Here is a 243,550-nt window from a genome sequence, read left to right as displayed (position 1 = left end):
TTTTTCCCTGAGCCTTTACCACACACATTGGCTTTGGGCACACAGTGAACCCATAGAAGCAGTGGGCAGCTGAAGTCAGCAGTATCTAATTATACTTAGAACTCATTTAATGCTGGCCTTTCTCTCTATCCTATAATTTCTTCCATATACTGTATATATCCTGAATGACATTTAAATGATTTGCAGCAAACAATGACTTGCAAATTGGTCACTATACAGACTTTCTGATGAATGAGAGTGATGCCTGGTTTCATGTATGCTAGAAGGGTTTCCTAATTACTGCAGATGATATTCTTACTGTACATATGCTGTGCAGGTTATTAACTGTCAAACAATAATTGTTTAATTAATGATTTAATCGGCTTCTTTTAAATATATTTTTAAGATTTAGGTTTACTTTTTATATTTGTAAACATTAACACATTTAAAATAAAAATGTATTTAAAATGTTCTCTCTATATATATACAGCTTGGTCATTTTTACATTCTTGTTGCAACCAAGTGAATTATATTATATTATATTATATTATATTATATTATATTATATTATATTATGTTATATTATATTATATTATATTATATTATATTATATTATAATATATTATATTATTTTATATTATATTATAGTATATTATATTATATCATATTATATGATAATATATTATGTCATATTATATTATATTATTGACAATCTTTACCATGGCATGCAAGTTAGCAGTAAATATTGTGCAATATCAAATATCTATTATTGATCGGCATTAGTTTTGTGCTTTAGATGAAATGACCATGATCAGATGATTAATTGTGTAACAGACACAATGGTTAAAATGGTTTTTAACCCTCATGTACTGTTGGGGATGTTTTCATCCACTTTGGAGTGATTTTGTGTCTTAATTTTCTGCAAAATAGCATCATTTTTTTGCATTCATAAATGATGTCACTGATTTGGTAGAAAAAAAAACAACAACACACAAAATGACGTATTTTCAATAAAAAAAACAATTGTGGACTGGATTTTTACATTTTTGAGAAAACATGTGAAAGCATTGTCTTTGATGCATTGTTTTTTTTTTATTCATTTTAATTTTCTCCCTAATTTTCTATTGGTGGCTGTTTTTGCCCTAATGACTTTCATTATATTCATTATATAATCATGCATTTTTGATTGTTGAAGGTTTTCCCTGTTGGGAGGAGGTAAAATTAGTAATTTTTATTGTTGATCATCAGTTGGCACCATTAACCCTTTAGATAGGCCTGTGCCAAAAAAGCTAAGTTTCCCGATTTTTTTAAAAAAACATTTTATGGAGTGTAACAGCAAATTAAAGTGTGTGTCTGTGAGAGTGTTCTTTATGCACTGACCTTGATGTGTCTGAGAAAATCAAAATATGCATCTCAACTCTTAGAACTACATGGAGTAAACAAAATCAAAGACTGTGTATTTATGCACCATCAAATGTGGTTATAACGGAAGTCAATGTGGCAAAAACTGCCACCAACAGTAAATTAGGGAGAAAAAGTGAAAATCCATCAAAGCCAATGTTGTTCCTAATCTTTCATGTCCGCGACAAAAGGTTCAGTCCACAATTACTTTTTATATTGACAATATATGTTATTTTGTGTTTTTCTTTTCCCACCAAATCAGTGACATCATTTATGAAATTGGCAAAAAAGGAGTTAAAGTTCTGTAATTTTCTAAACAGTTTAGTAGTTTTGATCAGGATTGAGGTTGATTAACATATTTCTGCAAAAAAGTGAAAAAAATATTTATCTTATGCACTTTTACAGCAGTTTAATTCAGTGGATATTGTCATCCCGAACATAACAAAAGGGTAGTTAATTTGCCCAGAGTGTATTGTTGAGGTTTTTTTTTTTTATTATTATTCAAAGAATATTCTGAAAATATGTGTCAAAATAAGATTTTCACCATGGTGCACAAGGGTTAAAGGTGCAGTTCACAGAAAAAAAAAAATAAATAATAAATCAACCATGTTTTTTTTTTTTTTTTTTTTTTTTTAAATACAAAACTTTCTTATGTGGAACATGAAATATGATAATTTACTTTTTTTTTTTTTTTTTTGCTCTTTTTCAACATTCTTCAAAATAAAATTTCTCCCTACAGGGGAGAAATTGAGTGAAAAATGTACAAGTTAATAATAACATTTTAGGTTAACTATTCCTTTAACTAATGCTTAAAATGTCCACTTGTGTGGTTGACACATTATTAATATATTAGAATCAGAATAAAAATATACCTTATAAAATAGTGTTATAAAAATAGTGTACCTTTTGTTTTTCTTTAGTATTTAAGATGTTTCTCCTTCATCTGGCTCCATTGACAGCATTTGTAACATCTTAGTTTTTGAAAACATTGGTAATATGAGGATAACATTGTGGACTGTAAAGTTTGTACTTTTTTTTTTTTTGTTGTTAGTTTGTTTACAACTCAGGTGTTGGTTAACCTACACACTTTCAAAACTATTTTACGTTTTGGTGTAGTTGTGGCTAAATCATTTAATTGAAGAGCATTTTCTTTCTTTTGTTGCATACAATCTCTTTAAAGGCACAGTTCAGCCAGAAATGAAAATTTTAATTATTTACATTATTCTGAAGTATACTTGGGTGATGCAGTGGTGCAGTAGGCAGTGCTGTCGCCTTACAGCAAGAAGGTCGCTGGTTCAAGCCTCGGCTGGGTCAGATGGCATTTCAGTGTGGAGTATGCATATTCTCCCCCTGCTTGTGTGGGTTTCCTCCGGGTGCTGCGGTTTCCCCCACAAGTCCACAGACATGCGGTACAGGTGAAATGGGTAAGCTAAAATTGTCTGTAGTGTATGTGTGTTAATGAGAGTGTATGGGTGTTTACCAGTGATGGGTTGCAGCCGTAAGGGCATCCGCTGAGTAAAAGTGCTGGATAGGTTGGCGGTTCATTCTGCTGTGGCGACCCCATATTATTAAAGGGACTAAGCCGAAAAGAAAATGAATGAATGAAGTATACTGGAAGATTTCCTAGTATTTTTTATTCCTGCTATGGATGTCAACGGCTGCTGATTTTCAGAATTCTTCAGAAAATGTTGTTTTGTGTTCAACATATGTAATAGATATGTATTAGATCCGCTTGTGTGTGAGTAAAATTATGAAAAAAAAAAAAATAAAATCTCTTTAACCTCACTTAATGTTGGGTTTAGAGCTGGATCCCACTTTTTTTTGATTGGTCCTGTTTAGACTTTCTGTTGACCACTTTACTGTAATTGTATTGCACATTACATTACTAGAATAGTAGATGGTTAGGTATGGGTTAGTAGATTTGTAATAAATAAAAACTCATTTTTGGTCTGAGACACCAACAACATATTGTAAATGCATAGTAAGCTGACAGCTTATTAATACTTAACTCATTAATACTCTAATGGACCTTTTTCTTAAAATGTTTGTCTAAAAATTTTCTTTGAAAATCATACATTTCTGTACGAATACATCTACATAAAATTGCTGCCTTAAAAATTCCTTCTCATAAAAAATGGATTGCAAACACCATGAACGTGTGATAGCCTATTTGAGTTGTAGATTTGTCTCTGTGGCATTTTGTAGTCTGCTTAATCCAAAAGTAGTTCTTGCAGTTATTATAGACTGAAAGACAAGTCAACATTATGTTCACTGGTAATAGGCAGAGCCCGCCGTGGCGCTTGCAGATGCACGAATGCCTTTTGCACCAAATATCAGAGTGACGTTTGGGGCAAAAGAGCACGTGAATTTGCACGTAAAAAAACAGCACTTGAGACTCATATCAGCAGATTTGAGCCGTTGTAGTAACGTAGTTGTGTTTGTGCTCAGAAAAAATATATCCACGAAATAAATATTTAAGAGAAAACTTTCTACACGCATTCAACTCTATTTGCATGGATACACATTCTACTCTACAGATGTGCAAGTTTTGTCTGTGACTTCACATTTCTGGATGCAGCTGTGTGAATGTGTTTTGCACCGTATGCACTGCAACAATAGAAGCAAACAACATGAGCGGATAAGTTTCTGTATTTGTGATTCGTCCGATAGGATTTGTGTACATGTACTGAAGGAGTTAAACAGGTGTAAATGTTGCGTTGTGTTTGTTGGAGACAAAAAATATCTACACACTTGCAAATTTGCTCCGCAAGTACAAATTTACTGATACACATTTGCAAATTTGCTTTGAAAGTACAAATTTAATAATATACATTTGTGGCTATTCTTTACAACTACAAATTACACTTTTACAGCTGCTTGGGAGATTTGCCCCAGTAATACTTTCATACATGGTGTAGCGCTTATTTTTCAGTGAACAGAAGCAGAGCAATTAATTTCTCAAGATTTTATTACTGGACTGCAGTATGTACCATCATTACAGTTATAAAATGTGTTCTAAGAGAAACCACAGTCATAACAGCAGACCTCTATACTGTATTGTGTGTTCTCTGTCGTCTGGTATACAGTCCATTAGGTTGTGAAGTGTAATGGGTAATTAGCCTGATTAGTCTTGATGCCTTTAATCGTGTGGAAATCTCAACAGTCTGTTTGCGCTATATATGCTGCTTCAGTGCCTCGTTTTATGGCCCTCTCTCACAGCTAAATGGTGGTCAGGCTGGCAAAAGCGAGGGGAAGAGAACAGCATGTCAAAGTTAAAGTGGCATAGCGCAGATTTAAAAATACACACGGCCTCAATCAGCCTGACGTATGGAGATGAAATCCTGTCAGATGAAGTTTTCCAGATAAGTGTTGCGTATTTCTTCGAACTATATGCTCAAAATCCAGCTTTTTTCATTGTTGCTTTGAGCTGCTGTAGTGAACAGTCATTTGGACTGCTAATGCATGTTTAAAGAGCCAAATATTAATCATTTACAAAAGCTTTTGTTTATTGGGGGATATGTTAATTAACAGTTAACATATTTTGTGATTATCTGCTCCAATCGGTTTTAATGTTGACAACTGAACAGTTTAACAATTTATGTGACTAAAATGGACTTTTTAGTACTTTGTATAATGAACTAGGCCAAAAAAGCAGCGAAATGTCAGCTCATTACGATTTTTTGATGTTGATTTAAAGCTCATTAGAATAAAGCTCATTATCTGTTGTTAATAAAAGTCCCATTATTAAACTTTTCAACCTCCAAGTTGTTGGAGACAGACCAAGGTAATGCAATTCCAAAGCAGAAATTAAAAAAGGAGAGAAAACTGCAAAACTAGGTGCACCTGATTTGAAGATACATGAGACCACTGTGCTGTTGTATAGCAAATTGTAAAGAAAAAAGAAAACAATCCAGAGGATCTGAACACAGCTAGATGAATGATTTGAATGGTTAGATTTTAACATCAGTTCTTGTAACCCCGATAAAGCGTTTAATTTTCAATGATGATCCAGTCTGCTGTCTAATCCAGCACATCCCAATGACGTTTAATGGGGTTCAGTCTGAGCCTGATCAGTATTGACATTGTCCTCCTGAAATACGTTGGGTAAAGCTTTGAATATATTACAATTTTAAGTCACTTAAGAATGTTTAACTTTTTTCAAGGACAGTAATGTGAAAGTATGCTGTCTATTTAATTAAAGAGATTGTAATAGGCTACTTTTAAAATGAACTTTACCTAATGCTGAATATGTCTTTAGGATGAATCCTCTGACATGATTAATAAATAAAAGCTATATACAGAAACTGATTGTTGCTGCTTGTTTGAACTACTTATTGAAAATGAGCTAAATCAAAAAAATAAATAAATAAAAAAATAAAACAATTTAGGGGCACAAACAGTTCACAACAGTTCACAGTTAACAGTTCAAATTTACAATGGGGTTCTTTCTTTTTTAAGTAGTCTACACTGTAAAACATGCTGGGTTCTACCCAAGCAATTTGTGTTGAGACAACTTAAACAAATAAACTTACTTTTTAGTTTTTACTAATTAAGCGGATTGAACAAACAGTTGAAGTCAGACTTATTAACCCCCCTTGAATATTTTGTTCTTTTTTAAATATTTACCAAATTATTTTTAACAGAGCAAGGAAATTTTCATAGTATGTCTGATAATATTTTACCTTCTTGACTAGAGAAAGTGTTGTTTCTTTTATTTTAGTTAAAATAAAAGCTGTTAAAAAAAACAAAAACATTTTAAGCACAAAAGTATTAGCCCCTTATACTATATGTTTTTCCAGATAGTCTACAGAACAATCTGTCATTACAATAACTTGCCTAATTCCCCTAACCTGCCTAGTTAACCTAATTAACCTAGTTAAACCTTTAAATATCACTTTAAGCTGTATAGAAGTTTGTTGAAAAATATCTATTGAAATATTATTTACTGTCATCATGGCAAAGATAAAATAAATCAGTTATTAGAAATGAGTTATTATAACTGTTATGTTTAGTAATGTGTTGAAAAAAATATCTCTGTTAAACAGAAATTAGGGAAAAAATAAACAGGGGGCTAATAAATCAGGGGGGCTAATAATTCTGACTTCAACTGTATAACAGTTTAATTGTCCCCAAAATTTTTAAGCATTGTCTTATTTCAGCTCATTTTAAATAAGTCGTTTAAACAATGTAATTTTTCACCCAATTTATTTGTGTTGGGACAACATGAAGGAAGTTAGTTAACTTAATCAATTTTACTAATTTAAGTGGATTGAAAATAAAACAATTAAGTTGTCCTAACAAAATCTCAAGAATTAAGTCGTTTCAACTCATTTTAAATAAGTATTTTGAACAAGCAAAAAATGAATAAATAAATTAATTAAATCAAATAAAAAAAATAGTGTAAGGCAACTGGTTACTCACTTAGTAAGGATCCACCCCCAGAGAAACTTATGTTAAACTACAATTAAAACCTTTTAAGTTATCTCTTACTTGTATTTTAAATTATTTGTTATTGTTGCTTTTTTTAGTCGCCTGCAGCCTTCCTTCCTTGCTTTCTTCCAAGTGCTCATTCTTGAGGATAAACATTTCATATAAACTATTGAGAGTAAACCTGTTTCTTTGAAATTAAGTAAATGAACTATGTGCATAATTCTAAAATTTAAGTCAAGTCAACTTAGCAATTACTAGTTTCAATGGGTTTACTCTTTTTTTTTTTTTTTTTTTAAGAAGTCAACTTGGTCCTTTGAGGAAATGCATTAACTCACTTTTTTACAGAATTGTCAAAGACCACACAAGATATGTCACTTGTATAGTTTTGAATGAGAAAAGTGTAATGGTCAATATGGTGAATAACCCCCCGCTTCCTAGTACAGGAGCCAATTATCGATCGCTATGGGCTTATGTTTTTTTAGGGGAAAAGCTTGGACCACACGTGTGCTTTTACGACAGTTTTGTGGTCTACAAACACACGGGAATCTCAGCGAATACTTGCTTCACAGACATAAGAAATATATCCAAAATAAAACGTAACATCTGGGGCCTCATGTACGAAGACTTGCGTGGAAATCTTACTAAAACATTGCGTACGCACAAAGCTGTAAATGTGCGTACGCAGAAAAAAATTCAGATGTATGAAACACTGCGTACGCCGAATCTCACGCATATTCTTTTGTACATCTGAATGAACGTGAAACTGAGCGCAACATGCACGAGCACAAAACCCCTCCCTGCCTCCTCCCCCGTATGAATATGCTGATGACTATGCTAATGGCAAAACCCAACGAAAAAGCAATGGCAAAAGCAAGCAAAAAGAGAAACTTTGAACAGAATGTGAATTGGAGGTGCTGCTTTCGGAGGTAGACCGGAGAAAAGCGGTGTTATTTGCAAGTTTGTTCTCCGGAATTAAAAACAAAAGAAAAAAATAGAGTGGGAGAGTTTAGCTGATGCGGTCAACACAGTTGGGTCTGAACATCGCACTGAGTGGATTAAAAAAAAAAGAAATAGTGTGGTTTATATCTGTAAAATGTTGCAGGATGCTTAACAGTCTCAGTGGCGCGCTCGTAAGACGCTTGTGATCATGAATTGATACGTTCGAGCATGATCTCGGCTCGAATCCAGCGTCTGATAAACTCTCTCTTGTTTTTCCCCCGCTACATATCAGATTTTGCCAACTATTTATCACGAGAAAGACAAGTAGGAATCATCAATAAGTTCATATCAATAAGCATCATATTTTATTTGCACATTTATTGAATGGAAATGTTTCTGATTCACTCATGCAAATTCATCTTCAGATAGTGTCTTTATAGCAATGTGCGTGCAGTAGATCGCTCAGATTACATTGGGAAAACAGGCGACTGCTGCAAATTGTGCTTTAATGTTTAGCTGGTCAAATGTATGGTATGAAAACCTTATATACCTGCTGAACCCGTTTCATACAGCTGTGATTGCAAGGCTCAGACACTTTGTGGAGAAGAATTTAACACAACTGCCTCTAGGAGTCGCCAATGGAAATAAAACAGACACGCACAAAAAATGTGCGTACGCCTGCCAGAAAGCTGCCGTGAAGCTGCGCACATTCCCACGTTCAGTTCATTGTTAGTAAATCCAAACGTGAGCGATTCTGAGCGTGAAACCTGGCGTACGCAAAGTTTTTGTGCGTACGCAGCGTTGATACATGAGGCCCCTGGACTTTTAAATGAAGCAACTACACTCGAAAACAAAAGTGTTTTGATTCTGCAATCTATATGAAATGAATTTGATGTACAGTCTGTCCTGTCAAACGCACATCACATGACGGAAACAACTCAAATGCTCACAAACTTGTAAATAAGGAGTCATTGTCATTTCTGGAGGAGATTCCCCATCAAGACCAAGTTGTTAATTAATTTAGAAGACCAGCACAATCAGATAATCATTATTCAAAGGAGGTTTATGTGTAGAATGGCCATAAATGAGGTTGATGTCGTGATCTTGTTCCTATCGAGTGCGCATATGCATTAGCTTGGCTTTGAACGTTTAGAAACAAAACTTATGAGAGAGTTGTTGTTTAATTTTATTGGTGTTCCAAATATGTCATGTAATCGGAAACTTGGCAAACAGTTTTGGGGAATTTGATGTTTCCCCATTCAAACAGAATGCCCAAGCATATTGCCCGAGAGGCATTTCAAAGATAGCTGGCGAGTGAAATGACTTGCCTCAAAGGAACTTTGGAGCTGTCAAGTCGACTTAAGTTATTTTTACATAATAGTTAATTTACTTAATTTCAAAGTAACGAATTTACTCATTTGTTTAAGTAAAGTCGAATAATCACTTTAAAAGCCACATGTTTACTTAACTTAAAAAAAAAAGTAAAGTTAACTAATTGTTTTTTACATTGCATTTAGGTCCAGTTACTGAGTCTGAGGGTGAATAGTGTTTAACCACAACTTCTGACAAAGCACTTCACAAGTGAATTTAGGATAGGAGAAATGTCCACAAGAAACACTCTAACAAAATGTGGGTGATTTTCAGTCTACTCACGCACCGACGCTACATGGAGGAATTGGACATTGTCCCAAACCACAAGTTGCTCCGGTTGTTCCTGCTGTGCCCCCGCTATTAGTTTCTTTTCCCTCTCCTCTTCCTACGTCCTCTCCTATTTCTCTTCCATCATCTCTTTCACCTGTACTGTTTCCAGAAAATAATGTAATTTGTATGAAATCACGAACAGCTTCAATCTGTTTCAGAAATAATAGCTGCGTTACCTGCCGTAACATTGACCTCAGCAGAAAGAAATGTCTAATTTGTGTTCAAGTATATCGACATCCTCCTTCTGATGCAGATCTGCTGAAATCGCTCTATTGAAAAAAAGTTTCCACACTAATAACACGGACTATGAACGATTTGCCTTTTTATGAAGACCTGTGAGTCATGCGCGCAATTGCATTTCAACATTTTGGAGCAGTTCCTTCTGCACAGGTAAGATAGGCCACAAATGCCGAAATATACAGCTGTACAAGTGCATGAGGTTGACAGATAATGCCAAATCAAATCTGAGTGATTTGTTCCACTGCAGTTCTTGGACATGCGCTCCATGGTATGTCAGCTCTTCTGCTTTCAATGCTGACAGCACAGTTATTTATGACAGTAAACTGTATTACTATGCATAACTGGCTCAGTGTGCCATCAAGACTCTGAGTGGGAACCTTTAAAATGCCACTGTGATACAGTTTTATGAATATTAAAAGCCCATAATAGCCATGATTACTTTTCTATGGATGGACTATTTGCTTCATGTTTTCGGTATGGCAGCCAGATCTGAGATGGATTCCTGAAAATATCTTTATAGAATCAGTGAAATATACTGTATATTTTGGTCAAATGTGAGGTGTTACATTCTGCATTCTGAAAATAAAATGTAGAATTAATTTTGTCATCATTCAGATTAACATCATGTATACATCTATTTATGTGTGTGTGTGTGTGTGTGTGTGTGTGTGTGTGTGTGTGTGTGTGTGTGTGTGTGTGTGTGTGTTTGTGTGTGTTATATATATATAACATGTAATATATATATATTGACATATACACTCACCAGCCACTTTATTAGGTACATCTTACTAGTTCTGGGTTGGACCCCATATTGGCCTCAGAACTGCCTTAATCCTTTGTGGCATGGATTCAACAAGGTAGATTCCACAGAGATTTTGGTCCATATTGACATGCTAGCATCACACAGTTGCTGCAGATTTGTCAGCTGCACATCCATTCCACCACATGCCAAAGGTGCTCTGTTAGATTATGATCTGGTGACTGTGGAGGCCATTTGAGTACAGTGAACTTATTGTGATGTTCAGGAAACCAGTCTAAGATGATTCACTCTTTATGACATAGAGCGTTATCCTGCTAGAAGTAGCCATCAGAAGATGGGTACACTGTGGTCATAAAGGAATGGACATGGTCTGCAACAATACTCAGATAGGCTGTGGCATTGATACGATGCTCAATTGGTACTAACAGTCCCAAAATGTGACACGAAAATATCCCCCACACCATTAAATCACCACCACCAGCCTGAACTGTAGATATAAGGCAGGATGGATCCATGTTTTCATGTTCTGACCCAACCGTCCGAATGTTGTAGCAGAAATCGAGACTTATCAGACCAGTCAACGTTTTTCAATCTTCTAGTGTCTGATAGTGGTGAGCCTGTGCCAATTGTAGCTTCAGTTTCCTATTCTTTGCTGACAGGTGTGACCCTGTGTGTGGTCCTCTGCTGCTGTAGCCCATCTGCCTTAAGGTTTGATGTGTTGTGCGTTCAGAGATGCTCTTCTGTTTATAACGTATGTAACAAGTGGTAATTTGAGTTACTGTTACCATTCTATCAGCTCGAATTTCTCACACCAGCCTTTCTGGCACCAACAACCATGCCACGTTTAAAGTCACTTAAATCCCTTTTTTTCCCCATTCTGATGCTTTATTTGAGCTGCAGCAGTTCATCTTGACCATGTCTACATGCCTAAATGCATTGAGTTGCTTCCATGGGATTAACTGATTAGTTGGACAAGTGTACCTAATAAAGAGGCCTTTGAGTGCATATATAAGTGTGTGGCATTTGATAAAAACTCTATTAGAACAACTACATTTCAGTAATGAGTGAAAATTGGTTATTTTCACATTGTTTAGAGCAAATTAGTTCTTCAGGTTTAAAAACAAGCTTTGAAGCAACGTCACAGCCATTGGGGAAATGTGCAAATTCTGGGTGTTGAATGGCCTCAAATACAAATTGACATCATTAGGTTTTCAGTGTTTTTTTGTGCATTAATTTATGAGAAAGAACTGCTTCCATCCAATCTCTGCACACTATTACAAATGGGTAAAAGATATAGTGAATTGAAGGAGAACAGCAAATTATATACAGTTGAAGTCAGAATTATTAGTCTCCTGTTTATTTTTTCCCCAGTTTCTGTTTAACAGAGAGATTTCTTCAACACATTTCTAAACATAATAATTTTAATAACTCACTTCTAATAGCTGATTTATTTTATCTTTGCCATGATGACTGAAAATAATATTTGACTAGATATTTTTTCAAGACACTCCTATACAGCTTAAAGTGACATTTAAAGACTTAACTAGGTTAATTAGGTTAACTAGGCAGGTTAGAGTAATTAGGCAAGTTATTGTATAATGATAGTTTGTTCTGTAGACTATCGAAAAAAAAAAAAGTAGGTTAAAGGGGCTAATAATTTTGACTTTAAACTGGTTTAAAAAAAAAAAAAACTGCTTTAATTAAATTAAAAAAAATAAATAAATCAAAGGGGGGGGCTAATAATTCTGACTTCAACTGTAGATGTACAATTTAAGGAATGCAGTGTGAAAAAATTCATTAACAGTCAAAAAACAGGTAGTTGTTTTAAATATGTCTCACAAGAGTTTTATTTGGTATAGAAACTATTGTTACACTGAATGACATTGTGTTGTGTGGGTTCTGTAAATCTTGTTAAAAGGCATGATGCTCATTATTTGATTTGCTCCAAAATAAAAAAAAAAATAAAAGGACCCATATGGGTATTACATTATATAACATTTTCACACAATATTGTAAATTAAAACATTATACTAACATTATATGTTGTAATATAATAACATCCATTACCCCAAATAAAATTTGAATACCTTTAGAATATTACAAAGTATTACATTTGAAAAGCAATTAAATAATAATCATTATTATTCATTATTTTAAAGAATAATTTGGGGAGCTACATGGTTGACTTACAGTAATAATATTAGCAATTTTGTAACCACCATGCAGGAAATCAATACCTGCATATATAATCTTCGGATGGTAAAAAAGGGAAACGTTTGTACTCTTTGAATCGTCATTGTATGTCAGTACTTGCTTAAATTTATCCAAAGAAGAGTTGGTGGATTCTGATTGAAATGCTTTGCACATCTGGTCTTTTGTCAAAAGAGAGTGCTAGACATTTCACCACTCGGAACCCTGAGAAAAACTCATCGAACCACTTTTAAACATCCAGCCGTACGCTGTGGTGCACCAGATTACTCATAGTTTTGCGAATGTGCTGAGCAAACCCACTTTATCATTCTCCATGGAACCGATGCACTCAGTCTCATTCAAAAGCGAAACTAGGAACATAAGGTCTGTTTTATTAAACACTTTTGGGAGGTTTGGGAGAGAGTGGATCCATCAGCTGATAGATGGATGAAACAAACCTTTTCCATATGGCTACGGCAGCGGCTTCTTCTTGGGCTTTACTGTACACACATCATTCGGCTCTCCATTGGGAAATAACCTCAAAAGAAGATCATGTTGTTACTGCTAATGACACCCATTACCACTCACACGATACATCTCTATAAATAACATTACAAAAAAATTGGTGGATTATTCGATATACTTTAAGTTAAATTAATGGTAAGCCATTGGAGATAAAGGAAACATTTACCAGACATATCCAATAGAGATGGATACTTGTACTTTTCTGAAACACCTAAACTATTCTACACCGTCCCCATGATTTCGGTGAAATTCCAGAGTCTGGATCCTACGGGGGGTTGATAGCCATGATTCAAATACATCATTTACATTGGTAGAATTAATATATTTCACAAGATGAGAACTCACCGAATAAAACTCTAACAGCTGACAAAATAGAAAGTAAGAACGCAATGACCTGGAGTATAAAGTGGCTCTAGATGTCATGCAGTCTATGCCTTGATGTAACACCAAGGTCCCCGGTGTAGAAATCGTAGAGTCCTGCGAAAGGAATTGGGAAAGGGCAGGATTTCGTAGGGTCTCCTGCTGGACCGCAGCGTCCGATCCGTGTATGTCCGTTCGGTTAGAAGCGAGGGTTTAAGAGTTCGACTTTGGCTGTAGCTTTAACTGGTGACAGCGAGAAAGAGAGATTAACGCTGAGATCTGAGGGTCTTTCATCGAGCCCACCTTCAGCGCTCCTTCTGCAGACGTCAACAGCGGCAAGACCTTCCTAGCAGGCGAAGTCTTCGAACACTCGGTGGTGGGTGCGGTGGTGGTGATGGTGATTCGGGAGGATGGTGTTGGCGTAAGCTCCTTCTGAATGGCTCCGGCTCATCTCACTAGAATCCTGAGTGGAACAGAGAATGTCATTTCAGATTCGGTGAAGATACTTTAACACCCCATGTTCATTCCATTGTGAATAACCTGCCTGGACTAATGCTGTGACTCATTGTTTCATCTGTAGAGTGATAAAGCGAAAAGCCACTTGGGGCTGAGCATTATAGTGGTTTATCAATGTTAAAACTCGGTAAACTTACTGATTTGTGAGCTTTATAGAACATCTGGTAACACTTTACTTGGGAGTGTTTATAAAATCTGTATTATTATCAAGACATAACACCTTATGAATATGAAGGAGAGTTTAGACAATTGTTATTAAGTGCCATTTGCTCAGTTATGCCATTTTAAATGCAAAGGTGACATTAGCAATGTTTCCATCCAAGGATGCAAAATAAATTTATGTGAAAAACTGGAGTATTGCATAAAAGATGTGAAAATAAAGCAAAAATTCCATCCAATGAGTCAAGAAGAACAAAATCATCACTTCCTGATTAACTGGTGCCAGGGCCGGCGCGTCCATAGAGGCAACCTAGGCGGCAGCCTAGGGCGGAAGAATAGAGAGGGCGGCGTCCCTGACACTACCCTCACCACCCGCGCCCTCAGTTAGGCTATATCCACGTCTAGTGCGATAGAATAGAGAGGGCGGTGCCCCGACACTACCCTCACCACACTGCCCTCCATTATATCGGCGTCTAGGGCGGCAGAATAGAGAGGGTTGGGGTTGAGGGCGGCGTGACCGTCCTTTGCCTAGAGCAGCAGTTCAGCTTGCTCCGACCCTGACTGGTGCCAAATATCAACAGTAAAATCGGAATTTACTGCGGTAGGAGAAGCTCTTTGAATCTTCATTCATTCATTAATTTTCTGCCGCTTTTCTGGGGCTGGTTCGCGGAGGCAGCAGTCTTAGGAGAGAACCCCAGACTTCCCTCTTCCCAGACAGTTCCTCTAGGTCCTCCGGGGGATAACTAATAGTATGATAACACTAATACTAAAATGGCTTCAGTGTTTTAGAGAGACCAAAACAACATTTCAGATGTTTTACAATGTGCTCAGCATGCTGGTTTGTCCATTTACACACATTTTTATCATCGCACAATCTCTTATAAGAAAATCTCTTGAATTTTTAAATAATAATTTGTTTATATCCATTGTAGTTAACATGCCTTTTTCTAATCAAATAAAGTTTATCCTACTCAGTTATGCACAGTTTTTTATGTCCATTTTCAAAACATGTGCATTGTGTCGTTTCCATCAACCACTTTTTTTTCGCATATCTAAAATGTGCATAACAATTGGATGGAAAGTAGATATTGTCTCAGAAGTCTTTGTCATGACAACTTGACATTATCAAGACAATATAACTTGTCATAAATCTTGTCATAAACATAATTGACATGAGAGCATTGTAATTGTGTCGTAAGTTTTATGTGTCAATAATATTTTTCTTGACCATGACAACAGTTGTACAAATCAAATTTGTTATTAAATGTCATTTAATATTAATGATTCTGTTCTAAAATATGCAGTTGAAGTCAGAATTATTAGCCTCCGTTTATTTTTTCCCCGATTTCTGTTTAACGGAGAGATTTTTAAATATAACACATTTCTAAACATAATAGTTTTAATAACTCATTTCTAACAACTAATTTATTTTATCTTTGCCATGATGACAGTATATAATATTTGACTAGATATTTTTTTTTTTTCTATACAGCTTAAAGTGACATTTAAAGTCTTAACTAGGTTAACTAGGCAGGATAGGGTAATTAGGCAAGTTATTGTATAAAGATGTTCGAAAAAATATATAGCTTAAGGGGGCTATTAATTTTGACCTTAAAATGGTGTTTAAAAAATTGAAAACTGCTTTTATTCTATTCAAAATAAAACAAATAAGACTTTCTACAGAAGAAAAAAAATATTAGCAGACAACTTTGAAAATTTTTTTGCTCTGTTAAACATCATTTGGGAAAAAAAAAAAAAAAAAAATCAAAGGGGGGCTAATATCTCTGCCTTCAACCTTACATACAGTGGTCCCTAGGTATAACTTTTCTTGGTCTCGCAGTTTCGCAGATTTTTTTTGTGTGCAATTTAACATGCTTTTTTCCCGCCAGTGATTGTATTCTGCCTCCTGATTAGCACATTGTGTTGTGCATCCTAATTGGCTGTGGACCATTGTCAATCGATTTCCTCCGTGCTGTGTCACCTGTACAGTACAGAATTAATCAAGCTGGTTAAATTTACACTAGCAGTGTTGCTCTACAGTGCTATACTATATGTTTGCAAGTTTTCTCTCCACAATGCTGACGAAACATTCTGCACCGTCAAAGGCAGAGGAAGATGCTAACCATCGCACTTAAAATTGGACTTCTGGACATGCTAAAGTAAGATAGAAGATACACGAGTATATAAACAAAAAAGAAAAGTGTGAAAACACTTACGTTAATACTTTAATACCTGAGAAATTGTCTAGTTTTACAGTCTTAAAACATCTATAATATTTGTAAAAAATAAAGCGGACTTCTTTGCAGATTTTATCTTATGCAAACTATATGCAAACATATAGTATAGCACTTCAGAGCCACACTGCTAGCACTCAAAGATTTGTGTAAATTTGGCAAGCTGAATGAAATTACCTTCCACAATTATTAAGGGACCACTGTATCTAAATATGTTTTTAAATAATTTAGCACAGAATTGATACTTTGACTAAGAAAATGAGATTTATAATGGCCTAATAAAAAAAAAAATCACCTTTAATTTTTAAATGATAACTAAGTGAATGACACTTAATGACTGCATATAAGCATGCATAAAATCTCCATATTCATAATGTGTCATGTCATGATTTTAAATGTGTCATGACAGTATTATGAACACTCTCCTCAAGTAAACTATTACTGAATATAAACTATAGAGACAGAACATTGATTTATCTTTTAAAAAATAGATTTAAATTTAAAAATCTTGCATATTTATAGTATTATATATACATATATATATATATATATATATATATATATATATATATATATATATATATATATATATATATATATATATATATATATATATATATATATATATATATATATATATATATATATACATACAGTTGAAGTCAGAATTATGGTATTTATGGTAAATTTATGGTAAACTACAATTTCAGAAAGGGGTTTTTGATGTTACACTGCATAATAGATTATTTGTTGGATTAGGCAGTTTTACGAGTCAGCCAATCCAAACTTGCAAAATAGGTCATATTAGGAGAACATTTCTGATTGGCTATAAAAGCATGGCTTGCTTCCCTGTCCAGCCTACCGGACACAAAAAATTGACAGACAGCAATTGTGACATTCCACAAAATTTAATAAAGTTAAATTAGGTAAACAAATGAAAATAGAATACTTTAGCAGACAATAATTTAATTGCAAATACCTGAAGATAGTCTGTTCAAACGTACAGTATGATGAATATCCGTCATTAATCTTTGTACAATAAATTTTGTTTATAATGACTTTTCAGTAAACACGTAGCAGCAAAAAAAATCACCTTCAAATTTCAAATATGCTCACAGAAATGGTGTTTAATTGGTTTAAAATAAATAAATAAATAAACAAACAAATAAATAAATAAGCAAATAAAATAAAATATAGTATTGTATAAAAATTGTATAGAAAAAAAAAAAAATCTATGACAGTAAGATTGTGCCCTGAATGTGTGTATGTTGCTGCAGAACATTATGTTTGGCCTTTTCGATTGAGCGTATGTTTTTCTTCATCTATAATTCATAGAGTTTTAGAATGTTTTCCTTTAAAACTGTGGACAGGGAATCTATATTTAGTTCATATTTTACTGTATATTACATTCATGTACAGTATTTGAGGTTATGCACTGCACTTTACTGACATAATATATAGAACATATACTGAAATAAAATAGGGTTTAAACTGATATACAGGAATGTTTGTCTACCAAATTAGGGACGGCAACTTGTAGAAAGGTTTATCTACTAATTTTTAAGTAGTATACCTGTACATATTTGAGCAAACAGAAACATTAGGATTTTAACATTAAGAATTCAGATTTATTTTCTTACAGTGACCATAAAATCAGAGCCACAATTCTCAATGCAACATTTTAACATTTTATTAAAATGTTATTAATGTTTCTATAATAATAATAACAACAACAACAACAACAACAACAACAACAATAATAATAATAATAATAATAATAATAATAATAATAATAATAATAATAATAATAATAATTATTATTATTATTATCATTTATTCATTCATTCATTCATTCATTTTCTTGTTGCTTAGTCCCTTTATTAATCCGGTGTTGGCACAGCGGAATGAACCACCAACTTATCCAGCCTTTCCAGCCGCAACCACTGGGAAACATCCACACACACACACACACACACATACACACACACACACACACACACACACACACCCACACACACACTGACACGCACACACACGCTCATATACTACAGACAATTTATCCTACCCAATTAACCTGTACCGCATGTCTTTGGACTGTGGGGGAAACCGGAGCACCCAGAGGAAACCCACGCGAACGCAGGGAGAACATGCAAACTCCACACAGAAACTTATTATTATTATTATTATTAATGTTAATGATGCCATAGGAGTTTAATGATCGGTAACTTGGTTTATGTCTTATCTGAACTCACTTTTTTTTTTTAAGTGTAATGTGTGCGCTGGGCTTTGTTATTTTGCAAATATTTTTCATGCTCAAACAGCAACATAATATACTAAAGGGATGAAGAAAGGTTGTGCAATGTGATTAAATTACTGAAATATCACTGACATTAATATCGTAATATGTTCCAATGGTTTACGATTAATGAGCGATTTATTACAAAAGTTTCTTTGTTTGCCTGCCACTAACACACCCTCTGAAAGACCGTTCAGCACATCAGGCAAGGTAGTTTACAAGTCAATACACATCTCTGAGAACAAGCTGAGTCTACATGCTGCTTTTCTTCTCCAAAAATGTGTAACAATATTAGTATGCTGAAACATGGCAAAGAAAGCAGTATGACAGAAGAAATGTTACTTTCTTTCAAGTGCTTTTGTTTACCTGATTGTTCCTAATGTTTCCAGATTAAACAATACCAGTAGTGAAGTGATTGTGAAACTTATTTGATTTATATAGATATATAATAGCCCATTATTTTGAATACTATAACAATTAGATGGTATTTTCAAAATCACACAGCCTTGAAAGTTGAAATTGTAATAAAGTAAAATCTGGTTCCTTTTATGTTGCACTCCACTAATGTTACTGATACTGAAAACATCAGATTTTGATTTTAGATAACAATAGAGGTGAAAAAAAAAATCTTTCAAATAATTTGTGGCAATCTGATTACAGTTTTGAAGACTTTTTTGATGCCAAAAACGAAATAACCTCTGCAGTGATTCAAGATAGAAGCATCCTTTTCCATGGGTACGTTTCTGAAAACCATCGTTAGCCAGCTAAGGTCGGAAATTCCGTTGTTTTAACCATAGTTCATGATTTGGTGTTTCCCAAATCCATAGTTCATATGATCATTCGCAAACTGCGTTGCAAATTTGTATGTTTGCAACTATACCTCTAGAGCTGTAGTTAGAAACCTAGTTCCTGGCTGTTTTATATTCCCAGTTATCCCCCTAAGCCCTATTCATTTTGAACATTCTAACATTCAAACTTGCAATGATTTAGAAAAAAAGAGCATTAAAGTCATCTGTCTTATGCAAGTATTTTTTACAGTTCAGTTTGAGCAATCTTTATATTGACAATTGCGCTCTCTTTGTAATGCACTTTAAAATCATTTATGTAATTTTGAATGGAACCATGTCTCATGACGAAAGAAAGCTATAGGTGACTATGGAAAGCGGAATCTACGTTATGTCTCCAAAGCTTGTAAAAAAAAAAAAAAAAAAAAAAAAAAAAAAAAAAAAATATATATATATATATATATATATATATATATATATATATATATATATATATATATATATATATATATATATATAATTATTATACAAAATTATTAGTCCCCTTGTTTAACGGAGAGATTTTCCAACACATTTTTAATAACTCATTTCTAATAACTGATTTATTTTATCTTTGCCATGATTACAGTAAATAGTATTTGACTAGATATTTTTCAAGACACTTCTATACAGCTTAAAGTGACATTTAAAGGCTTAACTATGTTAATTAGGTTAACTAGGCAGGTTAGGGTAATTAGGCAAGTTATTGTGTAGCAATGGTTTGTTCTGTAGACTATTGAAAATATATAGCCTAAAAGGGCTAATAATATTTAGGTTAAAATGGTGTTTAAAAAATTTAAAACTGCTTGTATTCTAGACAAAACAAAACAAATAACTTGACTTGAGATTAGAATATGTGTTAGCTTTTTGTAAGTGGTTTTATGTTTTAGAATAGAAACATAGGCGCTACAGGATGGGCCATTTACATATATTGCAATGAATATGGAAAACGAGTGCATGTTTTTACTAAAACTAATGTATTTTTTAAAAAGCATGTGCGTGTAAAACATTCATTCATTCATTTCTTGTCAGCTTAGTCCCTTTATTGATCCGGGGTCACCACAGCGGAATGAACTGCCAACTTATCTAGCACGTTTTTACGCAGGGGATGCCATTCCAGCCGCAAACCCATCTCTGGGAAACATACACACACACTATTACACTACAGACAATTTAGTCTACCCAATTCACCTGTACCGCATGTCTTTATACTGTGGGGGAAACCCACGCGCATGCAGGGAGAACATGCAAACTCCACACAGAAACACCAACTGAGCCGAGGTTCGAACCAGCGACCCAGCATGTGTAAAATAATTTGCACAAAAAATGTTATGGGGATTTTCTTTAAAAGAGTCGTTACTCCACCTCGTTTAGAGCGTCATTATAATTAATTTTCTGTTCTGAACACAATGTAGCTGTTTTAGTTGTCTTTAATGCTAGTTCTCCCCGCCCATAGTTCCCACATGCCTGCCAGAGTGTGCTTCAATCTCTGCCTCAGCTGCATCAGATAAACAGCAAAATGACAGGCATGAAGTAACATTTGTGAGAAATACTACAGTAAGAACTTCCCAATGATTATTTGATGTATTTGTTGTGGAGTTTATTCAAGCCTTTCTGCAATGATGAGTCACACACAAGGTCATTACAAAGTTCACACACAAACACACAGAGACACACACATAGTGTGAGTGTTTAACTTTGCAATGTTTTTTGCATGGCAAATGTGACAGGATACATGTTAATATCCACTGCTGTATGTATATCTGTTATGTTAATGTACATAGTAAATCTGATTTAACAAAATATGATTTTCATCATAGATGCTCTGTAATATTTTGAGCAAAAGATGTAAAGGTTAAACAATAAAGAGTATTTACAGCCCTCTTTTGGGTTTTTTACCAGTGGTGCCTATACAGTACATACAGTATAAAGGCCATGGTTTCAGATTTAGATGCAGAACTATCAGTTTATATAATGATGTTAGGTCAGGACCTACTGGCCTCATGCTGATCTGAATTAGCTTGAGTCATACTGCGCTTCTCATGAATATAGTGTGCTCTGCCAACATCTATGTTCCTCTTCCAAGAACAGAAGATCGGATTGCAATGAGAACCAGGGAGATTTGATTCAATCCTGGTCTAAGCAGACTGCCTGGCATCCCAATCACAGCTCAATATCCTGCTGCCGATGTTGTATTTCCCTCCGGGCTTTGTTCCTATTCCCAGAGTTGATCTGTGCTGCATCCTAACACTAGCGCTCAAAGATTAGCATGTGGCTCACCTTAGCTTTCATTTCCTCCAGGTTCACTGTGGCGACTGTGCTGGCCTGTTGCTGCTGCTGGGTTTGCTTTTTGTCATCTCTTTGTGGCCTCAGCAAACGCTCCAACCTGTGTTTGATCACCTAGGAAAGCGAGGGGGAGCGAGGGTGAAGAGGGCAACAGGGAAAGTAGGACAAATGAGGGCTATAAACATAGTTTTGCAGCACCAGCGTTTCTGCTGCTCAGCTCAGAGGTTCGGTCTTATCTGCTCTTATGGGAAATACTGCTCACCGTGTAGGAGAACAGCTATGGCTCGAAAATGAATGGATGTGGAACAGGCAGAGGGCCAAAACAATGAGCGCCTACCTCATATACATAATCCAGAATTTCCAAGATGGTGAGGACGCTGGCTCCTATAAAAAGACCCATTTGCCCACCAATGTCCCCTGAAAATAAAAGATGGACAGAGACAATCTGCATAGGTGAATGCTGTTTTTTATGTATTTCTAAATAAAAGTCTTGTCACCTATCGATTTTTAGGAACAATAAATAATAACTTGAGATCAACTTCTAGTTGATCATTTGGTTTCAGAAGTGGCTAATGTGAAAGGCAAAGGCCTCTAGATTACGCTTATTTAGACTTTAAGTCTTGTCACTTAGCAGAAATAATGTACAGTATAGAATATAAAGTCATGGTGCGGCAGAAAAATCAATCATCTTAGATGCCTCCATCTTACCCCAGACATGCTCAATAATGATCATTTCTGGTGACTGGGCTGGCCAATCCTGGAGCACCTTGACCTTCTTTGCTATCAGGGACCTTGATGTGGAGGCTAAAGTATGAGGAGCGCTATTCTGCTTAAGAGTTTGTAACGTAATGGGCAGCACAAATGTCTTGATACCTCAGGCTGTTGATGTTGCCATCCACTCTGCAAATCTCTCATACACCCCTATACTGAATGTAACCCCAAACCAAGATTTTTCCTTCATTAAATTTAACTGATTTCTTTGAGAATCTTGAGTCAATGTTGGCTACAATAGGTGATGCAGTTCAACAGATGATTCATCAGAAAAATCTACCTTCTGCCACTTATTCAAATGATCAAGAAGTCAAGTTATTATTTGTTGCTCTTACAACTGGGTTCGACAGCAAGACTTTTGTCAGGTAGTGTAATTGTTTATAAAATGAAATTGACTGAATAAAATGATTTTTGTTATTAAATTAGAAAAAGAAAATTAATAAATCAATAAATAACAAGGGTAAAAACAGCAATAGAATATATGCTGATGTCAGTTAAAAAAACTGTCTAACAAAGAATGAGTTATTATAATTATCAGATGACACAAAATAAAGACAAATTATTCTTCTTAGGTACAATGTTCAATAATGAATAGCTAAAAATAAGACCAGGGACATTCATCAGCCTGAAATGATTTTCTTAATCTTCAGAAAACAAATGAACAAACTTTTAATCAAGTCTGAGAAATTTCTGCCTCTTATGCTTCAAAATGTTCAAAGAAAGTGAGAGTGAGAGAGTGAGTGAGAAAAAGAGGGATTAGAAGTAAAAAAATATATGAATTCTGAATCTTTAGATGAGGTATAATCACTTTATATGATCAAGAGATTATTATCAATATTTTTTTACGTATAGACATTGATCACTGAAAAAAACTGTAATAACTACTTGACACATAAAACAAAATTTCATTGGTCCTAGCAGAGACTCAAATATGATGCAAAGGTGAAAAAGATGAAAGGTTTTTTCACACTAGCACTTTTGGTCTGCACCTGGGTTCGTTTGATATTAAAGTATGGTACATTTAGCTAGAATGCTGTCTTCTAAACTCAAGTGCGCATCTACGAACTGTACCTGAGTCCGCCTGAAAGAAGTGGTCTGGGGTATGGTTCGCATGAACTCTAGTCTGGTTCAAATAAATGAAGTGAGCCTCCAAATGCATAACAATGTTTCGACTTCAAAACATTAATTTGTGTGTGTATGTTTTGGTATTTTACGTTTTAGGTATTTTTGCGGCAGATAGACGCAAGTTGCTCTCTGTATGTTACCAAAACCAAAAAAAAAAAAAATAAAAAAAAATAAGTAAAAGCTGAAAGACCAGTGTGAATATGTCTTTCCATTTTGGCGCCTTGACTTCCGTAGCCGTCGCCTATCAACAGCTGTACTCACAACAGCAGCTCAATGACGCAAGCATACTAGGGTTCAGGAGGAAAAAAAGAAGTTGTTAACACAAACCAGCCAAGAAGGTGGCAAGGAGGGAAAGTCAAACTTGGGTTTGGACCAGACAATTGAACCAAGTGTGAATTCACCCTTAGGGCTCTGTCATACACCTGGTGCAATGCTGCGCAAGGCGCAATGCAATTGTTGTTTACTTGTTTCAGCTTGGCGCGATAGTCGTTTTGAGGTTTTGCAGCACGCTGTTTAAATAGCCAATGCATTTGCTCTCATATGTGTAACCATAGGCGTTCTGGTCTAAAAGAGGCGTGTTAAGGCGCATTGCTGACGCGTTGCTATTTGGATGAACTATAAGAGACTGCACAATAAACCAGATCAAAGCTGGTCTAAAGTCCAGCGCAGAGTGCATTAGTTGTGTGCCTTGGTTAAACTTTGCTTAATACACTCAGGATGTACAGCAATACACAAATATTTTTACGAATGAAAAATAATTAAAGGATTAAAATCTTACAAAAATTATTATTTTCTAGTCTCCATAAATATAAAAACCAATGCCTCCATGCCTTCTTCATCTCAGGGGGCTTTTAGTTTATTCATGACATTTTGCTCTTGTATAATCTTATTATTATCATTAGTATTATATATATATATATTAGGGATGTAACGGTATTGTAAATACCGTCATACCGCAATATTAAATTTTTTCGATATTACCGAAGTCGCATGACTCGGTAAAACTATAGGTCTTCTGAGAAAATTTGCTCAGGCGAATGAAGCGAACGGGAGGTAGCTGAAACTTCATTTCCCATCAGCCCCGGCGTGGCCATAATCCTTTGCGGTCTGTTGTCGCTACAGATCCAGTAATGCGGAAATGGAGTGTGCTGCTAGTAGCGGAGATGAAAAAAAGATGGAAATGATCGAACCTAAAGCGGGTGTTGTCGCCGCGCGCGTGCTGAATAGCGGTGCTGTCGCACGCGTTCTGATCAGCTGTATTGTGGCGCGCGTATTGTAAAGCGCCGAGGGGGGGTTGAGCGCGCATAATCAAGAGAGGTGTTGTCGCGCGCCTACTGAAGGGCTGGACTGGACGGAGGTTGTGTCGCGTCGCGGGGGCACTTTTGATCGTTTTGGAAGGGCATTTTCTATCCAAGACTAAAAAGGGCATGTGCACTGCACAGGTTGAGCCCTATGTGTGCACGTGCCTGCAAGTTGGGGAATACGACTAATAACAGTCATGGGGACTGCAGAAACACAGCACACTGTTCAGATTGATGCAGACATTGACTTGTACCGCAAAGAGATCTCTATCTCACTCATGGTTTGTCTTCTCAAGTGGGGGAAAGACAATGCACAACGTTACCCCACTGCTGTCAACATGGGCCAAGTCATATCTCTCTTGTCCCAGAAACCTCAGTCCCAAATGAGAGGGTTTTTTTCTGTTGCAGGGGACATTGTAAATACCCAGAGATACCAGCTTTTACCAGATTATAGTTATATGATAATTTTCCTTTAAACCCATCTCTATCTAAGTGAGTGATTAAATGTTAAATGTGATGAGTTTTCAACAATACTAAATTGAAACTTTATTTTTTTACATGGTTTAATAATTTTTTGTTATTAAAATTGAAGTTCCTGTTTCAAAGCTAACAGATAGATGGCTAATTTGTATGTCATTGACACTTTTGGCACTTTTTTGGAGTATTTTCAAAAGTTTTTTTTTTTCCTGTAAATGATTCAATAAATACCGTACCGTGACATTCATACCGAGGTATTACCGTACCGTGAAATTCTGATACCGTTACATCCCTAATATATATATATATATATATATATATATATATATATATATATATATATATATATATATATATATATATATTTTTTTTTTTTTTTTTTTTTTTTATAAAAACAAGCTGAGATTTGCCCACCCTCTAAGGTTTTAGACCATATGGGGCATAGCATGTGTAATTGGAAATAACTCAGTTTTTTGACCACACTTCGTTATTATTGTTGATATATTCGTTTGTTGGAAATTAGTACTGAATTTAGAAATAGTTTTGAAACAAATCTTTGCGCTTAATAAACAAAACTAATTATGTATAGGCTAATGGCTGTCTGCCAACAACGTTTCCTTATCCACGAGAGTGAAAGTGAAAGTAAAGAATGAGAATGCTCATCTCTCATTCTCAGGCTGCACATGCTCTGTTTAACTGTTTTCTCTCTAGTAAAGCGTTCAGTTTTTCCACTACAAAGTCTGCCATGTAAATAGCAAATGCGCCATGACACAACCCAACTGACTCTTAAAAGGAATGGGAGATGAGACTCTGATTTGTTTTATTCTCAAAACACACCTATAACTTTTTAATATTATAAGTTCAACCTTGTTAGACCATGCACCACGGTGCAAAGTGGATTTTTCCATCCCTAAAATAGCAAAAGTGGATTCGGACACGCCCTTAATGCTTTTGTGCCCTGTGCTTTAGACTTTGCACATGGATCGTCAAAATAGAGCCCTTAGAGTTTCTCTGATTAAATCTGAATGCTGTATCAAATGTTTATGTGTAAACAAAAACCTAAATTCAGTCGCTCATTTGTTCATTTTACCAAGGTTAATTCATTCATTAGTTCATTTTACCAAAAATTTGAGTCTCTTGAGAGGGGTTATTTTGTAATGTCTTTACGATTTTTATGAAGTGTGTGGAATGAAAATGAATCTCTCAGATTTGATTCAAAATAACGTAGTTTGAGATCTAAACATAAACAAAAGTCTTAACATGTAAATAATTAGTTATTTATAAAATAGTTTTAATTTTATGATAAATTAACCTTTTAAAAAATACAGTTAATTTCATTTACGATTTGCAGTTTCTAAAGTGGACAATAAAGACACTCACCTAATAATCCTGCAACATCGTATGCTTTTTTCTGTTCTATTGTCTCATAATTAAGTGCTTCAAAGAAAATGTCCAAAACAAGGAAGTTGTCTCTGAAACAAAAGGACAACAGCATTAGATTTAAGTGTAAATAAGATATATTTATTAAACATTCAGAATCAATACAGTAAAAAATGAGACACTGGACCACAAAACATTTTTGTTTTACACAGTCAATTTATTTATTTATTTATTTATTTTTAAATAGAGATTTTTACACTCAAAGCGGAATAAATAAGTTTCAGTTGATGAAAGGTTTGGGTGATATTTGGTTGAGATATTTAATCGAGATAACTATTTAAAAATCGGGAATCTGAGGGTAAAAAAAAAAATCTAAATGCTGAGAAAGAAAGCCTTTTAAGTTGTCCAAATGAAGCTCTGGTTTCTTACAATAATTATGACCCATTCAATGTGTTTTTAGGGTATTGCCTTTTCAACATACAGACTGGTTTTGTGGTCCACATATTCACATATTGGTTTAAAACTTCAAAAGGCAGATTGGTAACCACACCTGATGTAGTCTTCGGACTTGTCGTATTTTCTAGATAAGTAGCGAGCCGAGCCCTTGCTGGGGATTTTAACCATGGACAGCTCTTTACCATATCGTGTCAGGTTACAGGGAGTCTCACAGAAACATGTGTCACCTGAACTTTTCTGCAACAGTGCTGCAAATAACACACACATGTCAGTTGGGAGCAGGAGACAGTTGTGTGTGTGTGTGTGAGAGAGAGAGAGAGAGAGAGAGAGAGAAAGAGAGAGGGAGAGAGCAGGTGCTTCATTCCACACCTGCACACACACACACACACACACACACACACACACACTTTCTTCATTCATCAAACTAATGTGGAGAGATAACACCAGCGCTAAATAATCATCCATGAGATGCTTGAAACACACTCAGCATGTTGTTCAGATTTAATTGGGTTTCTGAAGGGCATCCAGAACATCGTACACTCACACACACTCAACCTCCTTGAGAGGAAGCATTGTGAATGTCATGCTTAAATTTTTTTTGGTAATCAGGGCTTTCCTTTTAGAATAAAATTTAGTAACATGCTTTGACACTGCCTATTTGATTTATATTATTATGCGCCAATGTTACGGAACTGGGGAAGCTACTTAAAAACTTACAATCTCCCCTAATGTATCTGAACTACAGTCAAGCTATACTAGAAAAAAAAAAATCCCTAGCTAAGCTACAGGCTAGCTGCCTACACTAAATTAATGTAAAATGGCAAAAAGTTGTATAACTACAGTGTAAAAAAATCTGTTATTAAACATTACAGCCGTTAAATTACAGACATTTACTGTAGAATAACAGATGGTTAATTACAGACATTGACTGAAAAAATAACAAATAGTGAATTACAGACTTTTACTGTAAAATAGCAGATGTTAAATCACAGACACTTACTGTAAAATAACATATGTTAAATTACAGACATTTACCAGAATTCGAAGTGTAAGGAAATTTTCTGTAATTTAATGTCAGTTTTTTATGGTAAATGTATGTAATGTAATGTCTATTATTTTATGATAAATGTTTGTAATTTAAAAGTTTAATATTTGTTATTTTAGAGTAAATGTCTGTTATTTAACAGCTGTTATTTTATGGTAAATATCTGTAATTTAACAGCCGTTATTTTACAGTAAATGTCTGTCATTTAACAGCCATTATTTAACAGTAAATGTCTGTAATTGAATGTCTGTTTTTTTTTTTTTTCTCATAAATGTCTGTAATTTAACGTCCATTATTTTATGGTAAATGTCTGTAATTGAATGTCATTTTTTATGGTAAATGTCTGTAATTTAACATCCTTTATTTTTCGGTAAATGTCTGTAATTTAACAGTTGTTATTTTACGTTTACCTTAAAGAACTTTTTTTTACAGTGTGTGATATTTCACATAGTACAGCCATTTACATGTCACGCATAATTGAATGTTCAACCTACATATTTAAAATGAGCTGAATCAACACAATTCTAGAGTTTTTTTTTTTTTTTTTTTGAGCAACTCAAGTGTTTATTGTTCAATCCTCTAAATTTGTAAAAACAATTAAGATAACATGAAGTAATTGTGTGGAACCAAGCATTTGTTTTACAGTGAGGGTTGTTATTTGCATCGGAAACAATAAAACAGTATTATTACTTTTATCACAATAGTTTAAATCTATTTTAATATATTTAATATTTTTTAAAATTACAATTTTAAAATAAATTATCAATTTAAAAAATGTATATTTCTACGGTGGCATAAATTATTTCTGTGATTACTCAAGACTTTAGTGTCACAATCCATAGAATTTTTATTATTATTTTATTTATTTTTTTGCTTGGAACATGCCAGGAATTGTGTCCTTCCACCAAGGATTATGGGAACCACAGGGAAAAGAAAATACTACTACTGCAAAACCCCATTTGAAAATGTTCTTCTCTATAGCCTCTACAGATCCGAATTATGTTCCAAGTTTTAGAAAATTGTAAAAGTATGTTTTCACAGTTCTTGAGGCCCCAACAAAAACCTCAAATTTATATATATATATATATATATATATATATATATATATATATATATATATATATATATATATATATTATATGTATATATATATGTATATGTATATATATATATATATGTATATGTATATATATATATATATATATATATATATATATATATATATATATATATATATATATATATATATATATATATATATATATAAATTTGAAATTTGAGGTTTTTGTTGAATAGATTGCAACTAATTTACAATAAACTTTAAATTCATCTTCCTCATCACTCCACATAATGTCCACATCTGAGATATTCCCATCTGCTATACGCTTAAGAACTTCAGGATCTGTATATTCAGCATATGAAATTGTTTCATAAAAAAGTTCAATCATCATGGAGATATAATGTCATAAACACACCTTGAATCCATTGTCCATATCGTAATGGACAGACATTAAAAAAAATAAATAAATAAATAAAAATCCTGATCTAAAGCTTGCAATGTTACAAAATATTTTAAACTTTAATTAGTAAGGGCAAACCCTCCTTTTTTACATACAATCTATGAAATAATGGCAAACATATCAATAAATCTGAATAAAAACATTGTAAATGTGGCTTACGTCTGTGTTTGGAGTGAAATGACGCCATGCTGCTATTCAGTGTAGTGGGTGTTTTTCAAACTAAGCCGACTCACCACCATTTGATTGGATGACAATCACACACTCTCATGGACTGTAGGCTTTAAATTAGATGAAATGCTTAGGAGCCACAAAAACATGGTCTGACATGAGATCCATTGTAATGGACACATGGTTCGAATGAGGTATTAGAATATACCTAAAATAAATTAATGAATACATTTCTGGATGAGAAAACAACAAAACATATTCAAATCAAAGTAGAGATTTCGACCAGAATATCTGAATAGGTCAATCCAGTGAATGAGAGAACAAATATATCAGGATTTAGTTCAACTAACCGTTAAATGGGGTCGAGTTTCCTTTTGACTGCAGAGATAATTAAATTTCTGGCTTATTAGATAAGGACTATCATAATTGTACCGATACATCTCTCATCATCAACTTTTCATGAGACGCTCCATTTACGAGTGTCATAAAATCAGTGGAACAAGACACCTACAGAGAGCGATAACGCCGCGAGGGTATCAGAGGCTAATGCACTGCAAGGAACTCCAGTTTAACACGGCCCTGTAAAGGACGTTAAAACGCTGGAGAACATTCTCCTTCATGGATTGACTGAGTAAATCCCGTGTAACCCACCACAAACCTCGTGCACCATGTCTGTTTATCTGGGATTTAATTATTGTGCCCACTACCTCCAGAGATATTACACTCCAGGGCGCTAGCAGAAAAAAAATGAGAAATGCTTGCTTACCAAGTGCTTTGTCCACACATTTGATATCGCTGGGTGTACAGATATTGGCATCTCCTGAGAAACAAAATACATAATGACTCTGATCAATCACAAGCAAAATGATCGCAGTTATTTCCCCGCCAGCCAAGGAAGAAAAAGCACGAGCAGTTAAGAAAGAGACAGCATGCCTCTGCTTTGTTATTCATCCTAAAATGATGGAAGACAGCGTGTTATTGAGGAAGATGGGTTGGTTTTCACCACGCCTCCCTCATGACCATCAGTCTACACCTAATTGCACCCAAAATACGCTGATTCAAATCCCTTGCCAAAGGCATATTTATAAAGTCTTTAAAACCCAATCTCCATCGACACACAATACCACAGGAGGTCCAACTTGCCATGCATCCATCGGTCGGAGTAAATATGTATGGCACCTAAAAGAGAATGGCCTTTGAGTTAATGCTTTTTGGAACAGTCTCTGTTTTCAATTTGCATTATGGGAGATTGATTTGAGTACATTAAAGTAGAAAAGCAGAGCTTCCATTAGAGCCCGGCCACCAACAGTCAAACGCTCTCTGAATTGCCACTCTGATAACAACTCAGGTGTGGTGGAGTTAATTAGAAAAGAGGTTTCTCGGGGACAGAAGAAAGTCCTCCGGTCCATACATCACTGGTTTTCAAAAGAGCAAACAAGTGTATTAGCTTAAGCAGTGGAGATCAAAATTGGAGAACAACCTACAGGACATCTTTCACTTCAAGGTCACGGCTTAGTATATTTGAACTTATCTTGTGTTTATTTAAAGCACATGAGTAGGAGAATATTTGGACATTTTTTGCTATTTGTGCAGAGAATTTTGTAAAAAAAATAAAATAAAAAAAATGCGGCATGATTTGTGCAGTATCATAACAAAAAACTGTAAATATAAAATAATAATAATACATTTTTAGGTTTTATTTAATGTTTACAATGTAAATCCAATTAGATCAACTTATTTGGTGAACAAAGCAAGTCTCTGATATAAGATATCTACTAAAAGAAAGAAAATATGACTTTACAAACTGTACTGTTAATTAAATTATATGAACTCTTTAATATTGTTATTATATCACAATGATATTAATGAAATTAATTTCAAAACCAAGTAAATATAAATGAACACACATTTCCACAAGTAAATACATAGACTCAATGATGGGCTAGAAATCTGTGGATTTCTGTGCATGCAGATTCAGTGTGGGCCTAATCCTGAGCTGTTCTACAGCAGGGGTACTCAAGTTACATTTGAGTAAGGCCACATTTAAACCACATACAATCAATTGCACAAGAACACTTTATTCAGAATAATTTCCTCAGTTTTTCTGAATTAAAAATTATGTTTATTACCAAGTCTGGCGTGTTCGTGTTCCATTTAAAGAATATTAATAATGATAATAATAAACATGATCATTTAAATAAATGTGTAAAATGTGAATTAACACATTAAAAAAATGCATTTACACTTTAACTGAGCATTAAACTAAGCAGATGCATTGAATATATATTAAATATAGGCCACTATAATATTCTAATATTTAGTTTTTCATTAGACCGATAGTATATATTACATAAATTGATACATATACTTATTTATTTACATAGTGTGTTTTTCTTAGGGTCTGTACAAAGCTGCTGTCTTACAAAAAATTAAATAAATAAAAAAATCATACAATGTTAGTATGAGGATCTCAACGTAGATCAGCCAGCTTTCATTATTGTAACAGGAGAGTAAACTCTGTGACCTCGCTGATGTGAGGACAGCTCCTTTCATTGAAATTGGAGAGCTTTTTGCTTAACAATTTTAATACGTTTGTTCTTCATGCTGCTAAGAGTATCATCTGCCATTTACAGCATGCAAAGTGTAAGCGTGGACAAGACCTGTTCTAAATAATATTAAACTTAAATAAGATATTTAAAACAGAACATTGGTGAACATTAAAGAACATTTTCACTTAATCTTGCACCTGATGCAAATTTCTTAGCTATCTGACTACCCTTATTTAACTTGAGTCTAACTTTTACAGTTTTCACTGACTTTGCAAAAAAGTGAGCAATTCTAAAATGACTGAAATTTCCAGACAGAAGGTCAAAGGGACGACCATTTCAGCCTTAGTGAAGCAATAGAAAAGCTGGCCATTCCAAAATCAAAGATTTTACCACATTTCTGTATTGATTGTTCACTCAGACCACATTTCTGACCACAATGTTGCTCCTTGTTACACAAAATAATGGAAAAAAAGTTACTTGAAACTGAAAAAAGATATAATATAATGGCCAGCCAAGCACAGATGTAATCCCGGCTGAATTTCTCTAGAAGATACATAAATATAAATAAAAGCAAATTGAATAAAGCAGTTCTTGAAACTGAAAATAAACAAATAATGAAATGGCCAGCCTGAAGTCCTGATGTAAACCCAATTGAAAATCTCTGGAAGATCCATAAATAGTATAAGTTCATATATTTATGGCTAAGAAATCACCCGATTTGAATGTTATCATTCGATTAAAAGGGCGTTATCAGTGGTTATCAGCTGATAGATATGGGCCACTAGTAGGCTCAGAAGGCTGTTATCATCAATCCACATGGTTAATCAGCTATACTAATAGAGAAGACTCCAGATCCAGATCTGTTTTTACATTACTGTGACGGTTGGGTTAAGAGTTGGGGTAGGGGTTAATAAAAATCAATAAATGGGAACATTTAATTACTACTAATTCTTGTTAACTTCTGACCACTGCCATATGTGATCTATAGCTGATTAACCATGTAGATGGATGCTAACAGTCTTTTGAGCCTACCAGTAGGCACAGAAGGCCCTATTGGCCTATATCTATCAGCTGATAACCACTGATAACACCCTTAAATCAAGTGATAACAGTGATATTGGCTGAAAAAAAGAAACACAACTGTCACTAAACAGTGGAAGATATTTAGGAAAAGGTGTTTGTTGTAATACAATCATTCTGTTTTCTAATTTTGATCATAAAATAATGGACTTTTGTTAGTGTATTTGTTATTTTGTAAAACACAGTTCTAAAATTTCCATTTTTATAAGAAAGTCTTTATGCCTTGATCTCTATTTTCATCTCAACTGCATTAAACAGAACAAAACAAATCAGCAAGTCTGTTATTATCATTGTTAAAATCTAGATTTTTTTTTCTCCAATCATCAAATGAACTGCCAAAGTCGTTGTATTGTGTGACTAGACAGTAAGCTAATTTGGAGACTTGCATTAAGCTTTCGGCTCCACTGCTTGGAGCAAATTAGATGAGACGAGTTTATTCATTTAGTATTTTAGCAATTAGCAGAATACATTAGCACGCTGATTAGGTTGAGTGGGAAATGAAAGCAGCGGTGTAGCGTTACCCGGCATGTGCACCATCCTGCATTTGCACTCACGCAGAACCTCCAGAGTCTCGCAGCGCAGGCGGCAGGCGCTGATACTGTAGGTATCGTAACCCGGGATCATCTGCTCACTGGTAGAGCGGCAGTTCCCCCAAGGCTGGGGCAGGTAGGTCAACTACAAACAGAAAGGAAGAGCCATGAGAGAGAGAGAAGGCAAGAGGGAGACAGATTGTAAGAACAAGAGAGCAAAAGAGACAGACACGGTAAATTCAAAACAGGTATGCAAATAAGCAGAATTCTCAAGCTGCGCAATGGTTTTAGAAAGCATGAAATATGAAGTGACTGACAAAAGAACAAGAACTTATTTGTACAAGGCTTGATTTGTAGAAGGCAAGCTTAATAAGTGATGAGCCTCCAAAATAAATAGTGCATTCAGCATTCTTTTTCAAGCATTAGATCCATCTTGTATGCAGTTTGACAGAGTTCTAGCTGCTTTTAGGCAGGTTTGTGTTTCATGATTGTGTAAATGCACTTTTCTGTTTTCTCAATGCATTGTATTTATGTTATTGTAAAATATTTAACCTTGGATTTTCTTTGTAATCTCAGAAATGTTCATTAAACTCAAAATCTTTCACAAAATCATTTAAGTTTTTGTGATAGCAACTATTCCACGTGTTCATCATCATCATAAAAAAACAAAAAAAACAAAACAAAGATACAATTTAAAGATCCTATAATTCCTCCAACAATAAATGGATTGTACCTCAGAGAGGCATATTCATTCATTTTCTTTTCAGTTTAGTCTCTTTATTAATCCGGGGTCACTACAGCAGAATGAACCATCAACTTCCCGCACCTGTTTTACACAGCAGATGCCTTTCCAGCTGCAACCCATTTCTGGGAAACATCCATACACACTCATACACTACGGATAATTAAACCTACCCAATTCACCTGTACCGCATGTCTTTGGACTTGTGGGGGAAACCGGAGCAACCTGAGGAAACCCACGCGAACACATGGAGAACATGCAAACTTCACACAGAAACGCCAACTGACCCAGCCAAGGCTCCAACCAGCAGCCTTTTTGCTGTGAGGCGACAGCACTAACTATTGCCCCATTGCGTTGCTCCCAGAGAGGCAGATGCCATGCAAAAACAAACAAACTGCCATGTTAGCTTAAGTTTTGATGTAGATGCCTGGGGGTTTGGAACACATTTATGTTAATTATACAAAATGATTTTGATGATGGACTTTCACTCAGAGACATTTAGAATTACAGATGATTATGGTGTTTGAGACTGGTGTGCTAGTTAGTCCATCTATCCAATCATATTTGTCCAACAATCACAGTCATCATTTTCTTTATTGCGAAATACACCTGAATGAATTCTGGAATGGAAAACAAATATATGGCAGGAATTGATTTCACACTCCACTGGATTTAATAGGCGACAAGGTGGCTCAGTGGTAAGCACTGTCATCTTAAAGCAAAAAGGTTGCTGGTTCGAGCCTCTGGCTGGGTCAGTTGGCATTTCTGTGTGAAGTTTGTATGTTTTTAGTGTGTTCACGTGGGTTTCCTTTGTGTGCTATTTTTTAATGTTACTGCCTTTATTCCAAAAATAGATTAAATTAATTTATTTCCTCAAAATTCTACACACATTACCTCATAATGACAATGTGAAAAAAAAAATTAATTGTTGCAAATTAAAAAAAAAAAAAAAAAAACCTGAAAAATCACATGTGCATAAGTATTCAATGTTAATTAAATTATTATGCACATGTGCATAAGTGCTCAATACTTTGTTGATGCACCTTTGTCAGCAATAACAGCCTTAAGTCTTTTTTAATTTGATGCCACAAGCTTGGCACACGTGTTTGGGAATTTTTGCCCATTCCTCTTTGCAGAACCTCTCAAGCTTATCAGGTTGGATGGGAAGGGACGCTGTACAGCCATTTTCACATCTCTCCAGAGATGTTCAATAGAACTTAGGTCTGGGCTCTGGCTGGGCCACTCAAGGAAATTCACCAAGTTGTTGTGAAGCCACTCCATTGATATTTTGGCGATGTGCTTTGGGTCATTGTCCTGCTTGAAGATCAACCGTCATCCCAGTCGGAGGTCAAGAGCACTCTGAAGCAGGTTTTCATTCAGGATGTCTCTGTACATTGCTGCATTCATCTTTCCCTCTATCCTGACTAGTCTTCCAGTTCCTGCTGCTGAAAAACATCCCCACAGTTTAATGCTGCCACCACCATGCTTCACTGTAGGGATGATATTATTCTGTTGATGATTGGTGCTTGGTTTTCTCCAAACGTAATGCCTGGCATTCACTCCAAAAAGCTCAATTTTAGTCTTATCAGAACAGAGAATTTAGTTTCTTATGGTCTGAGAGTCCTTCAGATGCCTTTTAGCAAATTCCAGGAGGGGAGTGGCTTCCGTCTGGCGAATATACTATACAGTCCGTTTTGTTGGATTGCTGCACAAATGGTTGTCCTTCAGTAAGGTTTTTTTGGATTAATGATCACCTCCCTGACTAAGGCCCTTCTCCCCGATCACTCAGCTTAGATGGTCGGCCAGCTCTAGGAAAACATCTTCCACTTACAGATGATGGAGGCCACTGTGCTTATTAGAACTTTCAGAGCAGCAGACATTTTTTGTAACCTTCCCCAGCCTTGTGCCTTGAGACAATCCTGTCTCTGAGGTCTACAAACAATTCCTTTGTCTTCATGCTTAATTTGTGCTTTGACATGCACTGTCAACCCTGGGACCTTATATAGACAGGTATATGCCTTTTCAAATCATGTCCAATCAATTGAATTTACCACAGGTGAACTCCAATGAAGCTGAAATATCTCAACAGCGATCAGTGGAAACAGAATGTACCTGAGCTCAATTTAGAACTTCACGGCAAAGGCTGTGAATACTTATGTACATGTGATTTTTCAGCTTTTTTATTTTTAATACATTTGCTAAAATTTCTAAAAATATTTTTTTCACATTGTTATTATTGAGTATTGTGTGTAGAATTTTGAGGAAATAAATCAATTTAATCCATTTTGTAATAAGGGTGTTTTGTAAAGATGAACTAATGAATAACTTCACTGGATTTTAGACATTTTCTAATTCATTGGGAGCATGAATTAAAGACTAAATATGCATACCAATAATAATAATAATAATAATAATAATAATAATAATAATAATAATAATAATAATAATTAATGAATTTTTCTTTAGCTTTGTTTTTTATTTATCTGGGGTCACCACATCGGAACAAACCGCCAATTTATCCAGCATATGTTTTACGCAGTGGATGCCCTTCCAACCACTACCCATAACTGGGAAACACCCATACACTCTCAAGTTCATACACACACTCATACACAGCGGCTAAATTTGCTTACCCAATTCACCTATATCGCATGTCTTTGGACTGTGAGAGAAACGGGAGCACGCAGAGGAAACCCATGCAAACAAGAGGAGAACATGCAAGTTTGTGTGGATTTCCTCTGGGTGCTTCCGCTATTGACCCTATTCTTTAATGCGAAAGTACGCTTGTATTTGCGATTGTTTTAGAACTTCTGATTCAGTCGCCTATGAGAGTCATGACTAGAAATAATAAATGGCAGAAAACCATGAAACGTCTTGCTCTACAAACAAGTGTTTGCATGACTATACAGACAAAATAGAGTAATATAATAAGAAAATGTCAGTTTGCAACATCAAGCAGTAATTCTAGCTGTTTTTAACATCTAAAAACGAATGGAAGTAAATGCGACAGAAAGTCCTGAGCCAAAAAGATTTAAATGGCTGCGCCTGCTCGAACGCGAGCTTAGCCTAAATTGGCTGTAGTGTATGTGTGTGAAAGAGTGTGTATGGGTGTTTCCCAATATTAGGTTGTGGCTGGAAGGGCATCCACTGCTTAAAACATATGCTGGATAAGTTGGCAGTTCATTCCACTTTGGCAACCCCAAATTAATAAAGGGACTAAGCTGAAAAGAAAATGAAAGCATTTTTGCTTTAACTTCACCTCAAAATAACAGTCGAGTCTTTGAAATAAACCCTTCTCAGAGATTATGTGTTTATCAATCATGCTGAATCTTTGAAGGCAATTAAATCACATGTTTATTCAACAACTGCTTTTTTCTCGGGGTTTTTACTGGTTCTTTGTGTATTTGGACAGGGTTTCTTCAAAAGAAAATCAGACCGTGTTTCTTTAAGAAGATGTACATGACAATCATAGCTTAGTTCAATTGTGTTTGCGAATTAAAGTCAATGAATCGCCCAGCCCTGTTTCAAAGGTATCAATAACTCTTTAAACGAGTACAAGTTTAGTTTTAAAAACTGAAATATACTTTGGGTTTGAATCTAGCCCTGGTAGCTCAGGCATCATTTGTGTTTCAACTTTCACAAGCATGTTAGCCCTTCAACTGCCAGTCACTTTCTCAACTCTAAATGTGTGTTTCACACTTGCAAAGAAATCCTCCTCCACTAATTGCCTCTATTTGTGTTTATTTTTTCACTTCAATCTAACAAGAAACAGCATGCTTTCTGGAATGTTGTTTTTTTTGGCAAGAGCTGTGTGACAATTAAAAAAAAAATAGCTTTTGTTTTCAGAAATAAACAGCATATGGTTTGGAATAACATGACGGTGCGTAAATACTGACAAAGTTTTAGACCATTAAGCATTTAAAAAAATATGGAGATGAACAGCAGGTAGGCTACTGTACAAAGCCTGATTTCATCATATGTGTTGTTTCATTTGAGAAATTAAGAAAAGGGTTATACCCTTTGCTCTTGACAGGATACAAAGGTCTGGAAACCCGGAGAGACTCCAAAGCCCAGCTGATGGATGTAGGGCGGCTCATCCTGACTGTGGATCTGAACACGAATTCCTGCCTCTAAAGATGTTTCATCTACGAAAAAAAAAGAGCGATACTGAGCAAGGGTAAGAGAGCAGAACAGCCAGAATGAGCAAGAACGCAAAGATAAGCCTCAGATATCCTTCTATCAATACAAATGGGAAAAACAACATCACAAATAAAGCTTGAATTTAAACAGGTTTATCTTAACAGATTGTGCAGACACACTTGTGAAAAGCAGAAAATATGAGATGACTCGGCAACTTTCAGAGCAGAAATCATTTCTGTGTGACACTATAACTCACTCGTCTCCTTCCAGATAGGCAGATAATCATCCTGCTGGATATCCAACATGATCTCCAGTCCGTTTCCCATCCCACCTTGCTTTGTCTTCCTGGAGGTTGTCTTGTTTCCATTGAAAGTATAGCATTTTCCATATCTTGTGTAGACCTGTGAGGAAAAAATAAAGGAAAAAAAACACCAATGAGAAAACTTTGAAGACAAACTCTCATGATGGCTTTACACATCCAAACCTGAGAATTCAAATGTTTTAAAGGTTAAAGTTGCACTAATAACATATTTTTAGAATGATATAATTTTGCTATCCTAAATTATTACACAGTTCCTTTGAATACATGATTCTGATTATTTATTCTGAGTTATTATCTGCTATAACAACTGCAGAAACTAATAATGCAAGACAAGAATCGTCTTGAATGTTACACTGATATCCATATTTATATGCTTATCTTTGATGCTGCCACTCTTGACCCTTTGATAGCTTTACATTTAATTAAATAATTAAGAAATGATCACATCTCAAAGAAATGTTTTGTGTTTAACTGTTTAGTATTGCGTGTAGATGTAGATCTAGGCAGTTGCTTACATAGAATAAAGCCCTTCAATATTAGAAACAGAGTTTGATTCTGCAAGAACAGCTGGCTAGATGTACACTTTACCTTATTTAGCTACACCATGCTTTTATGCTTAGCCTGTTGCAGTTGTTAGCATGAATTAGCATGTTTACTAGCATGTCATTCTGTAGGCTGTTTGCTTAGCCAATAATAGCTAAATGGATGAAGGTAAGACATTTTTGAACATTATTGACTTATGTTTTTAGGATGTTTATCATTTTGCTATCCTAAATTATTACATAGTTCTCTTGAATTCTTGATTCTGATTATTCTGGGTCACTCTCTAACAACCTTTGTGACTAATAACACAGGCTCATTTGGGCACTTAGAATCATCTTCAATGTTTTTATCACCATGCATCTATGCTTAGCTTGTAGCAGTTGTTAGCCTGAATTAGCATGTTTACTAGCAAGTCGTTCTGCAGGCTGTTTACTAAGCTAATGATAGCTAACTGGATGAACGTATGAAGTTTTTGATTTGCGTGGACTTATGTTTAAAACAAAAGATAAGTATGATTAATAGATTTTAAGCCTGCTGGCTTTGTCAAGCCAATAGCTAAACATTCATATTCTAGGATCGTGAAGGCCACGACAACGAACAAACTACAATTTTTGCAAGAAATAACCTTTGTTTCTGCAGGATTTAATACCTAAAAAATGAACCCTTTGATCCCCCAAAGATATGCCTTTTAAAATGTATGATTAATCAGGGAAAGGTCACTTTGAACATCAAAAGTTCTGAGGCATTACAATCTTTATAGAAGGCAGTTTTCCAGCTCACATGGAAAACCCAAAGAGACATTTATTAAAAATTTCACCATGCATCATTCTGTCAGTGGGCATTTGTATTCGGTGGCACAACAAACAATGTTTTCTCTGTCTCATTGCCGTCATATTCATCTTGACAAGGGAGCGAGGCAGTTCAGCAATCTGTACTGCATTATCATGCAATGCGTTCCTCAAACAAGAGGAAAATGAATTGTCCGCATCTTCAGAAACATATATGCCTCTATAATGAAATCATCACATTAAAATAATTGCTCACCACGGATAATATTGATAAGAGTAAACAAAATCAAAACCAATAACTGTTGAGACTGGACGCAATATCCTTCCATAAACCACAGACACCGGAGATAGATAGAGAGAGAGAGAGAGAAAGAGAGAGAGAGAAAGAGAGAGATATTTTATTTGAAATGAATCATTGTAAACATACTGATTATTATTTATTATTACAATTTCATCCATAAATGTTGATTGTTAAATTTACAGTTTAATCTGATTTATTTTATTTGTATTTTTAATTTGTACTTTTAATTTTATTATAATGTATTAATTTATTTATTTTCTTTTCAGCAGTCCCTTTATTAATCTGGGGTTGCCACAGCGAAATGAAGAACAGCCAACTTATCCAGCATGTTCTACGCAGCGGATTCCCGTCCAGCCACAACCCATCTCAGGGAAACACCCATACAAACTCATTCACAGTCATACACTACGGACAATTTAGCCTACCCAATTCCCCTATCTTTGGACTTGTGGGGGAAACCGGAGGAAACCGAACACAGGAAGAACATGCAAACTCCACACAGAAAATCCAACTGACTAAGCCGAAGCTTGAACCAGTGACCTTCTTGCTGTGAGGCGAACATGCTACCAACTGCGCCACCGTGCAGCCCATTATTATTATTATTATTATTATTATTATTATTATTGTTGTTGTTGTTGTTGTTGTTGTTGTTGTTGTTGTTCATTCATTTTCTTTTCGGCTTAGTCCCTTTTTTAATCTTGGGTTGCCACAGCGGAATAAACAGCCTATTAATAATAGTATTGATAATAATAATAATAATAATAATAATAATAATACAAATTTTACTACTACTACTACTTACTATGTTTACTATGTTCATATATATATATATATATATATATATATATATATATATATATATATATATATATATATATATATATATATATATATATATATATATATATAAACTTTATTATTGTTTTGGCAATACATTTAAAGCAGATATTGAATTGAACTGATAAACAAACAAACAAACAAACAAACAAACAACAAACAAACAAATAAATAAATAAATAAATAAATGTAATTGCAGTGTATAATGCAACACAATAAGATCTATTGAACTTGAGTTAGGAATAGGAAATGCATTTGGAACAACAATAGCAGTATAAGCTAGTTTTGTTTCACTAACAATTGTTCAAAAAATCAATTCAGGTTGCTGTAATGGTAAAAAAAAAAAACAGATTCTCAGTTCTAGATATTATTTAAACCTTCTGGTGCATGTCTGATCAGACTAATGGAAACATCAGAACCCAAGTACAAATTATCATGTCCATGTAGTATTATCTATGATCCACATGATCTACATGATCATATATGTAGTACTATTAATTAAGTAGTAATTAAGCTGTCATAAAATTAATAAGCACCAATATATGATGGTGCATCAACATAATGCTCATATAAGACTTTTTTTTCATCAACATGGCTGACTTTAAAAATGCTTAAAAATTCTCCATTAGCGGGGCCTGTACTGATGAGGAAGAAGCTTTAGAAGCATCACTTGTACATAGCACATGGCTGTTGAATGAGCAGAGCAGTCTGATCTCAGCTGGCCGAATGCTGAATAAAAGCTGAGCTCTCGGAGCAGCTGCACAGCTGTAATTAAAGCTGCAGACAGCCAGTATTTTCACAAGCAGACGACGGTCAAAAGCCATAAAAGAACACAGATATAAACACCATTTTAAATAATCAGACTGCAAACAGACAACACACAAACACCACCATACAGTAGCTGCGCTGTATAATACATATAAAATACACAACTACACTTAGCTAAAACCAAAGCTGACACCATAAAACTACAATAATGGTTGTTACTTGGAAAAAAAAAAAAAATTGTTGCAACAAAAAAGTTCAATGTTAGACTTGGAGTAGAAATTATAATTTTTTTAAATATATATTTCTCAAATTCCCTGCAGTTACTATTATATTTTTGGTCACACTTTATTTTGATGGTCAGTTAGTTAAATTAAGTTGCTGTACATTGCATCTACATGCCAACTAATTCTCATTAGATTATAAGTAGACTGTTAGGTTCGTTGTTAGGGTTAGGGTTATTGTAATACCTGACTTGTACTCGCAAAGTTTCTTATAGTTAGTTAAATGTCTGTTGAAGGAGTATATCAACAGACATGAAGCAGACAGTCTAATACTCAAAAAGACCATCAGAATAAAGAGTTACATTTTTTTTCTTCTAGGGAAAGATTTATTTTCTTTATTTTTACTGGAGTAAAAAAAAAAAAAAAAAAAAAAACATTAGGCACAATATTATTAGCCCACTTAGATTATTATTATTATTTTTATTGTCTTAAGATCAAACCACTGTTCTCCAATGAATTGCCTAATTACCCTAATTTTCATTGTTAACCTAATTAGCCTAATTAACAAAGAAAAAATAAATGAGTAATTAAATATTAGTAAGTAAAAATGTCTTAAACAAAATCTTCTCTTCGTTAAGCAACATTTGAGAAATATTTTTAGAATAGTCAAATACATTTGACTTTAACTCGATATATTAAATTTCTTATTGCAAGAAGAAAAAAAAATAATAAAATAAATGCATTAAGCAAGACTACAAAACTTGAAATCCATACAGTATTTTGTACTTTTGAGTATTTTGAAAGCATATTGCCAATATTAAAAATAAAAATCCATACATTAAAATGTTTATTTTTATACATTTGTATTAATTTAATAAACATTATTTATAGAATATAAGTATTATTTAACTTGCAAAAAATTCATATCAAGCTAAAGCATTAATGTGTATTTAAATTATATGTAATAAAAATGTGCAAAATGTCTAACAAAGAGAAAACACAGACACAAAAAATGACAACAAAAAATAACTCAAAACAAAATAAAAACATTATTGCTAAATGTCTCTATTAAATACATTCCTATTATAAATGAAATTAGATAAAATTACAATATTATTATTATTATTACAATATTTTACCATTTAAACAAATGCATATGATAATTATCATTCAGTGGTGTGCAAAATGACATGAGCTGTTTATAAAAGAAGGCACAGAAGTGGAAAAGGAGATCCAGCAAAACAGCTTTCCACTGCTGCTCTACTCCAGGGAAACCCAGAAACACTGTATAAAGGGAAAGCAGAGACTTCTCGCCCCACACCTCAGCTCAGAAACTTCAGTTTTCAGGGGACGGTCCACTTTGTGTTCACAAATGGTTTTTAGGAGGGCAGAGGAAGCTTCCCCATCATGCAGCAGTGGAAATGGCTGCTGGCACCGTCTCCTCTGCCTCATTTCTCTGCTTTAGAGCCCAGAGCACCTGTGATTGATGGACCATTCTGTCTGCTAACATCTCGCCCAAAGTCAGCAAAGGTAAACAGTCCAGCTTCTGTCTTCTGCCAGAAACTGCCAGCTGCACACTTCACACTAGCCCATGACACCCAGGGATTTGGATTATTATTTTGCAAATCTAAATGTTCTTTATCTAATATTTGTTATTTTACTAGTTGTTAAGACCTACATTAGCAATAATATATTTAAAAATCTATATTTAATATATGTTAAGCATCTATTGTAAATGTTGTATAATGTAACCTTTTTGCGAAAAAAAAATACTGTTGCAATCAATTTATATGTGTTGAATTTAAACAAACAAATTAAATGTAGTGATGTTCAACTTAATTTGTTAGTCTAAATTCAGTCCAGATCAATTGTTTACAACCACTTAACTTAAAAAGAAAATAGTAAATTCAAGAAATCATCTTTGAATAATTTTTTTTCATTGAAAAAGTTTAAAATATAATTCTTAACGAGCAAAAATATGAAATGAATTCAATTAAACACTAAAAACATTTTTTATTAAATTAACTTTATTATTAATTATGTAATAAATTTGAATTATTATGCAATTATTATTGTGTTATTAAGCAAGTGTTGTTAACAGTGTAACAGTGCTGTTTAAAAGTTTTTCTTGAATTGATTAATACAGAATACATAAAACAAAATGTCCATGGAGGAAGGCAAGTAAATTATTTTCATATCAAGTCAAGTTAAGCTTTATTGTCATTTCGCTACACGTGTGGACATACAGAGGAATGAAATGTTGTGTCTTCCAGGACAACGGTGCTACATAAATGAATCATAAATATAAACACAACACTGGACATATGAGCTATTTTAAAAAACTACAAATAAATAACATATGCCATAAGATACCGAACTATACACTAAACAAATCCGTTATATTATGTTTTTTTTTTTTTTTTTTCGGCAGCCGGGGTGCTGGAAAAAAGGGTAAATAATGGCTGTTAAATTAGAGACATTTACCGTAAATTAAATATTTTTCATTAAATTTTATCAAATTTAACATCTGTTATTTTACTGTAAATTTCTGTAATTTAACATTATTTTACGCAAAATTTTTGTGATTTTACGTCTGTTAATTTACCGTAAATTTTCGTAATTTAACATCTGTTATTTTACTGTCAATTTCTGTAGTTTAACATGTTATTTTACTGTAAATTTCTGTAATTTAATGTCTGTTATTTTAATGTAATTTATTTTTTTTTTAAATTAACGGCCGTTATTTAGTTTTGTTTTGTTTTTCTGGTACCCCAGCTGACGGAGAAAAACAAAACAGATTTTTTTTTTATTTATTTATTTATTTTTTTTTACAGTGTACACATAAGACAGGCTATACAAGTACTTTTACAAGAAATTAAACAATGTTGTACAGGATATGAGAGGGCTCTAAATAATCTTATTAAATATCTGTATAAATAAAAGGTTTGTGAGTTATTGTTCCTAAATGTAAAAATATATCACACAAGATACACCACAAAATCACAAATAATAAGTAAATATTGAATTTTGGATGCAAAAATTTCAATATGCAAATGTAATGAAATTGCACAGACTATAGATTCCTGCAGGATGAGAGGATCATTTTATTGTGAGAAACACACCTGCTCACTTTTGAAACCTCTTCACTAACATACAAGCTTTCAGTCGCAACCTTTGGTTAAGAAACGCCTGACTGCACAGCATTTGCATAAATCTTCCCTTTCCAGAAACACCCAAGTTAATTGGGCTTAATGTCTGGCCATTAACTGTCCTCAGCTAGTATTTCCCCTCTAAATTGCTTCATTCCCTTTTCCTTCCACTCAGTTTGATGTGTCTTTACAGTCTTTCTTTCGCTCACTGAATGTCTGCACGAAGATGAAGTAAAGGCGAAAGCTTCTCATGTATGGCAGGCATCTGACAGACTCCAGCACTCGCTGTTCTTCAATTATCCAGAGAAGACACATGAGAACTTCAGTTTCTTAACATGCAGGATGTGAGTTGGTGAAGTATAAAAGAGTTTAAATTCAGCACTGGTGTTTGATGGATTTGAGCTAACTGCCTCATAAGAAATTTGTAAGGATCGGAGTGCTTGGGAATGTAAAATTTATCAGTCGTTCCCTGGTTCTGGTAAATGTGGTGTTTTTACTAACGGAGATTGGACCATTAATTCATTAAAAAAATTTCATTTTCAAAAATGTGCACCTTGAAAGTTCAAAAGTTTGCATTTTCTGCCCATGAAAAATATGTTTGTAAAAGAGCAGCCAAATCAAATAAAAAAGGTTCATGTATCCTTAGTACCTATTGAAGTATGCTAGTTATGCAGTTGTTCATACAGGTATTTACTAGCAGTAAATTGGGATGTTATCCCTTAAACATAACTTTGTATTTATTTATTTGTAAAATGAAAGCATATAGGGCAGGGGTGGGCAAACTCAGTCCAGGAGGGCCGGTGTCCTGCATAGTTTAGCTCCAACACTAATCAAACACACCTGAACATGCTACTCTGTGTCTTCAAGATCACTAGAAATCTATAAGCAGGTGTGTGTGATTACAATAGGAGCTAAACTGTGCAGGACACCGGCCCTCCAGGACTGAGTTTGCCCACCTCTGATATAGGGTCAATAAAGACCTATATGTAATCTGCCAGTATATTTTTCCTGCTCAACATTAGTTTACATGTTTACAGTACTTGAAGACTTAAAAATGTCATTCAAATGTATTCCTCAAGGTGGCATTGTCTGATGTTTTTCTCCTAATTACCACATTAACTCACTATAACACTATCCTTTGGTTTAGTCCCCGATCAATCAGGAGTCGTCAGTCACCAATCACATATGTTTTACAAAGCAGATGTTCTTCCAGTCACTATCGAGCACATTCTCATTCTCTGAAAAAAAAAAAAAAATCAGTTTCATTACTTTTTTTTTTTTCTTTTTTTACGGCAGCTGGGGTGCCAAAAAAATAATAATAAAAATAACGGCTGTTAAATTACAAATATTTACCATAAAATACCGGATGTTAAATTACAGAAATTTACTGCAAGATAATGGATGTTAAATTACAGAAAATTTAAATATCAGATGTTAAATTACAGAAGTTTCCTTAAATATAAATTTCCGGTAAATTTTTGTAATTTAATAAATGTTATTTTAAAGTAAATTCCAGTAATTTAACATATGTAATCTTGTGGTAAATTTCTGTAGTTTAACAAGCTGTTATTTTACAGTAAATTCCAGAAATTTAACGGCTGTTATTTTACCTTTTTTTCTCGGCACACCAATATTCACTCCTGGGAGCTCTACAAGTCCCGAACTATGCAAGCCAGTGTCAACAGTGGCGAGGAAAAAAAACAAACAAAAAAAAACAAAAAACAAATGTGCATTATTCAATTTTTTTTACTAGGTTTTCTACATGGAATATCAATTACAACATTCATTTCATAATTATCTTTCCATGTTGTTGTTAACACTACCCCAAATAAACACTTCCCTCACTCAACAGCCTATAACTTCCCATCAAAAAAGCTAAATAAAGGTAAATAATAATAATAATAATAATAATAATAATAATAATAATAATAATAATAATAATAATAAATAAAGATAAATAGATTTTTTTAAATAAAAAAAAATAAATTATAATTTTTTATATAATGTATTAATACATTATTGCTCAGCTTAACAATCAAGAGAGTTATCCAGCAGATAATCTAAAAAGGGGAAAATAAATAATAAAAAATTACTATCAAATTACAGAAATTTACTGTAAAATAACAGATGTCAAATCACAGAAATTTACTGTAAAATAACAGATTTCAAATCACAGAAATTTACTGTAAAATAACAGATGTCAAATTACAGAAATTTACTGGAAATTTCTGTAATTTAATGTTTTTTATTTATGGTAAATTTCTGTAATTTAATATTTTTTTATTTATGGTAAATTTCTGTAATTTAACAGCTTAATTTAAATTAACACCCCAAAGTTTTCCTCAGTTTAAGAAGCAAGATAATTAGCCAATTAACTAAAAATGGGCGCCACAACTTGTCAAAGGTCTTTAAAGAACCAGTAAGTGTTAGTCTAATTTTTTTCCAGTTTAATGCAAGTGAACAGTTTTTTATTTATTATTTTTTTTATCCATGCATCAAATGAGGGTGGAAAGACATGTTTCCACTTTAACTGGATGAGATGTCTTGCTAGTAAAGTAGTAAAAGCTAAATCCTTTTGGACCATTACTGAAAAAAAAAGTGTGTTAAATAGCCATTTAACCCCTTTTGTCCTAATCCAAATGGACTAAATTCCTTTCGATTGTAAAAGTTTTTCACTAAATCCCTTTTAACCCCAAAAAAGGGGTTGTGTTAATGTAAGTCTTAAAATACCGCCCCTATAGGCAGCTCACCAGCAAAAGAGCACTAGTCCTCCTCAAACCTAACATATCAAAATCTTCCGAGTAAACGGGGGAGACTTTTAAACAGCCAGACTAAACAGTTGAGCCAGAAAGTGCCGCACGGTGTTATGCTCCATTAGTTCAGCTCTCGTGGGCAGCCGCTCAACTCCAGAATCCACGTATGGTGTCTCTTTGGCAGGCTATCAAACGCATTACATTTATTGTATCAATTCTTAACTTCATTAAACAACTGACTGGCAGTATCTATTCCTAAGCAGCTTATCCCTCATGCACACATGCAGAAAAATGGGCCACGTCTCGAGGACTCATCTGCACCGTTTTACACTTGTTCCGAGAGGATTATCACAGTGCTTTATCTTCCAGCATCAATCTGAGATAGAAATGTTCACAGGTTCGACACCAAAGTGGGACGTATTAGTACAAAAGTGTGTCCCTCTCCAGTGAGAAGAGCCCCTCTATTGTGATTGTTCGTAACCTGAAAAATACATCAAGTAATCACAGAAAAGAGGACTATCAGTCAAAATTTTCAGAGTCTAAGGGAGCATGGGAGTCTGATAAGAATAAAATCATGAAATCCCTTCAAGATAGCATCAAAGCCTCCCATTACATGGCAACAAACTGAGAATATTGGCAGAAGACATTGGTCCGCCTTAAAGGAATATTTTGGGTTCAAAACAAGTTAAGCTCCATCGATAACATCAGTGACATGATGTCCATTACCTCAGGCAAACATTCTCACTTTTCACCTCAGCTTGTGAAAACAAGAATCAGTGTACAATAATGTACTTGAATATGTTTTCTAACTGAAGCTGATCACAGTCGGTATGCTTTTACATGTAGTATTAAGTTCCTCTCTGATGGACTATGTTATTCAATCAGGAGCTCTATTGAATAAACCCATAGCGTATGTGTCTTTCAATTACCTGTAAAGCAATTAAATAAAAAATAGAATAGATTGCAAATATGAGCTCAATTTTGATCTGGTGTTTTGAATTGCACAGAAGATTGGTTTGATTATTCCACAAGTCCCAAAATAATCACTTGTTAAGTCAATATATAGAGTAGGTGGCTGTTGGCTGTTTGAGCACATTCAGCTACATCAATGTTAGCATTTAATGTTGTCCACTTGAGGTCTTAAGTCCAGGTGTGTGGACAGGATCTGAGCTTGTCTTCAGTAAAGCTGTGTTATGGCTGAATGAATAATGTTCACAAAACTGACACTGTTACTAAGCTCAACACTGATATGACACTATCGAGTCCTGCAGACTTGATGTCAAAGCCTAGAAGTTTAATTTGTCACTGGTTTCCACAATAATCTTTTATTTTTTTTATAATCTTATTTTATTTTTTACATTCAAGAGTAAAATTGATGCTTGGACAGGGTGTGGAAATGTTAATTAAACAATTAAACATTTAAAATGAAAAAGTGGATTTAAAAAGCATTTTTTTAAAAATAAGTGGATATATAAGAGTGAAGTTGGTGACACAGTGGCGCAGTAGGTAGTGCTGTCGCCTCACAGCAAGAAGGTCGCTGGTTTGAGCCTCGGCTGGATCAGTTGGCTGTTTCTGTGTAGAGTTTGCATGTTCTGCCTGCGTCCGCGTGGGTTTCTTCCGGGTGCTCCGGTTTCCCCCGCAGTCAAAAGACATGTGGTACAGGTGAATTGGGTAAGCTAATTTGTCCGTGGTGTATGAGTTTGTGTGGATGTTTCCCAGGGATGGGTTGCAGCTGAAAGAATATCCGCTGTGTAAAAACGTGCTGGATGGGTTTGTGGTTCATTCCACTGTGGCGACCCTGGAGTAGTGGAGGGACTAAGCCGATAAGAAAATGAATGAATGAATGAATGAGTGGAGTGTACATTTGTTCCAGTTCATTGCAAAATTCTAAGTTTACAACAAAACTTATTTTATGCCTTCACTACCTGACAAAAGTCTTGTCTCCTATCCAGGTTTTCGGAGCAGCAAATAATAACTTGACTTCTAGTTGATCATTAGGTATCAAAAGTGGCTTATATAAAAGGCAAAGGCCTCTAGATTACGCTTTTTTGACTAGAGTAAACTATGATCATGCCATGATTTTTAATTATTTGATTAGGGCAGTAAGGTTTGACTTTGCTTAGACTAAAGTCTTGTCACTTAACAGAATTAATGTACAGTATAGAATAGAAAAGTCATGGTGCAGTGGAAAAAAATATAATGTGTATGACTCCCATGAGCTTTGAGGAATACATCTATACATGTCTGCTATGACTCAAATAACTTATTAAGTCATCTGTAATGGCAAAGAAAGCGTTGTTGCAGGACTCATGACCAGAGTTCATCAAGTTCAAGCACATGAAGTTTATCAAGATTCTATGAGAATTCTGTTAGAATCTTGGGTCTATGTGGGTTCCAATAGGTCTTCTGCAGTATTTGTGATGATTGGGATGCAGTTTAACAGAGGAAATCAGTTCAGAAATGCAGTTTATCATAGGAAAAATTTGCCTTCTGCCACTTTTCCAGGTGATCAATTAGCAGTCAAGTTATTATTTGTTCCTCTTACTACTGGGATTGACGACAAGCCTTTTGTCAGGTATACTTACTGTAAAAGCCCTTTTAAAAAATCTTAAGGGATCCAGCAGTGAATTTGGTGGCTGTTAACATCATTTGGTACTCAATTAATGCTAAAAAAAGCTTTTTTCTGCATTTTTGCTTCTATTTACACAACAACTGGGCTTTGGGGCCTGGAAATATGTATGCTTTTGAAAACGGGTTTATAAATGCAATTGGACTGTTTTAAGAAGCTACTTCAAACTCATCATTTTAAATTTGTGATATATCTTTTATTCTTACTGTTTTTTTATTGTATTTTTTATTGTTTTAGTGTGCTTTGTTGCTTTTTTGTAAGTGCTATGGTTCTTTTGAAAAGCATGTTATAAATGAAATGTTTTATTATTATTATTATTATTATTTTGCAAAACTGGTATTATATGTGTTCAGTCTACAGGTATGTGCAAGAAATCTGACAACCAAAACAACAATGGTGAATGACAGAAATTGTGTTTGTGCTGTTTAAGATAATAGGGGTTATCGCCTGCTACTGGTATGACAAGCAACATGTTTTGAGTCATTTTCCAAAACATTGTATTTGTTTATTATTTATTTATTTTTTGTTCGTTGTTATACTTTGTGTAAATATAATGTTTTGACATGAAACCTGCATAATCATTTAATTATTTTACACAGATATTGAACTGTACTAAATCAACATTTAAATGACTTGACCTGAATATGATGCTAATGTTTGAAGAGTTTTATCATGGTTACACGTTATTTTACAGTATGGGTAGTCTACTTAATACATAAAAAAGAAAGTGTTTGGTTATTTAAGGTAAAATGGGTACATTGGTTATTGTTAAGTTCGGATATTCCATTTTTTGCAAAAACTATGATATGTACTTGATACTGTATGTACGTGCAAACCAGGAAAGACAAAAAATGGGCTAATCTCATATTTGTTTCATTTTTAAAAGGCTAGTTTACCTTAAAATTAATATTTTTGAATTTATTTCATCATCATAGTAGTTCCAAATCCATAAGGGGTTTCTTTGTTCTGTGGAACACAAAAGAAGATATTTAAAAAAATGCTGGAGACCATTAACTACTTGCATCTATAGTGGAAGTCAATGGCTACCGGTTTCCAACATCATTCAGAATGTCTTATTTTGTGTTCAGCATAAAAAAAAATAATAATAAACTCACAGATTTGGAACAAGATAAGAATGAGTAAATCAACATAATTATTATTTTTTTTTTGGATGAACTACTGCTTTAACAATTGTATTTCTTGTGGTAAATATAGATCCCAAGTAAAGCACTGCAGACATGTTTTTGTAGATTTAGATGTGTTGATGTGTTTGACTCCTAGACTCTTCTTCAAGGTGGGATGTCACTATGGCTTATACTCAAACTGTGGCTGTGCTCCTCAGCTCTATCCCTCAGAGCTCCAAAGACATTGAAAGCGGAAAGGATGAAACGCTGAAGTGTCCCTCTGTGCTGCCGCAACATTAAAAGCACACTGATAATCTCCAGGGACTTCAGGTAAGCTTTCCTCCTTCCTGCCTTCTTCTTTCTACATGTCAGAGCATGTCAGTTTGTAATCGAACTCTGGATTGTCTCAGCCCTCTTGACCCCAAACCACAAATATAAACTCAACAACCGCTCTTTCCAAATCCACCGAACTACATATTGTAGGCCTACACAACTGATCAAAAGTTTGGGTTCAAAAGGTTTAATTAATTCATTGTTTAAAGAGCCTCTACGGGTTTTTAAAAATGAGCTTCCATGCAGTGTGTAACACAGCTCTAAGTGAATGAAAACATCCAGCTGAGGTTTAAATGTAAAAGTGCACCATGATTAAAACTATCGATTCTTTAACAAAATTGTCGAATAAATGAATCATGTAAGGTTCATATCTTTTGCTTATACGCGTCAACATCGATCTGGTACTTCACCAAATCTGTAGTACTGGATCAGATAAAATGTGAATGCACTTTCCTTTCAGACACTGGCAGAGCGCAGGGGATCACGGCACTGATCATGACACGAAGATGACGATCACTAACAGATGGAGATTTGGCTATGGGGAATAAAGGGTTAAAGTTATTTTTTACAACAATACCACAGTATAGCCATCCTACAGCTGTGTTTGTTCTAGTCATTGTTTTTAAGATTAATACAATAACCTACACAACACAGGATTTGCTGACTGTTTGGTATTGAAGAAAGGAGCAGCAGAGACTATTATGGATAAGACTTTGTTTGACAGGGACTTTGTCAGTAACTGTTGCAGTTCACATGGACCAGTTTTTTTTTCCTCCAGATCATAACATGTAAGTGTAATTAAAATTGTTGCCTCGTTTTCTGTAGTTTGCAAATGATGTATTTATTTATTTTAAGATTTATTTTTGTCCTATTTGTCTTTATTAGACGGGACAATATTGAGACAGGTAGCAAAGTTGGAGAGAGAGAGGGGTAGGGAAATGTCCTCAAGCAGGGATTCGAACTCGAGACGCCATGACGTGCTACTGCACCATACGTCGTCGCGCAAACCACCCTCTATTATGGATCAGTGCTTGTATTATATCTCTCAGGTTAAATCTTTATGGGGCTGCCCGCATATTGCGTTCAAAATCACGTTGAAAGTGCAACTTATGAACTTATGCAACTTATGTTTCTGAACTCGTTATCTACATTTGGCCACCATCAGCTGTTTCTCACATGCACCGCACAGTCAATTTTTAAAATAGTTCAACTTTTGCCACTGTGTGGATTATTACAGAATGTGTGTCATTGTTAGTATTTGGGGTTAGGTTTATGAATAGAGTAATATGCTGGTGCTTAACTGCATTGATTTTTTGCATTCCTTCATTGCGCTCTCACAAACCAGTTGACCAATCACAACAGAATGAGAATGAACAAATGAGTCACTGAACAAATCATATAGAAGTCGTTGGGATAATTAGGTATAAATAAATGCATATTATAAGACAAAGAAAGTGTTTTTTTTTTTTTTTTTTTCAATTTGAATGCAGATCAGCCTGTTGTTGGAGACCCCCAAAACCAAAATATGACATTTTATAATGAAAAATAGGAGCTCTTTAAAATGAATATTCAAAAATGTACCTATATTTTTTAATCAAATAAATGCAGATTTATTTAGCATATTATTATTTTTTATTAAAATGAATATTAAACAAACTAACAAAAAAAGCAATCAAGCAAACAAATAAAAGTCTAAACATTCCAATGATTGTTTATGCTTATAACATGCAGTTGTTAATACAATTATTTTGAAATACACAAAACTACACTGTAAAAGACAATCTGTTGAGACAACTTAAAAATGTGAATACCCTGCTGCCTAAATCGTCACTTTAGAATTATAAGGTTCTATCTGACATTTTTGTCAAAATAGACATTTTCCTATTGAATGACAACTTATTTACATTATGGGATGTTTTTATGAGTTGTTTACATTTTAAGACTTTTTTTTAATTATAATTTTACACATATGTTTGCTATGGAATGCGAAAACTTTAAAGCTCAATATCTCAAAATCATTCAGAATGCAAATAGAACCTTATAATTCCAAGGTGACAAAATGTTTATTGTTATGCTACCATTTGCTACCAACTTCTTGTTGAAATTACTAATGGGATGTGTAGGTGGAATTAACTTTTTTTTTTTTTTGGTACAGGTAATAAATTTGCTCATTAACTATTACTATTTTATATTAAAATAAAATATTTTAGCTTGAATGAATGTGCCATTCAAAACAAGCAAATGTGTTACCCCAACACTGCCAGCAATTTCAGAGAGAGAATTGTTTCATATAACAATAACTATTTATTTTATTTCTTTCCAAATATTACAGGGGTATTAAATATTATATTCCTATCACATATGTCATCTGTTTACTTTACACACAGCACAGCAGTAAGTATTTTTTTAGACCTGATGATACACTCTCTGCCTGAGGGTGCTTAGATAAACCGTCTGACTCTCTGACTTGAACTCTGATAGCCTGGACTGGAGCTCAGCTGAGTGGGGGGATTTTGCAGCTGTGCTGTTTGTGTGGCTCTGCAGACCTTACGAATTATTTTTTTATTAACCATCTGCCATATGGGCCACTTTTGGATTCATTTGTCCCCTTTTCTCCACGTTTTTAATTTGGCGCTATGTGATTGTTGACCACGTCTGCAAATAAGCAACAATCCCTGCCAGCTGCATTAGTCTAACTGTCGCCGGTGTTTTTGAGACGCACTTTGTTTCCTTCAGTTTTAATTAAGGTGCCGTTCGTATTAACATAAGCCTGCATTTCTCCCGCTTTCAATTTCTCTCAGTGGACAAGCAGCACCTCAGCGGAGCTCAACCTGACTGACACCACAGAAAACAGCTCTTTTCCTCTGCGCACTCCAGTGCTCTTTATTGTGACACAGCCAAAAAGGAAAGCAAAATAACTTCCGCAAGAGCTTATCAGCATGACACCATGTCCTCATTAAACTGGTAGAAAAATATAAGTGAATTAAGTACCCTGCTATCCGTGTTTTTACAGCCTCTGGAATTAGATAGTATAACAAACAAGTTTATAATGTTTTAAAAAGCGCTCAGAGGGCAAAGTGTGTGTGACAGACTGATGAATATTGCTTTGCTCATGTAAATAAGCCGTGCAGCGTCTGATTTATTCACAAGGTGGTGCAATAGCCACAAAATATCATAATGAAAAAAGTGGAAAAAACATAAAAATTCACGTTAAAAGGGTTTGAGCATAATTAGAAAACATGAAAGATTGACTTGATGTGACACCCAGTGTGAAAATCATACTGTAGCTTATATATAATAGACAAAATTACATATTTAAATGCTTTCTCCTTTTTAGTGAATATTTATTAAAAGTGCTTGCATTTAGCTGATTAAGTATTTATATATTTAATTTAGTGTAAAGTCTCATGCTTTTCAGGGCCCTGCTCCACCTAATCACATTATATAGGACCTGCCTTCACATTTACTAACTTAACTCTTGAAGAAAATCTGACCCAGTGATAATTGAAAAGCTCAGATTAAGTATATTTTTTACATGTGAACCAATTAGATACTTAGTGCATTTTGTATAAATGTATTAAAGCTTTTTTTTTTTTTTTTTTTAGCTTAATTTAGACAACTTAAACAGCAATTTTCTTATTCTAATATTTTTTTAATTATATATATTTTTTAAAACCGTCAGATTCTAGATTTTCAAATAGTTGTATCCAACATAGGCTCATTCTGAAAATGTAGCCCTATATACATTTCTGGAAATTGGAAATAGCTGCATTTTTTCTTCGAGATGAACGATACGGGGCAATATGACGCCATTCCTTTTTGCGCTTACCAGCTTACCAGTTACCTTCCTATGGACAGCTTTCACATTGTAACCCGTTTGTCCAATTAGGTCAGTCAGTCAGTCAGTCAGTCAGTCAGTCAGTCAGTCAGTCAGTCAGCGGCCTCTGGTGGATTTCTGCGAGAACAGCAGGTGCGAATGGCACTCGCAAGAGAAATTTCAGATCTAAAAAAGTGTAGCAGACTCTAGTGGATTCGCGAAAACAAAAACTGCAAAAAAACATAGGTCCTGGGACATTTTTGGTGCTTGCCAGAAATGTATATAGCAGTACATTTTCAGAATGAGCCTGAGTAGGTTGTATCAAAGCCAAAGGGTGTCATATTTTCTTATTTAACAACACATGCATCAATGGAAAGCTTGATTTAAACAGACACTCAGAAATAGAAATGGCTGGAACAACCTAAGATATTAGGGAGGTAATAACATAAAAAGCTCTATCCTACAAGTGGATGATTGGTTATGTACAAGTACAGAATGATGGTACTGTAGGAAACATTAAGCGCTGCTTCAAACCACATTTTATAATCTCTGTTAACCTTCAGTCTTAAGGTTGCCGCACGCCAAAAGTATAACACACATTAGATTGTATTATAGCTCTAAATACAGTATGTAGCAGGAATTATTATTATTATTATTTATATATATAAATAATAATAATAAAAGTATAACACGTAAGCCAAAAATATAATACACATTAAATTATATCACTAAATGCAGTATGTAGCAGGAATTATTATATATATATATATATATATATATATATATATATATATATATATATATATATATATATATATATATATATATATATATATATATATATATATATATCGGCACTGGTGGGAAGCGTGCAGTGGCACGAGGCCGCAGTGGCACATGCCATCGCATGGCTATCAGCCAATTAGATTTGAGAACCAGACAGAACTGTTGTATATATATATATATATATATATATATATATATATATATATATATATATATATATATATATATATATATATATATATAGCATACAGTGTTGAAACTAATATGACCAGCAGGCCAAATACAACAAACAAAGCTGTCTAGTATACCCTAAGGAGATTTGACAACATTATGAACAATAATAGAAATAAACAAAATATAGTATTTTGAAGAGTAAATAGCATGTATTAGCTACAGTATATTATTATAAATTATTATAAAACAAATAAGATATGAGCAATAAAGGATTTTACACAGAGGCAAATGGAGTGCATTTATTTTGAACTGTGATCCATCTGTATTAAATGATTTTATTACAAACCTTCCAGCCAATCAGAATCAAGAAATACAACAGACCATGAAATAAGTCATAATACTTGCAACAATAATGTCTCCTGTGATATTTTAATTGTTGTTTTAACAATGTCCAAGCAAGATAAACATCCAGTCCACAAACATTAATTAGAATGATCCTATAATTCAAGATAAGCCTTCTATGGGCTGTTCGATTAATATTTTTCTAATACTGTATAGCTAAGTATCACATTAGCAAGAAGGGAGTTTTACCAGCAAGATAACATGAATTGATTTCATACAACTGATTAAAAAACTATCTTAGGAAACCAAACACAATGTTCTCTGTTTTTGCCATCAAAATATTAAGTTCCCCTTCGGTTGGGGAACTTCAGTGCCATGAATGGGAGGATTCGGATCAGAAGCCGCTTATCTGGAGAGTATTGAACGGGCCAATGAATGAAATTTATTGGCAGCGTAAGCTTGCGCAGGTGTGCGACATCTGCAATTATCTCAGCATATAAGCACACCTGAAGCCAGCAGACGCCATCCTTTTCGCTTCAGATCCTTTCTGAGTGAGTCGATGAGGGTTCCTCTTGCTGTTCAGCACTTCAGAGCGAACGAGTGTGTCTCCCGGTCCAGAGTGGGTCTTCGCGGTGGCAGACGGTCGAGCTGGGTTACTCCCTTGCCTGCGGTTCTTTGGGTCCGGTCCTCCAGAGCGGTGCGTATAGTTGCAACTTTCCTAAAAGAGCAACACAGTCGTGCAGCACGTCCTTTTCAGGATGGCGCTCCGACTGTGCGTTTCTGGATGCGGGGGTTTCCTGGCTCCGGATGATGGACACGATCACTGCATTGCATGTTTGGGGGTCCAGCATGTTAATGCGGTGCTCGCGGGCGGTTCATGTCGTCATTGCGATGCCATGACCGTTGCACAGCTAAGATCGCGGCTAACTTTCGCAAGAGAGCGAGCCACCCCAGTTGCCTCCTGTTCTAAAAAAGCAGCGGGCGCTCGGGCAGATCTGAGGGTTTCAGCGGGAGCTAATCCGCCGCCCACGGGCTCGCGGACCTCTCGCTCCTCACGGCGCTCCATCCAAGCTTCGGGTGGTGAGAGTGATCCGTCTAACCAGATGGTAGCTCTCACACTCGCTGACACCGGAGATCAGATGTCCTCCGCGGCATCGGAGGGTGGGCTTTCACTGTCCGACGAAGATCCGGACCCGCTCGCCCCCTCCGGGCAGGTGAGCGCTGTCAAATCGGATCCTGAAGCGGACATGTTAGCCGTGCTTTCCCGGGCTGCTTCGGCCGTGGGGTTGGAGATGGTTTATCCCCCAGCTCCGCGGCCGGACCGACTAGATGGGTGCTACGTAGAGGCCTTCGAAGCCTCTCGTCCCCTTCTTCCCGGAAGTGCACAGTAGGCTCACGCAGTCCTGGAGGGCACCTTTCTCTGCCCGTGCTGCGAGTGCCTCCGCCCTCACCGCCCTTGACGGCGGAGCTGCCAGGGGGTATGAGGCGATCCCGTCAGTGGAGCGCGCTATCGCGGTCAATCTTTGTCCGCGCGGCGCCTCTACGTGGCGGGGTTTGCCCCGCCTCCCGTCCAAAGCCTGTAGGTTGTCTGCCTCCCTCGGAGCCAGAGCTTATAAGGCTGCGGGCCAGGCTGCTTCTGCTTTGCACGCGATGGCCACCTACCAGCGCTACCAAGCGCAGGCGCTGGCCGAGCTGCACGAGGGCGGGTCCAACCCAAGCTTATTACATGAGCTGCGCACCGCGACCGACTATGCTCTTCGGACTACTAAGTCCGCCGCGTGTGCGCTGGGGAGGACGATGTCCACATGACGTTGACAAAGTTCGCTTTCTTGACTCGCCCATATCCCAGGCTGGCCTGTTCGGCGACACCGTCGGTGAATTCACCCAGGAATTCAAGGCGGTGAAAGAGCAGTCGGATGCGATGGGCAATGTCATCTATCGGCGTGGCCGTAAGCCCGCTCCGCCCGCCGAGCCATCCACCTCCGCTGTTCCTCGCCGAGGGCGCCCGCCAACGAGTGCTGCCCCGCCCCCGCCTGCGCCTCCGGCCAAGCGGGCGCGGCGTTCACCTCGAAAGCAGGCAGCCCCTCCTGCCCAGGGCGCCGTTAAGTCCGGTAAACGGACCGCGAAGCGTCCCTGAGACAGGCCATCCGGAGAAGAGGAAACTTGCTCTTTCCCCGCTGGAGGGCGGGGCCCCGATAACAACGATACTTTTCAGTGCCACCAAAACATCAGTAAAAGAGCACTTTTCCCCTTCCCCGGATGTGACTGCACGAGTTCTACCAGTCCGGGACGCGCTGCCTTCCGGCTCGCAGACTCTACGTGCTTCGCCAGTGGCTCACGAGCGCTGGGGGGACGGTCTCCCTTCCCTCAGCCCTCCAGCCCCCTCTCCGGAGTCAGGGTGCGGAGCCAGAACGAATCGCTCTCCTCCAGCTTTTCCGCGGGACCCTCGTGCTTCCCGGATCAGCACACCCACTCCGCGCTGCCCCACCGCTGGTACGTCAGCGATTGTAGCGATGACTCCATTAGCGAGGGCTCTGCCTGCCTGGTTAGCGCGGGCCAGCCCCTCGCGGTGGCTCATACGCACAATCAGACTCGGTTACGCGATTCAGTTCGCGAAACGGCCCCCCAAGTTTACGGGCGTGTATTTCTCCAGGGTCAACCCCCTGTCCGCCCCTGTCTTGCGAGAGGAGATTGCTGCCCTCCTGGTGAAGGGTGCAATCGAGCCGGTTCCTCCAGCCGAGATGGAGAGTGGGTTTTACAGCCCATACTTCATCGTACCCAAAAAGAGCGGTGGGTCACGGCCAATCCTAGATCTGCGCGTTTTGAACCGCTGTCTGCACAAGCTGCCGTTCAGAATGCTCACGCAGAGGCGCATTCTCCAATGCGTTCGTCCTCGGGATTGGTTTGCAGCCATAGACCTGAAGGACGCGTATTTCCATGTCTCCATTCTTCCACGCCACCGCCAATTTCTGCGGTTTGCGTTCGAGGGTCGAGCGTGGCAGTACAAGGTCCTCCCCTTCGGGCTCTCTCTGTCTCCGCGGGTCTTCACCAAACTCGCGGAGGGTGCCCTAGCGCCCCTTCGGCTCGCGGGCATTCGCATACTCAGTTATCTCGACGACTGGCTGATTTTAGCCCACTCGCGGGAGCAATTGATTATGCACAGGGACGAGGTGCTTCGGCATCTCCGCCTACTGGGGCTTCAGGTCAACCGAGAAAAGAGCAAACTCGCCCCCGTGCAGAGGATTTCTTTTCTCGGGATGGAGCTGGACTCGATCACCATGGTAGCGCACCTCTCCGAGGAACGCGCTCGCCTGTTGCTGAACTGTCTGAGGGAGCTCGACAGCAAACTAGTGGTCCCACTGAAGTTCTTTCAGAGGCTCCTGGGGCATATGGCATCCGCAGCCGCCGTCACGCCGCTCAGGTTGCTCCATATGAGACCACTTCAGCACTGGCTTCACGATCGGGTCCCCAGACGCGCATGGCACGCGGGCACACACCGGGTCTCGGTTACTGCGCTGTGTCGCCGCGCCCTCAGCCCTTGGAACGACCCCTCGTTCCTACAGGCCGGTGTGCCTCTAGGACAGGCGTCCAGCCATGTTGTTGTTTCAACAGACGCTTCCAACACGGGTTGGGGGGCCGTGTGTCGCGGGCATGCGGCTGCGGGCCTCTGGAAGGGTGCCCAGCTGCATTGGCATATCAATCGCCTAGAGCTGTTGGCAGTGTTCCTCGCTCTCCACCGCTTTTTACCGGTGCTGGAGCGGCAACACGTGCTGGTCAGGACGGACAGTACGGCGGGGGCGGCGTATATCAACCGCATGGGGGGTATGCGCTCTCGCCGCATGTCTCAGCTCGCCCGCCGTCTGCTCCTCTGGAGTCACCCGCGGCTGAAATCGCTGCGCGCCATTCACGTCCCAGGCACGCTCAATCGTGCAGCCGATGCGCTCTCACGACAGCTGTTACGCCCTGGAGAATGGAGACTCCACCCCGAGTCTGTTCAGCTGATATGGGCGCGATTCGAGGCCCAGATCGATCTGTTTGCTTCCCCCGAGAACGCTCACTGCCAGTTGTTTTTTTCCCTGACCGAGGGCTCTCTCGGCACGGATGCACTGGCCCACAGCTGGCCTCGGGGCATGCGCAAGTATGCGTTTCCCCCAGTGAGCCTGCTCGCGCAGTTTCTGTGCAAGGTCAGGGAGGACGAGGAACAGGTTCTGCTAGTTGCGCCCCTTTGGCCCAACCGGACCTGGATATCAGAGCTCTCACTCCTCGCGACGGCCCTCCCCTGGCGGATCCCTTTGAGAGAGGACCTACTCTCTCAGGGACAGGGCACCATCTGGCACCCTCGCCCCGATCTTTGGAACCTCCACGTGTGGTCCCTAGACGCGAGGAAGACTTAGGTAACCTACCGACTGCGGTGGTTAATACCATCACTCAGGCTAGAGCCCCCTCCACGAGGCGCGCCTACGCCCTGAAGTGGAGTCTATTCACTGAATGGTGCGTCTCTCGCAGAGAAGACCCCCGAAATTGCCAGATTAGTGTTGTGCTCTCTTTCCTTCAAGAGAAGTTGGACAGCAGGCTGTCGCCCTCCACTCTCAAGGTTTACGTGGCCGCCATCTCCGCTTATCATAGCGCGGTAGCTGGCGGCACCGTGGGAAAGCATAACCTGGTCATCCAGTTCCTTAGGGGTGCTAGGCGAATTAATCCATCTCGCCCCCCTCTCATGCCCTCTTGGGATCTCGCCCTCGTTCTCACGAGTCTGCGATCCGATCCCTTTGAGCCACTCGAATCAGTATCTCTAAGATTTCTGTCCCTGAAGACAGCTCTGCTGGTTGCGTTGGCCTCCATCAAGAGGGTCGGGGACCTGGAGGCATTTTCGGTCAGTGACTCGTGCCTGGAATTCGGGCCGGATTACTCTCACGTTATCCTGAGACCCCGCCCCGGTTATGTGCCCAAGGTTCCTACCACCCCCTTTAGAGATCAGGTAGTGAACCTGCAAGCGCTGCCCCCGGAGGAGGCAGACCCAGCCCTTTCTTTACTTTGTCCAGTTCGCGCTCTGCGCATTTATGTGGACCGTACTCAGAATTTTAGATCATCTGAGCAGCTCTTTGTCTGTTATGGCGGTCGGCAGCAGGGAAGTGCCGTATCGAAACAAAGATTATCCCACTGGATTGTGGATGCCATTTCACTCGCTTATTCGAGTCGAGGTCAGCCGTGTCCCCCGGGAGTACGTGCACACTCCACTCGGAGCGTTGCATCCTCTTGGGCGCGTGCACGCGGCGCCTCTCTAACAGACATCTGTAGAGCTGCGGGCTGGGCGACACCCAACACATTTGCAAGGTTTTACAATCTGCGAGTGGAGCCGGTTTCCTCAAGGGTATTAGGTAACCCTTTGGTGATTGAGGAGACAACTCGGTAGGGTGTTGAAACACGCTTGCTGCGCCATTCTCCCTAACACGGAGGTACGTGCGCCTTTTTTATCTGTCAGTAAAGTTCCCCGTCAGGTGAGCCCTGCAGATTCCTCCGTGGCCCCCAGCACTGACTCAGCGGAGGAGTCACTTGCTGGCCCACTACGTTGTAGGTCTGCCCGCTGGTCAGCCCGCGTTTTGGGTATAGGTGCCTGCTATGCGTGATCCCCACTAGGCGATCCCATATGCTTATTCCGCCACGGTTAAGTCCCCCCCCTGGGCGGACCCGTGTCTTCCCTCACCGCTAACCACTCTTTGCTATGCGTACTCCCCCTTTTTAGGGCTAGTCCATAGGTAAATTCTGCCATCTATCCCCCCCCTTGGGTAACGGATGGCCTCCGCAGCGTCCTCCCTATCGGGATTGCACGCTTCCCAACGTACTGTCGTATTTCCTAGAATTATCTAGATGCTCACGACTTCCCAAAAAATATAGCTAAATCCGTAAAACTTCTGTTGAAGTAGGATAAATTAGGGCCAGGGACACGTTGGAGGACCGCGCCCCCCATGATGTGGGTGCGTCACGCTTGCTTGACTATCTCCTCATCGGGGGTGTTGGTAAGGTGCAGTCATTATGGCGCTTTCCATATTCTCCCATTCATGGCACTGAAGTTCCCCAACCGAAGGGGAACGTTCGAGGTTACAGAAGTAACCCTTCGTTCCCCGAGGAGGGGAACGGAAGTGCCATATTCCGTCGCCATAATGACTGTCCCTTAGCTGTTTGAAAGTCTCTTCAGCTTAAAAGGATGGCGTCTGCTGGCTTCAGGTGTGCTTATATGCTGAGATAATTGCAGATGTCGCACACCTGCGCAAGCTTACGCTGCCAATTAATTTCATTCATTGGCCCGTTCAATACTCTCCAGATAAGCGGCTTCTGATCCGAATCCTCCCATTCATGGCACTTCCGTTCCCCTCCTCGGGGAACGAAGGGTTACTTCTGTAACCTCGAACGTTCACCATTCATGAGACAGCACATGCATCACCATAAAAGTGAAATTACCAAACCTACACAAAGGATTCTAAGAAAAATGATCATAGAAAAATAAATAAAAAAATCAGTATTTAGAGGCTTTTCCATTAGAGCTTTTTATATGTTAGAACATACTTTTTTTTAAATAGTCGCGAGGCAAGTTTAAATTCAAATGTGGTGCAATCTCAGACAGTATGCTATTTAATGTTTTTTATTATTATTATTATTATTTAGGACTGACTTAGGGAATTTTTTAGTCCTTTTATTTTAAACCATACTGGCCTAAACCAGCCAGGGGACCATAATAAAAAACAAACTCAAAATATTATAACTGCTGAAAAAGATTTAAGAATATAGATATAAATACAATGAAAATGTTCAAGGATTTATTTCACAGTAATTCCTAATATATTTGTCTTCTAGAAATTCTAGAAAATAATTATTACACATTAATATTTTATTTTGGCTGGAATCTTAAAATATTATTTAAAAAGATAAAATCTATTTGAAAAATAATTAGCATTCATCTTCAACTGCATATTGTTTGTCAATATGTCAATAAGCTTTATTTTCAAGTTGTATGGCTAATAATAAGATATTAATAAGATATTTTAAGGCAAACCAAAGTTTAACAAAAGTTGATTTGGTCCATAAAATGGGATACCTTCTCAGATCCGTAATTTAACATAAAACATGCTCTGTTACAGCCTTTACTTTTACATATTTAATGGATAACAATAGGAGTGACAGTGCAAGATTTTAAATCACCCTGAGAGTCTGGGAGCCTATGACCTTTAAGGTGCAAATGTTCAGGAATGGTGTAAATTTACATTTATTCATTCAGCAGACACTTTTCTCCAAAGCGACTTACAAAATGAGGCAAATAGAAGTCAAGCCAAATCACCAGAACAGCAACAGTATTCAAATGTTGCTTACTGTAAATTTTTGACTCTTCTAAAGCTTGAAAAAACCATAATGTAATGAAAATGGCCGATTAGACATCATTATTTTGCTTTTATTCAACAAATGCGTCAACCAACTTCTGCCCATGAAAAGACTGAATGATCAGTTGTAATCTGAAAGGAATGTGCCCACAGCACTGGACAAAGACGTGGTCAGAACTTCTATAAGCTCCTCGCGTAAGATGTTTTAATGTAAACTTTTATTGTCTCTTCATGTGTAATCAAATGCTTTGCAATGTTTTCCTTGCTCCTGTATTAATATTATGGGTTTAATACTTCAGCAATCAATTTTTAACTCTACCGAAGCTAAACAAGCTCATAAACAGTTCGTTTGGAGTCGTTTTGAAGCTAATTTGGTGTACTGAACAATTGTTTACATTTTATGCTAATACGAGTGCAACATATAAACATTTCAAGAGACTTGAACAATTCTGCCTCAGTTTACATCAAAATACTTGCAAATCCCTATACTTTGGAACAAAGAGTCATAAAAACATGTCTCAGGGAAGGCCCTGGAGGGAGGATACAAACCATCCTTATAAAGCTTGTGTCCAAGGCCACTGCCTTAAGCTAAGTCAAGACAAAAAGAGAAACCTAGGACAAAGAAAGAGACCTAAGCAGAGAAACCTCCAAGAAAGCGGAGACTCAGAAACCTCAGGCCAGAGAAAGGCTTGAACCCAGAGGACTCCAGGGAGCAGGCGGGGACCCAGACGAAATGGGTTAATCGCACAGCTCAGACAATTATATCTCTTATACCATCTTTTCTTTATTTTCCATCGAGAGTCTAGTGCGTCGCAAACCAGTTGTCATCACGACTGGTCGTCACCGCCTCAAACTTAAAACGACTGACTCCACCCCACTCCTAGCCTCGCGAGGACAAAAGGACAACAAGCCAGTCCCGTGCTCAACAAAGGGAGCTTCTTCACATCCTGAAGGAATGCAAGTAACAACTTCCATCTCTGAACTCTTCAGGGTTGCAACCCTAAACCCTAAAGAGACCGTAGAAGGGTACAATTGGTTGTTTTTGTTTAGCTTGATTTGCTTTTACAAAATCCAAGGTTTTCTATCATTGCATTTTCTGAACCTCTAGCGTTACTTTCTTTACTCTTCTCTACACTTGTATGAATGTGTGTTTGTGTTAGATGTTAGTTTTTATTAGATTAGTCAAAGTTTAATTTTGTATAAAGAAAGGTGCCTGTGCATATTTATGAATCTAATGTCTTAAACTTTGATCTTGTTACCCTGCTTAAACATAAATGGGTTTTTATTTTGATAGCAATATCCATAATAAAGTCAACTGTCCATTCAAATGATCGCTGGACGATTTGTCCAGGAGGACCCGGATGAAAAAAGCCCTATCTAATATTTTGAATTTGTACCACAATAAATAGTTCAACCTATATAGTGCACCTTTAAACAAATGAAGAGCACACAAATAGATTGCATAGAAAATAACAGGTTTTGCAGAGAATAGTAAATGTTGGAGAATCAAATGAAAAGGGTTTGTTTCAAACATATTAGAGACATATAATTAAGATTTAAAACCTGATTTTTATTACAGTGGAGGTTTAAAAATATGAACATCCAACTGTCCATCCAGATCTTTAACAACTATGGTGAGTCTGCCTGCATTTCTGTCTCCCTTGTAAATGAAGAGATGTATCTAGAACTGCTGCTGTGCTATTAGCGGTGTGGAGAAGGGCCATCCTCACAGATGTTCGAAATGTGGACTCCATGGCTGCCAAATTGCGATCATGGGATGGCAAGATACTCCAGCGAGGCTGGTCTGAATCCTCAGAATCAAGGCCGAGTGGATGGTCAATATTCCACTCCTATAAAGAGCAACTAATAAGCTTAGCTCTTTCAAATACACGACTGCAAAAGTTTCACACTGCTGACTTGCAGCTGCTTGATTTGCAAGTTTATCTGGCAAACATGTCTTACATGTTTTTTTTTTTTTCTTCCTCATCCCCTGCTGAATGAGTGACAGATGTTCTTGGGATGCATTGTATGGCAAAAGTACAAGCCTCAACATCAGAGCCTCTTATAAGCTTACAAGTGAGTCCTGGAAGCAGAACAGACGTCTAAAATATGTTTTTCAAAATTCCCTGTCTTATGTGTTTCTTGCTCCAAACATAAAAATAACATCTGGCTGAAGTAATTTATTTGCTCCACTCTATTTTTCTGATTAAACCTTTGCATATATATATATATATATATATATATATATATATATATATATATATATATATATATATATATATATATATATATATATATATATATATATTTATATTTATATATATATATATTTATATTTATATATTTTTTTCTGTTTTGAAAGGAGTGTAATCTTAGTTAGAAAAAAGTGACTTTTATCAATATTTTAAATAGTTTGAGGTTATATATTGTTTGGCTCGATGTTGTAAACCATGATACAAAAACCTGGTAATAAATTGGCAGAACTTTTTACAGACTTTTTAATTCTCTATATGTTATTTATTATACAATATATTGTTTCAAACAACTACAATTTTTGTATTACTCACTTCGCTAAACAGCAGTGTTGAATTTTCATAAGTTAACAGAAAAGAGCTCAACATCTCATTATACAATTCATAAATATAAATAAACATTTGTAAATCACAAAATACAGAATCTGCTAATTAACAGATTTTTTTTTAGTGTAGGATTAGGGAGGGGGTGAAGCAGTGGCGCAGTAGGTAGTGCTGTCTCCTCACAGCAAGAAGGTTGCTGGTTCGATCCTTGGCTCAGTTGGCATTTCTGTGTGGATTTTGGATGTTCTCCCTAATAATAGAATAGAATAAAATCATGCAGAATGTGTAATGCACAGTTAAATACTAATAAACATTTAATTGTTTATTAGTATTTAATTCAGTATGTAGCTGTGACCCGTGTCTGTTTGTTTAACATTTTATACATTACAAGGTTTTGCATGTTTAAAGGTGCTGTATGTAAATTCTTGACTCTTTTAAATCCTAAAAATACTATAATAGTTGCAAATAGTTGACATATTAAATCACAAATTTTCTAATGTGTGTTAATAATTAGTGTGCTGTTCAATATTAAAGCCTTATAATAACTCAATAGTAACTTTTAGGTTATGTTGTTATATAACATTTTAATAATAGGCAGGTAATAAAGTCAGTAAATAAGAGTGAGAACTGGTCCCTAAACCTTTTTTTACAGTCTCTCTTCCAGCAAATTCATGCATTAGTAACATGCATCAATACCTCTGAACTATTTATAGCCAGGAGGGTGTCAAATAATATGCATCTGAAAAAATAGCCTGTTGCTTGGCATTTGCATTCAGCACAAACATCATTTGAATTTTTCATTTTCTAAAGGTTCTTTATGCATACACAGTCGCAATGACACATTAATCCCATGCTGGTTACAGTTCTGATTCTACCGGTGTCCGATGCAATCTGAAGGGTTGAATGTGACACGAATGCCCTCATTGATAACATAAACCTCATCCATGGAATTATTATTATTTTTTACCTGCAATGGCCGACATGAGAGAGAAGTTAATTGATTGATTCACCTTATGAGCCTCAGAGTTGAGTGAGCCGAGCAACAAGCTTCAATATCTTTCATTTCCACTGAATGAAATTAAGTTTTTTTCTCCCTAAATTAATCTGATGCGCCACTCAAATTCATAATGGAGATGTGAACTCAGAGCATGGGTGAGAGTCGAGCATTGTGAATTCCGGGAGAGTTTGATCTTGTTTTGATTATTTTCGCAATCAAATCTCAAGGTCGTGAAACAGGGACCAGAGAAATGGAAATGTATCTGTTGGCGGCAAGAGCAGCTGACAGATTTTTCACTCCACCTAGTCGCGCAGCTGAACCTAATCACAGCAGAATACAAAATATTGCGTTTCATCACTGAATGCATTAACAATTTCCCAAAAGCGCGCATTATATATGTAAACAGCCGAGCGTGTTGGCGGTGAGATAACAAAATGCTGCGACTTAAGGCAAGACACTGTTGAATAGGGTATACAAATGAACTATTTATCCCTATACTTCCCTATGGCTGATTGATTACATTAAACCGCAATCAGTTTTGGCATTACAAGTTAACTAAAATGTTTTGCTTAAATATGCAAATGAGGCATTGTTTAATGCATTATGCACATACAGTTGAGGGCAAAATAATATTAGCCTTCCTGTGAAATCTGTGTTCTTTTTTTCAAAATTTCCAAAGAGCTAGTTTAACGCAGAGATTATCGATTTTCTATCACATTTTTAAAACATATTAGTTTTAGTAACTACGGTAGCCGAGAGAGCTTAACATGCTGCAATTTAAGAAAATGTGCAATTACAAAAAAACGACAGCGAATTGGAAAAGATCTTTATCTGTTGGACAGCACAAGTGTTGCAAATTCTCACAGCGCATACTCATTTTTGAAAAACTTGCTGCATTTTCTCACAACATAAACAAATTAATAAAGTGCGCTGCATTTTCTCACAACACTTTCAAATAGCACAAAACAACGCAAATGTTTCAAGGGGACCCTAAAATGTGACGGACCTGACTATTTAGGTTATGGTTATTTAGGCTAATAAATGCTAAAGACAAGAGAATCAGGATGTTAAAATCAACAAATAAAAAACTCACCTTTCAAAGATCACCTACAACTTCACTGAGCAATAGGCATGGCACAGCAGTGTCTGTGATGTTTTTGGACCCCCTTAAAACATTTCTATTTTTTAAAAAGTGTAAATTAAAATGCTTATAGTTGCAATAGTTGGCATATAAAATTACACATTTTCTAATTTGAACAGTATAGAATGCTATTCAATATTAAAGTTCTATACTGAATAGTGACTTCATCATTAGAAACATGTAAATACACTCTAAATAATTTTATGTTATGTTCATTCATTCATTTTCTTGTCAGCTTAGTCCCTTTATTAATCCGGGGTCACCACAGCGGAATGCCAACTTATCCAGATCATTTTTACGCAACGGATGCCCTTCTAGCCGCAACCCATCTCTGGGAAACATCCACACAATCATTCATACACAAACTCATACACTATGGACAATTTAGCCAACGCAATTAACCTGTACCAAATGTCTTTGGACAGTGAGGGAAACCGGAGCACCCGTAGGAAACCCACACAAACGCAGGGAGAACATGCAAACTCCACACAGAAACGCTAACTGAGCCTAGCTGAGCCGAGGTTCGAACCAGTGACCCACCAACCTTCTTGCTGTGAGGCGACAGCACTACCTACTGGGCCACTGCGTCACCTGTTATGTTATTAGATAATATTATATAAATATAATTAAGTCAATAGTTAATAGTGAGAATTGGTCCTGATACCTTTTTTGACTGTCTCTCCAACAGCGAATTCATGCATTAGTAACATGCATCAATACTTCTATACTATTTCTAATCAAAAGGGTGTCAAATAATATGCATCTGAAAGAAAAAAATTGCCTGTTACAACATTTCCATTGTTTACAAGTGTGAGACAATGCAGCGGATTTTCTTAATTTGTTTGCATTGTGAGAAAATGCAGCATGTTTTTTATCTGTTTGCATTGTGAGGATTTGCAACATGTGTGCTGTCAAACGAATAAAGATCTTTTCTTAATATGCTGGCGTTTTTTTGCAATTGCATGTGTTTTCTTAAATTACAGCATGTTAAGCTCTCTCAGCCCCCGAACAATTTCTAATTACTAATTTCTTTTGTCTTTGTCGTAATGTCAGTACATAATATTTTACTAGTTATTTTGCCATATGCTAGTATTTGTTTTAAAGTTCAAACTTAACTAGGCTAAACTAGGTTATTGACATTAGGTTAAATAGCCCAGTCACTGGACGAGTGGTTTGTTTTGTAACTAAAGCATACATTTTGTATTATTATTCAAATATATATATATATATATATATATATATATATATATATATATATATATATATATATATATATATATATATATATATATATATATATATATATATATATTCCTAAGGGGACTAATAATATTGATCTCAAAACATATTATTGCAACCAAATTAAAACTAATTATTTTTTTTTACTGAAGAATGTTATAGGAAATACTGTAAAATAGTTTTCACAGGAGGGCTAATTATTTTGCCTTCTGCATTTCATTGCATACACCTTCAGCACAAATATCTAAACATTGGGTAAAGTCAAGTTCAAAGTTATTGTTTATTTTCTTTCCTTTCCTTTTCTATTCTATTTTTTAAGAGTTTGGCTTAGATATTGCATGATAATATTAATAGGTTTGGCATGCTGTCCCAGGAGAGAACCCTGAGCTCGAAGATAATTGAGCTCCCGCCTGGTCGATAAGCATAAGGGGGTATGAGATCAGGTAGTTCTCGAGAACTCCCCCTGGTAAAGAAGGAAAAGGGGGACATAGGGTGGATGGGGGGATTTCTCAAAAAACAAAGATAAGGGAGTAATACTAGACAGACTATTTATAGTTAGTTTGGAATAATCCGATTAATAAGGATTATGGAAGGGAGGCCAACCACAATCAATCATATCACATGCTCCTCTCGAAATTAGTTTGTGAAACTTCCCTCAACACTATAGTCAATTTTTTTTTTTTTTTTTTTTTTTTGTAGACAGAATTTTGGGAGTGTATAAACAAAACAAAACAGAAAAAAAATACATTCTCACAGTTTAGTGTAAAATAAAATAAAATTAGTTTTAATAAAAGTATAACAGGCAAATTATGTTAAAAAAAATCCCTGAGTTAAAACTAATAAAATATAAATTTGAATAAATATGTGGAGTTAGCTGGAAATGTCACTAAAGTGAAGCTTTATGGCTCAGTGTGTGAGAAATACACATTTTGAGAAAACTGGCCTTAAAAATAGAAATTGTAATTGAAACTTACAGACAGAAATTTATAAAGTGTGACAACAGAAACATTTAAAATTGTGTTTTGCATGTTTTGCATACATTATGCCAAAAACACAAAAAACAATCCACAGACTGAAAGGTGTATGGGGAAAGAAAAGTGATTTGGCCACACTGAATTGCCTTAGAGATTGCCATTTTAATACACAGGTCCATTGTTTGTTAACAGGAAGGGTATAATTGCGTATAAGTCTGTGAGGATTTGATCATTTTAACTGTATCAATTAGTCTCTGAGGAATTTATTTCGGGTAATAACCTTAATCAATTTCCACAGTGAATAAACAAAGGACAGAGGTCCGGATATCCATAACAATTTGATTTAGGATGCGAGACAAAATAAATGAGCAGGCTGTCAGAGAGATGCCAGCTCGTCTCTCTCTCGCTGTCTATCTCTGTCTCTTGATGTGGATGTACTGTCCCGTAAAAGAGGAGCTGGCAGAATTTTATGTGACTGTTTGGTGGCTTGGATGAACAGCAGAATTAATCATGAGGTGTAGTATACTGTAGTGTTAAATTCAGGAAGAGTCCTTAAGTTCACCTTGCCTGTTTTACCATTTGGTAAATCCTTGATTTTAAAAGTCATTCAGTTGAGTCATACGTGTAACCCACAAGTGTTCTCTCATTTCAATTTTTTAGTCACTGTGCTTATTTTCAGTGATGCAGCTGTGTTATGCAGAATATTTACATTTCACATTAAATTTATTTTATTTTTAAATGGTAAAAATCTTTCTTAATAAACCCTTCCCTTTATTGTTTCTCATTTTATTATGCTTTCACACAGCATTATGGGACTTTAATGTTTGACAAATAACAAAGTGCTCTTGATAGAAATTTAAGGTTTTTTAGCTGTTCATGTATATTATAGGTAATTAAAGAGCTTCCACTTTTTTGTTATTTACATCTTTAATGTGAAAAAAACAAGTTTTCCATTGTTGTATATTTGTTATAGGACAATTAGTTAGTTTAGTTTAAAGGGCACATATGGTGAAAAATCTACTTTTCAAGCTGTTTGGACAAATATATGTGTACAGTATATGTAGTCATTCTGACATGGTGGTGCTTTACATATAAAAAAAAAGAAAAAAAAAAGAATGACACACTTAAAACAATAAAGACCAACACTTATTATCAAGTGCACAAACAAAAACTAAAATATTATTATTGAGCATTTTCAGGAAGTGTCACCAAAATCTGACTTTTTTTTGCATTGCAAAAATGTACAGAGTAAACTGTCATAATGAAACATGACTAAGCCATTTGACTATCTTGTTCATAAATAATGGTGACAGGACTTTTTATTTTGATATTACTGACACTTTGATTGACATCAATACTTGCTTTTGAGGAATGAACTATCCATTTTGAGCAAGTGACACGCTTTTGCAGGTTATCAGCTAGGTTTTGCAGTTTGCACTAATTGTTTTGCAGTTTACATCAACTGTTGTGCAAATGTAAATAGTGTTGTGAGAAATGCACCAAAGCGTCTGAGAAAAACTGTAACACTTTTAACAAATTTGTGTGGATTTAAGTCGTCCCAATGAAATGTCAATAATTGTGTTGTTTTAGCTCTTTTTAAATAAGCAGTTTGAACAAGCAAAAATCAAAAATAAAATATAAATAATAATAATAATAATAATAATAATAATAATAATAATAATAATAATAATAATAATAATATTAATATTAAAAATAATAATAATAATAATAATAATAATAATAATAATAATAATAATAATAATAATAATAATAATAATAATAATAATTTTGAGTGTTGGATATTGCCAAAACTATTCATTTGCAAGACTTTAGTTTTTATGATCACATTAATTTAAATTTGTATACAATAAATCATTTTAAGCTAAAACTGCCAGTAAAAATGATTGTAGAGTTACATTTTTAACATTGAGAAAAGATACTATGAATGCCAAGACAACTGGTAATTATCTGTTTTTACATTCTAGTTATTTTAGTGCTTTAGCTTAAATGCAGTTTATTTTCATTCCTGAGGCAGCATTTTGTAACATTTAAAGATTTTAATTTAAAATGAAAATTTTATTTGACTGTTACAGTAATTCAATTAAAATGTGATTATTTGTATTTAGAATTCGTAAAATAATTATTATTTATAGTAAAAAGCTAAAACTAAACTGTTAGACAGTAAAAAAAATCTAAAAACTAAACTGAAAACACAAACCATAAAATAAATTAAACAAAAGCACCAATCCAAAATTCTATTTGAGATATTTTTTTCATTTTAAGCATTTGTGAAACTTGTTTGACAACAACCATTATATTTCCAATTTTATTTGCAAAAGCAAGCGGTTCAGAAACTACACCTTTAAACCTGACAATCATCTAGACAGTCATGGCATCCCTGAGGTGAAATGCACAGCAATCAATCTAACTCAATGATTCTTCAAGGTCCAGGCTATACCTTGAGCCACACACACACACATACACCCACATGCACCCACACACATACACACAGCTCTATTGATGTGTTTGTGTGTGTTGTGGATGAAGCTGGTATGGGGACACTGAATATCTAGATCAATGAGGTCAGATTCCCTCAGCTGCTCTTTGTCTGGTGGTAATGCTTTGTGCTGGGGTGCAAACTCAGGCTCAGGGGGTTAAAGTCAGACATCTGATATTGATATGGAGGAGTTTGTGCTGTGCAAGAGCTGAAAGATTCCTCATTCCGCCATGTCCACCTCCTCCAGTCCACCACCAGCAGCCACCCTCCGCTTTACTTGATGGCTCATTTTTAAACACAGCAGGGCCTAAAAAAAACACCAGCCAGACTGCTGTTTGTTCATCTATCATTCCCACATTTTCCGGTTTTAGCAATAAATCTAAAAGCGCTTAACTGACATGTTAAACTTTATCTTCATTAGCATTTATCCATTACCCTCTCAGATGCCGGAGTTTTTGTTTTCTGAATTTAATTTAAAAACAGACAAAACATAAATCTACATGCCTTAAAGGTTGCTTTGTGATCGTGAATAATAAAATTCTGTTTAATAATGGTTTGTTTAGTTATTCTTGCTGAAAGACTTGGGCTACACTTTATTTGACTGTGTAATTATACATTTATATAATAAGTAATTAATTATTAATCATTCATTCATTCAATATCCTTCGGCTTAGTCTCTATTTCGGAGATCACAACAGCGGAATGAACCACCAACTATCCCAGCATTTGTTTTCATGCGGTGGATGCCCTTCCAAGTATTGGGAAACACCCATAAACATTTACGCACATACTCTACAGACAATTTCATTCATTCATTCATTCATTTTCTTTTTGGCTTAGTCCCTTTATTAATCAGGGGTCACCACAGCAGAATTAACCCCCGACTTATCCAGCCTATGCTTATTGAGCGGATGCCCGTCCAGCCACAATCCATTACTAGGAAACATACACACTCATTCACACATGCACTCATACAATTTAGCTTATTCAATTCACCTGTGACGTGTAAACCCACGCAAACATGGGGAGAACATGCAAACTTCACTCAGAGATGCCAACTGACCCAGCTGGGGCTCAAACTAGCGATCTTCTTGTGGTGAGGCAACAGTGGTAACCACTCAGCCACTGTGTTGCGCTCTAATAATTAATTATTTAGTTATAATTATTGTTAATAAACAACGTCACTTCAGGATAGAGCACTAAATCTCAGTTTGGATTAACTTAATACATGCTATGCTGTTAGCCAATTTAATTACAAAATAAATCAGCTGAAATATGTTTAAGAGAAAAAAAATACACTTTATTTTACAAGATATACTTTTTTCATATAGATACAATGTATTTATCACAGTCATTAAATAAACAGGGTAATTAAATTAACTAACTGTCCCCAAAACTTACCTTAATCTTAATCTTATGCATTTTAGTATTTTCTATATGTACACTTTAAGAACATGTTAAGGACTATAGCCAACACTGAAATTAAAGATATACATAGATGTACTGTAATTGCATGCAATGTTATTAATTTGTTAACTTAGTAATTAAATTTGTTAATTTAGTCATTTAATTTTAGTAAGACTTTAGTTTAAGTACCCTTAATTACTGCCTTTCTATAATTAAGATGTTGACTGTGACTGTTTATTCGTACTTACGAAAAACATAGTCTACATGATCTTATTCTGCATCCCTTGCCCTACCTAATACATAAACCTAACCATTCATTCATTCATTCATTCATTCATTCATTCATTCATTCATTTTCCTTCAGCTTACACTTAAAATGTTTGTTATTTTGCTTTTTTTTTTTCCAGCAACTGGAGTACTGGGAAAAAATAAAATAAAATTAAGGCCTTAAATAACAGACATTTACTGTAAATAACGGACATTCAATGAAGAAACATCTTGCTGAATTGAATTATGGCAAATTTCTGTAATTTAATGTATTATATTTTACAGTAAATTTCTGTAAATAAATAAACATAAATAAAAAAATAAATAAATAAAAAAACTGAAAATTTTCTGATTTTTTTAAACAGTGTAGCCTCTATTTCAGAGGTTGTCACAGAGAAATGAACCGCCAACTATTCTGGCATATGTTTTACACAGTCACAACCCAGTACTGGGGAAACACCCATACACCCTCACATTCACATACACACTCATACACTGCAGACAATTTTGTTTATTCAATTCATCTTTACCTCATATCTTTGGACACTCCACACAGAAATGCCAACTGACACAGCCGGTACTCGAACCAGCGACCTTCTTGCTGTGTGATAACAGCAATAACCACTGAGCCACCGTGCCGCATAAATCTAACTACTACCATATTAATAAGCAGCAAATTATAGTTAATTAAGGCAAAGACATATAGTTAGTAGTTTATTAATAGCAAACATTTTACATTTAAATAAAGAGTAATCAAGAAGACACAGTGGGTAGCATGATCAACTCACAGCAAGAAAGTCACTGTTTAGAGCCCCAGGCTGGGTCAGTTGGCATTTCTGTTTAAAGTTTGCATGTTCTACCTGTGTTCGCATGGGTTTTCTCTGGGTGCTCCAGTTTACTCCACATTCCAAAGACATGTGGTGCAGGTGGATTGAATAAACTAAATTGGCCATAGTGTATGTTTGTGAATGAGTGTGGATGTCTTGCAGTACTGAGTTGCAGCATGGAAGGACATCAACGGCGTTATACGTATGCTGGATAAGTTGTCAGTTCAATCTGTGACCGCTTATTAATAAAGGGACTAAGCCGAAAAGAAAATGAACGAATGAATAAAGAGTAGCCAAATAATCAATTTACACGTTCTTACACAGTAAGGACACAAAAACAGGCCAACTATGTCTAAAACAAAACAAAAGTTAACATTATGAACATTACTGACTTAAAAACATTGCTCATGGTACTACTAGATGAAATACTTGTCTTTCTTTTCAAAGCACACCACCATAAATCAGTTCCAATCTACACCTCACACCTTTTATTGTACAAGCCACAGAAAGAGTTGCATCAGTCCTGCTCAAAATTGAAATGAAGTTTGACCCTTGCAGGGAAATCTCCAGACAGAAAATTAATTTACAAAAGAGGTGGGACAGGTGCGTTCCAGTTTCCTTCTTCTTTTGTATGTCTCGAAGTTCCCTGTAGGATATCAAAGAATGTGAGAAGCAAATTGGATCAAAGATATTGGACAGCCTGAACCTTTGTGTCTCCTTTGTCCGCTTTAGACACAGCGAAGGTGAACCATGAATCTCATTATCACTTCAGAACATATACAACACCAAATATACAGTGGGTAAAATACGTATTGAATACATCACAACATTTGCTGGTATATACTGTATTTCTAAAGGAGCTGCTGACATGAATTTGACCAATGCAATCTCATGGCAATTTGTAACTTTTTGATTTTGTGGCTAATTCGTATGAATTCTTACTATCTAATTATCTAATTCGTACAATTTAGTACGATTTGCTCATCCCCCAATGAAGATTGGGGTTAGGGTTAGGGTTGGGTGCTACGCCTCTTTATTAAAATCGTACATTTTCGTACGATTAAAAAAATCGTGCAAATTCATATTATATCCACTAAACAGACAAACCAAAAATTACTTACATTTCTTCCTGAGATCAGGCTGAATTGACCCACTTGGGTAAAAACCTAAACAATCCAATCATTTGGATTAGGGACCTCAATTACCATCTTACAATGGAGAAGATTCGGTACTACACCAAGAGTTGCAGTCAAAAATTGTATCTTTTTTGGCAGTCAGTGCTGACATATATAAAAACAAATTAATCAACACGTAATATTTTCAGCTTGTCCGTTGTTTATTTGTTTCTCACATTTTTTTTCCTTCCCTCCATTTTAATTTATTTTAATTTCTATCTAAATTATTTAATTTCTTTATTTTACATTTGCTAAGACTATTGTGACTCATTGTGTGCATATATATATATATATATATATATATATATATATATATATATATATATATATATATATATATATATATATATATATATATATAGAAGAATGTACTGAAATACTGAATTGTTTAATGCTTTGTATAAAGGACTTGTTTGGTAACTTCAAGATGCCTCTTGTATGGAGAATGAAAGAATCTAGTCATGCGTTGCTCAGGTGTGTTTTTTTTTTTTAGACTTCAACAGAGACTAAAAATCTTTATAGTTCTGTGGGTCTCATCTATGAACTCTGATCTTTAGCTCTTATTTTCTATTGGATTCAGGTGATTTGCTGCACTATTCTAGCATCTTTATTTTCTTTTCTGTAAGCAGTTAAGAGTTATCTTAACTGTGTTTGGCATCATTGTCTTACTGAAATGTCCACCTTGGTTTCATCTCCATCATCTAATGTAGGTGTTGGGACTGAAGCAGTTATTATAAATATACACTGTTTATATATATATATATATATATATATATATATATATATATATATATATATATATATATATATATATATATATATATATATATATATATATATATACTGAGAGATTTCAGTGGCTGTCTGGGCTTTCCATGTTATTTTACACAACCCTTTTTTTTTAATGTGTTCCATGCATTTTTCTTGTTTCATTTCATTTTATTACACATAACTTAATGGCCAAGATGATTTGCTGCAGTTTAAACCAAGCATCAGAATGAGAAAGAAAATCAATTTAACTGACTTTGAAACAGCTAAACTACTGGGATTTTCACACACAACTATCTCTAGGGTTTACAGAGAATGGTCTAAAATAAAGAAAATATGCAGTGGCCGCAAATGGCTTGTTGATGCCAGAGGTCAGAGGAGAATGGCCAGACTGGTTCGAGCTGATACAAAGGCAACAGTAACTCAAATAATCACTTGTTACTACTGAGGTATGTAAAAGAGCATCTTTAAACACGCAACACGTCGAACCTTGAGGCGGATGAGCTACAGTAGCAGAAGACCACACCAGGTGCCACTCATTTCAGCTAGGAACAGGAAACTGAGGCTACAATTTGCACAAGCTCACCAAAATTAGACAATAGAAAATCTGAAAATGTTGCCTAGTCTGACAATCCTCGGTTTCTGCTGCAATATTTGGATGGTTGGGTCAGAATTTGACATCAACAACATAAAAGCATGGATCCATCCTGCTTTGTATCAACGGTTTAGGCTGCTGGCTGTGGTGTAATGGCAAATGACCACAGTGTACCCATCTCATGATAGCTACTTCTAGCAGGATAATGCACTATTTCATAAAGTGCAAATCACAAGAAGGTTTCTTGAATATCACAATGAGTTCACTGTACTCAAATGGCCTCCACAGTCACCAGACCTCAATCCAATAGTGCACCTTTGGGATGTGGTGATTTGAACGGGAGATTTGCATCAAGATTTGCAGCCGATAAATCTGCTGCAACTGTGTGATGCTATCATGGCAATATGGACCAAAATCTCTGAGGATAATTTCTAGTACCTTGATAAATCTATGCCACATAATATTAAGGCAGTTCTAAAGGCAAAAGGGGTCCAACACGGTACTAGTAAGGAGTAACTAATAAAGCAAAAATTATATATATATATATATATATATATATATATATATATATATATATATATATATATATATATATATATATATATATATATATATATAACATTTGATAGGGTTGATTCTTTAAAGCATTTTGTATTTTGGCAATTTACACCGAATATAACAGATTGCGTTCTGCTGTTCAAGATTTTTCCCTTCCAGCCCACTCAAAATGTACACGCATCAGATCTAGCATACTGTTCATTTTGCAGTGACCTCTAACCCTAAACATTAACTTACTTACCATAAACAGATCAACAAACTCAACCCTGTCCCTTTCAAAATCCCACTTTAATTAAAACCCAGTCTGTCATACTGCAATTCAAGGTCTCCTTTATTAAAAAAAATATCACAATGAAAAAAAATAAAAAATTAAACTTGTTCTCCCCAGAGAGTCCTCCAGTCAGTGGGAAACAGTTTGCAACAATACAGTTTAATTTCCCTTGAGACTCTGAGCATAGCAAGTATTTAACAATGGGAGGGACAAGCTCACAGTGTGTAAGCAAAAGGTAAGGTGTTTTTCCGCCCCAGCGTCACCTGAGAGCCATCTCGGTATTTTACTGCAGTACTGCACTTTTCATGACACCCGAGCAAACTCTTTGGTACAAATACAAACCTTGTCCTGACTAATATAAAGGGACCCTTTGGTATTGGGCGCAGTGTACAAAATCAATCTGTTTTGCCTTGTAATATATGCGAGGTGTGCAAATATGCTAATGTTGCTGGAATCACCCCCATAGTACACCAAACCAACCCCTACGTGGTCAGAGTGAATATAGCATTTATGTGGGAAAATGCGACACAGGTTTGGTGAAACGGATTCCTTGCGAATGCATAAACTGTACAGCAAGGCTTTGCACATCAAGCACAATGGATCCTTTGAAGAGCTTTGCAGTCAGAGATTGAGTGAGATTTGGTGCTGAGGGAATAGGCTCAGTTGGTTTTGTATGCAATAGAAGCATGCAGAACAAGCTTCAGAAATAAATATATAAATATATGAGTATTATTTATATTGTGGGTGGCATTGTTTCCTCAATCTCCTCTACTAGAGGCTTAAGGGCTTCAGGACTTGGCAAAGCACTGTTCTTTGGGTTGTACAGCTTATTATTTTTTTTATTTGTTCATGTTTTGGATCAAAATTGTATTGTTTGTACATGGAATCTGCAAAATGTGTTCCTCCTGTTGGGGGGTCAAAGTCAGCACTGGATCTGCTTGGACATAATCTTACATAACCAGAGGCTATGTTTACACATGGTACTACGATGCGTTTTGGTCGATTGGATCAATCAGATTGATCAGATGGGAGACACATTCCCATTCACACCTGGCATTTAAATCGGTATCTTTTGTCTGCGTTCGACCACTTATCTGATGAGGGAGGATCTATGGGTGGGTGTTTGTATAAGCTTTTTCCGACCTTTTGGATTAATATAGTGAAATAATTTATATTCTGAACACTCAATAAATAAACTGATAATTAAAGAAGAATAAAATGTACATTGTACATGTAAAATGTACATTGATGTACATTGTTGTTTGTTTTTTTTATTTAATTTAAAAAAAAAATATGGTGAGGTTACATTAGAGCCTGGGTGGCACTGATTTGCAGGTCAAGGATGTTATAAGTAATAAAAAATTAGTGTTATGGGAGAGGTATGATAATACATAAATCTGGTTTAACTTGTTTTCAGCATTAAATGAAATATGTGCTTATTTATTTATATCAGTTTTTTTAAGAGTATAGGCTTATTTAAAAACACCATATTTGCCGTTATTCAGCATCTAAACTGAGTTTTGTTCTTTAATAAATGGGCTTAATTCAGTATACTTGTACTTCACTTTCTTTAATCAAATGTGTAGATTATTTGTGTCATGATTACCAGCGATCTAACCACCAGAAATCGCTGGAAAACATTCATACTCACATGCACTACAAATCTGCCATGTTATGGACTACAACACCCAGTCATGCCACACACACACAAGCGGTTCCAGATCCAGACTGATTACACTCTCACAGCTGATGCTGCTCACACACTGATTATTTAGACCAGTGGTTCTCAAACTTTTTTCACCAAGTACCACCTCAGAAATAAATTGTCTCTCCAAGTGCCACCAAAATGAGCAGTATTGAAATACAGTAGCGTAGTAGGCCCAGTAAAGCAGTTACAACTCTGCAAAGTAAAAAAAAAACGTGTCAGATTACTTCAGAAATATAGGCTATATGGCATATATGGCATATTATATACATCATTTTTGATAAATTTTGAAATGTGTATAGCATGTACATGACATATTTCATTCCTCCGCGTACCACTAGGAGGAAGCCTGCGTACCACTAGTAGTACACGTACCACAGTTTGAGAACCACTGATTTAGACTATTTAAACCCCTCTATTCCACACACACGTTACTGAGTATTGTTCAGCTGTTGCTGTCTTTACGTAAGCGGTTCGCTTTGTTTCCTCTTTCCTGTTTTTTTTTTTTTTTTATTTATTTTTTATTTTTTGCTTAGACTGTTTATTGTGTTTTTAACCCTTTGCTGCCTGCCCTAAACCTTTCACCCGTTTTTGGATCTTGGTTCTGGATTGTCTACTACACTATTTTTGCTGATATTTGACCCCTGTCTGATTGACCATTCTCATAATAAAGCTGTATTTGGAACTACTTCTGTGTGCATAGCACCCATACACAACAATTTGGTTGAACTTGAATTTTAAAATGGCACCATTCACTGTTCTCTTCTCTGGTGATCATTCCTACTTTCGGATTAACACATATTGCAATTTATTTAATTTGCAAAATGAGGATTATACTCAGATGTCACTTAATATATTAATTTCTATATTGCCAGAAAACCAATGTAAGAAACGATAGACACTAGTTTAAGAGTAGGCACAGAGGTAGGGGTGGACTTAACCAATAAACGATGTAATCCGCAACTTAGGGCCTCTGGGAATATGGGGCCTCTGACCATTGCCAAAAAGTCTGCATCAATTATTTAGCTTGTTTATATATTTTCTATTATATGTTGTAAAATCAGTCTATAACAGTTAATATTTTAATGTTATTACTCATTTTTAAAACCTCCCCTATGAATAATTGAACGTTCCTTCTGTACTGCACATGCGTGAGGTGTGAGCGCCTAATCAAAAACACTACCAGCCAGTGTTGCCAATTTAGCAACTTTTTAGACCCCCACCAGCGCCAAATTTTCAGAAAAGCAACTAGCGAATGTTTTTAGGTGTTATTGGAGATTTTTAAGAGACTATCATGTGCCTGTGCTGTACCGTTCTGTTACTCTTTGCAACAGAGCTGCGGGTGATGCCGTCGGTCTCTCCCCCACCTCAGAGCACTCAAAGGCAGAACAGTGCAGTTTATTTTTCAAAAATGCTAGGGCCCCATACCTGGAATTGCTGAGGGCCTCTAAATCACTACATCTACAGTGTCTTTACAAGCAAAATTATTAAGTGAGTTAAAATGCACCAATTCACAGGTGCCACAAGAGCAGCTGTCTGGCCATCCCTATTTTATTATGAAATTCGATCATGCGGTTTCAGACTTGATCGGAATTGGATGTTACCTGCTGATCAGGACTCGAATATATACAGTATGTATATAGTTATGCAGTATTTATGTGGTGGCACAGAGTTAGACCTCTTTCTTAACTTCAAACAGAAACAGCAACATGTGCGGCATGGCATAATTCTGTTGCAGAGATGCTATTGGTCAAACGCTGGCAGAGTAGAACACAGAAGCAGCTTGAAGCGGACAGTGAGAGTAGGTCTGTGGTCTGGAGGTATCAAAGTTGATGACGGCAACATTGCCAAAGCAAACTGTAAGATATGTAAACTTGGGATTGCCTGCTGGGTATTTTAATTTGAGGGGTTATTTGTTTTATATTAGATTTTTGTTATATTTTCTGTTGCACTAAAGTCCATCTCAAGTGAAGAATTAATGTCATTTATTACTTGATTGTTCAAGCTACATCTCTGAAGAGTTTTGTTTGTTAACAGAGTTGTTCGATGTTAAAATAAGCTGAATTAAATTAAAAATAAGGAACATCCTAGATCTTTTTCTTTGCTCTTCTTTATTCTTTTTTATCTACTATAGAAGTATCAGGTCTTTCAGGGTTTCAGTATCGGTAGATACTCAAAATCACTCGAGGGCAATATACTTTGTGTTTGTGAAAGAAATACTATATATATATATATATATATATATATATATATATATATATATATATATATATATATATATATATATATACTTTTTCTGCACAATTTAAGTAATATTTAGAGATTTTATTAATGGAGCAAATGTATTTATTATTTTACTATCATTTACAGATTAATTAATCCCTATTTACAAGTGAGTCATTAATTTGATTAACTCAACTAATTTTGTCAAAAAAAGATTGGTTTATTCAAGATATTCAAGTTCATTCAAAAAAATGTTGATTCATCCAAAAACAACTGACTCTCTTAACAAGCAAGTCCAATTATACATTTTCCTCCAAAATTACAGTTAATAAAAAAATGTTGATTCATTCATTTGGCAATTTTCTTTTCGGCTTAGTCCCTTTTTTAATCTGGGGTCACCACAGCGGAATGAACCGCCAACTTATTAAGCACATGTTTTTACGCAACGGATACCCTTCCAGCTGCAATACTGTGAATACTGGGGTATTTAATATAATATAATATATTTTAATATTTAAATAATATAATATAATAATAATTTCCTTTTACTGTAAATGAACTTAAAAGTAAACAATCAAAAAAAACTGTATGGAGAGCAACATCTTCTGTTGCTTAACCAAACTTACATTTCAGACAACAAATAAAACCTGCGAAAAGAGATTTTACTACATGGATATTTATTGTACACCACAAAAGCAAAATGCTCAAATACCAACTGCCTCTGGATTAAAGCTAATTTTGCCCTGTTTTTATTTAGCATCTTCCACTTGTGATTTGAACAAACAAAATGACAACTTAATTTCTGGTGTAAACAGAGCCTAACTTTCCAAACATCTCTTCAGTGTCACTGTCAGTTGACTGAAACTAACATCTATGTCCTGCTCTTATCTGTGATCACTATGTGGTGTTGGGCTGTTAATACTTGCTTGTGACTGAATGTTGACATCCCACCGGATCTCAGCCTTGTCAGTTTGGACTTAAGTTTTGAGCAAGTGTTCAGCACTGACGTATGCCAGCGATTGTTTGTGCTGTTCACTGTATATGTTGTTTCCCCCTGCATCTGACTTCATGTTGGACTCTCTCAGGGGATTTCTTGCACAGTCTGGGGTCTTTTGTAGTGTTGTAGACCCCTGTCACTATTGATTTGGCGTTGAGCGCTTGTGATTAGTGCCTCTGTGCTTTCCTAGCTGTGCTATTTCTAGTAACTGGGGGATTTTCCAGTGTCACTTATCTTTGGCTCATGCCGTAGCAAATTTGTGTTTCCTTGTCTTTACTTTTTAATTTTCTCTTAATTAGATACATAAAGATGAGAAATGTTGAGACGAGAGACGTGCGAGCATGTTTGTGTGTGTGTGTGTGTGTGTGTGTGCATGTTGACTTTTTGCAGACTTTATATCAAGTCTGTCTAAATTGAGTAATACACTCTCTTTACAAACAAGTCTTTACAAGCAATTAGAACTTTTCCCCCACAATTAGTGATATAAAAACACTGTTATAAAAAAAACTGTTGACTTTTTTCGAGAGTCATTTCCAGATTAATTAATCCCTACTTTGCAAGTGAGTCATTCATTTGATTAACTCAAGTAATTTTGTCAAAATATTGGTTTATTCAAGATATTCAAGTTTATTCAAAAAATGCTGATTCATCCAGAAACAACTGACTCTCTTAACAAGCAAGTCAAATTATACATTTTACTCCAAAAATACTGTTAGTAAAAAACAAAAACAAAAGTTGACTCATTCATTTATGCATTTTCTTTTTGCCTTAGTCCCTTTATTAATCTGGGGTCCCCACAGCGGAATGAACTCCCAACTTATTTAGCACATGTTTTTACGCAGCTGATACCCTTCCAGCTGCAACCCAATACTGGGAAACATCCATTCATACTCATTCACACACATAGACTATAGACAATTTATCTTACCCAATTCACCTGTACCGCATGTCTTTGGACTGGTGGGGGAAACCAGAGCACCCGGAGGAAACCCACGCGAAGGTGGCTAGATCTTGCAAACTCTACACAGAAACACCAACTGGCCCAGCCGAGGCTTGAACCAGCGATCTTCTTGCTGTGAGGTGACAGCACTACCTGCGCCACCGCGTCACCCAAAAATGTTGACTCTTTGAGGGTTGTTTGAAAAACTTCATCATCTAGTTGTTCAGACCAAATTAAATTAATCGTTATTTTACAACTATTGATTAACTCAAATAATTTGGTCAAAAATTTTTGGTTTATTCATTAGTAAACAAGTGGATGTCTTTAAAGGTGAGTAATATGAACTGTTCACTCAACTGATTTGTTCAAAAATGCTAATTCATCCAGAAAAAACAAACAAACAAAACTGACAGGTCACACTTAATTTTGATGGTCCGTTTGTTGAATTGAAGTTACATTGCATCTACACGCCAACTAATTCTCATTTTATTACAAGTAGACTGTTAGGTTAGGGTTGGGGTTAGTGTTAAGTTGTATTTGCAAAGTTTCTTATAGTCAGTTTAATGTCTGTTAAATGAGCATATCACAAGATATTAAGCAGACAGTCTACTAATATTCAAAAGGACCATCAAAATAAAGTGTTACCAACTGACACTCTTTAGAAGCAATTCCTTAGATTTATAAATTTCCCTCCAAAAGTACAGTTATTAAAAAAAAAAAAAAAAAAAAAAAACTGTTGACTTTTTTGAGTCAATTGAAAAAATTTCATCAACTAGTTCAATTAATCACTATTTTACAAGTAAGTCAATTATTTGATTTACTCAACTAATTTGGTCAAAACTAATAGTTTGCTCAAAAATAAACAAGTGGTAGTCTTTAAGAGTGTGTATTATGAACTATTTACTCAACTGATTTATTCAAAAACACTGATTCATCCAGAAACAAAACAACTGACTCTCTTAACAAGCAAGTCATTAGAATTTTACATTTCCACCCAAAAATAAAGATATTAAAAAAAAAAATAATAATAATAATAATAATAATAATAATAATAATAATAATAATAATAATAATAATAACAACAACAACAACAACAACAACAATAATAATAATAATAATAATAATAATAATAATAATAATAATAATAATAATAATAATAAATAAATAAATGTTGACTTTCTTTTTTTTAGAGGGAGTCAATTTATAAATTTCAGGACCGGATTAAAAATTCATTATTTTACAAGTGAGTCATTTATTTGATTAACTCAAATAATTTGGACAAAAATATTGGTTTATTCAAAAATAAACAAATCTTTAAGAGTAATTAGAAACATTTATTCAAATAATTTGCTTAAAGCTTATGAAAATTTTTTTAACAAATCAGTTGACTCTTAAAGACTTTTAAAGACTGTCACTTGTTTTGAATAATTAACTCAATAATTCTGATTGCGCAATACTAAATATTTACTTTCCCACTCAATACATTAGCATTATTCAACAATTAAGTCATTCAAATTATTCTTTCATCAAGTTTGTTGAAAAATGCTGAGGAGTTTATAAAGGAAAAAGTAACTTTAATTAGTTTTGTATTTTAGAAATATAATTATTTAGTTTTGTTTAAACATTCTAATTCATTCGGAAACTTTACAAGTGAGTCATTTATTAAATTGTATTAATTAATAACTTATTTATTAATTACTTTATTTACCCAATTTATCAAAATGTATTTATTCATATTAATTCATTTAATTTATTCAAAACTCAGAAAAAAAAAAAAAAGTCACTGAATTTTTGCTTAATTATTTTGGTGTAAAAATGCTGATTCATTCAGTAACAAAACAATATGACTTACAAAAAATATTTTCATGTAAGTCATTTGAATTATTCACAAAACCATTCCTTTCCAAAATGCTCGTTTTATAACAAACAAAACTAGTGATTGCCTTTTTAAATGAGTCATTTGAATTATTTGGCCACCCAGTTTGTTTAAAAATGCTCATTCATCCAGTAAACACAATTGGTTGAAACCAAATTAACTTTGACTTTGTTTAAATCAATAAAACAGTATTAATAGTATTAAATTAACATTATTTTGATATTCCCTAAATGGTGAATAATTTGTTAAAATCTCTTCCTACATATTCTGATTCTCTATTAATAATGACAAAAAGTCAGACATTAAGTAACATTCAGTCTGGCTTTTATCAGAAATAGGAGAAGCAGCTAAAGTGCTGTGATCTTCTTAATGTAAATGTGGCATAAAAAAAGCTAAAATCCCCGTAACTAATATCGTTCAACCTGTACAATGACTGCATTTTGAATGAGCTCTTCTGTGTGGAGAAAATGAACTAGTGCTCAAGGGAAGAGGGTCATTTAGAGTTTTATGCACAAATTCAAAATCTATCTTCACGAGAAGAACATCTGGTTTTAGAGAACACAATATCAGCCCTTCAGGAGAAATATTGTTATACTCTGAGTGGCTGGAGCTCTTTGCTTGATGCATGCATTTCATGAAGAGTGTTTGACTCCTCTGGGCTTTGCGTTGCTGCTGTAGAACAGAACGGTCAATTACGAAAGGCCTCAGCTTGGCACATTTTTTATTAATGCACGGAAGCAAATATCACACTAAATCGATCACAAGACTTGTGTCAAATGCAAACAGCTTTCCATACATAGAGCTGATTGAAGAATTCATCTGGGGATTGAGGTCTGAGATGTGTGAATGATATGTATACAAGCTGAAATTCATGCAATTCACAGAGGAAAGCTTAGCCACAGCAAATCTGTGCTTTTCATGCAGCTTGTGTTCCGACCGAGACTTTCTATTCTATTGACAAACAGCATATACAGAAGAAGATTTCATGCAATTCACCACCTCAGTATGGATCTCTCTGAAGAGATCAGGGGATTAAAGCAATATCTAACAGAAAATACAAACTGAAAGATCTTACATTACAAAATATGTAAGATTTATTTTGAAAAAGAAATACATAAATGTAAAAAAAGAACCTGGGGGGAAGTTTTATTTGAGCAGCAGGAACTTTCTTTACAGTTGTGGTCTAAAATGCAAACCAATAGTGAATGACATTATTCAGGCTGAATGGAACCCCAACCAAAAAAAAAAAAAAAAAAAAAAAAACAGTTGCAAAATTTTACAAAACACCATAAATGTACCAATACTGACAATCCACAGCAATTTTTCGCTGAAATACATCACAATTTCTTAACATGATTAGATGACAGATTATCAAATAATGAAGACTCTCTTGTGCATGACACACAACAAATGATTTGAAACCTTATAAATTTTAGCTTCTCCGACAAACTGTAGTAAACTTGCTCAGCAGTTCACCTGGTACACTTCAAACATGCATATCTATTGCATCTTAGTAACACTGATGGTTAGTTTAATGTAGCTGATAGATTATTTTCAAAAGAGAAGCATTAGTCTTTTAGTCTGTCATGTGCATGAATGAAGATAATAAACCATTGCCATTGTCAAATTTATGTGTTTCTCAGAGAATTAAAATGCCTTTTAGGAGAAGTCACTAGACATTTTACTCTGAAATTGCTGCAAAACATTCAAGAGGTGATGTGCTATCACTTTTTGAAAGAAAATGTTCCAATAACATTGGTTGAAATTACACATTTTAAACTGTATCTGTTGCTATTTTAATGGTATTAATTTTTGATTTGGAGGTTTTCTGTTATAGGTTTAAATATACTTAAGTATAAAGACATTCATCATTCATTCATTCATTTTCTTTTCAGCTTATTCCCTTTATTAATTAGGGGTCACCAAAGTGTAATGAACCGCCAACTTATCCAGCATGTTTTTACACCGCGGATGCCCTTCCAGCCGCAACCCATCTCTGGGAAACATCCACACACACTCATTTACAGTCATACCCTACGGACAATTTAGCTTACCCAATTCACCTGACCGCATGTCTTTGGACTGTGGGGAACAGTTTGCCCCAAAAAGTAAAAATTCTGTTATTTTTTTCTAATAAATAATCAGACATTTTTTTTTATTTCTGGGAGAACAAAAGTATATCTTTAATATAATACTTCTTCTTAACTTTTATTAATCTAGTTTTGCTCAGTTAGCTCTTTTAAACTTTTTATTAAAGGTGCAGTAGGTGATTGTCTTCTGAAACAATTTTTGTTGTGCTAGTTGAAAGTTTCTTCACATTCCAATAGTAATGATTAAAGTAAATGATCTAAATGTATTTAAAGACTAAAAAATGTTTATCCAATTAAAATGTGTCGGGCCAACAATTCCCATAATTCTGATAAGTAGCCAAAACTGTCTGTCAGCAAATGTAGATTTGTACAATGGCATATCTCTGTTCATAGATCTGCCATTTGCGTGTACACGCATGCACGCTGTTCATTCATGTGTACACGAGACACAGCGCTTAAACCAAATGCAGAAACAAAACTCCTGAACCACCCTTTGCAAAGGGTACCTAAGCAGGACAAAAGGGTACCAAAAAGGCGGAGCTACAGAGAAGCATCGCTCGCGCATACACAAGTAGAAGAATGAAAACAAAGGAACCGTCATTTTTAAAAACACAGCTGAGAAACTACACTGTATTAATATATACATATAATAACAAGCCATGGTCGATCTGAGCTTAAACAAACCTTGTTGTCGTCATGATGAACAGCCACAAAGCCAAGAAGAACAAAATCTGCTCTGTCCTGTTCATTCCTGCCAACACTCCCGTTTTTCAAGGGAGTCTCCCTTATTTCAGACTCATCTTCTGCCGTCCCATTTTGCTATTTCTCCCGGAAAATCCTTGTAATTTCAACCATCACAGTTAGTAACACCACAGTATACAGTACAAGGTCCTTAACAGTGTTATTCAGACACCTCACCCCTGAATCTAACCCCGGACTTCCAGATTTTCAGGGACAAATGTTGGCAGGTATGGTCCTGATGTTGTTTTACAAGCCCATCTTCAAGTGCGAGCGGTTTCACTTTCTCCAGAGAGATCGCCGCGCGTCTATATTTGAAATAACAAACTTTTTTAGCTCATTATAATAACGTGTGAGTGATCATTGAAGTGCTCTAATATTCGATCCTTTCAGAAACAGACAAACGTGAGAGTGAAGTGTGAAAAAACAAAGGAGAAGCTAGAAAAAACAGCAGCAAATAGGCCATTAGTTTAACAACAAAACATCAGTAAATAGCGATATTCCGCACAGCCTGCTTTACTGAGCTGAAGTTGGTTTTATATTCACATTGGTTCATTTTTGAACAATGACAACCTGTGACGCACTCCCTATATTGTTTGCCATGCTACTCTACCAGTGAGAGGGGTTAAGCTCAAGCAAATCAAATGTGAAGCATCTTGAAGGGGGCGGAGCTTGTCAGATACTAGAGTTCATTTGATCGGCAAAGATTTAATAAGGTGAATCTAATAGGCAGAATAGAGAAACTACAAGCTTTTCATGTTTATATCAGTTTCATAAATGCAAATTTTGTCTGTTTTGGTGCACACTTGCTTATAGATATGATTAAAACGAACAATACTAACGTCTAATTTATTATTATTTTTTTTAATGGCACAATTAATTTTGTAACTCAAAATAACAGAGAACAATTTACTTCCACTGAATCTGATCTAAGTGATATTACGTTTTATTTATTTATGGCTTGTGCTGCTTTAATCGCATGCTGTGCTTTAGCTGTTAGACAGTTTACGTGATAAAACCCATGCCAGCTGTATATATAATTAATCGCATCTACTAACCACCAGCCATACCCATACAGATGGACATCTTTGGCAGCTGCATAAAAACTCATACTGTTCTTAGAGTGTTTTGAGCCAATAACTTGATATGTTTCTTCCAGCTGTTTTTGAACTTATTTCTACATGTTTTTTGAATATGTAAACCTGAATTGATTACTAGTGAACCTCGGCATTGGTTAAATTCCTTACAAAGGAAGCCTAAACAAATAATAAATCCTGAAGTCGCTGGTTTTAAATGTAGTCGTTGGCAGATAATGTCTTAATCTATGTGTAATACACTGCATGCTGTTAGCGATGGCACTAATCAATAGGCTCTTAAAGGACATTTTAATCCTTAAATATCCAGTGAGGGCATCTTTTATCCGTCCGGTTTGCTACTCATTGCCGTGTTCTGAGTGCCAATAGAGTGGACATCTCACTGCCATCAGCGGTAAAGAGGGATTAAGTGATAAATTTAGAGCCCTGGACTCTACGAGACGATCTGGAGAAAAACAAGACAGTCCAGTGACATTTACGAAATCAACATAAAGCCAAATAGTAATAGGTAGTGAGGGGAAAAAAGCTGCCGTACAGTATTAGAAAAGAGAGAGATAGAGAGTTAGGTAGCATTAAACCAGACTTTCTGTGGTAACAAAACAAATTTTTTTAATGTTTAAGTCAGACTTGTTAAATTAACATGATTGAATCAACTTCCCTAAAATAGATTGCAAGAGACACAAATCATTTTCTGGATTAGATCAAGTGGAAATAGCTTTGTAAGGTAACTATTGCACCAATCTTATACAGTGTGTCAAACCTGCAGATGAAAGCCATCTGTTAAACTTATTGCTGATATTTCTCCAGTTGTGAATATGTAAAAATCATCCACTGGGTGTTGAACTACTGCTGTGTACCTTAAAGCATCTGCTGGAGCAGAGGAATAAACAAAACATCTGTCTTTAATTCTGGCCTCAGTATAACTAATATATATGTAATACATAAACTGTCAATATGCAACTGAACTGTCACTGGAAATCTACATTTGGTATCAATGTAATATTATTAAACAATAAAGTATTCCTTCATTCATTTTCCTTCAGCATAGTCCCTTTATTTATCAGGGGTTGTCACAGCGGAATGAACCACCAACTTATCCACCTTATGTTTTACACAGCAGATGCCCTTTAACTGAATCCATACACACTCATTCACACACATATTCACCTATAACGCATGTCTTTGTACTGTGGGGGAAACCAGAAAAAAACACATGGAGAACATGCAAACTCCACACAGAAATGGCAACTGACCTAGCTGGGACTTGAACCAGCAACCTTTTTGCTGTAAGTGGACAATGCTAACCACTGAGCCACCATGTCACTCCAATAAAGGATTTGAATTTAATATTAATTGTGACAGTTGTTTGGCAATAGCCAGAAACGCATGGTATGGGTGAAAATGATTGATTTTCTTTTAGTGACGAAATAATACGAATATTTGTGAAGTTCATGTTTCATGCAGACATTTTACGACCCCAAACCCAAGTATGGACAACACAAATAAATAAAGAAAGTCGTGATTTCCAAATATACTTTGACTTGTATTTAATTGCAGACAATATGAACAGAAAATAGTTGATGTGTTGTATGGTCAAAATCATTTAATTTGTAAATATACATCCTTTGCTGTCATTTAGACCTGCGACACATTCCAAAAAAAAAAAAAAAAAAAAAAACAGGAGCAGTTTAGGTCTAGTTATCAGCAGGGATGGCTGACGTGAAACTGACATTTCAACATAGTGTAGGGATCCCGAAGCGCAAATGTTTCCAAACACTACAATGAATCTTGATCCGAAACACCCAGGTCACATGACTAAGGTGATTCAAAACACCCAGGTCATGTGACTAAAGTAGTTCGAAACACCAGGTCACATAACTAGCAACTGAAAGCATCATTCAATTCAGAAGCATTTTGAGATCTCATATAACCTAGTGGACTGTTCATTTGCTCAGAGTAACAGTGCTGCAAAAGTCTGGAGTTTGAATCCTGACTTGTACAAATATTCTGAAATTATGACGATGTATTTTAATATTGTTACTTTTTTATGACCAAAAAAATACATATTTATTCTCTAAGTGTTTGTTTGGATCTTAAACCATTGCAGACCACTGTAGACCATTGTAGCCGGCAGCTAGCTCTTTGCAACTCTCATATGGTTGCCCAGTGAAGCTAAGCAGGGCTGCACCTGGTCAGTCCCTGAATAGGCATCCCACACGGGAAAGCTAGGTTGCTGCCGGAAGTGGTGTTAGTGAGGCCAGCAGGGAGGGTGCTTAACCTGCGGTCTGTGTGGCTCCAGTATATTGATTGGGACTCTATACAGTTTAGTGAGAGTTGTCTTTTGAATGAGATGAATCTCTGTGGTTGTTGAAAATCCCAGGATGTCCTTCAAAAAAAGAGTAGGGGTTTCAATTCAATTCACTTCAATTTATTTACAAAGCACTTTAAAACAACACAGTTGACAAAAGTGCTAACCCCAGCATCCTGGCCAAATTAGCCCATTATGGCCTTCTAACATACCCATATCATAATTGCCTTAATCACTGTTTACTTTCCACCGATCAATCAGCTGGTGTACAATATGGCTGCCATCGTGACATCCAGGTGGATGCTGCACACTGTAGATCAAGAGATTCCCCCCAAAAATGTGTAAAGCACTTTGAGTGTGCAGAAAAGCAATATATAAATGTAAGGAATATATAATTATTGTTAAAACAAAACATGTTACAAGAACAAAGCATTTACAAACAAACAAACAAACAAATATAGCTGCATCACCCTGGATTCAAACCCATTATCTCTGTATGCTAGTGAGGAACACTCACTGCTTCACTAAATCCCTTGGAACTTCAACTCTACAATGTGGGGTTCAATACATCAATTTGCTTAACTCTTTCATTGCTGAAGCTGTTCCAGAGCAATACATAAGAAATGACCACTAGGTGCCATAGTAGAGATGGGTTTCAAAATGTTTTGAAGCTTCGACACATTTGCTTCGACTGTTTCATGAAGACTCGCTTTGCCCACCACTAGTAATCAGGTAAATTGGTTAAATAATGGTGTGATTTGAACAGGCGATGTCAACAGGGGATTGTAACTATGATTTGGCACAAAAGCAGCGTTCAAGAAACATCTAGTCCTTTAGGACCAAAGATAGACAGAGGATGGCCAGTTTGCCAACAGATACATAAATAAATATTGAAATGTTTAAAAACAATGTTCCTCAAAGAAAGATAGGAAAACATTTGGATATTTCACCTTCAAAATTGCGCAACATAATAAAAGGTTTAAGGATTCTGCAGGAATTTCAGTGCGTAAAGGACAAGAGCGCAAGTATAGCTGAACGACCGTGATCTACGTTTCCTCAGGCGGCACTGCATCAAGAATCTTCATTCTTCTATAAGCCATATTACCACATGGGCTCAGGACTACTTTCTGTCATATAGTGTCCTATCCAAACAAATCATCAACAGACAGCCTATTTGCTCAGCTGTATGTCTGGTTTTGTACTTTTATGGCTAAAACACACAACACAAAAAAATTACACATTTATATTACCCGAAAAAGTACCTCTACTCTTAATACTGTTCTTATATTGGTACAAGAAGGCTGTTGTACATCTATAGCTCAACTTCTCAGCAGCTTTTATTACATTAAACCGTAATGTGGAGCATTTCTCAAGGAAAACATGAGGCGAGTGGGCCGTGATATTGTTGGGTAGTAAAAAAAAAAAAGAGGCTAAAAACGTGTCTAAAAATGTCATTTCTCTGAGTGTACACAGTAATGGACAGGGGATGATGAAAAGCTAGGTTTTTTTTCCTAGATGGATGTGGCTTGAGTTGGGCATTACACCCCACTCAGTTTGCATCAGTAATCCTCTTAGGAGCACTTATGCCACATTAGCCCTGTTTTCAGCCCAGGAAGCCCAGCTCACCGGCACCTCCATTTCCCTTCTATTTTAGGAGACCCGAAATGGGCGGAAAAATAAAAGAGCATAAGTGACGCTGAATTATTTTGCCAGAGCACACCAACCGGGGCTCAATGCAGGACTAACAGCAGATCTGAGGCGAGAGATGGCATATAATTGAATGGAAAAGCACCAAGCCTCTGCAGATCGCATTCAAAACTCCTCAGAGCCTGCAAATTTGCAAGCAAGTCACGACCCCGTCGAGCCCTAAGTGCAATTCGACGTCAAATCTCGCTCGCCTGCTTGTGTGTCTCTCTGTCACAGGCAATCCAAATTCCCCCATCAGCTGGGTGGCAGAAAACACGATCCCCGACAACTTTTCACATCAGCCGGGGATTAAGGAAGAGGGGTTTACGCTGGCCTTGCCAAAATCAGGGATAACATTTTTTGATTCAGCAATTTAAACTAATTTCAAGGCTGGCTCCGCAGCAATTTTCTGGATCAATGGAATGTCATAGTTGGCTTGGTCACTGGCCCTCTTATCGCAGGTGGCTGCAAGAGAGCGTGCCTATGCTAATAGCTGACGTTCGGATGGTGAAGTGCAGTGTATTTAGCGCAGCACAAATTGTCCTGATTCGAAAGGAGTAGAAGTTTTTTTTTTTTTTAATAAATGGTGCTCGGAAAAAAAAAAATCTTGCTCATGAGAGTTAATTTCTGCAAACAGCTCGAGTCATTTTGTTCAGTGTTATTCACAGCTGCATGTGATCTGATTTTCGGTTTCTGTGATTGCCGTTTTGGAAGTAATTATACATTAACATTACAGAATCATTTTGTGGAATTAAGCTGTCTGTTAAAATAACTTAGCACTGAAGCAGCACTGAAAAATGTCTGATTGATTCTCTCATTAGAAGTGTTTAGAAGTGTTGTGAAGCTATGCAAGCTGATTAAAATAAACCTGCAGAGTAAGATGGAGAACAACCCCATTTAGAAATGACTCATTACCATATACAGTAACAGCAGATGTCTAGGTAGCATAAATTATATATAAAAAAAACATATATTGAAAAAAAGAATATAGTAAATACATAAACAATACATTATTAAATTTAATTTAGCTACATTCTTTAATTTAAATGTTCTTTACTAGTATTGATAGCTAACAGTAATTTACTGTAAAAATTCTACGACAAAACATGTTCAATGATCAACATTTAAATACTAAATACAGTATGTTTCCTTACTGTATGAGGTAAGTAATTGTATTAACATTCCCATTTCTTAAAATAATTATTTTTTTAGCTTTACATTTTTCATCAGTTTTGTAGTTGGGTTTAAACAGTGCTTAATTTGTGAATCGTGAGGTCCCGGAAACGATTGGGGTAATGGATCCGGCATGCTAGTCGACACCGGCAAGTGTCGAGCACAAAAATTGAGAGCGAGGAGAGGGGTAGTGCATGGTGGCTGGGGGATAGCAGAGCGTTGGATAGCAGAGTGGTGTCGCGGACGTAAGTTACGAGCCAAGGCAGGGGTTGATTGTGGCAGACGAAAGTGAAGAAAGTTGGGGAGTTGCGGAACAAAGTCAAAGTAAACAGCGCACAGGGAAGTAGGGGGATCGGTAAAATAAGGTGCCGGATCCGGCATATTCGGGCACAAATTAAGCCCTGGGTTTAAGGTTACATAAGTTTTTTAATGACTACATTATAATTTTTAAATCTAAATAGTTTTAAGCCTTTTATTTACATACTGAAATAATAATAGAAAATGCCACAATGATGTTATCAAGACTTTCAGAAAAAGAGGAAAAATAGTTTGAGACTGATGACGGCAACCAGAAGAGAGAACAACGTTAAATTTACTCTCAGCCCTACAGAAGCTCCATGGCAAACACCTCACATAGATGATATAATACACCAGGGCCGTAGTGGGACTCCTTTTCAGCCCTGGAGTTTCAAGCCTCAGACCGGCCCACCTCAGTTCACGACTGACTATATTAAAATAAGATCATTTCCAATTCAGTTTCTAATTACACTATCACGTCTTTTTACAGCTGCTTTAGAACTTCAAATGTTCAAAAGTCGACAACGTTGTAATCTAACGTGCTAACCACTGGACCACAACGGTTGTATACAGTGAAAAGTGACTTATATCATTATTAACCTGCAGGCTGGTAATATATAAAAAGAGCAGCGCTGCGGTAAAATAATGAATAAGAAGACTGTGGTCAAGTAAATAAATAAATTAATTTAAAGTGTGACTGCTGAGAGCAACAGATTCTGGAGCTAGGGACACCAGCCCTAGCGGCCAAAAAACGGACCGGCCCACCAGGAATTCTCCCGGTCCTCCCGATTAGCCAATCCGGGCCTGTAATACACTCATATATACATATAAATGCTTATAAATTCTTTTAAAAAACAAAACATTAAAAACTTTCAAGGACTTAATATAATGATGCAGTTAAATGCAGCATAACACTCTTGTGAAAAGGGTCCAAGCTCCATTATTTTTCATTTACTTACTATTTAGTTGAATTACTAACTTGCATAAAGAATTATTCTTTGAGTAACCAAAGCAAAATGTGCTTACTGTTTTGTCCTTATTTGCTCTCGTCCCTGCATTCACTGAGACTGTAATAATACATACGCTGCATTGTTAGACCATTTGTCAGTTTACACCATTTTAAGTCATAACCTTTGGTAAATTATTGTCTGGGGAAGTCAGGACGAGCTTGTTCCTAATTAAAATGTTCCATTAGTGCATTGTTACCATTGTTTGTTGCGTTTCATGTATCAAGTATTAAAGTCTGTGTGGTGGCTATGTGAAACACAAAATAATTACTTTTAACAAAGTGTGCCTCGGAAACAATGCAACAATAGACACTGTTGACTCTATTGCACTGGGAAAAAGTGAAAACAGATTTGATGTAGCTTTATGAATATATATAAAAAATGTTTTTAAATATATTTCTTTTGTTATTTTGTTTTAAAACAGACTGGGAACACTGAAAAATGATGGCTGCATTATTTTTGCAAACAATTTACATGTGTTGAATTTAAACAAACAATATAAATTTATTAATGTTCAACATATTTTGTTTGTTTAAATTCATCCCAAATAAATTGTTTACAACCACTAAATGTAAAAAAAAAAAAAAAGTAAATTCATGGAATCTTTAAATATTTTTTTCAGTAAAGGAATGGTTGACTATGAGTACATATGCAGTACACAATGAGCCAGACATCATTTACCCTTTTGCAGTTTTAAACTGAAAAAGTGAAATAAATGAATAAATGAATAAATAAATAAATAAATAAATAAATAAATAAATAAATAAATAAATAAATAAATAAATAAATAAATAAATAAATCACTTCACTAAACATTTATTATGATTAATTCAATGAACTAAATGAAACATGAGATCCCTAATTTCATCTTAAAGTATCCAAACATTTCATTTTATTCTTGTACAGTCACACCCAACACACACAGCTGCCGCTCCTCATAACAGTAGAACACATCACTTCAGGCTACATCATAAACTCAGCTATGTAAATAACAATAACTTCATTTCAGTGAATTCACTTCAGATACAATTTTGCATAGCAGACATCAGAGTTTTTTTTTTTTTTTTTTTTTTAATGGGCAGTCAGACTCTTTGGTTGAGGGTATGGCAGAGCACCTTGAGGCTGTGAAATAAATAAATATCTGCAAATCATTTCAATGGAGTAGCTTCAGGGTGGTACAGCTGAGGACAGTGTTATAACATTCTCAATTTACTGGAGCTGCCGGCACCTTCATTACTTCGACATGAATAACTCAAATGTGCATCGGAATCCTCAAAGTTATTGCATTTTATGAATATGGGAGAAAAAAGTAGATACAGCTATTGCAATTCAGTAAATGTGTCCTTTTAGACACATCCAATGTCCAGCTGTGCTGTTTGTACAAATAACTTATACTGTAGTATTTAAATGCAACACATTTCTTGAGTTTTTTGGAGACTACTAAACTATTTTGTGTTTAATCTACGTGCATTGGTAAAAACTTATAAGTTAACTTAAACATTTTATGTTGTTCCAACATATATTAATTGTGTGGAATCCACTCTTTTTTACAGTGTATTTGACAGAGATGGGGAACTCGAGTCACATAATTTCACTTAAGTCACAAAATCTAGGACTTGAGACTTGCTTAAGACTTGCTTGACAAATATCCAAAAAGACTCGATTTGACTTGTACTTGACTGTCATGACTTGAGACTTGACTTGGACTTGAGTTAAAAAGTTGGTTTTTGTTAAATACATAACCGCTTGTTATATATTATGCATTCTTAAAAAAAATAAAAAATAAAACAATTTCTAAGTCATGCATGCGCATTATTAGCTCATCGGTTCTTAGATCGCTCTGAAAGATGGGTTTTCTGTATTGTTCCAAATAAAGCACTGCAACTGATTCCTGACTTGATGATTTATTTTAGTTAGAGGATAACTTTTTTCCCCATGTCAGAAGGCAAGTTGAAAGGTGAGTAACTTTAAGTAAAATGTCGATTAGTGTTTACTGGAAATGCAAACTATTTTAAAAGAATCAGTTGGATTTACTGAACTGGATCAATCGGTTCACTAAAAAGAACCACTTTAAATGATGCATTAGATATATTAGAACAATCATTTGCTATGGAAAGCACTGATAGTGTTGTATTTGCATGATAATGTTTAACACTTAAGTTTTTGGTTCACTTAAAAAAAAAAAAAAAAAAAGATTGCATTAATACAATTTGTTAAATGCTATATTCTAGTTTTTTTTTTTTTTTTTCACATCATGCATATTTTGTTTGTCCCCGATACATTTTTTTTTAAAGAAGAATTAAGTTAAATTAATGCAAAACAAGAAACCATGGATCTCAAAACTTGTCTGTTATATATGTGTAAAATGGGCTATAATATCTAGAATCTAAAGGTTATACTTTGTTGAAGTTATTGAAATGTACAAGATGTCTTTGATGAGATTATCTTTACTTTTAATACTACAGTATTTTGTTTTTTTGTAATAAAATAATTTTAAAAAATAATTTTGATTCAATATTTTTTCCCAAAAAAAAAAAAAGAAAATGTAACTGTGCACCTATATATGTCATTTCAAATTACATTTTGCATTACTTTTTTAAAGAAAATTATTCTGTTCAGCAAGGTGGCATTTATTAAATGTAAAAAAAAAAAAAAAAAAACAAGTAAAATTTGTTAAATATTTATTAAAAACTTTAAATAACTTACTGCATGTAGTTTCAAAGGAAATTATTACTCCAGTCATTATTGCTTTTATTACTATTACCATTATTATTTTAATAATAATAACAATGCGAGGCAGTGGTGCAGTAGGTCGTGCTGTCACCTCACAGCAAGAAGGTTGCTGGGTCGCTGGTTCGAACCTTGGCTCAGTTGGCGTTTCTGTGTGGAGTTTGCATGTTCTCCCTGCCTTCGCGTGGGTTTCCTCCGGGTGCTCCGGTTTCCCCCACAGTCCAAAGATATGCGGTACAGGTGAATTGGGTAGGCTAAATTGTCTGTAGTGTATGAGTGTGTGTGTGTGGATGTTTCCCAGAGATGGGTTGTGGCTGGAAGGGCATCCGCTGCATAAAAACTTGCTGGATAAGTTGGCGGTTCATTCGCTGTGGGGACCCCGGATTAATAAAGGGACTAAGCCGACAAGAAAATGAATGAATGAATGAATGAATAATAACAATAATAATAATTATTAGAGTAATTTCTAAAGGATTATGTGACTGAAGACTGGAGTAATGAAGCTGAAAATTCATCGTTAAAATCACTGGAATAAATAATTAAATTAAAACTAATTTTAAACAGTTGTTTTATAGTACAATAATTGTACAATTTTCACTGTATTTTTGATGAATAAATGCCGCCTTAGTTAGCAGGAAAAGCTTATTTTAAACATTTAAAAATCCTACTAACCCCAGACATTTGACCCGCAGTGTAAATATGTGGACTAGAAAGCACTCTAAAAGAGATGGAGAAAAAAAGTGCAATCTAGAATGTAATTCAGTCATTTAAAAAATATTTTACTAAAAATTAACTCTGAACAAGAACCTGTAAAAGTGTCTGAACATTAAATATTTCAATATTTTTTTTCAAGGTTTTCAGTCAGTGTCCTTGAGCTGACTCTTGATGTAAGTCTGCCATTATCCCTGTTCTTGTCACCCACATCACATTTATATAAAATGTCCCTAACTACTATGTGGCTATACGGTGGCACAGTGGGTAGCGCTGTTGCCTCACATTACGTTAATCCCCACAGTCCAAAGACATGTGCTATAGGTGGATTGGGTAAACCAAATTGTCCAAAGTGTGTATGTGTGAATGTCCTGGTCCTCTAGATTGGGGGTTGAGCATTGGGTTAACAACTCACCTCATAAAAACTAGATGCTACGAAACACCAGTATGGTGAGGCTAAATATCAACTTTGATACAAGTGGCCCTGGGAGTAAGAGTAAGTAACTACTATGTACTTAAATTAATAATTTAAAACAATTGCATCGATTATGTACATACATGGTTTTACATTGTACCTACCTGTATATTTAAAAACTCTTGCATGTAATAAAGTAATGTAGTTTATTCATCAATTTTAATATCTATGATTAAACCATGGCTCTAACCCATTACACTACTGTATCCCACATTAAAGTCACTATAAAATCAAAATGTAACTTTTCATAGCTTTTATCTATGCAAAGCTCCACCAGTATGGATCAACAATTTTACTTACATCAATTTATCCTTTCAGAGTCACAGTATGATGGTAAATATTTGTAAATAGCACACAATGCACTATATAGGGTATACATGATTCAGTGTAAATATGTTTTCCCTTTGGGGTGAATAACATATGGTTTCGCGTTAGTGTCACGTGAACTGCTGCAGTGTTCACACAATCTGTTCCAGTCCTGGGAAACACAAATTACAGATAAAATCCAGGAAACCTTTTGGATTCGTCTGAATTCTTCACAGACTGCTGTATTTTAAAGTGATGTGGAAGAGATTAGGATAAAATCAGCAAAACAGGCTCAGCTTTACTGTTAGACTGTGACTGTCATAAACTGACAAATGTGGCTTTACCAATTTCACTGTCTCCGGGTGACAGTGTATAAACAAAACAAACCCAGTCTCATTTGAAACAAGTGCCACAGGCTACATTTTTTTATTTTTTATTTTTATTTTTATTTTTTTGCAAAACGTAAAATACATTGCCTTAGTTACCTTTTGTTGCATGTTTTAAATGACAGATCCAGCAGAGGGCATGGTCTACTTTTCTGTGAATCTGAAATATGTTACATGGTGCTTTTTTTTATGGTACATACTTTTTGTAAATGTCTATAGGAAGGCAGGGCTTGTTGTACAGATCACCTAGTGAACCATATACTAAATTCTTCCATAAAATAAAACCAATAGTGTTTTCAAAAGCAATCAGAAAAGATAGGTGCATTTGCACATAGGTTTACCTTGATTTTACATTGCTTTTATCTCTCTTTAAATTGGTACTGGGCCACACATGAAATCATTAATTATTTAAGTTTTATTTATTATCTGAGTCTAAATGATCTTTTATTTTGAAAAATCTTTTATTTTGAAAAATAACCATTCTCCTGGTGACATCTCGGTCTCTTGAGTGCCAAAATTTAACCCACAAGCTAGCAAAATGAGTAAGAAACAGACATCATTTTCTTTGCGAAGAGGAAAAGGCCCAGTAAAGGACCCATAAACAGACAAGGAATGAATCTGCAACCCATAAAAACAAGGTAAAAACATCATCAGATATCATCAGGATGTGCATCGCAAGTCACGTGACAAGAACTGACCAATCAAGTTCATGTTTTGCATGGAATATACACATTTCGGTAGACTAATTATCTCAGACAAACACTGCATTTCTATTTAATAAAACTTGTGTCAGTGTAGCAAGCAATGTTTTGTCAGTTTGTCATCATCTGAGAAATGATGGTCGCCTAGCAGCCCCCCCCATCCCAAGATCCACCAAATTTATCATCCGCCAAAAAATATTTAGTTGCAGATTGCAGACACCGATAAGTAGTTTTATGGTATTTATTTGGTGTTGTGCAAAGAACTGCATGAAAATAATATATATATTTTTTTTTCATTCAAAATATATCCCCGTAAATGTAATTTTTGTGAAAAGGAACAAAAGTTGTTGCCATCATACTGCTCCGGAACGTTAATTTTGTCAAAAACCTGCAGTCAGAGCTATTTTTAAGTACATTTTTGAGGTTTCAGGCTAAAGTAAGTATTTGCAATGAGCCTGTATAGAACAAAACACTATTAGATATATTTAAAGGGTCACGAAACACCAAAACACATTTTTGAGCTGTTGACAGTCGTATATGTGTCCCACACTGCTAAAAACACTATTAGGACACCTATATTTCACTAAAAAGTGTAAATTGGATGTTTTTGCATTATTTCAAGCAAATTCGCACTTCCGGTTTGAAATGAATTTTTGAAGCTGCGTCACGTTCATGACATAATAGCGTTGTATTCTAGCGTGCAGACTGGGCGTCTGTGCCAGAGTGTGTCTTATTACGTCTTACAGTGTGATGCATTAATGCATGAGTAAGGCTTGGTTCAAACCAATCAGCGCGCTCTATTGTGCAACTTCATTAATATTCATTACTGTCACAGTGTTTAGACGACACTCACACCACGTTGTATTGGCAAAACAAGCATGAAGTGTTGCATTTATAGTTTGCTGCAGTTAAGTTTCGTTTTCATTTTCTCTCTGTGAGAGCTCATCTGGAGTCACGTGTGGATTAACAGTGTACGCGACAACAATAACTTACGTGTCTAAGGAGGATTATTGTTTATCTGAGAGCTGTTTTCATCTGCAAACGCTGAGATCCGGATTCGCTTGTAGTATTCTCTTCATAAAGACGCGGCTCTAGTTGCTGGTGATTGTCCTGTCTCTAAAGATTTGGTAAGTGAGCGACCAGTGCTCTTTGTTTATTCAGTTTGTTCATATTGAACTAAGTTAACCATTGCACCGAGTGTAAACATGTTAGCACCACAACCAAACTTTAACCTCGTGTAGGGTTTTCACCGCATTTAGTGACCGGAATAAAGTTTCCGGGAAATGCAGAGTTTTTTTTCTCTTATTCGCCGTGCGGTATCAAACATTGCATGAAAAATACACGCTTACAGCAGTTCCTCGAATCAAATATCTTGTTTGTCGCGAGGGACATGAAGGAATTCCCTGAAAGAGACAAACTGCAGTTAAAGTCCACCATTTAATAATTTGGCAAATAATTCGACTACAGATGTCCATGTAGGTTAAACACCATCACTTTCTACCGTGTGTGTGTGTATGTGTGTGTATTTTGACTCTGAAACTCGCGCGTGCCCAAATAGACACTCCCACACCATCCCACTTTTCTTCCTCCGACACTCCCCCTAAACAGAGCTGGACACGCCCACTTTTCTGACTTTTTCCAAAGTAGAGGTGTCGAAACACCCTGCTGAATTGAGGGGGTTTCATGGCCCTTCAAAAAGGAGCTTCTTGATGTGTCATGCCCTGTCTTCATCCAGCTGAAATAGCACTTTGTATAATGCTGTATAATAACACACTAGCTGTGTCCAAAACCACATACTTCCCAACTATATAGTATGTAAAAAGGAATTATTAATAGACCTATTATTTCCTAGAAATGTGCATCCAATGGACCTTTTACCATCCCAAGATGCCACACAAGATAATTCATGATTGGGAGTGAAGCAACACAACTGACGTGGGTAGGTCATGTGATAATGACTAATGGTGGATAAAGTACTTTAATTACATTGTCACAACTCATATTTTAGTGATTTTAGTGATTTTGTGGCACTAAGCAACACTAGCCATGGGGCCAAAAGTTTTAAAAAGCACCTTTTTTTACTTAAATTCTAAGTTAATATTTAGCTGTTTTTTCTTACATCATTCAATCTCCTTTTCTACATTTTATCTTAATGCAAAATAACATGTAAAGCATAATTTATAAATATATTTGATTTCTTAAGGCGAATTCACAATTAAAAATAATAAATGAACAATGTTGTTTATAAAATAAATCTTTACTGGACCCTCACCATACAAACTATGATAGAAACAATGTGATATATAATTTATAATTATAAGTATCGTTTATACTTCTAAGTATTTATTTGGGGGTCTCAGATTTCCTGGGGCCTTAAGCGATCACTTAACTAGCTTACTGGTTAAATCCACTCCATGTTTACATAGAACAGGCGAGTCCAACTCGAGATTAGCTAGCCCAGGTGTGTCTGATTGGGGTTGGAACTAAACTTTGCAGGACACCGGCCCTCCAGGACCAAGTTTGGACACCACCGACATAGAACATACTTTTCTAACCATGGTGTAGTTATTTCAAATCCAGATTTGTTACCTACTTGAGTAGTGTGTGATTTCAAATGCAGCTAATAAATAATGTGTCATGTTTCAAGACACTACAGATGGACCTTTAATAACAACAAAATTGTTTCGCTATCCAGCACAAACTCTTACAATACCAAATTATTTTAACATAAGTAGGCTACTGTACATAGTATATATTTTTATTATTTACATCTTCAAAACAAATTTTTTAATGGTAGGACTTTTATGTATGCAACCAGGACATTGTAAAATAAAGTGTTTTTTCCCCTTTCTTTTTCAATTCCAAGCATCATTACACCCATCATGACATCTTTTAAAATGTATGGTGGCAAATGTTGGTGGAGACAGAGAGGTTGGGTGCAGATAAGCACTGGTGGAGGAAGGAGAGGTTAATCCCCTGTTTAATCTGTAAGGGTATGGGAAGCTCTTATCTCAGTCTTTCTGCTGCCGTCACACACTTTCTGCTCAGCGCGGCTGACTGGCCGAGATCACTCAGCAGAGGGGCAGGGGAGGACTGACTGCCAACCCTCATGATAGAGCCTCCGCCTCAGCCAAGCCCCAGACCCCGACACCAACAACCACACCGCTGATGCTATCGGCTGCCCTGCAGGCTAAAAGCATGGCTTTTTCCCTCGGGCTGCTTGTTTTTTTAGTAGGAATGATGAGGGAGCACCTCTAGAGGCAGAAGACTCGCCATCAGCTCACTTATATATGGGCTCCAACACACACAAATCAAAGCAAAGAAATAAGCACCTGCCACTGGAAAATAAAGTGAGTGCTTTCTAAAACAGAAATGTGCAGCTTGTCGATTTAAAGCGTCCAGAATGTCACTTTCAGCTCATCTATTTAAAGATGCTTCATGGCCTCTAATGAACCTCCCTGTTCAAAGTGTTAATGGTAATGCACACAAAAGGGTTTTATTCTTTGCCTTTTATTCTGGGACAGGAGCTGCAGGATGCATTCATCTCCTCTGTGAGATAAAAAAAAACAAAGTTTGTGTTGGAAAGGAAATACTCAGTGGGTGGAAAAATGAGCCTGTATGCGCTGTGTACCTGTTCATTTGTTTTCATATAAGGCCAGCGTTCCACGCTGACATTAACCTTACAACTCTGATTAGTGGATGAGCATGAAATATGAGCGCACAGATGAGCAAGAAGGGGGGTTTGGAAGAAGAAAAGGAAGAAATGAGAAGGAGATTGAAAAAAAGTGCACTTGCTTCTCTCATCAGGTTAATGCTGCATTTTGCCCAAGGAAGAAATGTCACATCAGCTTTCTCTGAAAAAAGTCTAGGCCATCTGCTTATTACCAATGTATGATTTTCAAAACTGTCTTTGTTGGTGTTTTTCCACTTGACCTTAAATTGGAAACTCATAGATTAATGCCTTTAAAGACATCTAATTGGACATAAATGCTGCTTTTCAGGAAAGAGTAAATGTATATAAACAGAGATAACATAATTAACACTCTAAATGCAAGAAATGCCAATGTGTCAACGTAAATGAAATGGCATTAGTGAAATAAATAGTAGAAGAAAGAGTGTTTTAATTTGGAAAGGAACTACTACTAGTAGTAGTAGTAGTAGTTCTAACCAGACCTGACAGGTGACAGGTTATGGTTAAGTGTGCTTATCAAATTGCAAAAACTGGTTTGCATAGAGATATGAATACAAAATTATTACGTTTTAACTTGTAGAAAATGAATCTGTTGCTGGTGTTTTGGAGCAGCTCAGTTCATAGAAAATACACAAGCATGGTTTATAAATCTGTTTACAAAATATGCTCTAACTTTTTTTTAACCTGACCTCATTTACTCTATCTTGAACAAAAACTGATTACCCTTGGAAAGTAATCTAAACTGATTAAAGTAAGACGGTTATGCAATGTATAGATTTAGGGTTAAGGTTAAGGCATTTAAAGGGCACCTATTTTCCCCCCTTTTCAAGATTTAAGATAAGTCTTCTATTTCTCTAGAATATGTCTGTAAAGTTTCAGCTCAAAACACCCATCAGATTATTTGTTACAGCTTTCAGAATATTGGAATTTCTGCTCAGAACACTATGAAGCTGTTTTAGTTGCCTGTACCTTTAATGCTAGTTCTCCCCGCCCATCGTTCCAACATGCCTGTTCCCCACCTCCGCTGCGTCAGATAAACAGCACAGTGACAGAAATGTAGGAAGCAGATCTCACGTAACATTTGTGAGAAATACAGTAAGAAATTTCTTAATGATTATTTGATTTATATGTTGTGGAGTTAATGCGATAATGAGAATGATGAGACACATACAATGTTGTTACAAAGTTCACTCTTTTAAAAATGTTTTAAACTTGTTAAACTCATTCTTGGTCACATTTGATGATGATTGATGATCGCAGAGAGCTGAGCAGATCTTTTAATTCCAGTTGTTTTGCGCATTGCCAGTCTTTTTGATTATACGCGTTACTACAGAGACATGTTAATACAAGGCTGTCAATCAATTCGATGGGTCACGTTGCAGTCGACCTCAAAAATGAGAGGGATTTGGAACCTATTTTAATGTCAGGAAATTTAAAAAAAGAGGCTTACTGTGTTTATAACAACCTACTATAACTGTGAACAAACTATACTGACATTTTCATCATAGATGCCCTTTCAAATTAAAATCATATACAATACTAATTTATTAATGCATAAAAGTCTAAACTTTATATAATATAGAATAACACAATTTAGATAATTTTATTGAATTTTTGGTATTTTTAACATAGCACATGATTTGAAAATACCAAAAAAATATATAATAATAAATTATAAAAATAAATAAATAATACATCTGTACATACAAATCTTATTTAGGTATTTTACTTATAAAAAATACATTAGGATTTATAATCAATTCAATTGTAATTACAAGAATCAGCTTTTGTTACTAACTTGCAGTTTCCATAAATCTATGAATCCATAAAATATTTGTTGTCCAACATTTAAACCATCCTAAACACTGGATACCTTTTAACTGTTGGGTTTCCTTCCAAATGTGAAATATCAATGCTTATTATCTTTAGGAAGCCTCTAGGTGCACAAACAAAAGTTTGGAAGGCCCACTTTAAACTTTAATGTGAATTTTAATAGTTTGTGCAACAAATCAAGCATTTAAGTGCAAATTCGAAATCTGCATACAAAACCCCAACAAATAAAGTGAAGAAGAATACTGAGGGGTTCCAAGCAAGCCACCTGCTTTGTGAAAAAAGCAAACGGCTGGTAAATCATGTTTGGATTTGGTTGGATGCTAATGAATTTTGATAATGAATTACTGGCTATGCTCAGTAGCTCAATTTAAATGGGTTGAGAAGATTGTTCCCAGTAACGCCAAAATGGCACAGTGTTAAATCCAAATGGGAAATGTTCCCTGAATCAATTCTTGCTACAACAAGGAACAATAAAATCTTCGCCATACCTATATGGGAACCCTGACCTAAAGCTAAAAAAAATTAAAATAAAAACAGAAATCCTCCCCATTTAAATTCCAATTATTCAGTAGGGTCACTACTCTCTTTATCAAAGCAATGAAAGATTTATGTACCTATTATGTGCATATGACTGACAATACACACCACATGTGCCATTAACATGCTGTGTTTTTCACAGCGGTCGCCCAGTTGGAGTTTTAAAGTTGGTCTCTAAAATTCTTCTGCATTCTTCAAGAGTCCTAGGCAATTTATAGCAGTTAACACACCCACAAAGGCTAATGGCTGACATATTAAGTGATCATAAGCTTTTAATGGCCATTAAGTCTCAAACACTTGGAGAGATCATCTATTTAAAATGAGCAGCTGAAAATAGCCTGAGCAGCTGTCATCTTGCCAATCCGCAAGATGGCTGTGAACCTCCAAGACCAACTCTTTTCAGTTTCCCCATTTTTCTAAATGAATACCAATAGAACAAAGCATCGCTTCTTGTTTGAAATAAAATGAACTAAAAATTCCATTAGGTTAAACTTTCACATGAAATATTTTTTTTTATTTTATTTTTTTTGACAGGAGTAGTCGAAGTTAGAGAATGTAGCAAGCAACAGAGGCCATGGAACTAAAACAGATGCTAAAATGAGAATCATTAGTGTTAAACGGTGAGTTTAGATGGATGGTGGCGGCGAACATCTACTGGCAACCGAGCACTTGTTCCTGTCTCCTCCTGTGACAGAAAACTCTTCCTGCATCTCAAAGGGCTTCAGATGAAGAGACTCAAAGTGATCACACACCCACATAGTGTAAGTTCAGCATCCCCTACTGAGAGCTTGCTGGATTACTGTCTCTCGCTGATCACTACCCATCGCGCAATTCCACAGTCTTCAAAACTTCTGAATGGTAAATGTCTAAGATTGGAGACATTTCATTCAGCTGTGGTAATTCTTGCCTTTTCATATCTAGAACTTTTAATATGCTCATTTGCTACTCTTATTATAGATGCTGGAAGCAGTTGTCCTGCCTGATAATTGTGTAACAAGGATACTTTAGGATTCTTAGATGAAGAAAATATTTAACAGGACAGTATTGGACTCTCAGTAGTGACTATTAAACCACACTGAACTGAGCTAAACTGAACTGAACTTAACCTCTGAAAACTGAACTACACTGTTTCAATTTACTATGATCTTCTATGTGAAGCTGCTTTAACACAATATACATTGTAAAAGTGCTATACAAATAAAGGTGAGTTGAATTGAATTGAATATGTACTTGAAATATCATTATTTTGTAAAATTTTAAATGTCTTTCTCTTTTTATTAATTAAAATCCTCATCAATTAAAGTCTTCATTTAAAAAACATAAAAATAAAACTGACACCAAAAGGATTGCATAATGCGTAAATTGATAATTTCCCTATAACAATAAAAATAAATGAAATTAAGTCAGTTTTGTAAACTGTAAATTAATATTGTATGTCCTTATTTTAAGAAACAATTCACTCCAATAATCACAATTTTATCATTATTTAATAACATGGACTAATTCTGAAAATAGCCTTAAATACAATTCTGGAGACTGTGAATTATGTAGGCAGAAGTACGCATGGCTGCATTTTGTTTTTTAATAATTATATTTTAGGCGTTTCCCCCTTTATTTCATAGAACAGTGGAGTTGAGACAGGAATACATGGGCAGCAGAGAGAGAGGGGAAGGATCGGCAAACGACCTCGAGCCAGGAATCGAACTTGGGTCGCCTTGAGCACCTTAGTGCTATATGTTGGCACACTTTACCACTAGGCTTTTGGAGCCGACATGGCTGCATTTTGTTTTTTAAAACGATTGCTACGGGAAGGTATGATACTTTTCACACTAACCAGCTGACCGCTTACCTAAGTATGCACAGCTTTTGTGCTGTTATCAGTTTATACAGTTAGCTTGCTATGTACGTTGGTGGACTTGAGACTCAGAGAGGATTACAATGACAGGGTTCAAATCCGATGAAGAGCAGTATGTCAAAAACAAAATAAAAAAAAATACATAAACAAGTAAATAACAGGGTGAGGGTGTGGTAAAAAACTGAGGATGTAGTAAAAATCAGGCGAGGGCTTTTCTTTTTCTGGAATTCTTTTAAAAAACACTATTGGTTGGGTTTAGGGAAGGAAGAGGGTGGGTCAGGCGATGGTGGCTTATGGTGGATTTACGTGAGAACAGTAGGCACTCATGAGAGAAATTTAAGATCTGAAAAAGCATACACAGTGGTTTCTGGTGAATTTGCAAAAACAAAAACTGCTATTAAAATGTAGCCCCTGGAAAGTATTTGGCGCTCTCCAGAAATGTATACAGAGGTACATTTTCAGAATGAGCCTGGGTTGTCATTTATTCACCCTTGGCTTGTTTTAAACCTGACTTTTCTTCTCTTGAAAACAAAAGAAGATACTTTGAAGAAACCTGTAACCATTGACTTCCACAATATGTGCTTTCCCTGCTATGAATGTCAATGGTTACAGGTTTTCAACCTTCTTCAAATTGTCATCTTTTGTGTTCAATAGAATAAAAACAACAACAAAAACAAATCAAGGGTGAGTAAATGATGACAGTATTTTTAATTTTTGAATGAACTATTCCTTTATACCAATCCATAGATATCCAACATTTTAACAGTATGAACTGACAATTATTACAAGTTAAGATATCTTAAAGCACACGTTCTCAAACAAAAACAAAATCTAATATTGCATAAGGTGGCACAGTCACTCAGTGGTTAGCACAATTGCCTCACAGCAAAAAGGTCGCTGGTCCGAGTCTCTGCTGGACCAGTTGGCATTTCTATGTGGAGTTTGCATTTTTTCCCCATGTTCGCATGCGTTTTTTTTCTGGATGCTCCGGTTTCCCACACAGTCCATTCATGAGCTATTGAATAACTGAGTTGGCCGTAGTGTATGTGTGTGCATGCGGAAGTGTATGGGTGTTTCCCAGCCCTGGGTTGCAGCTGGAAGGGCATCCGCTGTGTAAAACATATGCTGGATAAGTTGGCGCTTCATTCTGCTGTGGCGAGCCCTGAAGAATAAAGGAACTAAGCTGAAGAAAAATGAATAAATATTGCATACACTGCAATATCTGTAATAAATGCAAGAGGAACAGTTAACTTACTTTGCTTAAACAGATGCATGAAATTATGAATAATGGTGCAGAGATCCAAACTCCACAGGATGATTTTCCTTAATTTAAAGTCTATTTGTTTCCTCAAGCTTGCATTTTCCATGCTTGTGTGATACAACATTGTTCCTATTACACACATAAGTATTATTACACCCATCATAATCGATTATTAAATCTCATAATCAATGCTTTTTATACCTCCCAACAGCAAAACTGGCTGCGTTTCAGGCCAAAGCAGCATTTTTCTGACTCATTTGCCATTAGTATCTGTTAGAGAGACCTGCTCCGCACCAGCGGGGATTCAGAGGCAGACAGAAGCCATTCAGACAGCCATACGAGGAGCACATCTTGTGACTTTCAGCTGTCAATATGCTTACTTTCCTGGATCAATTCATTTCCTTTTTCTTGGCCACTTCACACATTTCATCAAGCCTCATTTTAAATGCCAGTGGTTTCATTGATTTCCAATAGGGTGACTCATGTCTGTTGGCCAGAGCCGGGGCAGGGAAATTTTAACATTCACTCCCAACACACTCCATTGCACTCAGATATGCCGCAACTGTACACAGCTCAAGCGAGAGGGCTACAAAATGTGTTTAATTCAACCGTTACACGCTGTCTGATATCAAAAATATCCCACAGACCACCTCAGGAAAATCAGACGCCTGAGTGTGAAGGAGCTTCGACCTTTCTTGGTGTTCTAATATCTTTTCCTGTCAATGAAACGATGCCCTTCAACCTCCCGGAGCTGTCGGATGGAGTGGACACCATAAGACGTGTGGAGTGCTGGGTCAATCTCTTGACAAGTGCTCGACATAGAAGCGCACCCAACAGCACTCGGAGCACAGGCTCTGTCCAGGGGACATACTTGCATGTCACATCGTATCACATCATGTAGGAAGTAGGAGAAGGTCAGTCAGTGCGAGAGCGCCTCAATGCAAGTCTCCCAGCTAATGGGGGGAGGAGGGAAGGGGGTGCTGCCACTGGACTAAGCCAAAACAATCAGTCCCTTGATGATTAGAGAGTGTGAAAATAGCCCTCAGATCGCACCCTGAATCCATCAAACCCTTAGCGGGGAGATTTTGTGTCGCCGCTGCCGCTGCTAGCAGACAGACAAAGCTGCCCACACCATTAGTGTAATTGTCAGATTGAAAGCTTTAGCGTAATTGGCCGGCTGGCTACTAATCTCCAAGAGAGTCATCAGAGCTGCTGATTAATGTGTCATGGTCAAATGTCGCCATGCACGATGAAGATGGGAAGCATGGTTTTGATGCGGCATCCATGGCAACTCACCAGTGTTCAGCTGGTTTATCTTATTGTCAGATCTTTCTGAACCCACTGATTTGAATCATGTGCTGGTCATATGCTGTTCATTTCTGTACTGTATACGCCCTCTTACAATTATAGGCTGTGCTGATACAGTCATAGATTTATAATGTACACTATGGCCTATATTATATACTGTATAATGCTCCAATTAAAATCAAACATGGTCATAAAAATCAACAAATACAGAGGATTTTAGCAGCATTTAACATATAACGATGACAATACTGTATGTGTTAATAAAGCCTTTTTTTGCCTGATACCCCCTTTTCTCCTGGAAAATATTGTAAGGCCCCTCTTCACAGTTAATATTATCGCTCATATAAGTTTGCAGTAATGATGACAAAACATGCTGTTTTCAAACAAACGGTATGTTTATTACTATATCTAGATATGTTTATGCACAAATAATCCGCTTGTTAAGTGATGACATATGTAATACTGTTTCCGGGTCCAAGCCGCCATTCATTTAAGTTGAGAAATCATTCGTTTATGATCACGTTTTATTCCTTTCACACATTAAAGTTAATTTTACATAAAGTCATAGTGTACACAACAATCTCTGGGCTTGCTGCATAACAAATACCAACATTTTTACAATTTATAAAGAAATTAATCTCTTTCTAGCCATCGGATATTAGGCATGGACATATATATTGCGATCGTGATTTTCGAAAGCATTAAATCGCTTTGTAAATGTTTATAATTACCATTTCATTGGTCTCCCCATTCAGTTGAATAGAGCGCTTAGACCCGGAAGCCGCTTCGCGTGACGTCACACTTAACAAGCAGATAGCCTAATGTAAAATATAAAAAGCAAAACATCAGTAGGCCATTTGCAACTGTAAAACGTAAGCCTTTGGGCCCATTGGTCGTATTTGAAATTCAATAACAAAAATATCCATTTTCAAACTGGTGTATAAGGGACAATATAATATAGGCCATTACAATTTAATACTTGCATGTTATTTGTTATGCTCTATCTATTAGTGTGAGAATTACTTTTTTGTGGAGGACGGAGGATATCCCATTTCTCCATTTTTGGTCAGCTAGGGCAGTGGTCCTCAACCTTTTTATTACCGCGGATTATACCACAGACCGAGTGGGTGTTCTGTGTTTCATAGGTGACCATCAACTATTTTCTCAGAGAATAACAAGCTGACAAAACATCGCTGTAGCTCTGAAACAAGTTTTATTCATGGAGAAAATTACAAAGCACTGCAGTGTTTAGGAGTTCTGTGTTTGTCTACCGAAATGTGAATATTCCATACAAGCTGAAGCTGGTCGGTCAATTCTTGTCACGTGACTTGCGGTGGGTTCGCAGGGGTTCACTGGCACGCAAGTCGCACACCTCCATTCGAAACAACAAAGTTGTATAAACTTAAATACGCGATATGCGAACGGCCCTTAAAAGGCCGCCGTCATTTGCAATCTCCATCTGTTGTTATTCTTCCACAGCCATGGTGGATTCACCTGTTTTGTTGACAAATGGTTTGCGAATCCATACCTTGGCAGTTCCTGGGTTTTTCGCTGGGCCTTTTCTCCTTAGCAAAGGAACTTTCCAAAGAAGTCTGATAATAAACTTGACGACTCTTAGAAACTCTTAGAAAATAAATAAAACTAATTAATGATTTCTTGCGTGGCCCAGTACCAATTGATAAAATGAACTAAGGCAATATGATATTTCTCCTAATTGTCCACTGCTAAGAAATGTTTAAAATATGAGGCCGGGACCCCCTGTTGGGAACCGTGGTGTTAAAGCACATATTCTCCAAAAACAAATTCATTTACATTAAACACAAATTCCATAACAAAATAAACAAAGAATTGTAACTTGCTTTGTTTTGGTTTACTTTTAATTCTAAACCCTGTAGAATAACTTTCCTTCATTCTCACTGATTCATGCTAATCTCAGCTCTTTCTGTACTGAAGTTGCTCATTTTAAATGCCTATCTTAATGTTGGTCATTTCCTATTGCTGTACATGAGTTCTTATGCTGTGTTCACACTAGATGCGGCACGCGTGAATAAATCATGCTATTAGCATGTAGACGTGGGAACATTTTGAATTTACTCGCTTCATTCGCACATCAAATTCACTTCACAATAGATTCACATCATGAGCGAGACTTCTGTCTGCCCGGTGACTCTTTTATTAAGCCAATAACTGTGTTTATGTGCTTTAGGAGGGCTGAAAATCAGCGTATTTTCGTTCGGCATCAAGTCTGAGTTGACTAGACCATTTCAGAGGTGCACCCAGCTTTGTGCGTTCATCAACTCCTGCAGAAACTGTACCTGAATGATGGAAGCTTTCAGCGATACTTCTGACTGAGCCCAGCAACTGTTGTCTGGTGTTGGCAAGAGTATTTCCCCTTGGGACAGCAACGACAGGAACTACGTCATAATTACGCCCCTACAAGAGCAAGCTCCTGATTGGTTAACGCGGTGCGAATGCCTGCTGAAGTTTAGATTTTCTAACTCGCACAAAATGCTCAACTCCCTTCGATTTATTTAGACACATCGAGTCATTCGTGCTGCCTTATTCGCGTGAATTGTGCAGGATGTCTATTTGTGTCTTTGCAATGACTTAACATGCAAATCACTCATGCTTGATGCTTCTTCCGCGTCTGGTGTGATTGCAGCATAACAATTGAAGGAGTCATGAAGAGAGAAACGAGGGGGTGAGGGATGGGTGTCTATTCATACTACCACCAATGTGCAGCATCCACTTGGATGATGTGACGGCAGCCACAGGACAATGGTTGCCAGTGCTCTTACCACACACCTGCTATAGGTGGAGTGAAGAGACAGTGATAGAGAAAATTCGGTGTTAATTAACAAAACAAAAACTGAACTTGCATTCAAGTCCTATCATAATAAATAATTACACTGTAACAATGACACCTTAAAATAAAGTAAATAACCTAACTTTGTAACTACATAACAAGCAGTCATTAGAGTGTTGGTATTCTATCTTTTCCACTCTAACAGATACTTTATTTTCCAGCCCTGATTTGCTTGTACTGTGTTATTATAGACAACGCATAAACTCGGTAATAATAACTAGATTAACAACTCATTTGACAACTTAGTGATGGGTAAATATTGGAGAGAACACATGCTGGGTTGCTTATTTTCTAATGGAAGAAGTATTAAAAATGTATGTATTGCTTGCTGATAATTATTTACACACTTGCTTTATGGATAAAAAATATTCTTTTCATGCAGGTTTCAAACTATATAATGAAAACATTTGGTTCAATCAATGCAAAGCAACAAAATTAATGAAATTATTTTAACTTAGCAGCAAACAATGTTACAATCGCCACCATAGTAAAAATCTTTGCATTACCAAGCTAAATTGACATTAAACCAATGTAGTTTCCATCTATGGCAGCAAAATCAGTGGTTAGCACTGTCATCTCACAGCAAGATGGTCTCTGTTTTGAGTCCAGACAGGACCATCTGGCATTTCTGTGTGGAGTTTGCATGTTGTCCCAGTGTTCACGTGGGTTTCCTCCGGGTGCTCCGGTTTCCCTCACAGTCCGAAGACATTCTCTACAAGTGAATTGAACGAACTAAATTGGCCATAGTAAATGAGTGTGTGTGTGTGTGTGTGTGTGTGTGTGTGTATGTGTGTGTGTGTGTGTGAATGAGAGTGTATGGGTGTTTCCCAGTACTGGGTTGAGGATGTAAGGGAACATGTCGAAATAGTTGGCTGTTTATTCAGCTGTGGCAACCTCTAATATAGAGACTAAGCCGAAGTAAAATTAATAAATGAATTAGGCACATGAAGGAATATAGTATTCACATAACAAATATAATTCACTGTACAGTCCTGTGTATAGCCTTGAAAATATGTTCTTACTGCATTGAATGAATGATCTGATACTGCAGTTGACCTTTGTTGACTGGCTCGATTTCCAGTAATTTGGTGGCCTTTGCCATGCTAAGACCTCTGTTTGTAACATGATGGACAGTTACGACCTGGATTTCATTTGACACGATGGTTTCCTGCCCTCTGACTTCATCTCTATCATGCCCACTTCTCTGACCTCTCTGATAGAACTCTTGTACAAAATAGCCATTGACTGGCTCCTCTCCATAGAAGTGTCACACTCTTGAAGAATAAGGTGAACAGCTATAGTACAATTTGAGATAAACAGGAGAACAAGGATTTACAGACCCTACTTCTGATGCTAAAAATGCAGTAATATAGATCAAATAGTGATGCAGTTTCTTAACTGCGCAATGGAATATATATATATATATATATATATATATATATATATATATATATATATATATATATATATATATATATATATATATATATATATATATATATATATATATATATATATATATATATATACTGTATAAAGGGTGCATATTGGTGCCCTGATGTTATATATACCACCCAAGTGATATCTTTTCTTATTTTCTTAAGGTATTGTGGGCCCATTAGGACTTTCCATTCATCTCTGGAACAGAATAAATTTATATTTTTCATTCATAATTTTTTATCAATTTACAAAATAATGCCAATGTAACCAAAATTAAAATCACAGAATTAAAATCTACTGGAGGAAAACATAGAAAATAATAATAAAGAATTACCACATTGTAAAACCTGAGTCCACATCACTAAATAAAATAAGTAATTTTAACTTGGAAGTTTAACTTAAAAGTTTTTAAAAGGTTACTTTGACTCAACGAAAAAAGAGTTATCGTAACTCATGAACGGATTATATTAAGCAGAACTCAAAATGAATGAGTTATGAATGAATATATGATATTTCTTTTGTGTTTACTGAACTTTAAAACTAGAAGCAATATCAAACCATTTGAGAAGCCATATAGTTGTTTGGATTTAATTTGTTGAACTTGAAATGTTTAAGTTACTAATACTTTAAACGTTTGACAACACAAATGATTAACACAAATAATATATGTGAATAAAACTTTATATATAGTAATAGTCATAAAGTTTACAGTACTCAAACCATATTGTTTCAAAAACTTAAATGGTTTGCTGCAGTTGGTTTCCTCAAACAGTTTGAGTTAACTTTACTTATTGGGTTATACTGTGTAGAAACAAAACAAATACACTACAGTTATGGTAATTAAAACATGTTTAGGCTTTTGTTTACCATTTTTGGTGACCATTGGTCATATGTGATCATATGTTAATAAAAATACAACCTCTTGGAACATGATTTAAACTATTTGTTTCATATTTTACATTATTTTACAGGGTTTGGAATGGCATGAGGGTGGCCATACTTTAAGTTATGATCCAAGCAAGTAAAACCTTTATCAGATTTCATCTGAATTTTAAAAAGCAGCAGTTATTCACTCACACTTAATGAGACATAATGGGTCTAGAGACAACTTTCATGAGCAAGTCACTGCAAGAATGTATGACCCATGCCATGCAATAAAAAAAGCCATGAACTCACACCAGTGAGAAACGTTCATAAATTCAGTGTTAAAGGGATAGTTAAAGGAATTTGCTGTTAATTTAGTCAATCTTTAAAATGTGCAGGTTGGTTATTTATTTTATTTGTTTTTTCTTTAGTAGAACATTCCTGATTATTTTAAATTGTAAAAAAATAATACAATAATAAATAATAATAATAATAATAATAATAATAATAATAATAATAATAATAATAATAATAATAATAATAATTGTTTTATTATTATTTTATATTATTATTTATTTTATTTTATTATTTTTTATTGAAATGTATTTTGTTTCATTAATTATTATTATTATTTTTATTTATTTTTTATTTTATAGAATGGAATTTAATCTACCCACTAGACTAATATAGCAATACACAATAGCACTCAAAGTGCCAACACATCACAGTTTCACCAAAGTTTTAGCCAAACACTTTCTTTAATGTACTACAAAAGAAAAAAGTAACCCAAATATTAGAAGTGGAGGAACAGCAACTTTTTTTTTCTGGGTGACCTATTCCTTTAATCCTTCTTAGTCTTTAACTGACCTTCTGAAAATTACACTCATGTAATGCAAACACCAAAGTGATGTGCCTGCAGAACAATGCGTACGCTCATATCTGAAGTCTCAAATTGTTCTGACTGATAAATTATGCACCGAACAACAAAGCACCTGTCAAGTCAATGTGAAATTCCCCGTAGACAGTTTTAGCTTACCTATGCACCTGCTATGACCACTCAGGTGACACTGATGATGCCCTGAAGATGTGGAGATCAAGGCAAAACTGGTCATGGTCTCGACTATAAAAAGCAACGGCATTAACAACACCTTGCTCTTGTCAGCAGAAAGCGACCAATCCTAACACTAACATTAGCAAACCCAGCAGTCTGACTGAAAGCATTTCCAGGCTGGATGGAGCTTTCTCTCCGAGTCAGCTGCTTCATGTTATGATATGTTTTGGGATTAATTTTTGCGCAAGGTAAAAACTATGAGTTGATGATGTGGAGGAACGAGCGCTGCTGCTGTAGCTGATAAATTATTATTGATTTTACAATCATAAACAGCAGGCAGAGGGATCGGAGAATGTACACAAGCGCAGGGGCTTCTGATTATGTGTTCCCTTGACAATTGTGAGATAAAATATAGATTTAACACATGCGTGTGCACAAAAGATAGAAAATGCTCTCCTGGGAAGAATTTGTAAAACATCGTATGCCACATTTTATTTATTTGTTACATAATGGAGATGCGGTAAATTGTCTACAATGATGGAGGGCAGGAATTTTGGTTATTAGGGGATTAAAATAACAATTACGTTGAAAAGAAAAATAAATAAATAAAAAAATAACTCAAACCCATGTACCATTTTTAATCATATTCAGAACACTGGCTGTTTCTCAATATGCGTTCTTCAGCGGTCTTGCATCCTCGTGTTCTCGTGAAACGTCATCATCAGCTGCCTAAGTTCAGTTCCAATACTCAAGACCGCAAAGTACGGAGGACGCGTGAAACTTCCCGGATGTGATCTTGATATCGAGGACACACCGATGCAGACATGAGCACCGAATTCGCTTTGGAAATCCCAGAAGTCATTGCGACTGGAGGTGGGAAGCGCTGCATTTTATCTAGATTTATTATTAAAGTTCATAGATATGAATTATTTACCTCAGGAGTTTCCCTAAATGAAACTGTGAAAGTAAACATTACCATGGACATCTTAATAAAGGAATAAACACATTAAGGGTGTTTGTTTGCTGAAATTCGTATTAAAATCTGTTTTATTTATATTGTGCAACATATATTTATAATGTTTTTTATGCAAAGTATATATTTTAAAAAGGGGAAAAACAATAAATCGTTGAATGAAGGCTATAATGTTTAAATAATTTACCATTTAAAACACGTGAAGGTCATGTGACCATCAGGAAGAACGCAGCATCTCAATTCTCAAAAGACGCGTTCTCTGCCCTCGCGGTCTCCTGAGTTTGTTCGTCCGAGGACACCTGGCAAGACCGGTCTCCACAAGAACACAAGTCCGTTCTCTGCGTTCTTGGAAATGAGAAACAGCCACTAAGTATTCAGCCCCTTTGCTGTGACACTTATATATTTAACTCAGGTGCTGTCCATTTCTTCCTGAGATGGTTCTACACCTTTATTTGAGTTCAACTGTGTTTGATTATACTAACTGGACTTGATTAGGAAAGCCACACACCTGTCTATAAACGACCTTACAGCTTACAATGCAATCAGAACCATGAGGTCAAAGGAACTGCCTGAAGAGCTCGGAGACACAACTGTGGCCAGGCACAGATCTGGCCAAGGGTACTATTTTTATTATTATTTTTTTATTATTATTTATTTATTTATTTATTTTTTGTTCTGCACTTATGGTTTCTAAGAGCACAGTGGCCTCCATAATCCTTAAATGGAGTACATTTGGGATGACCAAACTCTTCCTAGAGCTTGCCGTCTGGCTAAACTGAGCTACCGGGGAGAAAAACCTTGTCAAGAGAGGTAAAGAAGAACCCAATGATCACTGTGACTGAGCTCCAGAAATGCAGTCAGGAGAAAGTTTTAGAAAGTCGTCCATCACTGCTACCTCCACCAGTTGGGGCTTTATGGTAGAGTGGCCAGACACATGAAAGACAGCATGGAGTTTGCTTAAAAAAAACACCTGAAGGCCTCTAAGATGGTGAGAAATGCGATTCTCCGGTCTTATGAGACCAAGATAGAACTTTTGGCCTTCATTTTAAGTGGTATGTGTGGAGAACACCAGGCACTGCTCATCACCTGTCCAATACAGTCCCAACAGTAAAGCATGCTGGTGGCAGCATTATGCTGTGGGGGTGTTTTTCAGCTGCAAAGACACTACAACATGGAGGGAAAGATGAATGCGGCCAAGAAGAGGGATATCCTGGATGAAATTCTCCAGAGTGCACAGGACCTCAGACTGGGCTGAAGGTTTACCTTCCAACAAGACAATGACCCTAAGCACACAGCAAATATAACAAAGGAGAGGCTTCACAACAACTTCCTCACTGTTCTTGAATGGCCCAACCAGAGCCCTGACTTAAATCCAATTGAGCATCTCTGGAGAGACCTGAAAATGGCTCTCCACCAACATTTACCATCCAACCTGACAGAACTGAAAAGGATCTGCAATGCTGTGTTCGCACCAGACGCGGAATGCTCGGATAAATTGTGCTATTTCACAGATGCGTGAACATTTTGAGTTTACTTGCATTATTCGTGTGCCAAATCCGCTTTATTCACGCTTCAAATCCACGTTGTAGTGTCATGGGCATGGCTTCTGTCTGCCTGGTGACTGTAGCTTCATTGTTAAATGACTAACATGGATTTTATTGAGAGAACAACTGTGTTTGTGTGCTTTATGAAGGCTTTATGAAAGCTGAAAAACAGCGTTGATTCGTTTGGAGTCCACTAGAGTCCACTAGATCCTTTCAGAGGTGCACCCAGCTCTGTGAGTTCATAAACTCTTCTTGAAACTGTACCTGGATAATGAATGATGGAAGCTTTCAGCGGTGCTTCCGACTGAACCAAGCCCAGTTTGATGAACTGTTGTCCAGTGCCGTCACAAGGATTTCCCCCCAGGGACACCAACAACAGCCGGTACGTCATAAGCACGCCCCTACAAGACAATGCTCCTAATTGGTTACCGCGGAGGAACGTGTCAATCGGCCAAAACGCTTAACTCGCGCCGCCTCATTCACACGTATTGCGCCGCAGGATATCTTATTGGCGCCTTTGCATTGACTTAACATGTAAATCATTTGCACTTTTATGCTTCTTCAGCGTCTGGTGTGAATGCAGCATATAGAGTAATGGCAGAGGGTTTTCAAATTCAGGTGTGAAAAACCTGTTGTATCTTTCACTCATGACTCAAGACTGTTTTAGATCAAAAGAGTGCTTCTACTAAATACTTAGCAAATGCTCTGAATAATTAGGACCATGTGAATTTTTCAGTTTTTATTTTTTTAATAAATCTGCAAAAAATGTCAACAATTCTGTGTTTTTCTGTCAATATGGGGTCCTGCTTGCACATTAATGAGGGGAAACTTAAATACGTTTAGCAAATGTCTGCAATATGACAAAGAGTGAAACATTTAAGGGGGTCTGAATTCATTCTGTACCCACTGTATCTATATATTTATTCATCACATTGCTCTCTAGAATGCTTGATTCTGATTGGTCAGTCACAGCATTTCAAAGTATGCTATTCCCATATAACAACCGCTAAACAAATAAAACAAGCTCATCATGGTGCTTCGAATCATCTTCACTGTCCGTGGATACGTTCACTTGACATTGGGAAAGCATTTTGAGACGACAAACAGATGATAAAGATAATGAACAGATGTACAGTGTCAACTTTAAATTTGACACACACTTGAATACAGTGAAAGATTTGACAAATATTACTCTTGGTGTAAGGCTGGTCTTAGGCAAAAGGCCAAACCCCAACTAAAGATATTGATTTTTTTTCAGGGTGGCCTTAGATCTGAGCTTCGTTTGAAAGGAAACTACTAACAGTGGGAGACAAGAAAGAATCCTCTTAGGGTTACATTAGGAAAAAAGCAGACTATTTATATTTCCCGATGAAGCAGCTGGACGGTGTTTTAAAGGGGGGTTGGGGACTCGTGATGTCGTTTGCGGTTGTACTCTCAAGGCATTTCAATGGCTCTCTCGCTGTTCACAGATCCCTTGGCTGAACACAGCAGCCAGTGGAAGCAAATGTTAATTAGCGCTTGTCAGCAGAGCCTTGCCTTTAAAAGGGGCCGCGGAAAAGGTCAATGTATTACATTATTATTTCTTCTGCTTTGTGACACAGGAACTTTCCTCCCAAGTTTACGAGTTAGTAATGATCTAGCGAGCCACACCAGAATTGTGCTGTCCAATTAGCAAAACTCGCAAAAGCCATATGGCACCTGGCTATTAGAGCTTCACACAAGTCCTTTAGATGATCTCTCGGTGTTGTGAGCTACGAGTCTACACTTATGTTTTATTTTAGAAATTTGGCGACAAAACACTTCTCCGAGATAACTCAAAATGGCAATTTTATATTCTACATTTAGCCGACCTTTGGAAATCTCTCTCGCGGCTTAAAATCAAAAAGTGTGGCATCTCCAAATCAGGCTCAGTAATCTCTGCTTTTGTTTGTTTGTTTGTGTTTGTTTGTGTGTGTGTGTGTGTGTGTGTGATACCCTCAGCTCCATTATGATAAGATCATCCCAGCTGCATTAGAGGCACAACAAAATTAGATCCGCATAGAAACAGGTGTTCAAAATCAGCACAGATTGAGGCAAAACCAAACGCTGTAATGTATTTATTTGTTTTACCAAGCGATCTGGGTCTTAACACTTGCAAGCTGCTACATTAACAAGATTTCTATCTGTCAACTGGGTTACTTAGAGCAGAAAGCACAATTATTAAATTGTAATTATTTTTAGAATATTTCCCAAGAGATGTTTAACAAAGTGAAGATTTTTTCAACCCAATTTTCAACATTATTGCTTTATTATTTTAAACAACTAATTTATAATGTATTTTGATGACAATACATAATATTTTGTATAGTTATTTTTCATGATACTATAGTATCAAGCTTAAATTGCAAGTCAATTGCTTAAATATGTGAATCAGGTTAACTACGCAATTTACGTTATTTATAGTTACTCATTTGACTACAGAGGTGAGTTCTGGAGCTATTCAAATAAAATCTAATAATGTTTTAAGGGGGCTAATAATATTGACCTTACAGAAAACAAACAAACAAACAAACAAACAAACAAACAAACAAACGCTTTTATTCTAGCCCAGGGTGCCCAAACTTATTCTTAAGGACAAAAAGTCAAACTTGATTGAAGGCTGTGGGCGAAGGTAAAAATACAAACCATATTAGATTAATTTTGCCTAATTTGTTTCCTAATATTTAAAAATAACTAGAATACATTGGTAAATCATATTAAGTAATGCAGTATAAACATTTTATAATGAACTTACTACTGTAAAAACATAAACAATCCCATTTATAACACAATGGAGTTCAATGCTGAATACACTAATCGAGCTGCCTCTGCTTTTGCCCTTGCTCGATGAGGTCTTCTGCATTGTCCTCTATCTGTCAAGGGACAGTATTTGCTTTTTTAAAGTCTGATTCCTTTACAAATTTAATTTAAATGTTCAGTTGTATGTTCTTCCCATGTTCATGTGGGTTTCCTCCGGGTGTTCCCCCACAGTCCCAAGACATGTGCTGCATAGGTGAACTGGATAAGCTATGTAGTGTATGTCCTCGTCCTCCAGGCTGGGGGTCGAGCGTTGGGTTAACAACTCACCCCATAAAAACTAGATGTTACGAAGCACCAATATAGTGTGGCTAAATATCAACTTCAATATAAATAGCTCTGGGAGTAAGTTAGTAACTTAAATTACAGTTAATGTATTTCGAGATTGACAGGTGTTTGTGTCACGTTAAGCGTGATAAAAACAGAACAAAAACAGGAACAAAAAGGGTATGGATCCAAGTGCAGATTTAATATTAAATAGTGCGGTAACAGTGAACAAAATCCAAAGTGCAAAGTAACAAAATAACATACAAACAACAAAACAAGAAACTAAAACAGATTAAACATGAACTAGACTTAAGCAAGATACAAGAGCGAGATCAAGAACAACATACCAGAGCTGACAAGATAGACAAACGACGCAGTCACAAACAGAGGTGGAATGGTAATATATAGTCCAGGTAATCAACGGAGATTGGAGACATCTGTGGTTGAAATCAGTGTAGATGACAGACCGGGTGTGTGCACGAAAGAATGTATGGAAATGTAGTCTTTTTGGGCGCTGTAGTTTTACTCAGTGTCCATTGAACTACAGCGCCCTCAGGTGGTCACTGACAGTCATGACAGTTTGTTTATTCACAATTGCATTATTTTGAACTTGATCTCTCCTCTGTTACTTTTTATGTTAAAAATTCAACAGTGCAGTTTAACAGAGTGACTTTTATTGACATTTTAATATTGTGAAATAGTACATGGCATGAAAGTTTGTTGTCAGTTTATTTGCAAGTTATTGGACCATAATTCGCATAATCAATCCAGACAATATATCACCTTAAACTATTAAAATGTCAATAAAAGCCCCCTTTTAAAGATTTCAACATCAAAAGTCCTTGGAAGAATGATCAAAGTCCCATAATTAAAAAGCATAAATAAAAAAGAAAAACATGGAAAACTGCTAATTTACAGAATTATCTTTTTATAGTGTGAAGTAATATCTTACTAGCCTGTCTGTACACTCTCAAAAATAAATGTACGTGAGCTGTCACTGGGGTGGTACATTTTCAGAAGGTACGTTTGTACTTAAAGGGTACATATTGGTACCTCAAATGTATATATTAGAACAAAAAATAAATAAATAAATAAATAAATAAATCAGGAACACTGTTGTACTTTTAAGGTGCTACCCTTGAGGTATTAATATGGACCTTTTAGGTACAAATTTGTACCTTTTGAAAAGGTACCACCCCAGTGACAGCTCTTGTACCTTTAATTCTGAGAGTGTACTTGTGTCAAGTACTTGATTATGTAATTCATACTTAGTGCTGGAAAGAGTACTAATAAATCTTAAGAAAAAGTACTATTACTTGCTCAAAAATGTAAAGCAAGTAGAGTAAAAGTATCTATTGTAAATTTATATTTAATTTAAAATCTATATTACTCAAAGTATGAGTAAAAAACAACCCTTTCAGAAGTACTGAGTTGCGAGTAGTGAGTATTAGCTGGAAAAGACTAATGCGTTTACTGTATAAGCAATTTGTGTGTGTACTGTATTTGTGTGAAAACATAACATTCTGCATTTTGTGACTGATTAAAGCCATTTCAGACATTATACATCCATCATCCACTTTAAACAGTCTCTGAGTCATTGTGTGTGACGATTATGGACGTCTTCTTGGAAACTTTTAAAATTTTCAAATGGTTAGCTGCATTCATATTGCACCCATTTTTTGAAGCGGTTCAGTATGATGCAATTTAGTTTCTATGTGCAATTTGATTGGCCAGGAATCACATCAGGTATTTTTTTTAACTTCCCATAGACAAGAAAAAATAAAGTTGTGACTGTAGGTTGAAGGAAAATAATGGAGTGAAAGTAGTAATACAGCAATAAAAATGTACTTAAGGCAAAGTAAAAGTACACATTTTTAAAGCTACTGGGTAAATTACAATTCCTGAGACAAACTACTCAATTGCGGTAGTTTGAGTATTTGAATTTGTTACTTTACACCACTGTTCATACACCCCTGCTTTCACATTACCCCATCTCTTCATTTTGAATTAACATCATTTTATGATATCTGTAATGAATGAAATGAACACTCTCTACAGAGTCAGAGCAGCATCTGTAAACAGGATCACATACAGCCTTCTTTCTTCAGCAGAAAAAATCCTAAACCAGGTGAGAGTCTTTACTCCGGAGCGCGTCATTAATCAGGCATCACTCTCGTTCAATAGCAGGCGAACAGGAGGGCAGAGATTATGCAGTATTATCGTCTCCACCTTCATCATCATGACATTTGTTACGCCTCACCAAAGAGGGGCAAATATTCCTCTGATGTGATGCAATGTTTCAAAATCATCTGGGGTAAAGAGACAAAGGCGAGTGTCGGCTAGTCGTGCTAACGTTTTTTAAAGATGTCCGTCTGCTGACAGAGGTGGGGGTGGTGGTTTATTACCATGTCAATGGCAGCCAAAACAGCTATGCTTTATATTCAGCTCGTCCACTCGTTTCTCTCTCCCTGTAACGGCTGCACACACTGGCCCAATCACGGCCCATATATCCACAAACACAGTCAGACTTCTGAAAATGACATTTCTAATCTGCAGCCTCAAGCCAGGTGGGATGATCTACAGCAGTCTACATCATGCCATATAAAACATAAATCTGAGCAGCTCGTAACTTATGAGCATTATAATACAGAGGCTCATCTGACTCATCTGCTGGAGCATCTCTGCCAAGCGGGAGGAAATCTTACAGTTCACTTTACAAAGTTTACAGATAACTTTTTATTTGAAATTTATTTTCATTTAAGGGACTTAAATAAGCCAGAGTTAGCCACAAGGGCTAACTTTCACCTGTTGCCCTCTGCCAGAGCCTAAAAAGCAACTTAAAATAAAACAAAAACACATCATCACACATACAATAACAGTAAAGTAACATATGACAAAGGGATTAAACATTTAATAAGAATGTCTTAAAATGTTAAACAAAAGAATTACACATGATTACAAACTTGCATTTAAATGCTGAACAATTTGTAACACCCCTTAAATCCATAGAAAGTGTGTTCCAAAAATTAATGGCTCTAACTGAGAAGACTGATCGTGCAAAAATTGTACGCCTAAACTGCACGGTTATGTCTCCTCTGGTAATAGATTGTGTTGCTTGACCATTATTATTATTATCGTGTGTCACAAAGTCATATTATAGAGGTGGAGCATAGTAATATTGCATCAAGTAATATTGAATATGCCTGACGTTGGCCAGATTAAATTTAATAATTTTGACGTGCATTTAGAATGTCAATTGTGAATCTAAAATTAAGACCTAAATATTTAAAATCAGTATCAATCCTGATTAAATAATTTGCTGCCAGTGGTTTGTTTTTCGCGTGCACATATAGATTTGTTTCATATAGAATCATCAGCATACATATGAATATTAATAGTAGGACAGTCTGGTGGGAGGTCATTTATATACAGACTAAACAGGATAGGGCAAAAATGGATCCCTGAGCAACTCCACAATTACTAATTCTGTGTATTGATTGACTATTACCAAGGCGCACACATTGTTTCTTACTCGTTAGATATGAAGTCATCCACATAATAGCCTCTGACGAAAAGTTAAAAAGAGAGAGCTTTGAGAAGAGTTCCTCATGATTTACTGTGTCAAATGCCCTTTTTTTAATCTAAAAAACTGCTCCTATTACTCCACCTCTGTCAAGTCTGGATTTCATATTCTCTGTTAGATAACAATTGGCATATTCGATTGAGTGATTTATGTATTAATTTATTTTTACTGTGATCATTTACATGAAATAAAATGTAAACACTTTTCCACTGTCAAAAAGTACCTAAAAGTGAACCCCACCATACCACTTTTTGGGAACCCTTTCAGAAGTCTATGTTTGAAAAAAAATTAACTTCTTGAGCTGATGATAATAACGTGCACATGATTTTTGAAGTTCTTCGAACACTCAATCCTTTCAGAAACGGACAAATGCAAGAGTGAAGCGTGAAAAACAAAAGGAACAAATGATTGTTCCAGAACAAACTGCCATGAACAAACTGCCATGTTTAATTATTATCATCGCCCTTTGGACTATCATGAATTACTTTCTAACAAGAGGTTACATGTGCTGGTGAAGATTAAATACATTTATGAGGGGTTTGCCCTGACTGGGCTATTTGTTTCATGTTGTTATTGAACCTAAATAACGACTAAATGTATGCTGTGTGTAGTTTTACAGCAATTGGTAAGATATCGGAGACTGTAAAGGTTTGTTTGTGTTCATATTTATTCATTCATTTATTTATTTATTTATTTATTTATTTATTTATTTATTTATTTATTTATTTATTTATTTATTTATTTATTTATTTATTTATTTATGTTGTTGTTGTTGTTGTTATTGTATAATTGCAGATGTCACAGTAGGCTATTTTGCCCTATCATTGATCTGCAGTTTTAATCAAATCCTGTTCACAGAAAGGTTAGTTATAAACATTTAATTATTTATGTGTATAAAGCATCTGTTTTGTGAGAAGTGCTTCTCAAATGATATATAAACGACATGTACAGCATTACTTTGACATTTTCTTAAGCGAGAATGACGTCGACTGAAACTTTCTGTCATACAGCACGCCCACCAATAGGGTACCAATGGTACCACTCAGTGGAAACAGGCCATTTTCAAATATAGAATTTCACAAATAGGGGTTAAATATTATTCCTTCGTTATTCATTGTAACATACAATTAAAAATAAATGTATTAGCATTTTTGTGATTTGTTTATTTATTTATTGTTTTAATTATTTCCTAAGTGATATTTTGCAAGAAACTCTTTACAGTAAATGACTATAACATGTATTTTTGCTAAAAAAATAAAATAAAAAAATCTTATTTAAAAAAAAAAAAAAATAGTCAATTTTAGTAGCTCCTTTGAGATATTTTTTTTTTCCAGTTGGCGACAGAACAAGCCACCGTTGTCCAATGACTTATCAAATTAATTCAACTTGCCAAGTTATCCTAATTAACCCAGTTAAACCTTTAAATTGCAATTTAAGATGAATGGCGATATCGTGCAACTAGTAAAGTATTATGGACTGTCATCATGGTAAAAATAATATCTAGAAAAAAAAAATAGCTATTAGGAATTAGATGTAATAACTATTATATTTAATAATCTCTTAATTAATTAACAATTTGGAAATATTTCAAAATTAATAAAAATTCCACATTATGCCTAATAATTTTGCTTTCCATGTGTTTATGTATATTGTTGCACTATAATTTCTATATACTGTATTTGAATATAAACTATTTTATTGTAGCACTGAATGACAGTGGATATCTTCTGTAAATCATGGTAAAAATGTATGTATGTATGTGGGCAGCTAGCTCTCTGTACCTCTTACATGGTCACCCACTGAAGTCAAGTAGGGCTGCGCCCGAGAGGAACCTAGATTGGAAACCACTTGGGAAAGCTAGGTTGCTGACGGAAGTGCTGTTAGCGAGACCAGCAGGGGGTGCTCAATCTGTGGTCTGTGCGGGTACTAACGCCCCAGTATATTGATGGGGATTCTGTACTGCTCAGTGAGTACCATGAGATGTTAAACCGAGGTTCTGACTCTTTGTGGTTGTTAAAAATCAGTCTTTTAAACCCCGCCATGCTGGTCAAATTTGCTCACTGGCCTCTGTCCATCACAGCCTCCTAACCATCCCCATATCATAATTAGCTTCATCACTCTGTCCTCTCCACCAATCAGCTGGTGTATGATGTGCGGCCTGGTGCAGTATGGCTGCCATCGTGTCATCCAGGTGGATGCTGCACATTGGGGGTGGATCAGTGGATTTCCTCCAAAAGTGCTATATAAAATGTAAGGAAAATTATTAAAGTCATTAATTTGCTTTAATTTGGATTAATTTATTTTAAATCTTTCATTTATATTTTCAGTTTATTTCAGTATACTCTGTCCTGCAGATTTGTCACATTTGAAATACTTTTCATTTAGAAAGTGACATAAAAAAATCTACAGTAAAAATCTACAGTAACCAGACATGATAAAATAATAATAAAAAGACTGCTGACAGTATTTAATCAAACAAATATTTATCATGTTTACCTTTTTCATCTTTATTTTTCAAAGATCATGAAAACAAATGCTATGGATGAAAGTTAGAGAAATCAGCCATGGCAAAAAGCCATGTTTCCTGAAAGTATGTACCTAAAGAGGAGTGAAATGGCCTTTAATAACAGCTTACACACTTTGGGTCAATTAATTTCACTTTCATTTCATTTTCGTGACAGGGTTCACGCTTATGCATTTATTTTAGTCTGTTTAATCAACCTTGTAAGGTTTAATTTAATAATTGCATACTTGCATGAATGAACAACAAGGTGTAGAAATTAGATGCTTTCACGGAGCAAACCTGCTCATTAGCTTTAAAGTGCATGAAAGTTCATTTTGTCTATAAAGATTTACCTTAATCTTCGGTTAGTTTCAGCTTTTTTGCTATATAAAAAAAGGTTGTACCTCATATTGCCACGTGGATTGTGTTCCTGGATTCTATGTCTTTGTCATTTCTAGGAGAACATTTCAATTAACCAATCAGATTTGAGGGACATGTTTACAGTCCAAATTTAGACTTACAATCAAGGTTAGGTGCTTCTATTGTTATTACTTCCATGTGATTTTAAATATAACATACAGTTTGCATTAAAAATTTTGGAAGAATGATGTTCCAATGTTAACACACAGTGAACCAGGAACATGTCTAAAAAGCCCTTTTCGCACAGTAATTGTTTCTCAGGGGGACGTGAGGGATTTCCACCATCTACAGAGTACACCTGTAGTTGGTGATTTTATCGCCGTTCGAATCCAAAACGTTGGTGTTTTTATTTATTTATTTTTTATTTCTCTCTCACCACAGCATAACAATCCCCAGCTGAATTACCTGTTTTTCTGACAAACACCAAGGTCGTGTGGTGAGTTAATTGCTGTCTGAATCCATATCTCTTGCTTTCTAAAAAAAAAAAAAAGATCAATCCAAAAGTTGTTTTGTAAATCCTTTTTGACCACTGAGATGCAAAACAGCGTACGGTTGCTTTATTCTGTAATTTGCATTAGAAGAGGCACCTCATGCATTAAAAATGAACATTTACATTACCCATGTGCTAAAAAGCATTTTCAGCAACTCTGAGTTATTAAAAAGACGATGAAAAGGAAGAAACACATGAAAACATGTTAAAAGGGAAATTATCATGGAAGCAACAGGTATGGGATGAAGTATACATTAAAAAAAAAAAAAAAAAAAAAAAAAAACTCATATGTAATTTAAATATATTACCATAAAAAATAATATAAAAATCAGGTTGCATTGTCTGATTTCATTTCCATGTTTTTAAAAAAGGCATTTAAAATTTTGAGAGCACAGAAACGCAATTTAAGCCGATAACCTTTTATTACCTCTTATTTTATATTTGCGACCATGGAAAACGAAATATGTAAGATTTGCATGGGTATATTTTTGGTTGTCTGAGTCAAAACTATTGCATCAGAGACAATTATAAATCTATAATAATCTCATGACAATCATGTTTATGACAGATTTATGATCTTGTCCTGCTAATGTTAAGTTATCATGACAAAGACAAAGACAGGTGTGATGTTTTTCTTCATGTCAAATTGCCATCAATACATCTTAGTTAATGACTCTTTGCATTTAAATGGCATAGCAGATGACACTTAATGCCATTTGTCATAAGCATGCATTAAAACAAAACAAAACAAAACAAAACAAAACAAAACAAAACAAAACAAAACAAAACAAAACAAAACAAAACAAAACACCCACTTTATATTAAGTGGCCTTAATTAATATGTACTTACACAGGTAATAATAGTTTTTTTCAATGTACTAATTGTGTAAATACATGTATTTACTGTATACTTAAAGCTTGATTAAATACATGTAAGTAATTACATTGGTAACAAACTTTTGTAATTGCATTTGTAAATACACTGTTGACCATCCCTTACACCTTAACCCACCCTTAAACCTACCCATGCCACCAAACCTGTCCATAACCCGACTTCTATCCCAACTCAAAAGCACCACGTGTTCTCAAATACAATATAAACACAGTAAGTACATTGTATTTATTTATTTTTATTTTTTTTAATGTAAGTACATAGTAGTTAAGGACACTTAATATAAAGTGGGACCAAATAAAATTATAAATAAAAATAATAAAAAAAATTATATATATATATATATATATATATATATATATATATATATATATATATATATATATATATATATATATATATATATATATATATATATATATATATAATTCAAGTAATTGTTACCCTTTACCTGTGTACAACTTTAAAAGCAATTTTCTCAGTATTTCAATTTTTTTCAATAGTTGTACCTCAGCTAAGTATCATACAATCATAACAAACCATACATTAATGTAAATTTTATTTACAGATATCATGTAATGAAAAAAATGTTTGAAATAAATGCATGGTCACATTTACAGTAGCTATATTAATAAAAAAAAACTCAAATATTGTTTTATTAAAATAGTTCAGATTAATAAAATCTGATGTTTTCATCTGAAAGAATGTATTTAATCAATGCGATACTATAAAGACTTGCAGACGCCCCCATGAGAATTATGTTAAATAGTGCTAAACTCAGCTGTATAATAGTACAATAATAGTATAATAATACTAATAATATTGCCATGATGACAGTACATAATATTTTACTAGATATTGTTCAAAATTCTATAAAAATAGAGCTAAAAAAACTCTACACTGCGAACACAAGCCAAGCTCGCTATTTAATGATGTACACCTTTAAGCACTCCGGATTCCTTTTTGGCCAGTTAGTCATCAGAGGGAGCAGATGGCTAATTTGAGGCACTTGCTGTGTGTGTTGTAGAGGATGTCATGGCTCACGTGTGCACACTAAGATCAAGAGGGCGACTGTGCTGTTTTAGGTTCATGCTGTTACATGGAGGCCGGGCACACTTGAGCTCCCTTGGGGCTCAACATGAAAGTCATTTACACTTTTACCGTGCTCAGAGTCACACTGAGTACTGCCACTATACACATATCCTGTATTAGGCCATGAAGATACATCTGCTGCAGTTCTGACACACACTGGACTCATCCGGATACTCATCACGGGCTGTCCTATATAGGGTGAGTGATGGTCCAGGGATTTGGACAAGTTTTAAGGGGATTTCCTTTGATGAAATATCACTGTACAATGTGTGACTCTTTATGAAGTACCATTTCTTCAATAATATTATAACTTAAAAGGGCCAACAAACCTTAGCAAAGGGCATGACTAAAGATAAGAAATTGGTACACATTTAAAATACTGTTCTTATAAGGAAATCCGCTATGCTTTAAAATAGTGAATGCATGATTTATAAAATGTTTTATTATGTTTTAAAATAGAATATGGAATATTCTCAATAATGTCTGCAAAAGAAATATAGGAATAATAAAATCAGATGTTTTATGTGATGTGAAGTTTTGCAAGGAAAACAAATGCATGTTTTTAGCAAAACACATACTGGATATTTTTTTTTAAAAGTGTCAAATAATTATATTTTGAAAATAATAATTTTTCTTTCAGAAAAAAACAAAAATAAGCATTTTTTTTTTACATTTGTTATGGATTTCCTCTAAAATGGTTGTTACTCTGTTGTTTAGAGTGTAGTTACGAACATTTGACCTTACATTTTAACACATTTGCTTTGAACAGATTTTCTGAATCAGTGAATCATTAACAGCAGCTTCACTCTGAACAGACCATCTGAATCAGAGAATCATTAACTGCAGATTTAATCTGAACGGATCATCTGAATCAGAGAATCATTAACTGCAGATTTAATCTGAACAGATCATCTGAATCAGAGAATCATTAACTGCAGATTTAATCTGAACAGATCATCTGAATCAGAGAATCATTAACTGCAGATTTAATCTGAACAGATCATCTGAATCAGAGAATCATTAACTGCAGATATAATCTGAACAGATCATCTGAATCAGAGAATCATTAACTGCAGATTTAATCTGAACAGATCATCTGAATCAGAGAATCATTAGGTGCGTTCGACATGAAGCTCAGCTGCAGCCGGTGATCAACGAGATTAGCCGAGCGCAGGCGGGGCGGAGTTGAAAACGGAGCCGTCAAGTCGGACAGCTGGACACTTCGGGACTCAAAGTTGCTGCAGTCATGATGACCGATCACATGGCGTCATCATATTTTTTTGTTATTTTTATTTATAACAACAAAACATTTACAAATAAATCAGAATACAGTCTCTACAAACTGTAGTTCCTTTTTAAACAATAAGAGAGAATTATGAATAAAATGTATAACAAATGCATGAGAGAAATAAGAGGAAATGAGAGGTTAAAATAAACGTAAAAACTAACAGGTCTATTAAATACAAAGCAATAAGCATAAATTCTAGGAGTTAAACATCAATCTTTGGGCTAATACTTCTTGTTTGAATCTGCTAAAAAAGGGTTTACATTTATGTACATTTATAGATATAAAAATTTCCCATGTAAAAAGCAAAACAAGGTGTTTTGATTAGGTCTTAATAAATGACATTATTTTGGATAATGAATGAATTTTCAAAAAAGCATTTTAATCCAAAAAGAGTGTTGAAAAGAACAAAAGGTAAAATAAGTGAGCTATGTAGAAGTTTCCCAGAAAGAGCAGGTAGCCTTTAAACTGCTAGACAGGAAATAAAATATATATTTATATTATAATAATAAAACCATTTTATAATTATTTAATAAAATAGTTCTTTACTTTAATTTGTTAAGAGAGCTTTAGGGGGGCAGGATCAATGATGATGATTATTTTATTTCAAGTATGTAAGACTTATTTGAGTTCATATTTAGGTTATTCACTAAAATATACACTAAAATATATCATTTAAATCGTTCATGGAGATGAATGCAGTAAATAGTCTGTATAAAAAAGTAAAAAATAAACCTGTGCAAACAAGCTAAACTTTATAACCAGATTATTTAACAAAAGATGATACTGCAGTAAAATATTTGTAGTCTTTTAATAAGCAAGATGTGTACAGGATAGAGAGGGTGTGAAAAGTGAATTGTTTGTTTTGAAACTTTTGAATCGGAATTTGTCCAATTATAAACCCGAAATACACGTGTTTGTTGTCATGTGGTGAACTCGGCCAATCGTGTAATATCGGTGTCGTCATCAAAGCTCCTGCAGTCGCTCTTCAGAAGCAGCACGGTCTGAGTTTGCCGTCTGATCTCGGAGCGCTGTCGCGGTATTTTGATGCCACATGTGACAGTCACGTGGCGTCGGCGCAGCATCAATCCGGACAAGATTTCTAACCAGAATGCACCGCTTTAAGACAGATTTCGATCGATCTGCGCAGCGCTGCATGAAGTCGAACGCACCTATTAACTGCAGTTTTAATCTGAATGGATCATCTGAATCAGAGAATCATTAAATGTAGATTTGTTATAAACAGACCATTTGAATCAGAGAATCATTAACTGCAGATTTACTCTGAACAGATTATTTTCATTAAATAATCATTACCTGCAGATTCACTCTGAACAGACTATCTGAATCAGTGAATTATTCATTGCAGATTCACTCTGAATGGACCGTGTGCGTCAATGATCAAAAACTTTACTATAGCTAAAGTCAAATTAAGTCAATTAAAATAAATAAAAAAATAATAATAAAAATAAAAAGTGTTGATACAATTTAAATTAAGTCTAAATTAAAAAAATAATAATAAAAAATAAAAATATGTATATAAATTAAACAAAAAAAATAGTAATATTCATTCATTCATTTTCTTTTCGGCTTGATCCCTTTATTAATCTGGGGTTGCCATAGTGGAATGAAACGCCAACTTATCCAGTATATGTTTAACACAGCAGATGCCCTTCCAACTGCAACCCATCACTGGGAAACATCCATACACTCTCATTCACACACATACACTATGGACAATTTGGCTCACCCAATTCACCTATAGCACATGTCTTTGGACTGGGGGAAACCGGAGCACCCGGAGGAAACCCACCCAAACACGGGGAGAAAATGCATACTCCACACAGAAACACCAACTGACCCAGCCGGGGCTCGAACCAGCGACCTTCTTGCTGTGAGGCGATTGTGCTACTCACTGCGCCACCGTGCTGCCCTAAAATAGTAGTAATAAATACTAAATTTTAAAAAATAAAAATAAAATGGACGAATTGATGGATAGACAAATAAACAAACAAACAACTGGCAAAGATCACCCTCAGCATCATCCTTACTGTATCAAACAAAATGCACACTTGCCACAACAACATACACCATCAGCTGCTTTTAAACTAGCAACAGCCTCCCATGAAGACTAACCTTGACCAGAATCCATATCGTCCAATATAAGCCACGCAGGGGAGCACATCTACTCAGAAAACAAGCACTAAAATGGCCATCACGTGGCTGAGGCACATGCAGCTGCTCCAGGTTTGAAGTATAGTGATCTGCTCTACCGTACCAGTAAAGGTCAGGCATGTTTGTGATGTGCTCTTTATCTGTCTCACAGGCCGGCTTTTCTTAAATTACCTCATTATGCTCATGACAATATCAAGTGCGCCCAGGAGGCCCGTGTTCTGTGCTACAGATGATGTTGCCACCTTGCTTATGCCCAGTCACACGCTGCTGCCTGCTGCGAATTACAGCTGATAAACCAGCCGGGCCACGAGACCTGCAACCGACAGCATCATGAGTGGGTTACATTAACATGATCCCTGTTTTAATGCACAGGGTGTGTTTATAAGACAGGATATCCCAAGGGCGGAAAGGTTGAATGGCTGTATTAGAGGGATAGTTTGCTCAAAATGAAAATCTGTTGTGAATTTATACAACGACAAGCTATCTAAGATGTGGATTAACACTCCTTTGAGAGACAAAAACATTAAAATAAAACAAAAATAAAAAAACATATACAGACAAAACATTATTGGCATGCTGCTGATGAAACATTGGGATTCATAGAAGAGCTCAGAATTGTTTGCCATGGATGAGAACTTAAGGTAATCATGAAGTAATGCTCATATTTCTTGCATAGACAGATTCTTTTACTTCTCTTTAAACCTCATTGGTATTAGTTTTGTGCTGGTTGAATTTGTTGTTTTGATTTCAAAATGTCAGTAGACACTGACTTGCATTTTATGAATAAGCAAGAGCCATGCTTTCATCTATAGAATGTTTTAACCTCAATTCTCAGGGCTCTATTTTTACGATCTAGGCTCAAAGTCTAAAGCGCATGGAGCAAAAGCATTAAGGGTGTTTCCGGATGGAAAAACACACATGCCCCAATGCAAGCTCTAACAGGGTTGTGCCTATTCTCTTAATGAGTTATAGATGTGTTTTAAATATAACGTGCATTAAACTGATCAGAGTCTCAGCTCCCATTGCCTTTAAGATTTAGTTGCATTGCCATGGCACATTGGCTATTTACATGGTGGACTTTGTAAGTGGAAAAACTGAATGCTTCACTAGTGAGAAAACAGTTAAGTAGCGAGGATCTGCAGCGCGAGGATAAAGAACGAGTCTCCTCCTATATTTTCTCTTTATTTTACTCTTTACTTTACTCCTTTACTTTCATGGATAAGGAAAGTAAGATTACAAAAGCAAAGGAAGACTACAAATTTAATGTTGTTTGTTAAGTGCAAAGATTTGTTTCAAAACTATTTCTAAATTCAGTTGTAATTTCTAGCTAAACAATAAATAATAACAATGAAATGTGGTCCTAGAATGAAGTTATATCCAAACGTTTGGACCCACGCTTAGACCAACACAAGGGACATAACGGCTTTAGACCAGCTTTTACTCAGTTTCAATCTTGGACATAGATGATCCATTAACACTAAAATTGTATGCAAATTTGTGTGTTAAATCAAGAGAGACCCTGGATTGATGCTTTTTTTTTTTTTTTTTTCATTTTAATGTGCACGTTTATTTATGACTCAACTGGGATTAAGATTTTTTTTTCAACTTTTTTTTATGATCTCAAGACCATTTCAATATTTGAAAAATGTAAATCTATTACTTCACTTTAAATAAAAACAAACATCATTTCAAAAGTTTAAAATATAAATAAAAATGCGTCTAAATTTACATAAATTCCCTTTAAATGCAAAACCACTAAACTACAATAATTGACTAATTACAGTAACGGGTCACACTTTATTCTTCTGGTCCATTTGTTGAATTGAAGTTACATTATATCTACATGTTAAGTAATTCATCATTAGATTATGAGTAGATTGTCAGGTTGGAGTAAGGGGTTAGTGTAAGTTGACATGTACTTGCAAAGTTTCTTATAGTCAGTTAAATGTCTGTTGAAGAAGCAGTCTAAACAAAAGTAGACAATCTACTAATGCTCAAATGAACCATCAAAATAAAGTGTTACGCATTAACGTGTTCAGTATTTCTTGGTATACTACAAACCTGGCAAAACAACAACGACAGTAAAACACCTTAATACGTGCCCTGACCTGCAAGCCTAAAGATTATTCTTCTCCAGCTCTGTAACAAACAACAGAATGGTTTAGTTTCTTCTGGATATCTGAACAAAGTAGTGCAAAAGCATTTCAAAGTACACATGCAAGCTGCCACACAGTATGATGCATGTCATGCACAGTTAGGAAAAATAATTACACATTACAGGTATAATACTTCTAGGTTACTGATTAAATACACCCTATTGTTATCCTCATAAAATAAGCACATTTGTAGTCCTTTACTTACTGTGCCCTTGATTTCAATCAACAGCTCAGGCGTTTAAGTGGCACCAAAATTCAGTTGGTACATAGCAGTTACAGAGGCACCCAGTGTTCTAATTCTAGACTGATCAGTAGCAAACAGCAGCAAAATCATATCTTGTAAACCATGAAAATGGGCTCGATATGCCATCATCATATCTAACTGAATTACACCTAAAATTTAAAACTCAAGAAGCCACAGAGAAATCTGATACGTGGAAATACATGCAACAAATATGACATACAAGTTCATATTTCAGATTTTGCAAATATAAAATATATAAGCAAAATACTGTACATTTTAAAAAGAATTGCAAACAGGTATATTTTCATATACAATTGAAGCCAGAATTATTAGCCCCCCTGAATTATCCCCCCCATTTATTTTTTTCCCAATTTCTGTTTAACAGAGAATTGATTTTTTCAACACATTTCTAAACATAATATTTTTAATAACTATTTTCTAATAACTGATTTATTTGATCTCTGCCATGATGACAGAAAATAATTTTTTACTAGATGTTTTTTCAAGACACTTCTATACAGCTTAAAGTGACATTTAAAGGCTTAACTAGGTTAATTAGGTTAACTAAGCAGGTTAGGGTAATTAGGCACGTTATTTTAAAACGATGGTTTCTTCTGTAGACTATCGTAAAAAAATAGCTTAAAGGGGTTAATAATTTTGTCCTTAAAATAGTGTTTAAAAAATGTAAAACTGCTTTTATTAGAGCTGTAATAAAACAAATAAGACTTTCTTAAGAAAAAAAAAGTATATATATATATATATATATATATATATATATATATATATATATATATATATATATATATATATATATATATATATATATATATATATATTTATTTATTTATTATCGGACACACTGTGACAATTTCCCTGCTCTGTTAAACATCATTCGGGGAATATTAAAAAAAAAAGTAAAAAAAAAAAATTAGAGGGAGCTAATAATTCTGATCTCAACTGTCTATATTCTTTTCTCTTCGTCACGATGACAGTACATAATATTTTACTAGATATTATTCAAGATACTAGTATGCATTTTAAAGTGCAATTTAAAGGCTTAATTAGGTTATCTAGGCAAGTTAGGGCAAATAGGCAAGTCATTGTAATTCAATGGTTTGCTCTGTAGCGAAAGAATAGAGGGCTAATATTATTAATTGACCTAGCAATGGCTTAAAATATTAAAACTCACTTTTATTCTAGCCAAAGTAAAATAAATAAGACTTTCTCTAGAAGAAAAAAAGAAATATAGGAAAAACTGTGAGAAATTCCTTGCTCAAACATAATTTGAAAAACAAATTTAACTGTGTGTGTGTGTGTGTGTGTGTGTGTGTGTGTGTGTGTGTGTGTAGATAAAAATTTTGTTAATATATTTGAACACGTGCACATTATTTGTTAATAATAATAATATGTGAAATCCAAATATCAACGTGTTATGTCATATTAAATGTGCATATATTGTCCCACTGTATATGAGATTTCTAATATAACAACTGCTCCATGGCCATGGAAGTAATTTCCCAAAATGTTATCTCATCAATGAGAAACGGATTCCAAGTCTTGTTTATGGCCTGTGAGTCAATTCAAAGCTCAAAATGTGAAAGCAGCCCCTGAGAGTTAAGACAAGATTTTAAAAAATATCAATACAAAAGTAATTGGTTTTGGTCTGCTCTGCTATTTTAGCTGCAATTCAAGCTATTGTGTTTGCAGTTATGTTAAATTCTGTTATGGCTTAAGAGGTGGACAACTAGAATGCGGTTGACCTATGCAAACACAAAGAGATCATTTAACAAACAGAGGACGAGCTGTAATTACAGGGCGCCACGGTCAAGACAACAGCTCACCAAAACTAGATCAGCGTGCAATGATAACTACCTCAACCACTTATCCAATGATTAGCCTCTCTATGACCCCCATCCAGCACAACAATCCCAGGGATTTTGAGGGATTAACAAAATATTTGCATAATTAGGGTCATACGCTGACAAAAACATCCAGCAAAAATGTTGCATTAAAATTCATGGGGCAAAGAAAGAATATGCAACATGCCCTTTCACCGCTTAAATACACACTGATACACATCATATATGAGACTGGTCAAATCTGATCACCGAGGTGTGGAGATTAACCAAAAACAATTGTACAATAATGCTTTATTGAAAAGTTCATTATTAAAAAGAGTGATCCTTATGTGTTTGATTCCTAAAGTGAAGACATGGACTAAAGCTTAACCTAGGCTCACCGAAAATATGTGCCTCAATCTACATTTTTGCGAAATGTACATTACGTATACGTATGTTTGTTTCGTTACACATTTGAGATGACTAATGCACTAGAGAACTCTGTCTACAATTTTGTGAATTTGAAATATGCAACCTAGAATATGGCTGTTTCTCAATTCCCAAGAACGCGGTGAACGGACTTGCGTTCTCATAGGAGTGTTCTTACAAGGTTACGCTGAAAGAACAAACTCGGGAGACTGTGAGAAAACAGAACACGTCCTGTGAGGAATGAGATGCTGCATTCTTCCAGATGGTCACATGACCTTGTGTTTTTAACAGAAAATTATTGCTTTCCCCATTTCTATATATATAAATGTATATAGATGACGTTATGCTCTTTTATATAAACTGACAGGATGAACTTTCCCAATGATTATTTGATGTATTTGTTGTGGAGTTTATTCAAGCCTTTTTATGAGTCACATACAATGTCATTACAAAGTTCATGCACACATAGACATAAACACACACAGCGAACACACAGACACACACAGCGTGCACGTTTAACTTTGTTTAACTTCGTTTTTACACAAATGTGTTCACGTTAATATCTACTTCTGGAACCACACAATTTCATTGTCTGTAAAAAAAAATATTAACAAATAAATTTCATGATAAAATAAATGTGTTTCTATTACTCCAATATGACTGTGGACACACTATACCTAAACACAGTTCTGTCCAAACAGCTTAAAAAATATTTTCATCATAGATGCCCTTTTATATAAACTTAATATTGTTCTGTCGTTTAGTCACACCACTCACATTCAATATAATGTATATTAACTTAAAAAAAAAAAAAAAAAGGTTCCAGTTAGACAATGTTCAGTTGTTAGCTTTACCTCTACTGCACATTCAATTTTAAACAGGATATGCATTGATGCAGGCTTTTCAGACAGAATGCAACTAAAAGTTGAAGTATGAATGCTGACTATGTTTGAATGATGTTGCAACAGACAAGTATGAATTTTATATTTTATGATGTGTCACCATTGCTTTGTCAGTTATATATCGTTTTGTAGTTACGCATATACATAAATCTTTAATCAAAATGACTCATATATTGTTTTTAGAGTAGATCACTGCAGAATCCATCTATTATTTTTAATTTTTAATTTACTTCATAAATCTTAAATGCGGCACACTTATCAAAATGAAGTTTAGAGAGAAGTTCAAAAGCAGGATATGAAATAGCCAATTACTTCTAAATTATGGTTTTTGATGCTAACAAAAAAAATAAATTAATGAATAAAAAATGCAGTTTACAACCCATTTAACTGCTGAATAAAACTAAATATAAATTTATCATGCAGTTATATGGCTACCAGTCCACAAAAATCAACAGACTGGAGCCTAAAAACCTCGGTCAATAAAAACAGATGGACCACATTTTGATATTTCAACTTCTATATATCAATAACATACTAATATAGCAGGAGAAGTGTTTAATTTCAGCTAGTAATATACTTGTTCTCCAGACACCTCCACAAAAGTGTAGAAAGTAGATCAGTTCAGCCACCAGCCCTTTCTCACCATTGTGTCAATACTATTAAACTCAAAAGGTCAGACGCTCCTCGAGGACCTGAGGTCTTTAATCAAATGTATTCGGGACTCAGGTACTCAAAATATTAGCACCAGTGAAAACAAATGCAAACTTTGACCACAGTAATATGGTCGAATCATGTTTCACTGCATCACGGCAAAAAAGCATCCAACAGCTAATAATTAGCAGCTTCACGTGTATTATGATTATGAAACCAAACCACCCACCAACACCTATAAGAGGTATCATTCTCACACTGGCAACCCATCAGTCTATTTCACACCACATATCATTAGTTAACACCCACTGCCAGGGCTTATACATAATTATGAACAAATATATCAAAACAAGAACAGAACAAATGTAGCATAAAGATTGTTTGCACTTCAAGATTGCTCTAAGGCTTTCCCCCTCTCCTTTTTTCCCTTCTCCCGTTTGAAAGATCTACCTTTATGACTGCTGATCTTTGAAGAATAGCTTTGAGATTTTTTGCTTTCATTAGGTGCTTGTGAAGCCTCCTGTATCTTGTGTTCCACTGTTATTCTCTCAAGCGTGTATCACAAGAAACTGAAATCACAGAACAGTCCGAGGTTAATAAGAATGCCTCAACATTAAATTAAAAATCGTGAAGAAGGCCAAAATGTCAAATGGCGTTCTCAGAAAATTGCAAGCAGAACTATTTCATTCAGATACATGCTTGAAGATTACTAAACATTAATGTGCACCTCATATTTGAACAGTAGATTTGGTTAGGCACCAAAAAGCAACATATTTAAAATAAGATAATAATGTACAACTGTTTATGGAACTGGCGGTTCATTCTGCTGTGGCGACCTTGGATTAATAAAGGGACTTAGCCATAAAAGAAAATGAATCAATGAATGATTATGAAACTATCTTAATACTGTATGAATGCCACACAGTATATATATATATATATATATATATATATATATATATATATATATATATATATATATATATATATATATATATATATTTTATATATATATATATATATATATATATATATATTTTATATATATATATATATATATATATATATATATATATATATATATATATATATATATATATATAATTTTTTTTTTAAACCAAAATTAAACAAGGTTAGAAAGGGTCAATATGTCAAATGGCTTTGCTGTAAAATTACAAGCAGGATGATTTTGTTCATATGTGCAGGTACACAATTTTTACACATTTCTGAAATGCTCAACAGAAGCTTGTCTATACCATCTGAGACTTTAAATAACGTAAAAATGTTTATGGAGCCTCTGAGGATTAGACAGAAATAAAATGGGGGAATGTTTGCGAGGGCACTGCCATCGGTGACCCAGTTTACTCAGACAAATCCCATATTTATTTATAAATGAAATCCAGGTGGGACTAACAAAAAGCTGCACTCTTTGTTTGGCTGAAATTAATTATTGCACTCAAAACATGAAAAACAATGTACATGCTTTTTACTGCTTTTGTGTTTACAGGGGTTTTTAAATTAGCAATATTATTGTAAATATAGATACATGGGCGAAGCAGTGGCGCAGTAGGTAGTGCTGTCCCCTCACAGCAAGAAGGTTGCTGGATCGCTGGTTCGAACCTCGGCTCAGTTAGCATTTCTGTGAGGAGTTTGCATGTTCTCCCTGGGTTTGCGTGGGTTTCCTCCGGGTGCTCCTGTTTCCCCCTCAGTCCAAAGGAATGCTGCAGGTGAACTGGGTAGGCTAATTGTCCATAGTGTATGAGGGTGACAGATCGGCCGGAATAAAAAAAATAAATAAATAAAAAAAAAGTCATTATCATATGGACAAGTCTAAAAATGGCTTTGTTCCAAAGAGCTGGCCCCGCAAAGAAGAAGAAGATTGTAAATATAGACACATATATTCAATGAGCCCGAGTTGATCTTCAGTCCTTGTCTTGACTCTACAAATCCAATACATTAGGATCACTTTTTTTAATAATGGACTTCTCTATTATTGTACAAATGTTTGAGGGTAATCTCCACACCTCTATTACTATTCGTTTCTATTACTTCAATATTTTGTAAATCTAAAGTTAATTAACAATTGTCTGTATTTTAATAGAAATTGCTTTTTAACAATTATATGATCAGTAATGACAACATTTATGATAATTTATGATAATTGAACTTAAAATAAGTTAACCAATTTCATTATTTATTTATTTATTTATTTATTTTTACGGTAAATGATATTTAGCTTGATACTTTGAGTCAGTATGTAAAATACGCTGAAATTACTTGCAACAACATAGGCTCATGCTGAAAACATAGCCCTATATACATTTCTAGGGATCATGAATTATGTAGCCAGATGTAGGTATGGCTGCATTTAATTTTTTTAAGTGAACACTATGGGGCGGTATGAAGCCGTTCCTTTACGGGCTCTCCTCCCGACCGCTTACCTCCATATGGACAGCTTTCCGGCTGTTAGCAGTTTTCCAGTTAGCTCGCCATGTTCATCGATGGACTTTAAATGCAGAGAGGAGATGACCACGACGATGTGGTTTGAGTCTAATGAAGAATTCTTCCAGAAAGCAAGTAAGACAAAAACAGAATTCAAAAAAATAAAATAAACTAGTAAGTAACAGGGTGAGAATGCGGTAAAACAGGGTTAAAAAGTGGGCTTTTCTTTTTCTGATTTGCTTTTTAAATGTGTCGGTTGGGTTTAGGAAAGTGGGTGTGAGGGTGGGTCAATCTGTGCTTTTTAAAACACTATTGGTTGGGTTTAGGGAAGGGGGAGCGTGGATCAGTCGATTGGTCAGTCGTTCAGTCAGTCAAACAGCAGGTGAAATGGCACTCGCAAGAGATATTTGACATCTCAAAAAGCTTACACAGCAGCTTCTCATGGACTCGCGCAAACAAAAACTGCAAAAAAACACCCCCTGGCAGGTATTTGGCAGTCTTTAGAAATGTATACAGAGGTACGTTTTCAGAATGAGCCTGATTTGACTTGCAAAGCTAATTTCATTCTACTTAAAAAAGTACTTAAACTAGCAATTTTTTTTTATTATTATTATTATTATTATTATTATTATTATTATTATTATTATTATTTTAACTATATATCTTTCAATTTGCATGATGGCACATTATGTCTTAATCTATGCTCTAGCAAGGTTTGATGTTGAAACCTTGACTTTGCACGGTTGCTTTTCAATATATATTTTATTCTATTACTGACATTTTAGCAGTTTAGTAAAAGTTGTAAAAGTTGTAAACTACACTTAAGATATATTGTCTTGGTTGGCTATATGTAAATAAAGGTGGCAATGAGTTGCCCTTTCTGTTATTTTACAGATGTTTTTTTTTAATCTTACGGTGTAGGGAGCCGTTGACACAGAACAGGATTTTTCCTTCCAATGTGCTCATTTTCTAATAAAAAAAAAAAAAAATGTAAACACGTGCTTCACAAATGTGTGTGCCATTGCACACGCATCTCATTTGATTAAAAGCTTGAGTGCCGCATTTTTTATATGCCATTTTAAGTTAAAAGATCTTCAACTTTCACATGCAGAGCAGCTCACAGCAGTGGACCAATCAGAAAAGCACGAAGATGGAGCAACCGTTCCATATTTTTAGTTTACAAATGTTCTGTGATTGTGCCTGGATACCCTCATGCTTTATGCTGTGCTTTTTTTAAACCATTTCAAACTGTTGCATCTCACATTTTCAGAGGCAAAGAATTGTTCAGGTTGCTCACGCAGAAGGCATTTTTCTATTAGTTTTTTAACGTGATCACTCGCTTGACAAACGTCTGTGTCCGTTACACTCATGTGTTTTGAAGCACGTGCTCTGCACTCTAAAAATGCTGGGACCCACACTATTCCTTCTTGTTGTCTCGACACAAATCAATTAAGTTAACAAAATTGTTTTAACAAATTTAAGTTGAACATTAACAATTAAGCCCCCACCTAAAAAAGTGTGTTGATTCATCTCATTTTAAATAAGTAGTCTGAACAAGCAGCAAATTGTTTTTTGTGTTGTTTTTTTTACTCCATGTCAAGTTAAAAGATTCTGAACAGTTGCGTCTCAAATTTTTAGAAGCAAAGACACATTCAGTGTAAATGAATGTTTCAGCCCTAATGCATTGTTAACTATGGTCGAAAGCTGTATTTGTTAAAGTTAAAATTAATGTTAACTAACAATTATTATTCAGAAATGTTTTCAAGTTGACTAACAAATGGAGCATTACTCTACAGTGTTACCATATTCATACAGTAAACACTTCATGTTTCTAAAGGTAAATATGTGTAAATGTGGCTGAACTGTAGATGATGCTTGCATGAACATATGGAAATAAATAAAATACCTATAATTAAATTGCTAATTAGGTCATGTTGCAAACATAGTGCTTGCAAATATGTGGCTCTTTTCTATTTTTGAAGAACAAGGAGTCACAAAGGACCTTTTCTTTCCAACGTTAACCTCTATATAGTTACCAATAACAACCCTCTTACTGAAAAAAACAACACATTCCATGTTCCAGTGTAGTTTTTCCCCCATCTTTCCGCAGTTGAGATGCTATATTAGTTTTTTGTCACCAGTCTTTGGAGACCCCTGTGATTTTATACATGACAGTAACAACAAAGCTGTTTTACTGTGTAAACTGCTTTTTGTTTTTCTTGTGGAGGTCTTCATTTGATTCCATGGACCATAAAAAAGCTACAAATAAAAACAGCACTGCAGTGAGGTCTCTTTACTGCTATGAAATGCCAATACTGTTTCTTTCTGCTGCAGACACTGTCATAAAACAGAAGTATCAGAGCAAACTCTTCTATCCTTTCTGACACTGACATCTTCATGTGCATCCAGATTCCACACCTCCAACACAATCAGCATCAAAGAGGCTATTCCTGTTTTTAAAAATAGACACATGCTAAAATAATATGGTAGATGCTATTGTGATATCTTGTTTTAACACAGCAAGGGAATGTTTTAAGATGCAGATTTGAGAGGCGAAGTGAGACAGAAGTGGGAGACAGACTTGGGTGTTTTGGAAAGTGTTTCTCTCTCTCTCTCTCTCTCTCTCTCGCTATCTCATATATATATATATATATATATATATATATATATATATATATATATATATATATATATATATATATATATCATAAGTATTATCCCCTATAAAATATATAAAAATATAGATTATATTTGTTTTAAATTGGCTAGAATAAAAGCAGTATTTAAAAACAATTTTAAGGTCAAAACTATTAGCCCATTTAAGCTATATATTATTTCGAAAATCTACAGAACATACAGAACCAACGTTATACAATAACTTGACTAATTACCATAAACTGTCTAGTTAACCTAATTTACCTATTAAAGCCCTTAAGTGACACTTTAAGCTGTATAGAAGTGTCTTGAAAAATATCTAGTCAAATATTCTTCTTCTTACCTATAAAGCTTTAAATAATCTAGCTCCTGTTTTTCTAACCAACCTTCTGTCTCGCTACAATCTAACCCGCTCTTTAAGGATCTCAAAACTTAGGGCTTCTGGTAGTACCTAGAATAGCAAAGTTGAGTAAAGGAGGTCGAGCCTTCTCATTTATGGCTCCTAAACTGTGGAATAGTCTTCCTGATAATGTCCGAGGCTCAGACACACTCTCTCAGTTCAAAACTAGATTAAAGACCTATCTTTTTAGTAAAGCATACACTCAGTGCATCACTTAGCGGTATAATACATGAACGTGCCCCACGCAGGTTTTTGCATTTCATTTAAATACACTTTGAACAGCAGCTACGCTAATTATTCTCTTAATTTTCCATTTCCACCTGGGGATACTCATCCCAAGGCCCTCAGATTACGCAGCGCCACTGATTCGATCCAAGAACAGCAGTGAGATGATCCCACGGTTACCATAATCTTGGACCAGGCCTTATCCCGAGCAGCTGCTGTGGTGGTCATGGAGAAGTGGAGAGCATGAGACTGATTCATGCGACACTCCAGGAACAGACAAGTTTTCGCCAAGGTCTAGCATTCTCCAGCCTCTGGCGCCTAGACTTTTTCCTCTACTTTCACCAGTTGGTGAAGTTTTTTCCTTGCCGCTGTTGCCACTGGTTTGCGTGGTTAGGGATCTGAAGAGCTGTACATCTGTGGATTTGCTCTTCAGTGTTTGGACTCTGAGCAGTGATTATTAACTGAAACACTAAAAACTGGACTGACACTGTTTCAGTTTACTATGATCCTCTATGTAAAGCTGCTTTGACACAACATACATAGTAAAAGCGCTATACCAATAAAAGTAAATTGAATTAAATATTATGTTCTGTTCTCATGGCAAAAGATAAAACAAACTAGTTTTTAGAAATAAGTTATTAAAACTATTATGTTTATTAATGTGTTAAAAAATTATTCTCCCTGTTAAACAGAAATTGGGGAAAAAATAAACAGGGTGGCTAATAAGTCAGGGCGGCTAATTCTGACTTCAACTGTATTTGAGCAATGAGTATGAGTAGCAGTGTGATATACAGCTGCATCACACTGCAACTAGTGTGACACTGTGTTTAATCAACACATTAATTTGACAATTAATTTAAAATAATTAGCGAGTTAAAAAAAATATGCAATTAACGCATATTGCAGGTTTTTTTTTATTTCCTGTTGTGGTCTACGTGTGTTTAACATGCAAAGAAATATGGATAAGACCAAGAAAGTGCTTTTTGAAGGCAAGTTTCAGTATAAAACAAATAATGTCGCATCACCAGGCTCTCCAGCGTTTTCTCTAGATTTTCATGCAATTTCGGGTGTTTCATTTTTAACTTTCGACTTCTGTTTTAATGGAATTTGATACCACATGGCGAACGGAAAGAAAAACCTCCACATTTCGTGACTTGGTGGCCCTTTAAGGTAATCAAAAATCGCTCCTTACATGGTAGACTCTTAATAAGAGTATTATCTTAATCATATTAAAATCGGAGTATTGGTGTCTTATGTAAATGTATTCAGAAAGTGACAGATGATGTTGCGAGCTGTCAGACAGCGCATTCGTCTGCCTTTCAGCATGCACCCTCAAATGTGTCATTAAGTTTGACGTGTTTCCCCCTTACACACATAGTGTCTGCTTCACCGTGTTGTGTCAGAATCCTTGTGAAATACAGCCATACTTTAGAACGCTTAGTTTAAGCAAACTTGATGAACGCGATTATGCATGTTGAATCTGAAGGGAGTCGCTCCGGCTGCGCTGTCTTGTCCGCGGTGTGTGCGTGTGTGTGTGTGCAACAAACCTGCATAAACGTCAGTAGCCACTAAATCAAAAAGTTACGAATTGCCGTGAGATTGCGTTGCACTCTCAGCTTACATCATTCAAGAGAAAAGGTCCACATTGCACCCTGATAATGTCAACAGACTAGACTGTTTAAACAACTGACTGAATGTAAAGGAGGACTGAGTAAAATTGTTTCTACTTTATAATTAATGTTCTCAACTCACAGCAATACAACTTCACGATTTGTGCAATTGTTTGTATTTCATACTTTATTGTGATTATTACTTTCCATTTTCCATTTCTGCAATGCCTGTATTTTCTAATAGCCAAATTTTACAAATTTCAATCTTTTAAATGTGATTGATCACGATTAATTAAAAAAAAGGTGCGATTAATTAGTTTTTTTTTTTTTTTTTTAATCGATTGACAGCACTACTTACTGTATATTATAATGCTGCTCTTTGCAGGCTAATAAAATGCACAACATATTAAAGTGTCTTCAGTGTTTCCCAGCTTTCTATAAAACAGTTCATAACGCAGTTTTCTGTAAAGCAATTGCAGAAGTACTGTCCGTTTCACTAGTTAAACTTGCTTATTTCTCTGGACTTTTTTTTTCACAACTATTGGTATAATGCAAGTACATACAATGCAAGTACATAAGTCAGAAAAGTATATAAAACTAGCATAAAAACATACCTTTAAGTGTGCCTTTAAGAGTACGCATATTGAATGAAACAGGGCATACAAGAAAAGCAATAAATTGACAAAAAGCAATCTATTATTTCCACCCCACTATAACCCCTGGTCAAAATCAGAGTCTTGTGAATGGGCTTCTGACTCTCCTCATTGTTTGACACAGCATACTCAAGAGTGGCGTCTGAGTAAATACATCAGAAGCTGTGGTTAAAGTCGCCTGCTGCCCGCGTGCGTTGACTGACAGCCTGGTGACAAGATACAAATGTGAGCCTTCATCACTCTGGGCACACACATAAACACTCGCCACCCCCGGGCTGCACTTTGAATTGCTAATTCATTTGCCACCAAAGAAGAGGAAGGAAAAAAAAAAGAGGCCTGCCAATTTACACGCCTCCCATCTTCAGATTTCCTCCGATGGCATCAGTTGGGGTTGTTTTTTTGTTTTTTTTTGGTGCCGTCCTGCTGCTGGCGGATGGACGGGGCAGTCTTCCATTTGCAGTGGCTTTGATAAGCCTCGGTGTGGCACAGTCGGGGATGTGCGAGGGGAAATGATCAGTTTGAAACGCTGAAGCAAAGGTGCACTGCAGAGACACTTTGATTGACTTTCCACCAGGGATAAACTGTGTTTGGCCTGAACATTGATGGTTTACAGCACCGCTTGAAGGAAACCAAGGGAGTTTGATGATGAGAGAAATAATTTCCGAAGAGATGAAGAAAAGCGCGTTTGTTATTTGCCGGTCAATATAAATGTGGGAAAACACAAAAGAAGCCCCTGCTAGGAGTTGAAATTTAGCTCTCGTCCCCTATCTTTCTTTCCTTTATAACAATATTAGTCTTTAAAAACAACAAACAACAGCATCCACAACACATTTAGCTTGGGTAATGTGAAGTACTTCAGAGTGCAAGTGAATGTTCAGTGGGAGGTAAACAACAAATACAAACGTTCATATCCATTTACATCAGTGTGATATCTTCAGTACCTGAGGATATGGGAGGACAGTGGACTGTTGTTGTAAACTGCTGTAGTCATATCTCAAGGGAGTATATTACTTTTTAGGATGTACACACTTGTAGTTTGGTATGCTTGCTTGGTTTAACCAAAAAATGAAACCGGTACATTTATTCCTTTTTGTGTGTGTTTGCGTGCGTGTGTAATCAAATGTTTATTCTAGAAAAAATACAGAACATGTAAATGAAATGTACAGTATATACACATACATCTCAACACATCACAACATGATGTGACCATATAAGGTGAGCCCAAAGAAAGAAAGAAAAAAAGAAAGAAAGAAAGATCACAACAGGTATTACAAATCATTTTTATAATTAGTGAGAACACATATTTCTATATCTATCTATCATGCTACTGTTCTTGACTGTTTGGCACCATTTTGTAAATGAATATTTCATTGGTTAGTGTGGGATGTTTTTGGCCACATTTTTTTCCTTTCTGCAAGCTTTGCATTTGATTAAAGAGTAAATCAATTAGGTAACACTTTACTTGAAAAGTACTGTAAGTGGAAAAACTGAATGCTTCACTAGTGAAAAAAAAAACAGTTAAACAGACCATCTGCAGCATGAGGATAAAGAATAAGCATCTTAATTTTGACCTCTTTACTTTTCCTTTTTTTTTTACTTTTACTCTTTATTTTACTCCTTCACTTTTATGAATAAGGAATATATGTTATACGCACTCGACTGAAGACATCCATTAGCTTACATATTTAATTGAATTTGTTGAGTGCAAAAAATTATTTCAAAACTGTTGAACTAAATTCAGTTCAAATTTCTAGCAACGCTATAAATTAACAATAATAATGAAGTGTGGTCAAAAAAGTTATATCCAAACACACATACTATTCTTATGCCCCATATAGTGATGAATAAGTCTCCAAAACCCAACAGGTGACAAATCTAAACTAATCTAATCTAATTTTATATATATATATATATATATATATATATATATATATATATATATATATATATATATATATATATATATATATATATATATATATATATATATAAATATGTGTATGATAAATAATACTGCCAATAATAACATACAAATGCAAATTGGCATGAATAAACTGAAAAAAGCCCTCCTCACCAAAACTAAGAAGGCATGGAGGCAGTGTTTTTTTATATATATAATTATGTAGAAAATAATATATATTTTTAATCCTTTAACATTTTAATCCTTTAATTTTTCATATGTAAAGATATTTGTGTATTGCTGTGCAATGTGTAAGCCTTTGGACCTGCATAGGTTACTAACGCGCTCTGCGCTGGACTTTAGACCAGCTTTTAGTTGGTCAATGGCGAGGTCTATTTTAGTTCCTCAAGATAGCAACGCACCAGCAATGCATCTTAACACATCTCCTTTTTTAGACTTAAACACCCATGAGTCCAAAAAGTGACGCAAATTAATTTGCTATTTAAAAACGCAGCGCAAAACGTGAAAATTAGAATTGCGCTGGTCCTAAAAGAGCAACAAATTGTGCCATACACACGTATTGCACCTTATTGTGCAACCTAACTTGTAATAAATCTGTCATAAACATGATCACATGAGGACATTAAAATTGTGTCAGGGATATTTTTTTTCTGACCACTTTTTTTCTCAGTGGAACAAGCAAAATTTGTCATTACAATTTTAAATTAAATGTGTTAATAGTCTGTGACAAATACATTTATAACAGCATCACTATATTTATTAAGATTTTAATGACAAATTAAAATTTTACCACTGCAGATGAGGTCAATAAAAAAGTTATAAAATTTATGACACAATTTTTGAAGAATGTGAGAAATATATAACCACTGACTCATTGTAGCAAAACAATTACTATAAACACCACCAGTCTCCAATGTTTTTCAAAATAACCTATTTGTTTTCAATGGAAGAAACTCAAACGAGTTTGTGAAAAGTAAAGGGTTAGTAAATGATGAATTGTTTTAGTTTTAGGTGAACTATCGCTTTAAGCAACAGATCATCATTGCAGCTATACTAAATTTCATAAATACAAAAATAAGTATCAGTGAGTACCAAAAGTATGAACAGTGGTTTTAATAGAATGCAACCTGGTTAAAATTCTAATCAAAAGATGTCAAATTAACCTAAATTTAATTCACTGCATGTAGAAGAAGCAGTCTGCGCCTCAGTGCTTGATTGTTTTCTGCTTATGCCATACACGCTAACATATGCCTGAAACAAGATTTTGTAATTGATACGATACCTATGTGGATGCATTCTGCAACAGATGGGTTCCACCAGGTCTGAAATAGATGCGATTAGCCAGAGAGCAGCCTCGTCCTTTATGGAGAGATCTTTGTGTTCTGGCCAGAGCTCTGTCTGGGGACTTGTGCCTTGGCTAGTAGGGGTAACAGATGGGTTTCCCCATCTGATGCACGTACATGCAGCACTGGCTCATATAATTCCATTCATCTTTTAAACAAGTTTGGTGAAAAATCAATTTCAGGCAATTCAATAACAAAATGCTTGGGTCAGGAAATGAAGATATGAAGTGCTTGTTAATTTGCTGAAAGGCCTTTTGTACGGCACATCAATAGCATGCGTCATGGACTTCAGCAGATCGCCATTACAAGGGTTTAGCTTTTCACATTTATGGACTTTGTGGTTCAACAAACAAGCTTCTCCATATGGATCACTTAAAGCTCGAATCTTAAAAACTATTAGGAAGAAATTTTCATTACTCTATTTTATCTTCTATTGTACATCCCTCCTGTGCCGTTGTGCATGGAATGCAAAGCATAAATGACTGAAACAAACAAACAAAATACATTTCTATCAGGTCAAAGGCATGAAAACAAAAACTAAAGGCCTGAAATGATTATTCAACATTATCCACAACATTGTCAATAAAACTGTCAATAAATATGGTGACACTTTATTTTGATGGTCCATTTGAGTATTAGTAGACTGTGTACTTAATTTCTGTTGATACTGCCCCTTCAACAGACATTTAACTGACTATAAGAAACTTTGCAAGCACATGTCAACCTACACTAACTTTAACCCCAACCCCAACCTAACAGTCTACTTATGATCTAATGCGAATTAGTTGGCGTGTAAATCCAATGTAACTTCAATTAAAAAACAGACCATCAAAATGTAGTGTGACTAAACAAATATAGTAGTAATTACAGGGAACATGTCCTTGGTCTGTTAAACATAATTTGTATCTACTTCAATTCAACAAATGGACTATCAAAATAAACTGTGACCATAAATATTTATTTATACCTATTAGAGTGGCTGCATTAAGGCATTTTGATTGTTAGTGGTGTAAAGAGTCCTTAAAAGTACCATTACTTGCCATTACAACACTAGTAGTGCAAGAAGAGTAAAATTATCTGTTCTAAATACTACTTAAAGCATGGGTAAAAAGTAAAATAAAGTAGCCCTTTTAAAAGTACTCTTGTGTGAATATTGCGATTATTGTGAAAATTATACAATTTTATAATCTGCAAATTAAAAAAAAAACTGTTGCTTACACCAGTGTTATTTTCCTTAAAATTTGTTTATAAGTGCAATTAAAATAATGCATTTCTAATTTAAAATGTGAGATTAAGTTAATCTCAAAACACATTACACATTCATATATTCCAGCCTTCTAATGAGTAAAAGTTAACTATTTATGTTTTGTCAATTTGTGACTAATTCATTTGATTCCTACAAGTTCAGCTGTATGAGAATGTACAATTTTTAAAAGGAGGCATGACACCAAACCCCACTGCAAAATTCAACCATCATTGGGAATCATAAGCAAATCATACTAAAATGTGCGAATGAGATTGTATGAATTCATACAAATTAATAACTAAATCAAAAAGCTACCAATTGGCATCATATAAGAGTATAAAATTGTAAATTCCACTATAATAAGCAAGTAGAAAGCAGGTTTATGCATTAATTTGTTGAGAGAAATCTGTGTAATCCAAGGGGCAAAATTCTATCAATTTTTAATAACAACAGAGCATTGTACAACAGTGTGCTTGAATAGTACTAACATTAAATTGTGCATAATCAAAAACTCTAAACTTAATCTATACCCTAAACCATAATCACCCAATCATAAGACGAATGGAGTTTATTAATATTATTCATTCATTTTCCTTTGGCTTAGTCCTTTTTGTTCATAAGGGGTCACCACAGCAGAATGAACCGCCAACTTATCCAGAATATGTTTTACAAAGCAGATGCCCTTCCAGCTGCAACCCATCACTAGGAAACCACACTCAGACACACTAATAAACCTGTACCGCATGCCTTAGGATTGTGGGGCAAACTGGAGCACCAGGAGGAAACCCACTCGAACACAGGGAGAACATGCAAACTCCACACTGAAATGTCAACTGACCCAGACGGGGCTCGAACCAGTGAGCTTCTTGCTGTGAGGTGACTGTAATACCCACTGCACCACAGTGTCGACTTAATCAATATTACTTTTCACTTTATTGTGAAGGTACACTGTAACAAGGACACCATGGAATAAAGTATATTATTAATAAAATAAAATACACATGACATAATTATTTCCTTATTTTTGCATAAACACACTTTACTGTGCTTTAAGCAGTCATTTGTGATGATAAAATACTACTCAATTAATTGTTTTCGTATAGAATTTGAGTGTTGCAACAGTGGAACTGTGCATATTTTATCTCAGTCCTTTATAAAAGGCACTTAAACTAAACAATACCTTTTCATTTAAGTTTTTTTATGATATAGACGGCATATAAAGCTAAAACAGCCGAGGTGCTGTGATTAAGCAAACCTTGATATTAAAGCTCCTCTGACAGGCTTTAAAGCATTTTAAGCAACTCCAGGCATGGTTTTTGCGAACCTACAGAGAATGTGAAATGATCAGGCCTGCGCGCACTCCATAATCTCCATGACTCTCCACGCTAAAGCTGATAAATTGTATTAGATTTCTCTTTAATACACAGGGCTAGGATCGAGCCAGCCTCTGAAGTTTGGGCACATCTCTTTTCCCCAGACGGAGTGTCTGGGGTGACATGAGGAATTTAAGTCAAACTCCGATGGGAGCACACCAATCAGATAGATATATTACAGGGCTGTCTTGATCAACAGATCCCACTCTCTGAGCTCCCTCTCCACATCCAATTTTTATTTACCAAACAGGGCAATCTACAAATAGGCAGACTGGCTTGCTCGTCTCTATATAACGATTGGACAAGGATACTCCCTTTAGCGTGGCTTCACCATAACATTCATGTAGCCTCTCGCAGGAGTCTCCGATCCGCTAACAGGTGAGCCGACAGAATTCAAAGCAGGTTCCAGTCGAGCTGGGAGTCAGTCGGGACACTGCTTAACATTCAAATCATGAGGCTTCTGGCTAGTTTTAAAAAAGAAATGTCAGGTCATTATAGATTGCAATTTTTGCCTGAGTAAAATGAATACATGAAATCTTTATTACCCACCAGACACCGAGCAGGGGTGGAGCGACAGCTTCAGAATAACTGCCGCTCTATTCTCTTCCGACATCCCTGGGTACATCAGAGAAAGTTTTCGCTTTTTTTCACACACACCCCCCTCCCACTTCCTCATGCTTCTTTTACAAGTTCTGGGCCCTGTCATGTCAGGGTCAGTCTCTAATCAGGCGAGGGCTTGATCAAAGCACCAAGAGTGAGGAAAGGAACACAGAGTCTAATTTCTCAGAGGGCAGGAATTAATACCGTTCCCCTGTCAGTGCGCAAAAACCCCAACCCACCCTTTCCCACCCCTTTCCAGCCTCTCACAGGGCCTGACGGCTCCCGCACCTGTTGTGATCAGGAAGATTAAGTATATAAGAAGAATCCCAAGTATATACTGCAAGCAGATAGATGATAGAGCCGATAATGGATAGAGGCTAGCCAGAGGCCATGAGAAAACCCTCTGGGGTCTGAGGGAGTTTTGAAGAAGTTTTGGTATGCCCTGACATTTGTGATTGTTTCAGTATATTATATTAATGGATAAAGTCTAATGATGCTGTATTCAGCACAAACTGTGCTACAATATTGTGATTCTATAATTAAAGGTACATTTAGAATAATAAAAAAGTCAAGGAAAAAATGTGTGCGTAACAAAATTCTTTGCAGCATCTTATTGAAAACATATCTGAAAAATGTTGTGCTTTTCAAACATAAGTAACAATTTTTTTTAACATAATAGCAAAAATGTAAATGACATGACACTAATGAAATTATGCATATATCGTTATATCGTTTTAGTTTTACTTTAATAATGTGGTTATTACATCTTATGATTTATGGACTTATTATCAGATTGATGTTATTTTTAAACAATTTAAAAACTACTATTTATGGAAATGGACTACAAATCACAGCATGCACTACGCACACACACCGGTTCCTAATCTCATCAGATTGTAAACACAGCTGAAGCTTTTCAAGGACTCATTACACAGACTAATTATACCCCACATTTGCTCACTGACATTGCTGAGTGTTATTTGTTTGTTTGTTGTGTTAAATAAATTAACTTGTAACTTTACGTAGCATTTTCATTTCCTTGTCTAGCCGTGTTCTTTAATTCTTGTGTTTTATGTTATCTACTCCTAGCCTTGTTCCTAGTTTATTTTACCTTTCTCCAGTTTTGACCATTAGCCTGTTCATCAACGACGACTTCTGGATCATCTGTATTAATCCAATTGCTCCTGTGTTTACTGTTGCCAGTCTGACTAATGTTGAATAAATCTGTATTGGGATTCGCTCCTCTGTAAAGGCTTCCTTCAGTTACAGACCAATTATTAAAATAATCAGAAATGTGATCAATTGAAAAAAGGCTGTATGTATAATAACTCTGTACTCCAAATGCATCTGCTATATTGATACATTTTAGACTACAGTAAGACCAGATTAAATCTGTTAAATTAAAGGTTTTGTTTACTGAAGAAGGCTAGAGTTTTTATTACAAAATTATGTGGAAAAATTTCAACTCCCAACCCATTCATTTATATTAACTATATAATTATATAATAATTATATAATGATTTTACTTTTGCAAGATGCTTTTAAAATTTGGGATGATGTGTTTCCATGCAACTCTGACAACATTATCACAGGATGATTATCACTGTTTAGACAGGGAACTAGCCAGTTATGAAGGACAAATCATATTAACTAGTCAATTAAAGTAATTTGCTGTAAAGGATCATACAAAATTAGACATGCAAAAAAATAAAAATAAAAATAAATAAATAAATAAATAATAATAATAATAATAAAATAAATAAATAAATCCCAAACATGGATCATTTTACCAGTTGGCGTACTTTTTATTCACCTTATTTGCATTCCATTAGCTGGTAGAGTTAGTTTTTGTAAAATTTTGCATACAATTTCTAAGCAGCAGGTGTTTACTTTATATTTACATTTAGTATACATATTTTAACATTTCTAATGTATGCAAATGATATTAAAAGAAACCAATTTAAAGTTTAGAACCTATTTAAAGTATACTATTATTACAATCTATTATGTAAACATCATACATTTTAAACAATCAATGTACTACTTCTTCAAGAAAAAAAAAATCTGCAAGAAATAATTATTTAAATTAAATGAACAAATCATTATTTATATCAGATAATAAAACATGGGCTATTAGTGTAATGGAACATAATATTTTAAGTATACTAAAAATAATCTCACATGTAACACTAATACAACAGCTCATGTATCATGATTATATGCACTGTTAGCAATTTCCTGTAGAATCTAAAGTAACTTACTGGCAGCAGTTTACCAGTAACTTACTGTAAATTAGTAACATTAAAAATACTGTACTTACATTTACAACACCATTTACCTTGCTGTATGTGTATTTACAGTATTGCATATATTAACTGTAAAATATACAAAAATTTTCACAGTGTGACTGCAAAATACAGTAACATATTGCATAACTATCCTACAGAAAATACAGTTCATATTACAGTCCATTTCGCCAGTAACTTACTGTAAATCAATTAAAGAAAAAATGCTGCATTTATATTTACAGCCCCCTTAAACTTGCTCTATATGTATTTACAGTATTGTATATTTTTACTGTAAAATATACAGTAATTCTCACAACCCAACTGTAAAATACAGTAACATAATGCAAAACTGTCCTACAGCAAAATACTGTTCATATTACAGTCCAGTTTGCCAATAACTTACTCTAAATCAATTAAAGAAAAAATACTGTATATTCATTTACAGAACCATTGACCTTTCTCCATATGTATTTACAGTATTCTAAATCTCTACTGTAAAATATACAGTAATTTTCACAATGCAACTTTAAAACAGGGCAACATACTGCATATCTTAAATACAGTTCATATTAGTTAAATACCGTTTCATTTACAAAAAATTGTTACAGTGTACATCAATTGTGGTATTTTTTTTAAATATTTATTTACATATGAAAAAAACATAACAAATAAACAGTTCTTTACAATACAAATGGTTATTTATACTCTTTATACAAAAAGTTATTTTAAGAAAGATTCTAAAGGAAATGGTTAATCTATGGCTGTAAAATCCATTTTTGAACTTTTATTTTTAAGAGGATATAGGTTTAGTTCAAAAGGCTAAAACTTACTGTAACCAAAACACATTTGCTTTTACGGCTTGTTGTCAAGGAGGTCGATCATAAAAAAAGGAAAAACTCTCCGATATTATTAAACAGATGGAAAGAGTATTCACTCTCTTTGGAGGCTATACTTTTGGCCAATGAAACTCTCAGATAACACAGCATAACTGAACCAGACATCTTCTCTCAATTATAGGTTTTCTGCTAATGAGAAAGGTGAGAAATATGCCTTACTTGGTCAAATCAAAGCACTTCAAAGCTTGTTTGCAACATCGTCTACGCTTGCAGTATGATTTTTTTCCACACACCCTGGACAGCCGAGTTGTGTTATCAGAGTCAAAGAGCTGATACCGCTGGGCCAATCTCATATCCAGCTTTACTCTCCCTGCAGGCCCCATGGAGAGTCCGCTCAGAGCAGGCTCACTGGGGGGGGCTAGCGTGACATGAAAACCACTAGAGACTGGGCTGGACTAACATTCACTTCATCTGGAGAAACGGCACTAATTCCACCCAACGCTGAGAGAGTGAAAGAAGCGCCACGTCTACAAAATCTGCTCTATTACTGTAGGTTCTGTGCCCTAATGATGGGCAGGTTATTTGATTCTTGTGATTGTACAAGCCCTGCTGTCAACAAGCCCCTTGACTCCTTTCGTTTGCTGCTCCGGTGAGCAGGGACACTTATCTGCGAGAAATGAAATCAAGGATAATTGCATGTTCATGCCACAGAAAACGCCGACTACCAGACAGCGGGAGACTCCTTCCTTTCGCCAAATTATCCCGCTAACAGTCTGCTTCCAACTTGCTCTGTTAAACATCCCGTTAGAAAGCGATTTTCCCTGCTCTGTGTGTACAATTTAATACAAATCTTTGTCTTCTTCCCCTCACAATCTCTCTCCGTTTTGTACCTGCCAAGCGCATTTTCTCTGAAAGGAACACATTGCGTGCTCAAAATTATTTGAATGAGTAAATAATCAACAGTGCAGTAACAGTAAAAACAAAATAAATATTATAAATTATGAGATCATGAGTAAAACACTTGGTCCAATAGTAACAGAGCTCATTATGCTCTAATAGAGATCTGAGGGTGTCGCGTAAATGAGGTCCTCTCAAAATGTATCATTTTTAAAAGGTGCTGAAAATGGTCTGAATGGGTAAAATTTTAGCTGAAACTATGTTCATCTATTTCAAGTAACGAATGTAAAATAAATAGTTAAAAATTATTGGTCCATTAGTTAAATTTAAGTTACATTGCAACTCATTATTCTCATTAGATTATACGTAGACTGTTAAATTGAGGTTAGGGTTGGGGTTAGTGTAAGTCGACATGTACTTGCAAAGTTTCTTATAGTCAAATGTCTGTTGAAGGAGCCTCATCAACCGATATTAAGCAGACAGTCTACTAATACTCAAATGGGCTACCAAAATAAAGTGTTACCTAATTATTAAATGCAAAATAATTACAACCCTAAATCAGAAAAAAGTTGAGACAGTATAAAAAATACAAAAAAAACAAAACAAAAAAAAAAAGTAGTGATTTACGAATTTACTCCGACTATTATTTCATTGCAGACAATTTGAACACAAAATATTTCATGATCTTTCTGGTCAACGTCATTTTATTTGCAAACATGCATCCTTTCCTGTCATTCAGACCTCCAACACATTCTAAAAAAAGTTGGGACAGGAGTAATTAAGGGCTATAAATCAGGGTAATTGGTTAAATAATGAAATGGGATTGTAATTATGATTTGATATAAAAGCACCATCAAAAAAGGTCTATTCCTTTAGGAGCAAAGATGGGCCAAGGATCACCAGTTTGCCAACAAATATGTGAGAAAATTATTAAAAAGTTTAAAAACAATGTTCTTCAAAGAAAGTGTGGATATTTCACCTTTAACAGTGCACAACATAATTGAACGATTCAGGAAATCTGGAGGAATTTTAGTGCATAAAGGACAAGGACACAAGCCTAAGTTGAAATATCACGATCTTCGATTCCTCAGGTGGCACTGCATCAAGAATCCTCATTCATCTATTAGCCATATCACCACATGCGCTCAGTACTACTTTGGCAAACCAGTCAAGTACCTTAATACATAGTTACATCCACAAATGCCAGTTAAAACTGTACTGTAATGTCATTTTAAAGCGCAAATTGTGACAGCAAGGACTCTGTATTGTTACCCACCTTAAGACTTATTTAGAGGAAGAATGGGACAAAATAACACCTGAAACACTCACAGTTTCTTATATAAAGTAAACAACTGTCCCATTTGTTCATCATCCTGAATTGAAATGACCTTAAAATGATGATTTGTGAGAGCGCTGGGTTTTAGGAACCACTTAGTTTGGAAAATTTAATTCCCTCCATGCCTGAGACCTTCAGGACAATTGCAGCTTTTATTAAGAATTTAATGACTAATGGTTTGCAAAAAGATAGAAGAAATAGATTTGTTTTGATGGTCACTCAATAGAAAATCTACCGACTGCTTTTTAGGAACATGTCAACATCAAACTAACAGCCTATACTTGACTAATGGTCTAACGAGAGTTAGCTGGCATGTATTTACAATGTTACCTACTGTATACAATATAAGATAAATATTGAAAAGGAACAATTAAAATAAAGAGAGGTCTAAAGATTAAGGACTGCAGCTACACTGAATCAAATGCTGGACAATCTGATTACATTAAACCATCCGTAAAAAATCTGGGTGTCCTGCATATTTAATTTACAACCCCACTTAAACACACCTGAACCAGCTAATCTAGCTCTTTCTAGGAATAATAAAACTTCCAGGCAAGTGTGTTGAAAGAAGTTGGAGATAAACAATGCAGGTCACTGGTCCTTTTAGAACCGACTTTGGACAACCCTGTTCTTGACCAAAAAAAAACAAAAAAACAATAATATATATATTAAACTTAAATTTAAATTTATATATATATATATATATATATATATATATATATATATATATATATATATATATATATATATATATATATATATATATATATAAATTTTGGGAGTGCAGATGCGAATATTTTTCACAGCAAAATGTTCACCACATGCGTGAAATTAGGAGGCACTCAAGTATTAAGCATCTTTGCACCTAAAACGCCAAACGCAGCACTCAGGAATGGTTTAAAACATGTTAACATGTTAACTTGCTGCAGTAAGCAAAGGCTGCAATGCTTCCCCCGCCTTCAAGCTCTTCTTATTGGCCGACTGTGCTAGAACAGAATGCAAATGGATTGGTTAATATCCGCTGTCAATCACTCAGTTCTAATGACAGGGAGCTACAGCTGCGAAAATGTAAAGGGCTGGATACAAAAGAATGAAAACAACACTACCAGATTTTGTTTTAGAAACCACCTAAAGTTACAAATAATTGCACATCTAATTAGTGATCATGTAATGAATGTCAATCCAGCATTTACACTTTTCGAAGAGTGGATAAAAGACTTCCAGTGGTTAAAGTCCGCTATAAAAATGGCTAAAGCATTCACCATAAAGCCAGTGGGACAGAGTTTTCAGGTAACAGTGTTTGCCACTGAATCTACACATTTTAACCACGAGATGTTCTAACGTTATTTAATCCTTCATTTAATCATCACGATGCTGTCAATTGTGCGATTGATACTGCGTTCACCATCGCTAAAAAGCTTGCATTCACTGAGATGAAACGAATATTGCAGCTCATGAAAAAACCGTTACTGCTATTAAGATGACATATGCAAATAATAAGTTATATGTTAATATCATCTGTGCAATATCAGACACCACCCGTGAGAACACAGCACAGTTATTATTGTTAACTAATAATAGGGCCGGTAAATTAAATTAACAGAAATCCTCTGGCTTTTTTCTTTTTTAGCTGTATTGAAAACACACCGAACTGTGACACCACTGTGTCGTATCGAGCCGAACCGTGATTTTTGTAAACCGTTACACCCCATACATATATATATATATATATATATATATATATATATATATATATAGCTAAGAATTTTTCCAATCAAAATAAAACAACTAAGACTTTTTCCAGAATAAAGAATATTATCGGAAATACTGTGAAAATTTTCTTGCTCTGTTAAATATAATTTGGTAAATATTTAAAAAATATAATAATAACAATAATAATAATAATATTTTTGAATTAAACTGTATATAGAAGCACATATAAAACTATTTTATTTTATTTTTTGGCAGGGCCCTAAGCAACATCATAAGTGTTGAGCCCTGTAAAGAGAACAAGAACTTTCTTAATAGAGAACTGTAACGGCGTAGCACCATTTAAAAAATAAAAAAGAAGGAAAAAAAAACTTCAACACTTTGATGTAACTTGGTATTATTAAAAAGTATGTCAATTTAAGCAAAACTCTTAGCATTAATAATAGAAATTGTGTTCCACATGGCTTTAACCCATAAACCCATGAACACGGAATGAAAGTGGAACATAAACGTACATGAACTAAAAACCAAAAGGAAAATAGCTTGTGCATTTTAGAAGACCACCAAAAAGCATACAAAACATACAAATACAGATATTCAAAAATGAAGATAAGCATAAGGCAGAGCAATAACTAAAAACATGCACAACAAAGTGTCCAATAAATAAATAAAAAGTGCAGAATGAGCTTGTGATGTAAAGTTAATTTGTGATTCGACAACCCTGTGGACATCCCCAAGCGTACAAGAAGTTGTTTCTGTTCAGTGTAAGGTAAAGACGCCGCATGTTTAATTCATGGTGAGCTTTTGAAAGCAGAGTTCAGCGGCTCTTACATATTCTGAGCAGGCCGAGCGACGTGGTCCCACTCTTGCTTCGTGCTTCACACCTTTTGTCTGCGAACCCTCACACTTTCTGTTTTAATGAAATGCTAATCCCAGGAAAGTTATTCCACTGTTTGGGTTGGAAATGCTTTTATTTATGCAACCTCCAAGTACATGTTCTGTCTACAGAGATCAAGCCACACTCCAAGAGCTGCATTCATAAAAAAAGATAAAGAGAAAGCGAGAAACAGACAGAGAGAAAGAGAGAGAGAGAAAGGTGACCTCGTCGTGAGCTTCATTACACCTGCTGTGCTGGTGCCTTTTCATGTATAATCTAAAGCTTTCCACTCAGTTTCACAGACTCATTTCTATGTGGTTTCATTATTCGCTCAAATGTTGTCAAAGAGGGACTGCGAGCGCTGCCGTGCCTTCATATGTAAAGGCGGCCTGAAATATGCAGTGGCCTTGAGGTAAATAAACGCTTGGCATCAGCCTCGGGTTCAACGCAATTACAGATGAAATGAGGAGAGGATTATGTGAGCTGCACCCACTGTTGAGCTGAGATGAGATGGGTTTAAGATGAACAATTAGAAATCTCACTGAGAATTAAAGATTTTATATGTCACTGTTAGGCAGTACTAACTTCAAGCAGCAGGATTTTTAGCATATGCCAGCTCCAGTTTAGTTCAGACCTTATATTATATTATATTATATTATATTATATTATATTATATTATATTATATTATATTATATTATATTATATTATATTATATTATATTATTAATTTGGCACCAATTTTGTTCAGGATTTTAATTTAATTTATTTTTAATAAAATGTATTTTAACTCCATTTTAAATGCAGTTAATTTATTTATTTCAAATTTCAATTTATTTTCCTATACTTTATTTATATATTTAAATATATCAAGTTTAACTTGATTTCTACTTAAATTGTTTAGATTTAATTTTATATTGACAAGATAGAAAAAAGAAAGACATGTATTGGTTTATAAAAAAACATCTAGAAAAAATAATAATTATAACAATATTTGTTTTATAATTTTATTTGCTTATGGGTGTAATGTGTTTCAAAATAACACGTATATATTCTACATACATTTTTAGAGATTTGTGTAAATTGTTTACAGTTTCTAAAGTCAATGTAATTCTATTACTTAGATTACAAATATAGTTTTTTAAAGAAAAAATGCTTATTTTTTTATTTTTATTTTTTTCACATTTTCTGTTGCAATGTCAGTTATTAAGCATTCGCTTTTAAACAGCAGGTGGACACAAGCTGAAATGGTTGCTGATGAGTGTGGTTGCTTCTTCAAGTGTAAATACAGACATTACTTTGATTTTATTAACCGTAAAAACAAAAATATTGCTGTGAAATACAGTTTATGTCCAGTCTCTAAAGAACTTTTAACCGCATTTGACTTGACCAGCAACTTGTTCAAGCACTTGAACAGAAAACATTCTAGTACAATACTTGTCTCCAAGGAGAAATGGCTCAGCTAAAACACAGTGGCTCAACTAAATAGTCTAAATTGGATATTTGTGCAGGATCGGGAGTCTGAATGTGAAGAGAAGCGTAGCTGCTTACATTATGGGATTGTTCACATAGTGTCTTTTGTGTGTGCAAGTTCATCATTTTTGATAGAGCTGCGCTTTTTCCGTGCACATATTGGGAGCGCATATTGCCCATACTTGTCACGTAACAAGAACTGTCCAATCAGCTTCATAATTAGTTTGGAATATACATACTTCGGTAGACTAATTACTTCAGACAAACACAGAACACTCACACACTGCAGTGCCTTCATACTATGGATGTTAACGGTTACAGGTATCCAGTTTTCTTCTAACAGGTTTGGAACAAGTGAATAATGAGAGAATTTTATGTCTTGGGTGAACTCTTTAAGTCTTTTGAATATGTGAAGTGTCGTGATCAACTCTGTGTAATGTTTTTCAGTGAATATAAAATTACTGAAAGAGCTGCGGTTTGTTTTATATTTGTTTTATGTTTTGTATGTTTTAAAAGTAACTTTAAAGTAAAGTAATTATTAATATTTTTACATGAAGTATTAGAAGGCCCACACAGAATCTGTGCATGCAGATTTCTGGAGATTTTTTTCCCATCATTAAGTCTATTTACAGTATGTACTTATGTAAATGTTTGTAAATGTATATTTATTTAATTAAAAAAAAACTTGTAAAGTTATTTATTTTTATTATTAATATTATTTTATTATTTTATTTTTATTTTTGTTATATTTTATTTATTATATATATTTATTTATTTCATAAATTAATCAATTTCATGTTTATAGTTATGATACTCCCAAAATAATTCTGCATAAATCTGCAGATTTATTTAAAAATTATGGCAGAAATAGCGAAAAATGTCTGCAAATTCTGACTGGCCCTAGTATCTTTTTTTCCAGTAGTGGTCAGTAATTTGTAATCTATTACTTTTTAAAATAATTTACGCAACACTGGTTAAGAATTTGTCTACAGTGCAGCTAGAACTTTGAAGATTGTCTTTTGATTATAGTACAACCTTATACATCACAAGCAGTATTAAACTATAGTTTTAAAAGTCCTTACCCAGCACCTTTAGTCAAGATTTTATGACAAGAACCTCCGTTCACCGTTCACTTACAGTGACGTTTAGTCCAAGTATGACGTTTGCTCCATAATACTGTATCATCTTCACACAACACACATTCACTCTCTACTCGGCAAATGGGATTCTAGGCTCCTTTCAAGGGTCTTATGCATATAAACGAAATGTTAACATGTTCTTCATTTTGCCAAGAACAGGGCATGAAGGTCAAGAAGGATGAAAAGAGAGAGGAGAAATTGCACCATGATTTGTGACTGAACGGCTGTGACATTTATTCCTGGTTTTAACGGATCCTTCCTGAGGTGCTCCTCCATTAGTTCTTCTTTAATCCCAACTAGAATGTCAAGGGCAATTGTAAACACGAGCCACGCTTCTGGTCTCTCATTAACAGACGCATTTACTCTAAATGACGCCTTTATCGTTTGCCACATAACAAAGCGAACAAAAATACAAAGAAGGGATGAGATGTCATTTTCGGTTTTGGAGCTCTCATTGACATTTTGCTATTTTGGTAATGTACCTTTTGAGATGATACAAGGATAAAGGTGAGGTTTGTTCTGGCCACATTATGTTGCTACTTATGCTAAATCCACAGAAACTTATATCAGCACAAGCTTTTTATGTAAAGTCCAAAAGTGTCATAGTCATTTTTTTTTTTCCATCATAAAAATTGTAATGCAGAAAACATTGCACACTGAATATGATGATACCTGTCAACCCTTCGTTTTTTTTTTTTTTTTTTTTTTTTTTTTTTCAGGATTCTCCCGTATTTTAAAATTTGATCCTGCTATCATCCCATAAAGGTATTTTTATATTATCGTTTTCTCCCAAATTTTTTTTATCTTTTTATGAAGGCCATACTGCTGAACCACCAGAGGACACGTCCTTCCTCTTAAATGTAAATCTATTCTGTTCTTTAATTTTATTTAGGCTTGAAAATACTTTTAAATACACTTTGAAATGAATATGAAAACGGTGGGATCTTCTTCCTTACCATTAAAGGCGCTTTCACTCCTCCTATGCAATCCTCAAAACAGTCAGTTCATGTGCATGACTGTCAGAAGCGCTGCATAGTGATAAATAGACTCTGTTTCCCAAACAGATTACATGTGATTTGAAGCAGAGCGATAGTGGACACACTGGGCTTTGGGTGTGCGTTTGAACAGACATATACATGTAAAAATAATAATAAAATTAATAATAATAATAATAATGTCTTTCTTGGTGGGTTTTCTTTTAAATACAACTAATTTTGTCTTAAATTAGCATAAAAATGTTATGCTGTCATTATAGATCTGCGCAGTTTTAAAGTGACACTGCTGTTAGTTAATATAATGAAAAAAAAAAATCTAAATGAGAGCTTCATTTGCTGCTCTTTAATCATTTATACAGTAAAGAAAATGTTAATAAGATTTTGTAACTTGATTTAATTTCTTTATAATAGCTCTTTAGTTTAATAGGCTAAGCTGTTTGTTAATTTATTTGCAGTATGTACACTATTTTAGGATTTTTATTTTACATTTTATTGTATTCTTTCTGTTTAGAAAAAAAAATGCAAGTCAATTCAAGTATATAACTAATACTTTTGAACACACTCATGCCTGTTGTAGGACAATTTAGAAAATATTTTGATCCACTTCAAATGTTGACTACTGTAGTTAAGCAATTTTTCACTGAGAAGTTTTTTTTTTTTTTTTTTCAGATAGCTTTCAAATTATTTTTAAAGTTAGGACAGCTGTTAAATTGCCCCCCTTTTTTAAGCTAGAATGTTTCTACATTACCATCTTCCTACCCAATGCTATCGCACAGGAATTTGTAACTTTTAGATTTAGTGGCTATAATTTGTATGAATTTGTATGATCTCATCTGTAGTATGATCAGTTCATTCCCCATCAATGGTTAGGTTTAGAGGTGGTGTTGGATGTCATGCCTCAAGTCGTAAATTTTTGTATGACTGAACTTGTACTAATTATCCACTAAACTGACAAAACGTTAAATAGTTATGTTTCCTCATGAGATCAGGCTGTCCTATCTGTTGTTACACACTTAAAAAATAATAGCCTTTGTCCTAAATTGCTTTAATAATTTGAAGAGCTCCAATATGGGGGCTTTTTACAATATGTAAAATAAGTCTTTTGTGTCTCTAGAATGTTTCTGTGAAGTTTCAGGTCAAATTGTCCATCAGATCATTTATTATACCCTGTAGGAAATGTCAAATTTTGGATTAGAGGGAATTGTAGCTGTTTTTGCGCATTCTTCTTCCTTCCCACTCTTACAACATGTCTCTTCAGAGCAGGATAACCAGGATTGGATATCAGAATTAACACAGAAAAATGACAGACAGAACTCAGATATGATGGAACAGAGACCCACAGTCGCAAATACAACATCATCAATATCAACATCGGTGGGTGGGGAAAACTCAATGGCGTAGCGGACGGGCCCGCAGGGCACGCACCGCGGGGGGGCCCCGCGTGATTAGGGGGCCCCACGTCGTCGCGATTTTCAAAAATTGAAAATCCAGGAACCGCAATAATCAAACTCTTGATAACAACTGTGGACGGAACCAAAGTTCACAGGTCTGTGTTCTCTGAACACCTCTCAAGCGGTGGACTACTTCATTCTGATTGCTTGCCGCCGAACCGCGTCATAGCCAATGAAGACGCGCCGCTGTTTCTCGCCGCCGGTTCTCGTTAAAAAATGAATGACTTCTGGCTACTTTGACGCTCTCGCTGCTTTCGATTTGTGATCGCTACTCAGTTTGTGAAGGATTCCCGCGTTGTCGCTCCACTCCGCCTCCTTTCCCCGCACCTCAATTTGTGACATAGATATATACACTAGATATTGTATAGGGACCCTGAGCATGCGTCAATAGCGCCGCCACATTGGTACAGTGCTCCCAGGACAAATGCACTAGACAAGTGTTATTACGTGAAGATGCGGAACTGTAGCGCTGTCTACGGGTGTAGTAACGAGCAAACAAAGAAAACAAAGCACAAAGGCAGAACATTCCATAGGTACAGTAGGATTAAGTTTTTTACGTTTTTGTATGTTCTGAAATTTGTGCTAAACAGGTAGCGTTATTGATGATAATACAGCCACTTACTGCATTCACCATACGGCAAAGCAGCTCCAATTCGCACTAAATACTCGGCTTATGCTAGCTTTGTTGAATAAAATCAGCAAACAATGAAAAAGAAATATGACAACGAGATGCTGCGGTGCCAGAAACTTGTATTATTGTCGGCTAGTGAACAAGTCTTTCATAATGGAGATTCATTCACAAACAAATCGCTCCCTCCATCAGTATGAGAAGTGAAAGCAGGAGAGGGGGTGTGTTTCAGGACATGATTAGATCAAATTTAACAGGGAGGGTGGATAGTACATTTCTGTACACACAAACACAAGCTCTTTGTCAGGAATGCCTGTGCGGTCACTGATCCATCAATGTAGAAAAGTGATGTAAAATTATAATTTTCATAATTGAAATAAAAATAAAAATAAAAATACTAACACCCAGGAAAACTCCCGATAGATATATACCCATAGATATATGTGTATATGTGTATATCTCTGGCTCTGCCGCCCCCAAACCCCCCCGACCCCCTTGAAAACTGGGGGCCCCATCGGTGATCCCTGCAGGGGGGCCTCCGCATTTTGCGCTACGCCACAGGGAAAACTGCACTGTTACATCACATTGTGGTGGGCCACAAGATCACTGGGATTTAAATCATATTTCAACATCAGAACATTTTTAATAAGAAGTTTAATAAGTAAAAAAAAAAAAGTGTTTACTCCAATAGTCGACACACTATACATACAGCTTCCAAAAGTAGATTTTGCATTATGGGTCCCTTTAAATGAAGCAAATAAATAAATTACTCAGTGAGTTATTGAAACTAAATTAAAAATAAATTAATTAAATCAAAAACAACATTAAATGTTAGGGTTAGAGGATTTTATGTATGCAAAATTCTCTTCAAATGCAGAGCTTTCTTAAAATCAGATCTCTAATGGCTTATGTAGCTAATTTGAAATTAATTAATGAGCAATTTTCTTCTTTTGTTCAAAATGATTTCCCGTTTAAATGAACAAGTGTACTCTGCATACAACACTTGCCAAACAGAAATCAATCTGTTTGTTCTGCTTCCTGCCACAGAAAGCGGCGACATATTCCTCTTACAATTCAGTGGTGAGTCACACAATTGTTTGCTTTTACATTTTATATGGAGCTCATAAACAGAGCTCATTCTGAGGAGGAAAGGCAGAGACACGACACGATATTAACAGGTCGACATCGCTCTCTCTCTCTCGCTCTATCTCTCTTTGCCTCTCCCGGGACACAAGTGTTAATCGGAGCCATCAGGTCCTTTCCTGCTGGATCAATGTCAGCACAAATTTCAGATTGCTTTCCTGATGCACGCCAACTTATCTGTGATTCAACTTTAATAGGTTATTGAACGGCACAAGCATTTAGGGAGCAGGGCCGTATTTCAAGCTATTGACAATCAAATCCACACAACTTTCTCATTACCATACATTAGGACAAACAGAATTAATCTTTGGGGCCACTGTCAGGTGAAGGGACAACGCTATGATTGAAACAGGTCACAACCTGGCCTGCAGGAAGATACGCTACTGAATTTTATCGTGAGTTTGGTATTATTATTATTATTAATAATAATAATAATAATAATAATAATAATAATAATTGCATTTTTAGCTTTCTTTTTTGTTAAAAATACAATCAAGTGGAAATAATTCCAATAACAAGTTCCAGATCCGAAAGTATGAGCTCTCAATGAAAATCTGGAATTAAAAATCTATTACATGTTTTACAATTTTAAACAAACAAACAAAAAGTCACAAAGTATGCTACATAATGATTTTTTTTTTATGTTCCACAGTATATTGTAACACTATAAATACCTAATTGAATAGATCAGTTGCCAAGTTCAAGCCTCATTTTCCCTTGTTAAAGGGCCATGAAACCCCCTCGTTTCAGCAGGGTGTTTTCACACCTCTACTTTGGAAAAAGTCAGAAAAGTGGGCGTGTCCAGCTCTGTTTAGGGGGGAGTGTCGGAGGAACTAAAGTGGGATGGTGTGGGAGTGTCTATTTGGGCACGCGCGAGTTTCAGTCAAAATACACACACATGAGAAAGTGATGGTGTTTAACCTACATGGACATCTGTAGTCGAATTATTTGCCAAATTATTAAATGTTGAACTTTAATAGCAGTTTGGCTCTTTCATTCAGGGAATTCATTCATGCCCCTCGCAACAAACGCGATATTTGATTTGAGGATCTGCTCTAAGCGTGTATTTTTTCATGCAATGTTTGATACCGCACGGCGAATGAGAGAAAAAAAAACTCTGCATTTCCCGGAAACTTAGATGCACTCGGCAGGTAGCGTCAGAAAGCCGTGTGTGTTATTCCGGTCACAAAATGCGGTGCTGTGTTTGAACTCAGTGCAATAGTTAACTTAATTCGATACGAACAAACTGAATAAACAAAGAGCACTGGTCGCTCACTTACCAAATCTGTAGAGACAGGACAATCACCAGCAACTAGAGCCGCGTCTTTAAGAAGAGGAGACTAACGTTACAAGCGAATCTGGATTTCAGCGTTTGCAGATGAGAACAGCTCTCAGGTAAACAATGTTTCTCCTTAGACACGTAAGTTATTGTTGTCGAGCGTCGCGTACACCGTTAATCCACACGTGAACCAGCTGAGCTCTCACAGAGAGAAAATGAAAACGAAACTTAATGGCAGCAAACTATAAAACAACACTTCACGCTTGTTTTGCCAACACAACGTGGCGTCTCTGTGGCGTTAACACGGTGACGCTAATGAATATTAATGAAGTTGCACAATAGAGCGCGCTGATTGGTTTGACCCAAGCCTTACTCATGCATTAATGCATCACACTGTAAGACGTAATAAGACTCACTCTGGCACAGACGCCCAGTCTGCACGCTGGAATACACGCTATTATGTCATGACCGTGACGCAGCTTCAAAAATTCGTTTCAAACAGGAAGTACGAATTTGCTTGAAATAACGCAAAAACAACCAATTTACACTTTTTAGTGAAATATAGGTGTCCTAATAGTGTTTTTAGCAGTGTGGGACACATATGCGACTGTCAACAGCTCAAAAATGTGTTTTGGTGTTTTGTGACTCTTTAAAGCTAATACGGAAGTAACTGAAACTGCAGTTCATCAACTGACCACAAGAGGCGGGCACCAAAAGGAAGCAAATCTCATAGACTGTCATGTTAAAATGCTCAACTTAACAGCAGAAAAACGTGAAAAACGTATTTACAGACTGGAACAAAACAAATGGTGTTGGACTATACATATTACCCTTCATGACATTTTTGAGAGGGTGATTCATTTTATAACTCATCTATTTAATTTGAATGAAGCCTTGAAAATAATGCATAATTAAAAGTGTGGCCGCTTGAGAGACAGATCTCTTCTGCTCGCCGTCAGGTCATCTCAGTTAATTCTAGATGCTGAACTTCGCATATATACTGTATTTACGTTTTAGTTTTATGTGGCTTTACATAATCTATTGCTTTTTGGGAATATTTCTTACATCTATCAAATAGTATGGCATGAGGTGCACTTAATTGTGCTCACTGACTATTCAAGGCTATCCTCCATTTTTCCAATTAGTGATATTCTAAGAGAATTTTATTCATTCATTCATTTTCTTTTCAGCTTAGTCCCTTTATTAATCCGGGCTTGCCACAGCGGAATGAACCGCCAACTTACCCAGCACATGTTTTATGATGCCCTTCCAGCAGCAACCCATCTCTGGAAACATCCATACAGACTCATTCACACACATACACTATGGACAACTTAGCCTTCCCAATTTACCTATACCGCATGGCTTTGGACTGTGGGGAAACCGGAGCACACACATGCAAATAAGGGGAGAACATGCAAACTCCACACAGAAACTCCAATTGACCCAGCTTCTTGCCTTAGAATTTTATTTATTAATGGATTTATCCTATTTAGAAAAAGAAATTTAATATTAATAATTTTACTTATGCACTTCAGAAAATAACAGATTGATAAGCTCTAGGCTATAAAATATTCATCTAAAACATCTTGCTCTTAATGTTAAGTGTTAAGCATTTCACTCAAAGAAAAAAAGTCATAAGTTAAAAAGTAATCAGACATCTTGCAGTTTACCCACACCATGCATCTTTGCCCATTTTTCTTGCCTATTTACCCTTTAGTGAGATGACATCGGTTTTGTGACGTGTTTACAAGATGGCAACAGTCGGTCCTGCCAACTTACAGCTTAATTTGTGCACTTCAGAAAGCTGCTGAAGATTAGTTTTACAGTAAAATCATTGATACTTTCACAAAGAATAATCAGAAATGTTCTCTTGAAGAAGGGGTGCTAAACAAAAAATATATTTAAAAAATGTACTAAGAAACATTGTTTTATTTTTAAATAAATTGTGTTTTTAATTAATGACAAACTGATTCTTATTTGTTGAATTCTATTAAATGTTTCTCATGATTTATTAATATATATTTTTTAGTATTTTTATCAAATAAATGTTATTTAGATAAACTTTCAGCAAATTTCAAATGTGAAAAATAAGTAAAATAATAAATAAATAAATAAATGAATTTAAATAATTAATAAAAAACTGTTTTTAGCGCAAACATTTTCGGTTAGGGGCCATGCTAATTGAGTTGAATGTTAACAAACAATTGCATTTTGTTATAAATTTAAGTTACCTCAATATTTTGTTTTAAAATATTACAAATTGTGTTTACTTTTTAGGCGAACAATTTAATATTGAGGTGAACAAGTACGCTCTTTCTAGGCCCAAACTATAGGAAATATTTCTTACTGCCAACAAAAAATATTTAAACAAAAATATACTATATTAAAGGGCACCTAGGATACCCCTATTTTCAGATTTAATATAAGTCTTTTGGTCTCTAGAATGTGTATATAAAGTTTCAGATCAAAATACTCATCAGATTTTTCATTATACCTTTTACACGATGCTGTTTTATACTGATTTCCAGCAGGGGGTGGTTTTGTCGTACTGCGCCTTTAAGACGAGTTCTGCCCGCCCACTGTTTCTACATGCCTCCTCCCTCAGCTGCATCAGACAACAGACAGACTTAAAGGAAGAAGGTCTCACGTAGCGTTTGTGAGATACTACAGTAAGAACTAACCTTTACTAATCAGTATTGTGAAGTTGCATTGATGAGTCACACACAATATCGTTACAAAGTTAACGCGCGCGCGCGCTCACACACACACCCACACGCGCACACCGCAGATGACACACACACACAGGCAGGCAGGCAGGCAGGCAGGCAGACAGACAGAGCGCGCTTAGCTTAGTTAAGGCTAACCTCAAGTACTGTGTGGATATCTGTTATGCTAATGTACAAAATAAACCTGATTTAACTTCCACAAACCGGGATTGAAGCGTCTTCTTTTATAATTGTTCTGACACGCGGCTGTGCTGATGAAGTAAAGCTGAAGTAAAACGCTGTAATTAATTACACACATACTCTGTTTTAAAACACTTTCAACATGTGAAACTTACTCTTAATCACATTTGATGATGATTGCTGATCCTAGCGAACAGAACAGACCTTTTATTCCCGGTTGCTTTGCGTATGTCTGCCTGGTCTTGTTGACATATACACGTGACTACCGGAACATGTTAATGCGCGTAGCTGTCTATCAATTCGGTGGGCGGGGAGATCGCACACCTACGTAATGGTGCGATCGATTTGAAAACAGCTCCAATTGGTCGACCCTTTTTTTGTAGTTAAATTGAAAAAAAAGGACTGGGTGTGTTCACCCAATATGACGGTCTATACACTATACCAACACACAGATCTGTCCAAACAGCTTGAAAAGTAGATTTTTTTACCATAGGTGCCCTTTAAAATGAAATATAGCAGTATTAAAGTACACAACTGTGAAATTTCAACATTTCCTCTGGTGGCCTCAGACCCCGATTGCTTAAAAATTGGGACCTAAAAAATGTCCAGCAGAGACTATAGCTGAATATCGAACTCAGAATTGTGTTTCCTGTGAACGTGTCAAAAACACTGGGTGGCCGTTTAGTGGCTCCCAGCTGCTGCCAGCAGTTCTTACACCACAAACGTCCACCATGGCCTTGAATCACACACAGCAAATTTCACATCAAAAGCAACAGACTTCAGACACCAGCGCTGAACTACCGACGCTACTCTCAGAGCTAAGGGAGAATGTGGAAAACCTTTTTAAAAGAAGACAGACAAACACACATATCCTGTCAGTGAGTAAAAATGCATTACAAAAAGCCATTTGGTAACACAAAAAAGGCTCAATTTTCTTTCTGTCCTTCAAACTCGGGTGAAAATGGGACAGGGTAGCTATAGCCACAAATATGATTTACATATTTACATCAGGGTTGTGTTTTGGCTGGTTCTGTGACCACAAACAGCTTTAGCCTACAGCATGTGTCTGTGTGTGCGTGTATGTGTGAGTTCAGCTTACTGTAGTAAACAGCCTCAGCCATTAGAGCTCCAAAGGTGTCAGAAAAATTTCACTCAGAATGTCAGCACCCTGATTATAAACACTGAAATCCTGCCGGCTGCTGTAAACTCGGTCAAATTTCTCCTGCAGGTGCTTCACACCACCAGTCATTTCAAAGCTGCAGTCTGTGAGTTTGGCCTCTCTGTCTCCATCTCTGTTTGAAGGCTGTAATTGCAGTCATTTGTGGAATCATCATGTTTACAAGGGTTGTGCATTGGTGCAAATCCCTAGCGCCGATGAATCTAATGTCTTGAGGAGTTTTTTTGTGCCTGTCAGTCAGACTGTGGTGGATACTAGATTTCAGAAAATTGGTGGAGTTATGATTCCTTTCCATTGTCGTCACTGTATTGCTGAGTTGGGGCTGGCAGAGATGTTACATTTGTATTAAACTGAACTTAATCAGTTTTCATTTAATTAAAACTAAACCATCATTCTACTACTACTGTCCTGCACGCCTAAAATATGCTGGAATCAGGGTTCCTATTTAAGCCAAATATTGAATTCCCTGATTTTCTCCTGACTAAAAATCTGAATTACCATGACCTATAGTGAACGAAAAAATAGTTCCTGTATAAGACAATGTTTGTGTGTGTGTGTGTGTGTGTGTGTGTGTGTGAGAGAGAGAGAGAGTGTATGGGTGTTTCCCAGTGCTAGGTTGCAGCTGGAAGAGCATCCATTGCATAAAACATATGCCATAATAGTTGGCAGTTCATTCCGCTGTGGTGACCTCTGATAAATAGAGGACTAAGTGGGAAAAAATGGAAATGAAATTTAATCAGATTTTTAAACACTGGCTGGTTTTGAAGTTTGATTTTTGGTTCAAAAAAGTTTCACACTGCAGCTTTAATTTAATTTAATAGCTTTATTGCAAACATAAAATAAGTAGGCTTACGGCATTGCATACACACCTAACTTTGTTTATTCTGCAAAATTGGTGCTTCACAAGGTCATTCCTGTACATTTTTCATGCTATGGGCTTTGAAGAACACAGCTGAATAAATAGAGGCTGCATTACATTTCACTGTGCGGCATGATGCAAAGTAATTTTGTCCTTTCTAGTGGCTTCATTACAGTCTAATGTGTTCTTCAGGACACTTCATAACCGAAATGTACTTGGTTGGGAAAATGAGGGGTGGCGAATCAAGCAGAGCTTGATGAATTAGATGACATTTCCATGCATCTGAAGGTCGAGTGGTTTGTCAACATCGGTGAAACCTTGAGATGAATGACTGGCTAATGTGCTGCGTACCTCGCTACGAACGTCATTGTTACCCCATAGTACACTGAATAGGAAATGTACAAAGAAGTTTGTATACATTTAGTCCATATACAATGTGTTGTAATGCTGTATTCACACCTAATTAAGTTTATATCAAATACACCTAAAAAAAAAAGGAGCAGATGGAGTCTACCGTAAGCTTTGCAGACTACAGTAAATGCATATTTATCATACTTTTACTTCAAAGAGTAGTAGTTCAAATATTCTAACTAACGACATCATAACCTATAGCACTGTATATTGTTGCCAGATGCAGAAATCCTTTAGTATGAAAGATTGTTTCCACCAAAGGAAATGTAACAACAGCATCGAAAACTACTGTTTTGTTGTCAGATGCTAAAATACTATATTAATTTAATACAGAAGCTTGTTTGTTGCCACAGAATGAATAAATGATAATATTAATAAAATGGTAAAATGTTAATTAATAAAATGTATTTATTTATTTATTTATTTATGTATTTATTTATTTATTTATGTATTTATTTATTTATTTATTTATTTATTTAATTAATTCATTATTTATTCTTGTTTGTTTTTTTTATTATTTATTTGTTTATTTATTTATTTGCTTATTTATTTATTTTATTTATTCTGCTTATGGTGGAAACAGGTTTCCACAATTTGGTAAACAACTGTTTAAACAAATAAACAGTGAAAAAAAAAAAAAAAAAAAAAACATTCAAACAAATAACAAGATAAACCTAACTCAGAGGTGCTGGGCCATATTTTTTTCTTTGTTTAGCGTTAAAGCTCTAATTTGTTACATTTAAACTGCTGAGTTTGTTTAATTTTGGGAAAGAATCATTTTGAGTGTGTTTATGTGTGCCTGGGGCCTTTATAGATAGTTAGTTGTCCAAAGTGGCCCATTCTAAGCTCCTCATTAAGACTCACTTGTTGCCAGATAATTACAGTCGCACAGGACCATTTTCAGTATCATTTAGCACACGCAATGCGGCTTATTAGTTCTAACAAATAAACAGACTGAATAAAATTACAAGAGAGTTATTGGAGATTATTTTCAGCAAGCCGGATACAAGTAAACTCACAATACACGCATCAAACAAACGTGCCTGCATTTACAATTCAACAGTTAAATTGCCAGTTAACAGTTCTACCAATTGACCAATAAAGGGTCATTAAGTATAAATTGATGCAGCTTAGCTGAAAGTATGATCCGTTAATACAATGATACTCGAAGAAAAATATAAAAAATAAATAAATAAATAAATAAATAAATAAATAAATAAATAAATAAATAAATAAATAAATAAATAAATAAAACAGACTCCCCTCTGGAAGCTTGTGTTGAAGAGAGATTCATTTTGCATTCATCTCCGGAGGGAAGGATTAAAGCGAAGGGGCTTGTTGCTCAAAACAGAGATGAACATATTCGCTCTTTGTTTGACTAGGAAGATTTAGATTCATTGTGCAAGCATGAGGCAAAAAGGCTCACGGTCTGTTTGATGGCAAAATTTAGATTCATTGTACACAGGCAATGCTGCAGCTTTTCGATTCTGAACTGTTGATAGTGTGTTCGCAGTTTTGTAGCAGATGATTTTATTTACATGTATTGTAATGAAGAAAACCTCTGAGTAAAAGCAGCAGCATGTTCATTTCAGAGAGATGACTGACAGGAAGCTGAGAAGGACAGATGAATAAGGGTTGTTTGTGAGTAAAAAAAAAAAAAATGACATTATGATCAAATTTTTAACAATGAAATAAATTAATATTTTAAAATAATATTATAAAATATGATCATCTTGACTTTTTTTCTTGCAATTGCAAGTTAAATCTCATGATTCAAACTGCTTCTTCAGAATTACACATTTCTATTTTAGTTAAAAGTTTTCACAATTCTGTTTATGTAGTAAAGAAAGAATCCGCTTGTTAAGTGTGACGTCAAGCAAATCGGCTTCCGGGTCCAAGCACTCTATTCAACTGAATGGGGAGACTCATGAAATAATAATAATAAACGTTTACAAAGCGATTTAATACTTTTAAAGATCACGATTGCAATATTTATGTCCATGCCTAATATCCGATGGCCAGAAAGTGATTATTTTTTTTTATAAATTGTTAAATTTTTGGTATTTGTTATGCAGCAAGCCCAGAGATTGTTGTGTACACTATGATTTTATATATAATTAACTTAAATGTGTGATAGGAATAAAACGTGATCATAAACTATTGATTTCTCCACTCAAACGAATGGCGGCTTGGACCCGGAAACAGTGTTACATAGGTCACAAGCACGTCACCACTTAACAAGCGGATGAAACAATAAAAATAAATAAATTAAATAAATAGGGGCGGCACGGTGGCTCAGTGATTAGCACTTTTGCCTTATAGCAAAAATGTCGCTGATTTGAGTCTGGGCTGGGCCAGTTGGCATTTCTATGTGGAGTTTGCATATTCTCCCCTTGTTGGCGTAGGTTTTCTCCAAGTGCTCCAGTTTCGCCCACAGTCTAAAGACATGTGGTACAGATGAATTGGATGAACAAAATTTGCTGTAGTGTATGAGTAGGCATGTGAATGTGAGAGTGCATGAGTATTTCCCAGTACTGAGTTGCAGCTGAAAGGGCATCCGCTGCATAAAACATATGCCAGAATTCCACTGTGGTGACCCCTGATAGACAAGAGACTAAGCCGAAGGAAAATGAATGAATTAATAATAGTAATAATAATAATAATAATAATAATAATAATAATAATAATAATAATAATATTAGCAATTGTGAGTTTATATCTGACAATTTTGAACCAAACCCACAATGCTGAGGGCAAACAATCAAACAAACAAACAAACAAACAAACAAACAAACATATATAAACAAATTAATTAATTTATTAATAAGTAAGTAAATAAATAAATAAATAAATAAATAAATAAATAAATAAATAAATAAATAAATAAATAAATAAATAAACAAACAAGTTACCAGTAAAGATAAAAAATAACTTAAATTAATAAGTAGATAATATAAAACAATATAAATAGACTGTTGTAAATAATATTGTTTACCATGGGCACATTGTTTTGTATTATTTTAATGCATACCTGCCAACACTTCTGTTTTTCCTGGGTCTCCTGTATTTCAGACCCATATTCCGCCACCCTCCCTTTTTATTATTTCTCCTGAAAAAACTCTTGTAATTTCACCCCCTCATCTTTTTTTGTACTGTCTGTAAAACCCTCCGGTCATCAACTTCAACTTTAGTATAGTATCTGATCACAACCACCACCCATGGTACAGTTTCTAACAAAGCAAACACAACCGACCCAGCCTCTCCAATTCTCAACTGCATAACATTCCTCACCCCAGTCTCCTGGAATTTCAGACACAAATGTTGGCATGTTGGTAGGTATGGTCTTCAGTTTAACATCGTCCTTTTAATATGAAAAGAAAAAAAAAAACATTTAAATATGCTGATTTTATGCTACAGAAATATTTGTCATGATTACATTTTTTATATTATGTTAAAAAAATGTATGTTATGTTATTTTATTGTGGAAGCCATCACTTTCAGGACAGTTTGATGAACAGAAATTTGATGAACAGACGTTTTGAATGAATAAATGTGTGACCGAACAAACAAACGAACAAATGAATAATACTCTGAATTATTGTTGTCTTTGCAGTCAAGTCAGATTTGTGATGCTCCTTTTAAATTAGCTATTTCTATTAGTCCTGTCATAAAAAGGACTTGCAAACACCAACCTAAATTTCATGAAACTGTACGCTCTGCTTCTTAATGTGTACAAACAAACCCCAAAGATCAGCAAAAGGCAGTGCCAAGTGTGTGACATTCGACATAATTCAGAGCACAAGGTAAATCGTCCAACCAAGCAGACATGCCAGCCCTTCATGCTCGGCTGACGGTAGACCAGAATACACTGAGTGACATTTATGTTCTTTTATTTTACGCTTTAATATTGCTTTACCCTCTCTGCTCTGACATTTCCATGAACTAAGCAGAACAAAGATTTTCACTTGTGCGATTCATTTGATATTTAAACATATGCTGCTTTTTCCACACAGTAATTAAATCATGACGGCAAAGGCAGAGAACAAATGAACATCCATTACCTGGACAAGCCAGTTCACAAAGCCTGATTAATTTTTTTAACATGCATTTGTAGCTGGTTGGATTACATTATTCCAGTTTTAGAGGATTTTTAGCCTCTACCTGAGTGTGAGTCTCACAAAATGAAAACATCTCAGTTTGGTATCAATCAGAAATGGTAGGGGTTTTGTTGCAAAAATGTGTTAAACTAGTTTTGAAAACATTTAAAAAGGGATTTGTGTTGAAATCAGGAATCCTTGTTAATATTAAGGAGATAATAGGGAGATTTCACATTACAAAAAATAAATAAATAAATAAAATACTCATCCTTTACATGTATCAAACCTTTATGAGTATTTCTTATGTTGAACACAAAGGGAAAAAAAGGACATCTTTTACCATTGGTTTAACTATAGACCAAAATATTTCTTACTACGGAAGTCAATGGTTACTGGTTTTCAGCTTTCTTTATAATATATTTTATTGTGTACAACAAAAGAAAGAAACACATAAAGGTTTGATACCACCTAAAGGTGGGCAGAAGGTGATTAAATTTTCATTTTTTTGGATGAACTATCCCCTAAAATAATATGACAAATACTGTGGCTGTAATGGTGTCATTTACATTAGAGAAGTTTTGTTTTAAAACGCATGTTTTGTTATGGTTATGACTGGCATATACATTCCCAGGAACTGATGTGTCCTCTTTGATTCAATGAATCTGCATTATTCTGGCAAATAATACATTTGATATTAAATAATAATAATAATAATAATACATTGCCTAAGATCTGGATATTGTCAAACAAAAAGTAATCATGTAAATTTCACTTTAAAAATATTGTTTATAAACAAAATTGTTTATTGTTTAATGTCAGTTGTTTGAAACTATGCTGTTTAAAAAAAAAAAAAAGATGATCAAAGTCATTTTTAAGATTGTGAGTTAATAAGTTAATTGTGTATTATATGACATGTTGTCTATTATGAGATTGCTGTTGATCTGTTTTGTGGCTCCACACTGTTGAACAGGCTCCACTAATTTGAGCTAAATTTAATAAATTTTTTATTCAATCCGTACTTGTTGAATTAAAATAATATTATTGCTTGTTATCTGTTACCTCAATTTTATTGCCAATTTTATTATTGATTCATTCATTCATTCTTTTTTTTTTCGGCTTAGTCCCCTCATTAATCAGGGGTCACCACAGTGGAATGAACCCCCAACTTTTCCAGCATTTGTTTTACGCAGCGGATGAACTTCCAGCTGCAACCCATCACTGGGAAACATCCATACCCACTCATTCATACACATACACTATGGCCAATTTAACTTAGCCTGCAATTCACCTATACCACGTGTCTTGACTTGTGGTGGAAACCAGAGCACCCGGAGGAAATCCATGTGAACACAGGGAGAACATTCAAACTCCACACAGAAATGCCAAGTGATCCAGCCGAGGCTCAAACCAGTGACCTGCTTGCTGTGAGGCGGTCGTGTTACCCACTGCACCACCATGGCACCCTATTGTGTAGATTTTCATTAAAATTATGTTGGTTTTTCTGTTCAATTAAATAAATAATTTTGTTTAGATTAGCTTTTTTTTAAGTTCTGTTTGCGCTTACTCATTTTAGATGACTATTTTTAAATAAGCTTATTCAATCAATTGTTAATCCATAGCATTAAGCACTGTGCTGCGTCCGACAGATTGCACTTTTTCATGTTTTCATGTTTTTCTCTTCTTCTTCATTCTTTCATATCACATTTTACCTGTTTTTATGTTTTGTTTTGTTTTTATGCATTTTTATTTTACTTGTTTCTTTTATTCTTGTTTATGTAAAGCACTTTGAATTGCCACTGTGTATGAAATGTGCTATATAAATAAACTTGCCTTGCCTTGCCTTGCCTTGCCATATTTGCTAAATACATTTAGTAAAATTGCTTGTAATATGTTACCCCGATTTTATTTAGTAGATATAGGGTATTATGTTTTACAGTGTACTCTAGCATCTTCACCCCCACAAAAAAATAAACATTTTGAGAATGCTAAAGACCCAGTTTTAGTACTGGAAAGGGCAGTGTAGATGGGCTGAAAATGCCAGCCTGGATGAGCAGTGTTTTCATTCTAAATCACAATTTTAAAATGAAATCACACTAGTATAAATGGCATCTGAATGTAATTCAAGACCTCTATATTTACTGTCTGTAAAGTATTGTTTTGTCTTCTGATGAGATGTTGAAATACATTGGAAATATATTTTCCGCATATTTACAAATTTCTAGATTTCGACACATTTAGAAGTCCATGCTGCAGAGAGAGACGTCTAGATCTGTATGTATCTCAATCAGTGTTGGGCACGTTCCTTTAAAAGTTTAATTAGTTATAGTTACTAGTAACTCCATACAAATAGTAACAGAGTTACATAATTTAAAAAAAGTAACTTATTACCACAGAATGTAACTAGTGTGTTACTTTAAAAACATCTATTTGTCAAATGACAAAAAAAATAAAGATAAAACATTGTACACTTATCAGGACTATTTTAATGTTGTTGTGGGACAATGTGAGAAACAGCTATCAAATTCAACATATCATTATAAATATTAACATAAACATTCTTGCCTTTCACCTCAACGAGAAGAAAGTAGTGCTTTTATTTCCATGTGAAAGCTATCTTTGAACTTGTTGGATTTGCCGTTGTTCTGACTCCTGGTCGTTGGTGTGTGCGACTGACTGGGTGTGTGCTTGTGTGTGAACAACCGCACTACTCTGCCTCTGATTGGCAAATGATGGAAATGTACTCTGTTTAAGCCAATCATCACATTCTCAGTTACACCACGTTCACAGACACTCCAATCATCATCATCATCATTACTGGTTGGTTATGTGTCCTGCCCCAGCATGTGGTCCTATGGCTGAGAAATGCGCTGCTTACATGAAAACTGCTTCAGTGTTTTCAATTATAGTAACATGCATTTTATTGTCAGTAATGGCATTGTAATAGGAGGGAAAAGTAATTGATTTGATTACTTGTTACTAAACAAAATATTGACTTTAGTATTGCTGTTTATTTATATAGTTGTTATCCCCATCAATAAACTCATTTTTTTATTTGATCAAAAACAACCAAAATTAAGTTTTTTCGTTAAAGGATTTGTTTGCTTTTTCAATGTTGAAACGTTTTTCAATGTTTTGTTTGAAGTTTCAGCATCATTAACACTGCCTGCATTGTCACATGATCCTTCATAAATAATTGTATTGTGATATATTGAAGCTCAAGAAACATTCATTATTATTTTCAAACTTGAAAACTGTAAAGCTGCTTCACATTTTTGTAAAACAGTAAGATGTATAAAATGAAACAAGATAAAACAAATATTACTTAAATATTACTTAAAGTTTATTGCACTTAACAGAACAAAATTTTTTTTAATTTAATCTGAATAACTGATTATCTTTAGCAGAACTCAAACATAAGGAGTTTGAGCTGAGTTCTAGTTTCTAGCTTGCTTTGCTTCTCACTATTAAAGGAAAGTAAATGTTAAAATAAATAGTTTTTCTCTCGGGTTATGCTCAAGATTAGCATCAGGGGAAATTTGTTATTGTTAAATGCTCTATTACATTGGAATCTCTGGCATTTTGATATATAGTTCAGAAGAAAAATATAATTTACACTGTAAAACCCAAATGTCAACTTTATCAAATGAGTGTAGTTAACTCAAAATTTACTGAAAGTTAATTCTACTCATTTGAAAAAAGTTTTAAACTCAGTGTTAAAGGTAATGAGTGAATTGAATACCTCATTACTTTAACTTAAATGGAGTAAGTTCACAATACTCATATACATTTATTTTTTTAGCTCAAATGGTTTGTTGCAATCTGTTTCCTCAAACGGTTTGAGTTGCCTTAACTTATTGGGTTTTACAGTACTCAGCTGGTTTGAGTTATCTTTATTTACCATGTTTTACTGTGCCAAATTGCTTATTTACTCAAATGTATTAAGTTCACAGTACTCATTAAGATTAGTTTTTGAACTTAAATGGTTTGTTGTAATAGGTTTCCTCAAATGGTTTGAATTACTGTAACTTATTGGTTTTTACAGTGTATTTGAAATTATCTGAAAACATACGACACTGTAAAAAACCTGACTGCTACTTTTGACACATTTTATACATCCCTGCTGAATAAAAGTAACAGATTTAAAATATTTAATCTCTCAAAATGTATTATAAAACTATTGCATACAATCTGTCATTATTTAAAAGCTCCAGATATTCCAATGTGTTTGCAGAGGCTGAGATGAAAGTCGTGTTGCAAAACCGCCCCTAAATGTGACCTGCAGCGACAGCTATGATTTGTGTTGACGTATTTGATGTGTGCCTCGGAAACTGGAAACTCGTCGCGCGGCGCGATTAAAATCCAGTCAGATACTAAAGACAGACGACCGCTGTGCTCCTCTTCAGGGCTTATCGCTTTCTTATTGCCTCTAAGCCACGGGGAAGAGGAAGTTCTGAATGAAAAATAAGCCCAAACTGAATTTCTTACGGCATATGTAAACAGCGCGCCAAAGAGTATATCCATCTTACAGCATTAGAAAAGCGCACAGCATTAGCTTATTTCATTGGCACACTTGCATTTACGCAGAGGTCCAAATGTATCCATACGACTGAGGTTTTCCTCATTATCAACCACAGCAGACTTCCCGCCAAAACCGAAGGAACCAGATAATTAGTCATGCCGTGCAAAGGCCTGGGAAGCAATCTGACAGAGGAATATATTGATTTAGGAGGGAGGGTGAAGCAAACAGCCTAAGTTAGGGGTTACTATCAATCTTCTCCTCCAAGTCTATCAGTATATGATGAAGCACGTACCCGCCGCTCGCTCACATACACTCGTTCCAACAGCTCGCCGGACAGCTTGTCAGAAAGAGACAAATGTAAGTGGGAACTAATGTTTCGGGGGTACTCTAGGGGGAGTTTACAGCGTCCAAACATTAGAGGCCCTACTTTTTTTGCCTATGTTTAAAGCTATCCCTTGAGCTGTAGACTTTCTGGATGCAGTCGGCTGGCTAAATCACAGGATGATGAGAGGAATGGGTAATCCCTTCGAGTGCATTGGTAACACAGAGACTGGTCTCAGGTGTGGTTTGTCTTATGGGAAGCTGCTGCTGCTGATGATTTGTTTAGCGTAAAAACCGCTGATCTATTTGCTAGGGATTTAAACAGCTATGCTGTGATTGGGTTGTGTGTGTGTGTTTGCGTGCATTTTGCTTGTCCTTGTCACCTTCATACTACCATAAACAAAAATAGCAAAAGGTAGCTATGCATGTATTTACAGCAAGACACTTCTTTTCAAAATGTGTCCCCAGTTCATTGACGGCATCAAAAATGGCAAACATTTTCATTTGTATTACAAGTTTGTGTGTGTGTGTGTGTGTGTGTGTGTGTGTGTGTGTGTGTGTGTGTGTGTGTGCATGCTTGTTTTTATATCCCAGTGGGGACTTAAACATGAATGCACACAGACTCACGGGCACATGTTCCGGTGGGGACTTAAACTTCAACGTACACAGACTCACGGGGACATGCAACAGCGTGGCAACCAAAATTTAGATTTTGAAGATGTAAAAATACAGATTGTTTCCCATAAGGTTAGATTTAGGGGAAAAGGGGACAGATTATACATTTGTATAGTAAAACTCATTATGCCTATATGACATTCATACAGTATATCTCATATCGAATCTCATAGCAATTCCTAACTTTTTTATTTAGTTGCTAATTTGTATGAATTTGTACAATCTCATTTGTACAATTTAGTACGATTTGTTCATCCACCAATGACGGTTGGGTTTAGGGTCGGGGTTGGGTGCCACACCTCCTTTTTAAAATCATATTTTTATGACTGAATTTGCTGAAATCATGGCAGTTTTTCACTTTTTGATTTAGTGCCTAAATCGTAAGATTTCATGGCTGAATCGTAGGAATTTGAATTTGAATTCCATAAAATTTATTATGATTTGTCCATCCCCCAATGATGATTGGGTTTAGGGACAGGGTTGGGTGCCACATCTTTTTAAAATCATACATTTTTGCATGACTGAACTCACAGCAATTCGTAACTTTTGCTTGAGTGGCTAAATCTTATGAATTTGTGGCTAAATCACATAAATTTGTGGCTAATTATTATGAACTCGTACAATCTCATTTCATAAAATTTATTACGATTTGCTCATCCCCCAATGACAGTTGGGTTTAGGGCCATGATTGGGTACCACGGCTCCTTTTTAAAATTATACATTTTCGTACGACTGAACTCGACGAACTAACTGTTTCTAGATCAGGCTGGTCTATAAGATCGCCCCCAGGATATAGGAACAAGTTCTTGTGTGTGTGTGTGTGTGTGTGTGTGTGTATTTGCGTGTAGATATTTTTGTGTTGATATATATTAAGATATTAACTTAGGTTTTCTCAATAATTATTTTTTTGTTTTTATATCCTCAGATTCCACATTTATTTTAGAGTCAAAGGTTTCTATAAAGTGGTTTGCAGCCATCTCTTCTAGTCACTCCATAAATGTTTCCTGTGGTTCAAATTCTCAAAAAGTAATACCAAGGTTTTGGGTTTATTCCCAGTGAAAGCAAAAACTGAAAAAATGAACGAATAAGTAATTAAATTATGTACCTAAAATGCACTGTAGGTCATTTTAGATAAAAGAACATGTCTACTGCATGAATATTAATGCAAATACCACAAGCAACCATAAATAAATAAATTTGTAAAATAACATGTTGCATTTAATAAATCAGGCAAATTATGTATGAACATATACCTCTTTAAAATCCCTCAGATTATAGTTATGAATAAAACTGTGAAGTTAATAAGTGTATGTAAGTGTTGCTCGAGTGGCTCAGTGCAGAGAAGAAAATAATTTAGAGAAAACAGGCACAACCAAACAATTTTTTTTTTTTATTGTTTTTGGTAGTATTCTGAATGTTTTCTTTACAATGGACAGAAATAAAACACTTTAAAAAAACCCAAAACATCAAAATAAACTGGTGTTTACAAGAAAAGCACTGTATTTTTGACTAAAGTGTCTCGCCTTCCAGCTTTTGTAGCTTTGCGTCTCTGTGCTGAAGGAGAGATAAACTGTTGAAGGCTGAGGCTTTTTATGTATCGGTAGTTCAGCGGTTCAATAATCTGTGGAGACCTGCGACAGCGGAACTGGGCGGCTAATTGACGGGCTGTTTGGACAGAGCTGCAGGAGCACGGTCACTTTCACGCTCCCTCAGTCCTGTGTTTCTGTCAGGAAGACGGAGGAAGGAGAAGAGAGGGGGAACGCGCGGAGAAGAGCCAGACGTTGAGCCCGCAGGGGGACCTGATGTCACTCACACAGCTCTCGGAGAGAAAGACATCCTACCTCAGGAGCCGCGAGTGCCAGCACCACGCTAACACAATGTGAAACACCTGTTACTGCCAAAAACCCTCACATGTCTCGTACCTCAAGCAGACACGACAACGCTCAGTCTCCACAACTTTTGGCTGCTTCTGCAGATACTGTACTGTTACTAGTACAGCACTTTTTTTGCTTAAAGCATGAACAGTATTTATTTTTTGATATCCTAGTAAAGTAGACATTTTGAGAGCATGATATGATGGGAGCTGGAGTTGAAACCACGTTTCTTACATCAGCAGCAAAGCTTAATGTATTTTTGGAAAAAAAAGTCTACAATTTTAGTGAAAGCTGTATAAAACAATGGTCTCTAAGAAAACAACCTATGTAGAAATCTGATACACTGCGATACATACAAGTTGTCCAGATGTCCTGTTGTCCAGTGACCTGCCTAGTTAACCCAATTAAGCATTTAAACTGCACTTTAGGCTGAATATTAGCATGTTGCAAAAATAGCTAATACAATATTACATTCTGTCATCGTGACAAAGACAAAATAAATTAGTTATTAGAAATTAGTCAATAAAACTATTGTTTAAAATTATTTTTAAATGTATTATCTCTGTTAAAGAGCATTTGGGGAATATTTTTAAAAGAATAAATATTTCACAGGAGGGCTAATAAATGTGACTTCAGCTGTATGTTATATTTACAACATAAATTTCAAAATCCAGCAAAAAATGGCCATTTACGTGTATTTCTTCAGCCACTGGAACAAATATAAATTTATAAATTTTTCTTCTGCTTAGGTCCTTATTTATAAGGGGTCCACCAACTATTCTAGCATATGTTTTACGCAATGGATATTGCATATTGCAAAACAACTAGCCAAATATTATGTACTGTCATCATGGCAAAGACAAAATAAATTAGTTATTAGAAATTAGTTAAAAAACTATTATGTTTGAAAATACTTTGAAAATGTATATTCTCTATGTAATCTCTTATGAGGGCTAATAAACATGACACAGCATGTATTTAAAAAACTATCAAAAACAGCCATTTACATAATTTCTTCAACCTTTGGAACAAATATATAGTAGATATATTGGTAACATGTTTCATGATATATGAACATATTTCCAATTCCAATGGTCCATGTTTGTAATATTTTGAAGTACATGTTGCATATATGACAAATATTTAATATTTTGGTGGAAGGAAATGCTTATTTCTTGCCAGCATCATTTGCAGATTAATTTATTTACTTGTTTATTTTTATTTATCTGCTTTCAAATGTGTTTTCATGAACATGCCTGTTAATCTCAGTGACATTTGCACGGTTGGCATTGACTGCACACTATTTGAAATCTGCTAAACCCTTCATTAGCGAGAATCTTGATATGGAAGACAACAAATATTTCACACTTTTAGGAGCTCTCCAAAAATGGCTAATGTAATATAACATTTTCCCTTCAGTACACACTATAAATTAACTATGCAGTCTATATTTACAGTTACAGAGGAATTCAATTTCAAATAAAATTCATTTTCAAAGTATCCTAAAACAAATATTTGAATTCCAAAATTGCAATATTGTATCATATTTTAGTATATTATATATTATTATTCATTTCCACAGTATTAAAGCAAAATATCTATGTTTATTATTATGCTTTGTTATCATAATGCAAATGTTTCCACAAGCAAACAAATACATAGCACCATTTATTTGTAATTACTAACTAATAACTCTTTGATATGGACAAATGCTTTACAATTTAGATAAAAAGTGGAAAAGGCTAACTATTGGTCAATCTTTAAATCTCAAGGGCATTATCTGGTAATTTTATTATTTTTGACTATATATTTTTTTTTCTTAATATATAAGAAATATATTATGCTGTTTAACTAAAGTAGGTAAATCATTGTGGTGCCTATCATTTAGTTTTTTTTTTTTTTTTTTGGAAGCACACCTTTGCAGTATAAATTATAAGTATTTAAATAGAATGAAAACCGACACAAAAAAAAAATGCTATTTGTTATACTGTATAGAGCTAACTAATGTAAATGCAGCATCTAAAGACATTAGAGACTCTTAAAAAAAAACTAAATTAAATAAATGAAGATGCTTTTTGCTTCCAGATGGTGGAGGGTAGTTGTGGCATCTAACCAGCACATGTTAACCAGTTAAAATCTTGACTTCTTGGTCTGAAGCATATGTGCTAACAGCACCAACCACAGGAAAAAAAAAGACAACTTTTGCTAAAAATGTACTCCATAATAAAGCAGAAATGCTATAAAACACACTAGACAAGAAACCTGTCATCCCCAAAATATATATATATATATATATATATATATATATATATATATATATATATATATATATATATATATATATATATATATATATATATATATATATATATATATATATACATTTATTTATTTATTTATTTTTTATATATATATATATATATATATATATATATATATATTTTTTCAAATCTAAATATAAATATTTTTTTAAAAATATGCATGCATGTGTCAGTCTACATCAGGGATTTACATTATAGGTGTCCTGCAGATTTTAAGTTCAACTTGCCTCAACACACCTGCAATGATGTTTATAGAAAGCCTAGTAAGAGCTACTGTAGATTAGCTAGCCCAGGTGTGCCTGATTGGGGTTGTAAACGTTGTAGGACATTGAGTTTGGACACCCCTGTTTATATATATATATATATATATATATATATATATATATATATATATATATATATATATATATATATATATATATATATATATATATATATATATACAGTTAGGTCCAAAAATATTTGGACATTGACACAATTGTAACATTTTTGGCTCTATACACCAAGACAATGAATTTGAAGATGCGCTTTAACTGCAGACTATCAGGTTTAATTTAAGGGTATTTACATCCAAATCAGGTGAAGGTGTAAGACTTAAAACAGTTTGCATATGTGCTTCCCACTTGTTAAGGGTCCAAATGTAATTGGACAATAGGGTTCTAAGCTGTTCCATGGCATGATGTTCGAACTTACACGCTACACACATTTTATTTTGGAAGCGGTTATCGCGATTAAATCTTTGCTCAGAACTAATATACTAAAGTGTATATATATATATATATATATATATATATATAGTGTATGTGTGCATTATTGCATACAAACATATATACACACATACATACATAGAGCACATGTATGCTATAATGTAATTACAAACTTTTTTTATGTGATTAGTCGCGATTAATCATTAAACAACACTAGTTTCGAAGAAGTGGACAGTAAATGATGACAGAGTTTAAAGTTTTATGTGAGCTATGCCTTTTAATATAATGAAGTGTGTGCCTCAGTTCAAAACGGACATAGGAAATGCTAACAGTGGCCTTCTAAATAATGTCTGGTCTGTCCTCAGCCTGGACTTTAGATCAATCTGGGTCAGTGTCACTCGGTTATCTGTAGGAATATATGCACAAGGGATCTGTCCTTGTTTAAAACCAAATCGGAAAATGCATCCGCAAACAGAGCAAGCAGGAAAGCAAACACACACACTGGTGGAGCAGGTTAAAAGAAGCAAAGACCTCCACGGACGTGCTGGACTCACTAAAACACTCACAATCCCCTTCAGCACCGCGAGCTGACAGTTAGGTGGAAAGGCAAACTAAAGCACAGCTATTTATATTCAATTGTCTAAACATCTTATTATGATATCTATTGTGAGCAATTACCGTGAGTCAATAACAGCTGAGTGTTTTAATTATACCCCATGTCGAGGGGAACAGAAAACAAATAATGCTGCAAACGCGCACACACACACAATGTTTTTCTATCATGATGAGCAGTTTACAAAGACTTGTTTTTATGCTGAACTAATGATGTTTTCTAAACCTTGAACTGTAAAAGTAATTCACTGAAATATTTGGACTATATATTATTTTTTTTGTTTTAATGTTTTATTCAATTATTAGCAGCATTCAGTAATTAAGCTGATGTCAAATGCCCTTGCTGGGACATTTGGTATATTCCAATATGATTCTAGATGTTTTTACAACAAGGCCTAAAAATTTTGATCAAATTGAATTGAAGTTATTCCTTAAAACTCTCTGTTTCCAAATGTATTGTTATATTCAAACTGAATTAAACACTTTTATGGAAGCACAAATTAAGTTAATTTCATCTAAAAAGGTTCAGCCTATCTGCTGTAGTGTCATGCTCTGTTTACATAAACAGAATCCATACCCTATGTAAAATGCTTTACTCGAAAGCTTAAAGGGGTGGTCCACAGTGTATGTTTAAGGCTTAGTTGTGGTTATTAGATACAAAGAAACATATGCTCTTGCTTTACTTGTAGAAAATCATGTAATTTTTTTCACATATCTTAATTTGATTATATACAGCTAGTCAGCTAACATGAAAACAACCTTTAAAAGATCCGCCCTCAAGAGGCTCTGATTAGTCAGCTAACATAATAAATTGATTTGTGGATTGGCTCCACATCACCCCATCACGCCCCTACAAGTGCATGCTTTTGCACTCTGTAAACAGTCCAGTCAGAGCAGCTGAAGGTTGTGGATGTTTACTGCGGTTTCACTAATAAATATGAATTATAGTAAAACTTAACTGCGTCAAACAGCATTTTCCGTGGTTTACCTCCTTGTTTACGTCCTAGCAACAAACAACATAGCATTAACCCTAGAAACTGTGCATGTAGTTGATCAATTTTAACAAATGAAAATACTTACAAGTTGTGGCTCATAATCCACAGCTTCGTCGGTTGGAGGAGTTTTTAGCCGAATCCAGCACTGAACAGGGAGAGTTTCTGGAAGCTGTCCTTTGTCAAATGCTAGCTATATCCTCTCCTTAGAATTATAAGGTTCTATCTAAAGTTTTCGTCAAAATTTAGTTATTGACATTGTTATTAAATGACTACTTATTTTTATTATGGGATGTTTTTTATAGGTTGTTTTAATACTTTAAAAAAACAACTACAACAACTGTTACATACTGTTTGCTATGGAATGGAAAAAAATTGAAGCTCAATATCTCACAATCATTCAGAACGCAAATAGAACCTTATAATTCTAAGGTGATGATTTATATTTTATAAATGTCTGGAACATTATTAAATTAAACTGTAAGCACTTCTGTCTTTGTGTTGAGTCCTTTCGCTGTAGGCTTTGCTAACTCTGTAAAAGCCATTGTCTCCCTTTGCATTGAACTTTAAGTATCTTACATTCAGAGATGTTGTTTATGTTCACACAGCTACATTACACATTAACTAAAGTTTAAAATATGATATCTAGGTGGACCCCCCCCCCCCTTTAAATGCATTTCACGCTTCCTAATTTATCTTTTTTCAATATTTTACACTTATGAATTGGAAACCCGCTGACTTTTCTTATATTAGCATGCCCCTGTTCAGTAATTTTTTTTTTCATATTTTGTACATATTTTCATACAAAAAAATGCTTAAATCATAACACAATTTATTTTCTATATTTTTTTTCTTAAAAAAATAAATAAATCCTTTATGTATAATTACTCTTATCAGCAGCTGATAAAGAATATTTCTATAACTACAGTAAGTATAGTATGAATTGCCATTAATTAAATGCCATCATGTCCCTCGACAAGTCATAACATAATATCTTTGCAAATCATTAGCTAATCATTAAAGTAGACAGCATGAAGAGTAAAAGCACAGCTTTGACCCATTGCACTAATTAAAACCTTCATTTACACAATACTTAGTATTATACGCATATGCTAAATAAATACATAATGCATAGCAATTAATGTATTAATTAATGGACTTTTATGAGTCATTTATGGGGTAATTATATTATTAGTTCTTCATGAGTCATTCGCCCAGATTATCTATGCATTAGTTAAACATGAATTACTGCATATTACTAAACCCAAACTGTAAAGTGTGACCAAAACACCTTGTATTGTACAGGGGTTGCTAAAGCAGTAGGGTTGGGATTTATGGTGGAATTTATTACAGTTTGTCACTGAGTAGGTTTGCTTGCAGATATAACTACAGTATATAGCTTTGTGAGGAACACACGGCTCTTTGACACTTTCATTTGAGCTGAATATCACAGTGGAGATTGCTAAGCTTCAACATATACATGTTTATGTATTCTGATCATCAGCAATTTTTGCAGTCGATAGAAAGAGAGAGAGAAAGAGAAAGAGAGAGAGAGAGAGAGAGAGAGAGAGAGAGAGGGGGGGGGGGGTAGAGAGAGAGAGAGAGAGCATAGTTTCCAGGTACGGAAGACTGAATAAAACTGTAGGCCGACTCCAGGTATACAGTATATTGCTGCAGCCCGGAGACCTCAGACGTTCTTATGCATCAAGTAGGTTGGGTTAAGGTAACAATGTTTACAGCTGTGGCCACTTAGCATGTGCACATTAATATAGTATATTTTTTTTGTGCGGCTGAACATTAATAATTATTGTTGTTACATAACTGTAAGTGGTAGGTGTAGACATTAATAAAGGCTAGTTTATACTTCTGCATCGACAGATCATCATGATCCACAGCGCATGACTTGTGCATTTATACTTGTTTGTGTCGCTCTACAATAACACCTCCAAAACGATAGCTGGCAGTGGATTATGTTATTTTCCTCTGTATCGAGTTTTTTCGCAAGTGTTCTGTTTTATCTAAATGCTACCTTGATGTACAAGTACACTGTAAAAAACAAAAAAATGGTATTATAAGTTTTTTTTTTATTATTACTATACTTTTTTTTAGGCAGCTGGAGTGCTGGAAAGAATGTAAAATAACAGCCGTTAAATTACAGGAAATTACCAGACAATTTAATTCAAGAAAATTTCTGTAATTTCTTGTAATTTTGCTCTACATACCTTGGTTGTAACGAGTGGTTATTTGAGTTACTGATGCCTTTTTATCAGCTCAAACCAGTCTGGTCATTCTCCTTTGACCTCTGGAAATCAACAAGGCATTTTCACCCACAGAACTGCCTCTGAATGCATATTTTTTTCTTTTTTCATACCATTCTCTGTAATCCCTAGAGATGGTTGTGCATGAAAATCCCAGTAGATCAGCAGTTTCTGAAATACTCAGACCAGCCGGTCTGGCACCGAAGACCATGTCACATTCAAAGTCACTTAAATCAACTTTCTTTCCCATTCTGATGCTTGATTTGAACTACAGGGAATCATCTTGGCCATGTCTACATGCCTAAATGCATTGAGTTAAAAATTTGCATTAACAAGCAGTTGGACAGGTATACCTAATAAACTGTCCTGCGACTGTATATTACAGTAGATGACTATGTTTAAAAGAAAGCAGTTAAAATTGTGATCAAGATTGTGACTAATTGGGCAGTCCTACTTTCAAATATGATTGGGACCTCTTTTAACCTCTTACAATGTCAGTAGTTCATTTGAATAAATACAAATTTCATGAACACTTCAGACCGATGCTGCTGTTCATTCAATTTTAAATACATGCCATGCATGTCTAGTGCTTTCTAGAAAGAGGATATTCTCGTATCCACAAGTGAGACAAAATGCTACATTAAACTGACTGCAGTTACATAATTCATTTACCTCTATGAGGCGAAATGGAAATGTTATTTTTAATAACATCAGCATAACTCAAAGACCATAAATTAAACATTTGTGCTTAGGAACATGAAATGGATATGGACGTTTTTTTTTCTTTCTTTTTTTTTCTTCCTTTTTGCTTGATTATAAACCAGTTTGATGATCTACAATGCAGAAACTGTAAAGTACCTCATCTCTTTTGGTGTTATAATTATTGCTGGTTTGTTTCTGAACGAGAAGAGCAATAGGACATGGCGCATGGGAATGATAAATGCACAGTTCATATTACAAGTGCAGTTGCTGAAACCAAGTAGTAGGGCTAAATGCCAGGGATGTGATTGATATTGAAAATATACCACTTCCCTGCTGATGCAGTCATTAAATAAACACAGCATCTGGAATGGCTGAGACATGATCACGCCGTGTGCTCTTTTCCTCAGGCTAGTGATCTGCACGCACCCAGAGGCCAGCCAGCTCAGTTAAGGTCATCTCTCACACTTCATGCTAAAAATATCAGTCTGTCTGCTGATAATACAAGGCTTCCGGGATAGTCGCGGCGATCCCTTTTGCTCTTACATCTGCAATCTAGTCACACTGGAAAGGCTAAAGAGATGCTTCTCAAAATCGCTCCTTGTTTTTCTGCCCGGCTTGCACAGCCCGTGGGATGGAGGAAGTGTCTCGTCATGCGTGGAGACAGCAAGATGCCTGTAACTAATCTAACTGACAGCCTCTCAGACACAGATCACAGGGCTGATGGGAGAGAACGGCGGAGCAGGGAACTTTCCAAGCAGATTAATTCATATAGGAGTCTTTCTGGGGCTCGCGAGAGGCCTGTGCCCGACATGGGATAGCCCATCTTTTCATCTAAAACTAATACTTATTAAAAAGAGAAGTCTTTGTTATTATTTCTTTACACTGTTCCAAACTTTCTTGACTTTATATTTGCAGTGAAAAGTGAAGATGCTGAACAGGAACTGATGATTTCAAGCTACAAAAAATGATGCCAAAGCAAATTAAAGGATCATAAAAAGTAGTGCTAATCACTAGTGCATAATGAAAGTAGAGCAGCACAGTGGTACAGTGGGGAGCACAAATACCTCACAGCAAGAAGGTCACTGGTTCGAGCCCTGGCTGGGTCAGTTGGCATTTCTGTGTGGAGCTTGTATTTTCTGTCCGGGTTTTCTGGTTTCCCCCACAAGTCCAAAAAAAACATGTGGTACAGGTGAATTGGGTAAGCTGAAATTGTCCGTAGTGTATGTGTTTGAATGAGTGTGTATGTATGTTTCCCAGTGATGGGTTGCAGCTGGAAGGGCATCCGCTGCGTAAAACATATGCTGGAAAAGTTGGTGCTGTACCGACCCCAGATTTATAAAGGGACTAAGCCGAAAAGAAAACGAATGAATGAATAAATAATGAAAGTGTATTTTTATTGATGAACATTTCAGTATGAATCTCTGCCATAGCTAATTTCTCTATCTAGATGTTGGAAGTTATTCAACTTGACAAATGATTATTGTTGAGTGATATTGTTTGAATTGTTCTTTATTATTGAGAGTAATCAAATAGACCTTTATGAAATCTTGTAATGTAAGTTGAAATTTGGTGGTAACACTTTTCTCCAAGAGCTAGTTCACAGAATTAGAGAATCACTCAGACCAAATTGATATAATCAAAACACATCACTTAAAATAATGATTTGGTCATGAACCACTCATTGTTACATCTCTAATTTGCTCCCAAGAATATGTCGATGAAACCAAGGGCAGATGATTTTCATTCAGTAAAAACTTCAATATTAGTTTGCTCATTCATCTCATGCTATTATGTGGCTCCAGAAGGCTCACATGTATAAATGCATAAGTCACTACTTTTGTGACACTTTCATGATGCTTTTTCAGTCTCTTTGAACCTTGAAAGCTCCTCTCCCAATATAATGTTACTGCACTGAAATAAATTTTTCAGACTTTCTCCAATTGGACAGAATGAAGGCACATTTGGAACAACATGAAGGTGAGTAAATTGTCTTTTAATGTGCGATGCAGATAACTGGTTCCACTTGAATTCTTCAAACAAACAGCAAGCGCAAACAACGAACGACACTTCACATTTACCTGTCACATCTTTTACCACTTTTCTGTTCTCAGCTTTGCTTTTATCTTTTCGCAGAAGCGTGGCATTTTCCCTGCCGTGGCCAACGGGGAGAGAGACTGAAGAGGTGAAAGAAAGTAACAGTGGTAGAGAGAAGCTGAGAAAGTCTCAGCCGTCACATCTAATTTCTTGAACCATGCGAATGGAAGATAGGATCAAAAATACTGTATGTATCTACGTGAGATTGAACCCTTGGGTAGAGGAGAAGACAAAAGCTCTACTACACATCAAAGGGTCAGTCCATGTTATCGTCAGGATAGAACGAGAACTCCCGCCTAGGGAAGGTAAAGCTACATATGTCCAACACCTCCTGTTCAGACTTGACAAATGCTCTTTGCTATTACCAAACCAATACCCATTCATCCAGCAGTAGCGTATAAGTTCAATAAACTTGGCATGATGGACACATATAAAACCTTCCGGAGCTGACTTGGGCAGATTATGGAATTAGTTTTATTTGTTTTAACCAATTTAGCTAATGCAAAATTCATGTATGATTTCAGACTTGAAATATTAATTCCGACAATGACAAGATTGAAATGCAACACTGACAAAAATCCTGAATTAAAAGAGGTGAAAAGTGAGCAAGAGAGATTGTTTTTTACAAAGCAATACTGTTGCCATGCACTCTTTCAACAGCTGACACTACTGGCACTATCAAAAAGCAGAAAAGTAAATATAAAAATGTGCCCTGCTCTACTCCTTTGAGGAGAACAGCTGAACCCCCTGCTGTTTCTGGTACATTACAGGAAATCATGAGTATAGGGAAACAGGACCTCTCCTGTGAACACAATGAGTGTAGCAAACCTGGTTTGCACCCTATTCAAAATGACTTTGTCCAAATGTATTGTCACTACAGGGAAAAGCAGAGAAAAACGAATGTGTATCTATCCACTACACTGATGAAAGAAATTGTTTTCTCTTGTAATGATGAATTGAATTTGTTTGCAACACCTGCAGACTCCTTGGTTTTTAACTGAGAACAGAACATTCAGTCCTAAAGTGCAAATAAACTCCCTATTCCAGCAAACTATAGAGAATCATAGACACTCTATGCTCTTTGCACATCCATCAAGTTCTTGATTCTACTAATAAACAGCCCACATCAAAGCAATTCCCTTCACCTCTAAACTTACTTTCCAAGACAAAAGTTTGCGGAACAGAAACTTTCTTCAAACTTACCACAGTAAAGTCTTCAGCCGAGCAGTTCTGCCCACTGAAGTTGCAGCTCTTCAGCATCTCTTCCAGCTGGTGACCCGTCCGGTTAAAGATGTCCTGCATGTCTGGTGCCGGATACTCCAAATCGGTGGGTTTATGGCCGTCCTTGTTTTTGGGGGGCAAGCCGGTCAGGTTGGCCAGGTGGTAGATGTCGGCATCTGTAAGAGCAGAAAAGCGGAAACGGTTGATGTTGCAGATGGTCACGGCGGGGAACACCATCTCCGGGGTGGCCTCCTCGTTCAGTGCCGTGACGTGAGGATGCTCCAGGTAGGAGATGGCACACTTTGCTGCCTGGTACAGAAAGAGAGCCAGGGACACCAGAAACGCAAGAGCCCAGAGGGTCTGTCTGACACCCAGCCGGCCCGACACGAAAATGTGGTTAATCCCATGGAGCGAGGAGGCACTGGCGAAGCCAGCCAAGTCCTTGGTTGGGGGGCTGCAGCTCTCCTCAATCAGGCTCTCCTTGTCCCCATCCTGGTTGCCTTTCTGCTTCTCATCCTCCTCTGCAAATTTGATTTTGCAAACAAATTCGATCGGCATGTGGGCAGCCAGGTCTGCGTTTGGGATGTTTGGATAACAGCTTGGAGCCCCAGTTTCCACTAACTCCCGTTGCTCTGACGAACAAGACCTCAACTCCAGAAAGAAAAGAAGAGAAAAAAAGGCATGTAGAGTGAGAGCGAGAGCGGCCGCTGCTGTCGTGTGCTGTGAAGAGAACTGCCTCTGTCTCTCAGTTTCAGCTCTCCAGCACTGATGCTCCTGGTGCTGCGCTCGGACTGCTCATCTGAACACTTGTTCGGCACGCTTACGAGTCCTGCTTACCAGCTGTGAGAACCAAAAAAATAAAAAATAATAAAAAAAACATACAGCGAAGCTTCTCTTTGCTTTAAAGCCACAGATGAAAATGCAGCATTTTGACTCAAGCTTCAAGAGGCTGGGGGGCTTCTTAATAATTCATGAGGAAGCAACACTGTGATTATTTCCTCTTCACCGGCACAAGCAGCGGCAACTCAAACACCCCCCACGCGCTCCGTCCTATCGCTTTCTCTCTCTCGATCTCCCGCTCTCTCTCTCTCTCTCTCTCACTCTTACACACACGCGTACTTACAAACATCCCCCCCTCATTCGCTCTCTCTCACTTAATCCACTTGTTTGAAGCGCTTTCTTACCCCTTGACCACAATAAATTGTCGTCAAAAACTGCTTCGCTGAACATCCTGGACTAGATGAGGACATCATGAGGGGGGGTCAGTAGATTTTAAGCTCTCAGCTCCCCCCTTACTCCCAGGAGCCTATTTACACCCACTTTATTCCCAGAAGACATCCTAATTGCGACAATAATGAGGCGTGAGGAGTGATCTTAAACAGCTCACAACTCTGAACGATCAATCTTCAAGTGGAAAAAAAAGCAAAGAAAAAGGGAAATAGAGAAAGAAAGGATATCGATTGTGCAGAAGCATCAGTCAAAGATTAAGGAAAGCAGTACAACGGTCTTTTCTTATCAGGAATTAATGGTAGCATCACCAAGCTCCAGCACGAATTTAAATTAGTGCTTGTCTCCCAATCCAGGATCGAATGACACCGAAGACGCAGAAATAACGTATTGATCTTGACCCTACTTTCACACTGTTTAGCTTCTTTCATAGGCGAGCACTCTCATGCTGTTAATAGCCTTTTGCTATTGCCAAACAAAATTATGTAAAATGCATCTCCCTAATGCATAGTTTTCTTCTATAAATGCAATTAGCTTTACAGGTCACATCTCTGCGGGATGAAACATTGGGAGAAAAGCAGCGCTTTAAGGCTAATCGAAAGGCTTTAAAAATTCAAGACCTAAAACAAACTTTTTTAATCTTTCTCACAGTAAGGCAATTATTCAAGCATGTACATCAAGATATGATTTTATTTATTTTTTAATGGAGATTTGTTTTGCATTCATCCGTCACTGCATAACAAAAAGTTAATACTAAAGTCAATTAAATTGGCAAAAAATAAAAATCAGTCTAGACATAAAATATGCCGTTCTGACGATCTGAATTTCTTGGTTGCCACAATCAATGTTAAGCATCTAGAACTCTGACAACCAGTCGTGGAAAATATAATCAATCACAAAATGTTGTCAATTCCAAATACAACCTAGAGCTCACTAAATCCTGTTGCTATTTGAAAGGTAAGTTCAGACAAAACAGAAAATTCTGTGTATTTATTCACCCTAATAGGTTTCCAAGTCTTTCTTTTGTGGAGCATAACATATATTTCAATAGATGTTTTATTTTATACACTCCACACAGTCTAAATGGTTCATTATCTTTTGGAACAATATACAAGCCCCAATCAGAAAAAGTTGGGATTTCTAAATTTACTTTGACTTGTATTTCATTGCATATTTTAAAATTTGTTGTTGTTTTGTTTGTCCCAAATAAACACATATTCCAATTTAGTTATTGCAACACATTTTAAGAAAGTTGGCTCAGGAGCCATTTAGGGCTAGTAATCAGGTAAATTAGTTAAATAATGATGTGCTGAGGTGATGTCAACATGTGATCATAATTATGATATAGTACAAAAGCAGCATCCAAGAATGGTCTAGTCCTTTAGAAGGACTGGGCAAGGATCACCAATTTTCTAACAAATATATGAGGAAATTATTGAAATCTTTAAAAACAATATTTCTCAAAAAAAGATAAGAAGACATTTGGATATTCCACCTTCAAGAGTGCATGACATAATTAAAAGATTTAAGGAATGTGGAGGAATTTTAGTACATAAAGGACAAGTGCGCAAGCCCAAGCTAAACTACTGTTATCTCTAATCCCTCATACGTCACTGTATCAATAATCCCCATTCCTCTATAAGTGATATCACCACTCTTGACTACTTGGCAAACCTTTGTTAAGTACCACAATATGTACTTACATCCACAAATGCCAGTTAAAACTGTGCCAAAAGGAAGCCCTATGTTAACAGTGTCCAAAAATTAATCTCTTTGCCCAGAGCCATTTAGAATGGACCATCACATAGTGGAAATGTGTACTGTAGTCAGATTAATTTGTATATCAGGTATTTTTGGGAGAATTGGACACTGTGTGCCCTGGACCAAAAAAGAAAAGGATCATCTAGACCAGGGATTTCAAACTCAATTCCTCGAGAGCCGCAGCCCTGCAAAGTTTAGTTCCAACCCTAATTAAACACACCTGATCAAAATAATTGAATCCTTCAGGCTTGTTTGAAACCTACAGGTAAGTGTGTTGGAGCAGGGTTGGAACTAAACTGTGCAGGGCTGTGGCTCTCCAGGAATTGAGTTTGACATCTCTGATCTAGACTGTTACCAGCAACAAGTTCAAATGGTCAAGTGCTCTTGGCAAAGATAACTCGCACTACTGTGATGGCACCATTAATGCTGAAAAGTACAGTAGAGATTTTGAAGATTTTGTTTGAAGGAAGAAAGGGACAAATTACACCTAAAACACTTCATCACTTGGAGTCCCTAAGCATATTTTAAGTGTTGTGAAAAGGAATGGCAAAATTTCAAAGTGGAAAATGTTTTTTTTTTTTTTTTTTTTTTTTTTATGTATTGCAAAAACCAAAATGCATGTTTATTAAAAAAAGAAAGAAAAAAAAAAACATATATATATATATATATATATATATATATATATATATATATATATATATATATATATATATATATATATATAAAAAAATATATATATATATATATATATATATATATATATATATATATATATATATATAAATATATATATATAATCATGAGGAACGCATGGAATAATATTTGTTTTATTGTCTACATGGAAATAAAAGTAAATTTAGAAACTACTACTTTTCTTTTTTATTTGCATTTTCACAACATTTTCTGATTTGGGGTTGTAACAACATATACAGAATTTTAATTCTGAAAACAAAAATGTAATTTTTATACTCATCAGTGTGTAAAAATCATTTGAAATCATCTAGAAGTTAATTATACAAGCAAGACATTTGTGTAAGTCTCCCTGTTATTTTCTTAATACTGAAACTCTCCAACCATTATATTTACAGTCTCTGCATGAGTGCAAGGGCACCTATAACTGTGAAAACATCCATAAATAAACAAGTTTACCTGACCTTACATTTACACCTGGTTGTGTTTCAGAATGAGTTTAAAGATTCATTACTCTGAAAAATAATTTTAATATAAATAACTGATAGCCCCAGGTACTTTCAAAGGACCTTATTGTGATAATAAAGACATTATGGTACAGTATAAAGACATGGATATATAATGCATGTTGAACATTTGCATTAATTACATGTGTCTTTTTCCCACATCTAAGCAATGCAAGAGAAAGCTGAGAAGCTCTTTTTTATGCTACATTTCTCTCCAGTCTTCTGTTTTTCAGTTTCCATGCCAGGTCAGTTTTTCTCAGAAGTGTTAGTAGGACCTTTTTATTTTTAGCTCCAGTAACATTGACAGATTTTGTTCTGAAAAAAAAAAAAATCTTGACTGGTAATATTTCACTGTTGTTGTTTTTTTTAAAAAACGTTTATCATATTTTAACATTACGCTTCAATAGATGCCACAATTACACATGCACAGAGTTCTGGATTAAGCTCTGAATATCAAACCCACAATGACATCACCCCTGCTTCTGACACATTTCGACACAATATGGCATTTAGTTTAGTTTTTAATGCGTACTTATCTATGCAACACTTTACACGATGGTGAGCCTCTAGAGCTTGATTGAGCCTCTGGGATTTCCTTTCCCCTTGAGCGCCAAACATTATTTATGTATCTATCTGCCTCCTAATGCTGCAGTCAGTCAAACATGAGATGTTCACAGCTAAATGTTCAAACTAAAGTCGATATAATGACAAACTCGCTGCATATAGCACATAAGCCAACACAGTTTCCATTTTCGACCTCATGTTTGAGAATTTGTTGTTTTTAAAAAGTCTTTCCCAGAGGAGACTGTTTTCAGTCGCATGTTGGAAGCAAAATGGGGCTTCATCGTGTTGTTCTGATGGATGCACTGCGGGGGGAGGGAGGACAGGGTGAGGAATGAATCCTAACCTTGTTCCAGTGATATGAGACAGCAACATGCTCAGAGGACACATCTGTCATATGGCATAGGAAATCTCCTAAACCGAGTTATACTGCCCCTGGTACAAAACATGGACATGGACCTGATGTGCCAGTGAGAACTGTTTACTTCACCGAAAGATTTGCAGTTATTTGTTTGCAACTCAGCTATATTTATTGTAAATTCTGTGGGATTCAATTTTAGGGTTTAAAGTCAAAATAACAGACATCTGCTGAAATATATGACTGGGCAGTGGATACTATTGGATAAAGTATAGCTAATATAGCTGTATTCAGTTGTGTTTGCCATTTATTTTACACGTGTTGTTTTTATAACAAAAAAATTGCTTGAGCATTTCTATTCTGCAGCAGGATGTTAAGGTGAGATATTTTCAGATTGTATCAGGTGCAACGTAAGGAAGAGAATATAATTCTACAGTGAGGGATATTCATTCAGGAAGTGTCAGAAATACCTCCTGAATAGCACTTCTGTCTTTGCTTACCTTATTATATTGACTGACATATTTCTGCTTTATAAGGATTTCAATCTTATAGGGTTTGATAAAGATAGAGAAAAATAGAGAAAAAGAAATTAAGATAGTCATTGATTCATTCATTCAAGAGATTTGCTCAAAACACGGCTTCATTCATCAGTGAATACAGTGAAGACTTTGATTAACCAAGTAAATAATCAAGTAAAATATTTCTGAGTGAGACATTGAAAAATTCCTTAGAAACATTTATTCAAATATGATGATCCATTCAGTGATGAATCAAGTGATTTCTTTATAAGTGATTCATTTAATAATTAATACAACAAAATATGTTTAAAAATGTTGCTTCATTCAGTTATAAATAGGGCTGGGTATCGAGATTAATACCGACCACATTTTTTCAACACGTGAAGTTTATTTAAAAAATAATTTCAAGAGGATCACATGCTTATGATTGCTTGCAGCCGGTCCCGCATTATTTAATTTATGATTCACCAATCAGACGATTCCTAAGCCACTATAAATACCCTAAGTTCCATATAACAGCCATCTTCGTTTTGAAGAAAGCTCTGCATCAGCCAGCTACAGCTACTTCAACAACAACAACAACAATAATAATTACAACAACAATAATCACATCTCCACTTCATCTTCCACTTCAAACTGCTTCACACAACGCATTTGCTGCATTTTCAACTGAATTCTCCAGCAAGATCACAGTCCAAACTTGGTCACCGTTCACAAACTCTGCCTAAACTCTCAAGACGTTGGCGATCCAAGCCATTGCAATGAAGCTGAACTCTCACCGTTCTCCTAGCAGTGCACTCACAGTAACGTATATAGCACACTTTAAGGGGAAGCCTCGCAAAAATAACTACACTTGAACAAAGACTAAACATTTTAGAAATCTTTTGAAAGACAAGACTAGTGTGAAAAGAATGATTTCTACCAAGGAAAGTCACCTCTCAAGCCTCCTGCGTGTCCACAGATCCATATCATTCTAATTGCATGAAGTAATTCGACTGCAAGGGTGAAGGCAATTCAATCCGTAAAACATACAATAGTCCACAACATATTTAAATGTGGATTTACATCCATGGAATGCACTGTTATCATCCAAACTAGTCGCTGAACTGCGTTTAGTAGAGTGGTGTCTTCAGTCATAACACTAGTAATTTTGGTCAAACAAATGGCCACTGGCCTTTTGCACTTTTGATTAACACTCCTTTGAACCAATTGCTGAAAGGAGAATCATGACCACCCAATGAGCTCTAACAAACTTTAGATGGTTCCGACCTCATATGTCCATCAACGAAGTGTCATAATGGCAAGTCTGTTGAATGTCAAAATGGCAAAGAAACAGACTTCCCACTTGACTACTCTGAAAAGGACATTTCTGACAAATGGAGTAATGTTTCCTCTATTGACACAGCGTTAGATACATTTACATTTTAAACAAATTTTTATATCACTAAAGGGTTTAAACTCCACTCAACTATCACCTCACCTACTCAGTCTTTAAGAGGTACATCCAGGACCACCAGACCACCAGCTCTCCATCCATCTGCCACCCTGTGGGAGGACGAATGCCCACCTCAACCATCCTTGCACATTGCGACAAAGAAGCGATTGTACTATGCATTAACAAAAGGCACTTCCATTTATAGTTGCCCATGCCCTTATTAAGACGCCTAGCATGGATATCAGCTAAAGCTAATTATTATATCTGCCGTACATGTCCCACGTTGCAAAAGATTTCATTTCTGATTCTCTCTTATTTCTCATTTTAGAGATCATGACAGCCGACTCCAGAAGCTGACCTTCATCCAACCTATTCCACTCCACATCCATTCCAAATACATTCACACGCAAAGGATACATTTCCACTCACATATCCCACACCCTTGATGCCATATTTAGTTTTTGAGATGTTCTGAACTAACATCAAATTTAATCCCACAATCCACCTCACCATATCTGGTCTAGCTTTGCAAGATAAAGAAACTATCTTTCTTTATTAAGCAAAGCAAACAGATCAATTTTGCAAAGAACATTTTAAATAAATTTTTAATATCCCCTCCCACACACACCCATTCCAAACCCTTTAAGCATTCTTACACCACAGGAGAGCAATACCACCTCAGGGAAGCCCAGATGATCATCTCCAGCCAACTTCCACCCATATGCATTTCTAGGTATAAGCACGACTCTGGCATTTCTTCCTATCCACCCTCCTATTAACATAAGAGCTCCTTCGCTATGCTTCCCCTTTTATTATTTTTTTACTTTTCCCCTCTAAACCTAAACCATTCCATACTTCTATTCACTCTCATTCACCACAGCTAAGACCCATTTAGGGGTCGCAGCAATGATCCTCTGTCTGAGCTTACACACATCTTCATTTAGCCATTCACTACCGACACACTCCCCAGCACTGCCAAAGCAGTTAAAATGCCTCAGCAGAAGCGTACTTGCCTTTCAATATTGACTTCCACCGCACCTCTGCAACAGCTGAGAAGCTCCGCTGTGCTTCTTTTGGCCTCTGCATCACTACCTCAGCAGTGACGCTCTCCCTGAGCTCACATATACTTCAATTTAACATACCATTACTGACACATTCCCAGCACTGCCACAACTACTACAACTTCTACAACTGAAGAGATGCTCCTCTAAGCTTAAATTCTCCTTTGAACCATTGCCTTCCACTACACCTCTGCAACTGTAGAGATGCTCTGCTTAGCTTAAATTCTCCTCTTCACCACTGACTTCCATTGCACCTCTGCAACTGTAGAGATGCTCCTCTAAGCTTAAACCCTCCTCTGCACCACTGACTTCCTTTGCACCTCAGCAACTGTAGAGTTGCTCCACTAAGCTTAAATTCTCCTCTGCACCACGGACTTCCATTGCACCTCTGCAACTGTAGAGATGCTTTGCTCAGCTTAAAATTCTCCTCTGCACCACTGACTTCCATTGCACCTCTGCAACTGTAGAGATGCTCCTCTAAGCTTAAACCCTCCTCTGAACCACTGACTTCCATTGCACCTCAGCACCTATAGAGTTGCACCACTAAGCTTAAATTCTCCTCTGCACCACGGACTTCCATTGCACCTCTGCAACTGTAGAGATGCTTCGCTCAGCTTAAAATTCTCCTCTGCGCCACTGACTTCCATTGCACCTCTGCAACTGTAGAGATGCTCCTCTAAGCTTAAACCCTCCTCTGCACCACTGACTTCCATTGCACCTCAGCAACTATAGAGTCGCTCCACTAAGCTTAAATTCTCCTCTGCACCACGGACTTCCATTGCACCTCTGCAGCTGTAGAAATGCTCCGCTTAGCTTAAATTCTCCTCTGCACCACTGACTTCCTTTGCACCTCTGCAACTGTAGAGATGCTCCTCTAAGCTTAAACCCTCCTCTGCACCACTGACTTCCATTGCACCTCAGCAACTATAGAGTTGCTCCACTAAGCTTAAATTCTCCTCTGCACCACGGACTTCCTTTGCACCTCTGCAACTTTAGAGATGTTCCGCTTAGCTTAAATTCTCCTCTGCACCACTGCCTTCCTTTGCACCTCTGCAACTATAGAGATGCTCCGCTTAGCTAAAATTCTCCTCTGCACCACTGACTTCCTTTAAACCTCAGCAACTGTAGAGATGCACCGCTAAGCTTAAATTCTCCTCTGCCACACTGACTTCCATTGAACCTCTGCAACTCCAGAGAAGCTCCGCTGAGCTTAATTTCCCCTTTACACCAGTACCGCAGCAGTGATGCTTGTCCTAAGCTCACATACACTTCCATTTAACTTACCACTACTGACACACTTCCAGCACTGACACAACAGTTTAAGCGCCTCCGCAGAAGCGTATTTACCTGTTATTATTGACTTTCACTGCACCTCTGCAACTGCAGAGATGCCCCGTTTAGCTTAAATTCTCTGCACCACTGATGTCCATTGCACCTCTGCAACTGTAGAGATGCTCTGCTTAGCTTAAAATGTTCTTTGCACCTTTGCACCACTGACTTCCATTGCATCTCTGCAGCTTTAGAAATGTTCCGCTTAGCTTAAATTCTCCTCTGCACCACTGACTTCCATTGCACCTCTGCAACTGTAGAGATGCTCTGCTAAGCTTAAATTCTCCTTTGTACCACTGCCATTTTTTTGCACCTCTGCAACTGTAGAGATGCTCTGCTTAGATTTAATTCTCCTCTGAACCACTGCCCCAGCAGGGACGCTCTGCCTGAGCTCACATACAATTCCATTTACTTACACCATTACACTCCCCAGCAGACACAGCTGTTAAAACACTTGCGTAAGAGTTCTTTGATAGTGACTTCTATTGCACATCTGCAGGAGCAGAGACGCTCTGCTAAGCGTATCCTGACATTTCATTACTGTCATTTTAAGTGTCTCTTTAGCAAAGCTCATATATCCTGCATTCAAATTATTACATCTGTCTCACGCTCCCTTTCGGTCACAGCAGTTAAACACTGCTACAGGAGCACAAATACCATTTGTAACACCGGCTGCCAATACACCACTTGAGTTGTAGTAATCATTCTAACCTAAAACCTTTCACACTCTGCATCGGTTCAATCTTTGCCCCTGCAAACCGTCTCTTGGTACCATCTTCATAACACTTTCCATTTAGCAGTTGGTTATTGCTTTGTTACTTATTGCCTTTTGGGGGGTTCTTCAATATGCGGCTACTGTCCCGAGCTTATTAAGGCGTCTTGGGGAGTTCTCAAGATCTACCTGAGCTCAAACTCCCCTCTTTCCTTGCAAACAGGAGGGGGCCCCAGATCTTATTTGTGTGTGTTTGACAAGAAATCTAAAAATAAATAAACTGATGCTGGCACACTAGGTTAATTACTTGTGAGAGGATACGATGTACACATAGAAGCAAAAGTCTGTTCAAACAAAACCCCCATGTACACTGCCCATCTCCAGTGTGTGTGAAACACAAGTTTGAATCAGCGAGAATGAGTCTCTCAGTGCGTGTGCTCGATCTCCGTTCACCTGCTGAGATGCTTTTGCTTTTTTTTTTTTTTGTTTGTTTTTGCCAACTGTGGGACTGACCAGTCTGTCAGAGGTGGTTGAAAAAGTATTCTATTGGATTGCTCTATAGTGTGGACCCAACTGTGATTGAATGCGTTCAAACAGCCGAGAAACACTGTCTGCCTTCCGCCTACTGAGCTAATCATTAATGAGATGGGCTGTTGAAGCATGTTGACCACAGATTTAAACTTTGTCGACATTGATAATCTTGTATTGGAGGCAAAAAAAAATGTATGAGGCAGAATGTTCTAAAATATGTCAAATTTGATTAGGAGAAAAAAAATGCATGTTAAAAATGTGAAAAAGTAGTAAGTAGGGATGTCCAGATCTGATCTTATGATCAGAAATCGGGCCTGATCATGCGGATTAAGTATATAATCTTGCGGATTGCCTGGCGGGTATTTTAAGTTGAGGTTCTATTAGTTTTTATGTTCGATTTTTTTTATATATATTTACTATTGCACTAAAATCCAAAAGTGAAGAATTTATGTTATTTTATTACTTGATTGTTCAAGCTCCCTCACAGAAGTGCTCTGTTTTTGTTAACAGAGTTGTTGAATGTTAAAATAAGGTGAATTCAATAAAAATTAAGGGACATCTTGGATCTGTTTCTGTGATCTTCTTTATTCTTTTTTCATGCATTTTAGAAGTATTGGATTGGGTTTCGGTATAAGCAGATACTCAAAATCAAATGATTCAGACTCGGACTTGAGGGCAAAAAAAACTGACTAGGCCATCCCTAGTAGTCTTGATTAAGCTTAATAGAAATAAAAAAAAAATAAGGAATCTTTATTTACTTTATTAGACAAAAAAGCCTTTCTGATATCAGAATTCTCTGTCTTCAGAGCAACATGTTTACATCCATCTTTTTGAGAAGATCTACAAAGTTATTAAGAACTTTAAGAATGCAGCAGTGAACCTCACACACTGACATTGTTCATTGTTCATGTTAAGTGAAATCTAGCTTAATTGGATTGATTATTTTAAAAAGAGAGATTTATAATGTAATCTTGTTAAAAGCAATTTTAGAAAATAGGTATTGAAAAAAGTATCGATCAGGAATCGGTATCAAATTTAAAGTACCAGTATAAGTTCAAGTATTCAAGGTTTTTAACAATATCCAGCCCCAGTGATGAAGAAAGTGTATTTATGAGTTCATATAAGTCCTTAAATCTAAAACTCAAGAGATCTGTCAAAACAATAGCCCCTTCCAAACAGTGATACCGGTAAATATCTGGAAAATTTCCGGACTGACTTGACCTGTAAATTCAAGTAAGCGCTGTTCACACATTCAAGGACGTTCCAGAGTTTTTTTTCCAAAAAAAAAAAAAAAATCACACATCCATTCTAAAACACTGGTAAATTCTGACATTATTAACCAAAATCTCTAAACGGCCGTGCTTGTATTTGTAAGCATGATAGGGGTCGGCCTTTTATTGATAGTTTCACTCTTATTTAAAGCTTTAGTATTCATGCTGCTGCTTTTGTCTTAGAGACATCCAAAGGCAGAAGCACCAACTGCAGCTGAATGTTTACACATTTGACGACTTTATAAATTCTGTGGATGGATAAGTACTGTAAACAACAACAATGGAAATATATGGAGGAACACTTTCGCATGTGGAGATGTACATTTGTTTGTGTGCTAGCCCTCACTGTAGCATGAGTGCCACATCTCTGAACACAAGGTGGGCAGCTAAACTCACAGCGGTTTATTATAAGCATTTTATCTATAACTGTTTCCACAGTTGGCATTAAGAAGGAACAAAGAAACATTATCTGACTAACATCTAGCCGCTAAATGTGTCTGGAAAAATATTCAAAGGCTTTTTTTTTTTTCATAAGCAGGGTGGATGTGAATGCATCTGAATGTTCTGATTGGCTGGACATTCACGTCTCACATCAGCCTGTTTTAGTTATGAACACACTCTTTCTGGCAATTTTCCTTCTGCGTTTACACATCGCAGCATTTCGGCAAATTACTGGTAATGTTAAAATTTCTCTTTCAGGAAAATTGCCAGAAGAAATTTACTGTTTTTTTTTTCACAAAGGGCCTGTTCACACATGGTCCCTTTCCAGAAAAGTTGCTGGATATGTTCCGGAAAAGTCTGTATGCATGAAAGGGGCTATTGAATGCTTCAATAATAAAGCAAGTGAAGTCTTTATAAACTAGGCAACAAATCATTAATTTAAGTGATTTATTCAAAAACAGGAATTTATCCAGTAGTTAAACATCATTAGTCATTTAAGCAATGCATTCGAAAAGGCTGGTTGAAGCAAACCAATCTTTATGTAGTCATTAAATCATTTGTTTAAGAGGTTTGTTCATAAAGGCTGGTTCATTCAATAATGGACACAAGTATTTATGAGCAGACGCAAGTTAAGCTGGGCCGGTAAAAGATTCTGATGATATGATAACCTTGGGTAAAAAGTTTTTGCAGTATTGTGATTACAGCTACAAAACATGTCTTTTTAAATGTCTGGGTAAAAAAAAAAAAAAAACTTTTTTTTTTATCCATCAAACACATTATAACTTATTTTAAGAAACATTTCAAATATTTTGGAGCGGTAAACACGCCAGGCTAAATAATCTAAATAAATCATTGACTTCTGCTGTCTTTATTAGTTTAGTCAAGCGACTTTATTAGTCAAGCTACTGCACTGTTCAGATCTAGAGTTGGATGTTGGTGTATAAGCAATTTGTTTTCCAGATGTTTCCTAAATGTTAGGCTGAGTAGTAGATTTTGATGTAGACATACTGTCGCCCTAAAAAAAAAAACTAAATAAAAGAGTAATTTCAAAACACACACACACACACACACACACACACATACACACACACACACACAGAAATATATACATATTGACCTTATTCTAAAATGCGGAAGTGCGCCTGTTTTCGCGATTCAGTCGCCTATGGGAGAAATGACTAGGGATAATAAACGGCAGAAAACGGTCAAACTACTTGCTCTACAAACAAAGGTTTGCATGACTATACAGACCAAGTAGAATTATATAATAAGAAAATATCAAATTGCAACATTAAGCAGCGTAACGAGCTGCTTTAACGTAAAAAAATGAATGGAAGTGAATGAGACCGGAAGTCTCAAGCCAAAAAGATTCAAATGGCAGCGCCCACTCGTCGGCGGAGAATAAGGTGAAAACTGTAGGAATGGTGGTATAACAGAAAATTGTAGCAGTTTTAGTCTTACTTTTCGAAACCGCAGTTAACCGGTTATCGTCCCATGCCTAATCTAAGTATATAACCTCTTGGTGATGCTGACCTTTTGTCTGTAGCACTGGTGAAATGCTAAATCAATTAATTAAACAACAACCAACAACAGATGAAACACTAAGTCAGAATGAAAAATCAAGTCACTGTCACCTCAACCCAAAAATAACATTCCAGATTTTACAACACAACAATCTTTGCCAAATAAGTGTCAGCAACAAAATTCCAAATAAATACATGACAGCTCAAGTACACTGCAGTCATTAAGATGAAGAGATGATGAAGTTTATTTTTAGATATGATGCATTGTTGCTTCCATGATGGATCAGAACATAAAAAAATAAAAAATAAAAGCTGCATATTTTTCATCAAATACACAATTTTATCAGCAGGGTGTGCAAGACTGGTTCCACGCACAAACATTCAAGGTGTTTTTTTTCAACCCAGAACTGCCTTTTAACTGGTAAACACACATAATAGATCAGCAAAAAGGGGACAGAAGATCGCCTCATCTCTGTGTAGCACTGACCTAAATCTAATGATCATTTAATGTGCAAGCAGACAAATCTCTCGCTTAAAACTTCAAAACTGCTTTTTCATTATTTCATGTTCAGATGATGTTGCTTGTTCCCAATACTTTTGATAAGCGGATGTGGGAGATTTGAGAGGTACATCAGTTCACTTCAGGCATGCTCACATTCTGCTCTGGTGCTGTAACCTTGCACGATCTTCTGAGGTTTCAATGCATAATAAGAGCTTTCATTGACAGGCTGAGCCCGTTTTCACATCAAATATTTGGAAACTCACTTTAGACCATGTGTAAATGCATTGCCCTGAAGAGCAGCGAGAGCTTCAGCAGACTGACAAACGGACTCGCTCTGTGAACTTCAGAGAAAGGGTCAAGGTTCATTTTTTACCCCCCCTGGGACCCTTCTGACCCTCAGAATAATGTTTTATTGAAGTATACAGAAACCACTCAATGTATCAAAATCTGATTAGTGTTTCATGTACGGCAGATGGTCCAGAACAACTTCATTTGGTTCTTTCACGCTTTCCGGCTCGTTTGATTTGTGATGGCGGGGAGGTGAAAGGTCAGTGAGCTGGAAAAGCTTGGAGTGGCCCTTGAAATATAGCCAAGGATTGTATCATAATCTCACTGGAAGTCATCTAAAGAGGAGAGGTAATGCAGTCATGTAAAGAAAACAGTCTTAACGATGGGCTGGTGGTCCTATCAGGAAAAAGCTATACAAAAATCCTGAATAGACATTTATGTCATCTTAGATTATGTTTACATTACCTCAACTCACAGAAACGTGCTTTAAAACAACTTGGGCTTGGCAAGAAGAAGAGAAATATCCTTCACACAAGTGTTTAATGCACTGTAAACCCTAACAATTTGAGACTACTCAAATGATTTGAGGAAAGTGATTCCCTCAGTTTGTTTGACTAGTGGGAAATCAGCAACTTAATAATTGAGTTGACCAAATGTGGTCTCTTTATTGGATTAAAATAAATGTTTAAGTACAGATAACTTAAAATGGTTAATAGACTAAACTTCCATTTTTTTTCAGCTTTTATATTATTTGCTTACTCCCAGGGCTGTTTATATGTTGGTATTTTGTAACATCACATTTTTATGAGATGGGTCGTTAGCCCAACGTTTAACCTGGAGGACCAGGACATACCCACATACAATATGGCCGCGCCTGTTTTTGGACTTGTGGGGGAAACTGAATGACCTGGAGGAAAACCACACAAACACTGGGAGAACATACAATTTCCAAACAGAAACGCCAACTGACCCAGCCGAGGCTGGAACCAGCGACCTTCTTGCTGTGAGGTGACAGCGCTAACCACTGTGCCACCTTGTTACCCCTGTGTGTATATCATTCATTCATTTTTATTCTTTTTTTTCGACCTACTCTGTTTATTAATCTGGGGTCACCACAGCGGAATGAACTTATCCAGCATTTGTTTTACGCAGCAGATGCCCTTCCAACTGCAACCCATCTCTAGGAAACATTCATACACACTTATACACTATGGTCAATTTAGCCTACTTAATGCCAACTGACCCAGCTGAGGCTCGAACCAGCGACCTTCTTGCTGTTAGGTGACAGGGCTAACCACTGCGCCACCTTGTCACCCCTGTGTGTATATCAATTTAGAAAAAAAAAAAAAAAAAAAAAAAAAAAAAATATATATATATATATATATATATATATATATATATATATATATATATATATATATATTTTATTTATTTATTTTTTTTTTATTTATTTTTATTTATTTTATTTTTTTTTTGCTGCCCAATGAGTAAGTTAAACACCTGTTTAAGTTTTGATGCCAAAATGGGTATTTTTAAGTTATTTTAACTTAATATCTTTAGTAATGACAACAGCAGGGTTTACAGTGTGATCAAAATATATTGAAATGAAGGATCCAAACCAAGTCATAATATATTTGCAACTGAAAAAAAAAAAAAAATTAAAAAAAAATATATATATATATACATATATATATATATATATATATATATATATATATATATATATATATATATATATATATATATATATATATATATATATTTATTTTAAAAATATTTATCTTAATTTGCTTTATTTATATTAAGTTAATCAGGTTTCAACTAAAACATTAAGTTTTACAAAGTTTCATTTAGTATATTTAGTCAGTTTGATGTAAGTTGAAATGGTCACACTTTATTTTGATGGTCCATTTGTTGAATATAAGTTACATTGCAACTAATTCTCATTAGATTATAAGTAGACTGTTAGCTTGGAATTGGGGTTGGGGTTAGTGTACGTTGACATGTACTTGCAAAGTTTCTTATAGACAGTTAAATGTTTGTTAAAGGGGGAGTATCAACAGATATTGAACAGACCGTCTACTAATACTCAAATTGACCATCAAAATAAAGTGTTACATAATAAAATTTAATTAGAACATTACACGTGCGTTTAATATTTAAATTATTCCTATATTATTGCTGTTCAATTGTCACAATGTTTTTGTTGTTGCTAGGTTCTTTTTAAGGCAGCTTTAAGATCATCTGAAGTTAAGATGAATATAGTTTAAATTCAAACACATACATCAGATCTTTGTATTTGTTTATTTAATTAATAAGCTGTTTCATAAGCAAGAAGATACAACACAGGCATGAAGTTACATTAGATGTGTTTTTATTTGAAAAAGATATCCTTTATAATTCCAAAAAACTGTATTTTTTTTCCCAATAAAATTGTAATTTATTGCAGAAGTCTAAAACTATTCTGCTCTCAACAATTAATAAGGGCATTCTCTACTTTGACCTATATTGCTGTGATCAAATCTGAGTTCTATTTTCCACAAGCGCACAGCAAGACCAAAGCAAATCGGAGAGTAACCTTTCTTCCTCGGCCCTCCGATAGTAGGAATTATTTTTTTTCCCCTTTGTTTCATTTCATTTCACTTTGTCCTTCCTAGACCTCAAATGGGAAAGAAAGGCACTCTCGACTGGAACAAAACCTAAATGTCACGGGCTGATTTTCTTTTCCTTATTTTTTTTTTGCACAAAGAAAACTCATTCATGCACATTTTACAACACACAACTCCCTGTAAATAATAAATGCATTTCTCTTTAGAAGTGCTTCTTAATACAAAGTCCTTTTCTATCCTGGGTTGACTGGAAGTCATTGTGTCCCAGTGTGAACTGAAGTTGTTGTAGTCTGCATCCCTCTGGGAGTAAGGCCAGGGCCCTTTGTTTGTGTCCCTTCACTTTGCCTCCTGCGGAAATAATATCAATTCTTCTCCAACCAGGCAGGACAGCACAAAGACAACACACAAACAAATAGGTCAGGTGCCACCAAGAGTTTTTTTTTTTTTTTTTTTTTTTTTTTTAAAGCACACACATTTTATTTTGTCAATAATATATTGACAAAACGACCAAAATGCAAGTATTCATTTATGCATGTAACCACATGATGATGAAGATGAGAGGGTTCTATTAACGGTGCATGCCAACAGACACGTCCACTAGAAAAAGTACCTTAAAAGGCTAATTTCACATCTCTTCCCCTGGTTCAATTATCTCTGTGTTTGTGTTTGATGTCTTGATGCGGAGTGGGGTGGGCTCATTATCGGACAGCTGCTGTGTTGCTCCAGTGCTCGCTGGCTGTCAATGCCTGGACAGATGGGTTTGCAGACGCAGCCGGGGAGGAACCACTGACCATCAACAGAACAAGCAGCCAACACCCTCAATCCCAGACTGTTATTATTTTCACAAGAAAAAAACCTTGATAAAATTGTGATGGCATTGTCATTTAGAGACAAAAGCTCTGTTCAAGAACCTCAGAGCTGCCGTGGTACATAAAGTAATACACATTATAATGAAATAAAAACATTTTATGAATGTTTATACATATTTTTTGTATATTAATTGATAATTTCATCAAAGTTAAACAAAAAAGTGCTATCTGATTTTTATTTTTATTATTTATTTATTTATTTATTTATTTATTTATTTATTTATTTGCACATTTTGACTGTCCCATGCATATTTACGTTGTACATCAACATCGTGGGGACGTTGAATTTTGTTTTGAAATGAAAATTGGGTTGATGTCAGAACCCAACATCAGGCCGACGTCAATGTCTATTGACCCAGCTAAAATCAACCAAATATTAACGCCTAATCATGTTACACATTGATGTTATGTGGACGTTACCACTATGACATCTATCAGACGTTGGATGTTAAATTAGTTATTGGACGTCACAAAAACTTTGTGCTTGGAGGCTGGCTAGACATTGAATATTGGTCACCTGACATCATGACCTAAATCTAATCAAATTTGTAGAACTTGCCTGTCTGAATGCTGTTCCAGTTCCAGATACATATCTGAAGAGTGGTGGAGGCGTGTGCGTGCAATGTAGTGGCGGGGGTGAGTATCCAACGTATACCTGAAGAGCTGGGAGGGATGAAGTGTAGAGGGGTGTGCGACGTTTTTAAGGACCAGGGGGGAGATGCGCAATTTCCGGAACATTATCATTCGTTTGCGGGCATCCAAGAGACTCTGCGTTAGCGGGAGATTCCCGGGATACTTGGGATGTCTGGGATTACATTAACGTTACTAGCCATTTTGCAAGCTAGTGTAGTGCGTGCCTGACTGGAGTAGTGTTAGGAGGTGGGCGGGTGTAGTGATATGTGAACAGGTTATTGAGATTGGCTGTTTTGTGTCAGTGTCCAGGGTTGCTGGAGCAACTGGGGCGGAGCCAGCACAAGCAGGCTGGCACAGAAGACTGCTAATGAGTGCATGCTTTAATAAAGTGATTTTCTGAGTTCAAAAGCGATGTTCTACTGTTTAACATGACAGCGGATAAGGCAGCATGTTGTCTGTCACATCATTTGGAATGCCATGTTGAGGGTTGCTGCACTGAAAACATTATAATTTGTACTTATTCTCTTTTATCTTATTAGATATTAGTCTGAAACGAATTGTTCGGTTCGTAATGCGTACTGAACCAAAAGTCTTGTAACGAACGGTTCAATAAGAATACACATATCGTTACACCCTTAATATATATATATATATATATATATATATATATATATATATATATATTATTATATATTATTATTATTTTTTTTTTTTGCATATACATACAGATATCGTAGGCTCCGGTCTTCACCAGCCATGGCTGCATTCAAAATGTCAATGTTTTCAAAGTGCACTAAAAAGGAAGCACACTTGTCAATCTGAAGAACATCCCAACTATACTGAAAATAATTTTAAGAGCAAATTACATAAGATGTGAGCAAGACAAGTTTTCAAAATCATTCAGACAGGATGGTGAAGTGTTTGACAGGACTAGGGCATATAGGGAGGATAACTCTGAACAGAACACAACTGCAATAGGATCTCTGCTTCTAATAACAGGTTTGTGAATGTTGATTTAAACAATGATTTGAGAAATACATGATCACCAAACAATGTTTGTAATCACAGAACTTGTAATCTTTGTTGGCTAAGGATGCTTTTGGGAAACACCATTGAGTGGGATTTGAAGCAGTGGGCAAGGCTAAAGAGCACAGCATCTAATGCTTTTAGCTAATGTACCATAGAAATCTATGGAGTGACGTTTAGTCAAACAGTTCTCACTAGCTGGAATCAGTTAAGAATTACCCCATTGAAGCTCACTCCCATGCAGGGCATGGCACCAGGTTGACTCACTCCGAGGGCCAGGTATATTTCTTTGTTTTGCACATAACCTGTCTAGTTCTTATTGCACACTGCTCCCAGCTGTAATCTAAGCCTATATTGTCAATTGCTAGTGCACTTCTCAAAATCAGAAAAGTAAAGTTTACCAGCTCATGCTGGTTAACCATTGTTACGCTCATCCCCCTAAACTTCACTACCCTTTGGGTCTTGGCATCAGTATAACCCCTCCGGTTCTTCTCTGCCCACTCCCTTTTCTCTACATTCATATCATGTCACTAGTGCACCTATTGAGATAAGGAGAGTGAGGTTTAGCTGGATGTCCAGTGCAGGACGAAAATAACCTCTCTGGATTTTCCTTGACCTCCACCAATGAGGATTCCATCTAGTGATTTGGGCATTGAAGGTGGGCACACTAACAAAAGTGTTACAGGCCATAGCTTCCAGCATGTGTTGCTAGTGCTCATCTTGAAATCAAAATGTTTGCACTCACATGATGTCCACGTATGCAGTAGGAAGTATGGAATTTAAATGCAGATCTCATTCACACAGTGTAGATTTAACTTTCCCGTCAGCTGTGTTGACGCTAGCGCTGGTTTAATAATATTGATTTCTTGTTTTAATAGTACTACACTGTAGGTTGTGAAACTTAGTCTCCCTGATGTGGTTCATTTTGGGTTGGAAAATGAAGTCTAAATATTTTATTAGCTCAATGAAAATAAAGGTTCTGCAAAGAAAGCAGCTGCTAGAACGTGTCAAGTTCAAACTAGACAAATATTTAAGTGAAACCGCCTAGCAAGAAGGCAAACACAGCAGTTATCCTGCAGTAATATTAATACTGAATTCCTTCATTTTCAATGTCTGTAACCACTGTATAACAGAAATACAAGATGACAGCAGCTGCATTTGTACAAGATCAGAGAGTGAATTTAGGCTACCTGGATGACCTACAGTAATTAAATAACTGTACATATTTAGAGTTATATTTTATTTGCTCACCACACAAAAGCTTCAACAAGGAAATAACAGTTTCTAGAAAGTATATAGTGTTGACTTCAGTTACTAAAAGGGCCTGTGTTAAAGCACACAATAACACAACAAATCAGAATCACATATTCTGCGTTTGCAAAAATTATTTGTAAATGTCTTTAACATTCTGCACTGAATATTTGTAGGTGTTTCCAGACTATTTTTAATGTGAGGTGAGCTGGATATTTAAAAATTCCCAGCATGGCTTCAGCAGGCAGGAATCATATCACACTAAGCTGGGCAGAGGGTGTCTGAGTCTCTGCCCAGCTCAACAGCGTCCCACAATTTTCCAATGTGGTGAAAAATGGAAATGTAGCTTACTCAAGCTAAGAGGCACTGGGCAGATTTAAGACTGGCCCGCTTATTTTTTTACTTTATGCAAAACATTCTACAGTCCAAGACCATGTTGAGTTCACATCCGCTATATGTGCATTTTACTGAGCTTAAACATTTTACTGTAGGTTAAACATTACGTGAATATGTTTCTTTGAAGCTAGTTTTGTTCCTTCTGGGAATGAATGAATGAATGAATGAATGAATGGATGAATTAATGAATGAATGAATGAATCAATCAATCAATCAATTAATCAATCAATAAATCAATTTATTTTTTATCATGTTTAAACATAAAAAGTAAAAAGAACTTTCACATATATTGTTAAAAACACAACAAAACAACAGCAAAGCACATTGTGTCGATGGAAAAGAATGGAATGCACTGTAAACAGAATGTAATGAGATTTCTATTGATTTGTAAGACAATAAAAAGTATATAAAAAAAGACATAAATAAAATTGGTCTAAAATGAGCCATCTTAGATGGCAGCTTAATTAAGTTGCCAACCTTCTGCAACATCTTTCGTGCTGCGGCAATACCTACGATGCCTTAAAATGCCGTCTCCGTAGGCAGCTCACTAGGTTTTGGACCAGAGCAATGGAAACAGCTCAGTTTGAGCAATCTCTCAATCACTGCACAGAGAGCAGCTGCTGAATGTCCTGCTGGAGGAACAGGGCTGATCAGATGCTCCTGTCCAAAATGCCAGATGCTATAAAGAGTTGCTCTTTGAAAAGTATATCTGTGAGATGTGCGATTTGGCAATAGAGTTTGGAGACAAAAACAAATACACAGAAAAATATACTGACATGCTGGATTAAATATACAGCTTTGTAAATAAATAATAATAAAATACAGACTTATTATTATGAATAGTCATGTGTTTGAGATAAAGGGCTTTATTTTAAAAATCTAGGCTAAGTCTTAAGTGCATGGCGCAAAAGCATTAAAAGACATGTCCAAATCCACTTTTGCTATTTTAAGGGCGGAAAATACGCATTGCGCCCCCTGGCGCATGGTTTAACAGAGTTATGCTTATTATTTTTGGGTGTGCTTTGAGCATTACGTGCATTAAACTAATTAGAGTCTCATCTTCCATTTGTGTTTCATTGCGCCATGGCACATTTGCTATTTACATGGCAGACTTTGTAAATAGAAAAACCGAACACTTTCTTAGCGAGAAAACAGTTAAACAAACCATCTGCAGCATGAGGATAAAGAATATTCATCTTCCATTTGACCTCTTTACTTTTTCTTTACTTTACTTTTACTCTTTACTCCTTTACTTTTGTACATAGTGAAGCGGTCTTCCACTGAAGACATCCATTGGTCTACATATTTAATTTAGTTTAAGCGCAAAAGTTTGTTTAAAACTATTTCAAAATTCAGTTTAAATTTCCAGCAAACAAATAAATGAACAATAATAATGAAGTGTGGTCAATAAACTGAGTTATATTCAAACACACATCCTTTTCTTATGCCCCATATAGTGATGCATGGGTCTCTAAAACCCGAAAAGTGGACAAATCTAAACATGTTTTTATTAAAACAAATCTAATGTACATAAAAATAATGCAGCTGATAATAATATCATTATACAAATGCAAATTGTCATGAATAGAAAAAAAAAAATTAAAAATAAATTAATTAAAAAATGAAACCCCGATTTATTGATGTTCAACTTAATTATTATTTTTTGGTTTAAATTCAGCCCAAATAGATTGTTCACAACCACTTAAAAAATGTAAACTTAAAAAAACTTACACTTAAAAAAAAATAAAAAAGTGTAAATCCAAGGACTAATCTTCTAATAATTTTTTTCAGTGCATGAGGAAGGCATGGAGGCATTATATTTCATTATATATATATATATATATATATATATATATATATATATATATATATATATATATATATATATATATATATATATATATATATATATATATATATATATATTTATTTATTTATTTATTTATTTATTTATTTTTTATTTTAGTTTTATATTTATTTATAAAAACTATATTTTGCAACATTATAATCTGTTATTTTTTCTTATGTAAAGATATTTGTGTATTGCTGTGCATCCTGCGTGTATTAAGGAATGGGTATGCATTTTGGATCCGCATAGACACATAACTAATGCACTCTACGCTGAAATTTAGACCAGCTTTCAGTTGGTCAACTGCACAACCTATCAAAATAGCAATGCACCAACAATGCACCTTAACAAATCTTCTTTTTAGACCCGAACACTCATGAGTCTGCAAAGTGGTCCAAATGGATTTGCTATTTAAACAACGTGGTGCAAAACGCAAAAATTTGTGTTGCGCTGGTCTGAAAATAGCAAGAAATCACGCCAAACACTTCTTCTTGGGTTTATGATAGGGCCCAAAATGTTATTTTTGTTTTATACTTTAAACCGGTGACAGTTCTTCCAAATAATAATAATAATAATAATAATAATAAAAGTAATTATAATAATAATAACAATAATAATAGCACACAGTATTAATATTATTATTTAGGGTGACGGGGTGGTGCAGTAGGTAGTGATCTCGCCTCATAGCAAGAAGGTCGCTGGTTCGAGCCTCAGCTGGCTTAGTTGGTATTTCTGTGTGGAGTTTGCATGTTTGCGTGGGTTTCCTCCAGGTGCTCCGGTTTCCCCTACAGTCCAAAAACATGTGGTATAAGTGAACTGGGTAGGCTAAATTGTCCGTAGTGTATGAGTGTGAGTAAGTGTATATGGATGTTTCCCAGTGATGGTTTGCAGCTGGAAGGGCATCTGCTGCGTTGAACATGTGCTGGATGGGTATTGGGTTCATTCCGCTGTGGCGACCCCATATTAGTAAATGCACTAAGCTGAAATGTATTTATTTATTTATTTATTTATTTATTTATTTATTTATTTATTTGTTTGTATTTATTTGTATTTATTTGTATTTATTCCCTATAACATAAAAATATTTATATAAATTTTTAGACAACTCAATACCAATGTTTTAACTTTAGAAAAATTAAACACTCAATATTAAGTAGAATAACCCTGATTTTCAATAATCTGTCATCTTATGGGGAAAAAAAATAACATTGTCTAAATTACAATATTTTATTTGCAATTTGGAAAAATTGTTAACAGACCTTTATAGAACACAGCGAATACTAACACACTTAATAAATCCAATAAATCCAAAGAAATCTTTTTTTTTATTTTGCATATGTAGAGATGGTAGGATATGTGCACAATAACTACATATGCATAATTTACCACATTGTTGAATTTTAAATGCGTGCTGACATCGGATAAGCACATTAGTCTAATTGAAATGTACAATGGCTACCTTTTGATAACAAAACCAGAAGAGTTTGCACTTTTTAGCAATCCTCTGATATCCTCTATGATTAAAGAACGACATGCCTTTGCAAGAGCGTCTGGTGGGACTTGCCTGTCTTGAGATATTAGACCTTGAATAAATCATGTAATGTTGCTGTATCATCTATGTCCAAATCAATCTTGCCAGATCAATAAGTCTGTCTCAACTCATGATATCGCAGAGAGAGAAGAGAAAAGGCACCTGGAGCACATTAACATGAGGGAGTGAGTGCTTCACAGTATGGCCAAACACATTACACCACGTCTATTAGATCAAATGAGTTTCCAGAGGTTTATGAAAAGAACGATCTGTACCACTACATGAGTCTACATGATACACATGAGCCTCTTATACAGATACAAACCAAAACGGCACACAGACAACAAGTCCATTATTACTTGAGGGCTGTTATTGTCCTGAATTACATGAGTTCATTCATTCATTTTCTTGTCGGCTCAGTCCCTTTATTAATCCGGGGTCGCCACAGCGGAATGAACCGCCAACTTATCCAGCAAGTTTTTACGCAGCAGATGCCCTTCCAGCCACAACCCATCTCTGGGAAACATCCACACACATTCACACACACACACTTATACACTACGGACAATTTAGCCTACCCAATTCACCTGTACCGCATGTCTTTGGACTGTGGGGGAAACCAGAGCACCCAGAGGAAATCCACGCGAACGCAGGGAGAACATGCAAACTCCACACTGAAATGCCAACTGAGCCGAGGTTCGAACCAGCGACCCAGCGACCTTCTTGCTGTGAGGCGACAGCACTACCTACTGCACCACTGCCTCACCTACATGGGTTCATATACACTGTTAAAAACATTGATTCATTATTGTCATCGGTTTATTGAAGAACCGTTACATGTAATAATTATGAATTATGTATTAATTTTAGCCATCCTGTGATTTTCTTTTTCAAATATCTCCCTTATGGTGTTTCACAGAGCAAGGGATTTTTTTCATGGTATTTTCTTTTTTTTTTTTTTATTCTGGAGAAAGTCTTATTTGTTTTATTTGGTCTAGAATAAAAGCAGTTTTTCATTAAAAAAAAAAAAAAAAAAAAAAAAAAAACTGTTTAACTGTTTAATGTCAAAATTATTAGTCCCCTTAAGCAATGTTTGTTTTTGATGGTCTACAGAACAAACCATTGTTGAACGAAGACAAATTACCCTAACATGCCTAGTTAAACTAATTAACCTTGTTAAGTCTTTAAATTGTATTTTAAGCTGAATACTAGTACAGTACCTTGAAAAATATCTAGTAAAATATTTTGTACTGTCATCATGGCGAAGATAAAAATTTCAGTTATTAGAAATTAGTTTTAAAACTATTATCTTTAGAAATGTGATGAAAATTATATTATTTCTGTTAAACGAAATTGGGGAAAATAGGGGCAAATTATTCTGACTTCAACTGTATGTATGTATGTATGTATTTATTTATTTATTTATTTATGACACATTATAGTCTGTTTTAGGTCTGTTTTGCAAAAAAAGAAAGTTACCTATAAAGCCACAGCAAAAACACAGAACTTCTCCAATGGACAAACTGCAGTATTTTCATTCTGAAAGAATCTGATTTTTGAATGTGTCCACATTTTGAATGAAACCACCAACAATAAAATAAAATAAAATAAAATAAAATAAAATAAAATAAAATAAAATAAAATAAAATAAAATAAAATAAAATAAAATAAAATAAAATAAAAAAAATAAAATAAAATAAAATAAAATAAAATAACTAGTTTAATATCATTTTACATATTACAAATGTTAGTAATCAAACTGTTTTAGACAGTTCTTTTTTTTTTTGTAATATATTGTTTAAGCTAGATAAAGAAATTGAAAGAAAAATGTAATAAATAATTATAATAATTCAAATATTAGTTTATATACATATATAGGCACCATGGTGGTGCAGTTGGTAGCACTGACGCCTCACAGCAAGATTGAGTCCCGGCTGGACTAGTTGGCATTGGTTCTTGTGGGTTTCCTTTAGGTGCTCCAGTTTCCCCTATACATTCCAAAAAATTGGGTAAGCTAAATTGTCTATAGTGTATGTGTGTATCTCCAGCAGAATGAACCGCCAACTTATCCAGAATATGTTATCCAGTGGATGTCCTTCCAGCTGCAACCCATCTCGAGGAAACATCCATACACGCTCATTCACACTCATACACTACGGACAATTTAGCCTACCCAATTCACCTGTTTGCATGTCTTTGGATTGTGGGGGAAACAGGAGCATCAACAGAAAAATATCTAGTAAAAGCACCCAAAGGGAACCCACACAAATGTGGGGAGAGCATGTAAACTCCACAAAGAAATGCCAACTGACCCAGCCGAGGCTCGAACCAGCGCCCTTCTTGCTCTCAGATGACAGCACTACCTACTGCGCCACCGAGTCGCCCATAGTATATATATATATATATATATTATTAGTAGTAGTAGTCTTAGTATTTATAAATGCTATATGACTGCTATAAAAAGTTTTTTATAGTATTTATAAAGGAAAAAACTGGCACCACTCCCATTTCAATCTGAATGCTGCATATATTAGTTGAGCTAAGAGAAGACACTGCTATATGAGACACATATTAGGTTGTTTCTTTATGGACAAGGAGACAATGACTGCTTTTGTTCTGAAAGCACAGTGGGTGAGGACTTTGTCTTTCATTACTTGAAAAATAAATCAAATAGATGAATAGCGTACTCTGTTCTAGGTCAGGCAAAAGCTCATTCTGTCATTTGCCTTATTGCAGCTCTAGGTACATTGTAAAGAAAAGTAATATATAAGATGATAGGTTGAGAAATATAGTTAACTAAATGCTTCTCTTAGAAATATAAGAAAGGCAGGAAAATTTCAGATGTTGAAGGGGTCTAACATGCTTGTTACTTTCCACTACCTTTAGTGTAAGTTTGCCGTTTGAACATGCAGTTATTCTCTGTATTATTAAGCACTTATTCTTTACTTAAATACCTCGATTATAGTCCTTAAGCTTTCTTCCAAAACTTATGGCACAATATCCTGAATTGGAACAATCCCTGCATGAATATCTGGAGTTTAAACTGAGCAAGAATTAAAGGAATAATACAACAACAACAAAAATAACAATAAATAACAGTAATAAATAATCATGATAATAAAATAATAATGATAATAAAAGACCTGGAGATCGGCTTAATGGATTCAGAAATGGTAAAGCTCAAGTGTTTAAGAGGGGAGTTCTAAGGGAGTGGTAAAATGAGTTTATTTTCAACAGAAGGGTAGTGTTCCTTTAAATGATTGTAGATGTTGTGTTTGCTGTTACCGAAATAAGCATGGCACTATAAATACTGCAGTGTTGTGATACTGCTGAGTACATTTACATTATCTCATACTTCTACAGTAGCCTATAGACAATCTGTAATGCCACACCAGTAGAGGGTGCTATCCCCAGAACATTGATTTCCAGCAGCTTCTATGAGCACTTCCTGTCAAGCAAGGGACCTGCTTGGTCAGCATTGATCATGTCAAATGCTCAGTTTGAAGTATTACCAGTTTACCTGCCTTACCAAGCAATATTTCCATTTTCATTGTTTACCAGACGTATGATGTGTTAACCTGTTTCTTACAGGCTTCTGATTCTGATTTGTTTAGCTGTTTTAATAAACATCAGCACATGTATTTGAACTCGGCATCCTTTGAACTTACACAAATACACAACCCTACAAAAATAATGTATGAACAAATGAATGAATGAACACTCATAAATGTTTTTTGCTTCTTGTTTCGACTACTTGTTTCAAATGAAATGAGTCAACAAAATTATTGAGTTATTCGGAGTAAAAGCTTAATTGTTTTATGTTCAATCCACTTAAAATTGCAAAAAAATAAAAAATAAATAAATGAATAAATAAAATAAATAAATAAAATAATTTAGTTAACCTAATCAATTTGTGTCAGGACAACATGAATGAATTGTGCTGAACCCAGCATTTTTTTTTTACAATGTATGAATAAATGAATGAATGAATGAATGAATGAATGAATGAATGAATGAATGAATGAATGAATGAATGAATGAATGAATACTTAATTGAAGCCTATGCTTCTGAAGACACAACAGCGAACTCTGGCATTTAATCTATTTATCTCTGGCAAATTACACAAGGATAAATTCTTTTAATATAATAAAGAACATGATTCAAGTGGATTATGAAGTTAATAAATTAATAACAATAAATTAATTGGAACAAGGACTTGTTGGTATAGAATAATGACTATATTATATGTTTTTGTGTAACAGTACTATGATTTTCTGATCTTGTGTATGTCTATGTAATATTATATTCTGTATGTTTTATTTTTTACTTTTATATGCTAAACATTCACACATTAAATATAGTTCACAATATTTTCATGATAAAAGTTGGATTTCCAAAAGAAACTTTTTATATCCTTATAAAGACATTTTTGTGGGCAGAGTAATACACATGGGTGAAAAGGCTGGATGAGTGCTGTTATTTGCAGAATATCGCATGACAATCAACTGATCAGATTCAAGAACCAGACAGAACTGTTGTATAAAATAGAACATAGAATGACAGTACTATGCATATACATAATATGGATACATGGATATATATAAATTATGTTAGCCTTTAAAGGGTTCCAAACTATTAAGAGTTTATTTATTTATTTATTTATTTATTTATTTATTTATTTATTTATTTATTTATTTATTTATTTATTTATTTATTTATTTATTTATTTTATTTATTTATTTTTTTATGTTGAACAATCCATTGACTTCCATAGTAGTTTATTTCTACTTTGGATGCCAATAGCTACATCCAACTTTCTTTTTTTGTGTTCAAAGAAAAAAAAAATGAAACAAGTAAATGGTGAGTAAATAATGAAAGAACTTTCATTTTCGAGTGAACTATCCTTTAACCTTTGGCCAAACAGTATAAAAAGGTTCAAAACGTGGGGAAAAAAGGCATTTGTGTCATTAGCAATGCAAAAACCTTAACAAATTAACCGAAAAACTCTGATTCTGAATTAACACGTGCCTTCCGGCAACTGCTTGCTTTAATTAGATGAGTGCACTATATAATGCCAGATGACCTTTACCACCATCAGCGCTTTAGCCTCCAGATTGGGACATTTAGTTGTCGCTGTGGACAATTATCTTTCAGGTAGAGCCCGCTGTGTCGTATAATGGTCCTTAATTAGCACAGGAGTGGGGAATGCAGAAAGAGGTCTCTCCTTGTCTTTGGGGCCGGCAGCAGGGGACGAGAGAGTGCAGGAGAGTCAATCATGTCCACTCTATTGCCTACTCACTCACCCACCCAGCAGGACGCTTTCTGCTCACATCCAGCGCTTTCAGCAGGGTGGGAATGATGGTGCATTCAGAGGTGAGTGAGTTACCAGGGGGCAGATGATGGTCCTGGACTTCTAGGGCTGCCCCTGTCTCTCCGTCTTTCAGAGACGTACAAAGAAACATTGAATGCGCTGCAGGAGTGCGGAAGATTTTTCTGAAACTTCACAGTGGCTTACAAATGCTTGGACCTGAATAGAATTCGAGTACAAGAAACGACAGGGGTGAACCATCCAAAAAGCAGCAGGGATTATAACCCCACATATACAGCGATCCAGCCTCAAGACTGGGTTTCGTTCTCGCTTTTCAAACAAACCTTAAAGAGCGTTTTATGTAATTGCATATGGCTTTATCTCCAGACTGCGTGTTTATTTCCGCACTGCATTTTTTTTTTTTTAAAGATGGCTTTCATGGCTTCTCCAGTCGTGCTGTGAAAGCACCAGGCGGTGAGCCCCTAAAGAACAGATCAGTGGGCCTACAGCGACAAATATGATCGCTCATCTATCAAATACAGTTGGGATGACATCTGTCACCAGGCATGTTTTTCCTTCCCTTTCCTTTTCATTTACTGCACCAGCCTTATTGATCTAAAAGCACAAAGCCCAAAATGTAGACCATGACAGTCTGAAATACACCCTAATACAGACGTCACATACTAATGGCTATTATTTTTACACAATCACAAAGAAAGTAGTGAAAAGGAAAGCTTCTAGCGAAAGAGATTTCAAAGCGTTGTACTTGCCACCTCATGGTTTTCACCAGGCACCTGATAATTATTCGTAATTACACAAGTACACAGCTTGTTCTGGTTCAAGAATCTGATTGGCTGAGAGGTTTTTCCAGCCATGTGATATCAGTATCGCCACAGAAACTGCTTCACAGTTTGTATCACTTCACCTGCAGCATTTCTCACAGCGAGTGTCCTGACGAAGGACCAAAGCTACTATTATTTACAAAAACTACTACTGTTGTGTCACAGAATTGAGAGGACTTTTTTAAAGGGCAAAACATAACTCTTCTTGCTCTTCTCAAGCTTGCTGCTTACATTGATGTCTTTTTGTTATAAAAAATATCTCTCAGATCTCATGCTGAATCGATGCTCATCAGTTTGGTAAATGTCTGAAAAGTGATGTGAGGGTACCTGATGATTGCCCACATTTGCGGTTGTCTATCTGTGCAGAATTGACATTAATGGGCCATCTGTGGTCTATGGTTTGTTCTATAGCATATAATGCAGGCCGAGGGCAAAGTTAAGATCAAATTATATTTCAACATGCTGGATCAAAAGAAGTTTCAAAATAATTTTGTACTTTTGACTGAATCCCTTTGCAACTTTTATCTTGGCTATTGTTGTCACACATTATTGCTCAATGAATAATATTTGATATAAATAATAATCAAAAATTACATTCATTTAACAATAGGTCTGTGTGGTAAAGCTAAGGGTTTTGATTTCAGTGTAGGTTACAACATATAGAAGATGACAACTATAAACTTAAAACTATAAAGTAAAATCGTATGTGTGTTTTTATTAAGGAGTTGCACGGTGGCTCAGTGATTAGCACTGCCACCTCACAGCAAGAAGTTTGCTGGTTTGATCTGCTGTGTAAAACATATGTCGGAATAGTTGTCGGTTCATTTCGCTGTGGTGATCCCTGATAAATCAGGGACTAAACCAAAGGAGAATGAATGAATGAATATTTTATCAAAGGGACTGAAAAAAGGCTGGAAACAAGCGCTGTATTTTCAGCTTACTCTACATAGTTCCCAACCTTTTTAGCCTGAGACCTGCTTTTCCCCCAGAAAATATTGTAAGGCACCCCTAAAAATTTAATGATATTATCATAAAATATGAGTTCATATAAGTTTGCAGTAAGGATATAAAAAAAAAAAAAGTTGTTTTCAAACAAATGGTATGTTTATTACTACAGTGTATCTAGATATGTTTATGCACAAATAATAGCTTAATGTAAAATTTATTATATATTTTAGCCTAATTATAAGTTTATAGATACTTAAATGCACATTTGTATAAAAATAGAGTGGTAGAAAGTGAGTCTTTAAGCTTTGAGATACAAACAAAATACAAGGTTTTATTTGGACCCAGAAGAAAAAAAAAGGTTGGTACAGTGTGTATTTTTTATAGTTTTCTCGAATTTTCATTTATTAATTAATTTATTAATTCATTCATCAATCCATTTATAGATTTATTCATCCATCCATCCGTTTGTTTATTTTTTTTTTGTTTATGTGATCATTATTAGATGACATTATTTGTTTATCAGTACTTTGATGAACTTTAAATAATAATAATAATAATAATAATAATAATAATAATAATAATAATGAATCTTGGGAACAGCAGAAAGTGGGTCTTTCCAGTAGTCTCTCCTTGTTAAATTCATTGTAAGAGTGTAAAATAAATTTTAATGCCATTAACGTGAATAGCATTTGTTCCATTTTAATCAGCTCAAACACAACAGCTTTACATTCCACATATTACATGTTAAAGTATGCCCCATCCAACAATGAAACTGCAAACTGTGTATAATACTGTACATTGTCAAGGCTGAATCATTCCACTGTTTTGCACCGGTGACGTGTCAGATATTTTCTTGATATTTTCTGCCCTGCGTTTGGATCCTCACTGGAATGTGGAGTTGAATTGTTGCACTCATAACTTCTAACTTGTTGGACACGCATCAATGTAAAACCTAGGGAATAGTATCATAGAACGTGTAGTTTGCAGCGATAGTTTACTCCGCTCAGCAGCACAAACGCCAGTGGCCCGAAGCCCCCCTCGGAAGCACTTAAGACTGCCGAACGCCCACATCACATTTAAATCCAAGAACACACTCATTCAGCCCATGCCTCTCCTTCCGCTTTTCAAGCCCGCTGCACAGGAGGGAGTCCATGCAGAAGGGATTTATTAAATTCTGCTATTGTACCTGCTGTAAGTGATAGATTTGGAGAGAACTAGCAAAACGGCACAAAAATAATAATCTCCCAAGCATGAGACATGACAAGTGAACAGCCGTGAAAAAAAAGAAACGGGGCCAGGAGAAAATTGGATTTTCAAGAATGCCTTGTTTCACAAAAAAGGAAAAAAATGACCAGTCAGAAGGTGTTAGTGAAGCAGACTGACTTTCATTAGTTGAGTCATTTAGCACTATTGAACCATGAAGATGGCTCGGTGATATTATGTTAACCTCCTGTTTCGCATGCAGACCGCAGATTAAATGTAATTAAAGGGCTTTTGTACATTCAGCACGGCTTGCGGATAATTGATGAGTGGCAGGAATTATTCAGTGGTTTTTTGTGCGTGTGACATTCAGGTCTGAGCGTGTCGGAGCCGTACTGTGCTTTGGATGGTCGATACTGTAGAACACGAGGTTTTCAAAGTCAAACACACTGAGCTTTCCTTTTTTCTCAGCATACACAATGATGGACAGCTATTTAACTACATTGCATTCATCTCATTCCAAACCTGTTTAATTGTCTACTGCTGGAATGCTTGCAAAATATAATATATATTTTTTTTAAATTTAATTTAATTTTATTTAATTTTATTTAAAGCAGATTTCTCAGTAATATTTTGATGAACATCAGAATAGTATTACATTGTTTGGAGTCCATTTATTCATTCATTCATTCTCATTCATATTAGTCTCCTAATTTTGGATTCCATTCCATTCCATTTGGATTCCATGCATGTCTTTGGACTGTGGGGGAAACCGGAGAACCTGGAGGAAACCCACGCGAAGGCAGGGAGAACATGCAAACTTTACACAGAAACTGAGCCGAGGTTCGAACCAGCAACCCAGAGACCTTCTTGCTGTGAGGCGACAGCAGTACCTACTGCACCACTGCCTCGCCCCATTTTGGATTCCAGGGTTGTTGCAAAAATAAATAAATAAAAAAATTTAAAAAGCTCAATTTAACATACAACTACAGACGGCATTATGAGTTTTTTTTTTTTTTTGCATCTGAACTCTTCACCTGTAGAGAGTAGTAGAACGATTTTTGCTGGTATTTAAAGTGTTCCTCAATGGCGTTGGGTTCTAAATGGATCATTCATTTTAAAAGTGTGAAGGAAAATTACATGAAAATTACTTGTTCTGTTCCAACTACCAAAAAAACATCCACCCCCAAGAATATAGCTTACAAATTATGAAAAAGCCATAAACCACACAGGGCTAGGCAGGGATGCCAAAAAACACCACTAAACCATCTTGACCTGACTGTATATACTGTACACAAATCCACTGAGAATTACAAAACCACTAACATAAAACACACTTCTTTGTATCCGCAATGGATCATTCATTTTTAAAGTGTGAAGGAAAATTACATGAATAGCACTTGTTCTGTTCCAACGATCCAAAAAATTATTTTTTTTTTACATTTTGACAACTTTACCAAGTCCTCAAATGCATTCATGCAAAATACAATGTTACTGTGACCAATGCATTTTGGTTTGTGCATTAAAGAGCCCATATTATACATGAAATAGGGTCATATCTTGGTTGTAAGGGTCTCCAACAACAGTCTAATATGCATGCAAGGTCAAAAAACACTTTCATGGTCTTATAATCTGCATTTATTTTTACCTAATTATCCCAGCGACTCCCGTATGAATCGTCCAGTGATTCATTTGTTCCCAAACCCCTCCTTAGCGCGAAGCTAATCTGCGCTGATTGGACCGATGACAGTCTGTCGCGATTGGTCGACTGCCTTCAGTCAGAGAGGGAAATGGCCAATAGCTAATCAGCAATTTAAAAAGTAATCACAGTTCATACACGCTCGATAGTGTAGGTGTGGATTTTAGCTGCCACACTATGGCGAGTGGATAGTGCCACGGATAACCGAACGAAGGAGACAGTCGTGTACTCGCCATACCACACACACACAAAAACACACACACACCTCCGGATGACAACGCTCCCGCTTCAGCCCGCACCCGCCAGGTTTTAGCCTGAGAACCCGCTCCGTTTTCTGCCCGCCGCGCCCGGTCCCGCTAGAGCGGAGAACACAACCAAATATCACCCAGTATACAGTCCAGACAGCCAAGCTGTCTGTATAAACACACACACACACACAGCACAAAGTACACAAAGCTCGTTCGTTCGTTCGCTCTCTCTCGCTCTCTCTCTCTCTCTCTCTCTCTCCCCGCGCCAGATTTCTGCGGCGCGGGAATACATTTCCGAATAAATCGCGGGAGCAGAACTCTAGCACGGAGCTCCATAAACAAACAGCACGCGTCGCGTTTTTAACGTGACTTTGCACGCGATAAGATAATATATCCAGTTAACCTGATACAGTACACGCGGTTACAAGTAACAAATCACAACTAAATACATTTGCAAGCTAGAGTAAACGAGGCAACAACTTTAACCGCACGTACTTACACTTGAGAAATGGAAGAAACCCATCCTGACGTCCATCAGTTACTCTTTACTGATCCTTCCTTTAACAAACTCAGATGAAGTATTCTTTGTAGCATGTAGCTTCCAGAAGTTTCCAACTGCTTGGTTATAATGCTGATGTTTCATCTTTGGGTAGAGACTCAATATATCCATCTGCAGTGTGACTTCAATCGACCGGCATGTTTGTGTGCGTGTGTTTGTGGGTGTGCGTGTGTTTGTGGGTGTGTGTGTGTCTGGGTTTCTGCGTCAGAGGGCGGGGCCTCAGGTTTGAAATCTCCCGGGTTTGCGCGTGCACGTGAATAACTTGGTTTCGTTCATACGTCATGGCGAAACACCTAATGAATCGGTATCAAGGCGACTCGTTTGAAGCACTATGAGTCGACTCTTTTATAGATGAATCAACCGTTTTAAACACTGTATTCTTACAGATTTAAGCCTTAGCTGGATACTTCACTTCACTTAGAGCTGTGTTACACACTACATGGAGGGAAATTTTCAAAAACCCATAATATGGGCTCTTTAATAATATCAGACTCATGCAATAATTCATCATGATAGATTCTATCTAAAGTTAGAGCTGTGGTAAGAACTGTTGAGAAATCAGTTTTGCAGCATTTCTAAGATTTTCAAAATGCATCTCTATTCTCTCTTGAATCGCTTCAGATGATAGTTTTTTAACAGTAGGTGGCGCTGTAAGCTTTACAGACAGCCATACTCTGCTTTCATACATTCATTCATTCATTTTCTTGTCGGCTTAGTCCCTTTATTAATCCGGGGTCGCCACACCGGAATGAACCGCCAACTTATCCAGCCAGTCTTTTACGCAGCGGATGCCCTTCCAGCCACAAACCATCTGGGAAATGCTTTCATACAATTCCTTACAAATATGCTTGTGTATATCAAAGTTTTTCTTGAAACCCATTCATTCATTTTCTTTTCGGCTTAGTCCTTTTATTAATCCAGGGTCGGAGTAGGATGAACCGCTAACATATCCAGCACATGTTTCACACAGCGGATGCCCTTCCAGCTGCAACCCATCTCTGGGAAACACCCATTCACACTCATACACTACTGACAATTTAGCCGACTCAGTTCACCTGTACCGCATGTTTTTGAACTGTGGGGGAAGCCGGAGCACCCTGAAGAAACCCACGCATACACAAGAAAAACATACAAACACCGCACAGAAACGCCAACTGACCCAGCCAAGGCTCGAACCAGTGGCCTCCTTGCTGTGAGGCAACAGCACTTCTTACTGCGCCACTGCGTCACCTTTCTTGAAACTACGGTGTGGAAAAACCTTTATACACCCTACAGTTTTTATTAGAAAAGTGCACAAAAATATATTTTTACACATTTTTTTAAACCTACACTATAGCTCAAAAGAACAAACAAAATAATCCCTGACATGTGCCTTTGTTCCAAAATATCAAGACTTTCTCCCTGACTTTCATCTTGTCAAGACAATGAACAAGAAAATGTGTCTCTCTCCTAACCAGGCACCCTGCTTTTCTGAGGTCACAAAAGAGACTGGTAACAAAACACAGCGAAACCAGTGGTGACACACTCTGGAGAGGCTGACAGCCCCTTCGCAATGAGCCTTCAGAGACAGTAGCGCTTAAAAAGCAAGTCAGGAGCATTTTAGCAAGCCCGGCTTCAACATTACACCAATTTCTTTTTTTTTTCCCCTCCACTGAAAGACTGCATTCATTTTTGCTCTGTTTTGCAGGATGGAAACACTGTAATTGTGGATTATTTTACCAATCACTCTCTTTGATGGCTTCATGAAAACAACCCACTCTCTCACCTCCCACTCAACTCAAACACTTTCAGGCCTTTGAGAGTTTAACTAAATGTTTGAGGAAACAGATTCTAGAGAGTAAAGAAAAAAAGACTAATGTACTTCGATATTAATTTGGAGAGTGCTTTTCCCCTTTTCTTCCATATTGATTACTTACTCAGTTCAAAGCCCCAAATAATGGTTAACATTCTCTGGTTTCTGGTGAAACCTGAATGCTTTTGCGGTCATCATTTCTGTGGTATATTGAACATTGATCTGACTTGTGTTTCTGCTTACTTTTTAAATCGCTCTTCAGCTATGCATCTTCAGCTAAACTGTGCATTTTAGTTCACTCCATCATCTTATCAAGCCTAAAGAGTTTCAGTGCAGACAACTTATTTCTCATACCCACATTCATAAAGTTCAGATTTTGTCCTTGGTAAGTTTTAGATAAGTTCAGTAATTCTTAAAATGAAACAACAGATGACTGTCACTCACTTGTCTGTGGCTACACACTGTATATTAACAATAACTCACACTAAGAGTTCATACTAAAAGTGGAAAGAGCATCAAAGTACCTGGAAGTCATTCATTTTCAATGGGAGCTGGCGGCATTAAGCGGTAAGAAGTGGCATGTCTTCGCTGGTATGGGTGTCAACAACAGCTGAAAACAAGTCAACTTTGTGGTAATGAACAATGACACGGTTCCGCGGGAAGCAATCAGAATGTAGAAGCCCACCGCTTAAGAGCAGTCCTGAGAACACATTCCTATAAACTTTGATTCCGACCACAGTTGTTCCGAAGGGTTTTGATTATTGCGAGAATGTTTCACTTCTGGACTTTACTGCAACAGTTAATATAATTAAATCTAATGTAAAACAAGGCAATGCGGTGGCACAGTAGGTAGCGCTCTCACCTCACAGTGGGAAAGTTACTGGTTCTAGTTGCTGTGTTAGTTGGCATTCTTGTTTTGAGCATGTTCTCTCCGCGTCTTCATGGGTTTTCCTCCAAGTCCAAAGACATGTGGTACAGGTGAATTGGGTAAGCTAAATTGACCATTGTGTATGTGTGTGAATGAGAATGTATGAGTGTTTCCCAGTGATGAGTTGCAGCTGGAAGGGCATCTGCTGTATGAAACATATGCTGGATAAATTGGCTGCTCATTCAGCTGTGAAGAAAATGAATAAATGAATGAATGATGTAAAACAAATAGCACTTCAACTTAAAATACCCATTAGGCAATCCCAAGTTTACATATCTCACAGTTTGCTATGGCAATGTTGTTATCATTAACTTTTATGATACCTCCAGACCGCAGACATACTTGTGTTTTCCACTTCAAGCTGTTTCTGTGTGAAGTCAAGAAAGAGGTCTAACTCTTTGCCTCCGCATGATTATAGATGTGTTAAAAAATAATGAGAATAAATATATATGTATATACATATATATTTGAGTCCTGGTCAGGAGGTAATGTCCGATTCTGATCGAGTCTGAAACCGCCTGATCAGGCTCGATTTCCGAGGATGTTATCGGATCTGGACATCCCTAAACTTGAATGCACCATATTAAATGAATTCGATAAAAGAACACAGAATTGGAGTATGCTGCAATTGCTCCTTTAAATACGAGATCAATGTAGCAAATTTTGACACTCTTGCTGTCGAAGCTGTGGAGGAAGACAGCATTGTCGCCAGGGCGACCAGAACCAACTTTGATGCTCTCAACACCTTCAGTGTGAGTGCATGGTGAAGCCAAAAGATATTAAGTTCTGCCTTTTTTTCATTTGGATTCAAACAGGTTTTAAAGGAACTCTCCACTTTTGTAGTTTAGTTCTACCATTTTTGAATCCATTCAGCTATTTTCGGGATTTGAGAGAAGCACTTCTAGCTTAGCTTAGTATGAATCGTTGAATAGAATTAGACCATCAGCATCTCCTTCAGAAATGACCAAAGTTACGATAAAATTCTGGTTTAAAGGGGTCCTATTGTGCACCTTTATCAAGATGTAAAATAAGTCTTTAATGTCCCTATAACATGTATGCGAGGTTTCAACTCAAAATACTCTTTTAAAACTGCCCCTTTAGGCTTTGCTCTAAATTATGCAGTTTCAATGACTGTTGCTTTAAATTCAAAGATAAAAAAAAAAAATCCAGACAACGTTTTCTTTTTGAAAAACTGAAAATGTGAAATGAAGTGTCTTAGAAAAAGCCCATCTATGGAGACTACAGTGTTCATTTGCGAATCCTAAAACTCCGCATTTAAATTCCTGTTAATTCCTGACATCATCTTCAGCAGGTACAGTTTGAAAACTCTAATGGCAGGCGGCTGCTTCTCACTCAGGGCTGTTTATGCTAATGTTTATGCAAATCAAACTGTTTTTGCAGACTCTTTATATAAAGTGTGATTAAAAAAAAAAAAAAAACAAGACAAATAAATAAATTAAACACATTTTACTACTGTGGAACTGCACTGCTTGCTTTATATATACAGACATGCACTGCCTCACAGTATTAATGTTTTATAAGTGTACTTACAACAAATATGTGTGATAATATTGAATTGAGAAATCAAAATCATGAATCAAATCAAATTGTGAGTTCAGTGAATTTTTACATCCCTAGCCAAATCTCCAGAGATTTTCTTACTATATGGGAGATAAAAATTTCTGTATTATTACTATGGTAAAACCCAAAATCCTTACTTGGTCAGGGGAAGCACATCTTAATCAATCACATATCGCCATATAGTGTGCTTTCACAC

General features: G+C 35.7%; 1 protein-coding gene across 1 annotated transcript; it reads right to left on the bottom strand.

Annotated features, from left to right (window-relative positions):
* Positions 1 to 13,469: 13,469 nt before the first annotated feature.
* asic4a (acid-sensing (proton-gated) ion channel family member 4a) lies at positions 13,470 to 204,163 on the bottom strand. The gene is given in 10 exon segments (NM_214787.2): positions 13,470 to 13,988; positions 21,835 to 21,954; positions 22,178 to 22,257; positions 26,895 to 26,986; positions 27,445 to 27,598; positions 30,850 to 30,903; positions 34,234 to 34,387; positions 39,002 to 39,129; positions 39,381 to 39,525; positions 203,353 to 204,163. Coding segments are annotated over 10 exon segments (1,620 nt in total). The 5' UTR covers positions 203,929 to 204,163; the 3' UTR covers positions 13,470 to 13,871.
* Between the last annotated feature and the right edge of the window lie 39,387 nt (positions 204,164 to 243,550).

Source organism: Danio rerio, chromosome 9 (genome assembly GCF_049306965.1).
Source record: "Danio rerio strain Tuebingen ecotype United States chromosome 9, GRCz12tu, whole genome shotgun sequence".
In the NCBI taxonomy this organism is placed as follows: Eukaryota; Metazoa; Chordata; class Actinopteri; order Cypriniformes; family Danionidae; genus Danio; species Danio rerio.
Note: the sequence above shows the minus strand (reverse complement) of the source record. Positions and strands in the feature narration are given on the sequence as shown.